We start from the raw sequence: 276,449 nt of genomic DNA, 5'->3' as shown, positions 1-276,449 counted from the left end.
AAAGCCTAACCCCATGTGATCACCACCCGATGTTAAAAATTGTTTTATATCAAACTCCACAAATGATACTCTATATGGATGGTATTTCACACATACATCACATTTGAAAGTAATCATATATTTAGTGGACAAAACCAACAAAGTGTTGTCTAACTTGGTTTGTTGATTTCTTATCTCATATCATAGATGTTTGAGACTAATCAGGAATGTTTGATCCGCAAATACTATATAAATTTTAAAAAAGGTAAAGATCGATATTTTATAGACTCGTGCTTACTAATAAGATAAAATAGAAAAAGAATTTGTTTAGAGGACAATATTTGGAGTTGGAGGAGCAATTTAGAATTAGAAAAAAACAAAACACTATATAGATTAAGGCAAAACACTAGAACATTAACTATCAAAAGTTCAAAACTGATTCAACTCGAAAATAACCCATTAGTATAATATTAGATTATTTTAACTCTGCAACTTTCATTCAATTCGCACGGTCAGGTTCGTATTCATCGGGATAAAATACCGTAACTCGGAGCAACATCAATCAAGATTATGATTATTTGATGGCATTACTATGTCATCAACCAAGCCAGTGACTTCTCTAAAATCATCATAATCTAAGCACAAAATTCGAGACAGATCTGCAACATATATAAAATCGGTTGTATCATCGGCCATTTGTAACGGATTGGAACCATTGTACGCGATTAACGGCACACATTCAAGTCAGTGACTTGAAGATGGTGATGATGTAAATGAATAACTCAGTCAATGACGAATCTAACAGTTTTTATAAGTAAGTTCAAATAACATGAATAAATTAAATAAAAATTATTCATAAATTAACAAATTACATGAAATTATATATAATAATTGATACTAAATAGATTTTAGATAACTATTAATTTTTATATTATCTTTCATATATAAAATCAATCATTCACTCCTATTCAGCTAGATCATCACTCCACTTTTACAAAATTGAGATAATTTGAGCCTAAAATTCACAAAAGTTCGAAGTTAAATTAATCACAAGATCTCAACCTCCCTCATTCACAATAACGTATAAAAATCAAATTCTCTTTGATAATTATCCGACAAAATGTTATATCCTTGAAAATCAACTTTTTAACAATCTATATTTATAGATATATATTAAAAGCGTTCCTAAAAACGTTTATGTGCCACGTGGCACCCTCGCCATGTCATTATTTAACTATGAACATATTCTAATAAAAATATCTCTTATGAGATTTGAACTCACAACCACAAAAATATGCATTAGATGTCTTACCATCTCATTCATATATTAATCATGTTTATTTTTATACTCGACTCATAAGTATATAACTATATGGAGTAGATGGAGATCTGAACATTTAATAAATGCAATTCTTAAAAATAAAAATCAATTTTATTATTTACTAATTATGATCATCGAGATAATACATACAAGCAAGAAAATTTAACAATTGTTATAAATTTTAGTTATTTAATTATTTTGATAATAATTATGTCTTTACTTTCATTATAATTGGTCAATAGTTGTTCTATAATTAGTTTAAGGTTTAATGAGAAACTATTACAAATTATAAACAAATAATGAATAAATAAATTATAAAAAAAATGAACCTATCTATTCCATCACAAGTATTAAAAAAAATCTCGGAGCATCGCCTGGACAACACAATAGTTTAATTATTAAAAGAAACCACCAACCACTCTTTCCCTACCACGGCCAGCCAACCATCGGCCACCACACGCCTAGCCGCGCTCACACGCGGATACCCCCGGCTCCGGCGCCCAGAAACCACCAACCCCCTCCCAAGAGTATTTTACAAAACAGAGTATGAGTTTGTCATTCTATTAGAAATAAACAGTCGAATACTTTAGCATTTTCTTATAATTTGGCGTCAAAAACATCTAAATTACTAAATATTAAAGGGAAAAGATCACACATTTATCAATTAGATTTTTCATCAAATACCCATGAGTTATTTTTTATTCACCATATACTCATGAAAAATTTCAAATTCACCATATGCCCATGAGTTTAACAAAAATGGCTCACTAAATACTCAAATGACTAACAGACGTTGCCATGTGGCAGCATCTTCGGATCTAGAAATGATATTGACTTGATTCTAATTGGGTTGGAAAGTAAATTTCTAGAGCTTTCCTACGATATATTATTTGTCTTAGGGCCTGGTCACATTACTTAATTTAAGTTTAGTTCAGCTCAGCTTCAATCAGTTCGGTTCAGTTCAGTTCAGTTCAGTTCAACTCCTAATTTCCCTCTCTTATAAAATATTCATTTCAGCTCAGTTCAGTTCAGCTCAGCTCCAATCAGTTCAGTTCAGCTCAGATCAGTAAATGTGAATAGACCCTTAATCCGAGTTTGTGATAAAAAGTTATGATAAAAACAAAAAAAAGTATAAAAACTAAAAAATCCTTGGGGGAATGCCTAGATTTTTCGAATCTCCAAGGTACTTTTGAAAATTTTAGGCGTTTCACCCCTAGAGTTTTGAAAAAAAATCAGGCGTTCCCCCACCCAAATCACCAAATGACTTTAACTCCGACGATTTGTCCGATAACTTAGTCTTCAGTCGGTGGTAGTTTGTTGGAAGGAAAGATTGTTAGATTGAGTTAGATGTCAAGGAAGAAAAACATAAAATACGTGGGTATGTTTGTCCATTCATATTCAAATACGGCGTTACCTGAAAGAATAAGAGCGTCTTTTTTAAAAATAAACACAAGTACTAAATGTAGTATAAAATAACTAGAAACATTGCTCTCCTCATTCTCTCAATTTCCCATTGTAGCGCACTCAACGTTCTCCATTAGAGCTTTCTATCTTCCATTGAAGCAGCTTCGTAATTAGGATGTTGTTTTTAATTTTTTATTGTAATCATCGAATTTCAATTTCACAACCGAGGGTTTATCGTTATTTTAATTCTCAGTTTACTCAATTTAGGGTTCTTCGTTTAATTTGATATTTGTCTCTTATTTGCCTCTAATGTAAGGATGTAACTATGAATTGGGAACTTTTCTCCCCAAATTGATGAGCCTTATTTGGTGATTAAATAGAATCGAACTATGAAATTGTACCTTTTCTCCTAAAATTTATGAAATGTTGCAAAGATTTCTCCTAAAATTTATGAAATTGTACTTCATTATTTCCATTTTGCCCCACTATGACCCCCAACTTTGAAAAAAAATAAAATAAAAGGTATTGTTTGCTTTTGTTTTGAGATCGAGTTCTGTTTACATCATCCATTTTGGCTCCATATCACCCCATGTAGCACTAGAAACCCCATGGGACTCCTGTAACTCTATTGACAAACATTGGCAAAAAATATTGGAGTCATTTGCCACTCCTGATGTTTGGATACCAGAGCAGGTATCTTCTAGTCAAATCACAGATCAGTGTGTTTCAGACAAGCATGTTTTGTATGTAACCTTTTAGGCTTCAGCCATTGCGAGTTTGTGACAAGAGTTAATGACAATGTATAATAGATTTGGCTATGCTAACTACCTAACATGATCCTTGATTTCTAGGTCCAAGCCCTATGTAGAGACTTTCGCGTGGCTTGTATACGCAGAGAAGGGCAAGATGTTGAAAAATTCATTCTAAGCAATGACATACTAAATGAGAACAAGGTATGTACTATGTAGAACTTCTATGGACTTGTAGGTTGAACTATCAGATTTTGCTGAAAGTCTTACATAGGAATCATAGTTCCTTATCTCTATCGCCGTTAGCTTTAGTCTAGTTGTCTTGTTAGATAAGCCTTTTGCATTCATGAGATGTGATTTTTGTATTCCTTTTTCTAAATCTTTTTTCTGCAGAATAATATTAAGATTGTGGATGAACTCATCTCAAACAAAATTAGTTCAACTCGAATAAGGTGAGATAGTCACTGTCTCTCTGATTCATGGAAGAAATTCATAGCTGAGGCTTCAATATCTATATTTGTCGTGCTTTCAGGGACTGCATCGCAAGAGGGTTGTCAGTGAAGTACCTAACAGCTGATGAAGTAATAGATTATACACGAAAACATAACCTTTATCTACATCAATCAGATATTTGACTTCAGCTCTGCAATTGTAAATAGCTAAATGGAGGACTGGTTCTCCAACGAACCTGAAAGGAGCAATGGAGGGGGCATGTGCAAAAGGAATTGTGATCTTTCCCTCCCTCTCATGGTTCTAAACCTATTTCGCGACTTTGATTATAAACCACAAAGCAATAATATTCTACCATCTATCATATTTTTCTGTTCTATATAGATGTTCCTACCAAAACTCATATTTGAGATTATTTTTGCCTTAGTTCTTTGAATGTAAGCTTGCTCTCATCAAACATGTGGTAGTGTCGAGGTTCCCCAAGACCCCAACCCTTTAATAATAATCAAACACAGGCACCACTCAACGCATTGAATATTTAACAAAAATAAATAAATACTCTTAGTAAAGATAAATAATATTACAATAAATAAAAATAAATATTCCCCAAAACAAGTACAAAATAACAAGGAATTACAATAAGATATAATATCAAGTATGAACCTTTGTCTCCTAAGACCTGAAGACTAAGATATAATTTCAAGTAAATGCTTCATACAGAAGTTTTCAATGCTTTTTATTACTGGGATGGAGATGGTGCCATGGTGGGGATTGTGGGTATGGTGGTTGGCATAGTCGGTAAAGGAGGTAACGCCATTTTAGGTGCAGAAGGCATAAATGGCAATGGTGGCAAGGTAGCAGGCAATGGGGACACATTTGTTGGCTGTGGTAGAGTTGGTGCAGCGGGCATTGTTGGGAGAGGATTGGCAGCTGGAAGTGGTGGTAATGTAGTAGACTGTGGTAGAGTTGGTGTAGTTGGCATTGCTGGGAGAGGACTAGCAGCTGAGAGTGGTGGCAATGCTGTCGATTGTGGAAGAGTTTGCGCTGCAGGCATTGCTGGGAGAGGACTGGCAGCTGAAAGTGGTGGCAATTTTGCAGGTTGTGGGAGGTTAGCAGCAGTTGGGACTGCGGGCAAGGGGTTAGATGGCATCGGTGGAATGCTTGGATTTGGCAGTGGTGGCAATCCTGTTTGGGGCAAAGTTGGGATAGTAGGCATTGGAGGAATACTCGGCTTTGGCAATGGTTGGATTGGAGGCAGTGTTTGTAATAGATGCCGAGCTGCAAAGCTCATCTGAAACAGAGCAAAGAGTAGAGAAAAAAGGAAGAACTGCTTGGCCATTGTAAAAAATAGGATAGAACGAAATCGCTACGAAAATTTGTAGTGGTAATTGATGTTTATGGTGTAGTGAGATAGTAATTAGCTATGATGGGTATTTATAGGGTAGTATTGTTTGGATTGCTGATGAAAGTTGAAAGAGAAACAACTAATTTTAGTTATGGATTGTGGTTGGTCACCTTCCCTTTTATTAGAGACATTATAATATATTATATTGATATTTAGAAATGAAATGTGTTGCATTAGGCTTAGTTGATGTCTAGAATCGTATAGTTAGGTTAACAGGCTGATATGAAATGTCAAACTTTGAAAAATTATAACTGCTACAAGTATACTTCGTATATCATAATGTCAATGAGTAATTGAACTAACGTATAATAATTAGCAACTATTATTGAAAGAGAGTGGATTTTCTAGTTTAGGCCTCAACAAACAACTCTGATCATTATTCATTTCACTACTATTTTTGACAAAACAAGAAATAATGAAGCAACGATGAAAAACACAGATCACAATCCACCTCAAAGGCAAACAGAAGACATCAATCCTGCTTTTTCACTGGATTTTCAATTCGTTTGGTTCGTGATTCTGCTAGATACCGCTTTGTGCTTTCAAGTACACCAAAGAATATAGAACCGCCAATACCAATCCACAAAACTCTCGGCCCAACCCCCTGCACAAGATTGTATCATATTAGCCATAGATGTAAAAGAAGCAAAAGATTGATAAAATGATCACAATGCAATACAATAAGGATTGAATGTAATAGTTACACTCCATCCACTTCAGCTAAAGCTTTCCAATAAAATTTTGGGGTCAAATTACAATCCGACTCATTATTTTATTACGTAGTAGTAATATTATTTCCAACTAGCCTTTTTGGCCTGTCTGAACTATGGGCTATATACCGAAAAGAAAATTTATGTCAGAAGTAAATAAGTGAATTTTGCATATTAATAACTGACATTAGAGCCCATGTCATAAAACTCTTGGTGACATGCTTTAGCCTCAGCAAACTAGCAGACAGTTATTACCAATACTACTAAAAATAAGTTCCACAATTCCTTCTCAAAAATCAACTCCAAATACTGCAGGTGGTTAAGATGCTTGCCAAAGAAAACAAGTTTAAAGGAATAAGATTTTGGTCTAACAGTTCCAACTTTTTAATTTGCACTTCCTAGTTCCTAGTTCCTATACGGCCACACGTTGAGGAACATGTAGCAGAAAAGGTGACTTGACATATTTAAGAATTCAAATATGTAAGTAACTCAAATTAAATCTTCAAAAAAACTGTGACATCTTTTAGATAGTTTTATTTGTAGTCTTGTATCTAGCTACGTGGAATTTCAAACAGATGCGGTCACACTGTCACAGCATTATATAGTATAAACTAAAAAGTATAAAACAATCTTTGATCCACAAAATAGTGTTTTTAACACTCTTACCTTTAGAAGGGCAGGGGCTCCCTCTTCCCTAACAATAGTCTTGACACAATCTACTATGCCATTGTACTGATTTGCAGATCCCTGTGGAGTAAAATTATAATGCCAAGAGTTACTATGAGAGACCATGCAACTAGCTGAGAAATGTGAAAGTGGAACAAAAATTGAAGAGCCATACAAATCAGATTAAGAAAAATACGATACCTGGGTCATTAGCCTAGTCTTAATAACATCAAGAGGGGTAGTAATAGCACCAGTTAAAGCACCTGAAAATTTTGATAAAGACTGATATAAAACCCATAACAATACATGCCAATGATAGCTTTTATTATGCCAATTTCAAATCATGCTCATGCAAGAAGACTTCTAACTTTATTACAAAAGGCCAAGGTAACCACCAAAACATCTGAAATAAAATCACTGTCTTCAGTTGAATCTGTACAGAAATTACACCTCAAATTCTCTTAAAGATTCATAAGTTTACAGAATATTATATAGATGTTCCTCCGAATACCGGAACTAAGAAAAGGAAATTTATAATTGTAATCATAATACAATAATAGAGGACATGTTAAATGTTATGCTTGAATTTAATGGCAAAATTTGCAAGTCTTATTCCTATAAGCAAGTTTGCCCCTGTCGTAATTTACTTCCATAAAGAATCATACGAAATTAGAATGTTATGTTCAGGCATCCAACTAGACAATGTTGGATGAACAAGTATCATGGAAATTAGCATAGTCAAGCTTTAGCCAGCATCTGTAATAGCCAACTCAGGCCATGCAATTGATGTTCCAAGCGCTACCCTATTACAAAGGTTTCTCATCGGTTTATTTAAAAATCAACAAGTTTGGTAAAAATATCTCAGGCTTTATAAAAGTGAAAAATAATCATAATTAGCTCTTCTTCAGCTTCTAATCATTCATCTCAGGTAGCAAGCTCAAAGATGCAAAACGCATCTACAGAGACCTGCATTCTCCACATTACCACACAAACAGCAGGAACCATACTGCCTATTCTAATTACTATAAAAGTTATGCTAACGAATGTATGATAAACATAGGATTATGCAAGCGCCTATATGTTACTCAATGAGCAAGCAAATTATTTTTGTTATTACCAGCAAAAGCACCAATAACAGCATTCTCAGGATCATTCAGTTCTCTTTTGGCCTGAAATAAATGGAGGTCCAAGATAAGCATTTTATTAGTATGAATTTACACTGAAGAAAAGCATACAAAGTACTAGAATATAATGTCTCCTTTCTCCTTTTCATCAACTAAGGGGCATGGGCATATAACAAAGACTCATACGTGTATCATTGCTGAAGTAGTTAGGACAGGAAAATTATGAAGTAATGATAGGAAAAATGAGTTTTCCAGTACATATATGCACCCTACAGATGATTCCTAAAAGGTATATCCAGTGCACAAGGCTCTCGCTAGGGTAGGTCCAGATGTATGTAACCTTAACCTTATTTTCATAAAGAGGCTGTTTGTTTCCAGGGATCAAAATCATGACCTTTCGGATAGCAAGTAGACACTTGACCACTGCACCAAGGCACGATCTTCCCCATAGATGATTACTTCCAACAAGAAAAGGCTTATATGTATTACTGTAAGTTCTATAGGTTCATTACACCAATAAGACATAGTACTCTGAAACCTGAATTTTATACTCCACATATAACACATGGCTAAACTAATTGGATCTTAGCATAAACAAAATTATTTGAGGAAACTGAAAAGTAAGTACACTTTTAATAATCAACCCAATTGGATCTTCAAGAAACGACCACTTATTAAAGGCCCAGCAATTCAGTTCTGTAATTGTGGCCCATCTATCTGCTTTAAATCTCAACTAGCTTGCTTTTGGGCCTGGCGATGCATCGAGTCATCACATTAATGTCATGATTCAGATCTTTATTTATGTTTAATTTTGATATGATAACATGTAATATGACAATAGCTTAGTGGCTAACACTTTACATTTTGAATTTGAGCTTGATGGTTTAAATCTTGTGAAATCCGTGTTTTTAAACAAATGAAATAAAAACACTCAATTAAATGAGGAGAAATGCCACATGGCACATAAAGTTGTTTAGGAACGCTGTTTAGCATATAGTATAGATTAGCTACTTAGGGATTGTAAATGGCTTGTTCCTGTTTGTGTTTTGTAGAGAACCATTGTTTCTGCTTCATAATCATCTGTGGGTGCAACTTAATTTGCACACTTGCAGCCTTTACAGTAGATTACAGCAGCTTTATAGAGATGGCCCAACATAAACAATTGAGCAAGAGCAAGAAGACTCACTGCCAGTTTGTAACCAATTCGAAGCTGTTCATAGAGGCAGAACTGTAAAGCATCGAAGGGCAAATCTCGAAGCAGAAATGATCGGTATCCCTGCAATGTGCACCCAAAAAAAGAAGTATTTCAAAGATGCTCGCCAGATTCCAAAGTATAATAATGAATTTGTAACAAACATTACAAATACAAGAAAGATAAACACTGGTAAGAACTGCTGAATTAGATAACGAAAACATTAAGTACCACATATAACCTTCAATGCATTTGTAAAGAGGGTAAAATCATTAAGTGCTGCACATAGACTTCGATGGATTTACAAAGAGGGAAAGTAAACATTAAGTACCGCATATAGACCTTTAAATCCTTCCTTAGCAACAATTAGACGCACAGCATCAGGAGCTGAAGCAAATTGACCTGTTTGCATCCTCTGCTTAACAACCTGCAACAGAGTAACATTTAATATAGCACAGAACAAAATTCAGAAGATTATACTGAAACAAAAAATGAGGATAATTACTTCAGTGGGAACACGAATTAGAGAAGCAGCAACTCCACCAACAGCACCTGCAGTCTGCACAGAATTGACAAAACATAAAACATAGATAAAGAGATGAGGGAGAAAACACAAGCTAAACATAGAACACTAATTAGGCAAGGAAATCTGCAATGAAGTGTTAGATGACCAGCTGAATATATAACACAAACATGCTCATTCTCTCTTGGCGAAAAATAAATAAAAATTAAAAAAAATAATAATAACAAAAAAAAAACAAAAACATAGCATTGGTGAAGAAAAAATATCTGAACTTAACCATTACAAGAAACATTTAAGACTATGGAGTCAAGGACATACCCTGCCCAAAGAACACAATGGTAAACCTCATGAAACTTTTGGATGAAAAGAAACCAAGAAGCTTTATTTTAAAAGAGCAGTACTGCAGTCAAATTAATATTCAATAATGCCACAAGACACAGCTAATAATGTAGCTTATTCTCAAAACATAATAAGCTAAAGATGCCCCACCTTCTCCTGCACACATTCCACGTGTACTGACCAGAAACAACTAGATCTTAAATTGAGCTGTAGGCCCTTAACCCTTAACACTTGCTAGAGATAAACTTTTCCACTTGTCATCTCTCTCACAACCTATATAGATAGAGTTCTATGGAATAGATAGATACCCCGTTCTCTTTATCTTAATTTCACTTAGGCTATGTTTGATTTGACATAAAACATTTTCCAGGAAAAAGATTTCCATTGTTTGGTTTGTAAAGGGTCGAAAATAATTTTCTCAAAGGTGGAAAATAGTTTTCCCATGAGTGTAAAACATTTACCTTTTGAAAGAAAAGAATGCCACATTTTTCTCCCAACTCTTAACATCCCTTTCCTCTCCTTCCATCCATCTTCCCCCTTCCACTCCCATTTTCCTCTTCCTCTATATTTTTTTTGTAAGGAAACAAACTAGGAAAATTAGTTCAACAATTGTGTTTTCCCATGGAAATTGCTTTCCATGGAAAAACAAACGGAAACCTTATTTCAGGGCTAACAAGTTAAGATAAGTTCAAATAAGGGTTAAACAAAGTTGCCTAAGTTCAATTATAACAAGTTTTGCTAAATTCAGATTGGAGAAATTCATGTGAATGGAGGTAAACGCATTCTAACTCCAATTCTTGACCAAACAATTCCATTTGAACCAAGGGCTAAAATCAAAAGTTAGATAACAAATGAAATGACATATGTTTTTTTTTTTTTTTTTTTTTTTTTTGAATAGGAAATGACATATGTTTAAGAGTTATAAAAATCAACTGGCTCTGATGGAGCCTTAAACAGTAAAATGTAGAAGTCGATGCTTTGACTGTGAATTGGTTATCATTGCTGTTACTACTGTACTAAATATGAAACTTTTTCAAAAATTTAGAAAGAATATTTATGTCAAGCTAATCTGAACCATAAGCAACACAGGTTCCATTTTGCACAGTTAGATATCTCTGGTACATCCTATGTTACTCGGACATGGATATGATTGTCGGCCCTGTCGGGTGTGGGTACAAATCCAGACATGTCAAGGCTGACAAAGGTACACTGTTCCAAAATTGGACATAGCATAAATGTAACATTAGCCTGTTTTTAAAAGAATTATTTTTGCATCAATTCTAATGTATACAAAGACATACACACAGAACACACTAACCTGAAAACTTATCTGAAAACCATCTGTGAGCACATATCCCACACACTTTTCTTTTCCCACCTCTTTTCACGCTTTCTTTTACAGCTATGTTATTAAAGATAATTGAAGTGTTTTAGGCGAGCATTGAAGTGTTTTAGGCGAGCATTGAAGTGTTTGGGCGAGCATTGAAGTGCCAGATAAGGACTTCAGACCCTTTTTGGAGTGTCAAGTGTCCTTGGTACGAAAGACAATATGAAGAGTCGAACTGTCAAAGTGCAGTAACTTAGGGTACACCCGTACAGGCAATTGGCACAACCATTACCCACACATTTTCAACCTGGACTATAGATCAGTATAATTTGGATGTAAGTTAAGTAGCATTATATAGTGGATCACACTTTAATTCTACTTCAATAGTACCAAAAACAAAATAATTACAAGCAAACTACAAATAATGACATCTTGAGTTCTTGACAAGTCAAAAGAGTAAAACAAAAGGTATGATACCTACCAAATGGGCAACTGCGCTTAGATTTTCAGGTAACAACCTCAACAACTTTTGCTTTGTTGGTTCATAAACACCCAGAAATGCGGCAGAAGCTCTGCAGTGACAAAGGACTATAAATCAATTATAATTATAAAAGATTTAGGAGCATAATACATATTGGATACAAACCATGACCACAATGCGCTGAATCATGACAGGTATTACCCCAGAACCATTATTTTCTATCTTCATAAAAGAGATCAAGAAATCAAGAAGGTGGAACCATAATCATAGACATAAGTAGGATTACATCACCAAGAGAGTCCATAGAGGCATAGATAAAACATGAAACTGCTTTCCGAGGTTGAGTGAACATGCAATATGGGTTAGAAAACCAATAGTTATCACTTCGGAAGCAATAGTGTGATGTTTCATTGCAAGGAATAACTTTAATTGTATGTGTTTGTAAAAAGGATAGAATTTCATCTCAACTGCTATAGATATAGTCATTCATTGTTACTGTTGATTTAATCAGGCATTAAAAAAAAAAAAAAATCTTACGGAAGGACTCCCGCAAGATTTCCAGCTAATCCAGAATAAAGGCCCTTCAAGACAATTTGCCCTCCGCCACGTGCTACCTATCATAAAGTTGAAATCTTTGCTTTAGATTAAATTTTACTGGTATTGGCCTAAAAAAATTATTGAAAAAAGAAATTAAATAGCATATGCTTATTGCGATGAACATGCTACAACCTAAGATTAACAGAAAAGAAAATAAATTATATTCGACCTGCCTGCAATCGAGTCTTTATTGTATCAATTGGGTATAAAGCAGTCTCCACAACAACACCAGCAGTACCTCCTGCAATAATGCCATCTACCAGAACAGGCAAATTAGAGCAGAGGTAATTTAACTTTAGACAGTTCAACTTACTCAAAAGCAACTTGTCAACAAGCAAAGGCATAAGATATGAACACCTAAACTAGTATCTGCAACACTCAACATTTGGGGGTGGGGGGGGGAAGCATGTCCAAGTAGATGCATAGTTGATATAAGAACTATCTTGATAAATTTTGAGAGATAACACGAAAAAATCAGTTCGAAAAGTTCTGTCATAGCTACTTTGAGTTCTTTTCTCCCATGAGATTTGGTACAGGAAGATGTGACCAACAACCTCCAGTGCATTCGGTGATACAAACATGTGATTCAGGCTCCTTAAACAGTTTCTGACAAGAACACAAGTTTTCACTTTTGTCAATCAAAGAAGAATATGTCAGAATCTTAGAAAATACCTATCAATGTCTGAATGAAATCAAAGGGCTTTTCTTCTCCGATGCTAACAGAAGCAAAAGGCATCCTACTGCCTGTTGATAAATTTTGCACTTTTGGCACAGCCATATCTGCAAAATGCTTACTTCACTTTAGAAGCGTTCATAAATGTAGTAGATCAATCAGATCAACAAGTTATAGAGATGTCAAAAACAAGAAGGCCAAAGATCTTTAGCTTTCAGTCGCAACATTACGCGGTTAGCCCTCATTTTAATGACTGCAAAAATTAAGCTTTGAGCTCAATTTCATCAATGCATTTGCTACACCTGCATCAACTATCTGCTCTCCATGGTAGTACAGTTATACAACACATTTGACATACAATCAGACATCAACACTTTGATATTACAGTCCTTCCCATATACTAGGAAACTTCAAAGAGTCTAATGTGCCGGCACACAAGGTCCTATGGTCATTGTAATTGGAGGTGGTGCACGATCAATACGAGCTAACAAATTTTCATTAAACCCGGTAAAGGCGGTCCACATTACGCACAAGCTAAAGGATTGTGTAACAAAACCTACACTCCTGAAGCTTATTGATACAAACACGAAAACAAATTCCTTCATCCATTATGAAATTATGTAACAAAACTATCCTCCCTTTTATTTTACTTAAACCTGGCAACAAAATCCCACTACCTCTATTTCTTCTCACAAAGATCCAATAAAAATTTTGTCAAAATAATCTCGGTTCAATATATATATATACATTGAAAATGGGTTGTTTGATTGGTGGGTCATATTCAATTTAATTAAAATCAAACCTTTAGGAATTATTTTTGTTACTAACTAAATTAGCTTAAGAAAATTACAACATTTTATCATATTGCAAAATTAAACCCCTGAAAATATAATATAGTACCTGATTGTTCCATTGAAGAGTTCTTGTTACCAATGGCTAAGGTCAAAGGCCCCATCCCCAGTTGCAAAATCCTCCTTTATTACCCAAATAATACAGTTAAATATTCAGCAATTAAACAGCGAAAAAAGAGTGATAAAATCTCTAAGAAATTAAATTTTGAGAAGAATTATTACAAAGAAATGCAATTAAAATGTGATAAATTACAATTACATGCATTTAAAGGGGAAAGAAATTGCATAATTCCAATATTGTAAATGTTGAAAATTATACTTAGTATATGAAGCAAAGCAACACAATTATTAAGTCAAAGAAATAAACTTTCAGTCAAAGGAGAGAGAAAATTAGGGAGTACCAGTGGAAGAAGTAGGAGTGTTGGGATTGAAACAGAGAGTTGCTGCGTTTTTGCAGGATTTTCCGGCAAAATGAAGAAGATAAAGAGAGGAGTGAGAATTTGAATGTGGGCTTTTTAGCTTTGAGTTTCTTAGTTTGATGCGAAAATTTGGGCCATCAAGAAAGTATTAAGGGCCAACTCCAACTCAAGTTTTGTTTCATTAGATTTTGTGACGCAGCTGGCAAAACTGACCCGACTTGAATTATCGTGAATAAAATGACATGCATTGAAATGAATACCTACATTGTCTATCTGTGTAGTTCTCACAAACTAAATGATCAATTTGGCACCTCTAGTTCTCACAAAGTCTATATGTGTGGTCGATTACTTTGAAAGCTAATTAATTTACAAGATTGGGAAGCTGTTTGTATGTATTACCTTTTTTTTTTTTTTTTTTTTGAAAGATGTATATATTACTATAGAGAAGTAAATCAAGTGGTTAATTGGCTAGCCAATCATAGAGTTGATCAAATTACTAAACTTACCATTATATCGATAGATCTTGAAATTATTTAGATAGGCATAAAGTCTTATATGTGGCTGGCCATACCGTGTGGCCAGCCACTATAGGGGTTACTTCGCTAGTGAAATGAGGGTTACTTGGTCAGTGTTAAAGGGGTTACTTCATCATTGTTATAGAGTTACTCGGTCACTGTTATAGGAGTTACTTGGTCGGTATTATAGGGGTTACTTTAAGTGGCCACACGGTGTGGCCGGCCGCACACAAGACGGATTGATAAATAGGTGATGTTAGAGAAGTGAATATGTCATGTTTAATTTTTTCGTAATTTTATTGCATTGCTAGGCTTTATCCTATTTTGTACTAGTAAAAATAGTCCAGTGAGTTGTAAATCAAGATTGTTAAGTAAAAACTAATCGCTGTGTTGGTATATCTAGAAAAAAAAAAATTGTTCTTAGATAGAGAATACGAGTAGTTATTGTGAATTTTTCATTCTTCCTACGAGGCTTTACTCTACTACGGTATTATACAACAACCAAAAAAAAAAAAAAAAAAACATGTAAATCCAAAATTCAATTTTAATGGATATAACCATATACAATTTGAGCTGTTTAAAAGAGTGCATTAGCAAAAATATGTATTTGTTACAATTCTAAAAACACCAAAATTAGAAATTGAGAGAATTTTAGTAAATTTTGTAATCATTGCTTGAAATGAAGGCAAAACAACTTAAAAATAGTACGTTAAAACAAACTATGTTTATCTTAAAAACGCGTACAAAGGACATTCAATAAAAGAAAATTACCTTTGTTTTCTCCTAACCTTCCATACCATCTTTCAACACCTAATTCAAAACTTTTGATTCCTCTATATTCTCCTTGCCAACTAGATTCTCCTCTTTTTGCAAATCCAAATTTCATTTTTGAAAGACTTCCATCCTTGTCTCAGACCATCGACGAACCATGGCTCGAGCCATGGTCCTATGCCTATGGACCTTCATTATGTTAGTGGCTATGGTTAATGGTGCAAATCAAAAAGACAATATAGGAGTAAACTGGGGAAACATTGCATCACATCCACTACCACCATCAAATGTGGTTGGCATGTTGAAAGACAATGGCCTTAACAAAGTGAAGCTTTTCGACGCTGATTCCTCTACGCTTAATGCCTTGGCTGGGACTGGGATTGAAGTCATGGTTGCCATCCCTAATGACATGCTTGGCCGAATGAACAAGTATAAACATGCTAAAGAATGGGTTAAGAAAAACGTTACCAAACATCTTTATGATGGAGGAGTTAACATAAGGTAAATGTATGATCATTAAAATGTATAATTTTACATGATATATATTATGTTCATAATATTATGCTCCTCCTATACTATATAGTTTGATTCATTAAATTATATTACAGGTATGTAGCGGTAGGAAATGAACCACTTTTGGCAAGTTACAATGATAGTTTCAAACAAACAACGTTCCCAGCTCTACAAAACATTATGAAGGCTCTTGAAGAATCTGGCCATGGAGATATTAAGGCCTCTGTTCCCCTCAATGCAGACGTGTACGAGTCATCCTCAACCATGCCCTCAACTGGTGATTTTCGAGGAGATGTCAAGGATATCATGCTAGACATCGTAGGCTTCCTCAAAGAAAAGGGTGCACCTTTCATTGTCAACATCTACCCTTTCCTTAGTCTTTACCAAAACCCGAATTTCCCACAGGATTTTGCTTTCTTTGATGGAGGTGCTAAAACTATCAATGACAATAGTCACACGTATAGTAACGTGTTTGATGCTAACTTTGATACGCTTGTCTGGGCGTTGAAGAAGAATGGTTATGGGGATTTGAAGATTGTTGTTGGGGAGATTGGATGGCCTACTGATGGACACATCAAAGCCAATACTAAGTTAGCCCAGAAATTCTACGATGGTTTGCTTAAGAAGTTGGCTTCTAACAAGGGCACCCCAATGCGGCCAGGGCCGATGGAGGTATTGCAACACTCAGCTCTTCCATATCTCCCTCTTTTCTATTGAATCAAATATGTTACATGCAATACATATCGGGTTTTGAATCAGACCTAAATTTTGGATATCTTTTACTAATATAATTGGATCGGGTAATGTTTATCAAGTTTAGCAGACAACCCTTGTGCCACATTTGAATCAAAGATAGCCTAAATTGATTGTTTTGGTTCATCTTATATCCATATTTAGTTCATAAAATGGAAAATATGCTAGTATTCTTCTATTTGTACTGTATCCTTAACCTTCTACACAAAACATTGTTTCAGGCTTACCTCTTTGGGTTGCTTGATGAGAACATGAAGAGCATAGACCCAGGTGATTTTGAGAGGCACTGGGGGATCTTCCGTTACGATGGCCAACCTAAATTTCCAATGGACCTTAATGGCAAGGGCAATGACAAGATGCCCATTGGTGCGAAGGGGGTGCAATACATGGAGTCTAAATGGTGTGTCTTCAACACAGACGCAAAGAACCAAGATAAGATAGTAGGCTCCGTAGAGTATGCATGCTCAAGGTCGGATTGCACTTCCCTCGGTTACGGGTCCTCATGCAATGACCTTGATGCTAATGGTAATATTTCATATGCCTTCAACATGTACTTCCAGATGAATGATCAAAGTGTTGAAGCTTGCCAGTTTGACGGCCTAGCTACAATCACGTCCACCAATGCCTCCCAACAAGGGTGCCTATTTCCAATAGAGGTTGTAAGTGCGGCAATAAGGATTAGCATGGTTCCAACAGAGGCTGTTCTCTTGGTTTTTACGCTTTTGTCATTGTTTTTGTTGCTGTAAAGTATCCCAAGTTAGTCCTTAGTCCTGAATCCTGAGGTAATAAACTCTTATCAGATTTTCTTGTACAATATAGTCATATACAAGGATTTTCTTGTATAATATACTCATGTACAATAAATTAGAGATAGTCTCACCTACAACTTGCCCATTTCTTAAGTACTTCACCCGAGCTGACAATAGACCATGTTAGATCCAAGCAAAAAGATCTTTTGAGAAAAAATATAAGCCATCCAAATTACAAACAAACAATTTCAACCACCAGATATCATTTTCAAGAATAATAAAACAAAATTTTCTAACATTTTGCAGCAAGAATCCATGCACAGGCTAGTGTCTACAAGATTATCAGCCAGAAAAAGGAGCTTGATGTTTAACAAACACTTCTAAATAGATCAGACAACACTTTCAGTTTACCAAGTGAAAATTATATGTACACACAATGCCATTGTCGGCAAGGGATAGTGAGGTTAGCTTGTGGTTCCTGGTGACTTTCAGGTCATTTCTCGAAAAATAAAGAGCTTCCAGCCTCCATAATTGCCTGAGACAGGATCTTCTTAGCAAAGGGGTTCATCAACTCAGCCAGGGACCTGTACAAGAAAACAATGGAAAAATAAATCAGCAAATTCATAATAAAGTAATTTAGATTGTAATGTCATGGAAATCATTTTCTTTACCTCAATAATCTATTACAGGCTAAAGGTCTCATAAATTATGAGACCTAGATAGTAAATATTTTTCATAAACTGTGTACCTAAATGAAGGCGAAATTGCCACAACCTTTTTAAGCCGTCTCAAATCATAGGCTACTTTCTAGCTAGATTACTATACTTTGAATTTTCCTATGTTACCCTTGATTGTTTATTTAAGAGACGCAAGGAGTAGCTTTCTGCTAACAAACCCATTCCATCTGCTCAAGTAATGAAGAAACAAAATCAACATGTTTAGGTGCAGGGTAGCGGTCTAGTGGATACGCAAATAAAAATGCAGCCTACAACATAGTTTTATATGGCTTCCTTTACCTGCTAAAGCTTAGGAGCTCCACAGATGACATGGCTGCCTTAATGAAAAATAGTCATTTACTTTTATCACAAGAAGCAGCTCTCTCGTTGAATTCACTTACAGTCAGTTTACAGATTTTTAATGATGAAAGCAAATTCCAACTTACAAGGGTCAATGTGACATAGCCATGAATATAACACAGCTAAAAAATCTTACCACATATTCAAAACTTAGTTATCTCTTATATGAAAACTGAGAGTTAAACTCCTTCTGTAGCTGTTCTCTCGATTCCGTTTTTGCTGCCATTACAACATCTTCAAGGAATCCTCTTTGTGGGAATTCTTCTGGAACAAGATTTCTGTAAATCTCAAACTGTTCATCAGCTTCCTTCTTTTTGTCCAGTAAGCTGTAAATGATTCCCTGAAATATGATGTATGGATGATTACTTGATTAGAATGAATGAGCAGCCAGCTAGATAACAAGATGCAAGATCCAAAGATTCGAGGCTAGCAGAGATCTCAGATTGATAATCTAACAGACTGACTAACACAAAATGGAGGACAAAAGGCCAATGCAATACATTACAGAAGACTGAAAGTGCAGTAACAACCCCCTCAAGTCAGCTAACTTTGAGAATGTTCACATTTCATGGTACCACCGTGTGAGCCAATTCATTTAACAGTAGAATACTTCATGTTTCTAATTCCTTGTTCTGCCCATCCTTTACATGTAGTCGATCACAATCCTCGTAAAGTCCAGTAGTATTTATTTTCCTCCTAGTGATTCTATACTAGATGAGCATCTTACAAGAATTACCTTTTATAGCAAGTCCACCACTCAACAGAACAGCTAGAGGGCCGTAGAGGTTCAAATAATTCGAAGTTCCAAATTAATTGTCCAAAATTAGTCCTTATAACTTAACCTTTCCTCCTAACTTGCCGCTTCCCAAAACATTTTTTAAAAATCCATCCCAAGCTTGATTTCCTTCACTCAATTTAGGTCATCAATAACAAGGAGCTTCTTCAATATTTCGAAAAATTGAGCAAGTCAGGACATTTGCATTGATGAACAGTGCAAGAAATTTGCTTTACCAACAGTTATAACTTTTACAGAATGAAACAATGAGGCATAGGTGCCTAAGGTTATTTGCATGAGTTCTTTACATAAATAGTCACAGAAAAACAAAGCAAAAATTGAATGTGGACATTTAGGTCACGGACTCTGGCAAGGAGGACAACAAGGGCGGAAGACAAGGTGAAATTTAAATAAGTGACATCTGATTTGAAGAGTGCAATATGCTTGTAGTTGTTGTGAAAACTAACCTGGCACAAGTAAGGTCGAAAGTCTCGAGGATTTTCAGCAATTAGATCTCCGTACTTCTTCAAAGCTTCATCAAAATTCCCCTGCAATAAACACATATACATATGACCATGTAAGAGGTCAAAACTAGATTATTGAAAGTATGTCATGCCCATTATTTTAGGTACATGCGCCCTGTTAAATATAAATTCAGAAATTCATTCTACTTTGGGCACATACATCCTTTCTGATAAGCATCCAGAAATCTATGCTATGCTAAGAAATTAGGTATCTCTGCAAAAACTTTATAAGGTCTGCCTCAATTCGCTCAAGTTTGATATATTACCATGCTCTGGCACACTGCTCACATATTTCAAAATTTGGTTAGTTCCCTATATGATTGTACCAGATTTTCCATGAGATATTCATATTGTTCTTATTATTTTTGTGGATGATCATACAGAATAATCACTTTTGATTGATTGGTATATAATTGGGGAAGTCTGTTTCAAATATATTTTTTTTACAACGAAACACAATCTCTCTACCCAAATCAGATTAGTAAGAGTAAAGGCTGCTGGCTACTGTGGCTGGCTCGAGCTCCTTAAGCTCTTCTTTTAGGGGGAAGTAATCAAGATGCTGATGTTGGTGGTCACGATGGTGATGATGGTGGCATTTAAAATTTACTAACAAGGATATATTTGAAAATTTATATCAATTCTTTACAAAATGTCATTTAAAAATTAATACATGTGAAAACATTTTTTTATAAAGCCACTTGATCTGGCACAATATCTACATAAAGGGCTTTAATTCAACAAACTCATATTCTTTTGCATAACTTAAAAAATTATAGCACTTGAAGATTTACATTGAAATCTGGACTCCTAAGGCATCTTGAATAACATCGAATCTGACACATTACAGGGAAACAACTATAAACCACAGCAGTAACTGATAGAGGGTGTTAATATGGCAACATAAATCTGACAGTCTTGTCAAACTAGTTTTTATTTGCCACTTGTATTATAACTAATTAAATTTTCAGAAAGATTATAGATGATAGTACGATCACTAAGTAGAAAAAGTAATGGCGTCATATGATAAAACATAGTTAAGGAGCACAATAAGCAAAAAAATTTCAATATCACCTTTACTAGATGCATTTGTGCAATCAAAATCTTGATATTTCTCTCTTCAGCAACCCTTTTTTTACGAACAGCAAGTTTAAGAGCTTCGTTCAACATGTCAAAAACTGCTGCCTCCTCATAGTTCTTGTGCATAACCATTGCCAAACCCTGACAGATAGGAGAGAAAAGATAAAGCAAATGTCCTACGTGATAATAAATCAAAAAACACCCTTAAATCATGTCTTTCTTGATTTAAAGCATTTAGTATTACAGATTAACTTTAAGCCACCTGAAGCTGTGCCCCAAACAATGCACTTAACATCCCCTAAAACTATGGCTATCTTAATTTTGGGGACTTAACAACGAAAATTAGACTTCGGGACTCCTAAACATCATCCTCATACAATGCACTCTCAAAATCCAAAATCTACACTATAAAACTACAAAAAAACACAAACAACACAGCAGTATAAAATCATCCTACAATTGCAGTCTCAACTCCATACAATACACTCTCATTATCCACTATCTACACTACTAACCTCCCATAACACACACAGCACAGCAGTGTATAGTAGTACTTTGTTCGCAAACAGCAATTTTAAGAGCTTTGTTCAACAGGTATTTTACAATCACACCTCAGCTTCATACTATGCACTCTCATAATCCACAATCTAAATTACTAACTTCCCAACAATCAATATACATCGTGCATTCATACCGACAATTGTCATTGTTCAACCTCATTAGCAAAATCAAACTTTCATCCAAACCAATAACTAACAACATTTACAACCACAACATCACATTTTCCATAATCCCATAAAAGTCCAACAAAATTTATCTACACATTTAACATTCACCTACTCTAGCAAACTGCAAACATAATCAAATTAAGATAATTAATCATAAAACCCTAACAAACTTACATGCAAAGCTCTAAGCAAAAGTGGGTTTTCCTTCAGAATTTCTTTAAACAATCTCTTAGCTGTACTCAATTGCCCCATCATTTCACAACAAAGAGCTTGCAAAAGCCTCCATTCAACTTGTTCAGGCTCAATATCAATCAACCTCTCAACATATTTTACAGCCTCTTTAGTCTTTCCTTTTCTCATCTTCAAATTCACAACCACCTTCAAGGCTTCCACATTTCTGGGTTCTTGCTCCAATAACTTCTCATACATTTCTTCATCTTCAGCAATTTCTTTCTGGGTTTCTCTCTCCTCCTCTAATTTTACACCACTTTGAACTTGAACTGCCCTAACTGGTGTACTAAAACTAAGAGAACCCATCAAAATTAAGGACCCAACAAGCAATTTCACAGCATTTTCAGTCAAAATTTTGGGGATTTTTTTGTGGGTTGAGAGAAAATGAGAGATTAAGTTGGTGGGGTTTGAAGTTTGGGTGTTGTTTTTAGGGTTACATGCAGTGGTGAGTGATTGATTTCTGGGGAATGTTACAGAATTTGGATTGCTAATTTTAGTAATTCGGACGTTGTAGGACGATAATTTGGAGCAGGGGATGTTGGTGAATGAATTGAGAGAGAACGTATTTGTTGACAAAAACGCCATTTTCGAACCAGAAGAAGGTGGAACTACAGTGAGAAATGGAAGACGATATCCATGGAGTCGAAACGATGGAAAGAGTGGGGGGCTTCAAGTCTTCAACCCTTGACGCTACGCAATTTGGTAAAGGTTTCTGGATTCAAATTGTGTCATTCCACCACGTTGGGGTTTGGAAATAGAATTAAGAAGGGCAAAATTGACTCGTAGCTGATTGGTTTACGGAGTAGAGTCTATTTTGATTGTCTGAATTGAACTGAACTTATTGGAGTTGAACTGAACTGAACTAAGCGAACTGAACTGAAAATAAGTTGAAGAGAATAGGCCCGTGTACACAATAACACAAATGTTTGGCTTGAATTTGAACACTATTTGAGATAAGCATGGTATGTCGCTATATAAATTTGAATTAAACGTGATTCATATTGTTTATGATATTGTAAAGAGCTACGAAGTAATTAAGAAAAATGATTTAACTTGAATAAGACCTATCATGTGAAGATGATTCGATCAAAATAACTTGTGTTGTCATTTCTATTGGTCTATTAGAGATTTAAATTTCGTCATTATCACATGTTAATGTATAAATAAAAAAATATTATAATGGTTTTCTTGAGAAAGTCTTTGCCATTAATTAAATAAATAACACAGATTACAACCATAAAAGTAAAATACAAAGACTACACAAACCAACAAATATTTACATGACAAACAAAAACATATTTAAACTAATGATAGTATAAGAGATTCAAGTGTTCGGAATCTTCAGATGGCATGACTGTCTAACATGAACATCAATTTGAGCTAGCCTCTTGATGAAATCAATTTCATTTCCTTTCTTTCGAACTAAAAATATAATCGAGCATTACAACTATAGAGTCTATAAGGATAGTTAAAGTACACTTACGTAAGAGATTCAAGTGATGTTCAAAACAAAATATTTACTAGTATGTATAATGTTTGTTTTCAGTATTGATAGAGTGTGCAAGGACCCTTTGGGTGGTCTAACCATCTCCAATGGTGAGACTCAAGTGAGAATTTTAGGAGAAAGTGAGTATTTTTTTTTGTAATGTATACCAATAAGTTGGTATCTAAACTTAGCAACTCCAAAAGAAAGTTGCTAAGTTTAGATACTCAATTTTGAGTCTCATTTGACAAAAAGTGTGAGGCCTTGTCAATAGTCTAATATATTTGGTAATTTATTTAAATTTTACCTTTTTTTAAGTATTATTTTTTAATCTTATACTAATTGATGGGTCATAATTTGAAAGTGACATTTGTATATTTTAGAGAGTCTCACTATTGAGAATTTAAACTTTTTATGAGTTGCTAAATGAGAAGTGGGTATGATATCACCATTGGAGGTAAAAAACAACTCATTTTGTATTTCAATACTCAAACTTGAGTCTCACCATTGGAAATGGTCTTAGAGTCTTTAACTTGCCGATTGTTATAATAATATTCAATAACCGGAAAATTCATGAGAAATTTAAAAGTGTCATGTGTCCTTCTCTAGACTCTACCAACTTGTTCTTATTTTCAATTACGTGAGGTTACGAGAGATCATAATATTAGGTCACGATGATTTTTTTTTTTCAAAAAACTTGGTCTAACCATTAATTATTGCCAATTTGACTTCATGCTCCTCGTCAAAAAAAAAAAAAAAAAGAAAAAAAAAAAAGGAAATGACTCCAAGCTCTAAACAAACAAACAAACAAAACCGAAGCAAGGTATACAAAACATAATTAAAACTCTCTTAAAAAATAGCGGCCGTTTTCTTAAACCCAAAACCCTGGTTTTTCCTTATACACAGAACCACCAAAAATGAGGAAGAAGGTCGACGAACGCATCCGAACCCTAATCGAAAATGGCGTCAAAACCAGGCACCGTTCTTTGTTCGTCATCATCGGTGACAAATCTCGCGACCAAGTACTTTTTTTCTTTCTCCTCTTTTTTAATTTTCAATCAATTTTTTGCTATTAATTTGTGTTTTTTTATGTGAATTTGATTGTTGAGGATTTTAATTATTGTTGAATTTCTACAGATTGTTAATCTTCATTATATGCTTAGTAAAGCTGTTGTTAAGGCTAGGCCTACTGTGCTTTGGTGTTATAGAGACAAGTTAGAACTCAGCAGGTAACTTTCATTTTTTGCAGTTTAATTGCTTTTATTTAACCTGTTAATTTGTTGAATTGTTTTTATTTGAAGCATGTCTGTTTTTAAAATTGAATTAGCTTTGTTTTTTTATATGAGAATTAGTTGGTTTTTGTGTGAGGAATTCCCCAAATTGGGGATTTTGTGGAATATAGGAGTGGATAAGAGTTATCCCGAATTTGCTTCGGTTTATTGTCAAACAAGTGCTGAAAGATTTAACTGCTAACTCGGTAACACTTGTCGGGTTTTGTATTTTTATGTGGTTAGGTCACTGACTCACTTAGATGCCTTTAGGATGGTTTTAACTGTGAAAAAATTTACATATATACAAGAAGATGGGGGGACTAATGGATTTGTCTCAGCTGGTTGTACATTATTCATTTAGACGATGTACTTGTTCCTGCTGTTGATTTTTTCGCGTTATTTGTTCAGTTGTGTTGTAGACATGATGTCATTATGGATGTAGATTTACTTCTTTTGCGTTCAATTGGTAACATGCTATCAGTTGGGTTGTATATCAAGTTACGGAATCCCCCTCCCCTCCTCCTGTAGAGTATTGTCGTATCATGTATTGTTATGACCTATATGGTGTGCTCTCTACAGCCACAAGAAAAAACGTGCAAAGCAGGTGAAGAAATTAATGCAGAGAGGACTTTTAGATCCTGAGAAAGTTGATCCTTTTTCTCTTTTTATCGAAAGTGGAGGGATAACATACTGCTTATACAAAGATTCGGAAAGAGTGCTTGGTAATACCTTTGGCATGTGCATACTACAGGTAGTTAAAATTTTCTGTTGGCTGACCTGATCATCTTTTTACTGTATTTTATTGATTACTTAAATTGGTACTTTGTGGCTTTCTTAATTTGTTGGTTGGCTGCTTTAAGGATTTTGAAGCATTGACGCCAAACCTTCTGGCAAGAACTATAGAAACTGTGGAGGGTGGAGGACTGATTGTTTTGCTCTTGCGTTCTCTGTCTTCATTAACAAGTCTGTGCACCATGGTTATGGTATGAGCTGCTTCTAAGCTTACTTTCCCTGGATAAAAACTGTGTTGTTACTTCCCTTTCATGCATATTTTGTTAATTTTTGGTCTATTTGAACAAGTGCAGGATGTTCATGAGAGATTTCGCACAGAATCCCATTCTAATGCCACAGGGCGCTTCAATGAACGGTTCTTATTATCAATCGCTTCCTGCAGATCATGTGTAGTTATGGATGATGAGTTGAATATATTACCTATTTCAACTCATATAAGGTCAATCACTCCTGTTCCTGTTAGAGAGGTAGTCTATCCTATTTGAGAGTGTTCTGATTGAGCCAGAAAGTTATGTATACACTACCTAGTTTCTCGAGTGTAGATTCATAAGATAATTACAAAGTGTGTCTTATAAAATTAAAGAAAATGTAGTATGGCTCAAACATCCATTTTTTTTCTTTTTCTGTCCTACATTAATCATTCTGTATTAACTTGAGCTTGGGATTTAGGACTCTGATGGACTTTCAGATGCTGAACGTGATTTAAAGAATCTGAAAGAGGAACTCAATGAGGATTTTCCTGTTGGTCCTTTGATTAAAAAGTGTTGCACCCTTGATCAGGTACTGGAAAATAAGATGAGAAATAAAGTTTTTCCCTCTTTGTTCATATGATTTTTCCGATGAGGCTAATGACTGTTTTGAAGTTTAAGTGCTCAATTTTACATTATTGTATGCATAGGGAAAAGCAGTCATTACATTTCTTGATGCCATCTTGGATAAGACTCTCCGTAGTACTGTTGCCCTACTTGCTGCTCGTGGTCGTGGTAAATCGGCAGCACTTGGTTTGGCAGTTGCTGGAGCTGTTGCTGCTGGGTAGTATTTGCAAATCCCTCCTTTTCTCCTCCCTTTGCTTTTTCTAACAAGCAAAAGGAGGAAGGAATGATGTTAGATGTGTTTTTTTAAATTGCTGTTAACCTCTGTAGATATTGATTGTTAAAGTGTATATCTACAGGTATTCTAATATATATGTAACAGCACCAAGTCCTGAAAATTTGAAGACCTTGTTTGATTTTATCTGCAAGGGATTTGATTCATTGGATTATAAGGTTCAAAATTCTTCATAAATTAATATTGATTCATACACCTGTTGAGAATTCAGACCTTGAAACTAATACTTTTTTTTACAGGAACATATGGACTATGACGTGGTCAAAAGCTCTAATCCGGATTTTAAGAAAGCAATTGTGCGGATTAATATCTACAAACAACATAGGCAAACAATCCAGGCGAGGACATAATATTTTACTTGATCTGTAATATTTTGCTTCAACAAACATGCTTTTAACGATAGGTTTTTTTTTTTTTTTTTTCCCTTTCCCCCTAAACAATTTATTTAATTTAATGGCTTCTTGTGGCAGTTCTTTATGATTGTTTCTGATGAGGAATCAAACTAAGTTCTTTCAATGTTTGTCTGTTTGTTCGTATCTGTAGTGTTAGTGGATTGATGAATAGAACTTAGGTTGTTTCTGGACCTAGATGAGACCTCTGAAGTTTCTCATGTATTCATTTCCCATTATCCTTCCCTAAATATGTTCAAGAAGTATAGTTTCTCTTATATTCCGTTGATTAGATTGAAGTTTTGTCTTCCTTATGTAATACACTGCCAGCCAACTGCCTACCTTACTTTGCTTTGTGGTAATCTTTGTTTGAATGGGCTCTTATGGAACTTGTGAGTGACCCATGCTCAGAGCCCGAGAAAAGTAGTCTTTTGATCCAATGGCTGAAAACAAATGTTTTCTTTTGTTAATATATGTTAAAGAGAGCCTTCTTATGGTGACCAGGCACATTCACTTGACCAATCTGTTAAAACATATGTGGCGAGGCATGAGGGTAGTGGCTTGACATTCATACAGTCCTGTCCTTAAGAAACATTACTGGCAAAAAAAGGCTTCAGAGACAAAATAAATGTATTCCCTGCGTTTTTCGTACGGCACTTATCCAATTATGCTTATTGTGGCTGAATCTTGCATGTAAATTTCTAGTGAATTGATAAAGATTATTCAAAAAGAAAGTCTTTAGTACATGACATACATCTATTAAATAATCAAAGTATCTCTATCATATTTTATGTTATTTTTAATCAATATGATATACTCTAATTTATGGTAAACTGGTTAAGTTAAAACTTGTATAGTGTAGGACACTGCTGGTGCTTTGCATGATTAAATGGAGGGAGTGTCAGCTAGCATAAAACAAAGTGGGCCTTGTTGCAAAATATGATTTGAATATTAAGAATCTCTCTTTGTCTAGTTGGAAAAATGAAGAAAGGCATAGATGATGCCTCCTTCCCCCTCTTGAGGTTTTGCTAGTAGAGAGTAGAGACAGTGCATATTCTTTAGGGTGGGAGATGTGGAAGAGTGTGGCTAAATGGTTAACTAGTTAGTCACCTACCATTTAATAAATTGATCCCTCTTTTGTGTCCCGCTTCATCTTATGACTTACATTTGTAAGGTTAATGGTAAAAACAATTTGCTGGAATAAACAGCAGCTCAAACTTCGGTCAAGGGCGCAATTCTGCATACACTATTGACGGCAAAGGGTGATATCAATTTCTAATTATTTATGCTTCTATATTGCAGTTTATGTGATTCTGCACCCTTGGTTGAAGTTTGTGTTACTGTTTGCCCCTGCAATAGTTTGTGCAGTTGTGTGCACCTTAGATTTGGTGTTGTTTCGGCCTATTTTTCCAGAATAATATAGGTTTATAAATTGCTCTCTATATATAACGCTACATGGAGCAATGAGTCCTTTAACAGTACCTTATCTCTACAGATACTTGACATGGCCAATTTTATGTGACTATTGGTAATATTATAAATTTGACTGAGTATTTCTATATGTGAGGTGGGATGACTAAGATATTTGATGTGTAGCCTCATTTAATTTTGTAACTTTTTAGAGGCATCTTAGGATGTTAAGTGAGAATATCTTTGTGCATTTTGCAAACTTCTTTGGTCTTTGTGAAGCTTGAGTTATTCTAGCTGTTGTGGCAGAAGCTTTATGGAGTCTCAGCTAAACATGAAAATGCTAATTCTGAAAATATAGTACTTGATGTTACCAGTGAAACAGAATAGCCACAGTAAACTAATATCGCTGGGAACTCCTAAAAGCTAAGTGTTTAAAGGCATCTAGGTAAGATTTAAGAAGATGGTGGCATTTGGTGCCTGTAAAGTGTTATTCTTCTATTAAAATGGGTCTAATTGGATCTTGCATGAATACTCGTCTGTCTGAGTTAGACTGTGAGTGTTTAGAGTGATTCTTAACAAGGACACTCTAGTTTTTCTCTTTTATGTGAGCTAAATTTCCTAGAACTTATGATTTTTCCTTATTCCTCATATTAAGAGATACCAGACTAACTATTCATCTAGATTCAACTCAATTCATGTGGAAGATGAATATTTTGCTAATTGGTGACCTTATATGTGTAGACGGTTTAATGAGATATGACCTTCTCCTTTCTTTGGTATCTTACTTATTCTACCCGTATCCACATCTGCTCAAACTGTCATATAATGATTCATCAAATATGTGTTGCTTGAGTAATTGTGAACCTTTTTGTGTGAAATTGTTTGTTCACTAACTGATCCTTATTTGTGGTAACAGTATATACAACCCCATGAACATGAAAAGCTATCTCAAGTTGAGCTTTTGGTAATTGATGAAGCAGCAGCTGTTCCTTTACCTGTTGTGAAATCTCTTTTAGGGCCTTATCTTGTCTTCATATCGTCTACGGTTAATGGGTATGATATTGTTTTCTGTTTAAATTTTTAAAGATATAGCCAGTGCTTCTATGTGAATTGTTATTATTTATCTTCCTTTTCAAGAATGATTTCTACTTTGTCATAGTGCTTCTTAAAATTTCTTTTTGTGCCCTTGTTAAACTGAAAATTGTTCTGCTTTGTCTCACTTCCAAAATATCACTGAAGTTTTACTTTCTACCTTCATTCTTTAATTACAAATAACAGCAAATTATGGCATTGAAAAAGAAAAGAAAAGAAAAGAAAAGAGATCACACAGAAATGCCACCAGTATTGCCAAAACTTTGTGTCTTCCCTCTGTCCCCTATTGTTTACCCCATTGCCATGTTTTACTTTAACATCTGGTTCATTGACATTGATGAGATAGAAAAGTGTCGGGACCTAAAGTAATTTTTGTGAGAGTATACTTGTAGTTCCCCTTGGACATTGTATGGAGCAATCTTTTAGGGATGACCTAAAAAGGAATATATGGGCAGACATTTAGGGCCGGAGGGAGTATTTGGTAATTTTTGTGGATAGTAGAGGCGTAATAATTAATAATGTTAAAGTGGCACTATCAGGAAAAGTGACAATGCAGTAAATTCACTAGAGTGGATGGCTTTTTAGTGCCTTCTTGCCATATGTCCTCGCTTTGATTGCCTGAGATTGTCATTAATTTTGTGAAAATATCTGTTGTAACTCCTTAACTGGGTTTTAAAGGCAAAGCATACTAATAAATACTTTCACTTCTACTATCAATTTTCCCTCATTGCATTGCTCTCCTTGTTGTTTTAATACAGTTATGAAGGTACTGGACGATCATTATCACTGAAGCTTCTGCAGCAACTAGAGGAGCAGAGTCAGACGTCTAAGAATTTGGATAGTTCTCTTACCGGTATGGTTATATTTGTTGGTCTGTTGACTGATCAACTGTAATCATTAGTTGTTTTTCCCCTCATCTTTAAATTTGGAAAGCAGCTGTTCTTAGCTCTTTATTTTCGCATGTCTGTAAGACTGTTAGTATATGGCCTATGCTGATATGGCTGAAAATCGATTTAGATTTTACTCTGAAGGGTTTTTAAAATGAAATCAAAGCATTTAAAATAATGATGATAGAGAATCTACTTGTACATAGCAATGTATGGGTAGAAGGATCTATTGATGGAAGACTTTTGGTCCAGGATAGTGTTTTGATTCTTTCTTCAGTAAAAAGTGAGTACATCAATTTTACCTGGATCAAGGGTTTGAACTGATGTAGTGATGTGTGAATTTGTGATATGGGTTGTGCATTGCAAAACTAAGGTTTGTTAAGCCTGGAGACCACGAATCATCTTTAACTGTCAGTCAAATATATTATCTAGGGTTTAGATCAGTATTACACCATTCACTTTCCCCCTGTGAAACACAATTTAGAACTTTCGTTATGCAGACTAGAGTAATGACTTTAGGTTGTGGATTGCATTCCATACATACTGCATTCCATATAGCATTGGTTTTGAGCAAAAGTTCTAGATCTGGAACATGAAGTACTGATTGATAATCATGAAGCACAAAAATTAGGGAATTATAATTGCCTCTGAGATTAAGGGTCAACCCAAAGTTTTGCTGGATCCTGGTCATGGGTTCTTTGATTTTGTGTGTTTGAGAGAGTGGGTGGGGGGAGGCTGAGTGGCAAAAAAAAGAGCATTGAAGTTTCCCATTGATTCTCCTTGGTATAAATAGGGTCTAAGCTTTAATAAAAGAGCATGAATAAATCTTAATTCTTTGCAGAACCTTTAAAAGGTCTGTACCAAATCTTTTTATTTTAGTTTGTAGTGCTTGCTTGTGACATTTCTTTTGTTGAATTTTGCCATTTTCATGCTTATGATAATGCTTATATGATCTTCAATTCTATATCCTTATTTTTTTTATTCTTATGAAGGCATAGTATTCTTGGGCCTTTTTTCTTGTCCACTTGGTGCTGACTTTCCTTGTTATCTTTGTTAGTTCTGAGTTTTGTAGCAGCTCTTAATTAAATTCTAGTTGAATTTATATTCTTCTATGCCCTCCCCAATCAATGCCTACATTAAGGGACAGCAATAATTACTTGATTATTCCATTGGCATAAAGCCAAACTGGTTGTGATATGAGACCATTTCCGTGTGGAATAAAAGTGTGCTAATTTGCTAAATGGTCTACTACCTTACTGGCATAATGCTGCGTGGAACATTATTGAACATAGGCATACAAAAAGATAACATTTTGTATCCTGATAATGATTACGATTTGAATTTCTTATTCTTTGTTGCAGGCCGAATTTTCAAGAAGATAGAATTAAGTGAATCTATCAGATATGCCTCTGGTGACCCCATTGAGTTCTGGCTTAATGAGTTGCTGTGTTTGGATGTTGCAAATTACATACCCAATATCAACAGGTTGAAAACATGTCAAACATCAATATGACATCATTAATTCTTTGGTCAATTTACTGGTTGCCCTTCTTCCTCTTGAAAACATGCCAAAAGTAATTCTATCTCTTGTTCATAACCAGGTTGCCTCCTCCCAGTGAATGTGATCTTTATTATGTTAATCGCGACACACTTTTTTCCTATCACAAAGACAGTGAATTATTTCTACAGGTATGTCGGACATTTTGCTTTGGTTATAACTTGCATGGTCTTTATTTGCCTTCTAGGATACTTATATATACTGAACCTGCAGAGAATGATGGCTCTATATGTTGCATCTCACTACAAAAATTCCCCAAATGACCTTCAACTTATGGCCGATGCTCCAGCACATCACCTTTTTGTGCTGCTCGGTATGTGTTTGATTTCAACAAGCCTTATAAGCAATCAATGAATTAATGGTTTCAACATCTCTAACTGATATTGTTTCAAAAATCATGGTAACATTGTTTATGTAGGCCCTGTTGACGAGTCAAAGAATCATCTTCCTGATATTTTGTGTGTAATTCAGGTTTGACCTATTCTGTCATTTTAAGTTGCTTTGAATTTGTATTCCTTGTCAAAATTTGTGTTTTGGGGTAGTTATTTCCTTGTAGGGCACATCTGTGTGCACTTGTATTTCTTTTTATTTAAAGCAAGTTTCTCTCCTGTTATAATTCTTCTACCATCTCCATCCCATAATATGGTGCCTATTTTCATTGGTACCTTATTCAAGACATACCTTTGATCACCAATATCTTTAATTTTGCAATAGCTAAAGTTATATAAAGTGGATACAATGAAATTACGCATTGAGGCGAATCTAACAATGTATCACAAGTCTGTTTTTTGTCTATATATATATATATGAGAATATTTGGTCGAGCTTTTTAAAATTTGACCATGAAAATGAAATAAGCATTATATGGTGGGGCTAAGGGAGTATTGGCAACACATAATCTTCGATAAGCGTCAACAATACATGGGAAGCTAGACTTTTTTTCGCTATGATACCATGCATTCTTTGTTCTTAGTTGGGAAATTGGTGTGGCATAATTTTCTTAATTAGCATTACTAGAGCATGTCCGTACGTTGTATTGTTTTTAGTGCTGATGGATATGTCAATTCTATCTTCAGTATTGTGATGTAGTGTGCTTATTTGAATTTAAAATTTTTTCTGCAGGTCTGTCTAGAAGGACAAATCTCTCTAAAATCTGCTCTGAGGAGCTTAAGTGATGGTCGCTCTCCTCATGGAGACCAAATACCATGGAAGTTTTGTGAGCAATATCGAGAGACAGTTTTCCCTAGTCTCTCAGGTGCACGTATTGTGCGGATAGCCACTCATCCTAGTGCCATGCGGGTGAATGCTTTCTCTTGTTTTTGATTTATTGAGATTATTCTACAATCTTGAGTTTGTCACTATAATGTTGGATTTTTCCTGATTTTCTGCAGCTTGGGTATGGTTCAGTTGCTGTGGAGCTCTTGGCAAGGTATAAACAACTTAATAGTTGGCCACATTTAAAGCTGTGGGATTTATATGTATATACTGCAGCCATGCTTGTTGGAATGTTTCAACTTCCAAGGCTGCAAGATAAAGTGAAAGGAGCATACACAATTGCAATCACCGAATACTGTGCATAGCAACTGTGTATCCATGTCCATATTATGTAAAGTTCTTAATAGAAAGGCATTACCTAGACTAAGACATTTCATTTTGTCTGATCAGATCCTTGGATTCCCAGCATTGAATCTCATTTATTATTCAGAGAAATTAACGAGTGAATAACTTGATGCTGCTTGTTCATACTTCCACTTGTTATTCCATTGTCTTGAATATTTTGTTTGCTTGTGATAACCCTTGTACAATCACTGGTTTTTTTTTTTTATTTATTTTTTTATTTTCTTAAAAGTAGAAGATGAAGCAGTTGTCATAGTTTAGGCTATACATTAATTGTATTTAAAAATATATTAATATCTGATTGACAATTGGTGAATGAGAGACAAATATTTAATATTGTATTTTCTTTGATTTGTTCTGCTTCCTTGGTAGCTTTATTTCTTTTTGAAGGCTTCCTTGAGAATGATGAGATATACTTTGGAGCCAGTACTCTCTTCTGGATCATAGTATTTTCATTTCCACACTGCACACCATATCATGCTGATATTTAATGCTGCTGGCCTTCAGGTACTTTGAAGGACAGTTGACTTCCACATCTGAAGCAGATGATGATGATGATGATGAGGATATTAATGAGCCACCTGTTAGTATTGTTCAGGCAGCAGAAAAGGTAAAACTCAAATAAGTAAATGCTTTATTTTTCGTGCTGTTGTATAAAGTGGGTGTTTCTCTCTCTCTTTTTTTTTTTTTGTGTGTGTGTGTGTGTGTTCTTTTGCTAGTTCTACTTTCAGACTGATTATAGAAAACCTATAATATAAACTATATAAACATGGCTAGTTCTTTACATGGCCTGGTGTTAGTAAGGTGGGAAGCTGAAAGGACTGAAGTTTAACTCATAAGTATACTAGCTCCATTTAGTAAGAGAGAGGGTGTAAAAGCTGGGTGTAAGGTAAATTAAGAGAGATTGTGAAGGTGTATATATTGTTGGGTAAGAGGGGTATGATGGTAATTAGGGGTGAGCGTAGCAGGGTACCCTGTAAAAATATCGGTACCCGGAACCGGAACCTGTTGCAACAGGTTCCTAAGAATTGGGAACCGGAACCGGAACCTGCAGGTTCCGGTTCCTAAACAGGGTACCCTGTCTTTCAAAGTAAGCTTAATAGTTACTTGATAAATTGTGACAAATCTATATTTTTAAAAATGGATGTTCACAATAAAAGCTTACAACTTTAGTAAACTACTTCAAATATAACAAACCAACACTAATTGTCTAGAATATTTAATATCATATAGGTTCCGGTTTCATGTATCTTGTAGGGAACATGTACTAACACGCTAACAGGGTACCCTACAGGTTCTAGGTCCAAAATTTTATTACCCGGAACCGGAACCTGTTGCAACAGGTTCCTAATTTTATTACCCGGAACCGGAACCTGATCAACAGGTTCCGGGTTTGGAACCTGCGGTTCCGAACAGGTTCCGGTTCCAGATCAGGGTACCCTGAATTTTTGCTCACCCCTAATGGTAATGATTGTGTGCCTAAAATGGAATGAAGTAAAGTGAGTAGAACAAAAATCAAAACCATAAACAAAGAGTAGGGAGATTTATATATAGGTTAGATATAGAAGCTATGTAGAAACTTTGGATTTATATGAGCACGCGTTCTTCTATAGAGCTTCAACACCTTATGTAGAAACTTTGGATTTATGGCCTGGTGTTAGTTGTGTTTTGTGTATTATTAACTGTACTATGTTTTAATGGGCTTGTCCTATAAGATTAGTGTTTTTGTGTTGGTATGCCAGGCACACTTTCTAGGCTAAATTTCTCTCATATTATTATGCAGGTTTCTTTGCTAGAAGAAAATATTAAGCCCAGAACAAACCTTCCTCCACTACTTATGCATCTTCGTGAAAGACGTCCTGAGAAACTGCATTACATTGGTGTATCCTTTGGCCTTACACTTGACCTCTTCCGATTTTGGAGGAAACACAAATTTGTTCCATTTTATATTGGCCAGATTCCGGTTAGTGCTCTTACTTTCCTACCTTTTGCATTTGTGTGGGAGGCTTTTGAATTGTCATCATGAGTTTTGGTTATATAATTAGTCTGACTTGTATATGGAGTTGTGGACGGGCTTCATTAGCGAATTGCTGTTAAGTTGCAACATGTGTTTTCATTTTGGTTGCAAGTAAGCAATTTGAACATGATCTTTTGAAAAATTTGGCATCCCTTTGTATAAGGTATTTCACTTCCAAAGTTACTCTAGGTGTAGTACCTTGAGAATTTGGACTAGATATGACCTTACATCCTAGGTTTTGGATTCAAGGAGGGTTTGTAAAATATTAACAAACAGACCAAAGAGAAGAGTAAAAAACAAATAAAACTTGAAGAAAGTGTTTCAAAGTAACCAAAAGTCTTAGGCTTAAAATTCAGTTTCTTCTGATCATAGAAACTACTGAGTAAAGCTTTTAATCTATATTCTTAATCATTACCTTGAAAAGTTTAAAGTTGTACATAGGCTAAACCGCTAAATCTCATTTCATGTGATGGATGAATGAAATTGATTTTATTTTAATTCGTAGGAAGTTTTGTTTTCTGGATTCGCATTCCACCTAGATATTGGATTTTAAAATTTTCTGCTCCTTTATGTTTTACTCGGTTATTGCAGATACATAGTTTAAGAAAAATCTGAATAAGGAGATATATTAAGACTGTGAAACGATGGATGGGTGTAACTGTGTAAGTAAAAGATGAATAAAGTAAGAATGTGTGGAAAGGTGTAGTAATTGTGGGATAAGAGGTGTAAATTGGTAAAGGGGGTATGCCTAAAGTAGAATAAAGTAAATTGAGTAAAATAACAAATAAGAATGGAAAGTGAGTAGAATGAAAAAGAATAGAGGTAGTATTTGATTTGTCATCCTGCCTAATATGAGTCAAACATAATTGGGAAAACCAAGAAGATTTAACAACTGCCTTTATTCTTCATAAAGTTCACATTATATTCTCGCTTGTGCTAATGGAAGTTTGTGTTTGTGTGTGTGTGTGTGGATGTCATTTGTGTGCTAAATCAGAATGCTGTGACTGGAGAACATACTTGCATGGTCTTAAAGCCATTACATAATGATGATATTGAAGTTGATGCATCTGATCAATTGGGATTCTTGGCTCCATTTTATCGAGGTGAGTCAGTCTCCAAATGAGATGAATGCTTCTTTTATGTGCGGGGATCGTTATTGATTGTTCTTTCATCTTTAGATTTCAAGCAAAGGTTTAGTAGATTACTCTGCTCCAATGAATTTCGCTCCATGGAGTACAAGCTTGCAATGAGGTTAGCAATTCTAATGTCTGCGTCTTCATGTTTATTCATTGAAGAATCAAGTTTCTGATTTGCTCTTCTTTTACAGTGTATTGGACCCAAAAATCAACTTTGCAGAGTCAGAATCATCAGGGTTGAACATGGATGGGTTTTTGAAGACTATAGAGGAGTATATATCACCTCATGACATGAAGAGATTGCAAGCTTACGTAGACAATCTTGCTGATTACCGTCTGGTAGTATTTTGCAGATTTACTTTTCAAAGAAGCATCTAGCATGCTAGCTTATTTATGGTCCCTCCTTCCTGCAATAAAGTAGAAAAGCTCCTTATTACCCTCTTCCAATTTGATTTTCCATGTAACCATTCTGGTCTGTCTCGTTTTGATATTCCTCTTGCTTGAATGAAAATAAAATCTCCCTATCCCTTGTGAAGTAGAGCTTTGTTTCGCGCACCAGATTTTTTTGTCTCCATCACAACCACCATTTTTCTGTCATGATTCCTAACCTTCTCAACAACCTTATTATTTCTCTTTAGCAAAACCATTTTTTTAATTCCTCTCCATCTAAACCAGTTGGGCCTAGCATTTTCCTTGCAGCTTCAACCCCCCCCCCCCCCCCTATTTTGTAATGTGAATCTTCAGGGTGTAGGTGGGTGGGGTGAAAGAGGGGGGAAGGGGGGGCATGCATATTTCATTATTTTGTTCTCAGCAAAGAGTTGATAATTATGTCGCTTGAGGCTTTCTGTGTATATAGGCTGTGCAACTGTGCAAGGGACATGAATTAAGGAGTAGGGAAAAAAGAAAGGGAATTAGTGTTTTTTTCTTAGGTGGCATATTGAGATGTTGGGACCACACTAAGGGGATGACAGAGGAACTTGTATAAAGGCTGTCCAAATCTCTTGTTTGACCCACAATATAAACAATACTGGAGGGGAAGACGGTTGGAGAGAAGCTTAAAATGGGAAATACTTTTGATGAAAAGTTTTAACATAGATTTCAATTTGTAGACACTAAAGACTAAGTGCAATGGCTGATATTCATGTTTTAGAAGCCTCTAAAGGCCAGGGATTAATCTTTAGAAATAATAAAAATAGAACATGGAGATGCTATTATTTTGAGAGACCTTTGAAGTTAGTATTTGCATTTTCAAAAGAGCTATATATTCACTAATGTGCTATGCATGGATGTTCATCTGAGAAATCGAATGATGACTCTTTTGACCAAATCATAATTATAATTATAGAATTATATCTGCCAACGTATTTCAGGCAAAGAAAAAGAGTTATATGTCAAATGGAAGTTTAACTTGAGAGGTCAATGATCAGATAACACTTGTTGGTAGTGTATCATATAGTAGGAATCTTAGGGTTTGCTTTTTTCGGTGTTTTATTCTTTTCATATTTTATTGTTGTCAGTCATTCGAAATATCATGTGCTACCTTTAAAAGCATCTTTGGACTGATTTCTATAAAATCTGCTGATGCATCAGATGTTTGATAACCACAATGCACAGAAATGGGCTTTCTTCTGGATTTCTTATTTGCTATTGCTTTCTACAGATCCTAGACCTTGTTCCTGTCCTTTCACAATTATACTTTCAAGAGAGAGTACCTGTTACATTGTCATATGCCCAGGCATCAGTTTTGCTCTGTATTGGCTTGCAGAATCAAGACGTATCATACATCGAGGTTCCATCTCTTGTCTTTGCTGTTGATAAATAAATCTTTACAAATAATTGTACTACCTCCATTACATATTAGTTGCAACTTTGGAATATTTTCTCTCTCACAAATAATACCCAAAGTTGCAACTAATATGTAGTGGAGGATGTATTACCTGTGCGTCTGGAAAGGTTTTCATGTTGATGATGTCTCCATTTAGAGCAAAACTATTGATTGTGGTCAAATTTGATTCTCTTAGAAGTATCAAGGTAAATGATGAACTTAGATAAATGGATAAGGAGTATTTTTTGAAAAAAGCTTGTGTCGCTTAGACAGATCCTAGATGTGCAATTAATAGTATGTGATTTGTATCTTTGCTAATGTATCTCCTTTGCCGTTTTTCAGGGTCAGATGAAACTTGAAAGGCAGCAAATATTGTCATTGTTTATAAAAGGGATGAAAAAGTTCCACAAATACCTGTATGGTATTGCTACCAAAGACGTTGAATCAGCCCTTCCCCGTCTAAAAGAAGTAAGTCAAGAAAATTCCAAGAATTCTGACCTTGAATTTGGAAATAAGATGAATTTCCTATGCATTCTCACATAATGGTCATGGTTGTATATGGTATATTTTTATGTTAGATTAAAGTTTAATATCAGGTCTCATTTTTTCATAAAGAGATGCCATTAATCCTACTTACTGATGTGCACTATCAAAATTGTAACAACTATATGTGATGTCTTCATTCTTACCAAATGTTTCTTTTATAGATTGTGATGGAACCTCACAAAATAACTTTAGAGGAGGATCTAGACAACGCTTCAAAGAAAGTGAAGGTAATCTGATTAAGGCTGTGCCTGCTTAAACTCCTATTTTTCCATTTTTTACAATTGCACTAAGACTGATTGCTGTATCAGAGTGACATGAAGGCCAAGGCTGAAGGCTTGTTGGATCCTGAGTTGCTTCAACAATTTGCCGTAGAGGCTGACTTTGAGAAAACCCTTGGTGGAAAGATATCCTCAAGTGGCTTAGTCAGTGTTAAATCCAACAAAAGTAAGCCAGAGAAGAAGAGCAAGGTTAGCGACAGTAAGAATGAAAAGAAAAGGAGTAAAGATGAGCGTGGCAACAAATCTAACAAAAAGAGAAAATCATAAGTGGGGATTCTAGAGGAGAAGACTTACAAGAGAGAGAATCATAAGCAGAAGTCCAAGGGGAGAAGGTATACAAAGGGAACAGCCATCATTAATATCAAGACTTACATGATTCTCGAGGGCTGTAGAATGCCATGCAGTTTAGTTGCAGGATGCTTCATTTAGCTCGATTAGGAGAGCAGAGAAATGTCCCCTCGAGTGTAGTGGTTTAATCACTCGGAAATGTCATTCAATTGCTTCCATCCTTGTTGGTGGGATGCACAATTTTGTCTCGTGTGGTTAGTACTTGACTACTCACCCCAAATGTTAGGGGCAAGTAGTTTGTTTTAGGAAAAGAGAGCTTATTATTCCTTGTAAGCTTTTCTTGCTCAAGTATGTATTGTAGGTAATACTTACATTGGTTTTTGGTATTTGTCCTTAATTTCGCCTGTTTTCTTTTGCTTGTTTTTACACTCTGAGATTTAAAGAACAAAACCTGCTGATAGTTTACTCGTGATTTACATCCTCACACACTATAAATTGGTTCCATCTATGAAAAGATAGTATTGGATTCCAAGTAGATAAATAAGTTTAGGTTTGATGCAAGATTGAGAAATCTAATACGAGTACGGAGTAATGAAAAATAGAACGAGTTATCAGTTTTAGGTGACCGGATATTTCATGAAAATGTAAATTAATATGGATAATCCAAACTTTATATTGTGAAGTGATTATTGTAGATTAATCTAGACTAGATTTAGCAAAATAAGTTAATATGGATAATCCTAACTTTATATTGTGAAGTGATTATTGTAGATTAATCTTTTTTTTTTTTTGACAAAATTATTTTAGATTAATCTGGACTAGATTTAGCAAACGAGTTTGTTTTTTGTACAGTCTAAATATAAATAGGTTGAAGGTCTTGATTATGGGTCATTTTGTAAAGGAAAATTGTCAAAAACAACTTTTAATTTTTCCTTTTTGTACTTTATACTTTTTTTTTTTATTTTTTTTTTTTTGAGGGGAAGCACCGAGCTAATACATTAATTAATGGACAAAGTGTCCGAGAGTACATAGGAAGAGATCACCGCAGGGCAATAATTTATCCAAATCTGTTCAACACCAAAAGGCACTAGCTTAGCAAGGTGATGAACTACAAACTTTTTTTTTTTTTTTTTACTTGATTACATTTTTTTTAAAGACAATCTTTTAATTTTTAAATTAATAGACCTGATTACAATTTTTTTGTCAAAAACCACCAAACCTATTTTTTCGTATTGACCCTCTAATTTCCGACATTGACCATAGTGTGCTTGTCACGTGACCCTTACTTTTGCTAACTACACCCCTACACCCTTTCCCCTCCAAATCCCCTATTTAAAAACCCCTGCTCTCTCATTTCTCTTCTTTTCTCTGTTCGACTGGTTCGTGACATAGCTCTATATTTTCCCGATTTTGATACTCTAAACTCACGCTTTTCGAAAATGGCTGAAGGGGAATTGAATCCCCAACTAAAAAAAACTTAACTTTTGCTTTACTACCGTGCTTAACTGAGTAGTGTCTAACTAAAAAAACTTAACTTTTGCTTTACTACCGGGCTTTATGCCTTTACTTTAGTGTCAAGGTGTTGGGAACTTGGGATAGGGATTCAACTTTGGATCGGGGAGGGGAAGATATAATCGGTAATATTGAATTTGTAGGATGATCTCATAAAATTGAAGAAAAGTAATGTAATAAAATTGTTGATAAATCTTTAATATGGTCATATGTACATTTTTTTTTTTTTTTGACGGCATCTTTAACATGGACATGGAGTACACATTTTATAAGCGGTGAGGTCGTGAGGGACTGAGGGTAATGTCAGTGTGCATTTACCAATTTGCTCCTTGGGCGGCTTTTTGTTCTCGCAGTGTGATCCGTTAACTTGTATTTGGCCCGGTAATGATGTAATTGCTCTGATGATAACGTCAATGCCGATTCAATATGGTTAAGAAAGTATTTAAGAGTGTTTACGTTTAAAATCATACTTCCTCCGTTTTTTACTTGCAACACAGCCTTGTGGCACGTATTATGAGGTCGAGTTTATATAATGTAAACGGACAAATTATTCAAAATAATTTTTACTTATGATACCTTACCCTATTCTAATCTTCGTGTTAAAATCATATTGATAAAATCGCTCGTTTACGTTCACTAATTATCTCCTAAAACTGCGAGCCTAAAAGGTGTGTTGCAAGTAAAAAGAAACGGAGGAATATATCTCAGAACTTAGAAGTGAAATATGTTAAGGTATTTATAGAATTCCTCTAAGCAGGTGCCACGTGTCTTATCAAGTGAGCGGTAAGTGTCCGAGTGGCCGGAAGTAGATCTCCACGTGGATGGTGTTATGGGCCGATATGGGTATTTAACCGGTAGTATACATGGTCAAAGTGCAATAATCCTTCCCATTCATAGGACTCAGATCGATTGTCGAGTTGAGATTATTTGTATCAAATTTTTTTTTTTAAAAAAAAAAAAATCATGAAATTAAACATAACACATACATGAGACGGACGGTCCTGATTTAAGCGGAGCTTAATTGATCTTTCAATCGGCCCCTTTCTCACCATTTCTCTCTCTATCTCTCATCTGGTTCGTAACATCAAACCCTAGATTTCCAGCTTTCATACTCAATACTGAACTCTTTGTTCTTCGATAATGGCGCTCTCTTCTCGCATCCTCTCCAAATCTAAGCAGGTCCATTTTCTATCTCTCTATTCTCAATCCGATTTCAAAATCTTCGATTTACATGCTACATTTTGATCTGCAATTTTAATTTTGTTCCTTGCGATTTGTTCATAATCTTTTGATCGTTGACTCATATAAATGTTGTTTCGATTGATGCTTTAGAATGAATTCGAACTTTACTTGTCCTAATTTTGTGTTGATATTCCGAGAAATGGGGTGTAATTGAACAAATTCTGGTTTTTTTATGAAGCAATTGGTAGAATGAGATATTGTTAATTTTATTGATCTTAGGGTTTTGGTTTTCACTTAGTATAGAAATTAGATTAGTGGCAATGTGTTGCCAGATTTTTATTTTTCGTAATTCAGCTTAGGTAGAGAAATGTATATGATTTTGATTTGTTGGAGCTGTTCTTAATTAGATATTTTAATTTGCTAATGAATTGGTAATATGTTTTGGGAAGGAACATGGAAACAATGCTATAGAAACGTTTGTTAGTCGTAAAGTGTTGGTTCTAATTGCAGCGATGTAAACTAATTACTAATAATTTTCGGGGTATGGGAGTTGTAGAAATATTTCCTTGCTTGGTCTGGGATTTATAGGTTTGTTTGACTGCAATTTGGCGCTATGATTTACTTGCTGAGTATTAGCTTGAACAAGGCTCTTATGATTCTTGTAGTTTGTTTTTAGTATTGCAGGCTTTCCAATAAGAATCCATAATTCCCTAGTTTTGCTGTTCATTTAACTTATGATATGTTGATTTGATTTCTACAGCTGTATACTATTCAGACTATTTTACCAAAAGACAATGTGATTAATGCTCGTTACTATGCCAAAGAAGCTGCTCCCGCTCCCAAGGCTCTAAAGGGAGATGGTGAGTCATTTTTTTACAAGGAAAAAAAAAATCGTCTTATATAGTGATGATCCTTTTATCAAGTTTTGTTTCTTATAGAAAATTAGATGAAGCAAATTATTTTTCTAAATTATTAACTTGTCTTCTTTCTTCTTGATAATGATGCTTGACTGAAAAGAGATGCTTAAGGGCATATTTTTGGACGTTAAAAAGAAGTTTGAGACAGCTCTTGGTGTACTTCGTCAAGAAAAGATCACCATAGCCCCAGAGGATCCTGCTGCTGTACAACAATATGCTAATGTCATGAAGACAGTTAGAGAAAAGTATGTCTCTATCCTTTTTTTTTTTTTTTTTTTTTTTGTAAAGTAATAATTATGCTCTATTTTTTTTAGTTCATTTGTTACTTTTAGCATTGCTTCCTTGGATTTCCTCTCTATGATATACCAATGTTTGTGCCAATGGTAATGCGAACTTGCATCTTAGATATGATTTATAGGTTGAGATTTGATTAATAGGTTGCTTCTTGCTTAACACATTTTGCTTCTTAAGATCTTTACTAATCATTGCATCACATCACATCACATCACATCACATCAATTTCCTATATTCTAAATGACAAGAAATTGAACTTTATGACATAATAAAAAGGTATGCAGGATTAGTATTAACAGAATCATTTGTTTGTAGTTAGGACAGTTTAAGAGTGAAGTAACTTCTGAAGTTGCATGGGAGGCTGTGTGCCTGCGTGTAACTTACTTTAGCTCACAACTGATATAATTTCACTTCTGATTACTGGTTCTGGGAATGTAAACTGTACAAGAGATTGTGTGAGCATTGTTTGCCACTTAAGAGAGGCTGGATGCTTAAGCTGTGTCTAGTTGCTTGATATTGGGAATGCTTGGTAATTTTGCTGTGTTTTCAGTTCTCCTCATTCTTTTTTTTTTTTTTGAACCATTTGACTAAACAGGGCAGATCTCTTCTCAGAGTCACAGAGAATTCAATACACAATCCAAACCCGAACTCAGAATATTCAGGATGCTCGTACTTATCTTATGACTTTGAAGGAGATACGACTCAAGTATGTGTACAATACTCTGAATGCTATCCTTGCTGTAATGTCCCCCTTATCTGTATATTCTTTGCATAGTTACCAGTGATTTTTATCTTTTGAGACTAATTCTATTTGGCATTTTGGCATAATACTGTGCAGGAGGGGTCTTTCTGATGAACTTGGTGCTGAGGCCATGATGTTTGATGCTTTAGATAAAGTTGAAAAACAACTCAAGAAACCTCTTATGAGAAATGACAACCAAGGAATGAGTCTTCTAATGGCTGAGTTTGATAAGATCAACAAGAAGTAAGTTACTTTTTAACTACTACGTATTTTGAAAATTTCAACTGCCCTTTGTTCACCAACCTGAGGCTCCTGAAACTATATAAATGAGAAAGGAAGTCTCCTCTTGTTGTCTTCCATTTGTGATTCTTCAAATTAGGCAAGCTCTGATCCTTGGTGTAATGCTGTGGTATCTATCCTCCTATACAAAGTCATGCATACTGATGTACACACTAATCAACTTGATAATAGAATTGGACAAGAAGGGCATTGAAACTAAGAAGAGTATATTTGTCAAAAAAAAAAAAAAAAAATGTGTGGACTTTTTATCTATTTTGATATTTCAAATTGAGTGTTCAAATTGATTAAATTGCAAAGAATTTGCTTACTTGAAAATTTTCTCCGTTCTCTTTGTTGGGTGTAATAGAAAACAAATACAGAGTATTCATGTAGGAGATGAATAGGTCCTATATGGTTTTATATTTTCTTAAAAAAAACGATATTTGAGTATGCATCTTTGGGCTATTAGTCTATTACTGATGATCTATCTCATGTAATTATGGATCTGTCTGTTAAAACAGGCTTGGAATAAACCCAAATGATTTACCCAAATATGAGGAACAGCTGGAACTTAAAATTGCAAAGGCACAGCTTGAAGAGTTAAAGAAGGAAACCACTGAGGCAATGGAAACTCAAGCGAAGAAGTACGTTACTATCTTTTTTCATTAATGACTTTTTAGTGACTTGCATTTTATCATAGGTTTATTCATATCATTGCGTGCCTTTTTCTTTTTGATTAGTAAATTTCTAATTTAGATAAAATTTAATATTTCTTCAAGAACCCTCTACTTGTTACCGTGTTAGTGTTTCTTTCCCAAGTATCATTAGCAGCAAACCCACATTAACCTAAAGGCAGTAAGCTCAAAATTCCATAATTTCCAGCTAGTCTTTTTTATTCTAGTTCTCTTTTGGTATTTCTTATGGGTAAAGGATAAGACTTGAACTGGTTTACTTTCTCTTTAATCATCTACATCTGTTGCTTTGCTGGGAAATCTCATCAAAAGTGCTAGTTTTCATACTCTATTGTGTATGACAGATGATGCCAGTCGAAACTATCAATTTGGCCTTGAGTGGTCATATTTCACTGTTCTCTGATTACTACGTAGTACAATATTTATTACTGTACATAAACTAGTTTGTGATCCAAATTTCTCAATATAGTCCTGTCTGAAAAACTTACTTGCTTGGTTATTGATTTCCCACTTTTGATATAATAGTACTTTGGTTTCCACCTAAATTGCTCATCTTTTTCCGAACTTATTGCGGAGTAATTATAACGTGGGTGTAATTTAGGGATATTTTGGCATACTGTTTATATGGTGCTGAATTTCCTAAGCAAATAAGAATGAGGAAGAATTATGTTATACTTGTTGAGGTATTGAATGTTGTAGGAAGACCTTCAAATTTGACCAAAAGTCACATTTGCAATATTGCAGTTGATTGTATGTTGCTAGAGTTACCTGATTACTTCCCTGTCAATGACTTCCAATTGCTTAGGAGCTAGTATAATAAATATGATTTCTATTGACTAGGATTCCGAACGAAATTGCTCGGTGAGAGGAAAAAAAAAACATGTATGCTGATTGTGCTTTTAATATGCTGCTTCAAGAAACTTTTGGCTCGTTAATGAAAATGCTATTTACCAAACAAGATATTGGCGAGCATTTTTAGTCATTGATAAATTGCAAGATTATAGCAATTTTAGTCATTGCTAAATGCTGTTTGCCAAAAAAAGAAAAAAAAATGCTGTTTGCCAAACAAGATATTGGCAAGCATTAGCTCTATGAGACTATTGAGTGCTTATGCATCTCTTCATTTGCCATTTTACTTATTTGGAACTTACTATTCCTTGTCTTTCCTTATTCAGGGAGGAATTCCAGGACGAGGAAATGGTTGATCCTAAGTCATTGGACATCAGAAACTTCATCTGAGATTCTAGCTTGGAAATTTGACTATTTGCTGTGTAAAAACACTTGTTGGAGAGGAGAGTTGAAGGCTGTTGTTGTTCAGCACATTGGCAGAAATACCCACCTTTTCTCCCATTTTGTTTTGAAATAAATTGGATTTTGTTCTGCTAGGAAATGCGCAGAAAATATATCAATTGAATGGTTTTTGATGTGTTATATTCTAGATATACTGGTTTTTGAGCACATGATATTGCTAAAAAAAAGTTATGATTATGACTACAATTTACATACATTTTGAATCTGTACAGCTTATTGAGGTGACAATCAATCAATCAAAGCCTTAATCTCATATGTGGGGTTGACTACATGAACCAAAAGTGATTATTTAGTATAATTATCGACAAAAAATTTCCTCCTTTATCCCTTGTGATCATTACCTCATCCTCATGTAAATGCAAATACTTCATATCCTTCCTAACTCTCTCAAACCAAGTCATGTTCAATCTCTTCCTCGTTTAACCCCTCCATGATTCCACTCTTTGTACCAATGCACCCTTAGGTTTTTTGTATTACATGCCCAAACCAACTATGTAAGAAAATTCATATTATTTCTAGCAAGGATAAGTTGTAGATAAATAAGTTAAATTCATGAAACAAATCAATTTACAACTGAAATAAGTACTGCTAATAAGTTTAGATAAATTAATTTGCTTGTATATTAATTTACACTAATCATTTACTATGTTTATATTTCCATTTAAAAGAGCTTATCTACCGTTGCTTTGTGTCAATAGTAGTATCAAGTGTAGCGTCATAGGCAAAGATTAGTTCTGAGTACATATTTGGTATGTTCACGAACAAATCAGACGATATTGGTCTTCTATAAAACAAAAAATTTTAATGGTATATTTTCTATATACCATTAGAAACATATACAATGTTATTGGAAGCTTAATGGTACCATCAAGTATCACATTAGTACCATTGGAATTAGCCTTTTCATTAAACTCTGTTTGCACTACTAATACTAGAATAATATCATGATATACACCATCAAAAGGTATTATGATACATATTAATAAATCATCTAATGGTACTACACTTAAACGGTATCTTCATGTCTAAAAGTAGCAAGTTTTGTGTATTTTGCTAACAGAAGAAGTGATAAGCAGTATTGAGTTATTGACTCTGAGTTATTGACTCTATTGAGTCATGCTCTAGATCCAAAAGATACATATGGAAGTAAAGAATAATTTCATGCTGAGACTTGAGGACAAGTTAACATAATTCACCATCTGAAAGACTCAACACACTAGCATAATGTTCATGTATCGACAATCCAACAAATCAAAGCTACACCATACATTGTGTATGTTATGTACATATAGTTTCAACCCTACGCTGCAAATGATTTTCCACAACTACAAGTCTTTGATGCATTTGGATTTTGGAAAGAGAAGCCTCCACCGATAAGTGCATCACTATAGTCAAGCTGCATTCCATAGAGGAATAATAGGCTTTTTGGATCACAAACTGCAAACACATAATAAGTATTAAAGATAATCATCAAATATGCATGTATTGTTTCAGAGAGTAACCAGGAAAGAAGGGGGTCTACAAGGTCTAAGGCTACAAGCAACATCTAGAAAAGCTCCACGAAAAACACAAAAAGGATACTAAGGGGTGAATTGTACGTTTGTACTAGATATATTAGGCATATTTTCCCCGTTCTCATGTGTGGCAGATTTAAAAAAAATGTGGGGGGGATATGAAGGGGTGTTGACACTACTATTTAAAGTATTTAATGCTTACCGATTGTGAAACCATTGACCTCAATCACAGAATCATCTGCTTTTGTGTTCTCACTGCTCTCAAAATCCATTGTGTAAGACATGCCAGAGCATCCACCTTGTTTAACACCAACTCTTAAGCACAAGTTCTCATCCCGATCAGACCTCATTCTTTTCAAATGCTTCACTGCATTGTCAGTTAGAGATATTGCTGGAGCCAAGCCCTCGACTGGTGCTGCTGAAACTTTAACAGAGCATAAAAATAGTGAGTTGAATATATGAAGAGTAGTTGATAGCCTGTCAATATACAAAGTCAAATTAGTTGTCTGTAAAAGATACACAAGACTTGAGATAATTTATCTCCATTTTTAAGGAATTTTCTCTGGTATATCCAGGCACACTGATGCCCAAACTTATATATTGGAGCTATATGTATTTAACTCAAGTTGTTGCAACTTCAAAGAGACTAACCGTAAACAACAAATAGGAGATGATAATGAAAGGACTCTACCTATGAAAAGGTCTATTCTAGAAAAGAGGCAGATGTGACCTACCCTGAAATAGTATAAGACGGATATAAAATGGATGATCCTCCAATCTCAAGGGTAACCAGATACAACCAAGGAACTAATAATAAGAAGAAATTGAGGAAGTGGGTGCTAAGTGCTAACTGCTAAGTGTAGGGAGACAGCCAATGGTTCCCCACCTTGAGACCATGGATTTCCTCAAACCTAATATAAAGGATGTTACTCAATTCTACAATGTAACCTACCGTAAGCTCGATATCTTACGTCATAAGTGGAATTTTGACATAGCTTCAACTTTTGCACTTTCCCCAAATCTCAAGTGGTGTTCTATGTCTCACTCCTTCACTACTCAGCAGAAGCATGAGCTTTAAACTTTTTTTCCCCTTATAGTTTCTTAGGGTTAATGTTGGTTAACTTTAGGGTAAATAAAACTACAGAACTACACAAAACACTTTCTTTCCTCATGTTCAGGAATAGAAATCTGTTGCCAAAAATTTTTGTCATTCAATTTGGAATATTTTCGTCTTTAATCATGTTTGCAAACTAGAATTCATTGATTTTCAACTAACATATTCCGGGAGAAAACCAGTCTACAGACTATGAGATTCATGAACCCTAAATAGGCTTATAAAGCTATAATCAGATTTCTAGATATCTCTAACATCAAGGATTCTGTACAAACTCAACGTCAAATCGATTCAAAACCCCTAATCAATAAAATTAGGATCTAAAGCCTGCATAACCATACTCAAAACTATTAATCATTGAAGAAAAGAACTACAAGCTCAAATCAGTTGACAAATCAATGTATCAAATCATAAAGTATACAACATTAAAATTTCAAAAGCATTAATATTCACAAAACCCAATTAAAACATACCAAGATTCAATCAGAAGTACATAATACAGTAGCAAGCAATATCAAATTAATCAAAATATTTTATCTACAAAACACCCCCACAAAAATTTCAAGCTAACCAACAAAATTAATACAGCCATAAACACAAAACAGATGAAAAATCAAACAAAATATCCCAATTGAATTGATTGAACCAACAAAAATAAAGATTAAGTGAGAAAGAATACCAGAAGCAGAAGATGATCGAATAGAGAGACGACCAAAGCGTTTAAGATTAGATGGGAAGGAAACTGAAAAGGGGGTTTGATTAAAGGTCAATGAAGTGGAAGAATTACTGGGTAATTGGCAAAGTGTTGAAGAATATCGAAGTGTAATAGAAGAAGATGCCATTTTTACGAGTTTTTTGAGGTCTAAATTTTCTGGGAAATGTTGCAATCGACTCAATTACAGAATTTTGGGAGATTTAAGCCGTGAAGAGAAGTGGTAGGCAAATCACGGCCGTTAAATTTTGGGACGAAAATCTGATGGTCTACTTCAGAAAATAAAAAAATTGTGGTTGTTAAACATTTTTTTTTAGGAGTTATTTCTTTTATTTTATTATTCAAGAAAAAAATTAAAAAGTTTTAAAATTATTTCATTAAAAAAAAAATTAAATTAAAAAATAAATAAAAAAAAGTTTCAAGAAAGGGGATTAGGAGTTTAGGACCCTTCCATTGGTATTGGGCATTTGGCTAGTACGAAGTAAAAAAATAAGGAACGAGAAAGGGGTTAGGAGCCTAGGAACCGATACACCCTTCTGCTGGTATCGGGTATTTGGCTATCTGAGCTAGCAGGCCATGTCAGCGCCAATTGTATATACCATATGTTTGTCTCAAGTGAAATTTTAAGATTTGTAATGTATATTTTATTAATATGTACTTTTTATTAATTTTTATTATAAAATTAAAGGTATTTAACAATAAAAAATGACACATAATATGATAAAATATGCTCACCCTTAAAATAATAGGTAGATAACCCCATATTAGCCACAAGTTGATAAATGGTACAAAACTCATTAATAACCCAATATTTTTTTTTTGAAGCCCATTAATAGCACAATAAGTCAACCACTAATCTTTCTCCGACCAGGCAACGACACCACTTGACCACCAGTGGTGCCCCACCATATCCTTCCAAGATGATCTAAACTTCCAATCACCCAACAACCTCCAAAAACTCACCTAACCAGGCCTCTTCGAAACTGTACATCTAGTCACCTCCAAAACCCACCTAAACACCTTTTGGACACGCTCCCAGCACTGTTATTCACTCATAACTTTTTGTCAATCACTTTCTAAACCTCCTACTAACCACCAAAAATCCACCCTAATATCCTTGAAAATCACCTACCCACCACCAAATGCATCCAATCATCATCGAAAATCTTCCCCAATCATGAGAAAACAAGCTAAATATAATTTACGAAAAACCAAATCGTCTCATAATTCACTACTAAAATTCGGCCAAATTGCGACCGTCTCTAACGGTCGCAGATTATAGTAAAAACGGTCGCAATCATTGATTGCGACCGTCAACGGTCGTAAGGTGATGGTCGTAATTCACGTGGTCGCAAAAAATCATTATTGCGACTGTTTGGCGGTCGCAGATTTTTTGCGACGGTTTTAATTATTTTTAACGACTGTTTAGAAAACGGTCACAAAAATTAAAAATTGCGACAGGTAATATCAGCGGTCGCAATTTTTAGAATTAGCGACCGCCATAAGCCGTCGCAAAAATTTAAAAAAAAAAAAAAAAAAATCACGCTACTGTACTTCGCATCTAGCCTCCCACCACCGAAACCACTTTTGCCCACTACCACTGCCAACCCAAACCACCTTTACCCACCAGTTCTGCCCACCCTAACCACGAAAACCCACCGCCGCTCACCTAAAACCACTTAACCCACCGCCAACCCAAACCACCTTTACCCACCACAACTCCCCACCCTAACTAGTAAATCAACCGCCGCTCACCTGAAACCACCTCAGCCCAGCGCCGCTCACCCGAAACCACCTCACCCCACCGCCGCCCACAAAATTAAAAAAAAATTAAGAAAATTACCCACAAAATCAGAAAAAAAATTATACAATAATTATGCAAATTACAAAAAATTACCCATAGATCAGAAATAAAACAATAACATAGATCTTTCAAAAATTATAAACTAAAATTACAATAAAACAACAAAAATCAGAAATAAAACAAAATTATAGATCTTTCAAAATTAAAAACTAAAATTACAATAAAACAATTGTACATAATCTGAAATTAGAAACAATAAATATAGATCAACAACATAACCTAAATTAAATATCAGATCTAGAAGTTTTTTTTTTTAAAAAAAAAATTATCAGATCTAGAAAACCTTGACTTCTCTTAGGCTCGTTCTTGTAACGGTGGAGGTCTTGTTACGGTGTGTGGTCGTGACGGAGGCAAGCAGCGTGGAGGAGAGAGAAATCACCGGCATCGATCAAGACCACAAGCAAAGCTTCCGATTGAGCCAAAGCTTGAATGAGCAGCGATTTTGGCTTCTTATTCTTCAATTCTCAAGTGCTTTGCTTCATTTTCAGCAGTGAAATTCAGAGAATTAGGAGATGAGAGTGAAAGACGAGGGGCGTGAGAAGGATAGAGTGGAGATAAGGAAAATGGAGGAAGAGGGTCGGCTGAGAAGAGAGAGAGGAAAAAAAAGAGGAAAGAGATTGGAGATGAAACAGAAGGAGAAGGGGAAGCAGATCAGGGAAAGAAGAAGAGGAAAGAGAGAGAGGGAAGAGGAAAGAGGCGTGAGAAGAAAGAGAGATGAAAAAATGAGAGAGGGAAAGTGGAGCGGCTGTACATTAGGGTTAGGGTGTGTCCCTCTTTTATATTATCTTTTTTTTTTTAAAAAAAAAAAAAAACTTTTGCGACAGGCAATAGCGGTCGTAATTTTGCGACCGACCCTCAAACGGTCGCAATTGTAGAAATTTGCGACCGCTACTAACGGTCGCAACAACATTATTTTTATTTTGAATAATTTTTGACATATAATTTATTTTAAATAATTATTTAAATACATTTGCGACCGTTTTATGACCCAAAAACGGTCGCAAATCTGCGACCGCTTTAAAAACGGTCGCAAATCTGCGACCGCATTCATCAAAACGGTCGCAAATTTTATATTTTGCGACCGTTTTCATGACGGTCGTAGAAAAACGGTCGCAAATTGGCCGAATTTTAGTAGTGATTAAGAGAGTGGAAAGAGAAAAAATAGATTCGGCAGTTACGAAGGAGGGGGAAATGATGGAATGGAATAGGGACGTTGGTAGTGATTGTGGAGCAGCCATGACAATGACAAAATAGGGGGTAAGGATGAAATCCATTTTATCGTTAAACAAAGTCACAAATGAGCCAAATTTTCTGCATATAGGTCGACATTATTATTTTCAACTACAATTTCGCGAGTATTTTGTTAATAATGCGTAAACTTAATAAATAGAGTTAGATACTTAGATTTGGGTAAGTATATGATTTTGATTCGTTTAATAATCTGTTAAGTTTTGTCACAAAATGTAAATTATGAAAGGTGTTGTCCAACAAAGTTTCTTTATTTTATCGGGTGGAATTTAGAGGTTTGGGGTAGGCCATGACCACCCATTGGTTTAGGTTAAGTTAATTCATATAGCTCAATTGGTATTCTTCACTAAAGGCTCGAATTAAATTATTATTTCACATAGGGCACATTGATAGGTAGAATTATATACACACCATGCAATGGCCCAAGCTTTATAGCCTCATTATTTTGGTGCAGTATTTATATTCTAGAAGCTTTCAGATAGATACATGTAGCATGGTTAGAATCGCTCTTTATTTCTCCAGGATATTCTACTAGCTTGTATCATGTAAGATTGCAAGCCTCTAAAATGATCTAGAGAATTCTTGACAACGATCATATATATGATTCATGAACATTCTAGAATTTTATGGCTACAAGAATGATGAAGGAAGTATGGTATGTTGTATGCACACGCAAAAAGCCATAATTATACACAACCCTTCCTACCTTCCTACTAGTGAGAGGTACTATTGTATTACTTAGCCCTGTCTCGTCTTAAGATTTTTTTTTCCCATACCACATCATATTTTAATATTTTATAATTATGTTAAGACTCTTTAAGATTCAACTAAATTTATATCTTCATTCCTCAAACTCATTTAAGATTTCTTAAATGTACGTATTTTTTTTATTTTCCTTTTGTATATATGATATTTTAATAGTATAATTTGCAATAATGGTGTCGTGAGTTACATATCTTACATAGTTGATAAATAATATCAAACCACGAATATTGTGATATATATACATAATATCATAGTAGTAAAATTTACATTTTCTTATAATTTAAATTTGTTGATATCATAGCAGTAAAATTTACATTTTCTTATAATTTAAATATCATAGCAGCAAATATTAGAATACTTTAGATTATAATACAACAAAAAATGGCAAATAAAGTAATACTTTATGTTAAAATACAACAAATATATTTATCAATAAAAATACATACAATAGTCCATTGCAATTAAATATTACACTTTACATTTTTTTTTTATAATATTAAATCTAATTATTGTTAACAATAATATCTTTCAAAAAAAAAAAAAAATTGTGCTTTCGTATGCGTACATAGACAAAATACAGTGTATAAAGTATTTAAATGAGTCTTAAGTTGGGACCTTTGCTTCATAAATGCATAAATTTTGTAAAGTCTTGTCTTAAAACAATTTAAAAGTGATTTGCTGATGTCATGTATAGTTTTAAGACCTAGGGCTAATCTTGCTACTAATATATCCATTTTACTACTTGTCTTGGCTTTACTTATTCACCTACCAACCCTAACAGGGCTAACACATCATTATTTTATGGCACATGGTGATTTACATTAAGTATTTACTTAAATCAATGTGTTTTTGGCGAGCATGATATTCACCTCCCAATGATCGCACATTCATACCTGACATTATTATCGAATGTACAATTACAAAAATAATATATTAACTAGAGATTTTCATTATATCCAAAAAAACAAATAATAGCTATGACATCGAATCTCTGTTTTATTTTTTTGATTTGTTTATGGCGCAAACAAATTAAAATGTGTACATTTAATTTAAAAGAATCAAACAACTTTCAATAAAAGTTAGAGTGTAGATCGAGCGTAATGATAAAATTAGTTTAACAAGGACATCCTCTTCTCGGTTCGACTATTTCTGATAACGAACCAGACTCTGTTATACTTTCAAAGTATCTGCATGGGAAAAAAAATGTCACAATAAGTTAATATGCAAATATAACAAGTTAATATTATGTGAGTATAAGAAAAATACAAATAGCTTAAAGAGTACAAAATTGCAATGAATCTAGTATTTATAATTGTTTGATTCATTACTTTATGCATGAAATGATTAGAGAACGTGAAGGAGACCACTTTTACATATTCAACTATTCCAGACTTCAAGTCATACATTACTAATGGAACTCTAATAAAAGGACGGAGAGAGTACTACTTCGTATATGTTAGAGGAGTACTTACAATTCTTGTGAACGATCATGAGATAAGGCAGCAATTGCAATGTTGTAAAAGGCATCATCTACATTTATATCTTCTTTTGCCGAAGTCTCATAATAAGGAATGCCGCTTGATTTTGGTCCTGACTTTATTGACCCACACCACTCCTTTGCTCTTTTCTCTTCCACCTAATTTGTTTACAAACAATTCACAATATTAACAAATTAAAGTCGTCCTTCATCCAAAATCATATCATATTTTAAAAATGTTCAGGTAACTAGATTAAAAACTACTCCTTCTGTTTTTTATAGTTAGTTTCATTTAGAATCTTTTAACTATTAAAATTTAGAATTTTTTTTTCTAAATTTCTCTTTACGTATAAGAATAAATATTGAAATATAGTCATATGAGATAAAATTATCGTCTCGACTCTTGATGAATACATTAATAATATATAAGTTTTATAATTTCTGCTAGTGTTAGATATACATAAATGAGACTAATATTATGAAACGAAAAGATTATTTTGTAAAGTCATTCAATTTCCGGAAAAAATTACCTTGCGATTGGCTCCACCATCTTGATCAATCTTGTTTCCAATGACCACGAAAGGAAACTTGGTTGGATCAGGGATATCTGTCTGATAATCATAAAGAAAGAAATGAAAAGGTCAAAATATTAATTACATCCACTCGTACAATGAGTTGCTTAGAAAAGTGATTTTTTTGGTTTGTTGCCGTAGTTTCTAGGTGTCTCTTGCTAGTTCTTGTCTCTATAGTCTCTTGTGTTTGTAACATACTCACTTAGTATTGTATAATGCACCTATCAGAACCTGTTCTCTTAAACTTAAGTTCAATTCAGTTCTATTCCTAATATCCTTCTCTCATAAAATATTCCGTTCTATTCAGTTCAGTTCAGTCAGTTCCAATAAGTTCAGTTCAGTAAATTAGAATAGACCCTTAGTCTGACAAATTTTGTATTTACTCTAATTGCATTGGTAGATAGACTTGTAAAACTAATGTATACACATTATATAAAAATAGCTACTTCCTTATCTTTTATCGATTGAGAATAGAGATCAATAATATCTATCAAAGTTCATAAAAGTGAATGCAACGATTAATATGATATGCATAATGTATTTTAATTGCTATATGGCTTCATATATTACCTGTTTGATGAATTCATCACGCCAAGTTTGGAGGGCTTCAAACGATCTTTGATCATTCACATCGTATACTAAAACACAACAATCTGATCCTCTGAAAAATGCAGGTCCTAAACTGTGAAACCTTTCTTGCCCTGCTGTATCCCAAATCTGTCCGAATATATTATTAGTCAAAGTTTTGCACTTTTTTTATAGTTATCTTAGTTGAAGAATTGAAGAAGAGAGTTAACCTGAAGGCTAACGAGTTTGCCATCAATTTGCAACTCCCTCGTCACAAAATCTGCCCCGATTGTTGCCTTGTATTGTTGATTGAATTTCTTTTGCACGTATCTATATTACACAATTAAACACAATTAAGCAAAAACGATGCATAATTGAATTTGGAAAAAGTGCACACATTATATTAGCATGTACCCGTACATAGTACTACGTATTACATAATAATCAAACACAATGATAATCGTATGAATATTTACCTTGTAATTAGAGAAGTCTTTCCGACCCTGAAAAACAAACACATAAAAATAAACCCATTAATGACGAACAGCATCATATTAATCCCATCATCTCAAACATAATTAAGAAAAAAAAAAAAAAAAAAAAACTTACGCAATATCACCAAGGACAATAACCTTGAGCAAAGTTCTCTGCATATGGGGCGACATTATTATCTTGGACTATAATTTGTACTCCAATGGCTAATAACGCGACTACTGTTTTTGTTTTTTTTACAAGACTACTATTTGTTTGAAAAGATATATATTCTCAATTTATAAGAATATGATAAATAATAAATAGGGTAGGTTTAGATAAATATATCTTTTTGGTTGGTTTAATAATCAGGGGAAAAGGGTGATTGTTTTTGTGGAGTTTAAATTTGAGGAAGATAGCAATTGGCAAAAGCAGCAGCAGAAAACTTTCATGTGATCACAGAAAGATGATGCAGTTAGCTAGCTGTGCATAATATCAATTATTATTAAAGACTCAACTAAAAAAATAGGAAAAATAATGATGTGATACCATTAAAAGTTTATATAATTTGAAAAATTGAATCTGTCAAAATAAAAAAAAATTAAAAAAAATTTGAGGGTGGTTTTTTATTTGATTTGAATATTGTTGGTTTAATGGGTCGTGGTAGCCTCAACTGTAGTTTGTTGAGGAGCACACTTTAGAAAGACCTTTTAAACAAGAGCTTTTTATTTGAGTTTTGTTAGGATTTGTTGTGATGACAACTGTTATAATGGTAGGATGTCTCTCTAAAGGTGGGATTGGTGGGATTGAAGATATGTCGGCCAGCCTAAGACACTTTGTGGGTTGGGCTTAGACACAAATACTAGGTTAGAGGTGATCAAGAAAGCTCGGCCCGGATGATTTTGGGCCTTGAAGGCTAATTCGGATTGGGTTGGAAAACCCGAATTTTCGGGCTAATATTGCCTTTGGTTTAAAGTCTGGCTAGACTTTGGCCTTAAAACTCGACAATACCGACCTTAATTAAAAGGTTGATTAAATTGTAACACTTAATTTTAAAATTTGACTCGACTCGAGTTTGACCAAGTAGGGACATAGGGTTGTGTTGGATAATCCTAGAATTCGACTTACAACATGACGTAACACTTTGCAAGTTTGTATCACTTGTTTTATCTAAGGACAGTATAAGCACCCTTACCCCCTTCTTTTTAATTTTAGAAATAAGTTGGTCCTTTGTCATGGTTGGAAATGTGATTAAGGCTAATAATGTGTGCCGACCAACTTTATATGTCTCTAAAGATGCATTGTTTTGATTAACAAAATCAATCTGATAGTTTTTTTAACCTAAGTATGTTGGGTCATACAAAAATAGTTTAATCTTATGAGTCTAATATGGTGAGACAAAAGAGATCAAAAAGGAGAACCAAATGCTTAGCTCTAGTCTCTAGTGAGGTCGGTTGAGGGCAAAAGGTATGGTGTCATTTGAGGGAAGTGAGAGGGCCAAGAATAACTCAAGTGAGCGACCAATGGTGGTAAAGGGAAAGTGGTGCATGATGTTTGAATTTTTGTAAATTAACATGTATCATTTTGGTCCGGATCTTTACCTCTCACCTTTTGTATACTCTCTTTGTTCCTTATTGTTTGTACCATTTAACTCAAAAAACTCTCATATAATATGAGTTCATGATATCGTGCAAATAAGGGGAATGACCGAATAAGGGAGTACAATTTAAGGTGAATGGAGGAAGTGTTGATGCACTACGTGAGTGTAAGAAAAAGGTAAAAAGAGAGATTATAAAAAAAAAAGTAGATGAGTGTATGAAAAAATGTGAATAGAAAAGGCAAAAGATGTTAAGTGAAAATGTGTAGATATAATGAGATAATACATATGTAGTAAATTTAAATATTTAATCTTTGGTCCGGTTTGATCTGATCTTGAACTGGTAAACAACTCTATCTATAAAAAAATATGCTCGTATTGCTAATGAGTAAACCCGGCAAAATTGAATACACCCAAACCCAAATTGTATGGCTTGAATCGGCATCAACCAACCAAAAATCAAATGTGTTTGAAGCTATGAAATTACATTAGTCATCATCAAACTCATTAAAAATATTATGACTACTGTAAACATTAAAATAAAATAAAATATATTGCCCAACTACAAATTACAACTAAAATAAGTTTATATAGTTCTAAAATGTTTAGATAAGTTCAGGTAAATTATAAAAAGTTCCTATAAGATTAGATAAGTTTAGATAAATAAAAATCAGGTGAATAGAACACACCTGTAGTTACCACATTTTGATTTTCACACTTTTAATACATAATTTAAACCCTTCATATCTCTAATCGTAGATGGTATATAATTTGAAACGGAGTATTATGAATGCATGAGTTGAGACGAAATATAATAAGATTCAAGTTGACTATATTTTTGCATACATATCAGTCACCAAATGCAATTAAATGTTAGCATACAAATAGTGCTAAATTGGAAACGTTGTAACTAAAAGTGAACGGAATACTTTATGGGTCAATTCTTAAAATTTTGACTCAAATATTGTATTTGCAATGGAGTACTCTGTGATCAATTGTTCATTAGTGTAGTGGTGATTGAGGTTACACTTGATATGAAGGACCCTAGTATTTGACCCTCCACAGGCCAAAAGATGAAGCGGGTGAGAAAAAAAAAAAGATTTAGGGACGGAAAGAGTAATGAACTCGAAAATTACTCAATACTCAACCGAATAGCAGCGTGACATACACCGCCACATTGCCAAGACAGTTTTTCAGTTTCCAACGCTTTCCTTTTTCTCCCCTTCCTCGCTGTCTCTTTCTCTTCTTCTGAGTGTGTGTTTTTGATCTTCCATCCACCACCCTTTGCTGGCGTTTACCTTTGTAATACTCCATTACTTTTATTTTATTCCCAAATTCATCACAATTTCACATCTACCCAGATCTGTGTCATTTTTCACAGTGATTTCTTGAACTGGGTATTAAGTATTTTGCACCATTGCATCAGTACTTTATGCAATTTCATTTTCTGGGATTTATTGGGTTTCCAGATTTTTAAGCATTTAATCGATAATCAGAGGAATTTGTTCTTGGGGTTTTGTTATACCAAAAATCCTACATTGCGTTTAATGGGAGCTAAATTTGATGTATGATTGAAAAACATCAAAAGGGTATTTGTTAAATTTTTTGGGAGATGATGTTCTGGAGGGATAGGGAGAGAGATAATAACAAGGAGCAAAATGGTGGGCCACTTTCACTTTGTGGGCAGGTCCGAGTTCTTGTAGTTGGAGATTCAGGTATTCTTTTTTCCATTTATAGATAATCAATTTATGATGTTTCATTTGATATAATCTTCATATGATGCTTTATTTGATTATGATCTGTATATTATCTATCATAATGTTGCAGTGATTTGAGAATTTGATTCATATAGTTGCTTATATGTTAAATTGGTGATTTGAGCTGATTATGATGATCTAGATGATGAGAATGATGAAAATTAGTTTGTTGATTTATAATTTGAGTATTTCGAACTACCGGAATGGTGAATTAACTAACTAGGGCTGGATTGTAATGGGGTGGTTAGGATTTGAACAATAGAAGTTTTGATGAAATTATGGCATATTTGCTTATGGTAGCATTATGTTTATGGCATTTTAATAAGTGTTGAGTGAGGTACATGATTAATGTGTTATGTGTGGTCTTGTGTTTGGAAGGTTGTTTGATGATAGTGGCTTCTTTGCTCTATTATCGCCTTCTGGGTTTGTGTTACAATTGGCTGTTCATAATTGTTTAGTTGTGTAAGTTGTAAGCTGTACAAATTCATATGAATCCAGGAATCAAATTGTTGCAATCTTTTTATCTCCTTTGCAAATCAAACAAAGCTGATGTCTCCTATTGTTTTGTTATACATGTAGTAATAACTCTATATCTGAGTAATGCTTGCACCATCTTGCCTTTAAAGCTGACTAAATTTATTTTGTAGTGGCACTAGCACTATTGGCAGTGCTTAATATGAGTATATTAGTCTTCTCTGATTTTTCTCTGATTTGATCATTTGAACGATTTTAGTTCTAGTGCAGTAGTGCATAGTTGTATTAATGTCTAGGGCTACTTTGTAAATTGGTTTATTTATTTTTGTACTGACACATTTTTTTTCTTTTGGGGCAGGCGTGGGAAAAACTTCTCTTGTACAATTAATCACCAAAGGTTCTACAGTCACTCGTCCTTCTCGAACAATTGGATGTTCAGTTAATGTGAAGGTTACTTCAAGTTTCCTGGTGCATTTGTTGTGCAATTTGAAACAATTACCGAGCTAGTTGATGATGTTTTACTCTTTTTTTGCCTTCAGCACATTACTTATGGAAGCCCTAGTAGTTCCTCAAATAGCATTAAAGGTGATGGTGAAAGAGATTTTTTTGTTGAATTATGGGATATCTCAGGCCATGAGCGTTATAAAGACTGTCGATCGCTTTTCTACACCCAAATTAATGGTAAGATGGTTAACTAATGCTTTTTTATATTTTAGTGATGAAATATTTTCTTTAGTTGACGAGAACATGCATGAGGGGTAATTAGCGGACTAGTGGTTTTATGCAAGGGTGGCTTTTAGGTTGTAATTTCTTTTATGTTTATTGTACCTGTAACGTAGATAAGTGACGAAGTTTCCCTTTACACAGTGGTTAAGACCTAAATATTTTATTGCAATGATATGGTTCTTGGCCTTTTGAGGTGTGGATTGCACCATTGATTTTATGAGCATTGTAGATCCTTAAATTTAAATTTGTATGTAACTGTCAATATTGTTGGTGGATGATGAAATCTAAAGCTTCTGTAATCACTGTCTGCTTAAGTATGAGGAGTATACCTTCTTGAGGTTACTGTTTGTTAGGTATCAATTTGACAAATTTAGATAACCTTAAGTAGCTACATATCTGTACATAATAATTAGTGAATAAGTACTCTACAACCTTTACTTGTAAGTTCTCATGCTGCAACATAATATAGACGAACTTCTGCTTAATCAATGATGCTCCCGCATGGAAATAAAAGTCACAGTTATTGAGCAAATTCAAGTTTATCAGAATGAGAAACAATATATGTTTCTCAAGTGGCATTTTTTGTAATTAACTTGCTTTGGGTACCGTGACAAATATTAAAATATACAAAAAAACACAGCTGGCCCCTAACCTTGGGTTAAACAACCCAACCAGTCTACTATTGCAACATTGAACAACGTTAATGGCATAAAACCAAAGTGTTAATTTTTTTGGTCAAATTTCGTAGTGGGGAGACAGATGAGGTCGAGATACGAGCAGCTTCACATCTAATGTTAAAGTGTCGATTTGGTTTATGAGCTCCAATTTGATGTTTTGAATGATAAGGAAAATTCAGAAATTTAGTGATGGAGAGATTTTCAGAAACTTAGTATGGAGGAAATCAAGTTTCAAGCTTAGCTTCAATGGAGGACATGGTCACCCTTACTCTTTGGGGTTGACTATGCCCTTAATTTCACCCTTTTTTCTAGGGTTTTTCGTTTATATCAGTGTCGGATGGGGTCATCTTCAATAGTTCAATGCCATCGTCTTCTATGGTGTTGGCCCTTTGATGTGAGCTTCAATGGGGGAGGAAAGAGAAAGGAGGAAGGAGGAAGAAGAAGGATGATTATTGACGGTGTGAGTGATGCAAGTTAACTAGAGTTCATGAAGTTAATTCAAGTACAAAGCAAATTACATATTTGTCCTTCATTAATTAGTTGAGATTACTTAGTAACCCCTTGAGAAACAATTTTTTGTTTCTCATTTTGAGAAACTGGGGCTCCCTCCACATATATTAATCGGATATCTAATAATATGCATGTTTTATACTTTTTCAATACTTCGAAAATATGAGTTTCCTCAGTAAGTCACGAGCCATGGCCTATGTAAAGAACAGTCATGTCTCATGAGCCGAGGACAATGTCATTCTCTAGATATTGAATTGTAAAAGAATTTTGGGGATAGTGTAATTGATGAGGACTGGTGAATGTAACTTGTAAAGTCTTATGTCTAATACGTTTGAGTTTAAAATTTTCAAATAATAGAAAGAATGTAAACTTGGATTGGGATTTTTGTCTATAAAGAAAATTTAATCCGAAGACTAACTTCAATGAACAATCACAAACAGACTAAAAAAAAAGGCAATATTAAGTGGTCTTCATTCTGATTGAGGTCTTACATAGTTTCTGAATCCCTTCAATTGGACAACTGTCCTCAAAATAGTGATTTATTGAACCATTATCAGTAGTATTTGTTGGTATCTTCTTTCACTGTGTCAAAACTTTATATGCAGGTGTCATTTTTGTTTATGATCTTTCACAACGGAGAACAAAAACAAGTTTGCATAAGTGGGCTGCAGAAATTGCAGCAGTTGGGACGTTCTCTGCTCCAATGGGGGTTGGAGGTCCTGGCGGCCTTCCTGTCCCATACATTGTTGTCAGTAATAAAGCAGATATTGCAGCAAAAGAAGGTACTCAAGGAAGCAGTGGTAATCTTGTGGATGTGGCTCGGCAATGGGTTGAGAAGCAGGGGCTTCTTCCGCCAAGCGAGGAATTGCCACTGACTGAGAGTTTCCCAGGCAATGGAGCATTGTTAGCTGTAAGATTGGTTTCCCTAATTCTTTAGAGTTTCAAGGTCAACCTTTTTTTTTTTTTTTTGCTTTAGTTAGAAGACTGCTTTCAATAATTATCTCTATCCTTTTGTTCAGCATATATTGAATTATTGACTTACTATCTTTCCAACTCTCTTATAAAGGAATGGCTGGCTAGTGGCTAGTATCTACTTGAAAGTTTGATAAAGAAGAATTAATCCTTGAAAATTTATAAACTTGATCAAATTATAGTCAACATCTCGTCATACAGTAACACTTTGAGTTGAAGATACTAAGATCTTGGATAGGTAAAGACATTGTATGAGTTGTATCTACCTCATTTTAGCTAGAAATCTTAGTAGTTGTTTAATTTGGATAGTGAAATTTCAATGACCAAGTTGATAAAGCCAATAACAATTCAGATTTTCAGATGAAAAGCCTTGAGAACTTGTTTAGTGTTATAATGACTGTTCAGTTTCTTCTTTGACATTCCCTCTTCACATTTCCTATTTCAATGCACATGGGCTAGATAATCAGAACATCCTGACTTTGCTTGTCAAGCTAAATGCAATCTCAACAAAGTCTTAGTCCTTGATTTTGTGGAACAAAGGTCTCCCTCTTCACATTTCCTATTTCTATACACATGGGCTAGATAATCAGAACATACTGGCTTTGCTTGTTAAGCTAAATGCAATCTCAACAAAGTCTTAGTCCTTGATTTTGTGGAACAAAGGTCTGCCTCCATGTAGTTATCACTGGATTAGTCTCCACACATATCCTTAATTATATTGCTGGTTGTCTGGCTCCATGGGCTGCCATCATTATTTTAATCATTTCTTATTTTTTATATTTTTTGGAGGGGATGAATGAGCCAATGAGGTGGGGGGTTTTCGCCTTTCAGCTTCTCATTTTTGGTTGAGTGGTTTGTAAGTTATTGTAACTTTCTGATCCTCTTGTAGTCTAGTTACGGAGTATTTCAGACATAGAGAGCTTTCTCAGGGGGGAGGGGTGTAGCTGTCATCCTTCTTTTATGGAAACTAATATTAAACAAAGTACTGAAATTCCATTTAAAATCATGAAGAGAGTTATTATCCCATGGTGCTGGTAAATTTGATGGGCTATTTAGGGGTTTGCAAGTTCTTATTTTTTGGTTTAGATGATGTAATGATTTAACTGCTGAATTGGTAAAAGCAGAATTTTTTTCTTGTGTGGGGCGATTCTGTGCAAAAGGCACTCTCCATTCTAGTGAACTTGTAACAAGTTGCTAGACTGTCATTCTTTTGCTAATCTTTTATTGTATTTGTTACTTTGTTAGGGGGTACTATTGTAATTTTTGAATAGGTTCTGATATTTTGGCATGATCTGTTAAAATTTGTTGGAATTACTGAACTTCTTTGCTTTACCTTCCTGTGACTTCCCATTAGTTAATACATATTGAAATACATTTTATTATTTGTGCAGGCTGCCAAAGAAGCGAGGTTTGATAAAGAAGCTGTAACGAAGTTTTTCCGCATGGTTTGTCTCTAAATTCTGTAGGCTTTCTGGAGAGTATACTCACTTATCCTATTTCTGGACTGGACACTGTTGCTTATGTTGTCAAACATTTGTTTCTACAGTTGATAAGAAGGAGATATTTTTCAGATCAATTACCCCCATCAAATCCATGGTCAATTTCACCGATTCAGAGATCATTTCAATCATCTGATGAAATAACAAGCAGCAACGATCAATCCATAAGCCGTACAAGGTATTTTTTAGTCATCCTACTTTATGTACTCCCTTCGTCCTTTTATTATGGGTAATGCTATACATAGGCACATAGCCCTAAGGGCTATATATAAGCATTAAATTTACTCTTGAAAAATGTATAACCTTAGGAATTCATGACAAACACACGCGCAAATCGGTGTAATTAGTGTGTTTTTTGTCATGATTTTCTAAATTTAAACAATTTTCTAGAGTAAATTAAATGCTTATATGTAGCCCTAAGGGCTATGTATAGCATTTTCCTTTAACTTTTGCTTTCTTAGGACATGTGATCAGTGCAATAGTGAATCCACCTCTCTCTCTCTTATTTTTTTTTGGTTTGTGCTATGCTCTAAAGGTAATACTCCCTCTGTTTTTTAACAGTAAAAATTTGTACAAAAGTTGGTATATTTTAAATATAGCTGAGACAAATCCAATAATATCGTACTCCGTATATTATAAAATTTGATTTTCTAAAATATACAACAACAAAGCCTTTGTCCCAAAAATGATTTGGGGTCGGCTAACATGAATTGTCACAAGGAATTGTACGATTTTTGATTTTTAATAATTATTTCTAGAAAAATATGGTCTATATAAGTTGTGATTTTTTAGTACAAAAGGTAATATGGAACGATTCAAAAATTTGGAGAGAGTTTAATTACCCAAGCAGCCAAGTTATTAAATTACCTAACCTATTTGGAGACATTCTAATGCTATTCCTTAATTACTTCAGTTGATTTTGACCAAGAATAAACCTTCTTCTCTTAAGGCCAATGGCAAATTTAGAGGCTCTATTTCAGGCTATTAATGTGTTCATCACAAAGTTCAAAAATGACATAGGATACCTAATAAAGTGCACATATGACATTTGACTTATGTTCATTTGACTTGTAAAAAGTTGATGTAGTATGACATAGGATACCTTATAAATTGCAAAAATCTAATTGCAGAGTTTTAATATATTGAGAGTTTGTAGTCTCTTCGGAGACATCTGATATATTGAGAGTTTGTATTGATAATTTGAGTTCAACTCCATCAAAAATCAGCTGTAGTTGAAACTTGGACAAAACAAGCATGTGCAAGGTGTGTGACCTTAAAAGTGGAATTTCCTTTACCAGGAATATAAGAATTTTTTTGTTGATTTTTAACATGTAAGATTGTAAGCTATAATGTTGTTTCGATCTTCAGTCAGTAGAGTGCCCACAGTTGGTCAACAAAACTGAAGCATGAAGTAGATTAGCACTCATGACTAAAATTCTTCATATTCCATTTATTAGGCCACCATATGATATAAATGGCCAAACCATAATTAGACTATGAAATATTGCCTTGTTTTCCTTTTTGGGCTGTTCTTAAAAGATTGTCCATTTTTAAAGAAATGAGGTACAGAGGTAGTAATGGCTGAATGCCCTCTACCTAAATGAAGTTTGGGAGAGGGTAGGTGTGCCACGACTTTGTTGAAGGATATTGTAGTGAAATCATGTTTTCTTCAATGTAAGGAGGTAGTAATGTGATTTTTTTTGATGAAATATAATCTTTGGAGGTAAATCCACCTCTTGCTTGAATTTCATATTGGATACTATTTTGATGATCTATGGAAAAATGACAATATCTGAGTTGCAATTGCTAACTTGTTGCCGGAGCTATGTTTTATGAATGAAGCATTTCATGTAACTTTGATTTAATCCTTACAGCCGGAAATTTGGTGGTTTTAAGAAAAACGACAATATTTACTTGAGCAGAGGATTTTATAATTTTATATTAGATAGATTTTTAATGCTGAAACTTGAAACTTGTTTGGCATTTGTTCTATGTAGACCAGATCAAATGTATAGTAACTTGTTTCTTCTTGCAGTTTAAGCGGGGATCCTTACAAGTACAATGTGCTTCCTCCCTTGCCGGCTCAACACAACCTTACTCCTCCACCCACACTCTATCCGCAGCGGCCAATGTTGACCCCAGAAGTCAATAATGTGCCTCGATATAATCTGTCCAGTGCTGCAGAGCTCAGTTATACTAAAACAAAACGTACGGATATTAATGTTTGAAAAATTTATACAATTTTTATAGTCAAAAGTTTGGTAGCCATATTGTGATTTTTTTTTTATACTAAAAAAAATTACTGATGTCATGTGCTTTATTTTTTCTACAAGTTCCTTGTTGTTGAACTGGCCAATCATTTGTTTTTGGAAGTTTTGGCCTCTTCTCAGCTGTAATATTGTTACCAATAATCAAGTGTATAATTCAATTGTCCATTTGCTGAAGACATTAGCATGATTTTAGCTATTTGAAGTTTTGAACAACCCCCTTCCCCCACCCCCGAAAAAAAAAAAAAATCCTAATGTGAATATTCACATGTAATGAAGGTAAGCCACTCAGTTTTCCTACTTCAGAAGAACCATGATAGTCAGCAGCCTGTGAATAGATGAGAAGTCAAGCCTGGAATTACTTATGGAGTTCGAGGTATGCTCTTACCGAGCCACACCACTCTCTCTCATGTGGATTTCATTAACCCAAAATATCACTAAGTATATTTCAGCAGGTCTTCTAGGAGCTAGAAAGGGTAGTGATGATATCACAGAGACCATAATCTTAACATGTTCGCACACGTTATTCCACAGGGTGCAGGACAGCATTCCTAGGCTAGAGTCTTTAGTGTATAGGAAAGGGGTTGGGGCCTGGGGGCAGGGGACAGGGTTTGAGGTTCTATATCAGAAAGGTACCAATAAAGGGTCTTTCTCTAGTCTCGTAAATATTATACACATATTCACAATTCACATACTCGTTCCATCCCAAAATGGTAGTCGTAAATACTGTGATTGCCAGGATCTTTGATCCTGCTACCCTTCGCATTAAAGCCTTTTAAACCTTTTAGTACTATCTAAATTTTTGTCAACTCATATATAATATCTATCTGCCACTTGATTGCCGCAATCCTTGGCATCGTCCTTCTGTTCTCGCTACTTCCAAGGATTTACCGTGTGCTGCGGTAGTGCTGGTTTTCAGCATTTACTTCATTCATTCTGCGCCTGTCTTCTGCTCAAAGCAAAAGAAAAGAGAAAGTCAATACAGTTTTGTCAAGTGCACTTAGTTTAACCAAATATAACAAGAGCTGCAATCTGTCAAGACTTAAAGAGCCAGAAATATTATCGCAGCTTGCCATTTTACTAACTTAGAATTTTTAGCGGATGCACATGGTTGCGTATTTCAGCCATTTCAGATTGACTAAATTGCCTTAAGACCATGGAAGAAACTATATTGTTTCTCTACTAGGAGTACTATACTACTGCTTCATCAGATCAGATTAAAGATAATGTTGATTATCCAAAGAAATATTATATTTTCGAGTAATCTTGTCTAGACGGGTATATATAGAGATGAATACTTGTTCTTCTTTTAGTAGTAAACCCTCACTGAATTATCTCCGACAATGGAAACCCTTAAGAAAAATTATCTAACAGTAGTTACCCCATTTTTCATCATAATATTGGGTATTAACAGTATATTCTGTCCTCTACTGGTAGAATCCTGTAATCCTATAGATGAAGAGGCATTGCTTCAGTTCAAGAGTGGGATACAGTTTGATTGGTTCCAAAGACTAGGCACATGGGTCTCTACGACCGACTGTTGCACAGCATGGGAAGGAGTGATTTGTGATCCTGACACCGGAAGAGTAACTCGAGTCGGCCGAGTTGGTTTTGTGGATAGTGATTTTGGTGTTGATGGCGATTTTGGTATAATAGGTACACTTTCCCCTTTCCTTGGCAACCTTACCTATCTTCAAAGCCTTTACCTAAATGCTCTAGCTGGGTTAAGTGGTCCAATCCCTCCTGAACTAGGGAAGTTGTCTCATTTAACTCATCTTTCACTAACCTACAACAGGCTAAATGGTTCAATACCCGAATCACTTGGTAACCTTCATAAGCTAGAGTCTCTCAATCTTGGTAATAATAGCCTCTCTGGCACCATACCTTGCTCTCTTTTTCAATCCTTGAAGTCTCTCTCGACTTTGGAGCTAGAGGGTAATCAGTTAACTGGCTCGATACCATCTTCGATTTCAAATCTGGGTTCACTTAATCGGCTTTATCTTAATAAAAATTTTCTTTCTGGTAGGATTCCACTTAGTATTGGCAAACTAAAGAACCTCACCTATATAGATGTATCAAATAATTACATCACTGGGAGCATACCAGATTCCATAGGTAACCTCTCCAAATTACAATCATTATTCCTCAACCATAACAACCTTACTGAACCCATGCCGAATTCTGTAGGTGAACTCTCCCGACTGCAGGATTTATATCTGCACCATAATGAAATCACTGGAATCATACCCTTTTCCTTTGGTGAACTTTGCCATCTGAAGAACTTATACCTTGACCATAACAACTTCACTGGACCCATACCAACTTCTCTAGGTAAACTCGCCCAATTACAGAATTTATACCTGGACCATAACAAGATTACTGGTATCATACCAAGATCTTTAGGTAAACTCTCCCAGTTGCAGAATCTTTACCTCGACCATAATAGACTCACTGGATCTATTCCTTCTTCCATAGGTGGCCTTGTTTCCTTACAGTTCATGAATTTCGGTCACAATAATCTGATGGGTGTGTTACCCTATTCCATAGGTAATCTTACCCGAATCCAGAGCATTGTCTTAGAGAACAATATGATTACAGGGAAGCTGCCACCAACTATGGGGCATCTAACTGCAATGTCTGATGTCTTGTTTTCAAATAACCAGTTTATTGGTCAAATCCCTTCGAGTTTTGCCAATCTCAACCTCTATGCATTGCAATTGTCTAACAATCAGCTCATTGGTCCACTTCCTCCTCAACTTGCTAATGGAAGCATATACAACCTTGATTTGTCCTACAATCCACTTGGGTTGGATAAAATACCTAATTGGATTTTCAAGCTAAAGTTGAATAATCTAACATTAGCTGGGACAGGAATCAAAGGGAACTTACCACAGTCAGTATCTTCCTTCCAGTATATATCTTACCTTGATTTATCAAGTAATCAGATCACAGGGAAGCTGCCTTCATGGTTGGGCAATATGGGTTATCTAAGCTCCCTCAACTTGTCCAATAATAGATTTTACTCTACAATCCCTGTGGAATTCATTAACCTTCATCAACTCACAGTCCTTGATCTTCACTCAAACAACTTTTCTGGTTCCCTGGGAACAGTTTTTAACAAAGAAGGCTGGGAGTACGCCTCCATTGACGTGTCTAGCAATAGGTTCACAGGTCCACTTGATGAGAACTTAGGTACCAAGCCAGCAATGGCACGGGTTTCTTCCCTGGTATTGTCGAAGAATCCACTGGGAGGAACCATACCAAAATCGATAGGAAACCTGATGCAACTGCAAGTATTAGAGATGATGAATAATAGACTGTCAGGAAGAATTCCCCCAGAACTTGGGAAAGCCAAGGAGTTGATGGCGCTTTTGCTATCAAGGAATAGGTTGACTGGAAGTATTCCGATGGAGGTGTTGAATTTGGAGAAGCTGCAATTGTTTGATGTCTCAAGGAATAGACTCAGTGGAAGTATACCTCCTCATAACTCTAGCATTCCTGCTTCCGCATTTTCGCGAAATCTTGGCCTATGTGATGCTCCGCTACCCCCTTGTAACAGTTTGTAGTCGTAGTATCATGTTAACTCTGCTTATCAGAGTATTATACTAGTCTTAAGGTTTTACTCTTATGTAGCAAATAATGGTTTGTTTTAACGGAGATGGAAGTATATTTTAGCCTGTTATTCTTTTCGCAAGAATTTATATTATCCCTTAGCTTGTTAACACCTTTGTTATCTAAATTAACTCGCTTATCTTGAGAGGCTCTGTTTTCAATTCTGTTTAGCTCACTTTAGCTTCATTCAGTTCTATATTGCTATATTTGCACCTTAGTTAGCTTTATATACAAAGGAATAAGAAAATTAACTAAAACAACCTCGAGTTTTTATCAGACCCTTGTTAATATCTTTCCCATTAATAGCTATTCAAACCTCCCAACACTAAAATTTGTAGATCTATGCTTAAATATCACAATCTGCCCATTTGATTACCGCAATGTTTGCCTTTTGGCATCTGCCTAAAATCGAACGTAACCTAAATGCTTCACCATTGACTAACAGCTTTTTTTTTTTTTATTGTGTTGAGAGAAGACTAGTTATGAAGTCAACAGTACTTTTGCTTGTAAGATTGTAAGTACCATTGTTGTGGTTTAATTATCCAATTTAAACACAACTGCACTTAGTTTATCTGAAAATAATATTACATTACAGTCTGTCATGCAGTCGTGCCTTAAAAAATCAAAAGAAAATGTGATAAATCTGTGCATATATCTAGGAAGACAGATATCAGACATGTATAATATATATATATATATATATATTGCATCTTGCTATTTGACTGAATTTTAAACTAGAAAATGCACATGGTCATGTATTCTAATAGCTTCCTATCTCAGGACTACCGGAGAGTCAGCAATCCGATGGGGTAGGAATGAGGATTCACACTTGGGAAGTACTCCTGGAATTTGAGGTATGTTCTAACTGAACTCTCTTTTATGAAATTCGAGGTATGCATATAAATCCCAAATGAGCTATTTAGAGTGTTTTATTTTTTGGTTCATGAGGAGCTACAAAGGATAGTGATATAATTCGTGATCGGAACACTCAGGCTACAACCTTCAACAATACAAGACTTTTCTGAGTTTTATAAACTGCATAATACTCCCTTTATTCTTAAGTCACTTGTCACCCTAAGCAATCTGGAAATTTGATACAAAGTAGTAATTTATGTTCGCTAATACAATGAATATAATCTGCCACTTGATTACCGTCTGCTCTTCCTAGCATTTACCTTGTGCTGCGGCACTGCTAGTTTTTAAAATTGATTTCAATTGGCGCCTCGAGTCTCTTCTCAAAGCAAAAGAAAGAGAAAGTCGTTGAGCATTTTTGTTTTATAATACCACTATGTTGTTTGATAATCCAAATGAATCACTAGTGCACTTAGTTTATCCATAAATAATAAGAGCTGAAATCTGTCAAGCCTGTTAGAATCAGAATGATCTACCATCAATTTACGCAAACATTAAGACAGAGCTATATATAAACTCGAAAATACAGCAGCTTGCCATGCTAACTTTGAACTACAAAACAAAGCACATGATTACATATTTAAACAATTAAACCATTTCAGGGCTCTAAGATAACAGCACAAAACTATACTGCAAATCTCTACTTGTACTATATATTATTGGTTCACCAGATTACAATAAGAGTTTAATACATGAACTGTATTAGTGAGCTGTCTCATCTGGGCGGGTTTATATAGAGAAGCATGCTCGTGCTTCTTTTGATAGTAATTCTGTCATAAATATCTCTAGTAATGGAAACCTTCAAGAAAAGTTCTCTTACAATAGTTACCCTCCTTATAATCTTGGGTAACAGTATATTCTGCCCTCTACTGGTAGAATCCTGTAATGCCATAGATGCAGAGGCGTTGCTTCATTTTAAGCGTGGGATTACATCTGACCCACAGCCACAGTCAAATCTAAAAACTTGGGTCCGTAGGACTAACTGTTGTGCAGAGTGGCAAGGTGTGAGTTGTGATCCTGCAAATGGAAGAGTAGATGGAATCTTCATAACTGGCTTTCGAGATGAAGGTGGTGTTGATCCCCTCTTCGGCTTGGTAGGTACACTCTCCCCTTTCCTTGGCAATCTTACCTATCTTCAATACCTATACTTTACAGACCTCGGTGGGTTAATGGGTCCAATCCCTCCTGAACTAGGAAAGTTGTCCCATTTAACCAGTCTTAGTTTAACCAACAATCTACTAAATGGTTCAATACCTTCTTCACTTGGTAACCTCCATAAGCTAAAATATCTTTACCTCAGCCATAATAGTCTCTCTGGTACCTTACCCTACTCTCTTTTCAAGTCCTTGAAGTCGCTCTTGACTCTGGAACTAGAGGGAAATCAATTTACTGGTTCAATACCATCTTCGATTTCAAATCTACTTTCACTTGAAAAGATTTATCTTAAACAAAACAACCTCTCTGGTGTGATCCCACTTGGTATCAGCAAACTTAAGCAACTCAACTATATAGATTTGTCATATAATCGTCTCACTGGAAACATTTCAGATACCATAGGTACACTCTCCAAATTACAATCATTGTTCCTCAACCATAACAAACTCTCAGGATTTATACCAAATTCTGTAGGTAAACTTTCTCAGTTGCAGGATTTAGTTCTTGACCATAACAAAATTACTGGAGTCATACCAAAATCTGTAGGTAAACTCTCCAAGTTGCAGACTTTATACCTCGACCATAATAGACTCACCGGACCTATTCCTTCATCCATAGGTGGCCTTATTTCATTACAGATTTTGAATTTGGGTGACAATAAGTTGTCGGGTGTGTTACCTTCTTCCATTGGCAATCTCTCCCAAATACAAATGATTGTCTTAGAAAACAATATGATTTCAGGAAAGTTGCCACCAAGTATGGGACATCTAACTACATTGTTTGATGTCCTGTTTTCAAACAACAAATTTGTCGGCCAAATCCCTTCGAGTTTTGCCAGTCTCAATCTCTATACTTTGCAACTGGCTAACAATCAATTCATTGGCCCTCTTCCCCCTCAATTTGCTAATGCAAGTATATACATTCTCGATTTATCATATAATCCACTCGGGTTGAAGCAGATACCAGATTGGTTGTTTAAGTTAAACATCCATAATCTTACATTAGCTGGGACAGGGATCAAAGGGAAGTTGCCACAATCGATTTCTTCCCCTCCATATATAACTCACCTTGATTTATCGAGCAATCAAATCACTGGGAAGTTGCCTTCATGGATAGGAAATATTAGTATTCTAGAGTCACTTAACTTATCTAATAATAGATTTTACTCTGTAATTCCGGTTGAGTTTTCAAATCTTCATCAACTCTCAGTCCTCGATCTTCACTCAAATAACTTCACAGGCTCCTTGGATGAAGTTTTCAATAAAGTGGGATGGGAGTACACCTCCATCGACGTGTCTAGCAATAGGTTCTCTGGTCCTCTTGATATAAACATAGGTAACAAACCGGCAATGAGGTACATCACTTCCTTAATCTTGTCTAAGAACCCACTAGGAGGAACAATACCATTATCGATTGGCAAATTGTACGGGCTGCAAGTTCTGCAGATGGTGAGTAACCGACTATCAGGAAGAATTCCTAAACAGCTTGGGAAATCCGAGGGGTTAACATTGCTTTTACTATCGAGGAATAAGTTGACTGGAAGTATTCCAAAGGAGGTGTTAAATTTAGAGAAGTTGCAAGTGTTTGATGTGTCAAGGAATCAACTGAGTGGAGAAATACCTCCTCATAACTTAAGCATTCCTGCTTCAGCATTTTCGCGAAATCTTGGCCTGTGTGGTGCTCCATTACCTCCTTGTAAACGTATGTAGTTGTAATACTATTTACAAACTACTCTTGTAGTAACTATGGAAATCAAAATACACTCAACAAATAATTATATCAATAGTGGGTGATATGTCCTAATTTAGTCTCTCCTTTACATAACCTTCCATATCCAAATGCTTAGCATTTTTGCTAACCTGATAACCTACTGATAATTGGCTGTTATATGGCATGTACTGATTGATTTTTGGATGCATGTCTTAAATTATTTCTTCATTTATGTTAAGATTAACCATCTGTTATCTAATAGTATTTATTATGGATTAATTTTATTTTTACTGAGTAGAGACGATGGAGAAAGGTTAGGGTAGTGTGTATGCTGGATTGCTGGTAATTAGCTTATGTTACTTCGATGCCCTGTTATAAGTCAAGTGTCAAGTTTTAGATCCTCTGACAGGATATGCCACCCAAATATGTAGTGGCCTTATATGAAATATTATAATATCTAGAGTGTCAGACACAACACCTAAATTTGATTTTGTGCAACATAGGTTTTAGCCTTAAGATCAACTGAGTGATTATCTCATGTTACTGAGTATTAGATAACATACTTTGTTCCACAAAAAACTTCAACCTCTCATTAATAATTATATTGTTCCCTATAGGTTTTTACCATGAGAGGGTTTTCTTGGTTTCCTCCATCGTTTTTCACTTAGGAGGGTTTTTCTAGCATCCATTGCTAGTTTTTTTTGTTTTTAGGTTTTCCTTATATCTTCTTCCTTTTCTCTCTATCACTACCATCTCTTTTCCTCTTAGTCTCAGTTGTGAATCATTGTTGGGGCTTCAACTGGTGTACTTATGATAAGCCCCAAAATCTTTTTTTTTTTTTTTTATTGCTTTAAAAAATAAATAGAGCTGATCCTTCAGATGATGATTTTTCTCCTATGTTTGTTTTCATTTTTGGTTTGTATGGCGAAAAAATCCCAAAACCAGCCCCGTGTATCAAGCCCCTTTGTTTATCAAGGCCTTGCTCCCGTTTTCATGGTTTTAGTATGGATTGCCACAAATTACTTAGTGGCCTTATGCACATCCAATTAAACGACGATTTTGATGAAAGCATTGTCAACTTGGGTGAAAATTATTGCCCCCGGAACATCCTTAATCAAGCAATCAAAGGTCTTGAAGGAGGAGGGCAATACTCACTTCAAGAAAGGCGAAGTCGTTCTTGCTGGGGCTAATTATGACAGAGGACTGAAACTTCTATGCTTTTATCTGCCACGAGATGAAGATGATTGTGTTCTTTTATGGTACCTTGCCATATCCCTTGATTTAAACCTTGCAACTCGTGCCCCAAAGTTCCGTGATTTTGATTTTTGAACAAACTAAGGAGCTCTGCTCGTTAGTCATTAAGCTTGATGATAACAATCCTATAGCTCTTTAGCCGAAATCAAGCTCAATCAACTTCAAGAGCCCCATGAAGACCAGAAGACCTTGACAAAGCAGCTAAGTTTGAGCCTAAAAACCAAGACATCCTTCGTGAGATGGAGAAGGTAGAGGGGTTGAGATGCAAAGCTAGCAAGATCAGGGGCTAAAGAGGCGTTCAAGGTTTCAACTTGCTCGACACCATCTTCAACAAAAAGGGAAAGATATCTGCCAGTCTAGGTTCTAACAGGTCGCCTAGTAACGATGTTTAGAATGATGTTACGGCATTACCCACCATAGACGCTACTCATCAGATGACGATAGAGAGCCATATCAATACATCTAGTGATTTCACCCTTTTGGAAAAGGGGGATGATGATGATGATGATTCTACTAGCCCTCCTATCAACCAGGATTTTAGACAAGCTAAGGATAAGGGATCAGGGAAACTTCATATGTTTCTCAACGGTTCGCAAAAGTAATCAGTTCCTTAAGCTTTTTGAGCTATCTTATTCGGATCTCTATCAAGGGAAAACCTTGAGTTTCTTCAAACATTCTGCTATTTCATGGATGAGTGTATGAGTAAAGGAAAAGATCACTTATAATGGGAGAGTTGGGTTTCACAAGGCTAAGGACTACAAAACTGTCCATGCACACTAGGATGGTGAGTCCAAAAAAGAAGAGTCGCGACATAAAGGGCAAGAGGAGCAAGGCCAAGCGACCCCTGGATGTCGTCGTGTCCAGCCATGTTGTTGGTCTTCCTAAGCCCAACACCGCTGTCGTTGAGAAGTTAGATGATCAACCACCCACTAACCTAACTTGTAGTAGCAACGAGGGGTCAGGCATCAGGGAGGAGAGCGAGATGCATGCGAAAGCTTTGACCACCACTGACAGCGATGAAGTGGAGTCCGTAGGTTCTAATGACGCAAACCCCATGACTGTTGATCCCGACCATGTGCAGTCTTCTCCACCACGCCTTACCTTTAAGTTCTCTGCCACGCTAAGAAAACATGGAAGGACTGTTAGGTCAAGGGTGAAGAACAAGAAAGGTTAAAGGTATCCTAGTTTTTGTTTTTTTGTAGGATCAAGAAATGCAAGGGAACAGGTTTGAAACAACTTGTGGGCTTATGGCTAATTTCAACGATGGAACTTCTCAATCTTCTTATTTACTTTGTCATGCAGTTCATAGTGTGATAGTGTCTGTAACCCCAATCTCCTTTTTAGTTCTTGTATTAGTTTGGTTAAAAGTGTCAAGTGTTTCCCTTGTAGTCTTGAGCCAATTGGAAGCTAGCGTTCTTTTTGGACCGTTGTAAAAATAAATAAATAATTGTGGCCTCCATTTCTCTTTACTTTAGTTGAAAAACAATAAACAATACCCACTTATTAACTTGTATGACTATACGAGTTATCTAACAAAACGTCACCCACAAGGCAAATTCTACTCCATACGTGCTTAAGAGATGGAAAGTTAATCCAAGTAGAACGAAGGGAATATCAATTTTTTCATCAAGATAAAGAGGGAAATCTTATACGTATACGTGCTTACGTAGTATATGTACTTGGGATGCCACCATCTTTACATGTGGAAATTAACTTGAAAGAATATACTACGTAGTTGCTTCAACAAATTTTGTAATTAAATTGAATATATATATATATATTAAAATATTTATCATTTTTCATAGTCAAACTTATAGGGGCGTTGGGTTCACAAGATGGTCTAAGTTTGGAATTAGGAATGGGGTTATAGTGGTATCGGGTTGAAACTTGATATTTAATACCATGTGTTTGGTTCAACTTTGGAATAGAATCTCTCAGTGTTTCATCATTTATTTTGATATCTAAGGGAATGGAACGAGCCAAACTCATCTCCCCTCAAGGTTTCTAAAAGCCATCTCTCATGGGTTTGAAGTGTGGGTTAAAATTCATATTTTTAACAACCAAACGTATGATATGAGTTTTAGGATTTGTTCTCTTCAACTGAAACAAGTAAATCTGGTCTGAATTTTGTAAGTTCTGGTCTGGTCTGATATGAATTTTTCTAATCTGGTCTTGTTTATCTGATTTAACAATTTGACTAAACTTTGATCACATTTTAATACTAATCTTTAAAGAAAAACATTATCAAAATGGATCTTGTTAGATTCGTCTCATCATGAACTTTTTAATATGTAATTTTTATAATTTTTTTAAATACGCAATTAATGATATTTAATGATAAGTAAAAGTTATGGTCTGAATATTTCTGATCTGGTTTGATCTGATCTGAATTTATTAAGAAATAAGTAATAAGTATCTGAAATAAGTTGAAGAGAACAAGTCCTTAGTCATTTTAAACTCATACCTATATGCCGCTGTTAAAAAGAATAAAAAAAAAGAAGAAAGACGTGGATGGATGGTTTCAAACGCCCCCTAAACGGTTTAGATCTTTTTTTTTTATTAAAAATTGATGGTTAAGATTTGCAAACTTCTAATGGTACGATATACGGAGTAATAAACTTATCCGCTGAATTCATCAAACAATAAAATCTTCCACATTCCTCTCTCTCCTCCTTTCTCTCTCCAAAACCCTAGCCTCCATTGTTGAATTTTGAAGGGGCTTTCATCGATTTTAATCGGTGGAAAGCCCCAATCCTTGTTTCTTTATTGTTTTTTTAGGTTTATAATAATGCTTCCTCCTTTTGGGAGGAACTTTTCTCCCTCGAAAGAAAGGGTTTCCGATCTCCTTCGAAAGACAAGGGTTTTTCGACCTCCTTCGAAAGACAAGGTTTATCTCCTCTTTTCGAGGGAGAAATTTCTTAGGTTTGAATCCATGGTAGCAGATCTAATGGATTGTCGTGAAATTATTTCGTTGGTGAAAAAGTTATCAAGTTTTCAAATACGGACAGTTTAATCAGAAGGAAAACATCCTCACGGCTACAAAGGATCGTTAGATTGTCTCTCCAACAAGGCTGTAATTTTCAGCGATATAAGCGGGAGATGCTCCGCAGTGCAAGATCTACTCAACGATCGTAGTTTTTATGAAGGAAAATTCTATTTGATTCAATATCTTATGTATTTGTTAACGTCGAATCTCTATTGTAGATGTCGTATGACTTTTAATTAATGAAATATTTTTGCTATTCAAAAAAAATATATATGGAGTAATAAATATGTGTATACTTTTCAAATATACTTCGTACTTGGAAAGAAAAGTCGTAAAAGTCATACTATGACCTCCATTAATATGGAAAGAGAAGATTGAGTTGTAACATGGGCTAGTGGCTTAGTGTCTGCAGCATGAAAGCGAAAGTTCTTGCCTCTTGGCAGAATCAAGCCATCAGCCCTCAGCCCTCAGCTCTTGCAAGTGGCAACTGCCAATTGCCTTAAAATTGTACGAGTAAATAAATACTCCTAAAATATGGTTGGTGAGATTTCATTTGATCCCTAATCTCATGTCTGAAAGTCGGAGAATTAGGTAACTACTTTAACCTCTTATTTTTATACTACGTACAATTAACGTAAATAGAACAAGTACTCTTTCTGCCCTTGAATGATATTTTAGGGTTCGTTTGGCATCGTTGTGGTTTTCTGTTTTTTGGTTTTTTGTTTTTTAAAAGTATATTACATATGCCACATAATGAATCAAAAAATATTTAGATTTATTAAAATCATGATAATTTTGAAAACTAACAACTGAAAAGTGGAAACACCTTTTTCTTGTTTTTGGTTTTTAGTTTTTAAAAAAACTAAAAACTGAAAACCTAAAATGATGCTAAACAAGCCCTTAGTTTTTCATTTAGGTGTTCTAAAATGTTGTTTTCATTTAATATATATATTTTTTTTCCATTTTTAAATACTCTGAAAAGACCAAGTTATCCTCAACATCTTTTGTTTCTATTCCTTCAATTACCTAAAATAGTTTTATATTTCCTCTAAATAAATATTTGTAACCACCTATGTATATATACTTTATTCTTTTTTCATATACTTCCTCTGTAAAAAGTAAAAAAAAAAATGATAGAAAAGTGAGTATAAGTGTGAAAGAGAGAGAATATGATAAATATTAAAATATGACTATGATATTATGATGGGACCACTCGTGAAGAGGAAAATAGTAAAATACTATATGAAGCCCGTGCGATGCACGGTTTGTTTGATTTTTTAATTATTTTTTTTCGTATTTATGAGCTAAAAATTGTTATATATTTAGATAAAATTACTAATATTAAAAGCTAATATTTAATATTTAATTAATTTAAACTTAAAAATCTCGTTCGCCAATTTTGCTTACGTGGCATTTGAATTATTTAATTCTAAAATAAATTAATAATCTCTTATTTAATTGGCTACTGCTAAGATTTATAATCCTACATGAAGCGCTAAAAAAATTAAATCCTACGTGGCACTCTAAAAACTCGGGAAAAAACTCCCCTTTAAATATATATATTAGATTATAAATTTTTTTTTTTAAAAAATAATAATAAAATGGAGCCAGTATTAAAAAAACGGTCGTAAAAGAAAAGTGGAGCTACTAATAAAATAATGAGGGAGTATTTACTGTTGAACAACACACAAGTCTCGTACATTTTACTCTTATCATTGTACATTATGTACTTTCTAGTTTCTATTCTTATTTATTAATTCTCGTAAAATTTGGCTGATGATAAGATCATCAAGAGACTGATGAAGTACTCCCTCCGTTCCAGAATGATGTTCCTGTTTCGTAAATCGATGCAAATTTTTACCCAACTTTGACCGCAAATATCTTTAATCTCACACTAGCAAAAATTATAAAAGTTAGATATTAATAATCTACTCGTCAAGACGAATCAAACTAGATCCCACATGACTATATAGGGAGTATTAATTAGCCCGTAATCTAATTTGGGTAGCTATATAAAGAGATGCAAGCCTGCTTTCTTATCATTGTAAGCATCACTCAATATTCTCCAATAATGGAAACCCTTAAGAAAAACTCTGTTACTATCATAGTTAATCACATTTTCTTCATAATATTTGTTATTAGCAGCATATTATGTCCTCTAAGAGTAGTAGAATCCTGTGATCCCATAGATGAAGAGGCATTGCTTCATTTCAAACGTGGGGTCAATGATGATTTACCACCTTTTCGTAAACTAGAAACTTGGGTTCCTAACACCGATTGTTGTGTAGAGTGGCAAGGTGTGAGCTGTGATCCCGCGAATGGAAGGGTAGTCCAAGTCTACCTAAACAGCTTTAGCGATGAAGGTGGTATTGATCCCGCGTTTGGCGTACAAGGTACACTCTCCCCTTTCCTCGGCAATCTTACCTATCTTCAAGACCTTGGCTTTAAAAACCAAGTAGGGTTAAGTGGTCCTATCCCTCCCGAACTAGGGAAGTTGTCACATTTAGTTAGTCTTGGGCTAACCAATAACCAACTAAATGGTTCAATCCCTTCTTCACTTGGTAATCTCCATAAGCTACAATATCTTTACCTAGGCAATAATAGCCTCTCAGGTGCCATACCCTACTCCCTTTTTCGGTCCATGAAGTCACTCTTAGTTTTGGAATTGGAGGGAAACCAATTTACAGGTTCAATACCATCTTCCATTTCTAATCTCATTTCGCTTGAAAATATTTATCTTACAAGAAATAATCTCTCTGGCTCGATCCCACTCGGTATTAGTACACTAAAAAACCTTACCTACATAGATTTGTCATACAATCATATAACCGGAATCATATCAGATTCCATAGGTAATAACCTCTCAAAATTACAAGCATTATATCTCAACCATAACAAACTCACTGGAACCATGCCGAATTCTGTAGTTAAACTTTCTCAGCTGCAGGAATTACATCTGGATCATAACAAAATTACTGGAGTCATACCAAAATCTCTAGGTAAACTCTCCCAATTGCGAATCCTATACCTTGACCATAATAGACTTACCGGACCTATTCCTTCTTCCATATGGAACCTTTTTTCATTAGAGGTTTTAAATTTCGGTCACAATAAATTGACCGGTAAGTTACCTTATTCCATAGGCAATCTAACCAAGATTCAAAGAATAGTGTTAGAGAACAATAAGATCACAGGAAAGTTACCACCAGTTATGGGTTATCTAACTGCATTGTATGATATCTTGTTCTCTAATAACCGTTTTTTCGGTCGTATACCTCCAAGTTTTGGCAATCTTAGACTCAATTCTTTGCAATTGTCTAACAATCATCTCGTTGGTCCTCTACCTCCTCAGCTTGCTAACACAACATTTTTTGTCATTAACAACATAGACAGCAACCTCGATTTATCGTATAATCCACTGGGGTTAAAGAACATACCAGATTGGATGTTTTATTATGACGACTTAAGAATTCTTAAACTAGCTGCGGTAGGGATCAAAGGGGAGTTGCCACAATCAATGTCTTCCTTTAATTACTTGGTTCGTCAACTCGATTTATCGAGTAATGAAATCACAGGGAAGTTGCCATCATGGATAGTGAATATAGATTTTCTAGAGTCTCTTAACTTATCCAATAACAGATTTTCCACATTTCCAAAGGATCTAGCAAATAGTTCATACTTGAAGAACCTTGATCTTCACTCAAACAACTTCTCTGGCTCTTTAAGAGACATTTTAAATAGAGAAGCCATATACTCCTACCTCGACGTGTCTAGCAATATGTTCACAGGTCCCCTTGATGAAGACATAGGTAACAAGCCGGGATTTTCTTTCATACAATTCATGAAACTGTCGAATAACCCACTAGGAGGAACCATTCCAAAATCGTTAGGGGAGCTGACAGAACTAGAAGTGTTAGAGATGTCTGGTAACAATATTTCAGGAAGTATTCCGAAGAAGGTGTTGAATTTGGAGAAATTGCAAGTTTTTGATGTCTCAAATAATCAACTGAGTGGAAGAATACCTTCCCACAACACAAGCTTTCCGGCTTCTGCATTTTCGGGTAATCCTGGCCTGTGTGGTGCTCCGCTCCCTCCTTGTAAACGTCGTTTCTACTTGTAGTATGTAGTATTCTTGCTTCTGCATTTCCGCTTAATCTTAGCAGTGCCCAGCTCTGCATTTCGTTTGTACTTGTAGTAGTGTGTATGTTGATTGTTATGTATGTTAGTATGTACACCCTGTTCATCAAATTTCTACGTCAAAATTGAAGCTTATCAGAATTTCCAAATCATTATGTATTTCTGTTTAATATAGATGATTGTTTGTCAAGGGTAGGAAACTACTGTTGATGGTTGATTTACTTTCATGTATTATATTGTTTGATTTGTTTCTACAAGTATGTTTTTTTTTAACTTCTAAGGTATACAAGTAACCATATTACCCTGGTACGTTAGGCCTTTAGACCAAAGTAAATAAATAAAAAATAAAAAATGGAAAACTTTGGCCTAAATATTTGTAAGATAATTTTTTTTTTTTTTTGTTTTTGTTTTTTGGAGAAATCCCAATCTAGGATGAATGATATATATGTACGAAGTATGATTTATTTCATGCAGTTTCCCTTACAAAATCCTCTTAAGTTCAAGTGCTAGTCTTAAATGTCCGATAAAAAGACAAAGTTTAAAATGTTCTAGGCTTCTAGCACTTTGCCTAAGTTACCCCCTACAATAACAAAATACGATTAATTGTGATTTTTTACTCAATAATTAGCTTTTATTTATTCGATTAAGGGCCTTTTCATATTTACTTATTTTCAGTTCAGCTCCAATCAGTTCAGTTCAGTTCAGCTCTTAAGTTCCCTCTCACATAAAATATTCATTTCATCTCAATTCAATTCATTTTAGTTCAGCTCCAATCAGTCCAGTTCAGTTCAGCTCAGTTCAGTAAATATGAACAAGCCCTTGATTATACTTGGTAAAATTGATGCAAAATAAAAAAAAAAAAAAAAAAAAAACCAACCCTACATACATATACTAAAACTTGGACTCTTCTTGATATGACTTGGTTTAATTTTGACTTGATTTAAACCAACCCAACCAAATCCGAATTGACAAATATTTGATCAATATAACCATATTGGCAAACAAAAAGGGATCCACGTGAGCCGATACAAATGACTTAATTCAAACACGTAATTTCGAGTTCAAGTTTAAGTTCAATCAGACAGGAATTCATAACTACTCGTATTAGTTCGTAAATCAATTATTCTCATCAGAAGGTTTTCTAATTTGGTACATTTCGAAGTTAATCAAGTTATTTTAGGACCAGGTATTTGAGTTTGATACGTCACAAAACTCGCAATAAGCCCCAACCCCCAAGCTCAAATGCCAATTAATCACGTAAGAATTGTTAAGGTCTATGTTTATAATTGTGGTGGCTCATAGCTTAGCAAAAATTAGTAGCAAGTTTAATGAAAGTCGTATTTGGTTAGAGGAGTACCCTCTTGAAATTCAAGAGGGGTTTGTAATGATCTTGCTAATTTGATTACTTAATAAAATTGCTAAGCTCCGTTCCTGTCAAAAAAAAAAAAAAAAAAAAAAAGGTCTATGTAAAATGCGGTATATAAATCGGTATCTTTTATAATGACGCAAAAATTTAAACGCCGCTTCCATTTCCACTAACAACACTCTCTCCTCCTCCGCCCTCTCATCGGCCTTCTCCGCCGCCGCCGTTTCCGTCACCGTCGCCTGCAAAATTCCCGGCGATATCTACTCCTCCGCCGCTAACACCGCCATTTTGTTCTTGCCTTGGTATATCTCTCTCTTCTATCTCCTTATCCTCTTCCAATTCAAGCTGAATTACAACGCTGTTTGCGAATTTCTATACGAATTTCTAGGGTTTAAATTCTTTGTTATGAATTTCTGGAATTTGGCTTTAATTGGAGTAAGTTTGGGTGTTTTTCCGAGGAAGAAGAAGGTTGTTAGGTGTTTGTTTAATTAGGTTTCCTTAATTTGGGTCATTTTTCGAAATTTCAGTGTTTTATTGTATGATAATTGAGGCTGGATATCACTTTCAATTTTCCTTGTTTGATAAATTGAAGATAGAACAGTGCATTTGATTTTATAAGCATAATTGAGATTAATGCCGTTGATGTAACCTTGATTTTTTGAAGTTTTATTGAATTAATTTGCCTCTGTTAGTTGATTATAAGTTGTTGAAGAACTTTGGTGAATAGTGTTTATCATATTTGCGATGGTAGTATGGCCTTATTCTTTTATAAGGTTATGTGCGTTAGAAAACTTAATTTATAATTGATTTACTTTAATTACTCTGTATAATATGAAGTTCATGGTTTGTGATCAATGAGAAACTTTAGCCAAAGGTCTTATGAAGATGCCGTCAAATTTTACCGAGGACAGTGTGATATCTTATTGTGCTGAATTTATAGTATCAATGTAGTGTTCTTTATGCATAGGATATTATTGAAAGTTTGAAACCATTGTATGGTTTTGAATATACATGGATAAGGTGACGGCTTCCCTAGGACTTTGTATTAGGAAATTTTCTTTTGGCAGCAAATTAATTGATGACTCCAATACTGAAATGATTCCTTAGCAAATACAAAATGGGGGCAGAGTCTCAGAGGCTGGGAGTTGTTGATTTATAGATGTCTCACTCCCCAAGTTTTTGTTCAGTTTTTTGCGGCTTTAGGGTAAATAATGGGTTTAAACTTGGGTGAATTGTTTGAGTGATTAGCCGACAGTTGATTGTGGTTGGAGCGATCTTGGATATTACTGATCGCTACTCTCTAGCCTATTACAGGTATAACAGGGAAATATTTGTTGAATAACTGTAGTGATCTAGTGATATAGGATCCTGAATTGATGAATACAGTGTGTAATTTTGTGGCAGAGCATGAGATCAGTCAAGCTCTTGAAATTTGTTCTTATGCAAGTATTGTGAGAAGATTACTGAATCTATGTATAGATTTGGGGTGTGGTTGGCATTTTCTGGTACTTTCGTACATTGGTTGTTCTTTTCTTGTTATTAAGGGGAACTGCAGAATTGCCAAACCGTTAATGACTAATATTTAAAATTTCACTGGTGCTCCTTGTGAAGTTTTCATCATTTACTAGTCAAATTAGTTGAAGAAGCAAGAGCAACCTGTGGGCAATTTTCAGTGTAGGGTTACTATGAACTAAATTAGTTGTTATCTACAAATTGTTATGCTTCTCTTTTCAGTCATAGACTCATAGGATAATGTTATGAATGCCTTTTCAGTCAAGGGTGTGACTGGAATCTTTGTCTCAGCAAGTGCAAGGCACTTTGGGGATGTTGGGGTAAATTATGTTTATGTCATGGTTGCACAGGTTCTGTATTGATCTACTGGATTACTGGGTGAAACTCAAAACTGAGTTCTTGTGATTGCTTTTATTAATATTGCTTATTGTCACATAGATATTTGCAGAGTGTGTTTATTGATGTTAGTGGTTTTGGTTTTAACTCTTTTTAAGTCATATGGTGCAGTTGGTGAGTGGTATGCCCAAAAGGCTGAAATGGCATTGCTGTGTGATCATAATTTCTGGGAAATTTGCTACATGTAGCATAGCACATCCACACTTGATTGGTTTGTTGTTGGATCTTATATTTTTGTTTCAAAAATTGATATTGATAGGTTAATGATTCATGCTGGATTTGTCTGGATTGATTTACTTGATTGCCTTGAGGAGTTGAGGGAGTATTGGAGTTATTGTGTAGGTAGCTTTTCTACTATCTAACTACAGCCAGTTTTGGAGAAAATTGGTTGGACTGTCAAATTATCAATAGTTATAGCTTATAGGTGAATGGTTTATTGTTGAAAAAAGGATATTTGTGATATGTAAAGCCATAATTAATTTGGTTTGTTGTTTTTGCAAGCACTACAAAAATACTTTTCAAGCAATTGTGTCATACTACTGTTCTTTCAAAGACACTGTTTGGTCACTGCCTTAATATCTTATATCTTGAAGTTATGATGATGCCCTGCTGTATGACTGTTTTTGGTCCAACTTTTTTGTGCATGATCTATGAAGATTTCTCTTATCATTGTGACCAAAATTCTGAACTTGATTGGTTATTTGTTGCTAATGTTTTTTTTCTGTGAAATGCAGCTTAAAGACTAGTGCAAGAATTGAGAAATAAACGCAGATAAAGCTCAATTATCTCAATACCATGGTGGAAGTTTGGTGGTCCCTTTTGGGTGCTGCTATTCCAGCTGTTGTTGCAGGGCAAGCCTGGAGAATTAAGAGAAGGCGGGATGAGGAGCAGAGGATTAAGAGTGCAAGGGGCCGAGAAAAGAGCTCAGATGATATATTTGTTTGTGAAAGGGTTTGCACCTCAAAACGTATGCTGAAGAAGGTTGGTGCTTTCTCTAAGGATCCAATCCCTGATACTTGTGTCACCGTCTGTGGAGTCTCAGAACTCGATGCATGCACTGATGCTTGTGCACGAACTGTTTGTGTCAATCAGCATCATGTTCCAAACTGGAATGATGTTTGTCTTCGAAGATGTCAAAGTGAATGTCTTAAACTCTCTGCATCTCGTTCATCCTAGGACGTAGGGACCATTGGATTTTGTTTCTGAAAGGTTAATGTGGTTGTTTAGTGTGCTGAAATTGGTAGAAGCAGGAATTGCTGTTAATATTTGAAAAATATTTAGCTTACTGCTTAATCAAGTTTGCACTTTTTGCTTAATTTTTAAAATGATTTTATAGGTAATCTATTCTCTGTTAAAATTGGTTATTCTGCAGAATTAGTGGCAAGAAGACTAGCTAATTAGTAATTTACTGTTCGGCAGTATTAGTACAAATTGAATTCTTTTCAATAATTTAATACGGAGTACTCTCTTTTTTATAAGAGTATCATGATAGATACCTCAAAAAATACTTAAAAGAAAAGAAAAGAAAAAAAAAAAAAAAAAAAAAAAAAAGTCATAACAGGCTTTGATTAAAATTGAATCATATTACTTAATTGGTGTAGTGTACATAATTTGTGTTGCAACTAACAAGAACTGCTACTACACTGAAAATTCAATCTAAATCTAAAATTTGTTCCCACAAAAGAATAATAGCTTCTTCAACGATCTCGAACTTGTCTTGGCTACCTCTTTTTTGTTGCCTTCTCTTCTATCTGTAACTTGCTTGTCTTGACCAGTTGAATTAGCTAACCGTGATTTATCAGCATGATCATGTTCACTTAGTTTCTCGGATGCAAGTAATTGGGTGTCCTGGTTCGTGTCACTAGGCGGTTTTGCAGGCTCGTTGGGTTTGCTGACATTATTTTCTGATGTTGAAGATTCTGCCTCCGGATGTACAAGCTTCCTAACCAGATTTTCCATAAGCTCAGTTACAAGGACTGCCTCTCTGATTGACAACTGGAGCTCCTTCATCATCTCTTGCATAACCAAGTGAACTGTATCCTTTTTTATAGAGAACACAAACTCGATCTTTTGAGCATGACCTCTCTTGTCACCAATCCGAAGAACCATTGATATGTAGTCGATCTCCTTGATCAGCTGCCCTTCTAGCTTGCACTCGATATTCTCACTGACAACAGCCGTCAATGGGTCAACAAGAGAAACAACAGGTGAGCTAGCCACTTGATCACTTGATTTATAAGTTGATGAATCAAGTGGACTAGGCATTTGATCCCATGTTACAGAAGATGAACACACAGATTCTGATTTCTGACTCGGAGTTCTAGATGCTGCAGACAATCCAGAATCAGTCACCACTGCAAGAAACGGATCATTCAGAAGGTCAATTGCTGGCGGTCTCTCTGACGCAGGACCCAAACACTTCTCAATGAACTGCTTTAACTGCAGGTCTGTCACTCTGTCTAGAATAGCAGGCTTGATACCAGATCTCACCTTCTTATAAACCTGATCTGAATTACTGCACTCTGTATACGGCAATTCCCGGGTCACCATCTGCAGCAAACACATCCCAAAAGAATAGATATCCACCAAGTGATCATACTCCTCTCCGAAAAGCTCTGGTGCCATGAACTCAGGCTTACCACTAACAGCGAGAGCTGTAGTGTCTTCTTGAAACATCGCCGCAAGTCCAACATCTCCGATTCTAACCTTGCCAGAGTATCCATTCATATAGATGTTATCACAGTTTAGATCTCCGTGAATAATGGGAGGATTCTGACAGTGCAGGTAATCTAGCCCTTTCAGAATCTGTCTAGCCCAATTCTTGATTGCCTTTTTATCAACAAGATTATGTTTCTTGCGATACTGAGTCATTGTTCCAGAGGTAGACAGTTCAGTAATGATGTAAACTGTCTTCGTTTCGCTATCGACCCACGAATGGTAGCACCTCATGATGTTCTCATGCTTCAGAGACTTCAACAGCTTAACTTCTGCTCTCACATTCCTCTGACATTCTTCTGACTCGAATATTTTCTCTGACAACTCAACTTTACTCCAAGTAATCTCTATTCCTTTCAACTCATCAAACCCCTTGTAATCCTTCTTGAACACCCCTTCTCCCAATACCTCCTCGAACCTTACATACCGCCCTGTCGAATCCGTCTCAACACCCTCATCCTCAAGCTCATTGACATTTTCTACCCCTGAACTCGAACCCATGATTTGATTGACTGAACTAACAAAATTAATTCTTTCTTGAGTTCTTTTAAAGAATGTATCAAACAATGATCAACTGTTTATCAGTGAACAGGGAAGAAAACAGAAGACAATGGCTTGAAACGGGTGATTTTGGATGAATCTGATTGATTTTTTGTGGGTTTGCAATCCATGAAGGTAAAGGGTAATGAAATTTGTGGTTCAAAAAGAAAAAATTGATGAGAAAATTTAGGGTTATTTGGTTTAGAAGAGCAGTTAAGTTTTTTTTTTTCAAGAGAAAGTTAGCTTTGGATCTTAGTTTATAAAGGAGTAGGCTATTAGGTTTTTAATCTTGACTTACAATCCAAGATAATCTTGGTTTGTGTTTCCTAGAGAGTAACTGAAAAAGATTTGGATATTTTTTTTACGGAATTTTTTTGTTTTAGAAAAGATTTTAAAAGATAAATTATATCCGAATTCAAAAGATAAATTATATTGTGTACGTATAACAAATTAGGAAAATATTATGGGATATAAAATTAGGGTTGGACTTTTTCAAAATATTAAGGATAAAGTCTCAAGTATAACAGAAAATATCCAAGAAAAATTCCAAATTTTGATTTTTTTTCTTTAATAAAATGAAATTAAAAAATGAAATCGAATCTAATTAGGCTATATCTCTAGTAAAAACGTATATTTGGATTGAAATTATAAATTTATATTTTTTTTGAAGTAATTGCAACATTAATGCACAATGATAAAATTATAATTGTTAAATTGTGGAAGCTTAATTCACCAGTGGAGTAATATTAGTAGAAATAATGTGAAATGCTTGGTGTTACACACATAAAGTTATGGTAAAAATAATGCATGGAAAAGAAATTAATAAGATTATAGCTAGTCAATTAATTAAATTAAATTATTATGAATTTAAAGTTCATCATCAGCTTCTCTTCCATGTCTATGATGAGAAAATTTGTGTTCCACCTTATCCTTTGCCTTATGCACTGCATGATCCATTACCGTGGCTGCGGATTCAGCTGTTCTTTCGAATGTTGCCTCTCCTTCTTCGAAGCTCTTCTTTGCTGCCATTCTTATTCGTTTGCTCGAATCGTGGCTTTCAAATTTATCAGCTCCATCTTTCTCTTGGATCCTGAAACTAATCCAACAACATATATAGTATCAATAATTTTATTCAATAGTCCATTCATTTGTTAAGATAATATTAAGAATGTGATCGATTAAATGTTTTGAATTTTTGATAGTGTTTGATGATGTTTTAAAGGAGAGATTGTTATATACACCCGGGTGCATGCATGTATAAAACAAATTCCGGGGTTTGTGCAAAGTATATGATAAGTTAAATATCTTCATAGAGACGATGAGACAATCCTTATACAAGTATTTGAGACAGAACGTGTGTGTTTGATTATGAGACGCATTAAACACAATATTTTACTAGCTAAACCATCTTGTATCGCCAAAAATTACCTTATATGTAGTTTAATTGAATCTATGAGTATTGAGAAAACTTAATTTCGTTTGATCCTAAATTGTTGCACATAAACACATACAAATAAAATTTCAACCAAGGACATCAAAAAATATATTCATTAAAAATACAATCTGCATTTGAATATATACCTAATTAAAAATAAAACAAATAAAAAAAACTTACTCCAAATTGGGAGGTAAATATTTCTTTTGTACCTCCTGCAAAAGGTATTTAACCTTATCCCAGGAACTTAAAAGAGATGTTACAATAGAATTTACACCATTTCCTTCAGAAACGTCAAACGCTATTGATAAAGTAATATGAGAAAGTAATAGTAAAACAAAAACAGAAGTAATTTGAATTTTTATCATTGTTTTTCATATTACTACTAAAAAAATGCTTAGTAATTTGATTTATTCTTTGTAGTCTTGTAGATCTTAGATTGGATCATATTTTTGTGTTAGTTGTACGTGGTATCCTTGGCTTAAATGTAGTCTGTGAATGGATGTAAACAAAAGTTTTTTGTTTTTATTTTTTGAAATAAAGATGTAAACAAAAATTCATTTACTTACCATAAAAACTTTAATAATTTTTTTATCTATTATTCAGCTCGTCTTACGTATATCAAACACATTATGTAACATTAATAAAATCCTTTTATAAATAAATGAATAAGAGTTCTCCAATCATACATCCACATCTCTAGCGCGCAAATGCGTAAACACCTAGCTAGGCATAAGACTTTAAAGACACATGAATAACAAAGCCACATACATAAAAGCAACTCAACATACCTTACCTTACTTTATCTTACAAACACCGTACCAATTATTTAAGGGAATCATCTTAATAATGATCTAAACATAGTAACATACACCTAAAGCACAGCAAGTAGACTAATACAACATGTAAGAGAGATCATACATAATTAATTAACCTAATAATAAGATGTTTTCCTCATGAAGAACGATTAACCTTAACCATGAATCCATGCTTCATACGAAGAATCAAAGAGATATCGGGAACAACTTGATGTCCTTCAACTGCTTGGAACGTGTAATTTCTAAGTATTGTAGCAACAACGGCCTTCATTTGGAAGAAAGACATGTTTTTTCCTAGACAAGTTCTTGGCCCTGCATTAAAGGCTAAGAACTTGTAGGATGGTTCATGTCGAATGTTCCCTCGTTCAGATATCCATCTCTCTGGCTTAAACTCATAACAATCATCTCCCCATATCGCCTTCATCCTTCCCATCGCGTACATGTTGAATATAATTTGCATATTCGGATCAACTTGGTGGCCACTTGGAAGTACATCCGACTCAACAGAGGCCTTTTGCTCAAAAGCCACAGGAGGATACAATCTTAAGGCCTCACATAATGCACCATGAACATAAATTAACTTGTGGTAATCATGGACCGTCTCCATTGTGCTTAATTCATCTCGGATCTTGGATTCAACTCGCGGGTTCTTAGAGAGTAGGTAAAAGAACCATGACAAAGCAGTACTAGTTGTGTCTCGTCCTGCTATGAAGAAATTTAGTATAGTGTCTCTTAAAAACTTGTCACTAGCACTTGTAACGTTTATACTTTGGCTTTCATCCATGTATAATGTCAATAAATCGACACCAGCTTGAGGCTTCATTGATTCTTGTTTATTCTCTTCTCTTTTTTTAGCAATGCATTTATAGACGAAATCATCTAGTATTTCCCAAGCTTTTTTGTACTTCTTTTCATTTCCTACCCCAAGCCACCTAAAGAACTTCCATACACTCATAGGAACGAAATGTCGGTACAATATTACCTCCTCAGCATCATCTAACGCGTTTGCAAATGGAACATGAGGCCAATCGATAGATAAAGATCCTAGATCACACCCCGTAACAAGAGTACAAATAGTATCAAGCGAAAATCTATAAAACAAATCTTGCAAATCAATTACTAACCCTTGTTTCGACGCATGATCAAGGACCGGGATTAGACCTTTCTCCACCTTCTCCCAAACCCTATCTTGCAAAAACTGATGAAACTTAGGGTGGCCAATGAAAGTATGCGCCATTTTCCTATGGAACTTCCACAAATCGGAGTCTACATTGAAGATGCCATCCCCAAAAACATCGAACATTTCATTAAACTTGGTTCCCTTAGGAAAATTTGTATAGTTCTTGCTCATAATGTAGTGAACATTTGCAGGATCAAGTGTGATGAACATCTTCATGTTGGATAACCAAGGACCTTTAAAGAGGAAATTCATATCTAATTTCTCTAACAATTCGGTTAGCCAATCGTGAACTTGATGAACGTTTACAAGTAGTGCAAACAACATCCCTACTATAGGCCAATTAGTAGGAATGCCATTTTTGTTGCGATAAAAGTAGCAAAGGAAGAAAATGGACACAAATATCATGAAGATAACAAGAAACTCCATTTTTTTGTGTGTGTGTTTTAGCAAAGTATTTGAGCTTCCTAGAAATAATAGTGTAGTAATATACGTATATATTTTATGCTTATTCTAAAAAAAAAAAAAAAAAAAAAATTATAGACCAAGATTTAATTCATCAAGCCTTAGAAAATAAAGTATTTTAGAACTTTATGGAATTTGGGATATAATAAAAGCTTCCTTTTGATTGTTGTACAATGGTAGTTCGAGCATATATAGAATGTCGTACCTCGTGTCTTCATCCATCCTCTTATCTTCCCAATCATTTTCGTATTAATATGCAACTTGTAATAATGCAAATCCAATAATTTTGTTTTTTATTTTCATATTTTGGTTGTGTATGCAAATTGTAATGCAAATCCAAGAATATTTTAACATTAATGTATGCATTATTACAACGAACAACGACATATATAGCTAAAGACAATTGATGTAGAAGTTAGTTCTTTGCATTATATTGTTTGCTTATGCTTTTATTATCAACCGTACCCTCGTCTTTGTAATATATTATTCTATAGATGTGCACCCCTAAATATCCTTATTATTATTTGTGGATGCCAACTAATTATTTATACGAAGAATTGATTTTCTTTATTGTGATATTCTTCTTTAAAAAAAATCCTTTAGTTGTTGTTATTCGAGAGCGAAAAAGTCTCTTCCAACAATTACTCTCGTCATAAATTGACAATAACAAGTATCCGCTAGTACTATTAGTAATGACAATAATAAGTGTCCGCTGGTACCATTAGTTCTCATGTCAATATATTCCCTCCGTCCCAAAAAAAACGACTCATTTGGGTTGATTATGCGGGTATTAAAGAAGTTAAGTAAAAAGAAGTAAAAATATATTGGAAAGATAAATTTACATGGGGTTTGTAAAAAAATAAAGAGAGAAAGTAATAAAATAACATGGAAAATCCAATTTTTATATGGGGAAGCTAATTTTGCACAAATATGTAGCAAATTGGTGGGTGTTTTAATGCAAATGAGTCTTTCTTTTTGGGACAAAGTTTTGGCCAAATGGGTCGTTCTTTTTGGGACGGAGGGAGTAGTATATAGGTATATGATTTAAATATAACCAATGAACACTTGTTAATATCATTAATGACAAAAGTAATTATTAATTACATACCTTATCTTCACTTTGAGACATTGAATACTGACATATCTAAATATATATATCTATACTATATATTAATAGACATTCTTTTTTAAAGGAACCATGCCACGTGACACTCATTAAAGTATTTGCACCATATCACAAACATTCGAGACAACGCCTGGACTACACACTAGCTATACAAGCATTCGAACACAACTATCAAATGAAAGATGTACAAACTAGCAACCCAGCATATCGTCCAGGCCACACACTAGTTGTCTTGTCAAATGGTAGCTAGTTTCACCAAATAGGGATTTTGATACAATTATTATTGCTGAAAAATAATTTCCTTTGTCATGAAAGTTTCTTTCAAAAGAGCTTCATGTTAAAGTTTTTGGAACGGGATCATGTTAAAATTAATTACCCACAAAGATCCTTAATTAACTCTATTGTACATATTCGAGTTAGCTATGATTAACCCCTACAAAATTTCAATTTAACTTAAGGGACGAAGGAAGTAATAATACATTAATACCATAGGTTCTCACACGCATTTCCTCTCCTTTAATTAAAAGTTTCTCTCATTATCTTCCATCACATCCTTTTCTTTTTCATTTACTTGGCGTTAAACTAACAGTAAATAGCTCAGATCATCATTAAACTCTACGTTAGATGTATATAATATTACGGGTCTGTTCTGATTTACTGAACTGAATATTTTATGAGAGAAGGAAGTTAGGAACTGAACTAAATTGAACTGAACTGAATTAAACTTAAACTGAAGAGAACGGGCCCTACATATAGATTAAATTAAAAAAGCAGATTAAAATTAACTTAACATACAGTAGATGATAATGTGCTCCTACAATTAAACTCTATGTAAGTTTGTTACGTCGATTAAATTAGGACAAATAGGGAGTACCTTAAAAACAGATTTTACTTTTTGTTTGCATAATCTTAAAGATGCATTCATGAATGTCAGAATGTATGATCCCTGGCCTCTTAGTAAAATTAACGACGACGACCCTGAATTCACATTTATTGAGTTGTAGTCCGGCACTTGTGTTATTATTGCTGCATGTGTAAACTAATTATTGGAGCCATGATAGTACAATAATTGCCATAGTACCATGGTAAATTATATTATTACTTGTATATAATGTACGTCTACATCATTATTTATTGGTACTAGGATGTATATGTGGCTCTTTGCTAATATATATTTAATGGAATATACGATATAGAAAGCTATTGGGATTGATTATATTATGTATTATGAGTTTTTTTTTTTTTTTTTTTTTTTTCTTTTCAAAAACCTATTTATGGTGAAATTTGTACAGTTTGATGATCGGATTAAGGGAATGGAGACTAATTACCGTTAAAAGTCGAATAAATAACATTATTCTTATTTATAAAAATTCTTAAATAAGTACTTTTGATAACTATTTACTTGTGGCCTGGTTATGAAATTAAACTGTTACTCAAGCTCTTGTTGTTAAGGTAAAAGCATCTAGGTTGTGCTTAATCCCCGATAAGATTAATAATTTCGAAGTCCAAAATTGTCTTACAAGGCCGAGAGAGTGATTAATAGCAAAAAGCGAGGGAAAAACCCCTTAATTTTGGTTTCACTCAAACATTATCAAAAAAGCACACAAGTTTTAATTTTTGATTTATTGTCAATTTATACCTCTTTTTGTTGAGTCATGCACATAATTTGATTTGCACTCCTTTTACCATATTATCTACCAGCTTATGAAAACAAATGTAATTGTGTTGCTGAATTTATATTTATAATTTAACATTCGTTGACATCCAAAAAAAACAAAATATGTCAATAAAAAACGAAAAATAACATTATGTAAAACATACCACCATGTTATAAAATTAATTAAAACAATACGACGTAGTACAAAACTTCTCATCATATAGTACGTAGCTAGCTTATTGAATTACATAGCACATTTAATCAACCATGCATGACAAAATAGAAAAACAACATTCATCAAATGCACAAAATAAGAGTATAATTTAGTACGTATAATTAGATAATAATCACGGAGAACGGAGAATCTTAACCTTAAACCCATACTTCATGTGAAGAACTATAGACATATCAGGAATAACATTATGCTCTTGGACTGCTTCTATGACATAGTTCTGAATTATAGTAGCAGCAACAATCTTCATTTGGGTGAAGGCTGTGTCTTTTCCTAGGCAAGTCCTTGGCCCTGAGTTAAAGGCGAAAAACTTGTATGATGGCTCATGTCGGATCTCCCCTAGCTCAGATATCCATCTCTCAGGCTTAAATTCATAACAATCGTCTCCCCATATGGATTTCATCCTTCCCATCGCGTACAAATTGAATACAATTTGCATGTTAGGGCTCACGTGGTGACCACTTGGGAGTACATCCGCCTTCATAGGAGACTTGGCCTCGAATGCAATTGGAGGGTATAATCTTAAAGTTTCACATAATGCAGCATGAAGATAAACCAATTTGTTATTCACCTCTTTATTAAATTTTATCTTATTGACCTTCACAGTGTCTAGTTCCTTTTTAATTTTAGAAATGACGTGTGGGTTCTTAGAGAGGAGGTAAAAGAACCAAGACAGTGTACAACTAATTGTGTCTCGACCTGCTATGAACTTACTTAAAATCAAATCCCTTAAAAACTTATCTTCTTGATCACCACTTGAAGCTTTTTTATGCTCATCTTCTTCTATATATAATGTTAATAAGTCAATACTCCCCTCATTATCTTTCTTTGTACTAGAGGATTGTCCCTTATTGCTCAATTCTTCTCTCTTTAAACCTATGCACTTGTAAATGAAATTATCTAGGGTTCGCCAAGCTTTTTTATACTTGTACTCTTTTCCTACATTCAACCACCTTTGCAATTTCCACACGAAAGTTGGCACTGCATGGCGATAAAAGATCACCTCAGCAATGTCATCTAAGGCACGGGAAGATGGTACGTGAGGTAAATCGAGTGAGAGCGATTTTGGATCATAGTCCATGATCATTGTACATATAGTATCGAACGTGAACCTTGCAAATAAATCTTGCAAGTCAAATTCGATAGCATGCTTAGAGACATGATCAAGGACCGGAATAAGTCCATCCTCCACTTTTTCCCATGTTTTATTTACCAAAAATAGATGAAACTTAGGGTTATTAAGGAAAGACTGAGCCATCTTTCGATGGTATTGCCATACCTCAAAGTCCGAGGTTGAGATCGAATCTCCAAGGACGTCGAGTCTCTCACGAAACTCGGCCCCCTTGGGATAATTCGCAAAGTTCTTGCTCATTATATGGTGAACATTGGCAGGATCGACGGTGGCTAGTACGTGCATGTTGGTGAACCAAAGGCCTTCAAAATGGAAAGTCATATTACATTTTTCCAAAACATCAATGAAAAGATAATGAATATTGTTTATATGTTTAAAGATTGATGGAAGCATTCCAAGAACAGGCCAATTAGTTGGAATCCCTTTTTTGTCATAAAAGAAGTAACAAAAGAAAGTAAGGGAGAAAATGATCATGAAAAATTCAAAATAATACATTATAGTAGGCTAAAATAAGTATTATGAAACTTAGCTTTAATTAAAACACTCAAATGAAGGTAGTGTTACTAGCTAGGAATATTATTATGGTTTATGTTTATGTTATGGTTTATAAATATAATAACTTTATAAGTCCCTTTATATAGAATTTTTTTGGAGAAAGCACGCACTTAATTGTATTGATGATAGGCTGATAGCTTTCATATTCACCTAAGTAACTTGCCTAATAGCAATGTACTATGTTAAAACAGTTCACATGTCAAATTAATGTAAATATGAATGCAATCCCTAGTCCCTACACCGCTACATGTTCAACCTTTCGGAATCATCAAGAATTTATATAGCTTCGAATATAATTGAATTTTATCCTTGGATTAGCAATGTATATTTTTGACCAATAATATTTTTTTTAATTGACATTGATTAAAACTGTTGATATTTTAAAAGTATTCACGGAGATTAATCTAATAAGATTATACAGTATTTAACATTAATAAGTTAATAATTATAACTTGATTGTATGTAGGATGGACTTTGCCCACAATACATAACATGTCGTGATGTCCCCAATTTGGCCAATTATCAAGAATGTGATGACGTTACAGTAGTGTGACCAGAAAAACTAAAAATTAAGTACTTGTTTGGCATCGTTTTAAGTTTAGTTTTCTGTTTTTTTTTTTTTTAAAAAAAAAAAAAAAAAAAAAAAAAAAAAAAAAAAAAAAAAAACCAAAAACAGGAAACAAGAATAAGGTGTTTTCTCTTTTCTATTGTCAATTTTCAAAATTATCATGATTTTAATAAGTTTGACTACTTTTTAATTCATTATATGACATATATAACAAATTTTGAAAAAAAAAACAAACAAATAAATAAAAAACCACATTAATTCCAAACGATTCCTAATTTTTTTATGATTTTCAAGATTTTATAAGAATAACAACCTACCTTGATAGAAGAAATTATTGCTTTTGTCATTTTGTGCATCTCAATGAATGCTGTTTATGATAAAAGTTGATTGAAAATGATTTGTGAGAGAGGAGTGATAACAATGTTCCACCAATATGGATAACTTAGGGCCTGTTCTCATTGACTGAACTCAGCTGACCTGATTTCAACGTAAGAGAACCCTTAGTTGATGACATACTTTATGATGTAAATGATGTAATATTGAAGAGGAGAGCTAGTGATCGAGAAAATTAAGGAAATTAAATACCACATGTCTTCATGAATTGGAATTTAGTAAGTTAGCTCCTTATCTTGTACCAACATGGGTCTAGCTAGATTTTGTTGCAAATCGTCGTTTTCACCCAGAGATCTTATACTGTATGTTTGTACGATTACTATTCGATTATAAAGTTTTTTTTTTATTTTTTTATTTTTATTCTTTAATGTGGGACAACTCACATGTAAATATAGAATATTTTTACAGCATAATTTCATAAAAGTTTTGGATGTAAGTTGTAAATTTATAATGTGGACAAAAGAAAACTCGTGTGTCATACAGAGTATATAAATTGGATAATTTATTAAGTTTGGCAATCCTTTATCAACCTTGTCCTGATTAAAGTACTGCACCTAAGTGATTTCTAGCTACCAAGTATTAAAATTTAATCAAGAACAAAGCAAGAGGACATCTATTGGTGTATGTCTATTATTGTTTAGATGTTCGCTTTTATGGGTTTGGGTTTGGGTTTAGGTTTAGCTTCTGGCTAATAAGAGTGAGACTCAGTTACGCAAATTTTGCAAGGTTAAACCTCTAAATCAAGAGATATGTTATGAGAGTGAGAAATAATTCAAGTGGTTAGAGGTTCCCGGCCTTTCAATATCAAAGATTTTGGGATTAATTCTTATCATTTGCCCTTGTGGCTCTCTAAACACCAAATAAAGAGAAAAAGAGAGATATTTTATGGGCACTTGAACTCATCGGTAAAATTTTGTACATTTGAAGATTTTATATTAGTTAAAAATAATACATACTCCCTTTATCCCAAAATAATTGTTTCATAATTAATTGACATATTCAAACTTGAAACTATTATTTTGGGACAAAAAGAGTATTTTGTATATCATTTAGTTTCTGAATGTAACTTCTGAGATGGTGGTGAACAACTTTCAAAACTGTGAAGTGGTAGTTGGCTAGTCGTTTGTTTAAATGTAGCCACCGTGGGTTGGTGGTTTGGTCAAACGGTCAGTTCACTAGTTTTGGCTGGCGAGTGGAGTGAATTTTTTTTTTTTTTTTTGGGTGTTTAGAGAGTCACAAAGGCAAAAATGAGAATCAATCTTAGGATTTCCTAGAATCGGGATGAAAGCTCAAAGCATCAAAGCACTTAAACTATTCCTCACTCTCGAGTGAAGAGAAATATTGAGGCTAGGGTTCGGATTCGGGTTCTTAGTTTTTAGTTTAGTTGCAATTTTGTAAATGTCGTAAGATTAAGGAATTTAGGAGTCAAAGAGTTTGAGTTGATGAGTCAACACTCAGCTCAAGTGAGGCCCAAATGTCTAGTACTATAAAGTTTCCAAGTTCCTAATGGTTTAGTGCCCTTAGGCCCAAAGGTGAAGCACATGATATATGCTTAAATTTTTTTTGATGCAAGATGATATATGCTTAAAATAATTTTATGAAACAAATTTATTGATACTATATTTAAAAAATAAAAATAAAAACTTGAGCCTACTCATGAGCTTTTGAGCCAAACAAAGATAGCCCGGGTTTAACTTGTTAAGATTGTATGTCAAACTTGGTCTAGAGTCAAGCCCACTCGAGCTAGTCCTTGACCGAGCCGAGTCTTAAATAGTTGATGTAGGAGATTATAGGTACTAAATGCGGAATTAACATGAATCATATTCACATAGCACCAAGCCAAGGATCTCATGCATAACACATAAAGAAGTAAGAATTATACCTTTGAAGCGTGATTCCACTAGTGATCGAGCAAGAACAAGGGAGACAAAGAACCCCACGTGTGATTCCTCTACTTAGTCCACGAGCACGGATTAAACCTCCACTAATGCTAGTTAGTTGTGACCGAACGCTTCAATCAACCTTCAACGGAGATTAGAGTCACGAGCACACCACAACACCACCCACGCGCCACCACACGCACCACCACAAGAGGGGGCGCACGGATCTAGGGAGGAGAAGGAGAGAGGGCCGAAAGTGAGAGGGAATTAGGGTTTGGGATCTCTTGGTTGCTTGTCTGACAATTCACAGTGTGTAAATTGTTATATCATGCAACCCTAGGTATGGTTTATATTTATAGATCATATCTAGAAATAAAACCATGTCCAAATCCTAATTGAACTCTACTTACAATCCAAGCCCAAACATAAGATGTGTCATATACTCATGAGGCCCAATAATGGGCCTCTAACTTGTTTAACCCAATACTCTAGTGTGTGACCTTGTAGGATCCATACCATAAGGCTTTGGACCATTTGATAAGCCCAAAGTCCAATTATCATATCTAGCAATAGACAATGGCAACCATATAGTATGAACTTATTATCTCCATAACTGTGATCCTATGATATATCTAGTAATTGCACTTATCGAAGACATAACTCCTTCAATCTCCCACTTGTCTGAGACAAGTGCGCAATATTCAAATTCCTTAAGTCATTTTGTGTCGATTTGATAATATGATTGCATCTTATGCAATCTATATTAATCTACAAATCGTTTCTTGAAAACTGAGTTAGAATTACAAAACAAATGGTTACTATGTAACACATTTGAGCACGGCCATGCATTTTCTGAATTCTCCCTCTTCAAGAGGCCAAAACATGACACATTCCTAATTTAATAGGTAGACTCTATCCAATCTTGTGGCAACTAAAGCTCCCACTCAATTCATGAAGTGACCGGGAAACATCCTTTATAATCCCCATTTACGGCAAGACGTTTGAATGTACCACAGTCAAAACAATCATTGAATAGAAACAGTATTCCACTCATGTCAAAGGAATCCACTAATATATCCGGAAGTTCTATACTTGAACTTCAAAGTAGGTCTATAGTTCGATCCTGCATCATTCATGCATATCCATGTGATTGACCGAGCATTATCACTATGCTCCCATAGCCCATGAAACTGCACTATCCAATCAATCTTACATGCTAGTTCAGTATAAGAAATCATTTATGTCCACTTTAATGATTCCGAACTAGGAACTTAATAATATATGAATTTTGTTCACCTGTGGGGTTTCATTCAAAAGGTCATCAACCTAGTGAGCCCATCAATTCATAATTATTTTGGACATTTTATTTAATATTGAAACCACAATTAAATAAGAGAAATAATAGAATTTCTGATTAAACATAATTCTGCAAATGAATGTATTACATATGTAATTTATTTTCTCAAAATAAAATACAACTTCTAATTACATCATTCGCCTCAATCCAGCCTCACTAGCATGTTTCTCATGCTTTGGAGCTGGAAGGGGTTTAGTAAGCGGATCAGCGATATTCTCATCCGTATGAATTTTGCACATCTTGACATCTCCTCTGTCAACGATCTCTCGAATGAGGTAATACTTCCTCTCTACATGCTTGGATTTGAAATGTGACCTAGCTTCTTTTGATTGTGCAATGGCACCATTATTGTCACAAAACAATTCGATTCCCTTTTGAGCACTTGGTACAATGTCCAGCTCAATTAGGAATTTCTTTATCCAAACTGCTTCTTTAGCTGCTTCAACAGCAGCCATATACTCTGATTCTGTCGTAGAGTCTGCGACAGTGCTTTGCTTCGAACTTTTCCAACTCACTGCTCCTCCATTCAGACAGAAAATGTACCCCAGATTGAGATCTAAAGTCATCTCTGTCCGTTTGGAAACTCACATCCGTATAACCTGTGACAACCAATTCCTTTTCGCCACCATATACTAGAAACATCTCTTTAGTCCTTCTCAAGTACTTAAGGATGTTCTTGGCAGCTGTCCAGTGTGCTTCTCCTGGATTTGCCTGAAACCTGCTACACATGCTTAAAGCATATGCAACATCCGGCCTTGTACATATCATGGCATACATGATTGATCCTATTGCCGAGGCATAAGGTTTATCACTTACCCGTTTCATCTCCTCTGCCGTTTTAGGGCACTGAGATTTACTGAGAGTGATGCCATGAGACATGGGGAGAAATCCTCTCTTAGAGTCTTTCATGGAAAACCTATCAAGAATCTTATCAATATAAGTCTCTTGACTTAATCCAATCATCCTTCGAGACCTGTCTCGATGGATTTTGATCCCCAATATGTATTCGGCCTCTCCTAAGTTTTTCATAGAAAAACAACTTTTCAACCATTCCTTGACTGACTCAAGCATTGGTATGTCATTTCCCATGAGAAGTATGTCATCCACATACAAGACTAAGAAAACTATGCTGCTCCCACTAAACTTCTTGTATACACAAGGTTCCTCTTCACTTTTGACAAAATCAAACTTTTTGATCGCTTCATCAAAACGAAGATTCCAACTCCTGGATGCCTGCTTCAATCCATAAATGGATTTCTCAAGCTTGCATACCTTTCTAGGATTTTCTGGATCTTCAAAACCCTCAAGTTGTGTCATATACACTTCCTCCGTCAAGAACCCATTCAAGAAGGCGATTTTGACATCCATCTGTCATATTTCGTAATCAAAAAATGCGGCGATCGCTAGAAGAATCCGAATGGACTTAAGCATTGCTACTGGGGAAAAAGTTTCATCATAGTCAATACCATGAATCTGTTTGAACCCTTTTGCAACTAGTCTTGCTTTATGGATGTAGGCATTTCCATCCTTGTCTGTTTTAATCTTGTAGACCCATTTGCAACCAATAGGTTTTTACCCCATTAGGCAAGTCAACTAGGGTCCACACTTTATTTTCAGACATTGACTCCATTTCGGATTTCATGGCCTCAAGCCATTTATCTGAGTTGGGGCTCACCAAAGCTTGCTTGTAGGTTGTGGGTTCCTCATTCTCCAATAAGAAGATTTCAGAATCCTCAGTTACCAGAACTTCAACAAACTGTTTGTTTCTGATTCTGACAGACCTACGTGGGGTAGGAGCAACAGTAGAAATTTTCTCTCCAACTCCTTGAAGATTTTCGCATGAATTAGATTCAAGTGGGACGATAGGAGTCTCGCTGGTGGAATTAGCTTGCTCCGACGCATGATTAATCGTTTCATGCGCCCTCGCCTCTGATGTGGTGTTATCCACATCCATTTGTTGCTCGTCTCGAATTTCTTCGAGAACCACTTTACTCCCACTTGGCTTTCTAGATAGAAATTCCTTTTCTAGAAAGACACCATCGCGAGCAACAAACACTTTGTTATCTTCGCGATTGTAGAAGTAATACCCTTTTGTTTCTTTGGGGTAGCCCACAAAGAAACACTTGTCTGATTTAGGGTGTAGTTTATCGCCTTGTAAACGTTTTACATAAGCTTCACATCCCCAAATCTTGAGAAAAGACAACTTTGGAGCTCTTCCATTCCACATCTCATATGGAGTCTTTTCTACAGCTTTGGATGGGCTTCTGTTTAGTATCCTTGCAGCTGCTTCTAATGCATATCCCCAAAAGGATATGTGAAGATCAGTAAAGCTCATCATGGACCTAACCATATCTAGTAGAGTCCTATTTCTCCTTTCTGACACTCCATTTAATTGAGGTGTCCCTGGAGGGGTTAATTGTGAAAGTATTCCACAATTAATCAGATGTTCATCAAATTCTTGGGTTAAATATTCGCCACCACGATCAGATCGCAATGCCTTTATTGTTTTCCCAAGTTGGTTTTGTACTTCATTCTGGAATTCTTTGAACTTTTCAAAGGCTTTCGACTTGTGCTTCATTAAGTAAATGTAACCATATCTACTTAAATCATCAGTAAAAGTAATGAAGTAGCTAAACCCACCCCTAGCTTTTGAACTCATTGGTCCACACACATCTGTATGTATGAGTCCCAAAAGGTCACTAGCTCTTTCACCTATACCCGTAAAGGGTGACTTAGTCATTTTCCCAAGCAAGCATGACTCACAGTTTTCAAATGATTCATAATCAAAAGAAGAAAGTAGTCCATCCTTATGTAATTTCTGGACGCGCTTTTGGTTAATATGTCCAAGCCTACAATGCCATAGGTAAGTTGGGTTTGATCCATCTGTTTTCTGCTTTTTGTGATCTATGTTGTAGACATGAGTTGTATATTCTAAAACATACAAACCATTAATTAACTTAGCATTAGCATATAACATGTTTTCTTTCGAAATAAAACAACGTTTGTCTCTTATTTCAAATGAAAAACCTTCAGTATCTAAAACTGGAACTGAAATAATGTTTTTAGTAATGCTGGGAACGAAATAACAGTTATTAAGTACTAAAATTAATCCAGAAGGAAGTCTCAAATGATAACTCCCAATAGCAAGTGCAGCAACTTTTGCTCCATTTCCTACTCGAAGTGTTACTTCCCCTGGATCTAGCCTCCTACTTCCTTTCAAGCCCTGCACGTCATTAACGATATGAGCACCACAATCGGTATCAAATACCCAAGTGGAAGATGAAGTAAGATTAATTTCTACAACAAAAACATCAAGTAACTCCTTACCTTCTGTTTTCACTGGTGTATAATGGGGACACCCTGGTGTATGGGCTTGCCATCCACCACAATAGAAGCACTGGCAATCTCTCCTAATCAGGTACTCCTCAGCATGGTTAAGTAAGATATTGATCAAATTCGCTGATGATCCCTCATCATTATGAGAAAGTCTCACAATGTCAAAACCAGCATGGAGTGAGAACAAGATAATATCACGCGCAGAATCATCATCGATCGGTTTCCCGAGGACATCCATCTGGTTGATCATATCAACCAATTCATTGACATGGTTCCTCACTGACTGACCAGGTAAGAGTTTCTTTGCCATTATGTTACCATGAATCCGGTAAGTCTCATACCTTAAACTGTCAGCCCAGGAATAGTAAATCTGAGGGATCGAGTTGACGATCTCTCTTACATGTGGATCGTTTGAACCTCCGCTGCCCAATGCCCCCATGCCACCTCTGCAGATAGCACGAAGACATTGATATAAGTTGGTCACCTCATACCGTCTGAACCTATTATACCAACAGTTTGGAATAGATTCCAGTATTAGGTTCTTGACCTTTATTGCATCCAAAACTAATTTTGCATGCATTTCAGGGTCCTGACCAGGAGCACACTTGTTCACAACGGGAACATATAGGCGAGCATCAAGCTTGAAGCTTGTGAGAACATTTCTCAATTCGCCCTCCCATTGCCTGTAGTTTCTGAGATTAAGCCTTAAATTGAGTTTCATTGGTAAATCTGTGTTGTCATATAAGTTATTCATCTACAAACAAAAACAAACGAGGCAAAATTCAATAATTATGTTTAATAAATTTAAACTACCACAAGTTTATTTATTGGTAACTTTAAAGCATTTATTCAATATTTAAATGATCCCTATTGAATAAAATGATTCCAAGATCCTTTAATTGTGCAATAATTAACCGGACTGAGGCCCTGCCATCAACCATTACATTTTCAAGGTGAGTAAACTCTTTACTGATTACAACTCTTGTAATTCTTGGTTGAATAATTAACCATCACATGTTTAATTATTACTCTTAGCTTCAAGGTTCTAAACTGATCTTTAGGTAACCTTGTTGAATATAACCAATTAAAAGTGTAGAACGTGATCTACCCCCACTTCCCCAAGATATATTATGACGCTCTGCTGAGGCCGACCCATCACAAACGATCAAGGTTTTCGTCGGGTTTTTAATTGGAAAAGCTGCATCAATATTACTGGGATCTAGATTTATTATGTTGTGATTGTATAGTGAACTCTAGCGCATCATCAAGCAACATAAATAAACCTAAACATGCATAATCTACTAATGCAATGAAACATGACATAGTATGGCCCCTTAATCCTAAGAAAACTAATAAAGTAAGACGCTCCCACTTGAACCTTCATGGATCTCATCCATCTTGCTCCATTGGGCCTTCACTTCATTGGTTTTCGGATTAACTGCAACCTGTAATTCTATTCTATTCCATCTACTACTAAATAAAATAAAATAAATTACAAAAATACTCAACGGTACGCAGACCGTATTTAGATTACAAAAATACATCACGATGCGCAGATCGTATTTAGAATCTATGGGCCATACTAGTCTATATATAGCAAAAACAATATCATATATTATAAAGTGCCATATAATAAATCACTCATCATGCTTTCCTAAACTACAACATCGAATGTTCACAATAAAGGAAACATGGCTATAAATATCTCATATTTTAATTAATTACTGTAATTAGATAATATCATATATTAATCATGACCAATTATAAAATATCATATATTTTAATTTAGGTATGAGATAGAATCAAATCTTATTTGAAATTATGGAATATAAATCATATTTATATTCCATGATTATCCTAACTATTTTAGGAATTCTATCCTAATTACTTGCCAATCACATATTTTAAATCAATTATTATCCATAAATAATTATGAGATAATCACATTATTTAATCAATTATTATCCTTATAGAATCTTTTGCTCCATAATTATCCAAACTTAACAAAAATAACAACTTTAATTTTGTTAATCATCCTTTTAAAATTTAAAATCTGATTTTAAATAAAATAATTTTTTTTTTTAAAAAAAACCGTGTCAGCCACCGTGGTGTGGCCAGCCGAAGCCAGCCACGGTGGCCGCACACCTTACGGTGTGCGCTGCCCTGCAGTGACGCAGGAACAGCAGCAGCAGCACACGCAAGGGGCGGTGCACTGCTGCGCTGCTCCTTGCTGCCAGACCCAGCCCCGCCCCCTCCCTCCTGGACCACCAGCAGCGACACCACCGTGGCAGCGCCACCCAGCCGCGGTGCTGCTGCTGTCCTTTTATTTATTTATTTATTTTTTTATTTTAATTAATTAAAACAAAACATATTTTGTAAAAATCAATTAAACTTTATGTGGTCCTATTAGTCCCAAAATTAAATCATATTCAATTTTGAAATTAGGGTTCTTGATGAAATTAATCCCCAATTTAATTTAACACTTAAATTAAATAATTTGATCATGAAAAATTCATAATTTTAACATGTAATCAAATAGATTAAATTCCTTAAACATATTACCATCGAAATAAATCAAAATTTAAACACAAAATTTCACAAATTAGGGTTTAAAATTCGAAATTTTCGAAATTAGGGTTTAGGGGTTCGAATTTTTCGATTATTTTAGGGCAAAATTCGGATCAATTGATGGCTAATATGGAGCAAATTAAACACCTTTAATGATTCTATATTGTTAAATCACATTTAAAATAACAATTGACTCATAATTAAAAATTCTCCCTCCTAATTGAATTAAAATTGTGGATTATCAAAGAATTATTACTCAATATATGTAAATGCAAGAGGCTAACTGATACCACTGTAGGAGATTATAGGTACTAAATGCGGAATTAACATGAATCATATTCACATAGCACCAAGCCAAGGATCTCATGCATAACACATAAAGAAGTAAGAATTATACCTTTGAAGCGTGATTCCACTAGTGATCGAGCAAGAACAAGGGAGACAAAGAACCCCACGTGTGATTCCTCTACTTAGTCCACGAGCACGGATTAAACCTCCACTAATGCTAGTTAGTTGTGACCGAACGCTTCAATCAACCTTCAACGGAGATTAGAGTCACGAGCACACCACAACACCACCCACGCGCCACCACACGCACCACCACAAGAGGGGGCGCACGGATCTAGGGAGGAGAAGGAGAGAGGGCCGAAAGTGAGAGGGAATTAGGGTTTGGGATCTCTTGGTTGCTTGTCTGACAATTCACAGTGTGTAAATTGTTATATCATGCAACCCTAGGTATGGTTTATATTTATAGATCATATCTAGAAATAAAACCATGTCCAAATCCTAATTGAACTCTACTTACAATCCAAGCCCAAACATAAGATGTGTCATATACTCATGAGGCCCAATAATGGGCCTCTAACTTGTTTAACCCAATACTCTAGTGTGTGACCTTGTAGGATCCATACCATAAGGCTTTGGACCATTTGATAAGCCCAAAGTCCAATTATCATATCTAGCAATAGACAATGGCAACCATATAGTATGAACTTATTATCTCCATAACTGTGATCCTATGATATATCTAGTAATTGCACTTATCGAAGACATAACTCCTTCAGTTGATACTCCTAAATTTCACAAATGATCTAGTCAACCGCATAATCTCATACTTCATATCTGCTTGTGAAAATTTTCAACATAATGTAGTCAATTATAAACTATGGATCATTGGCAATATATAAAGGTGATAAATAAGTCTTATAGACACGTACCGGATCATAGTTCAATGTGGATGCCATTGGACCGAGTCCATTTGGATACAAGTCATACACCGTATCTATATAAAAAAAAATCTTTTAAGTTGACTGCAAATTGGGTCAATTTCGATTCGAGTCATATCAATTCTCTAGGCATAACATATGTGGACCTCTTAAAGCCTTCCATGCCCGATACGCAAATATAAGTCATGACAAATCTAGTGCCTTTGAGGGTCTGCAATTACTTTGTGTGGAAATCATCGAATGTAGTCATCTTTTGAAGGTTTGCTTTCATGGAGATCTATAATTTCTGGTTAGTTTCGTTCATATCAGTTATATGTACACATCCCATCGTGCTTGGCCTTTTGAGGATAACCAATAAATTTGTAAAACAATACAATAAGTATGTTGGAATTTTGTTAAAGGGCAAAAACTTGTTTTATGTTGACTATTTTATTGTAGAGACTTGAGATGACCTACTCTCTATTATTTTATTATAGAAATATATAGTACTCCTTCCGTTTTTAAATATTTGCTCTATTTCTCCATGCGCGGAGTTTTAGGAGAGTTTGGAGAAAGTATTAAAATATGGAGGTAATGGGGTAGTTGAGAAAATAAAAAATTGTAAAAAACAAAATTAGTGAAAGTATAGGTGGAGAGAGTATTATGTTGGGTCCACAAGTGTGAGAAATGAATTAAATATTGTATAATTTTTTCAAAAAAGGAAATGGAGCAAGTATCTAAAAACGGCCGGAAAAGAAAAGTGGAGTAAGTATTTGAAAACGGAGGGAGTACTCTATATGTCTTAGTATTCTCGTTATTAATTAGTGTCATATCGAACAACTATACATTTTTTTTTTTTTTTTGAAGGGGGGAGATTAAAATTCATTAATAATAAGCCATACGGCACTTACATAAGAGATCGTAATCAAACAATACAAAGACAAAAGAACCAATTACAAATTTGAAAAAAAGGAAACTACAGTTGCACTCGCAAAATGACATTCTGAAGTACCCTTGGCTCATGTAACGCTGTCCTATGCAGCCTCCTGCAAGGGGGTCTGACAATATGTTGTAATTTCTGACGTGAACCTTCATTGGCTTAGAATCCCGTACTCCTCGACCTGAAATCAAAATTGGTGTCGTACACTTCACCAACAAGACAATCTCCAATTCAAACACGGATTTCGGCATGGAAGCATAACCCTTTAGTCCAAACCAACAGAAGATCCAACCGAAGCCCCATGGCCAAAAAACCCGGCTTAAATCCTGCACCAGAAGATCGGTACACCGATCTGCAAACCCCATGTCACCCAACCACACCACACAGACAGAACAAAAAACAAAACTAAAAAACACACAAAGACTCCTAAAAGAAAAAACAGGAATAAACTTAAAAACTAAGACATCGAACAACTATACATTAATACATGAAACTAATTTTTTTTTTTTTTTTTTCGGATTTAAATGAACATGTTTAAACAATTTGATAACATAATAAGTGTTTTTTCTTTTTATGACTTACTACCATGGTATAATAATGAGTATTTGGTTTTTTTTTTAAACTCGTTTGTATGGATGAATTATAGAGATGTTAAAATCAGAATTTATTAATTTTTTTTTCTTGCCAATGAAGGGGATGCGGATGTTGATCTCTTCATCGCAATTCTTCCAATTAAAACCTTCACCCTTTGTACCTTATTGTAATAATGGTGCAAGGCAAGTCTTCTATAAAACATTAAAACCAGCCTCACTTATTAACACCGTCTATAATTTAATACGAGTATTTAAATTTACACTTAGATTTTGCTTATAATAATGGCACTACTGCCTCCTTTTTAAACTGCTAATTAATAGTTGCCTATCCATGTCGGTTTCATCTTTAGACAGTACAATTGATACATAACACAAAAGTTGATGATAAATTGATAAGTATTTCATTCATGTCACAAATTGCAATTCATTTAATTAAGTGTCAACTTCATGGTTTGTTTTCACCGAAGCTGACAGGCATCGACACGGCATGTGCCATTTGAATAACAAGCGTAGGAGCTGATTATAGGGACTTTCAAAATATCTTTACCCGAACAAAGAGGATGAGAGTTTGGTCTATAAACAATGGTAAAGAGATTTCATACTAAAACTAATTGGCAATAATAGGAGTAACTGCTCTATCTTATAAAGTGGAACTATCTTTCTTTTTTCTTCGATGTGGGAAATAAGCTCACAAGTGGGCTACACGTTATTCACAGTTAGAACATCAACTTCTAGTAATCTTATCTCAATTTTCTCATATTTTTGTTCATACTACCAAATATCAATTACCACCCATATGAGCATCAATTGTACATATAGTTCCTTCTTGTCCTCATCCCTTAATTTAAATGCCATCAAATTTCATAGTACTCCACAACTACAACACTCCAAATTGGGAAGAAGTATAGTGAGTTAGTGACTAGTGAGTTGTCTCCATCGTAGATGATGGAGTGCACTACCAATTTATTGATCGATATTGTACAAATAAAGGAGATTAATAGTGCACAAAGGATGATTGGCCTTAATTAATTAGTCGTACATTTGTAAAAGTGTGCCATTTAGACAATTAGTGACACAACTTTTGCTATTACGATATCGTACGGAAAAAATATTAAGCGAAATGAGGTACGTTCTACGTGTTAGTGATGAAAATAAAGGATTTTGATTGAGAAGGATTATACTTGTATTTTAGAGCCGGGATTAATTAGGCAGGTCTTGGGCGGAGATTAGGTGATTGGTGGGGAAAATTAAAGGTGGGGTTTAATTAAGTTCGTGGGTGTTGATTTTCAAGTGGGGATGGGGTGGAGATGGTTTTAAATTTATACCGGCTGTGGTGGAGATGGGATGAATTTTGAACCCTTTGTAAGGATGGGGGATGAAATTGTTAAACAGGGATGGTTGGGAATGGAGATGGGAATAGGAAGGTCAACATCCAACTTGCTATACTCTATTGAATCCTTGATGTTACCCCAACCCATTTTTATTAAATCACCGGACATATATATATATCCTAATTTACACATAGTATATCCATCGATGTTCGATAGGAACATCAATGAAACTGATAGGCACAATAATACAACTGTACATTGATTTGATTGTAAAGTTTGGTACTGTATCATGTCATCTAGAGTGTTCTATGCTATGTCGTAGTAGTCTATCCAACTTATTAGCATGCAGAAAACAGGACGACAAATTAATCAATGGGCAAGCCGGCAAGGAAAGGGCATGCAATTCAATATCCTTCCAAGTTAGTGTGTATAGAAATCAAATAGGCTGTAAAGTAGTTTTACTTTTATTTTTTTTTATAAGGAAATCCAATAATAACATTGTTTTTTTTTTTTTTTTTTTTTTTTTGTGGTGTTTAAAGAGTCACAAGGGGCAGGGGTAAGAATCGATCACAGGATCTCCTGAAATCGGAAGGAAGCTCTAATCACTTGAGCTATCCCTCACTCTCTCATCCAATAATAACATTGTAATTCTCAATTCCTCTGCTTATAATTTTACAGAAACTTGTACACCAGACACCTATGTTGATGTGGCATTGTGAGAGGGGAGCATTTAAGGTTTGCTCTCCTCTCTAAATACTTTAATAAAATATGAGTGATTTTTATAAGTGAAAAATAGGTAAATTTTATTGAATATTAGCCAATTGTTGATTATTTATAGGTAAATTTACTTTTTATGTATAAATTAATTTACTGTTTTGAAAATAATTAAAATACTCCATATGATAGAAAGTTTTAGATGCATGCGATGGTAAAACTATATACAATGTTTTTTTGTGTTTAATAAGCCACAAGGACAGGTAATGAGAATTGATCTCGGTATTTCCTAAAATCAGGAGGGGAGTTCTAATCATTTAAGTTATCTCTCACTCTCAAACTATAAACAATGTATGTACAAGATAATCACACCCGGACCTAGCCCAATACAATTATTATGATTCACTGAAAGATATATATGGATCAAAACATATACATTATAACATTAGTGCGTGGTTACAAAAGATAATGTCAAAGATACTAAGGGTCTGTTTTGATTCACTGAATTGATGAGCTGAACTGAACTTATTGGAGCTGAACTGAACTTAACTGAATATTTTATGACGGAAGAAAATTAAGAACTGAATTAAATTGAAAATAATTTAAAGAGAATAGACCCTAACATAATAATATTTGATATGATCTGATAACTTATAAGAAGATACCAAGAGATACATGGACTGAGTATATATCTCTAATCTCTATATAACAATTCTATATTTGAAATTTGGTTTGATCACATATAAAAATTAAATTAATACCACTATTGATAGTACATTTCCACCCATCCAATCCTACCGATGTATCCTAACATGTGTTCTTTTTACATGTTTTTCGCTAATCTAAATACTTATGAAACTTATTTAATTTAAATTGACATGAACTTTTTTGAGCTACTAAACTTATTAGCTGTATATTAAACTGTAATAACCTTTGATAACTCTAATCTAATCTTATAATAATTTTTTTTTTTTTTTAATTTGAATTTATCAAAACTTATTAATTCTTATCAAAACTTATTTTTACTTCATTTCGTAATGCCCCTATATCTACAAAATGTGTGTTATAATAAGGACATAAATCTTTCCATTATTAGATCTTTTGTACATTGTATATCTTCTATTTAATTATTTAAATCTTGCACAAGGATTTCCTAATTAAGGTGCATCCATTATTCATGTCCTTTCTTTCACAATTTTATATCAATAATGCTCTTAACTCCTTTCTATATAAAAAGGGACTATCACTATTGTCCATAAACCTAAACCATAATAATTCTCCTAGAAAAGAAATACACCATATATTCTCATCTTAATTTTCTAGCTTAAGCTCATCATATTACTCCTTTCACCAACCATGGAGTACCTCGAAATCTTTCTAGTACTCCTCTCCTTACTTCTCTTTGGCTACTTCTATCGTAACAACATCGGGCTCCCGACGAATTGGCCTATAGTTGGGATGCTTCCGGCACTCCTTATAAACGTACATCGAATTCACGACTATTTCATTGAAATCATGCTAAAATCTCAATTGACCTTTTTTCTCAAGGGTCCTTGGTTCACCAACATGTACTTGCTCGCGACCGTTGATCCAGCCAACGTTCACTATATTATGAGCAAGAACTTTGGGAATTATCCCAAGGGTCCTAAGTTAAATGCAATTCTTGATGTGTTAGGAGATGGAATTTTTAACACGGATTTTAGTGTTTGGCAATATCATCGAAAAATGGCTCATTCTTTCCTTGGTCATCCAAAGTTTCATCATTTTTTGGTTAAGAAAACATGGGATAAGGTGGAAAATGGACTTATCCCGGTTCTTGATCATGTGTCCGAGGGTTCTATCGAGGTCGATTTGCAAGATTTGTTTGCAAGGTTCACGTTCGATACAATATGTACCATCATTATGGATCATGATCCGAGGTCTTTATCCGTCGATTTGCCTAGGGTTCCATCCTCGAAGGCCTTGGATGATGTTGAGGAAGTGATTTTCTATCGACATGTTGTGCCACCTTGTGTTTGGAAGTTCCTTAGGTGGTTGGATGTAGGAGAAGAGAAGAAGCATAGGAAAGCTTGGGAAACTCTTGATGATTTCATCTATAAATGTATAGCTATGAAAAGAGAGGAATTAAGTAAGGAGCAATTATCCAAGCAAAAGGAAGACAATAATGAGGTGAGTAATGATCTATTAACGTTATATATTAAACAGGATGAGAACCACATGACTCCACTTGGTAATCAAGGCGATAAATTCTTAAGGGATACAATTTTGAATTTTTTTGTAGCGGGACGTGACACAACTAGTGCCACGTTGACTTGGTTCTTTTACCTGCTTTCACAGCACCCAGATGTTGTTTCTAAGATTAAAAAGGAATTAGATGGTATAAAAATAAATAGGATGAACTTTAAAGAGGTGAGTGGTAAGTTAGTGTATCTTCATAGCGCATTATGTGAAACTTTACGATTATACCCTCCAGTTGTGTTCGAGGCCAAATCCCCTCTTGAGCCGGACATATTGCCAAGCGGTCACCATGTGAATCCAAACATGGAAATTATATTCAACATGTACGCGATGGGAAGAATGAAATCTATATGGGGAGACGATTGTTATGAGTTTAAGCCGGAGAGATGGATAACGGAACAAGGGAAGGTTAGACATGAGCCATCGTACAAGTTTTTAGCCTTCAATGCCGGGCCAAGAACTTGCCTAGGGAAAGAAATGGCCTTCACACAAATGAAGATTATCGCGGTTGCCATAATCCAAAACTATGACATTGAACCGGTAAAAGAACATCTTGTTGCTCCTAATCTCTCTATAATCCTTCACATGAAGTATGGGTTTAAGGTTAAGATACTTCGTTCTCAGTGATTAATAGACCTAATCAATGAATAATTGTATAGTTTCCGTTGTTAATGATTTTTGAGTGAGCCTATTTTGTGGTTGTGTTTGAATAAAGTTATGTATGTAATTTTATTTTATTTTTATTTTTTTTAAATTTGAAACCAAGTTACGTATGTAATTCAACAAGGTAATTAATGAGAAGTTGCACCAGTACTACTACATTGTCTTATTGTACGCAGAATTTATTGCGTTATATGTGGTATCACATGCAAATCGTTTGGTACTTTCTTCCTTACGATAGCATTATCCTTAACTATGTATCTAATGTCTCAAGTCTCTCAACCATACAACAATTTAATTTAATAGATTAATTCTCAAATGAACCTGGTTCACATTAATTTATTGTGGTTCATTAACATTAGAGACAATATAATTGTTTTATTAATAAAAGTTATTATGTTGAAATAAAAGTTAGTGTGACATTATAAAAGTTATAACAGGTTAATTAATTTTTTTAAAGAAATTTTTAATACAATGAACAATATAGATAATAAAGATCACTATGTTAAAATTAAATCACTATTTAACATAGTGTTGTACTTTAAGTTCATAATAACATTAAGGGTCACACAAGTTTTAAAAAAGGTTACTACCTTAAAAATAAGGTTACTATAATAAAATTAGGGGTCACTATATTGAATATAATGTCAGTTACGTAATATTTTCTGAATTTAATAATCTTTATAATTATAATTTTAATTTTTAACACTATTATACTTCGTAGATAATTCTCAAGACTACATACCTTAAAAGAGCTGAAATTTAAAATTAAACATTAATTACACCCCTTAATACGTGATTTTGTCATACAACTCCTAATTAATTGGAGTACCTTCTTATATTGATCGATAAAATGTACTCCATTTTACTTTACTTTGCATTAAAGGCCGCATATCATTACTCTAAAAATTAAAAATTACTAGGTAATTTCTGATATGATGTCACAAGCACTGCTTACTGCTTAGTACATAAGTCCAGCCATTATTATTAAGTCCACAAGCTTTTTATAAGTGTACATATTAAGTTTGGAAATCAATTACATTTCAAAATTTTCATATATATAATAGATCTTATAATTACTATAAGGTCAAACCGTAAATAAATCTGGTCAAACCATGTTAGTTATTCTAAAATCAAAAGCAATTAATATTGTCAACTAAATAACAGAAATAAATTAGAGTTGGGCATGGATCAGGTCGACACTAGGGTCGATTAGATACGACACGAAAATGATCCAACCCAACACAAGAGGTACACTAGTGACTAGTGAGTCATGGCTTATGGGTTGTGCAATGAAATTCTTTTTAATTCTAACATAAATAAGATAGATAACATGTACGTCAGCTCGTTATGCCAATTAAGGGTTTGCTGCCTTGCTGGTAGTATACTTCGTACAACACAAGCTCAACGCGACACAATTTTTTTCTTAACTCTATTAAAAACAATCCATTTAAACACGAGACACGCTAACATGACACGTGAGCTTGTATGGATCGGCCCGTGTCCAATAGAAAATATTAGACCAAAGGAAGAAAACGTGGTTAGTTAATAGCTATAGAAATCAAAAGGCCAAAAGGAAGATCATATTCTACCCAAAATCCCATCTCTCTCTCTCTCCTCATTTCTACCTTTGCTGCATAACATTCAGCAGCCTATTGCAAATTGATGCTCATATTTCAGCTTTAATGGCATTTTCTGGTATCTCAATTCTCCCAAAATTCCATCATCTCCCATTTTCAACTAAGTTATTCCCTCCAAATTCTCAATCAAATTCAAATAAATCATCAATTTTGGCGCGAGTTTCCAACGGTCAGCCACCTGCTGCCACCAACGGTCTCCCTCCTTCGATTACAGGTGCTTATCATTTCGTTGTTAATTCAATTCGTAAAATTTCATGTGCTATTTCTTGATTTTGGTTTAATTGATCATAATTTATGCATTAGACTTGTTAATTACAGTTATGGTACTAAATTCCGGCCAAATTTTGGTTTACAATTTCCAGTTACAAAGTAGTAACCCTTGATTTCGATGGAAATTTGGGATTAGGGTTTTGATTATATTGCTTTTTCAAATGGTGCATTGTCTAGTAGAATTATAAACATTGACATGAAATTAGGGATGTTAAATTGTGAATGTGCTATAAAACTGTTAGTAATTTGGTATCCGATTAGGTCTGGCAATTTGGTATCCGAGGTGATCCTAATGATCAACATGTTAACTATAACGGTGGTTTTGGCAAAGGTATGTTGGATCCTAAGAGGTGAAATTAGGTCTAAGCGTTGTCATTGAAGCTATATGCAATGAGCTTGTCGTCGTAGGCAACCTTTTCTTTGCTCTATGGAGTAATGGAATATGCCACTATACTAGAATGCTTGGGCATTAGGTGTTGAAGGAAGATTTTTGGTACTTGAAAAGGTCGCCATTTTGTTTCTCTTGTATTTTTACATTAGCTTTCATGAAAAAAATAATAGGATATGAGTTGTAATCTGAGTGATGGGATGTCGAGGAAGGGGATCCGATTAGATTTCATGTAAGAGTTACATGACATTATGTAAGGAACAATTGAACAAACCATCGGGTTAACAATTGTTGCATTGGCTCTTGTCTTATGTGGTTATGAATTTGATGCGAACACCTTATTTTTTCCCTTCATTCATCCCTATGTTAGCAACTATATTTCTGATGAGGTGTTTGTTTCAACCCTTGAACAAAATTATATTAGTTCTCCTCTTGTGAAATAGTTTCCTGATATCCTTCCAATGATTGTGTGTGTGTTTTTTTTTTCTTTTTTTTTTTTTTGTTGAACCAGGAAGATTTTTATGATTTAGTACTTTGAAACTTTTTACTCATAGCTGATTCAAACTTTGATAAAGTATTAAAAGTGGAGGTAAGATTGTGGAAAAGCTAAGGCTTACTAAGTGAGAGAACAATATTCATCCCAGGAAGAGTACTCTTGAAAAGTTATCTAGGGTGTGCTCCGGAACATGAGTGAGGACAAAGTGCGCTGAAAGGATATGTCTTCATCTATGGTCTAGTCATTGGTCAAAGACTTCACAAGGGGTTTTTAAGGATGTTCTTCTATTCTCTTAAGGTTGTCATTTGAGGATTTCTCATCCTTTGTAACCTTTGGATTGTTCTATGTTAGGCTTTGTAATAAATTATACTACAGTTGTTCGGGTGCATAAATATCATAAATTCCTTCTGAAGGACATGCTTTAGGATTACAATTCAATGTAGAGGCAATCTGAATAGCATTTTCCTACTTGCACATCTTGCAGGCAGACCTGAGGCTGATGTAGTAGTCATTGGGAGTGGCATTGGAGGACTATGTTGTGCTGGACTTCTAGCAAGATATGAGCAAGATGTTCTCGTGTTAGAAAGTCATGACCAACCTGGGGGTGCCGCTCATGCATTTGAAGTTAAAGACTATAAATTTGACTCTGGACCTTCTCTGTTTTCTGGATTTCAATCAAGAGGTCCTCAGGCAAATCCACTTGCACAAGTAATTTCCTTTCTTCAGTCCCTTTAACTTTACTCTTGTGTTTTGTTTAAATGTTTCTAGATCCTTGATCTTAGTATTTTACTCTGTTTAGCAAGATGAAACTAGCTTGATAGATCCAAGTGAGTCACAAAATTGATAAATTAAGTAACAACTATACTTAATCTAGAACCACAAGAAGTGAATGAGCAATACATATTTGTCAAGGATGTTTACTAACATACCTTCATATCAAGGAAAATTTAAAATTATATGCAGAATATCTTATAGCTTCCTTGAACTCTACTAATTTCCTTCTTGCAGGTGTTGGATGCCCTTGGTGAAACAATACCCTGTGCAAAGTACGATTCATGGATGGTTTATTTACCTGAAGCAGATTTTTTGTCAAGAATTGGACCCACAGAATTTTTGAAGGTGATTCCATAATTGCTAGTGTGTTCTTCCATTTTCATTTGTATCCTAAAATTGTACTCTGTAATATTTAATTATGTTGTGAGGTAAGGTATTAGAGTATATCATGAAATGGAAAATTTGAGTGTTATTAATGGGGAGGAAGAGTGAATCTGCTCTGTTTGGTGCACTTACTCTATGAATATTGTAGCCAAGTTATATGACTTATATCTACAAAGTTTTACTCTGCTAAATTAATTCATAAAGGTGTAGTGTTATTTCCTAAGAATTGTACTAATTTGGTTTGTCCTATAAAGAAGTATGGTATTCCCTCAGTTTACTGGTGTCTTGGTTAAAGTGCTCAAAATTTGGTTAAAGTGCTCAAAATTTGACCACGGATTCTAACCAATATGCAAGGAAAAAAGTTTATATATATAGTCATTTCAGCTCTTGTTAAAATCTTCCTGATATGTAGTTTCCAAAAAGTAACCTTTTGTTATTTTTGAAAATACGGAAGAATTAAAAATATTAACGATTAAAGAAGAGCATCAAAAAGTGAGAAAACTTAGTTGGGTACATCAGATGAAAACAGAGGGAGTATAAGAATCTAAAGTGAAATGAAAGGATAGGAGAATCAGCAAATTACTATTTGTTAACTAGGTAGACAAATGCTTTGGCCGCACTTCCATTCTTCAGATAGATAGTTAGACATTCATCCTTTAATCTAAAAAGTATCTGTTGGGATATATTGTTTGACAAATAGGTATTACTTTATTTTAGCTTTAATTATATCAAGTGCACTTATTCCAGTTCTAATCCAACGAAATAGATTTACAGGATCTTGAGAAGTATGCAAGTGCCAATGCAGTGCAAGAGTGGAAAAAGCTTCTTGTGAGTACCATTGTCCTCTCTTTTCTTATGTTTGAACATTTAGGGGGGCGTCAAGATCCAAAGGGTCTCTGTTATGTCTTGAAGTATGTTCTCAGTTTTTGTGAGTAAATTGATACTGAAGAAGTTTTTACTCCTGTTAAAACTGCTATCTGATATATATGGCTGTCATGATAAACGATCGTCTATGCTTCATATGGGGATATAGGAGTGATGATGAACCCACCTTGTGCATGAGCTAATTAAGCTTGGCTCAGTCCTTAACAACTTGAGCTCAATTTTGATGAAAGTCATAAATAACAGATAGCAATTTTTTTTTATTGCCAATAGTCAAAGTGGTTAAATTAAATAAAAAAAAGTAGGGATTATTCAACTTTTATACACAACTTATAAGGACATTTTTTTAAATGCAATAGCATGAATTTCACAAAAGTCTTGTAGGAGTTTCAAGCAGAAAAATAATTAGCTTTGAAATATGACCTAAAGTAGCATTTTGTTTGAATCCAATTGAGTGGTGAATTTTGAGCTTGCCATTATCAGCTAAGCTCAGCTCCTTATTACCACAAGCTTGGGAAATGGGAACTGGTAAGTCACGGAGGCATGCTAATTTTTTTGAGCACTGTTCGCAAAGTCATCTATAAAATTATAACAGGCTTCTTTTATAACTCATGGCTATGGGGAACTCTAGCGTAGTGTGGTACATGGAAGTCTATAGTAGGGGAATAGATGAATTAATTGTTTTGATCTCTTAACAAACTGCTACTTATAACAGGATGCCATACTGCCTCTGTCTACAGCAGCAATGGCTCTCCCTCCTTTGTCTATAAGAGGTGATCTGGGTGTCATTTCAACTGCTGGAGCTAGGTATGCTCCTTCTTTATTGAAGTCTTTTGCTGCGATGGGACCTCAAGGAGCTTTAGGTGCAACAAAGCTTCTCCGACCTTTTTCTGAAATAGTTGATTCACTGGGACTAAAAGATCCTTTTGTACGGAACTGGGTGGATCTTTTGGCTTTCCTTCTGGCTGGTGTCAAATCTAATGGTATTCTCTCAGCAGAGATGGTAACTATTACCCCTATGTGACCAGCTCACATCTTTAGTTGCATGAAATATTATAAATTTATTCTCGTTTCTCACATTATAATAGATGTTAGTTGAATACTTTGGTTGCAATTTCCAAATTTGGCATTGGCACTATAAAATGAAGACCAAAAATCTGCTCTTCTACTTTTCTGAATAACAGCAAATTTGATGTGTTGAGATTAACACAGTAAGTTACTGGAAAATTTATATTCTTCCTTTTCTTGTATTTAAAGACAATTACTGAACCAAGGAAATGAGCAATTGCAGTCTGGAAATTGTCAAGAGCATAGTCTCCTTGGTTCTAAATTCTAATTTACAGTCTAAGATGACTTGCCTAGTAAGATATCTAATTCCAGTGGATTGAGTACTGAATTGCTTATTGTCTTAGATACACGACTCTATAAATAGTACATTGGAATTGTATAATATGTATTACATTGATCTTCTTAGGTTAATCAAGTATTCACCTTTTTAAATCCTTTAATAATTATGTCCTTGCATTGTGAAGATGTGACTAATAATCACTCACTTCATCTGTTCCTAATCTGCAGATTTACATGTTTGCTGAGTGGTACAAGCCAGGATGTGTTCTTGAGTACCCCTTACATGGAAGTGGAGCAATTGTTGAGGCATTGGTTCGTGGAATTCAAAAGTTTGGTGGAAGGATCTCCCTACGGTCTCATGTTGAGAAAATTGTTGTTGAAAATGGAAGAGCAGTTGGTGTTAAACTCAAAAGTGGTCAAGTAAGTGGATAAAGAGAACGAGATGGCAGATAGATACATCCGCTGTGTAGAATCTTATGTTTACTCTGCTCTCCCACAGTTTATACGCGCAAAGAAGGCAGTTGTCAGTAATGCATCAATGTGGGACACTGTGAAGCTGTTACCAGAAGAATCTGTACCTAAGACATTTCAAGAGAGAGTTAATTCAACCCCACAATGTGAATCTTTTATGCATCTGCATTTGGGTTTTGATGCAGAGGTGAGTTATCTTCAATTTTCTAGTCTGCTTATTTCTGGTTGGCTTTATGTTGGTTCAAAATTTTCGTTCATGTTGTTGCTCTTCAGTTTCTATGATAATGTTATCTTGAATATGTTTCTGCAATTTTCTCTTCATGTGATCCTGTCATCTTCCATCATACTTGTCCCTTAGCATGATTTTTACAGAATATTTGTACCATTACTTAAGGCTTGACCTTCCAGGGTTTACGTGAAGACCTGGGTATACATCATATTGTTGTGAATGATTGGAAGAGAGGAGTTGATGCAGATCAGAATGTTGTTTTGATATCAGTTCCCAGTGTTTTGAGTCCAGATTTAGCACCTCCTGGTAAGCATGTACTACATGCATACACACCAGGAACGGAACCTTTTGAAATATGGGAAGGGCTTGATCGTAGAAGTGATGAATACAAAAAACTCAAAGCAGAAAGAGCCGAGGTGAATCTCCTTATTCTCGTTTTTCATCTTGTTGCATGTCTAACTGATACTGGTCACAAAATATTTTGTTGTCGTGGCTGTTTTTCCCTCACTAGGCTATTGAAACTATAGAACCCAACAGCCCATTATAAGTTGCTTTTCTTGTTCATGCACTAGTTTGCAAATCCCCCCACCCCCACTCATTCCGGAAAGAAAATTTTATGGAGCCACCCTCTCGTCTGTATCCTATAACACCCCGATATTTTGAGGTTGATATAGTATATACGAATTACTTATTGATATTTGATAACTTTTGGATGACCATTATCTTGGAAAACAAATTGTGTTCACTGCCTAGTTATAATCATGTTTAAAATCTCCCTACATTTATTTGGTACTTGATGAAAAAGATCATTTGTGAACACACACAGGTAATGTGGAGTGCAGTAGAGAGAGCACTTGGTCCAGGTTTCAACAGGGATAAATGTGAAGTAAAGATGATTGGAACACCATTAACACATCAAAGGTTTCTTCGAAGAAATAGGGGAACATACGGTCCAGCAATTGAAGCTGGCAAAGGCACATTTCCTGGGCATGCAACTTCTATTCCACAACTATACTGCTGTGGAGATTCCACATTTCCAGGCATTGGAGTTCCTGCTGTTGCTGCAAGTGGAGCCATTGTTGCTAATTCCCTCGTTTCTGTATCTCAACACTCTCAGCTTCTTGATGCGATTGGCATCTAATATTATTAGTCGAATACGTGTATCTGTTTTAGCTGGTATATAAATCTATTCCTCATTGCATACTAGAATTTTCAGCATTCTGGATTGATTAAACAAATCCTGTATACCAAATGTATAATTCTATTTTTTGGACTCTGAATTGAGATGTAAATGACCAGTTTCTCTTGAAAAACTTCATCCCACATAGTCAGCAAATGATCTAGTGCAACACAAACAAATTTATTCTTAACTTGTACATTAAAAAAAAAACATATAGCATGAATTTCGAAATTGATTACAGTATTGCATTGATCAAGTTCTGTACCAAAGCATACGACTGAAACATACATCTATGATAAAATGGTCACTTTTTAAAATATATGCTAGTTCCGAATAAGAGGTTGGAGGTTACATCTACATTTATACGTACTACGTTTTAATCTTAGTATGCACCATCCTTCACTAAAATACAAAAAGAACAAGAATTCCTATTCCATTTCTTAATACTTCGTATATGATGATTTTTACCTCAATGTTTATTTGAGGTAAAGATGTTAATATTTCAACCAAAAACAATTTAATGGGAGAGTTGTTGAATTATCTATGTCATCAATTTCATTTTCATCTTGAATATAGCAAGAGTTCTTGAAGAGAGAACGAGCTAAACTTAAGTTAAAGCAGTAGTTGGGCCTAAACCAATGACATTGAATTTGAAACAATCAACTCACTTTGTTGTTTATTTGGAAATTTGAACTACCACTTTCATCAGTTGGAACCTTCTTTTAGAGTAGGCCACTTACCAAAATTAATAAGCAATCACCCTAAATTAGAAAAAATTCCTAAGATGACTTAATTGATGGTAATTGAAGAAGAGTTTTGATCAACGTGAGTTCAATTAATATCTAGTAATTTTTTTTTATTTTTTTATTTTATTTTATTTGTATTTTTTTTTAACAGAGTTAATATATTAACGTGCACATACTCTAAAATGAACTACTCTTAACATTTAGGTTGATTTGAACTACTCGATATTTAGGATATTTATTTAGCATAGACAAGTATATGCACATTTATAACAACTTTTGCTTGTAGAATATGTTTTCTTAAAAAACTTAATGGTCGAAATTATCTCACAAAAGCGACCTAAATAAATTATAAGCAATGATTACAATTAGTTGCTTCAATAGATCGATAAACATACATGTTCAGGTATACACTTGTATACCCTGAATTTCATTTACTTGAAGTTATTTAAAACTAGTTTTAATTTTCATGAACTTAGTCACTTATATCTACTTAATTTGGAGTTAACATAATTATGAATTGTCAAATCCTTTATTGTTTAGTAACTTGTTTTATATGAACCTATTAACTTTTACAAAAGTATTTAACTTTTAATAAGACGAGATAAACAACCCATTTTGTTTAGGTGTTTTAGTGATAGCGCTATTATGTAAGGGTTGGTTTGTGGACAATCAACTGACTTAGTTGATTTAAGTATTAAGGGCTGAAACTCAGACCTGTAATCAAATTCCATATATAGGGCCTACTTCAGCTTAATATCAGTTCAGTTCAGTTCAGCTCCAATCAGTTCAGTTTAGTTCAGCTTCAATCAGTTCAGTTCAGCTCAACTCCTAATTTTCTTCTCTCGTAAAATATTCATTTAAGCTATATTCAATTCAATTCAGTTTAGTTTAGTTCAGTTTAGTAAATGTGAATAGGCCCATAAGTTGATTTAATTTTAAGTTCCTATATGGAAAAGTAAGCCAAAAAAAACCTAAAATATGGAGTATTGTCTACTGTAATATACGTAGTACATCTATACTTTCCCACCTACCTGACTGCTTGTTTAGTGGGCACTTGAATTCACTTCAAATTTCTCCATCATTTATGGGCGGTTAAATCAATAGATGAGACTGAGGCTAAGAAAACTGGGGGCAGAATTTGCTCAACGTATAGAAGATGGTGAAGATTAGGGAGATATTTAAGGTTTTTTTTTTTTTGTCTTGATCTTAAAGATTAGAGGGGAAGATCTTAACAACTGCCTTAGGATGTGGATATTAGATACTTTGGCATAGGTCATATTAGATATTGTAATAGATGGACGATGGGTCGATGTTAAATGTGATATTGTAATAATAATACAACACTAAAACCTATACGTCAAAAGTTGTTGTCAAACATGTCCTTATTTCAACCTATTATTAAACCATAACATCGATGCTGATACAACTTGATTGATTGACATTGGCGTTTTACTCCCTCTATTAAGTCATCAGATTTTGCCATTTCATTTGGTATCAAAACGTACTAGCAGTGAATTAGTGACATATTACTGATAGTATAATCTAAACACGACAAGTTAGAAACTTGATTAAGAAATAAATTACTATCTAATTAACGTGAGGTAATTAATCAGTGGATAGTGTGGTAGTTGGCCTACAGTACTAGGTTTGATGCTTTGAATTGTAACACTATTCCCTTTCCTCTCCCTATGATAGGGAGGCTCTTCCTTTACCCTAACATTATGGAATGTCACTATAAAACATGTCAGTATTATGAAAACACATAATAAAACTATCAAAGCATTGTCCTTGCCAAAATAAAAAAATAAAAATAAAAATAAAACACTTTTGATTGACTGAACTAATCTGAAGTGAACTGAATGAATACAGTAATTTATGAGAGGAGGATATTAGAAACTGAACTGAAAATAATCTGAAGAGAACAGGCCCTGAGTAAATTATTCAATTACATTAATCTAAACTTTCAAGTCACAAAACTCGATTCCATGACATTATATGTTACGAAGTATGACACTCGTATTCCAAATGAGTAAACAGAATGATTTCCTTATAAGTTGAGATCTAGTTATCGCTTGTATGTACCATCATACTAAACGTGTGACTTTTAAGAAATCAAATTGATATGTAATGTAATGCTTGTAGCAGTAGGTGCTAAACTGCTGAATGAACTAGATTAAGTTGCACCAACTTATTTGGTCCCACAATTTTCAACACCTTAAAAGTTATTTAGATCAACAATAATTTCCACTTGCTAACCAAAAACTTAATTTAATGATATAGGGAAGAAATTCAGCGTCATTTCACTGTCTCTGAAGAGCTACTTTAACTAGCAACAGTCCATTTAATAAGAACAAATAAAGCTTTACACAATTTTTAAAATCTACCCATTTATACACAAATATCAAACTCTACTAGGTACAATTACTAAAGGAAAATGGATATAAATTACTTCTTAATTGTCATCAACCTTCTTGATTGGCTATTTATGTTTAGATAATGACAAGTATCCAATTACATGATTCATATTACTTGAGTAAAACAACCGAAATTGTAATGGTCTAATTAGACATGAACCAAAATTGATCAAATGCAAACATAAAGCCCAAAACTTTACAAGACTATTGCCGATTTAACTACAAGCAATTTGACAATAGACTTGAATATGATCAAGTGGCTTAACTTGAATGAGTTGAATCAATATATGATTTGATTCCCGTTTGTCATCTCAATTTAGTAAAGATGCTTCAAGTTATGGCTTAGATCATCAAAAAAAACTTACTAATTTTGGAAATAGGTAAAAATAATCTTTAACACTCTTCAAATCTTCTGCAACGGAGTTAACTCGTGCCCCTTATTATCATTGCATCCTTATGAAATATCTTTTGATTAAAACGACGACCACGCATATAGACTATTAAGCAAATTAATCCAATATTGCTATTATCAGCAAAATAACACTTTTTCATTAGTATACAAAAACTAGACATACACCACTATTCATGCTTATATAAGCACTTTTAGGTGAATCTGTTTAATCATAGCATTGGGTACTTTTATGGTAGATAGGTCATCCAATCCTAACACACCATTATACTAATTAACCAAATGTGAATAACATTAAAACATAAACATTCAATTAAAATTTTCCACCTAAATTATAATACTTGCACGTTCAAGAAAAAGTCCCCTTCATCAAGCAAATAAATTTTGGCCCCACCAACTTCATTAAATAAAGCCTGAAATCTCTAATTAAATGAAGTCCTTCTATAAATAGGGTTCATATTTTCTCAATTACTTGCATCCAATCACCAAAACATTGTACGTCTTTTTTACATTAAAAAAAAAAAAAAAAAATTATCAAATGAGTTCAATCCAATATCCTGAAATTTTTCTTGCAATTGCATGTTTTTTTGTCACTTGTTTTTTGACAAGACATGGCATTCCATGGAATTGGCCTATTGTTGGAATGTTACCAAGTCTTTTAATTCACCTTAATAGGGTTCATCACCGTTGTGTTGATCTTTTGCAACAAACAAATTGCAACTTTCTACTCATAGGGCCATGGTTTGCTAACATGGACGCCTTGATCACGGCCGACCCCGCCAATATCCAATATATTATGAGCACCAACTTTACGAATTATCCGAAAGGAGAAGAATTCTCAAAGATCTTCGATATCCTAGGGGACGGGATCTTTAATTCCGATGGAGAATTGTGGAGGTTCCAAAGGAAGATTACGCGGTCTTTGATTAATCATCGGAGGTTTATTCGATTTTTAGTTAAGGTAACTTATGATAAGGTACAAAATGGATTGGTTCCGATACTCCAACATGCATACAAAGATGGTCATGTTGTAGACTTGCAAGATGTGTTTCAAAGGCTTACCTTTGATTCTACATGCTTGCTTGTCACGGGCCATGACCCGGGTTGTTTATCACTCGAATTCCCGGATGTGCCCTTCTCGAAAGCCTTAGATGATGCGGAGGAAGCAATAGTCCATCGACATGTCCTCCCAGAAAACTTTTGGAAGTTACAAAAGTGGCTTGGATTAGGGCAAGCGGAGAAACTAAGCCGAGCTTGGAAAGTCCTTGATCACTTCATTGACTACATTATATCAATGAAGCGCGAAGAACAAAAGAGTGGGAAACTATCAGCCTTCAAGGGAGGAAACGAAGAAGAAGGCGTCGATCTCTTAACATCATTCCTAAGAGAAGAAGTCGAAACAAGTGCAATCGATATAACCGACGACAAGTTCCTAAGAGATACGATCCTAAACCTTATGCTAGCGGGACGTGACACAACTGGTTCCGCTCTTACATGGTTCTTTTGGCTAATAACACAAAACCCTAAAGTCGAAAAAAAAGTAAGAGACGAACTAAAAAGCATGATCATACCAAAAGATCAAGCAAATCAATGGCATGTTTTCCAAATAGAAGAAACCAACAAGCTAACCTATCTTCATGCAGCAATATGTGAGTCATTACGATTATACCCTCCTGTACCATTCCAACACAAATCTCCACTCCAACCAGATACCCTACCAAGCGGCCACCACGTAACCCCAAAGACGAAAATTTTGTTTTCTTTGTACGCCATGGCGCGTATGAAGGGCATATGGGGTGAAGATTGTTTCGAGTTCAAGCCCGAGAGATGGATCACTAAGGAAGGCAAGATTAAGTACGAGCCACCTTATAAGTTCTTATCGTTCAATGCCGGTCCACGGACTTGTCTAGGGAAAGAAGTGGCTCTTACTCAAATGAAGATGGTTGGTGCAACTTTGATACATAACTACAAGTTTCATGTGGTTGATGGACACCATGCAGAACCAGATTTATCAGTTATTCTTCATATGAAGCATGGATTAAAGGTTAATGTTAGTAACAGATGGAGTATTGCTTGTAATTAATTTTAAAATTTGTATGTTCTTATATTATTTTATTTTTATAATTATATTATATTTTTTTTTATTTTTTTGTGTGTATCGAAAATTATATGGGAAGCCATGTTATAAAGTTCAGAAAAGTAAACATTTAATGCAAAAGATGATAAAATTCTGTAATACCAGATTTTATGTATGTACTTTATATATGAAATGTAGTATCAGAAATTAAGTTGCAACTATACAAACCGTCGGACAAAAAATTATGTTTATTTACTACAGTAAAAAATCAAGAGGAGTTTATTTACTACATACAATATCTTCCACTTCTTTTCTCAACTACCAACTGTCTAGATTTATACGGAATACCATGTTTGTGAAGAACTGAAGGATATCTAGTTCACTAGTTGGTATTATTATAGGTTATGGTTTTCTTAATCCCTATTAAGGCTGGATATACCACAATGTTAGCATATATAAATCGAGCTTGGTAGCCAATAATAGCCCCAATGAATCACAAAAGTCTATTTGTCCAAAGCTTTTACGTTGGTAGGGATTGCATCATCCCCACTAATGGCTTCATCTCTAAGAATTTGGATGCCCTAACAATCGGGGTAGTAATTTTGGTTAAGGGTATGTTCTATTTACTAGATGTTCCCATATCTAAGCCTAACTGAACTCTTTAAAATTGAACTTATTAAAGCTTATTTTAGTTACTTCGTATAACTTATATGTTGAATGACCCTTATTAACCTAATCAAAACTTATTTTTCTTAACTCGTAAGATGTCTAAGAGCTTAGAGTGGAAGGTTAGGAAAGGTTGTTGTATTAGAGTGATTGTCTGATTAAGGACCACTAGGTAAGAGAGGGCCAATTCTGAATCAAGCAACGGTCTTCAGCAAAATGCTCAACTAACATCTAGGCTTCCTAGAATGGTGCATAAATTTGTGAACTGTCACTCTAGGAGTCAGATTATTTACTACTCAAGTGTTGTTTCTTCTTCAAACTAAAGTAGCATTGAAAGTAAAATATTTACTCCATAACTCACTTTGCTATGTAGGGCTGTGCTAGCGCACAAGATTCAAGAAGATTGCATAGGACGGGTATCATCTAAGGTCTTATTTGGTTGACAACGGAAATAAATTCCTAGAGGAATTTGTATTTCATGGAAAATAGAATGAAATTTTTTAAGTTGTTTGGTTGAGACAATGGAATGTTAGAACTCCCATGAAATTTTATTGACCTAATGGGGTCTAGGTAATTTATATTTTGAGGGAAGTAAAAATTCTCATAATTTCCAACTTCCCCTATATATGCTTTTTTGAATCAGCCAAACAACTACCCAAATTACAAATTCTCATGAATTTTCACTTCTAATTTGTCAACCAAACAAGCCTAAACAAAGTATTCTCTTTGTCTTTAAACAATTATCCCAATAAATAAATACGCCTCAATATGAATATACTCGTATATTGCTACTCGTCATGTAATAAGACTACAAAGGTAAGGCAATCAATAGGGTGTACAAGAATATTGAATATTATAGTTAAATGTAATATCCCATTTAGGAGTAGGAGCTCATAGTATTGTAATTTCATAGTTATTTATCACACTAATAAAAATAAAAAATAAAAAATAACATATAAAATAGATTATGACATAACGACACCTTGTTACGGAAACAAATTTTGGCTCACCTTTATAAGAAAAGTATAGAAAATAGTGTTGTAACGACACCTTGTTACGGAAACAATTTTGGCACACCTTTTATAAGAAAAGTATAGAAATTAATGCTCTCACAGTGGATGTGCCAAAATTTGCTCACAATGGGTGCGCCAAAACATTTTCCCGTGTGCTAACAGTTATTTTAATTTGCAACACATATAAGTCGACTCCCTATCCAGGTGTGTATGATTAATGTATTATACATATTTCTTAGTATAGGTCACTGTCATTGCATGTTATTATCCTTGTTTTAGCTGTATTTAATGTTTGTTTGCACATATGAAAAAGATTAGCCTAGATTAAGCCTCTCATATTCAGGCGTCGTACCAGCGATCTATACTTGTCCCTTGAGAACACTGCTACAGAATATATTAAATCTCACTTTAGCCTACTTTCCCTCATAACTCCATTGAAAATTGGTCGATAGGCCTTCAAACCCATATTTTTTATTTCTCCTAGTCCAGCCTAATTTGTATCAAAATAGTACCCCAAATGACATCATATCGGTCCAATCTCTAAAGTGTAATAACTTCCAACTATTAATAGTGAACAATCTGAACATAGGCCTAAATTATGCATCCGTGATTTCAATAAAATGGTCTGGTTAACAACTCTCCATTACACTCTGTAATTTTTATGAAAGCTTAGGGAAATCATAATTTGTTTACATTTCATTCAGCACCAAAGAGAATTTCAAACCTACTTAGCTCTCATTTGCTTACTTTTCGCTTGTACAAGGCACAGGCTGCAGTGGAGTGGCCACTCCACCCCCCACCACAGTATCAAAGTCCAAAAGTGATCTTCAGCTTGCGCGGGTTTCACAATTCACTCTCAAAATTCTGGAGCAAACTAATTTGCTAAAAGGCCCTTGGTTTCCAAATACGAAGTATGATATAGTGGTCAGCCTTGAAGTTGTAAATTAACTACATCATGACTAAGTAGAATCGAAAATAGAAGACTGGCAGGTTTAAGAAAAGATGAAATAGTTTCTAAGGCTGATCAGAAATAATTGCCAGTTTGCCACATTACTTTAAATTGGTTTGTTCCCATACGCTAACAAGTAGAAAAATAGAAGACAAATCCCTCATAAATCAAGTTTCAAGCAAGTACTTGTGCAGGTGTGACATTGCTCGGTATGCATATAGGTAGGAGACAATTAAAAAAGACACTTGGGATAAATGGACTATGATCTCTATTAACTGACAAACAACAATAACAAATTTACAAGTTCAGATTCCAACACTATGAAAACAAAAAAATGAGGAAAAAATGAGAAATGAAAGTATTCTATAAATTAAGAGAGATAACCTAGGCGAGATGATTCAGTCAAAGGCTTCTCAAACTGTGCTATAACAGTCTCCTCTGCTACAGTCCACCCATCCCGATTGGGCATTCCAGAATCCACCCTCTGAAAGCAGCTCTGTGAATACCATAGAGCATACACACCATAAGATCACTAGAATAAAAAACTCAGAAGCAGGAAATGCATCTTGCAATTAGCAAAACAATAAAAGAGTAACATAGAACTTGGAACAGTGGCTGCACACTCGGTGAGAAGAAGGTGTTGCTGATGAACAAATCAAGCTATCAAAAATAAACTAGTAGCAGCCAATTCGCCATATTAGGTCCACTAGATAGCATACGACGATGAAAGAAACGCAGCTCAGTGACTACTCTAAGGGCATGCTTGGATTGGGGATAATGTGTTAAGAGGGTAACAGTACTAACAGGAGACAAACAAAGGAAAATGAAATAGAGTAGAGTTGGAGGTCCATGGGCTGAGAATCATGAGATATTGTAGTATGGAGGAATGAGGGAAATTCAACCCTATTTTAGGGTTATTGTTACCTGATACCCACCATCCCTAAAATGGGGGTACAAACTTCTCAGCCATGGCTTATAGTGGACTGGATACTATGTCTGATTGAAATAATCAACAAGATACTATTGCTCCTCTGCATCTCGCTAAAGTGAGGTAAACCCAAATACATATCACTCTAGAAGAAAAGATCACAGGTGGATAATTTCTCAGCCATGGCTTATAGTGGACAAACGATGTTTTGCTTTAAACTTCCCTCTACATCTTACTTGTTTTGGAGTAGTATAATGCGATGTGTATTCAATCTAGATTCTCAAAGAAACAAACTCTCTGCTCTTATAGAAGTAAGATTCATGCATTTTAGATGACCCACTCAAATTGGAATGATTTTAAGGTGTATTTCTGCAGCAATTATAAAGCAAGAAGCAGCTTGATTGCTTTCTAGTATGCTAAGAACATATCAAACAAAATTTACAGTACTAAAATTCTTACCTTTGAGCATGTATATACAATAAGCGTCATCCAATTCCAATTCTCTAACAAATCTTTTTGTCCCCCAGTAGCTCCTTCTTGTAGAAAATAAACTAGCGGAGACATAAACTGCAACTCATGATGTCTTGGTTCACCACAAAGGCCACATGTAGTAGGCTCAGTCACATCTCCACTAGCCAACAGTGGTCTACCCCCAAAGGAATACCTAAAACAAACATTGTCAGAAAACAACTTTTACATGCAAGAAAAGAAAGGAGAAGAAAAGAGCAGGAATATGTAATTAGTTAACTATATCACAAGTTCACTAGATCTAGAACATAATATCCTGCCGGGAGATTAATACCTAAAACATTGCTCGGGGCATTTGTCCAGTCTTTTCTTGAACTTCAGGTAGATCCTATCTGCATTTAAAGCTCGATCATACTCATACCCTTCCTCTTCCCAGGTTTCTTCCTGTATTGGATCAATATTGTCTTTATAATCTTGTGCCTCCGTCACAGAAAGTGAAGGATTATTTGAACTAACAGCTGATGGATTTTGAGATGATTTATCCTCTTGACTGTATATATAGAAGCAAGGCAAGACTGCAATCAATCCAAAATTTATTCATCCTCAGAGAAGAAACAAAAGTAATTTGTAATTACAGAATTAAGTACAGAAAGAGTCGGAAAAATTTATTCATCCTCAGAGAAGAAACAAAAGTAATTTGTAATTACAGAATTAAGTACAGAAAGAGTCGGAAACAGGAGTCCAACAAAATCAAAAATGACAAAGCAGGGAAATAAGTAGAAAAAGATGAAAAGAACTGTTAAAAGTATTCCAAGTAATCACAAAGTAAGACTTAGGCCATGTTTAGTTCACCTTATTTCAGGACCTTATTACTTATTTCAAATCAGAGAAAAAAAATATGAACATTATCGTTTTATGTACAATTTTTATCGCCAAATATCTTTAAATTTGTAATGAAAAAAAATTATGAAAACTGCATATTAATAAAATCCATATTATTATGAATCTAACAAGACTCCACTCAATACATTTTTTCTTTATAGATTAGCATGTATATAAGGTCAAAGTTTGGTCAAATCACACAATCAGAGATAAAAAAAAAAAAAAGTAAGTTCATATCATATCAAATCAAATAGAATAAAATAAGTTCAAATAGATCATATATATAAGCAAAAATAAGGTGAACTAAACAGTGCCATATAAGAACCGAAGCTTACACAAAGACATCAGTACCTCATCATGGATGATAAATACTCTCAAGTCACTATGCATGAATCAAATAAAGAAAATGCATCACGAAAGGGTCTGCTACTCGTTATAACTCCACTAACAAACCTTAGGGAAGCTGGACAGGACAATCTTTCCATAGAAAAAAAAAAAAAAAAAAAAAACCTTCTACAGTACCAAAAATGATACACATTAGGTAGGAAACTCCATTTGTTATAGGAACTAAAGTTCACCACTTTACCGCTGGCATTATGTTCATTCACAATCATAGGACCTTCTTGAAACCTTGGGCATCCTAAGGAAATCTGAATAGAAATTTTAGGGTCTTTGCTATCAGACAATTACTTTATCTGTAACTTTGATCCTCTTTTCCACCATCACTGCTACATCCATTATCCACCACTATAAACACCTTTTTACAGGCAGTCAGGCAGCATATGTTTTTTGGGTAAAGGTAAATTCTCAAGACCGTAAACAACATTAAACCCTTGTCCCTAAACTCCTTGCCAGAAAAGAGTTTAGCTTTTATTTATTCATCATTAAAGCAACTACTACCCTCTTTAGGAATGGAATTACAGAGCCTTAAACTACCAATTACTTAAATAGATTATAATTTCTTGAACTTTTTGTTTTTATAAAGTTCTAACTCTGAGGGATTCCAGACTGGTCCACTATTCCAATTACAGAACAAGATATACCATCAAGTTCTAAAAAATTTGCACACTTTAGAGTTTGCCAATATTTGACAACTTGTAGTTTATTAGCCAAGTGCACAAGAAAGGTTAAGGAACCACCAAATGAGTCGACAAAATCCAAATCAGGCTCAAGTTCATTTTTTATACATGTCAAACTTACCCAAGAAATTAAACAAAGAAATTTTCCCACACAACAGCCACTGCTTAACCTATTGTTCAGTTATGAGACCAATGCTAATGCAGGTGGAAAAGGAGGAGGTACAAACCTAATTGTGCTAATCAATTAGATGACAACTATTTGATGCTCAAGTCTAGACAGAGCTTAAGAAGTTAGTTCTGCCTTCAAGCACCTTCTGAAAAAAATTATGTGTTGTTCAAGTTTCTCAGCATTAAGCTTGAATCACTTTACAGCAACTTAAAGTCGTAAAGACAATATGCTACCTAAACATAATTCTGAGTTATGCATAACTCTAAAGACCTGAAAGAGTTGTTCTCGAAAAAGTGAAAATCTTACCAATAGTACTGGAGTCAACTTTTTTATGATCCGGCTTTAATGAAGGAGGTTTTGAATTAGTCTTGGTTTTCCTCTTTGTTTTTTGTTTAGTTTGCTTTGAAGCAAGGCTTGCAGCTTCAATAAGAAGCCTACTCAATTCCTCCATGCTCATATCATCATCTGAATCCTTAATTTCAGAAGCTGAAGATGATACAATGGAAGGACCTGCTTCTGAGCCGGCAAGTTCTGGTTCCCCAAAGCTGCCAGGCTTCTGAACACGAATAGCACGCCAGCTATAAGGTCATCAAACTTATGAGGAAACAAGCAGTAGAGCATTCAACTGTAACCATACACTCAAAAAATCACAAACACGGAAATACCTTCCACATGGCGAATTCAGGCAACCAAATACATATATTACACGCTCTTCAATCTTCAGAGCCGAATCATGAATTGGTGCATATACCTATAATTTACAAAAATGACTATTATCTTGGTTGCTCAGATGCTTTAAAGAACACGCATTATCCATTTCTTAAAGCAATTACCTGTGAAATCAGGCACAATTTTCTTTTACACGAACCACACTCGAGGAAATCCGATCCTAACAATGACTCAGGGAAAGGCCAGTCCTACAACAGATGCAATAAGATTAACTAATACTCCGTAATTCGTATAAAGTCCGAAATTAAAAGGTGCCGAGCAATCGAAAATCTGCTGTAAGCAATAATTCTTACAGGATAACCTCCAATTTTTGTAGTATAATGATCAGCAATCTCTAGATTATCATCAGCCCAAGGTCCAGGTAAACCAAGTATCACCTCCTTCATAGCTTAATCTACTAGAAAGGTAAATACAGCAATCAAATACTTGAATTGAACTTGCATAAAAATTATACTTGTAAATTCAATTCCCAAAATATTATACTACAGTATATGCATTATAAATTAACTATCACATAAACTCAATCACACTACTATCTCAATTATCAACAAATTATATAAATTCTTGTTTACGGAAAAATCCCAGCAGAAGAACTATTCTTTGCAATACTAACCACAAAAGATTGAAGCAATAATCTGCAAATTAACAAAAAAAATTGTTAAGTGAAGTAATACATACCTTATTTTATACTATTGATTGGTCTGGGTTTGCTACTACTGTTGGATTCGAAGAAACGATGAAAATTAGAGAAATTAATTTTTGAATTGAGAACGAAAAAGAAAAAAGAGGGTTTAGGGTTTAACGTTAGAGTTACCTGCTGCTGCTTTCTCAAGTTTCCTCCTTTAAGCTACACATACAGACAGTCTTCGTTCTCATTAATTTGGGTATCTAAACTAATATATTAAAAGGCGTTCAAAATTAAAAAAATTGGTTCTCCACAAGAATTGAACCCACAACCTCCAATTTTAGAACTCGATATCTTACCACCAAGCTAAGTGATTTTTTAAGTAATGTTTTGAATAGTAAATATCAATATGTAACAAATGACAATATAAATAACGAATTTGGTTACAAGAAAACTAAATCATACATTACAATGTATTTTTATTAATGTTCAATCCCATGTAATAATCCGGGGCATCGCCCGGGCACAAAAACTAGTGTGTTTCCTAAAACCGCTAACAGCTTCCCTAATTTTACCTTACAAAATTTGTGCCAAAAAAGAAAATATTTTACCTTACAAAATTACTACGAAGTACAGTATAAACTTGGCTCCCTCATTTATCCATACAATTACGGCGGTTAATACGAGTATCCACGTCGGATACTCCAGTCTCTCTTAAGACTCTTAAGTCTTAACTCATATCGTGTCAATTTGATCTCTAATTCAGTTCAGGTTATGTTACGAAATAATTCTTTTTCAATGATGCTCTTATCACTTTGATCTCACTGATTTTTGGGGGAAAATTTTGTCTACAACAACCACTTAAAGACATTTTTTATCTGGGATAACCTTTTAAAAAATTTTTGGCAAAGTCAGACTCGTTTAAATTTTTTTTTGTTAAGGACGACCAACCCCCACTTTCAGGCCATTTACCACCGGAATCCGGCGTTGACTCGTACATCACTTGCTTGCACATGGTCCTTATGTCTCCTATGTGCACCCCTTTTCCCTCTAATTTCTTCACATAAAAACCCCTTTCTTCTTCAATTGAATCCATAACCAAAAATTCTCCCCAATTTATGGTTTGATAAAGGTATTCGTCAATTCCGAATTGGTGGGATTGATCTTGTTTGCATTTAAGGTCAGTAATTTCTCCCCAATTGTTCGAATTCTGTAAATTTGTAAAATTAGGGTTTTGATTTTGGAATTGATTGTATAGGAAATTACTTGCCAAATATGGATCGATTTGAAGACAAGAGATATGGGTGTGGGTTTCCAGTTGCTAGAAAGACCATGTGCAAGTCACGTGCGAGTCAACGCCGAATTTTGATGGTCAATGGCCTGAAAGTGGGGAGTTGGTCGTCCTTAACCAAAAAAAAAAAAAGTTTAAACGGGTCTGACTTTGCCAAAAAAAATTTAAAAGGTTGTATCAAATAAAAAATGTCTTTTAAAAGGTTGTCTTGGACAAATTTTCCATTTTTTGAACTAGTATTTGCGAGCCATGTACTTGGAATGGAGGGGAGGGTAAGGAATTCCTACCCCCAGGTTTCCTCACTTAGGGCCTATTCACATTTACTGAAGTGAGCTGAACTGAACTGAGCTGAGCTGAACTGAGCTGAAATGAATGTTTTATGAGAGAAGGAAATTAAGAGCTGAATTGAACTGATTGACGCTGAACTGAACTGAACTAATTGGAGTTGAACTGAACTGAAATTTAGTAAATGTGAACATGCCCTTAGCAAGGATCAAACCTCAAACCTCTAAAATCTGATATAAGAACTAGATGTGTCAATTCGGGTAAACGGGTTGGGTTTTGGACGGGTTATCTCGGGTCAGGTCAATTCAGATTGATTCCATAACCTATGCGGGTCGGGTTTGGGTTGGGTCATGCTTAAATCAGGTCACGTCGGGAAATACTTCTTATCGGGTTTGGGTCGGGTTTAGGTAGGGTTAATAACATGTCGGGTTACATCGGGTCGGGTGAACAATAGGTCGGGTTTAATTCGGGTTTTCAAGGGTTAGGGTAATTCTCGGGTTCAGTTCAAGTCAATAATTTGTGGGTTAGAATCAGGTCGGGTCATTATCGGGTTTGAGTTGGGTTCGGTTCAAGTCAATAATGAAGAATGATTAATGAAGACTGATTAATGAAGACTGTTTTAAACCATAAATGATCACTATATGTTGTCTGTTTTAAACCATAAATGATCACTATATGTTGTCATAAATGTTCGTGGTAGGCTTGAATTAATGAAATCAGTGCAAGTTGTAAACCGGTAAATTGGTCGTTTAAAGGCAAATTGGATGGTTCCACCCACCCAATTGGACTCCCGGAGGGTATTAGGGACCATGGTAAACATTTCGGAAATTTTTATTTTTAGGCGAAAAATAGTTAAAAAATTCCAAAATTGAAGACTAATATACACGCGTTTTGAGAAATATTTTAGGTTTCGGGGCCCGGTGTCGAAAAGCTTTGATATTTTAGGGTATACATCTTGGGGTCATATAATACTGTTTTAAACCATGAATGACCATTATATGTTGTCATAAATATTCGTGGTGGGCTTGAGTTGATGAAATCGGTGTAGGTTGTAAACCAATAAATTCGCCATTGAAAGGCAAATTGGATGGTTTCACCCACCTAATTGGACTCTTGGATTGTATTAGGGACCATGGTAAACATTTTGGCAATTTTTATTTCCGGGCAGAAAAAAGTTAAAAAATTCCAAAATTGAAGACTAATATATATCCACGTTTTTTGAGAAATTTCGAATGTTTCAGGCTAGGTGTCGAAAAGAAATGAGATTTTATTAGATACATCTCGGGGTCATATAATGACATTTGAAACCATAAATGACCATTATATGTTGTCATAAATGTTCGTGGTAGGCTTGAGTTAATGAAATAAGTGCAAGTTGTAAACCAGTAAATTGGCCGTTTAAAGGCAAATTGGATGGTTCCACCCAGCCAATTGGACTCCCGGAGGATATTAGGGACCATGGTAAACATTTTGGCAATTTTTATTTCCGAGTGAAAAAAGGCAAAAAAATTCCAAAATTGAAGACTAATATCCACGCATTTTGCAAAATTTTGAAAGTTTCGGGACTCGATGTCGAAATGTCTTGAAATTCCAGTGAATACATCTTGATGTCATATAATGCCGTTTGGAACCATAAATGACCATTATATGTTGTCATAAATGTTCGTGGTAGGCTTGAGTTAATGAAATCGGTGCAAGATGTAAACCGGTAAATTAGTCGTTTTAAGGCAAGTTGGATGGTTCCACCCACCCAATTAGACTCTCGGAGGGTATTAGAGACCATGGTAAATATTTCGGCAATTTTTATTTCCGGGCGAAAAAAAGTTAAAAAAATTCCAAAATTAAAGGCTAATATCCACACTTTTTGAGAAATTTTGAAAGTTTCAGGGCCAGGTGTCGAAAAGGCTTGGGATTTTAGGGGATACATCTCGGGGTCATATAATTTTGTTTGGAACCATATATGATCATTATATGTTGTCATAAATGTTCGTGGTAGGCTTGAATTAATGAAATCGGTGCAAGTTGTAAATCGGTAAATTGGCCGTTTAAAGGCAAATTGGATGGTTTCCCCTACCCAATTGGACTCCCAGAGGGTATTAGGGACCATAGTAAACATTTCGGCAATTTTTATTTTCGGGCGAAAAAAGTCAAAAAATTTAAAAATTGAAGGCTAATATCCACGCTTTTTGAGAAATTTTGGAGGTTTCGGGGCCCGGTGTCGAAAAGACTTGAGATTTTAGGGGATACATCTTGGAGTCATATAATGCCATTTGAAACCATATATGATCATTATATGTTGTCAGAAATGGTCGTGGTAGGCTGGAATTAAAGAAATTGGTGCAAGTTGTAAATCAGTAAATTGGTCGTTTAAAGGCGAATTGGATGGTTCCACCCAACTTATTGGACTCCCAGAGGATATTAGGGGCCGTGGTAAACATTCAGGCAATTTTTATTTTCGACCGAAAAAAGTCAAAAAAATTTCAAAATTGAAAACCACGCTTTTTGAGAAATTTGGGATGTTTCGAGGCTCGGTGTCGAAAAGTTGTGAGATTTAATGGAATACATCTCGGGGTCATATAATGTCGTTTGGAACCATATATGATCATTACATGTTGTCATAAATGTTCGTAGTAGGCTAGAGTTAATTTAATTGCTGCAAGTTGTAAACCGTTAAATTGAAATAGGACGGTTCCACCCACCCAATTGGACTCTCGGAGGGTATTAGGGACCATGGTAAACATTTCAGCAATTTTTATTTCCGAGCGAAGAAAAGTAAAAAAATTCCAAAATTGAAGGCTAATATCCACGCTATTTGAGAATTTTTGGAGGTTTCAGGGGCCTGGTGTCGAAAAGCCTTTAGATTTTAGGGGATACATCTCGGGGTCATGTAATGCAGTTTGGAACCATATATGATCATTATATGTTGTCATAAATGTTTGTGGTAGGCTTGAGTTAATGAAATAGGCACAAGTTGTAAACCGGTAAATTGGCCGTTTAAAGGCTAATTGGATAGTTCCACCCACCCAATTGGACTCCTGGAGGATATTAGAAACCATGGTAAACATTTTTGCAATTTTTATTTTCAGGCGAAAAAAAGTCAAAAAATTCAAAAATTAAAGGCTATATCCACGCTTTTTAAGAATTTTTGGAGTCTTTGGGCTCCGGTGTCGAAAAGTCTTGAAATTCTAGGGAATACATCTCGGGGTCATATAATATCGTTTGCAACCATATATGATAATTATTTGTAGTCATAAATGTTCGTGGTAGGCTTGAATTAATGAAATCAATATATATAAGTTGTAAACCGGTAAATTGGTCGTTTAAAGGCACATTGGATGGTTCCACCCAATTGGACTGTCGCAGGGTATTTGGGACCATGGTAAACATTTCAACAATTTTTATATGCGGCCGAAAAAAAAGTAAAAAAATTCCAAAATTAAATGCTAATATCCACGCTTTTTGAAAATTTTTGAATGTTTGGGGCTCGATGTCGAAAAGCATTGAGATTATAGGGAATACATCTCGGCGTCATATAATGCCATTTAGATCCATATTTGATCATTATATGTTGTCATAAATGTTCGTGGTAAGCTTGAATTAATGAAATCGACGCAAATTGTAAACCGGCAAATTGTTCGTCTAAAGGCAAATTGGATGGTTCCACCCAGCCAATTGGACTCCCGGAGGGTATTAGGGACCAATGTAAACATTTCAGCAATTTTTATTCCCGGGTGAAAAAAGTAAAAAATTTCAAAATTTGAAGTTTAATATCCACACTTTTTGAGAAATTTTGGAGGTTTCAGATAAACGGGTCGGGTTGGGGTCAGTAAGAGTGGGTCGGGTCAATTCGCATTAATTCCATAACCTGTGCGGGTCGGGTTTGGGTTGGGTCATGCTTGAGTCGGGTCACGTCGAGTCATACTTCTTATCGGGTTTGGGTTGGGTTTAGGTTGGGTTAATAATAGGTCGGGTTACATTCGAGTCGGGTGAACAATAGGTCGGGTTTTCACGGGTTAAAATGGGTTAGGGTAACTCTCGAGTTCGAGTAGGGTTCGGTTCAAGTCAATAATTTGTGGGTTAGAATCAGGTCGGGTCATTCTCGGGTTTGAGTCGGGTTCTATTTAAGTCAATAATTTGCGGATTATAATCAGGTCGGTCATTCTTGGGTTCAAATCGGATTTGATTTAAGTCAATAATTTGCGGGTTATAATCAGGTTGAGTCATTTCCAAGTCTGATCATTCTCGGAGTCAAGTCGGGTTATGTTCAAGTTAATAATTTGCAGGTTGCATTCAGGTCGGGTCATTTCCAAGTCAGGTCATATTTGGGTTCAACTACTATAAATAGATAATTATAATTTTTATCAAGCTAATTATTTTCTTTGACTATAATATATAAGTCAATATACTAGGGAACTATAGTTTATAATTTAGGAAGATAATTATCTCCTTTGACCATACGACAAATATATACTATATTTAACTCTTAAATTTGAGGATGATGCTCCTTTATTTTGCTGGCCTGGACCGACTTGGTCTCCCTAGACAAAATGCTTTGATCAACAATAATAAGGTGGTCTAAATTGCATTTAAGGTGATTTGAAATCGGGTGAGGAACAATTTGGTTGAATTTAGGTCGGGTCAATAACAAGTCGTGTTGATTTCGAGTCTGGCTAGTAACAGATCGGGTTGAATTTTTGGGTCGGGTTAGTAATAAGTTTGGTAAATTTGGGTCAGGTCAATAACAAGTCATGTTAAATTTGGGTCAGGTCAATAACAAGTCGGGTTAAATTCGGGTCGGGTTAGGAACGGATCGGGTTAAATTCAGGTCAGGTTAAGTCGGGTTAAATTCGAGTTTTGACGGGTTAAAACGGGTTTGGGTCAATTTCTGTTCAAGTCAGGTTCACTTCAGGTCAATAATTTACGGGTTACATTCGGGTCGGGTTTGTAACAGGTTGGGTTAAATTCTGGTCGAGTTAGGAACGGGTCAGGTTGAATTCAGGTCAGGTAAGTAACAAGTCGGGTTAATTCGGGTTTGGACAGGTTAAAACGGGTTTGGGTCAATTTCAGTTCAGGTCAATAATTAACGGGTTACATTCGGGTCGGGTCATCTCCAAGTCAATTCATGTTCGGGTTCGGGTCTCACATACTCGGGTCAACTCAGGTCTAGGGTTGGTTTCAAGTCGCGTCAGATCGGATTGGTCCACCATTTTTTCGGGTTCAGATGGGTCGGTTAATAATTGAGTTTGAGTCGGTATTTCGGGTCTAGTCAACTTTTGATAGATCTAATAAGAACCTTACCAACACTTTGTTAGTAAATTATGATTTTACCATATAAAAAATGTATTAAAAGTTGATGTAGTATCATAATATAGATATTTGTATAGGCCGGGTATCATAGATATTATTATTCACCTCAAATTAATCGTTACACTATCTTTTCACGCTCATTTGAATTTATTTTTATGGCATGATTTAATCTACTAATATTGCATATGTTATTACTTCATTTTTTTTTTCACTACCTGGTAGGACTGTAGGAGACTTGTAGCCTCACACTGCACCCTCCATTCATTATTTGAAAGATTCATCCATTATATTTTATATTTTATTGCACCTACTTTTCAATAAAACTTTAATTGATAAACCAAAAACAGCAAATTTATCGAATACAAATTTGTACAAAGGTTGGTGTGACCCTGTGACTCATAACACTCATTAGTCATTACTCATTACACATATATTGACAAAGAAACAAACCAAATTTCAATGATATTTTAAAAATTTAAGGGTTTTTCTACATTATAACCCTCTAACTTTTCGTTTTCTATGATGTGCCCACTTTTTGAGAAATCTACATTGTAACCTCAAAAAACATTTAGTTTCTATACGGTAACCAACCTGTTAACAAATTCCGTTAGTGGAGCACACTCACCACTTAATAATATTTTTTTATCGATTTGCGTGTTGGAAATAGTTCTGTGAAAAGTTTTGGGGGCTATTTTGTCCCTAAAGGAACCAAATTGAGCCCAGATTTGACAAAAAAATGACACAGATGTCTTGTTTTGTGTATTAAATACGTAAACACGCAAATCGAGACATTTCTTAATATGCAAAACGAGTCATTTGTGTTATATTTTTGTTAATTTTAAGCTCAATTTGGCGGCTTTAGGAACAAAATAGCCCCCAAAACCATTAACAAAACCATTTCCAACACGCAAATCGATTAAAAAATATTATTAAGTGGTGAGTGGGCCCCAGTAACGGAATTAGTTAACGGCAAGGTTACCATATAGAAGCTAAATGTATTTTGAGGTTACAGTGTAAATTTCTCAAAAAAGGGGACACATCGTAGAAAACGGAAAGTTAGAGGGTTATAATGTAGAAAAACCCAAAATTTAATTTGATGGTAAGTGATATTTGCCTCTGCCTATATAATAAAACTACGAATATGTTAGATTATCAAGATTTTTATCAAATAAATTTATATAAAGTATTTGAAAATTAACATTTTTTTTTTTGAAGGGATTATTAACATAATTTAATACTATATAAATCATACCAAACTTTAATTTAATAGTTTAGGCTGTTAAAGGGTGGGCAATCTAGGCAGTGTTGGTTAGTGATGACAGAATAGTTTTGTAGTTTTGTAAGAGCATTATTGTACATTACTATACATATTTGTCTATTACAAAATTGAAAGATATTTATTTTACAAAAAAAAAATGAAAGATATTAAAAATTTTACAAGAATAAAATAGGTTTTAGGACGGCAAAACTCAACCATGAAAAGAGGAAAGAAAGGAATTAAGGAAAGCTTAAAAAGGAATTAGCAGAATAATCCACTAAATTAATCTATAAAGCCAACGACCATGGGCGGCACCGAAAATCATCGACTATCACAGCCCTCATCGAGGTACACTGCTTCATATAAAAAATTGTATACTGCCCTGTCACATACTACTTATACCTTATCCGACTTTTGTCAACCCAAGAGTTTAATACTTCTTCCATTTTTTTTTAAATATCTCATCTATATTTCTATATCTATATCTATAGATTTATATCTATATCTATATCTATATCTATAGATTTATATCTATATCTATATCTATATCTATCTAATTATCTATACTTTAGTATTTAAAAACACAAACCACAATCTATACTGAGCCACATGTCACCACAATCATTCATATGCCACATGTTACCTCTAAATATATACGGAGTAAATAATGTTTGAGTCTTAGCTTTAATCTTTATGTATTCTAAAACTTACAAATTTAAGTAAGAAAATTTAAGTGTTTTTTTTTTTTTTTTTTTGGTGTTTAGAGAGCCACAAGGGCGGGGGTGAGAATCGATCCCATGATCTTCTGGAACCGGGAGGGAAGCTCTAACCACTTGAGTTATCCCTCACTCTCAGAAAATTTAAGTGTTTCGTATTCAATATAATGAATTAAAGGTAAACTAATTAGTGTTCATTACATTAACAATAAAATAGTCTTTTCTTATCCTAAACTTAAATATAACTTAAACCAATATGTCATTTCATGCCCTACAATATCTATGTATATATACCTAACTAAATTCCGTCCACAGCAATATCGACACTTTTCAAGAAAAATAATCTAAGGGCCTGTTAATTTCATTTCAGTTCAGTTTAGCTCCTAATTTCCTTCTCTCATAGAATATTCATTTCAGCTCAATCAGTACAGTTTAGTTCATTTTAGCTCCAATCAGTTCAGTTCAGCTCCAATCAGTTCAGTTCAGTAAATGTGAACAGGCCCTAAGTAACAACCCGTGCATTGAACGGGTCAAAAGGCTAGTTAAAACTTGATATACATGTCGATGCAAAATTTTGATCAAAAATATCTTTAGCTTTATTCTCTGTATTTTATATGAAAATTGATATTATGAAAGTATGTATGTATAATTATATATTATATATCAAATTTGACAATATTTTTTACAAAAGAATTCGTTTTTTTATATACTCGTATTAGTAAACTAATCAGTCAAAATCATTACGTGAATATTGAAAAAGTCAAAGTGTATTAGGTTCCTTCTATGAATTCTCTTTGGAGAGTTTTTCTAGTTCCCTCCAGGGATTCTCTTTTAGGAGGGTTTTTCTAGCCTTCATTGCTAAAAAAATTCATGCTTTCTAAAAAGGTTTTCTTTTACTCTTCTCCTTCTTCTTTCTCTTATCTCTTTTGCGAATCTTTGTAGGGGCTTTTATCGGTGTTTTTACGATGATAAGCCCCAAAAAACTTTTTACTCCCTTTGTGTTTTTTTAAGTGAAACAATTTGACCGGCATATAATTTTAGGCAATTTAATTGACTTGAATAAAATACTCCAGTAGAGTAGTTAAAGTATTTTAAAAATTGTAAAAAAAAAAAAAAGATAGTGAGATTAATATTTATTGTAAAATAATGAATGTGAGAGAAAATATATAATAAAAAAAGCAGTAGTGAGGCTCATAAGAAAAGAAAGATATACTGTAATATTTTAATGTAGATTTTTGTCTAAATAAAAAGTGTAGCACTTATTAAAATTCGGCCGGATTTGATAAGTGTTAGACTTACAAAAACACAAATAAGGGAGTAATTTGAATTAAAGGAAGCAGATTGAAATATTTGTACCAGTAGTCTAGTAAACTGTACACTCAATAAATCATGAAAAGTAGGGGTGTCAGTTCGGATAATCGGATCGAGTCTAATATGGCCGTGTCGGATCGGGTAAATTTTTAAAGTTGGGTTATACTAAATTATTATGTCCACGCGAGTCCAAATCTAAATCGGATATTTTTCGGATCGATTTCGAATTGGGTCGGGTCGAATGTGCTTTTAACACCTCTAAATTGGAAAGTGGTTGAATGCTGTAACGCGTAAACAAATACTCGTAAACAACACGAAGAAGGAAATGGCGGTTACGTAAATAACATCAACACAAGGTGTATACATATAAAACCCCCTTTGTAAAATAAAAAATAAAATAAAAGAGCAGACGATATCCGTATATTTATAACGTCAGACATCTCAGCTCCTTTATTTATCTTCCTTCTGTCACTCTGCTGTCTTACTTTCTCTCTCCTCTCTTCTCTAAAATCATAACTTCTCTTCTTCCTTCTTCCACCTTACTTTCAACTTTCTACTTCCACCTTACAATTTGCTTCGATTATCCATTTTAATGGAAGATCGCAAAGATAAAGAGGTACTTTCTCTTGGAATTTCAGCTAATTTTAGCTTACTTTTGTTTGATTTATACAGGTTGATCATTATTTAACTGTTAATTACTCCGATTTTTATTGTGTTCTAACTTCTAAGTAAAATGATTCTGTTTTTCCTCATTTTCTCAATGAATTTGTTGATTGATTACTTGTTTGAGCAATCTCTGTGTCTCTAAAAGTTCACACAAAAAGGTCAAAACAGGAACAACTTATAGAGACGGAACGATCATCGATACATTCACACACTCGAGCTGATTGTGCCTATTACTCTAAATTTTTATTTTAAATTCACTTTAACATTCATTGTACCGACGCTTAATTTGACACACTCGACCTGATTTTGCAAGTTTTTCGATTTTTACTCGCTACTTTTTTTAAATTTTTTTTAAAAAAAACTAATTATTGTTGTTGATATGAATATCAATCATATCGACGCTTTGACTGTTTTGAAACACTGGAGCTGATTTTGCATGTTGATTTGATTAATTTATTTTTTAATTTGTTAAAATTTGAAGGATTTTTCTGGTTGGTGATGATTTTGTGACAATGAAGTTTCGAGGAATCCAACAAAATTAGCTTAGCTGTGTAACAGTATACATGACTGTACTAATGGTTCGAAAATTTTGACTTTTCTTTTTGAAAGGATACAAAATTTGAACTCCTATAATTGGTGGTTGTCTCAGAATTTTAAATTCAAAGTCTAGAATGGCAAACTCGATGAGTTCATACTAGTTGTATCTTTATGTGTATAATATTTGATTCGGAGAGCATATATAAGGCCTGTTTTCATATGTTGAAATTCAGTTCAGCTGAGTTTAGTTAATGAGAACAGGCCCTAAGTCGCGTAAAATTACTTCACTAACACAAAGAATAAACGCGCTAATGTTGCTTAATTAAATAAATAAATTTGTGGATTATATTTGAAAAGATCGCCGTGATAGGGTGTTAGATTTTGAATAGTTTATAGCTTGACTGGTTCGAAGATTATGCAAGGTTATGTTGTTTCTTAATCTTATCGCTTTAATCGAATATTGTTTTTAGTATTAGCTGTGAAAAATGGTTTGTTTAATTAGGAGGTTAAGGTGACAGCTTTTTAGGATGTATCATGGCCTTCATGGGGATATGTTATGGTTTTGATGAGTCGTGTTATGTTTTTCTTTCGGCTATTGAGAATCTGTTACTTCAACCGCTCTCACTTTAATAATACCAAGTATTGTAGCTGTGTTTGGCAATTAATTGTTGGCTAGTTCGGCGATTTGTATTGGTTAGATAGGCAAGATATTGGTTCTTTAAGTTAACTTGTAGTGTTGGCCGTTTATAAAGATATTTGTTAAAGTTAGTTGTTAGGTGTTAGTGATATGGAGTACAACACAATACAAAATGACTAGCTTGCTGAAAAACCATTTATTTACATTTGTTTGTTGTTTGCCCAAATGTAATGGCTAAAAAGCGAAAACCAATTACCTAACATGATCATTGTATATTTGTATGCTATTTGTCACTCGTGATTCTATTGCAACAAGTAAAATGTTAATGAACTATGAAACATTGGAAGTTGCTTTGATACTATGAAACAAAGTTATATATCAATGTATCATAGGGATATGTTATTATTGCGCCTTTTCAAGTTTTTTTCTCCTGATATCATTAAAATTTGTACTGTACTTGTGAGTCTTGTTTCTTCTGTCTCCCTTTGTACTTATTTATATGGAGCACTGATGTTTGTGGGTTGTTGGGACATGTTGGCTAAATTGCTGAAACTTCTTTTTATGCTTTTAAGGTTTCTTGAGGATTTAAAAACATAGGGTTCATCACTGTAAAAAATTCTTTAAATTTAATTATTCATTGGAAGATGATTATTGTCTTGATCGTTGTAAATTTGACATCGGAAATTATTTTCTTGATCAGAGAAATGCGCCATGGTTATCTGTGCCACAATTCGGAGAATGGGACCAGAAGGGACCATTGCCAGATTACTCTCTTGATTTCTCAAAAATCAGAGAAATGAGGAAACAAAATAAAAGAGATCCTTCAAGGGCTAGTTTGGGTAATGAAGAAGATTTCATCAATCCAACTGCTCCTGCTAATAACAAAGTAATCGATGACGAACAGCAGCATTTCAATCAAAACCACTCTCCAACTGTAAGATTTTGCTCAAATGGCTTTATCTAGTTGTTTTAACATGCATCTGTCCCGGTTGTTTAGACTTGCTAGATCATACTTTTTGGCGTTAATGTTTCGTTTATCTACTTTTATATTACAAAAAGCTCCCTAATTTTAATATATTTTGTCGTGACTTCTAGCACGGGAGTGATCAGTTAAGAGACAGTCCCATCATTAAAGAAACTAAGCATGAAAATGGCATTCATATGGTTGGATGCTTAATGGCCTTAATCAATAACTGTATTACAGTACAAGCATGTGGGCCTTGAGTATGCAACTTGGAGCAATATAAAAGAAAATACTTTGGCATTATATTGAATGCAGCAATTCATATCTTGCAGCAAAAAAGCTAGTCATTAATCCATTATGTATGCATATATTAATGTTTCCCAATTTGCTGTTTGATATGCTTCATTCTTTTTTAAGTGACAATCTGTAGCTTAAATATAACTTTGGAATCGTAGGTAATACCGTAATGGTGGCCTCCAATAATTAATAAAGGCAATGTGTAAATGGTGGGTTTGGGCCGTGGGGATTAGTGGTGTGCCTAAATCTGATCCTTTTCTGTGAAAGATTTTCTTGAGAGCTGGTTGGTATATTAACTACAAAAGCATATCCTTATGGTCAGTGACCCAATTGTCATGTGACTGTACCCGATGAATGAGGGAATTGCAGTTTCACAACACAAACATGTTACTTCATGTGTTTTGTATTGGCAAGATGGCAACTATTATCTCACATGATTTGTACTAGTTAATTGGATTTCTTCCCTAGCATATGGGGATTCAGAAGTCTCATGCAGTCATGCTATGCATGAATTTGATTCAAGTATATGTGCTCTTGCTTTTTATGATGTTTTCGCATTGTTCGCTTGAATGAGATTCTGCACCACCTGAATTTGATTCAACATGTAGATCAGCTATTTTGTCATCATTAATTAGATTGGATCTGTGTTAAGTTGTTACAAGGGTTCTTGGATTAAAAATTTATGTGTGATAGAGTGGGAAGCTGTGGTATCTGTCGTAGATAATCCAAAATCTATGTTTGAGTTCTGCTAGTATTAAATTGTTTATGTGCAAGAGAGGATAGATCCGCTCATCTGCAGACCATATGTTTTGATGCTTATACTTAGTTCTTAAGAATCAACTTCTATATCTATTGCTTTATCAATCATTTATTTACATATTTTTTTTTTATTAATTTCAGCCGAGAAAGAGCTTCCTCAGCTACTTCAATTGCTGTGTAAGAGCCTAAGCGCTGGAGAAAAATTCCAAGTGCTACAATGCTGATGTATGCAGACCCTGTATCTAAATCTTATTATTATCCAGCTGCTTCCTGATCCTCTACTTTTCTTTGGCTTTTCACACGGCAATGGCCTGTTTTTCGGTTGTATTTTGTACTATCCTTTTGGCCAAATGAACTGTCTTAAAGAGTCCACTTCAAAGCAAGAAGTGGGATTTGCCCTTCATAAAAATGTTTGTTTCTGACCTTAAGTAGTCTTATCTTATTTGTTGAAGCCTAAAACCGAAAACAATTTGTCAAATACCAGTATGAATGTATTATGGAGTGTAGACGCGATTGTGGGCTCAAGGAGTATAATGTGTTAAATTTGTCAAGCAATACCTCCAACTTGTTGTCTAACACCCGAGCGTGAGGCGCTTAATGTTCGAAGAATTTACTAATGAGTATCAATCAAATTTAGTTGGCTTGACAATTTTGGCACATATCTTGTGATGCTAAGACTTTCCCTTATGAATATGAAATTTTCCTGGCTTTTTCAGTTGGCTTGACATTTTTGGCAATTATCTTGTGATGCTAAGTCTTTGCTACCACAAGTCAAGTCAAGTAGCAACATTAAACAATACAACCTCCAAATGTTAATGTCATTTAAATTGTCCATTATTTGCCAAGGAATATCACATTCACAACTGGTCCTTGTTTAGTCAATTGTACAAGGCCCAAAATAAATAAAATGAATTGTGTCAAAGAAAAATAAATAAATAAAATGAATGGAGGGTAGATGAGATATACTCTCTACTATTCATGGTATAGATTTGAATTGAAGATTTGATGTACTATCACAAATTTTTGTATTATACGAACGGTATAGCCGTATAGAATAATTGATGCTAGAAACAAAAAAATTATGAGAATGTATTCATAATAGTGTGATGCTAAATATAACTTCTACTCCCGTTTTTTTTTTTTTTTTTTTTTTTTTTTTTTTTTGGAAACAACTACTCCCCATTGATCATAGGTGAAATAGATATTCTTTTAAGCTATCTTGAAGAAATAACATGGCTAAGGATGATGGCAACTAGCATGCTCCTAAAAGAACATATCTCATATGTTGTACTTAATTCGTTAAGCAAATGGTGTAAATTTTACGAATGTTAACATGTAGCTAGGCACACAGAGCACATTTCAATAGGGATTGCAATTATGTCTCTATAAAGTGTCTATCAAGAGTTTTGATGTCAAAAAAGAAAGAACTTGATAAATCCACGAGTAATTATTATAAAAACCTAGGATTCTCCATATCATAACTTGTTATTCCCTCTAATATTATATTATTGATTTTGTTTCTAAAATATAGTAAAATGGCTAGTGGGAGCACAATCAATCCAGCTACATTACAATTAAGTACAGTATATAATTTGGTCAGTCCTCCAATATGTTTACAAGGAATATTAACAATAGTGATTCAACTTCCATTAAAACAAAAGAAAAGAAAAAATGGTTCATAAAATATGCTCAATCTATCTAGAATCAATAAACTTTTCATACCAGTTTGATACGTTCAGGTTGTTTACTGATTTAGAAAAAGTTGTCACATTTCCTGTAAACAGGTTAGGGGAAGAAAACAATAAATTAAAAAAAAAGAGTTGATCACTCGGTAAATCAGAAAACAAAAATGAAAAATTGCACTGACACTTAGCCAAATCAACAAATACAAAACAGCTAGTCTTGTAAAATTGCTGCTGTTATTACAAGCACTTCTCCCTGGTAACGTTTACAAGGCAATAGCACCAAATACGGCAATCTATAAAGATTGGTTACAGCCTTGTTAGAACAACGAGAAAAAAATTAACTCATATTGTTACATAGAGTAAGAAATATAATTAAGTGTGCATAATTCCAACAGATTGTGACGTTCACGTTCCTACAACTTATAAGGAACAAACAATATCTCATTGCATTGGGGACTATGAGGAGACGGTGGCGGAGCCAACAACGACCAGGGACAACCAAATGAACAAAGATTATGTTAATAGTCTAATTATCATCGCGGTACTCTATATACAGCATTATAAGAAAGAAAAACACCATCACCACCACCCATGGAACAAAAATTCCAGTTATCCACTGGCAGGGCCTTGACCTTTGTTTTGATATACTGATTCTAGGCACTCCTTTGCTCGATGGACCTTTGATTGGAGGTAAAAGCTCCCTTGTTTGGCATTCCTCTCAAACAAAACATCATATTTCTGCATAAATGAATAATAATTTACACATAAATGACATAATCACAAAAGATACAAGAAAATGAAACAAAAATAATGAAGAGGTATGGACATACTTTTAAAATATCTTCCCAGGCTGCATCCTCAGGAACACCAAGAATTTGCCTTGCTTCCTGCTCTGTGATGGCTTTACTTGCTTTACGTACAGTATTCTGCATTGCTTCTTGAGCAGCACCAGTTTTCGAGGCATCTGCAATACAGGAGCTAGTGAGTGATAGAATGAAAGCAGCTAGTATCTTTTACTTATTGGCCTGTACATTCATACACATATGCAAGAATAGTAGGCATTGTAGCACATAATTGTCCAATAAATATTCAAGTGTTTGATATTTAATGTTCCAAATTACAATTTTTATTTCTTCTGAAAGCCATTTAAGGCCCTTAAGCCTTACATCTACATCATATCTTGTTAATCAAACAATCAATCAATATATATATTAAAACTCAATGGCAAGGATTGTAATCCTGCCATGTGTCGCTAATCTCGCCATGTGTCATAATAGTTTGACAAATCATATGACACATCTTATGATACTTGGTACAATGTAATAAAGTTGCATTTAAATGAGTTATTCATATTCATTAATTCTAAACTTTTAATTGTCAAATCATATAGGCATGTTTTAACAACAATATGATTACAAATTAATTTCATTTCTTTAAATTACTCATTTACAATTCATATAGGTTATATGTATTTAAAATATATAGCTAAAAAATGCATAGTTTTTAAAGGTTTTTTCTTTTGACCACAAGATAGATTTACTTTGTTCTTAAAAAACTACATATATGTTTACTTTAATTGAAGGAATTTTTATGACAAAGGAAAAATAATCTAATAGTAAGCATAAAATTTAGGTTGCTACATATTGAGTAATTAATTTTAATGTTTACTAATATTAGCAAAAATAAACAAGTGATTTTTTCTTATAAAACCACCAATATATTACATTATTTTATTTTATTATTCTTTTTTATTTACAAACAATGACCCGGGGCATCACCCCGGCCAAAAACTAGTTTCATATTAATTAGTCCCTAATGCAATGCACATACACACTCTTCATCCAATCTAGGTACATCCTTGCATATTGAATACAATAAAAGTGATATCAAAACCTTGGCAGTGTCAAGGGCCAAAAAAAGAAGGTAAGATGAACTATTGACATTCAAATCCAGAGAAATATGAAAATAAGGATGGTGTAGTAGACTAATAAGAAAATTTGGAGAGAGAGCTAAAGTAGCCTATGTGATAAAATATACCAAGCCACCAACAGAAGAACAAACCAGAAGTTTTTGTTTCATAGGATGATTGCTGATATGGACACCAAAATAAGTAGGAAAAAAATAGCAGACTTGGTAATGGCAAAAGACACATCGACAAAATGAGCAAATAACCAATCTAAATGAGTAAAGAACTTGGATCCCACTATTTTATTTTTTTGTTAAGATCAAGACATCTAGCCCAGCAACTTCAAAAAAGAGAAGACAAAAAATTCCATCTCAAATCAAAAGGGGTAAAAGAGGGCAAAACCTAGCACATATCAAGATCAAGAAATGGGCACAAACCCTAAGAAAGAAAGAAAAAAATTACAGATTGAAGCACCAAATATCACCACTCAATTTATTTAAGGATTTTCAGGAACACTGTGCATTAACAACAATACCAAGAGGTAAAACAAGGCAGAAATGCTATGGAAGGAGCAACAAGAGTTAAGAACAGAATATGTGTTGCAGGCAAGGACAAGAGAATGTGCAATAAACAAGGAATTGATCAAAGTTGACTCTGAGGTTCACATACCTAAAATTAAACTTGGAGGATCATTATGTGATCTCCCAAGGTTACTGCCTAATCTTCTGTTTAAAAAACAGAGCTTAAGTGATGTATAAGAGACGAATCTTTCATTTTACAGTTTACACATTAGTGAAAAGTATTGACAAAAATATTGTAAGTCTTCTATATGGCCTTTCACGACCTCTCAATATTTCCTGAAGTCTATCTTTAAAATATGAACCACAAATACACAGAGCATATGGATCTAACTCAAACAATTCCATGTCAAAGGTAACAACTTACAAGGCTTCTTACTCAGTAAATTCCATTTCAAATGTTACAACTTAAAATGGTAATTGGTAAAGCCAGATGGGTCTAGAAGTAACATTTTACAATAAAAAATAACGAGTACTATTATTTATTGTCTCAATTAAAAGTCACTATTACATACAAAAGACTAATCAAGCCAATATTCTATTGAGCTTTAAATGCTCCAAAGCAACCTTTCAAAGTCCAATGTTGGAACTAGAATCATGAATGACAACAAACACGTATTGCCTTCACAAACCCACATCCAATGATGAAACTCCAATTACTAAGGCCTTTCAAGCTCAAGAATAGCCAGAAAAGAAAAAAATATATATTAAAAAAATAAAAATAAAATAATTTACAGGGAGACTACTAGGGTCATCAAAGGAGTAATACAAACATGCATTAAAGGCTATTACACTAAAAAGTACGATTAACAGGTTCATTACAGACAGTAATGGGAAATTGTTCACTGAATCTGGAGCTTCAATAACATCTAAAAAGTCTTCAAAAGTCACCTAGGATCCTAATGACACTTTGGATTACATATGATAATAAACATTAAGTTTTATGAAATTTGAGTGTAGCTCATAAAGTTGCATAAGAAATAAGGGTACTGAAACCTGACCAATAAACTGGGTTATTACAAATTTTGTGAGACCCCTCTGCTGAACAAATTGACAAATTTCGACCAAATCTGTCCCAACCTGACTGAACCAAAACCAATTAAATTTGAATAGTAATATGAGATTTCACCTTGACAATATAACTTTAACTATTACTATTGTGAGATATCTCTTGATTTTTATTGGACTTAAACCTCATTTATATGGTTGCATTTCTCTGTAAATGACTTCATAAAACCTATCTATTTAAGACATACATATGTAGTTGAGGTAAGGTCAGAACTATTATAAAAAGGGCATCTCAAAATAACATAATCTGAAATTATAAATCATGACCAAATCAGACACATCCATTTGCCGATTCCAGGTAAGACCTAAGTATAGTGTCAGACTATCAACAAATTTAGAACAAGGTTAAAACTCAAGCATAATTAAGATTGTATTCAATAATACAAGATTTGTCAATATTTTCATCTTCAAAGAATCGATTAATCATGTTTGAGAAACTATATCAACCCATTTTAAACACAAAGCAAAAACTGTTAAAAAAATTTGGAGGGAAGTTATACAAATGCTCTTGAGGAACTCCCTGCTAAGAAGTAGATAATAGATCTCGGCAGTCTTAAATCTTTTCTAAAAAATTGTAAGGGTTCCTGATTAGCCTAAGAAAATAAATATGACAACAATCTCAAAACATATCCCTTTTATAAGTTAGTAACTTACGCATTGGAACCCGTTTGAAGACCGACAAAAAACTCATGCAAAATTATGTGATAACCCAATTAATAAGAGTTTTGTTAATATTTTGTACCCAACATCTATCATCATCAAAGAGGCAATTAACATCTAAAAATAAGGTGAACCTTTGTCAACAAAAAATGGGAGGAAGCTGAACAAGTGCCCAGGTACTCAAATAGAACTTACATCTAAGAAGTAGATGATACTATAGTACATGATCTTGGTAAACCCATTTTAAAGGTTATAGTTCAGTAAGTTCACTCCTATGATTCATGTAGTACTGTGCAAATGAGACCCTCACAATTTGTACAGATCTATTTTAATCATAACATGGACAAAAGACAAATGCTATATGGCTAATTCATAAATCTTATAAAAAATTAAACATAAATTGTGGTTCAAAACAAATTTCCATAGGACCTTAATTATATTGTACTTCGTATGTATTGCCAAATTGTTTCAACGACAAATAATTACATTATCATATTTGCATGAGACAGTAAAAGTACCAATCAAATCTTTAGAAGAAATTTCTACAATAGGAGGTTATAGAAAATTTTGGTTAATGAACATTGCTCTTACAATTTATCAGAGCAGAGTTCTATCCATTGCTCCCATCACTTACTTCTTTGTTTTATTGTGCTATATACCAACAACAAAAATGCTTTTTTGTCGGGGAGAGGGAAGAAGGGGTAAATTAAGAAATGTGAGATTATCTATAAGTCCTCAAATATGGTAGAGTTGGCTTGAAAAAATACCAACAACATTACCTTTTTTTTTTTTTTTTTTGGTCAGGGAGAGGGAAGAAGGGGTAAAATAAGAAATGTGAGATTATCTATAAGTCCTCAAATATGGTAGAGTTGGCTTGAAAAAACATCAATCAGCCAATAGGTTCACAAGAATCATAACTGATCCAATTAGAATGTAAAAGCATGATTAATCATGGTATATAACTTTTAAAGAAACACACTTTTCCAGAAGAGGGCTTCGGGGAAAAAAAAAAGGAGGGGGGTGTGGGGGGGGAGTTAAAAAACAACAATCATAGAATCCATGGACTAAATTGCATTAGTTTTACCATTTATTACAGTTCGTTACACATAGGGTCCATTTGGTTCAAGGTAAAACACAACTGTAATATTTGTTCTTCACTAATTGATCCCTAGAATGGATAAAAGAATAGGAAATTGGAAATGGAAAGGGATAATAGATGGTAGTAGAGAAAAGAAAGGTAAGAAGTATGGAGGAATGAATTCCCTTCCTTACAAAAACACAATGGTTTCGACATTTGCGAGAATTATTTTTCACCCCTTTCCTGTTTTCCCACCCAAACAAACATTGAAACATATTCACATTACCCTTCTTCACCCATCTTAAGCCCCTAAAGACAATTAATTCCTCATTATTTCCTCCCCCCTTCTCTTCTTAATGAACTTATCTATAGAAATCACCAAGAAAATAACTAAGAAACCCACCAAGTTCGGCCCTCCGATTGCCACACCCAAAGTTTTAGACTTCAGATATTCATCCCATCAAAATTCATGGACTACAATACTACATGATCCGAACAACTAATTACAAGAAACAATATTATTTAAGTATAACCCCAATCAACACCAAATAACTAATACAAATATAACCCCAATTAATTCGCCCTCTAAATAATAAAACCCCATTTGCCCTATAGAACTCCCAACTAATAGCACCCAAAATTTGCCACATAATTGTATATCATCAATTCAAATAAAACCCCAGTAAAAAATAAATTACACATGATCAAGCAGCTGGGATTTGATGGAAAATTCTAAATAAATAAACTGTAAAAAAAAAATTGAAGAAACATACTAGCAATAGCTTGTCGATAAGCTTGGGCAACAGCCCTAACTAATATCCCAGAACCCATCACAAGAATTTGGGCGAGAATTCTTGAAGCCTGCATTTAAAAATTCAAATTAATCGTAATCAGATTACAAAAACATTAAAACCCACAAAAAAAAAATTAGTAATGAAATTGGGAAATTAACCTACCATTGCAAGTTTTCTGTAAATAATACTTGAAAATCGCTTGTAATATTATTCTGGTTGATTGAGTTTGGGAGATTGAAGAAAGTGGAAAATGGAAAGTTGAGCTGATTTTAGGAGAGAGAATGGAGGCGGAGAAGAAAGATGGCAAATACAGAGACGCGACGAAAGGACCAATCGAACCTTCTCGATACTTTTTTTTTTTTTTTTTTTTTAATGGCGGTTTTGAACTTTTGATGGAACCATTGTATTGTACACATTAACACATGACTACGGTATGTCGGTATGGAGGTGATAAAAATTTGGGTCAGGTCGAACCTCAATGCTTAGACCCACAAAATGTGACGGACTTGTTGAGTTAAAGCAAGCTTTTTATGCTTCTATCGAATTCGGGTTTTTTACTAGAAATGTGTTATGTTCACCTTTACACATGACACCTCTTGAAAATAGTATAGTGCATCCGGGTGCACCATGCGCATGGTGCACCCGGAAAGAACATGGGGAAAAAAAAGAACATACTAGCGTTGGAAAAAGAACATGCTAGTGTTTGAAAAAGAACATGCATACTAGTGCTTGAAAAAAAACATCTTGTGTTTGGCAAAAGAACATGTTTGTGTTTGACAAACATATATATGTTTGATAATATGTTTTTCAATAATACAAAATATGTTCTTTTTGGTTCGTATGTTCTTTGAATTTGGCTTGTATTTTATTTTATTTTATTATTTTTTTTTTTTTTTTTTTTGAAAAATGACTCGTATGCTCTTTAAGGTAATGAATACTTTAACGTATGTTCTTTAACTTATGTTCTTTAACACATGTTCTTTAACTTATGTTCTTTTATGTTATTTTAAATTTTGAAATTTGAAATTTAATTTTAAATTGAAATCTTGAATTATTTTTAGTTGAAAATAATTTAGAGTGAGAAAAATAAAATTAGTATGGAAAGTTAAATTTTTGGAGAGAGAAAAAACTATTTTTGGGAAACTGAAATCTTTGGTTACGTTAATGTGTTATTTTTCATGAAATTTAATAAAGTTTTTATCATGTTCTTTGTTTAATGCCTTTATGTTCTTTAGTAATGCATGTTCTTTGTTAAAAACAAACATGTTCTTTTTCAAGAAACTAAATGTTCTTTTTCATGTACCTAATGTTCTTTCCGCCTTTTTTTTTAACCGGGTGCACCATGTGCATGATACACCCGGGTGCACCAACCATAAATTAGACACCTCTAAGTAGATTTTTTTTTTCCCTCCAAAAAAGGCATTTTAGGTAGGACAGGGTTGGTTAGGGCCGGGCTGATAACTCCATTTATAAAAGATCAAAATGGGGATTGCTTTGTTATAAGACTTACAACTTCTCCGACTCAATTCAAGCATGACTCACTTGAGCTGTTGAGCACAAAGCACACTAACACGATACATGTCCAACTCTACATAAGAGTGTTCAAAACTACCCTTTCCGACTACAAAATAGACAAAATTGAGTACCAAATTATTTTATTTTATATTTCAATTTTGAATTGCAATCAACGTTTTTGTTGGGCTGTTGGAAATACATGCTTGGGGTGATGATTATTTACCCTAATATCAAGAGTACATGGTGAGTCATTTATGACATGGATACATGATGACTTTAATAAACCTCAAGTTATAAGTTGAAGTTTTCAGTAAGTGTCCACACACGCTATAAGGCTTTTCAGCTTGTGAAAAGCCTGATAGTCCTAGATCATGTATGCTTATGTTATCTGCTGCTACACTTCGAATCAAAGCCATCAAAGCACGTCTTTCACCCTGGAAACAATGCTGATAAGTTATCAAAATGGACAGCATAACAGGCAGTCAGGCAACATAGTAGTGCTGAAGAGAGTCTACAACCTTTATACCAGTACAAAAGGAACAAAAATAATTGCTCCATCTTGATTAGATAGCTCAAAATTTTCCCTTCTATACAACCTCATTGGCAATGGCAACAAATTATACTTCTCACTGCAAAGGGCGATCACAGCAAACATGAATCAAGAATGCGAACAATACGCCACATGAGAAGTGCTTCCTGTGTACCCCCAATCCCAAAAAATAAAAAATCAAAAAAAAAAAAAAAAAAAAAAAAAAAAAAAAAAAAAAAAATCCCTAAAAAAAAAAAGAATATAAGATCTTTTTCCAGTAAATGTTGAAATTTCTGCTATTTAGTGGAAGTTAGCCCGCCTCTTTTGTTGCAAGCATGCAACTTCATTAGAAATGCTGGCAAAGAGCAGCAAATATGCTCTACCAACTGAAGGGGCTGTATCTGTATGTGCTTCTCATATTGTCAAAAACAAACACTTCTAGGAAAGGGCAAATTCCACTTCTTGCTTTGAAGTGAACTCTGAGGATTAGGGATTAGGAAGCATCTGGATAATAAGAAGATTTAGGTTACAGGGTCTGAATACATCAGAATTGTAGCACTTGGATTTCGTCTCCAGGGCTTACGCTCTTACACAGCAGTTGAATTAGCCGAGGAAGATCTTTGTCGGCTGCAATCAATGTAAATAAATGATTGATAAAGCAATAGATGTAAAAGTCGATTTGTAAAAACCAAATAAAGCACCAAGAACATGAACAGTGTTATAAGCATCAAAACATATGGTCTGCGGTCTGGAAACCATGGTTTCCAGTTTAATACTGGCAAAATTCAAACATAAATTTGGGTTTATCTGCGATGGATACCACAGTTTCCCCACTCTATCACACAAAAATTTATAATGTAAGAACTCCTGATAAATCTTGTACCAGATCCGATCTTATTAATGATGACAAAATAGCTGATCTACATGCAGCATTAGCAATTGATAATTAGATATAGACTTAATTATTAACATAATCCAATTGAATATAAGATTTCCCAGGTGGTGCAACATCTCATTCAAGCAATGTGAACACATCATAAAAAGCAAGAGCCAGATATACTTTGATCAAATACATGCATAACATGACTGCATGAGACTTCTGAATCCCCATATACTGAGGAAGAATCCAATAAACTAATACAAATCAAGTGACATAATAGTTTCCAACTTGCCAATACAAAACACATGAAGTAACATGTTTATGTTGTAAAACTGCAATTCCCTCATTCATCGGGTACAGTCAAATGACAACTGGTCACTGACCATAAGGACCGTGCTTTTGTAGTCTGTACCAACTAGTTCTCAAAAAAAATGTTTCACAAAAAAGGATTAGATTTAGGCACACCATTAATCCCCACGGCCCAAACCCACTATTTGTACATTGCCTTCATTAAGGCCCCGTTTGGTTTGATGTAAAAGGTTTTCATGGAAAATGATTTTTCCAATTTTTTTTTCCCATTATCCTTTATTTGGTTTGTTAAGGGGTGGAAAACAAATTTTCCAAGGGTAGAAAATTTCATCCTTAATGATGGAAAACATTTTTCCTTCACAAAACAAGGGAAGCTGCATATTCCTCTCTCCTCCTTACCTCCTTTTTCACTTCCCTCTCAGTCGTCCTTACATTTACACTCCTTTTTTTTATTTTTCTTGAACTTTATTTGTATGCAACCAAACAAAATAAAACTAATTTGCAATTGTGCTTTTCTTTGAAATTATATTTTCCATAAAGACTAATTTTCCATTAAAAATGTTTTACATAAAACCAAACAGGGCCTAATTATTGGAGGCCAACTACGGTTTCACGGGTATATACCAAACAAAAATAACATTAGCCTTGACATTAGAAGTACAGTTAAACTACAATGTGTCACGTAAACAAAAATGAAACATATCAAACACCAAAGAAGCACCAAATTGGGAAACATCATTGTCAAATAGATGCATACATAATGAATTAATGACTGGCTTTTTTGCTGCAAAATGTGAATCGTTACAATCAATGTTAATGCCTAAGTATTTTCTTTTTTATTGCTCCAAGTTGCAAATTCAAGGGCCACAAGCTTGTAGTGTTTTACAGTTATTGATTAAGGCCATTAAGCATCCAACCATATGAATGCCATTTTCATGCTTAGTTTTTTTTACCGATGGAGCTGTCCTCTTAACATAAAACAACTAGATAAAGCAATTAGGCAGCCTTTTGTAACATAAAAGTAGATAAACGAAACATTAATGCCAAAAAGTATGATCTAGCAAGTCTTAACGGCTGGGAGAGCTGCATGTTAAAACAACTTGATAAAGACATTTGAGCAAAATCTTACAGTTGGAGAGTGGTTTTGATTGAATTGGTGCTGTTCTTCATCATTTACTTTGTTAGTAGCAGGAGCGGTTAGATAGATGAAATCTTCTTTATTACCCAGACTAGCCCTTGAAGGATCTCTTTTATTTTGATTCCTCATTTCTCTGGTTTTTGAGGGATCAAGAGAGTAATCTGGCAATAGTCCCTTCTGGTCCCAGTCTCCGAATTGTGGCACAGATAATCATGGTGCATTTCTCTGATCAAGAAAATAATTTCCGGTGTCAAATTTGCAACACTAGACTATAATCATCTTCCAATGAACAATTAAATTTAACGGAATTTTAACAGTGATGAACTCTATGTTTTTAAATCCTCAATAAACCTTAAAAGCATAAAAAAGAAGATCAGCAAATTAGCCAACACATCCCAACAGTCCACAAACATCAGTGCTCCATATAAATAAATACAAAGGAAGGGAGAAGAAACAAGACTCACAAGTAAGCACAGTACAAAATTTAATGATAAAATGGGACAAAAACCTTGGAAAGGTGCAATAATAACATATCCCTATGATACACTAATATTTAACTTTGTTTCATAGTATCAAAGCAAATTTCAATGTTTCATAGTTCATTAACATTTTACTTGTTGCAATAAACTCAGGAGTGACAAATGGCATACAATGACCTCGTTACGTAAATGGCTTTTGCCTATTAGCTTTTTCATGTGGTTAAACAACCAGCAGTTATTATAGATTTCAGTGAGTTGCAAGCTCAATAAATATGGAAATATAGAGAGAGAATAACTTTTTGTAGTGGCTTTTGGCATTCTAGTTTTTAACCAAAAAGTTAGTCATTTTGTTTAGTACTCCATAACCCCTAACAGCTAACTTTACTATATATTTATATGAACAGCCAACACTACAACTAACTCGAGAAACCAATTCAATATAGATAGCCAATACAAATAGCTAAAATAGCCAACAATTAATAGCCAAACACAGCTACAATTATTATTAAAGTGGGAGCGGTTGAAGTAACAGATTCTCAATAGCCGAAAGAAAACATAACAAGACTCTTCAAAACCATACCATATCCCCATGTAGGCCATGATACATCTTAAAGCTGCCACCTTAACCTCCTGATTAAACAAACCATTTTTCCCAGCTAATACAAGAAACAATATTCTATTAAAGCGATAAGATTGAGAAACAACATAAACTTGCATAATCTTTGAACCAGTTAAGCTATAAACTATTCAGACACACTAGATGATACAAATACAGCTTTTGATACAGAAAAGAGTATCGTGATACTGACCTTTGTTTTGAGTTTCTTTTACGCATGGGATGCTACAATATAAAAGGGGACAGTTGATTTCACTGCTTCATATATTCAAGGCATGTTCTCGCTGCTTCAGATTGACACACATACGAACCTCATCTTTAAGACCGCAGGAAACAAGTTAAGTCAGGAGACAAGCTAAAAAAACCTTGTCAAAATTTCTCATCAGAAACTAAGTGAAAGGCCTGAAGCAGCTAATCATCCATTAGATGTAATTGATGTCCAAGCAAACATCTGATAGGCACTCATCAAAGGGCCAACTATTTATTTGCAAGGACTTCAAACGTTATAGCCTAAACAGCACATAACTGACTGTTTGGGCTTGTGCAGTATACAGAATATTGACGATATGCATCCAACTGCTATGAATTGACGCACTCAGATGCCTCATTCTAGTTAAGCAGCCACCTGAATATCCATATTTGTACTGGCTGGCAACTTTCTTTTGGAAGGTGATAAACTCACTTCAACCTTCCCTAATGCCATTTGTTTTTTAATCTGTGAGGCTTCATCTGGCATTCCAGCTTTGACCAAGCACGACAGCAAAGATTTTACAGTAATGTCATCAGGGGTACACTTAACTGATAGCATCCTATTAAAAATCTTAATAGCTTCCAGCAATCTCCCCTTCATACAGTGGCCAATGATAAGAATGGTAAATGTATACTTATCATGCTTGCACCTTCTCTCCTCCATCTCAGATACAACTTGATTTGCCTCATCAACCTTCCCTGCTTTGCAGAGTCCATCAATGACTGGATTGTACATAAAGGGTTGAGGAATAATATCATTTCTGAACTTCAATTGCCTCAAAAGATTACAAGCTTCTTTCACTCTATTTTCCTTGCATAAAGCTATAATAAGAATAGAAAACGTATATTTATTTGGGAACAGCTTCCTATCAACCATTTCTTGCCAAAGCTTCGAGGCCACATCCACTTGCCCTATCCGACAATAACCATCAATGCGAGAAGTGAAGGTAACAACATCCGGGAGACAACCAAGAAAAAGCATTTTCTCATACATAGCTGACACAGAGGCCATGTTGCCAACCTTCCCAAAGCCATCAATAAGAATATTAAAAGTAACAAGAGTAGGTCTAATTCCAGTACTCGTCATCTCTTGGAAAAGAAAAGATGCCTCATCCATCATATTCAACTTACAATAACCCGATATGATGGATGTATAAGTTACAACATCAGGAGATATACCATCTCTAGAGCTAACTTCCAAAAGTAATTCTCGCGCTTTATCCACCTTGTTAACCCTACACAACCCGTCTATCATAGTGTTATAGGTAATAATATCTGGAGATAACTCAAATTTAACCACCTCCTCGAAAAATTTAAAAGCTTTATCAACTTGCCCCGCCTTGCACAGGCCTCTAATCATTATATTAAAGCTGCAAACATCTAAGCACGCTTTCGATATCATCTGCTCACTAAAGAAACTAACAGCCTCGTCTACTCTATTTTGTTTAACCAGGCCATTCAAAAACTTATTACACACAAAAGGATCCCCATCTTTCTCTCCACAATTCACTTGAGCAAGCAATTTCCGGGCAATGTCAAATCTTCCTGAATCCGAAAACAGCCCCACCAAAAAACCCAAAAACGACGAATTCAACGAATGCCCATCAACCATCATCCAATCAAGAACCAAATTAGCAGAATCATAAAGACCCATTTGACAAAGTGACCTCAAAATGTAATTATAAGTCCCAAAAGTATGAACCAAATTCAAATTCACTCTACTAAATTCAAAAAATCTCAATGCCAATTCGGTATTCCTACTATCATTATAATCATCCAATCTTCTGACAACTTCAAAAGCAATCAATGGGGTTACACCCTTAACAAGATAATCCGAATGCAAATCCAAACAATGCGATTGAAAACAAAAAAGGGTACAGATCACTTTAACAAACCAACGTTCAGAAGGGTATTGAATTACCTCGCGAGAAATAGTACGAGATCCTGCAACAACAGAAGAAGATAAAGAGTGAAAATGGGGAAGAAAGAAGGCAAGCTTCGAGGCTCGAACCCTATGATGAGAGAGAAACGGAAATTTGTACCCAAATATCATGGGATTTGGGTTATCGTTGATAAATTTGTACTCAAGCATCAAAAGCTTAATAGTTTGTGAATGAGCTCAACAATGGAGTTTAATTTGAGGGTTTTTGATGGGTTTTTCCATCGATTTTTGGGGAATCTAAAGATGGGTATTTTGAGATGATTGCGATTTGTATTGGGACATTGGAGGAGGTTGAAGGGGCCGGAGATGGCGGTGACTCCGGCGGCGATGGGAGGAGAGAGAAAGAGAGAGAGTCGTAGAGTGTGTTGGTTGAAGTTTGGAAGGGAAGAAGTGAGGTAAACGAAAAAGGTGAAAGTTTGTATTTGGGTTTGAATGAGTTTGGGTAGGTTTCTTAACCCAAACATGCTAATGGGCTTAGATTGGAGAATTGTGTGAGGCTTGGATTTTGGCTCCTCAATTAGTATTATGTGCACCATGGTGCACCTAGAAATAGGTGCACCACTACTATACTTTTGAACATTTAGTAAAAAAAAAATTAAACATTTTACAAAAAAATGAACATTTAGTAAAAAGATTATGAACACGTCACAAAAATTGAACATAAACATGCAATTTTTATGTTCATATTTTATCAAGAAATGTTCATTTTGTATACATTAAATGTTCAGTTTATATTACAAAACTATTGAATTATTACGAGTTAGTTCAAAATTTGTCTGACTCGTAGTAATTTAAAATTTGCGATTGTTCAGATTTTTTTACTAAATGTTCAAAAAAAATTATTGTTCATATTTTTTTACTAAAAGTTCAAAATTATAAGCGTGGTGCATTGCGATTGTTCATATTTTTTTTACTAAATGTTCAAAATTGTGATGTTCAGATTTTTTAACTAAATGTTCAAAATTCTTGATTGTTCAAATTTCTTTTACTAAATGTTCAAAAGTATAGGCATGATGCATTGTAATTGTTCATATTTTTAAACTAAATGTTCAAAATTTGCGATGTTCAGATGTTTTTATTACATGTTCAAAATTTGCAATTGTTCAGATTTTTTTACTGATTGTTCAAAAATATAGGCGTGGTGCACCTAGAAATAGGTGCACCATGGTGCATCTTAAAATTTGCCTTGGCTCCTAGTTACTTCGATACTATTCCTCTATCTCGTAAGCGCGTATTCTGTATGGCTAGCCACACCATGTCCGGCTGACACACACCAAAACACTTATTGAGTAATCTTTAACTAATCGAGTAACCCTTGACCAACCGAATGATCCCCTCAAATAAGCCCTGAATAAGTAACCCCTGTCGCTTATGAAACTTTGTGATCTCGTATTGTCAAAATATTCTAACACTTGGTATTGTATAGAGTTTTGCGAAATAAGTTGTGAATGGATTATTAGTTGTTTAAATGGAAAATTAAATCGGATGGGAGTTGGCTAGATGTTTGTATAGTTGTGTTAATGGAAGGGTCGGTGTAAAACGAGATTATAGGTCTAGAAGAAAGTTAAGATAAAACTATTTTGAAACAAGCGGAGATGAAAAGTGTTCAAACTAGTATGAGATTGAGGGGGAATTGCATAATTTTAACTGGTATAAATTACAAAATTTAGTCAAAGTGTAGTTTGTAAACAGTGCAAAAGTCAATGTGTGTCGACTAAGGGCCTGTTCTCATTGACTGAACTCAACTGAACTGAACTGAATATTTTATACGAGATGGAAATTAGGAGCTGAACTGAACTGAACTCAGCTGAATTGAACTAAACTGAACTGAATTTCAACGTAAGAGAACAGGCCCTAAAAATACGAAGGAAGTAATCAAATTGAGTGATTGGCTTATTGGTTTAGCTTATTTTAGTATTGATATTATGAATGGTCTTTATTACCTCATTTTGACTTGTGATTTGACATTCTCTTACTAGACTGTGATGCCCAAAGACACAAAATTACCCCTTTATTCATTCATATTACAATAAAAATAGATCTAAACTAATCAAATAAAAAAAATTCAAACTATGTCGAACGATATTTATGACGGAGTAAAAATAAAGATACATTCAAACCATTTTTTTAAAAAAAAAAACTCAATTTAGAACTTAGAAATTCCACATCAAAATACCTTTAAGAGATGTTTAGTTAGGGTTTTAAGAAATGAAAAAATAATCAATTACCTTGAATCTCTCTTTTTTTTTTTAGACAGAGGTGAAAAGAGTTACATGAAACTCAGATACCCACTACATTTGGTATATTTTCCAGTTCATGGGTATGGATACGGCACTATTAGACTTACAATACTGAAACGCAAGTTCATGACACTGACTCAAAGACTTTAATAATATTTGTTAGACAAATTCAATCATTCCTTTTACCTTACCGACGGCCAAATTCACTCTAACTCCACCAAAAAAAAAAAACCCCACCTACCTACACCCAAAACCACCCTCTCCCACTAAAACCACCAACTCCACTAGGAAATAGCCCCACATCCACCACATTTATCACCCATTACTCTAAAAAACCAACACAATTGCCACGAAAACCACCCATTGACACCGTTAACCTCCCCATAAACAACCCCCAAACACCCCAATAAAAAAACCTCAACATCCAAATCCATGAAAAATTTAGTCCAAAAAAAAAAAAAGAAAAGAAAAAGAGAGAGAGAGAGAGGTGGTGGTAGGGTGAAGGGTACATTGAAGTGGTGGACTGGTGGTGGTGGTTGTAGAAGCCCTAAAAGGTGAATTCATTTTTCCTTGTTTTCCTTTGTTAAACTCTTTCCCTTTCACCTTCACCAACCAAACATCCCCTAGATGTTCTTTGCTTAGGATCAAGTTTCAAGTCTGTCCTTTGGTCTCATGTTAAACGTGATGACAATTGTGTGGCTCACTCTTTAACTAAGCTTATTTTATATAGTTTTGAGCAAATATGGAAAACCACTGTTCCTATAAAGTTGCTCCATATGTATATATGGATTGTTTATCTTCAAATTAATATATGCTTAGCTTGCGTACTTTAAGAAAAAAAAAAAACCAAACATCCCCTAAATATGCTGAAGAGATTAGACTATTTTGTTGTGTCAACAAAAAGAATAGACTATTTTGTAGGTCCATTATTGGATGTTAAGAATACTTTGAACTTTTTTTTTTTTTTTTTTGTTTTAAAAGACCAACAACATAGTCCATGTAGTTTTCCACCAAACATGAATAAATGATGGGTCAATGGAACTAACTCCATCTCTACCAAATTACATTCATACCAATCTTCTTTGCTCCTTCCGCAACACACCAACTCTCTCTTTCACCAACCTTCATACTCCATTTTTCAATCCTCATCTCTGGTAAACTCTCTTTTCTATGCATTTTTTTAGCATTTAAATATATAATTCATTGGATATGAATTTAAATTACTTCAATTTAATCGCTATGATTGCAAAAAAAATTGTTGGGTATAGCTTAATTTGCTTCAATTGTTTTAATTTGATGCTAGATTAGCTGTTATTAAGTTGGGTATTTGTTAAATTTTATATTGAAATTCTTCTTGTCATTGTGTTTGTTTGAAGGTGATCAATTTGCAACTGGGTGTTTTGAATTAAGATACTAGTGTTATGGAGGCTAAATTTCTGCAATGTATTCAACCTTGTAAATGGGTGGATACCGAAAAATTGATGGGAAAACCCGGTGGGTTTATCCGGGTTTCTCAGAAAACTAGGGATGATTCTGGGGTCAGGATGATGTTCTTGAATGTGCAATCAAATAGGAGAACTTCGGTTTATCATAAACCACTTTGTTGGCAGATTTCGAGTTCTTTGAAGAAACCTCAAGGTGAATTTATAACTTTTTTTATTAAGTGTTTGATGAAATTGTGTGGAAAGTGAAGTTTATTCAGCTTGGATATGATACATTATGGTTGATTTAATTCCTGCATTTTTTGATATTGCAAGATTGAGATTTTATGATTGATGGAATTATATTTATAAATTAGTTCGGATTGCGCCTGAAAGATATATTGTATCTTAATTTAGTAGTAGGACTGAGAATTCAGTGACCCTTCAACCAATGTATAGTCGAATTTGGTTATGATTGTGCCTGAAAAGAGATAATCTTCCCTCCTTATTTGGGAATAATGTCGAAAAATTTGTGACCCTTTACTTTATTATTGAATTAATTTAGGATCGCGCCTGAATAATATATTATTTGCTCTTAATTTTTGAAATAAGGTTGAGAAGTTAGTGACTTTTCACCCTTTAGTCGAATTTTGTAAATCTCAAGGCAAAAACCAAGACTGTGCCTTCATCCTCCTCCTTGTCTATAATTTCAACATTTGATGAGCCAATGATTATAAATTCATTACTCTTTGGAATTCCTTACTCTTTGCCACCATTAGTTGTCTCCCTAATAGTCATCTTATCATGGATTCATGGATGTATCACCTCTTTCTTTCGCTTATGAATTTGGGTTCCTATTCAGGTTCTTCGCTGGAGTCTGGTGGAATTTCTGCTTCGCTTGATGAGTCCTTCGTTTTAAAGGTAGTGTTGCCTTTTTTGTCATTACTAAAATTCATTTCACAGGGTGTTAAGACTTAAGACTTTTTCTTCAGCCTGCTTGTAAATTTTAATAAGTTAGTGAAGATAATTTTTGGTAGATGGGTCTCAATTGATCTAAGTGGAAATTCAATTTTAATTGCAGAAAAAATCAGCAGAGGTAGAACCAATTCTAGATGGACGTTGCATTTACCTTGTTGGTTAGTTCCTAACTTGCACTCCATCTTTGGTTACAGAATTTAAACTTACTCTAGTTTTAATTCACTACAGTTACATGCAGGTATGATGGGCTCTGGAAAAACAACTGTTGGCAGAGTTTTGTCAGAAGCACTTAATTATTCGTTTACTGACAGGTCTGTCATTTGTTAGTTTATACGAAGTATGCGTAATTTAGATGTATTGTAGTTGCAACTTCTGATAGGTCTGCCTATATAATCTGCATCACTTCTATTAGTAGACTGTCTTTGTTACCCTCAAGTACAAGTTAAATGTTTTAAACCCAATTGAGATATGAATTCGTTCAGATTAATTATTTTGCTTGCATAAACCCAATTGAGGTGTGAATTCGTTCAGATTAATTATTTGTTATAATATATGAAGTATAATTTTGTTTGAATTCTGGTTCTGCATGCTTCAGTGACTTATTGCTGGAGGAGAAAGTTGGGGGAATGTCTGTTGCAGAAATCTTCAAGCAACATGGAGAAGGCTTCTTTAGAGACAAAGAGGTGAGTAAAAGCTGGTTTTTCTGCTATGCCTGAATGATATTGTAATACTTCGTAAAAATTAATGTGGATTAGTGGAATGCTTGAAATTAGTTCTTGGGTCAATGTAACCTTACATTCAATGGGATTTGTTGGCCTAATTAATTTAAGGTGCAATGCTGCAAAGTTTACACCGTCACTCTTAAACAACTTTCTGCCTCTGCCTCGATTCTCTCTATAAATTTCAATGTTGTATCTTTGGTTAAATTTGGTTATATTCGATATATTTAGTTTCAAGTAGTGTTCTAAGGAAATAATAAGCCATTTAAATAAGAGTTGAAGACACTGAATTTGAAGATTCAATATATTAATAATCTATGGGTAGTTGGATTTAGAATGATGGAAGTCACAAAATAAAGAATCATAACATTTGAAACAGTCCTCTCCTAAGTATTTAGGAATTAAAAGAAAAAAATAAAGTAATTTCAGGCATTCTTATTAATTGCAAGAAGTACTACACATAAGATATTAGCAGGCTTTCAACTGTCCTGTAGATTGATGTCCTATTACATATGGATATCGTGATGAGTTGATCATTTAGTATCAATTACTCATAATAGGGATGATCACAGTACATCAGTATTAGGTGAATATGTATCCTAGCACAGTAGCTCTGCTCATGTAACTTTGTTGTTCTTCTGTCTTGGGGTGCTGGGAACAACCGAACAATGCTGATTCCACTTTTTAATGCAGACTGAGGTTTTAAAGGAACTATCCATGATGCATCGGCGTGTTATTTCCACTGGTGGAGGGGCTGTTATAAGGCCCATCAATTGGTATGTGTTTTGCATATTTCATTACTGTCATTGAGGATTATCTTTTTGATTTTTACAAGGCTGTTGTATGTTAAATTTATTGTATGATTTATCTTCCAGGAAACATATGCGAAGCGGTGTCAGTGTCTGGTTAGATGTACCAGTGGATTGCTTAGCTCGGAGAATTTCAGCTGTTGGGACCAGCTCTCGTCCTCTATTGCATGGTGAATCAGGGGATGCTTACTCTAAGGTTTGTTGCTTGCCTGCCTTAGTTAATGGAAAATCTAACACATACTTTTAAGAAAGCCTGTTAAAATTATTGTTTACCTCCCTGCAGGCTTTGACACGTTTGTCCACCCTATTAGAAGAGAGAGGTGAAGCATATGCTAATGCTAATGCCCGGGTTTCTTTGGAATGTATGGCCTCATTAATGCTTTTATCTCTTCTTTTTACATTTTCTCCCTTCCTTAATATGGGGTGGTCTAGATATTGTTGTCGATGGAACTTAGATTGAACTTGTATTAATCTGAGCATCAATATGCTCCTTTTTTCTATATGACAACCTATTTCTGCTGTGGTATTATATCCTTGTTTTAACATCCATACTAATTTGTTTGCAGCTATCGCATCGAAGCTAGGGAATGTAAAGGTAGATAACCTTAGTCCAGTTGCTATTGCAATTGAGGTAGGTTCTCTGTTCTCTACTATGACAGGAAAGAAAATAGAAAGTAGTTCTTAAGAAATTCCTCTTACTAGTTTCATGCCTTCCTGTTAATCTGTTTGTTGGTGGTGGTTGAATTCAAAATTACATTCCTTTTTCATTCACCTTTGACCTGACACATCTAATATTTGCAGGTGCTTGAACAAATTGAGAACTTCCTAAAACAATGATGACTTTGCCATATCAAACCAACATACGAGTAGTATGCTTCGGTACGATTGTATATGTCTTTTTCGTGTTGTATCTATCCCGTTCATTGCATAGCCAATATAGCTATGGCATGTTTCAACTGTGGCATTTTTCCGAGTGTAGTACTATTTATTGGTTCCGTGAGATGCACAAACTATTCAAGCATTGTGGATATTTAGTAGAGTAGGCTTACTGTATTATTGTATTGGCAATTTCTGGAGTTGTGAATTGTTGTCTCTTGTGAAAGCAACATTAGTTATGGAATAATGCCATAATTACTAATTAGTGTTGTATTGGTACGAAAATTATGACCTCGTGGCCTCATTGGTCGATGTTATTGTACTACCTTTCTTGCTTTAATGCTATCGTTAGTATTGATCTGGTATGAAAAATTATGACCTTGCGGATAGATGCTACAGGCACTATACACGTTTTCTCCCTTTAATGCTATCTGTTAGTTTGATTTGGCACGACAAGAATATGAACCTTGTGGGTTGATGTTGTTGCTCCTTTCTTCCGTTAATGCTGTCGTTAGTATTGATTTGAAACGTAAAATTACGACCTTGTGGTGTTGTACTCCTGTTCCCCCATTAATGCTACCATTAGTATTGATTTGGTGCGAAGATGTTGGGTAAGTAAGCATCAATGTAAAGTTGTTTGTTTGTGGGTCAAACACTAGTGTAGTGAGGGAAAGACAAGGTGATTCCCAACTCCAAGCACCATTAATTGGCAAGATTCAAACCCTACCAAGTGAGCTAAGATCTGTATGGTAATAGACGTTTATTGTCAAATGTACGTCGTGCAAAGATAACAAGTTTTCAGATAAATATGAATAGATTTTTTGATTAAATGTGCCACTTTCTCTGATTAAATATAAATTTTCTTCATAATTTTTCAGTACAAAAGCCCGTTGAAAGCAATTGTAAATCTTTTTGGCTCTTTTTGCACGATGACATTAATTTTTTTATTTTCTTTTTTCAGAATTGGAAGTATACATTACATCTTTAATAAGCTATGGATTATTCAGGATTAATGGTTTAATCAGGATTACAATTAAATCACAAGAGGAAGATTTAAACCAATAAAAAAAAGGGAAATTTGATTTAAATAATCCAACCTTTGACGTATTTATTTTTAATAATCCAACCTATGGATTATTCTCGAATAATCCAAGATTTAGGGGTCGTTCTTTTTTATCAAGTCAATATGACGGGTTACCTTCTCTTCATCTAATTTTTTTATAGATTTTTTCTTTTTTAATTTACAATTTTTGAACAAAAAATAAATTTTTAAAAAAAAAATAAAAAGTCAAAAAGTAAAAACCTATTAAACCACCAGCCCCCACCCCTTCCCCGGAAAACACCCTACGCCCTCCCTCACTCGCCAGAAAATAACCTCTACCCCTACCTTCCACCGCCGCCGGAAGTCACCGGAAATCCCACCCGCATCAACTACAACTTCAAACAACACACACCAACGCAGCTCCTCTGCTCCACCATCGCCACCCATCTACAGAAATCAGCCACCTTGCCTCTGGTGCATCCCACAACATCACCTCCCACAGCCAGCGCAGAAGCGCAACTCAACCACCAACTCTGTCCAACCATCAATCATCCTCCATTCAATTGATCACTTCCATAATAATTCCGAATATAACCCAAATTTTTCTCTCCCATAATAACCAACCCAGAATTCCAAATCAAGTCCTATAGGATCGATTGAATTTCCAATGAAATCATTGAATTCTTGAGAAAGCACCATTCTTGATCTTGCAAAACCCTAATCAAATTAGGGGTAAATTCTAGAGTTTTGAAGATCGAAGATTTCCTGCAAATTGATGGAAATTGAAACAAAGAGAGAAAGAAGAGGGAGAAAGAGGGAAGAGGGTAGGGATTTTCGATGGTTTTGAGCAAGGTTTTGGGGGAAGATGGAAGGGTTTTTTTTTTTTTTTTTTTCCTGGTTTGCGTAATGGTGGTGGGGTTTTCTGGGTTCGAGTGTGAGGGGTTTCTAGGTTCGAGGGTGATTCTGGGTGTCGTGTTCCTGGGTTTGTGATGGTGCTGCTGGTGGTGGGTCTTCGATCTGGTGGAGGGTTTAGGGAGGCTAGCTGCTCTAAGCTTGGTAGCCGGGACTCGGGAGTTAGAGGATGAAGGAAGGTGAAGGGGAAGGGGTTATTTTTTTTCTCTAAAAAAAATGAAAAAAAAAAAAAATTAGGCAAAGCAAAATATGACACGTGGCAAGGTAACCTACTATTGTAGGTTGGTGACCGGTTTGGCCTAAGAAAATAGATACCCCTTAAAGTTTGGATTATTATAGAATAATCAAAAGGTTGGATTATTAAAAATAAATTCGTCAAAGGTTGGATTCTAATTTTCCATAAAAAAAAGGGTCCTAAAAAATGTTTGAAAAAGTTGTCACCTAATAGCAAGTATTATTCACATTTTCTTCAATACTAAACCTGGGTGATTGATACCCCAGCAAGCATTTTTTGTGCAGTTTGCAATTTGCTCTCATTGCTGAGACAGAGTGTACATACGCACCATGCTTCATAGTAGGAATAAAGGAGGAAACCAATTTTCTTCGAGGAACAATGGGTGCTTGGACTAACTTGCATAATGAACACTGCTGATTCCGAATCTTTGCCTTGAACAGTAGTGATCATTGGGAGCAACCAGTGAGACACAATGACCATTTACAAGCCATAAAGCCTAGAAGGGAAATCTCCTTTTGCCAATTGCAACCCTGCTTGGAAAAGTGGGAGAAGAAACTGGCTAGCACATATGATAATGATCATTGAACAACTGTTTATATTCAGGGTCGAGCAAATTGAGTAATTAACAGAATGACATTAATTGGCTGAACATACACATTACACTATTGTACAATTTCAATGCAGACTGTCTTCACATTATTCAGAAGACAGCTATATTATTCGAGGGTGAACTCTATGAAAGTTTAAAGACACCAAGAGCAGGAAAATGTAGAGACTTACACAGGCTCTGGAAATTCAGCTTCAGATGTGAATGAAGGGAAGGCCAAGTGCTTATGCTTCAACCTCATTTGACTTCAACTGATACCATTATCAATGACAAAGCCTAGGAAGGGATACAAGTGCTGTAGAAAAGAAAGTTAGAGTTCAGTTACACCTTACACCAACTTATCAGATACAAATCAATACATTAAACTAAAAATTGTGCCTGTCATGAATTCTACATGGAAACTCCAGCAGATCAATTCACAAAAGCTTGAAAGAAGACATCACAACTTAAGAACAAGACGGTCTTATCCAAAAAATAACAAAAGTTGCCCCTGCTGGGAGTGCCTAGAGATATTGGGGGTTGACAAGATAAGGTTATAGATAAAGACACCGTTCATCTCTCTCTTCATTATAATAACGACATCGTTTTTCATAGTACCTACTAGCCAGTTCACAGAATAGCAATGCACTTCCCTTGTCAAATAATGGGCCATCAAGACCATATTACACCAAGAGCTTCTCTAATCTATAATACTGTAGCAAGATGCCAAAATTAGCCCAAACACGAAACATGCACGATACAGCAATAAGTACATTTCTAATCAAACTGAGACTACTATTACTCTAGTAAATGGTAATAGCCTGAGAATAGCTGAAAAGTGAAAAAGGTGAAGCAGAAGAAAAGCAATTGAGTTTATGGTGAAGTGACATAAAACCGGATATACCAATAAGGGTCCTGGCCCTTGGGAATGAAATAAGAGCAGCACCTGTCATGGCTATCAATGTGCTAACTGCTAACACTCGTTGAAAAATCTGAGCGTACAGAAACCGATGGAAAGGAACAAGGACAAATAGTTAAACCAGACAGCAGTCTTATCTAAAGAAAGCATGACTTTGTGAGGCATAACTATAAATCTAAAGAATGTCAAACCTAAATGATATAAGAGCTTTTGTAAGGAACATAAGCCCAGAAGAATATTGAGATAATTTACATGCACGCACTGGAGCATTTCACAATGCTATCACACAAACAAGCATATTTGTTTACAATAATATGGCCTCCTAGAGATGAGATGATTAATTTTGGTGACCCCATATACATTTTGAGTACAATGGATGTAGACACTTTTTAAACTGCTTCCTGAGCTAAATTCTTGATAGTCAAGCTGAAGAATATAGGAGAAAGATCCATTCTCATATACCCATCAAAAGAGAGTATAAATTTGCGCTCCCCACAGCAATCTCACTGATATGGTCTTCCCAACATTGAAATAAACAAAGGGTACACTTTGAAATGTGTGTTAAGACTTTAAGAGGATTGTTTGCAGAAAGAGGGTACTAGTTGAAATTAAAAGGTTATGTTGAGACACGAGCATCCACTCTTCCATTTACTCATTTCTAAATGCTCTATTACAGGTACAAAATTAGGCTTAGTAAGGAACTTGTCCAGGAAGCAAGTGCCAATCATAGTAATCCATCTGCTTAGATGAAAGTATATTCTATAGATAAGCAGGATCCATTAGCTTGATATCCGACATAGCTATTAATAACCATTTGATTAATGATTTACTACTTTACTTACAATCACCAAACAAACATTATAGGACAATGAAACTAGCTTATAAACAGCTATATACCGATTATATTTACTTAATAACTTGTTCAATTATCTTCACCCCTAGCCTATATTTGTAAATGCTCTTAGATTTTGTTGGTATTTTGGCAGATAGCATAAGAGGTTGTTTTGTGTCAAGAAATATTTTAATCTATATAGTGATAATTAATGATGAAATGATGACAAAGAGAGAACTTTTACTTGGAAATGCTTGCTTGTATCAACTGGATTGGAGCACTAGGTTTGTGACTTAAGCTAAACCCGTCAATGTAAAAACATTTCCATAACTTCACCTTCACTCACAATCAATTCCAGCATTATCAATCACATTTAGCTCAAAATTACTTCTCCAAACATAAAAAGTTCACTCACACCTACAGCAAGCTACAAACAAGTTTTAGGATTGTACTTCACCAATATAGTAGAAGTTTTGAGCATTCTGAATTCCATGAATCAAAACTGTATTTTACAAGTCCTGCATAACTCAAAGCATGCCATTCTTCTTTTTAGAGAATTCCTAATACTATCTTGCTAAGTTGCTATTGTACCGGAACCTATTGAAGCTTTATGAAAATATAATACGACATGACATACAAAAAAATCAGTAAAAGTAAAATTAAAGAGCTAAAGGACGATTGAATACATACTGATGCTACTCCTGAGAAGCTCACATGTGAACATCCAAGCAATGCACAACAGAGGACCCTTTGGGAATAACAATGATCACATCCGACCACACAATCGACCCCCATAATTCCCCTAATTCATTCTTCCTCACCAAAATCTCAGCACAAAGCACCTCCATTTCCTGCCCACTCCAGCCCCCGTTTCCATTCGCCTTCTGGTTCGCTTTCCCTTCCCACACCACAAACAACCTCCCACCCACATTAGCCATAGTAGCACCACACAAGAACTTAGGTAAACTGTTATCTACCCCTTTCAACTCCTTCCACTCATTCTCCCCAACATCAAACCCTCTAATCTTCCCCAAATAATCATAACAATACAACATTCCATCCACCACAGCGGCCCGCCCCCTCCACCCCATATCGAGTTCCATTGAAACCAACCCCCACTCCTCCAACCCCGGGTCGAAAATTACCCCACCCCTATCAGCCATTGCATACAATCTTCCATCCACTACAGCACTAGCGTGCATCCACTTCTCCTTCACCTCAATCGGACTCCGAACCGGCCTCCACAACCGGCTAATCGGATCAAAAACCTCAGCCCAGTTCATAGACCTAGCCCAATTATCCACAACACAACCCCCCAACACATAAATTTTCCCATCAATCACCCCAGAAGCAGCAAACTCCCTCCCAACCCTCATTTTAGGACCCATTTCCCATTTATTAGACAAACAATCAAGAACCCACAAATTAGGGGAAGGGATATCATTGACAGACCCACCAATTACATACAAATGGCGACCTAATGAAACGAAAGAAGCCCCAATTGGGTGAGATGGGGAGGGATTAATTGGGACTAGGGTTCTTGGGATGTGATCAATTTGGGGAATTTTAGGGGAAAATGTAGAAGGGTCTAGAGAGTACCATCTGAAAGAGAAGGATGAATCTTTGGAGTTGAAGATGCGAAGGTTGATGAAGAGGAATGATTGGGTGGTGTTGAGTGCACATCGAGTAGCGTGGAAGAGAGGAGAACGGAGAATGGACCGCCATGATTTGCTGACAAGAGAGAGAAAAGGGTGGTGGGAACGAGGAACTCGAGCTAAGCATTGCAGTGCGACGTCGTTTGAGAGAGCTGGAATCAGGGGTTGTTCATGGTGGGTTTCAGTGGGATCAGAAGATGCAGGTGGAGGTTGAGGTTGATCGGCCATGGTTGTCGGAGTTTTGAGAGTTCAGGTGAGAGGGAGAGAGAAGGAAAGTTGGGAATTTGGAGGGTCATTTGGACTGTACTGGCTTTGCCTTTCTCATTATAGTTGGATCATTCACTAATTGGATTGCTCCAAGTTTATCTTTCAAGGTGGATACCACTCTTACAAAATTTCACCGACGAATCAACGATGTAATAAGGTCTCTCTAATTTAAAATGTCACGGTAAACATAATACGGAGTACTCCAAAAGAAATAGTCCTCGAAAAAGGGAGTATATCAGTAAGGTTGGACGTAACACAATACATTGACCTGCATTTCATGCTGTGGTTTGTGCATGTGCCACATTTTTATTTGTGAAATAAAAGAAAGATGTGTCTCGGCTTGATCCAACACGATTAAAGTAGCAATATTTAATTTATGGATACGACACAATGATCGCGTTGAACAACCTTTCAGAATTTACACGACACATAACTAGTGGGTTATTAGCTATATTTCTTGCCATGAGACAAATTTAGAATTTAATTAAACCTTAAGACACTCAAGAACTTCACAAATAACAACCTTACCCAAAACCATCTTTTCGAGGTGCTAAACAAATCAAGAAATTTTCTACCATAGGCTCCCTTTCAAAAAAAAAAAAAAAAAAAAAAAACCTACCATAGGCTCTAGACATTTTTCTAAATAAATGACTTAAAGATAAGTGGGTGATAAACTTACACCTTTTCAATTTCATCAAAATCATCAACAATGAATGAGAATATAACTAAACTACCTGTACTGAACTGGTGGCGCGAAAACAGAACCTTATCTGAAAATCTGAGGGTACTGTGAAAAGGGATGTCAGCAGTTACAGTAAACGGTGTTGCTGCATTATTTTTCAGCAGCAACCACCTTCATCGCAGCAACAATTGTTCGGCTAACACCAATCAATTCAACTCCATCACCAGCAAACGCCGCATAATCATCACATGCTCTTCTTCTACTGCTAATGCTCTTCCTTCTGTTGATTTAAACCCTCTTCAATCCGCTCTTGAAAAGGTTCACCCTTATCTCTCTCCTCATGATTGAATTGGATGGATTTTAGAATTACCCAGTATTTGAATTTGTTGAGCAATATCTGGGTAGTTTTCTGATTTTTCTGGGTGTTTGTATATTTGGGTAAATTTGTCTAGTTTTATACTCACATTACCTTTCTGGGTTTGCAATTCTAGTTTGTTTGGGTACTAAAGGATGCTTGTTTAGGGCTTAAGCTCAATTCTAGTTGCTTAATTGTGTTAAATTGTTGATTGGATTTTCACTTGATGAGAATCTATGATATGTGTTGCATTATCATGGATGTTAGGATGATACTTTTATGCAAGATTACACTTAAAATTCATCCCCATTACCGCTGTTTTATTACCCTTACCAAAAGGACTGTTTTAAAAGGGGCAGTGATGTGTGAAGCTGATTTTTGAAGGATTGTTGTTGAGAATTGGTGATAATATCTGTTAGGAAGTTGCTGAAGGCTAGAACTTTGAGCTCCTAGATATTAGAGAAGGAATGTCATTGGTGTCACCAAGTTCCTGAGTTTCAGGCCATTGTGATTTATGGAGCGCGTGGTTTTGTAAGTATAGGTAGTGAAAATTTAACCAATAATAGCTAAAGCTAATGCAACTGCATCTAGTTGAACTTTGAAGAAAGAACTTTTAGTGGGTGTAACAAAAATTCCTTTCCAAAGTATGGACTAAATTTGTGTGCACATAGAACATCCAAATCAAATGTGTGACATTCTATGAAGACCTTAGACCCCCTTGTAATGGTGAATATTTATGGTGAAGATTTTATGCTTGACAGAATCACAGAATGTGATGCTTAATAATTCTAAATGAAAATTTCTGAGGATGTAAGCATTTTATGGTGCAGAATGACAGTGATGCTGTCAGGGACGCACTTGATCAGTTAAGCGAAGTTGCTTGGGCCAAAAGGTGGAGTTCACAGCCATATATCTCTCGTCGTACTGTACGTAGCCATTTTTAGCATGTACTTGTTAAGTTTTCAGCTTAAGTATGGGCTACTCTAAGAAAGGTTGCTTGAAGAAAAGTCATTATTTGCATTTCTAACGTACAGACATCAATTCGGGAGCTGACAACTCTTGGAATCAAGAATGCTGAGAATCTTGCTATACCAAGCGTCAGAAATGATGTAAGTAACTAGTTCAGTCATAGAGGATGAGCATATATAAGCAAACGTTCTTTCACTATTGCCTTGAGGAGGGTAATCTGGGGTTATCCTATTGTAGAGGACTTCAGCATCATGACTTGTGTTGCTTGCTTCCATTGGCTAGCTCCTGCTCTTAGCTTAAAGTTTATATTTATTGGCACATGTTATGGTTGCACATTATGTTAGATGATTCTGTTATTGAATGAACTCTAGTGATGGGGATTTAAAAATTTACTCTGGATATGCATCATGATAAATTTCAGTCATGCAGGCAGCTTTTCTGGCTACAGTGGTTGGCACAACAGGATTTGTGGCTGTTCTTGCTGGCCAGCTTCCAGGGGTAAATTGCATCCTCTTATCTCCATTATATAAAAGCCAGCTTATATTCCAGTCAAATGTATTGCAAGACTGAACTGTATGCTAGATTGAATATACTATGTAAATAACTTCTTTGATGTCAAAAAAGTTACTATTCCTCTGATCTTCACGCAGATTTTTTCTAGCTAGTCAGTCTTGTGAGTCACAAGTACCAAGGTTGACTACTTTTTGTAGACATAAAATATGAAAACTTTGGTCTAAGGTCTTTTAACGAGATTACACATTCTTGCTGTTCTTTCAACATGGAAGAATGAATCTGCTTACAACATGTTGGTTTTATTTTTTGTTTTTGAAGAAAAATTGCACACAACTATTCACAAAGTCAGGCAACTTTGGTATCATAAAACTGCCTGAAAAGGATTTGAACAATTCAGCTTATTCTGTCTTGAATTCCACTTTGGCTAGTGTGATAATTTACTGTAACATATTATGGTGATGTCAGTTTGTAAATTAAGGAGATGTCAGTTTGTAAATTTAGAAATTAATCACAAATTATTATAAATGTGGGCAGTTGTGGCGCTGTGCACATTTCCTTCTGATTGTTTTCTAAAATTGTGGCTCTATGATTGTTTCTGTCTGTTGAGTTATATAACTTTGCTTTTATTATAGGACTGGGGCTTCTTCGTGCCATACTTGGTTGGAAGCATCTCTTTAGTGGTTTTGGCTGTGGGTAGCGTTGCACCTGGGTAAGGAACTAAGGACTTCTACATTTCCTTGCAGATATGAAGTATTTTAATTTCTTTCCTATCCTCATCTTATTCAATTCTAGAGGGGGAGATACCTTTTACTCCAGGGAACTGAAAGCACTCCAAATTGACATACTATAATATCTGCAATGCAGGCTTCTCCAGGCAGCCATTGGTGGATTCTCTGTGGTTTTTCCTGATTATCAAGAGCGGATTTCTAGGCATGAAGCGGCTCATTTTCTAGGTAATATGTCAGCAATATGGTTACTCTTTAGTCAACAAATATGTTCATGTTATCATAAACACTCAGCTGATACTATTATCAGCAGTAGCCAGAATTGCAACAATTTAGGCATCCAGCTGCTTGCATTAAAGAGTTATAACCCCCCGCGTATTCCCAAAGGGAGGGAAGGGAATGGTGGAGGGGGAGTAGTTTAACTTCAGGAGCATTATATTACGTAGTTATATCATGTTATATTGGAATGATATGTCATAGATAAGCTAATTATCTACAATTAATATCTTGCCCAAAGTCTAGTCTCCACTGGCTACAAGCTTTGCGCTAGTTATTACTCTTTCAAACATGGCTTGACACTGTTACTATTTCTCACAGTTGCATATTTGCTTGGCCTACCAATTTTGAGTTATTCCCTGGATATTGGTAAAGAACATGTGAACCTCGTCAATGACAAGTTGGAGAAGCTTATATACAGTGGACAGCTTGATTCCAAGGAACTTGACAGGTAATACCTAATACGTTTACTAGGCCTTTATGGTTCATGGTTCAGAAAACACATTTTCTAGAGGCTATCCTAAACCCTAAACCCCATAGAAGTCTATCTTCTGCTTTTAAGATTTCTACTTTTGCTCCTTTCGTGTCTCTGGACATATTTTGTCCAATAGTCAATTAAAAATTGTTGAAACACCTGATACACATATATCTGAGACTGAATTATAGAGGCTTTTTGGAGTATGGGGCACTTTCTTGAGAGTAATGGTTGAGATTGAACTCCTGAATCCACTCTCAGAGATGGGTAAATCTTATATTAAGCTTTTGAGGCATCTGTTGGTAGTTATGGCTAAAAAAAAATGAGTTTCTTTGGTGCTCCAGGTTGGCTGTTGTGTCAATGGCTGGGCTGGCTGCCGAAGGGCTAACATACGACAAGGTTATTGGTCAATCTGCCGATCTTTTCAGTCTACAGGTCTGTAGTATTTTTTCTTTTGCCATCTGTTGCTTGAATTTGGGGCAGAAGGTTTAAAGTTTTGTGTTGTTTCCCATACGCAGAGATTTATAAATAGGAGTACACCACAAATCAGCAAGGACCAGCAACAGAACCTTACTAGATGGGCTGTAAGGATTGCCTCCTCTTTCTTCTCCCTCTCACACGCTGGGCAGGGTCTTATTTATTGTGTGCTATGTTTGTTCAGGTTTTGTTTGCAGCATCTCTCTTGAAGAACAATAAAGCGGCTCATGAAGCTCTGATGGCTGAAATGTCAAAGAAAGCAACTGTACTCGATTGCATCAAAGCAATTGAAACAGCCTCATAAATTCAAGAAGCAAAACAGTCCTCACAAAATTTTTTTCACAGATTTTTTGGTACAAAGTTTAAACAGCTCAAGCCTAATATGATATATAGAGTAATCTATAATTGTAATACTGTATTCCATATTGATGAGAATCCGAGAAAGACTGGATGAATACAAATTACACTTGCTTCAAATTTGCTGATGATAGCTCCAACTTTAAATTGTATTTTGTAACAGACAAGGTGCAATTTGTGCTTGCCCCCCTTACACATTAGTCTCAAATTTGCATATATTTGGTGTCAAATGATCACCTATATGAGACTGGGCGAACATGTTTTATCTTACAAACTAGTTTTTGAGCCCGGGCGATGCCCCGGGTTATGACATAGGTTGGTTGATCATTAATATACACTGTAATTTATAACTCAATTTTTTTAAAAAATTAAATTTATTGTTCATATTGAATTGTAATTTTTTGTCACATATTAATACTATGTATTCAAAAGAATACATAAAAAATAACTTAGCTTGGTGGTAAAACACTTACTTTTAGATTTATAGGTTGTGTGTTCAAATCTTATGGAGAGCATTATTTTTTTTATTATAAGTGCATGACGTGGCGTAAGATTAGTTTACGTGACACATGGACATTCTTAGGAAGACCTTGTGCATGACATGGCGTAATGGTTACTTGAGTTGGTGACGTGGCGTGATGAGAGGAGTCTACGTGACACGTGGACGTTTTTATAAACGCCTTTTAATAGATTAGTATAGATTACAATTGACCCAAATTCCCAAAACGTGACTCACTCCGATACTTGCTTTACATTAACTTAGCCAATTACTTCGTTGTTTTGATCAGCTAATGAAAGATTGATATTGGATATAACTTATGGAGGATAGAGACTGAAGCTAAAAGAAATTAAAACGAAGGAAGCATAGTGTAAAATTGATTTATTTTGCATTTATGTGAGATTCAAACATCCTTAATGGAGATACAAGTTCTCTTCTGACAATCTGATTATAACTACAGAAGAGCTTAGGTTAAATGCAGTAGTATCTTCTGCGTCAACTGATGAAAAACTGCAGAAGTTAGGTAAGATAGTTCACACATCAACATTTACAACCGACCATACATTGACAGCAAGTCTCGCAATTTTGTTGCCTCAGCATCCAAACTCTCAAAACTCACAGAAGACGGTATTCTCCAGCTCCAGTTCCCAAACTGTATAACATCCAATGGATTAGAAGACAGCGCAAAGGTGCATGGAAAAGACAAAAGACAGATCTTTCAGACACAAGTCACACAACAGGTTAAAAATAACGCTTGCAAGAATGATGACAATCTATAATATCAGCATGGTGAGAACCACTTCTATATCTATTCAATGAACTTCTCTAGTTGAGCAAGGTCCCGGCCAAACTAATACCATAACCTAATAGTAGAGTTATACTGTATTTACTTGCATCATAGCTACAGTGGCCCCAAATTACCTGAGTAGCTGGAATATTCATCCTTGCAGAATTATCAAGTCCAAGAACATCTTGCATTGGTATGATTGCAGTTTTAGCTACTGATGATAATGCACCTTGGATGAGTCCCCATGAAATATCATTCCCTTCATCGAGGGAAAGGTATCTTAGCACCTGTATCAATAATAAGATGGAAAAAAATCACAGCCAGGAAAAACTAATACCAGAAATATATTAAATCAATCCAAAAGTGTTATTCCAATTCCCTTATTGTTGCCTAATTACTCTACAGAAAACTTACATGTTGTTTCTCTTCTTGCTTCAAGTTGTCCCACCAGCCCAGAACCTACCAAATATAAACACATACATTGAAAATGGTAATTCAGTCTTTCAAAAAAAAAAAATACTGTATTCTATAACCATGATAGTAGCATGCAGGTTACAAGAATGGAATGGATCAGCCTTGGTGTTGGAAGCCATATGCTAAGATAATAGATTTACCATAAAAAATAGGGCAGCAGGATATTTACCGTGTCATTATCATGAGTGCCAGTGTATACTACTTGATTGCGTTCATGATTATGAGGCAGATGAGGATTTTCTGCATCACTTCCAAAACCTACCAAAGATTGATTGACCAAACATACTCATAAATCATCCAAACCATTCCATCACATTACAGAAACAATAAATTTGAAAGCATATCATGGGAGGGAAACAGGGGAGGAGAAGGAGTTTTGATGGCAGACAGAAATCAGAAGGCAAAAAAGGCGAATACCAAATTGCAGGACAGCCATCCCAGGGGCTCCAATGGATTTCCTCAGCTGAACTACGTCCTCAGTGATTACACCCTGTTACAAGGAAATTATAGCATAATTAAGGCAAAATAATATAAACAACATTCTTCTGCTTTTCAGCCAAAACAAAGGGAAACAGACAAGGCGTTAATGGTATTTCCCAAATGCATGCCATCAAGTCGATATTATGTTCCACCTCAAATGCACATTTGAATACTTGACACTCTGATAAAAAGCTTCCTTGTGAGAAACTTACCTCGCGTCTCAGAACTTCAAACTAAGGAGCAAATTGATTATCATGAGAAAATTTATTTAACAGGCATCCAGATTAAGGATGATAAAGTACACTGCCAAAGTGCCAATTAAGCTGATCTTTACTATTTTTTTAACATTTCCTTTGTGTGTGTTTGGGGGGAGAGAGCTATTGTGATCAAAAGTTGCCACATAACCAAATAATAATAAAAAATTTCAAAATGACAGGCATCCTGACAAAGGTTTGTCACCCAACATCAACTCTTAAACAGCAGGCGTTATTGAAGCAACCAGAGCAACAAATCAAAGGAAACGAAGGAAGAAAAGACCAAAATCTAATTTGACTTACCAGATCTTCAGCAATAATGTCAATCTCCCCAACAGACTTAAATATTGCATCAAACAAGGACTTCCCAGGCCCAGCCTACTGTCATCAAACAGCATTAAAAATAAGTGAATAAGGAACCCACAATTTGAGCTTTACAGAGTACTTTAAACGAGAGAAACTGACCTTCCATCGCCCAACAGTTGCAATTTTTGCTTCTGTAAAGCAATGATGGCCAACAATTATGAAACAGGTGGTGGAAAATACTACTGGAAACAAACATAACAGAACCTGATAACATACACAACATACCTGATGGAACAGCCCAAAATCCAGCAAAACCTCGGAAATGGTCAATTCTGAACTCATCATACAAATCCATAGCTCGTCGAATTCGACATATCCACCATGAAAATCCATCTTTCTCCATTGCATTCCAATCATACAAGGGGCTATTACCAAATTGACGAGAATTAGCTGGTTCACATTGTTAAAAAACTGGAAGATACTAGGGCAGTCCAAAAACCTATTATATAGCATAAAAAAAGAGGCTACAGAGTACCAATAACTAGGCAGAATAAACATCTTCAAACTATAAAACAGGGTGGGAACTAGAATGCAGTAAAACAAAATTGTATTATCCAGATTACCCAGACCATTTTTTTTATAGCCTTTTTCCATCAAAAGGCCAAGTATGCCTTTCCTCTGTTAGCCATGTTCGGTGGTGGGTGGAGCATGATCACCCAAAAATAATTTTGTATCCATCTCTTCCTCAACTCTCTTGTCCAATAAGGGCCACCAAGCCACTATCCTTCTTCTCACAAGATGGCAGTAGGCAGTGACAGGCCTGAGAGCCCCCACCCTCTCTAATCGATCTTACCTTCTCAATCACTCCACTCCGGTCTCTTTCTCCAACCATCAAGGACTGGTGGTCATTGGAAATGACAAATAAGGAGTAACTAACACCTCTTACAAATTTACAGCCCATTTGTTGGGAGGTAATAGATGGTGAAATTAATAATAAATTTACAGCATTCTTTTGAAAGGAGATCCTCATGTCACCTATAGCAACGTTTATCCACCCCCCAAATCTCTCTCAATCATCTGAAACTTCCATTACTATGCTTGGAAAAGTGCGGTATACATACATAACCAATACAATTTTCCTACTTACTGCCACATAACAAACAGGTCACTGGAACATTGATCCTCATCAATTAATGCCTCCATTTACATATCTATGTACATCCAAAATGAACTTAAAATGACAGACTTTTAGCTAATTGGCCATGGTACAATGCATCAAGACGGATGTATAAGAGCCAAATAGTTCTCCCTAAATTCTGACCCATATTATAGGTTGTATATTGCATTAGATCGTTGGTAGCTTGATACACAAAATCCCTACCTCCTTTTCCCCCTTTATTTATTTATTTGGTTTTTATTTATTTATTTATTTTTTTTTTTTTTTAATTTGACGTGTCAGAGAACATCATTACACAGGGCCTTAAGAAAAGACTGATAATATTATTCCTGAATTCACGTAAACTCTCTCAAGATACCCAGATTTTCCAGACGAAGCCAAGAAATCCATCACCACACCTAAGCTAACCAATAAAAAAATAAATAAATAAAAAATAGACCATCCACAGCAGCATTTCAAGTTTGAAGTTTCAGTAGGAGGGTTACATCAGTTTACTTGATAACTTCTACAAAACTGTGAAAAATGATATTCAAACATGATGAAGAATTTAAGACCCCGAAATTATCAGGTGTAGAGTCACCAACCTGTCCCATAACTGACCAGTTTCACTAAATGCATCAGGCGGAACTCCACTGACTAACACAGGGAAGCCCTTCCTGTTCTGCAGAAAAAACAGATACCAGCACCAAATGCTGAAATAAACACTTTATACCATCATAAAAAATCAACATACCATGCTATCAAAATGAAACTCACCAGCAAAAAGTGTTTTTTGTTAGCCCAAACATCTGCACTGTGATAGCCAACATAGATTGGCATATCCCCCATGATCTTGATGCCCTTCAGCTGTGCATAATTACGAACTTTCTTCCATTGTCTTTGAAACAGAAACTGCTGGGCGATGAATAATTCAATCTGTCCAACTGAAAGTATGAGTACTTTATCAATAAATAATGTCAAAAACATTCTAACTGAGGAGCATAAACTTGTATCAATCTTACAAAGTGTTTTTCGCTCTCATAGATTTTCACAAGTGCAGAGAGATGGCGATTTTTCAAAGGTTCAGGCCAATCATACCAAGAAAATGTATTACAAACTCGGTCAATTGCAGCAAAACATGCTGCATCCTCAAGCCAGCCTGCGTAGTAGTGGAAAGATGAACTTTGTCAACAGAGCTTTCAGCAAAATTAGCACTACACACACTGTATCCAGGATCTTGGATGAAGAACATTTTAGTTACCTAATTCACAACTCTATCTAGGAAATGAAAATACAATACAGTCAATAGACCATAACTCAGCCAGTCAGCCTACATACTTTAGAACACAGCAAGTATAAAAAACTATGCAAATTTGTGGGCATAAGTTACTTGATATATCAGGATCCCTTCGAAAATTTTGAAGCTGCCTTTTGAGTTCCCCTTCACTTTTAATAAGTCGCTCCGCAGCCTAGCAAAGAAGGAGCTATTAACAGATATTAATCCAAAGTTGAAACCCAGAATATGTACTGCTCAAAACAGAGTAGAATAACATATGCAACAGTTAAGCTTGAGCATTTAATGTAAAATTTGACAGCTGGAACAATTTCTAATTCTTGTACAAAGTATCAAACTAGTCTTTGGGCGGGCATAACATGGAATTAACATTATACGTTTAATTCATGACTCAATCTACACTTAGTTCATGATTCAATCTTTTTTATTTTATATATTGTCATTCACTACACTTTGATCTTTTATTAACAAAAGAAACAAAAGATCAAAGTGTAGTGAATGACAATATGAAAAGAATACATGAAAAGTGACATAGCTCAGTGGTAAGGCATCTAGTATTAAAACTTAAGGTTGTATGTTCAAATCTTGTATGGATAACATATTCATATTAACAACAATTTAATGAAAGATGATGGCATGGAATGAGAAAGATGAATTAAGGGAGAGCGCCATATTGCATGTAAGCTTCCTTTGGAGTGCTTTTTAATATATAACTATAGATTTAAGCATTCTTCTTATTACAATGAACAACTGTTGATATTAATCAATCTCTGCAGCCTTCCCTCGCACCACTTCTTCCAGAAAGTGCTTTTCTCCATCCTGCAAAGCTTTAAAGCTATGCCCTGCAATTTTGTTAATCATTAAGCACAACAGTAATTCACCATCATAGCTTACCCATATTAGTGTATACTCCTTCTTCCCCAAAACAAAATATCACTTCACCTTTTGGACGGATTTTAGGAGTACCCATTTGACAAAAAAAGTTTTACCTGGCTTCACACATTTGCTCCGAAAATAATCATGCACAAGATGTAGTATAATCTGACCATTTATTAAAGGGGCAAATTTTGAAATACAAAAGGAGCTTTCAGAAGTTTGTCATTTCCTAATTTTAGCTTTATAAATAAGACCTAATTGCGATGTTTTCTCTCAGGTGAAGGTCGTGAATTACCATGAGAGTAAGTTCAGTTTTGTTTAGTAGCACGAGTAAAATACAACTCAAAGGATCGACTGCTAAGGTGAAAGGGTATAAAGAGAGGGATTCCCATGCCAAAAGAACCTAATTTCCCAAATCCCTTCCTATGTTCCAAAGGTCAACTATGCTTAAATGAACCTCCTTAGCCTAAAACTTTCACCACATTATCCTACCTAAATAGTGAGTTTGTCCTGTTTGACATCATAGATCATGCCATTGGTGGCAAAGGTCCCATCTAAAATCTGCCTAGAGAGTCTACCACCCTCCCTAAATTTAAAAAAGGAAACCTGCACGTCCAAATTGTTTCTGAGAAGACGCCATATAACAGATGGTGAGATGGCCTTGGTGAGAATCTTGTACACACTAGTGACAAAGCTTACAGGTAATAATCCCAAACCCTATGCAACAAATCTCACAAGTGTAAACGCCATTTTCATTCTCTTACCAACAATTACAAGTGTTTCAGAAAAAAGGCAAATAGAAAGCATCTACACCTTTGAATGAATGCTCAACAAATCTATACCTTTAAGAGTACCCATTTGACAAGAAAAGTTTTACCTGGCTTCACACATTTGCTCCGAAAATAATCATGCACAAGATGTAGTATAATCTGACCATTTATTAAAGGGGCAAATTTTGAAATACAACAATTACAAGTGTTTCAGAAAAAAGGCAAATAGAAAGCATCTATACCTTCGAATGAATGCTCAAGATATAAAAATTCTGAATCTTATCAGAATAGGGAAAACTATTAGATCCCCCCCCCCCCCTACACACACACACACACCCACCCAAAAAAAAAAAAAAAAAAAAAAAAAAAAAAAAAAAAACCCTCACATGTTTCATGTTCTCCACGAGAATAGAAAACTACTGTGGATGAACATTATGAAACATAGAAAGAAGAACAATTTACAAAATAAAGGTGCATAAGCTTTGCTAAAAATCAGAAAGAAAGTGGAGGTGAGGTCAGTCAAATGTTTCAATCTGAAAAACAATCCAAACTATCACACAATGCACCTTTTGATTTAATGGTTTACAAGAATCTTCTAACTTGAATTTGCACTCGCCACAACAGCTTTTTATCGCCATCATGTAAAAAGAACCACCAGCAAATCTAGAGTGATTATTTGATTCTGATGTAAAAAAGGATGGTGCTTGAAATATAAACACAGTAAGGCGTATGCTGATATATAAGGCTACAGTGTTATGTTGCTAAAAGTCTTGAACCTCATGTCAGGTACAAGAATCAACCACACACGAGACATCCTATAAAACAGTCTCTCTATAAAAGAGCATAAGTGAATTAAATTAAAGGTAGAAACAAAGTTCAAATTGCAAAAAGGAGAGATTCACCTTTGCCACCAAAGGATCCTTTATCTGAGCAATAGTATCATAATTTACCCTCTCTGCATCTCTACAATTGAAAAAATGACTTAATTAAAAAAAGATACAGGATATAAGCGCAGCTAAGATAATCAAGGACAAGAAGCACTGATTTATGAGTGGTGTAATGAGGCTTACACAGGTTCAGGGAGCTCTTCACTATACAATAAACCATCCTTAATCAGCTCTTCAAGAGAAATCAGAAGAGTATTTCCACAATTGGCATCCTGAATTCGAGCATTCTAATATTAAATCGATGTCTTTTATATTTTGACTAGAAGCATGGAAGGCCAAATGAGCCTTAAAAATACAAAAGTGATGCCCTACTTTTTTTATGCTTCTGCATAGCAATTGCAATAAAATCGAATTTTGAATGTAATTTGCACCCAAATAAACATAGACACACACATTTTCAGTAATGATTATTAGATTTTTGTATTACAGAGTACAATATAAGAGCATTATATTGAATAATGATAAAAGAATCAAACTTTATTTTTTACAGTTTGAACTAGTCCACAATGTTGGGCCTCCAACTCTCCAAGGCTCCAACATACAAGTACTACCTCTGTTTTTTTTTTAGTTGCAACTTTGGAATATTTTATATCTCTCAAATAATACCCCAAAGTTGCAACTAAAAAAAAAAAAAAAATCAGAGGTAGTATATTATTTGGCAACCACAAAACCAAGAGTTTGCTTTTTTTGTTGCAGAGTGTCGAGTTTGTATCAATGGTCGCAAACATGTCCAAGTTTATGTCATCCTAAGCAATGTACCAACATCGTGAAAGGATGAAGCAATTTAAATATAATTTGGTGATGAGAAATTATGACAAGTTCACACAACCATATAGCATTCTGCAATATGATCCTTATAGTTGATACCATGTCAGAAATTGAACATTGATATCTATCTTTCCCAGGTACAGTCTTAAAATTCTCTCTTCAGAATGTTTAGAAAAAAAATCCAATATCTATCCCTACTAATCCATTATACCAAGTCAAAAATTGCAGTTTTTGGGTTCTTAATCAAAATCAAGATTCTTAATTACAAAATGGGAGTATAATCTAGTAATATTTAATCAATATCTGGCCTCCAAAGCTCCAATAAGTATCATTTGGCAATGGTAAATTCATTACATAGTGTCAAGTTCGGGCCAATGGTCGAAAACATGTCCAAGTTTATGTCATCCTAAACAATGTACTCAATTAAGAAGTGATAAAACAATGTAATTGAAATAAAGTGATGCTAAAAGTAAAAAAATTTCACAACAATGCCATAACATTATGCAAAATCAATCAGAGAAACAAAAAGGAAAGCGATAGACCTGGCCGGAATACGGCGAACCTTCTTCATTAGCCTTTCTACCAGGAGGAACCAGAGGTAAAACCTGTCACCAAATTTCCAGCAATCAATTCAAAAAATCACCAAATTAAAACCACAATTTCATCTTAAAAAACTGCAAAATTATCAAAAATCAAAACCACCTGCCAAAGAGAACAACCAGCAGAATGTAGCCAATCGATGAACCGAAAAGCTTCATCTCCGAGATCGCCAATGCCGTGAGGTCCAGGCAACGATGTCGGATGCAGCAGAATTCCAGCTCTCCGACGGTCCGACTGTGACAACTCCGGCAAAAACTCGTCGTAATCGACGGGAAGATCGTCGCCGACTCCGGTGGAAGTTACGGCGGCGGTTGATACGGCGGCGACGGAGGTGGTGTGGAAGGAGGTGACGGAGGAGAGAGAAAGTGAGGAGGTGAAAATGAGGTTAGGTTTTGAAGGAATGAATGAAGATGGAAGGAAAGAGAGAGAGTTGAGCGACGCCATTGTTATCGGAATCGCCATTGTTGGGAAGGAATTGAAGGAGGAGAGAGAATTTTGAATGGAAGTGTAAAGTGTTTTAGAATATCTTGATCATTCACACAAGTCGAGTCATAACTCAGTAATTTGTTGAGGAGAAAAATGTTTGTTTGTGTAATTGTAATGGAAGTGTTTGGGCGGTGGATCTTCCCGCTATGGCACCCTTACCTAGATTGGAAACTTGTACTCGTGTCTCGTATTGTTTAAAATTAACTTTTTCTATTGTAGTGTATAGAGAGTCACAAAATGTACAAAAATATTTTATACGAAATTTGATTTTATATCTTTAGTATCACTTTTTAGAATAGGCTATAAGCTTGTGCTTGGTGTGCTTGGTGCCTTGGTGTGATTGGTATTTGAGTGGGTGAATGCTTTCAGTGGGGGAAGAGGGGTGGGAAATGCGCTATTAACTTGTGAACAAATTAATATCTAAATGAGCAAAATGTTGATTTGGTTCAATTTGTTATGTTAATGTCTCAAGTTTGGACTCTATATTATATTTAGAGGAGAAAATGACTACACTACTGGAGTAATAGATTCATACTCAAAATTAGTTAAATTCAGCATTTTGGCACATGAAATTAAAAATAAATAAATAAATAAAAATCACAAGTATAATGCTCCATACATATCTGAGCCAAATTGCTCAAGCTCATTACAAAGAATTTATCAAGTTGAACACTTGAACTCATATTTTTAACTTGAAATATAATGTCCAAGCTAAGCTCTCGCTTAACTAGCTACCACCCTTCTAAGGTCTCTAGCCACTTCCCTATTACTGCCTTACTGGTACTAGGGTGTAAATAACATTAACAATAGTGATTGATTAGATTTACTTTAAATGTGTTTGTAAATGTCAAAAGGGATCGATGAAAGATCGGAATAATTAATATAGAATATAGAAATTTATGATTATATACTTCTAACACTTATTACATTACACTTACATCACGCTCCTAATTTAGTAACTTTTATATTTTGATCAATTATAATCCACGTATTTACCACTCCGTATAAGACAGTACAATATAACTATACTAGGTATGATTCCTATATATACATTCATACTAGCTACTTAGACGTATAATTAATAACTATACATACATTTAAAGTAACATGTTCTTATATAGCTATGATTGATATTCGTCAAAAAATACTTAAGGCTCATTGCAAATTCTTTTTTTGTTCATAGGTTGTTGTCTTTGGATTGTTCAACTTCATCATTCTCATAGAACAAGCCATCGACAATGTTGTCTATAAGAGCATCGATGAAGGCGTTGCAGCTGATGCTGAAGATACGGCCTACCCTCTTCCGTTCATTGTAGGAATAAGCAAAAGCCGCTGCGCAACCCACAGCTGCCATACACGCCCCTAAGCCTTCAGTTATCCCTTCTACGTCCATTTTCTTGAACACAGAGTTGCCCGTTGCTAACTCCACACCAATTGTTGCAGCAAACACTATCTGAACACAAAAGACGACTTTAATTAGTGTCACACGCTTGACTTTGTATGTAAGAAATATTTGGGTCATGTACCTAAATAATAAGTTACATTTCTTATTTAATACGTCTCAATAATTTCATAACCCTCGAAAAGAGAATTATTAGAAACTCGAACATAAACCTAAAATACATTGAAAACACTTCAATTATTTCTAATAATAAACACTTCTTTCGTAAAAAGCATATCTCCCATCTTTATCTTCACCTTTGAATGTCATTTCGTCTTCAATGGACCACACATATCATGTATGCAAGGAGACAAGTATATGCACCTTTGTCAATTAGCTAGGCATTTTATTTGGTGATTTGTCTAAATTTTCATCACTTTTAGAGGATAAATATCAAATTGGAAGCCATCCTTTCAAAAATGCATAAGCATCTAAAATGGTCCCCTTAATTTATTTCTTTAATCATCCTTCTTGTTTTCCTTTTCTACACCCGGATAACAATTAAGTAGGGCTATTAGTTGTTTTTTTTTATCCGTAAAATATAACACCACATTAAATACCAATTTAGTATTCTTTTCATTCAAAAATGTTATTCTTAGCCGCTTTATTTATGGTCAATATAAACGACTACTCTTAGTGAAGGTATGTTATTGAAAATGTGAACTTGAGAAGACAAATAGGCTACGAGGAATTATATTATGGGACGGACTCATAAAGTGCTATTTCATACAAACTCTTGCTGATTAAACAGGAAGATCGTTAGACGACTAGTGTTTGAACCTTGTCTAATTATACCATATCAAAGTACGTAACAAATATAATTGAATTGATTAGTTTTACGTACTACATCGTGCTTTGATTTTTGTATGTTCTGTTTCGTTTCTAAAAAAGGTTCATAATACTTAATTTATAAGCTAACCTCAGATCAATTTAACAACATTCATGTGAAAAGAAAAGGTTAATAAGAACATCAAAATAAGTATGTACCATAGCAAGGCGACCAGTGATGATCTCAAAGTCTTGACTCTTCTTACTACTTTCAATATACTCATACAAATTTGCCAAAAACGGAGACAACAACTCTTCCTCCCCTTGATCAATCCCATCAACACCAAAACCACCACTACCTTCCCTCGATCTAGTGACAATCGTCTTGATCACCCCGCTACCACGATCAGAAGCATACGATCTAAGGGTACACAACCTTGGTTGTAGAATAATCTTTGCCTGGTCAGAACTGCCCGCCGTGTCAGGCCCCAGTCTCACTGGGGCCTGCCTCGGCGTCTGTAGCTCACAGTGCACCACACGCGTCGAGGCCATAAAAGCCATCATCTAGAGGGTGGAGAGCTTGAGGAAACAAAAACAAAAAAGAGGAATCTTTATTTTTAAAAGATTATTGTGAAGCTAGATTGTATTAGGTTGTTTTATTTTGTTTATTTGTTTTTATTTAAGTGGGTAATATGAAGGTATATTGGGAGGAATAGAAAGTATACACGTAAGGGTAAGAAGTATGAGGGGTTAAGATTGGCTACGTGCTTTCTATTATTGGGGGTCTAATGCTGCTTTCAAAGGTTGTGGAATAATTGTGGTGGGACAACGTTATTTAAAGGGGTGGCATAGGACAAGAGAAAAGTAATTAAGGTAGGTTTAATTAGTGTACTAAAACTCTTTAAGTATGTTCTTCTAATGTTAGTAATTATGTGATGGTTTGATTTAATTGTAGGGAGGAAAAGGCCAAGCAAGTTAAAGCCTATTGGTAGGTTGGAAAATTTATTTGATTTGATGTGGAGGATGGTAGTTGGAATGAAAATTCATTTTAATTGGTGTATGGCGGTCATTATTTTATTTTTGTCCTCTTAATTTATTAAATTCAGGGTTCGTATCTGAAGCGGGATAATGGTTGATTTTTATTCTTTGGTCTATAATTAATCAATTATGTGTTTTATTTTAATAATTTAGAGTGAATTGATGAGCACCTTATATAAAATAGAATTTGAGGTGTTGAATTAAAGGACTTAACTAGAGATGTTACTTTGATTATTATCTCAAAATAAAGACCTTATTAAAAAAAAAAAAAAAAAAAAGTTATATTCAACCTGAATTCAAAATATATATTGGCCTTGTTTGGTAATGGGCTTTTAGTTGGCTTTTTGGTTGGCTTTTGGCTTTTTCTTTTGGTCAAACAGCCAAAATACTTGTTTGGTAAATGGCTTTTCAGCTAGGTGAAAAAGCCGGCTTTTCCGCCAAAAACAAAAAGCTAGTGTTACTAACTTTTTTGTTTTGGCTTTTGGCTTTTCATTAAACAAATTACTTTTTATCCTTAATTAATAATTAATAATTAATAATCAATCAATAATTAGTAATTAATAATCAGTAATTAGTAATTGATAATTAATTATTAATTAATTATTAATTTGTAATTAGTAATTGATAATTGATAATTAATAATCAGTAATTAATTATTAATTATTAATAATTAATAATTAGTAATTAATAATAAGTAATCAGTAATTAATAATTAGTAATTAATAATTTATAATTAGTAATTAATAATCAATAATCAATAGTTAATAATTTATAATTAGTAATTCATAATCAATACTTATTAATTACTAATTTATAATTAGCAATTAATAATCTATTATTAGTAATTAATAATTAATAATTATTATTTAATAATTACTAGTAAATTAGTAGTTATAAGTACTTAAAAATTAATAGTTAGTACTCCGTAATTAGTAATTATTAGTACTTAATTATTAATAACTAGTAATTAACAATTGTTAGTAATATGTAATTAATAATAAGTGCTTAATAATTAGTAATTAGTAAATAGTACTTACTAACTAGTAGTTTATAATTAATAATAGGAAATTATAAATTAGTAGTTAATATTTTGTATCAGTGATTAATAATTAATAATTAATAATACTGATAATAAATGTATAAGAATACATAATAATGCCCTTTAAGGTTGTTTTGCATAGTTACAGCCAATATCTAACAGCTGATTTTACCAAACATGTTTACATACAATAAATAGTCAAACAACCACTACAAACAGCCAATACTAACAACCAGTCAAACAAGCCAAGTTAAACAGCCAGCAGCCAAACAAGGCCATTATATACTTTTATTTAACAAATTTCAACTAATAAGCAACCGTTGCATCAAACAAGTCATCTAATTTGTAATCAACTATCTTATCAATTTCAACTAATTGTACCTTTTCAATATCCATTGACTTATCAATTTCATCTTCTTTAAAGTCATGATATTTGTAATCAACTATATTTCTTATCAATTTCAACTAATACTATTGTTAACTTATCAGTTTCATACCTTTTCACATGTCATATTGTCATTGCCAAATATATAGCTTAACAGAAAATTGGACAATACTTTTTTAGTTTTCAAATTTTATACTTCGTATTATTTAGGTTTTTTTTTGTTCCTTTGAAAAAACAATTGATAAATTTGAATTTTCTTTTACATTGTACACGAGGCAAGCATGCTCTGTAGTGCTAAAGGAGATTTTTTTGGTGAATAAGTGCTAAAGGAGATGATGGTACTAAACCAAATGGTCCAACAAAGAATATATTCAAATAGCTAGGTCATGAGGTCAGCTTTCAACCTAGTTCTTCCTGATTTCATCACATCATAATTTAAGTCACTCATTATCTGCTCCATTCATTTATGCATTAGGTGTGTAGATGAAGTATTACTTAAAAGTTAAGTGCACTTCAACTTTAAAACAAAGTTTCAAAAAGCTAAATGATTTTTATTAATGACCGTAAGAAATAATACATTTGTGTCCACTAGAATAGTTACACGAGCTCATAATTGGAACAAGAAGTTTTAAATAAAACCGCTAATACACTGGTGAGTACGTCATTAAACTTATATCTAAATAAATTTGAAAAAGTCACACAACCCCTACGTAAAAAAAAAAAGGTCATCAATACAATTAGTTACCGACTAACGATGAAACCATTTCATACAAGAAATGGATATCAAAGTATAGGCTAATTTTTTTATAATGAAGTAAAATTGAGTTTTTCATGCCAAAAGAAAATAGCAACATCATTTGGTTACTGCGACCCACCCAACTAGATCAACAAATTCAATCAAGCTAGGTTATCTAATCCCAAAACTATTACTCCAAATTAGAGTGGTTTATTGTCACATAGAATGATAGGAAGGAGACAAATTATAATTTTGTCTTTTAAGGTTTATTGAGGAACAGACAAAAAGAAGCAGAGTAGTAGACAATAGGCAAATTGCTGATCTGGTATTTCATGGATGGGTTGATTAATACAATCATGAATATTCATGAATCATGATATTATATTCAATTTACAAGAGATTTTGTCAGGCCAAGATTTCAATTCATAGCTATTTAAATTCAATAATGATAATTCTTACTTGCTAGATGGCGTCTCACACTTTCAAATACAACCTTTTGGCTTTTGCAACCAATTTGAAACTTGATACCTTAAAATTTGATCCGAACTCGAGCCAACTCAACTTAACTCGACTCGTAATATGACTTGATTTATTCAATTGACAATAGATTAACCCAACTTGAATTGCTAATTTGCCACACTTGGACCTTAATGTAGCAACCTTACTCATATACAATCCTATTTGAAATGACCTAACCAAACCCAAACCAGATGGAACAACTTATTCGCCACATCTAGTTGGTTTCTTGTATGTAACATAGGTACATATGCATCTTACCCACAAATTAAATGGTAAAAGGGGAAACAATGCTTACTATATGCACTCGAGAGCACAAAAATGGTTAATATTCCTAGTCGTTGTAGGTGCACGTTACGGTCTTAATTAAGGACCTCCTTCATGTGCGCACATTGCAATCACCAACAGAGAACATAATATCTCCCCAATGACCTCTAATTTGTAACATGATCCTCCTTAATAAGACCTAATATGTAAATGCAATGCAACCTCAAATTCTTACAAAGAATATACTAAGATCAAGAACAATATTCCCTTCAGGACACAACATATACAAGGTCTCTGAATCCTTCGACCCAACAACATAATCAAAGTTAGCGCGAATATAGGCCAATTCGTCGTCTGGATCATCACCATCACAAAACTCGGACGAGGGCAACACGCCCACGCCCATTGTAATAACCTTAAGAAGCTCCATTATGCTCAAATCCATCTCATTAGCATCCCTCTTAACTGCGTAACCAAACTTCTTCCCATTACAAAACATGTCCCAAATAGGCTCTTCTAACAAGCCCTTCCTCTCCTTTTCATCCTTTTTTTCGCATTCAAGGGCGATCCTAACCATCCCTACGCTCATATCCTTTTGAAGAACGTGAGTTTGTATAGGTAGATCCAACACCAATGTAGGCAAACATTTGGTAGATTGTTGTAGGGAAAAACTCATCTTCCCCTTCTTATACCCGAAAAATGTGCCCGTGACACGATTACTCGTGCCATTGCTAAGGAAGTTGATATCAGGTAATCTACAATGTTTCGGAGATATGATGGGGAATGATCGGATCATGGACCGGAGAGCACGAACCGTTTTCGCTTCTTTATGTTGTTTGTGCTTACTAGGAGATGGTTCTACTAGGGAAAAGGAGGGTTGCAAATCTTGTGAAGGAGGTGTCTTTGTTGTTGATTCTTCTTCTTCTAATAAATCTTCTTGACAAGTTTTGATTTCTATATGATGTTTGTGTTTTCCCATTTATAATTTTATATTATTTTTAAAAAATTATGATAGGTTTTTCTTCTTCCTTATTTTTGTGTGGTGAAGAAATTAAATATGATTGCATGCATTAAAATGCAATGGAGAGGCTAATCGGCTATCATAGTTAGAAGAAAGTATTAGTTGATTGATTAGTATGCTAATTTTAGATTATTAAGAGATTTTGCTAGGCTGTATTTTATGAAGGATTAATGGATTGTGTACAGCTAATGAAACTTTAATTTTTGCAGACATATTAGGATTTGAATTCAAAATTTGACTGTGAGTTCATTAGCTATATAAACTTCAGATTAAGTTTTTGATTTACATTTTTTAATTGAAAAAATTGTTTTGTATAAAGTGTTTTTGCTAATTATTTGAAGTTTTTATGATTTTCTTTTTTTTTTTAGTTTCAATATTGTGATAAGTATTTGGACTTATGTACGAATGAGATAAATTACAAGTCTATGATGTTTGATACACAATTTACAGCTATTCATGTAAAATCATGACTATTTAGGAAATTAGGGGAATAGGGTTGACCGTTTGATGCTGATAAATTGATAATCATAATATTATGTTGATATGGGTTAATAATAGAAGATGATGTTTAACATCAAAAGTATAGCTTTACTAATATATTTAATTTGCTAATATAAATGTGTTATTTTTTTATTTTATTTTTTTTATTTTTTTTTTTTTGGGTGCTATAATACATAACATAACGCACATAGGAATGTATTAGAACTTGTTAGTTTTAAAATATGTGAACTAATTTGAAATTAATGACCATAATGAAGGGATTTGAGGTGGGAACGATACGTTGATTACTTGATACAACATAACTACGGGTCTACAGTAGTTCTATTACCATCCAAGGGCAAAGGATATTACTACTACAACAGTAAAGATCATGTTCAAAAGTGATGAATTCAAATCAACATTAACCTCAATCAAAATACTGTACAAGGGAAAACTAGCAGGGAACAATTTAGAATTGTAGCAAACAAAATTATGGGAAATTAGATATTCACAGTTTCCAACATTTTTACACTCCTATTTTCACAGGAAAAGAAAAAAAAAATACTAAGCCTGAAATAATTCTTTGTGAAATTACAAAATCAACCATCTGAGATTTGGTCAGATGATAAATTCTCTAACACATCCTGTGACCTTGTCAAAACTCCAACTATAATTCTATAAATAGATGTTAAGATACCAATTTTATACATTTTGTCAATAGCATATGCAATAGTTTCCTCCCTTCGATCTGTACAGCTAAGTTGCTATGCAAAGGAGCAATTCCCACCAGAATAATTGTAATTGTTAAAAGATCCTTCCCGGTTTTTCATCTTGAACATCTATAGAATTAATGAGAGACTACATGAACATCAAAAGAGATCATGGCAGATCTACATGCATCAGTCGTCATCATGTTCATCTTCTTCGTCAAGAGACTTGTGAGATCCTGAACCCAAACCTAGACATTTCAAGAAAGCTTCTTTGGCAAAATCAAAATAACGGCATGGGTGGAAGAAACGTTTTGAAACTGTGGAAGAAGGTAAATCCTTTACAGAAGAGCCATCCCTTTCCCCAACACACCTCACTCTGTTGCTAGGCATGGAAGTTATTTCCCTCCTAGAATCATGATTCCCAGCTACCTGCTGATACAACTAATTATTTTTAATATTTATTACATAGATTCAGAATTCTAAAGCAAACAAGGAAATTGGGAATCCTATTAAACCTATATAGAGAGACTAAATATATCTGTATGATTGTTCGTAGCTTTTTCTCCCCAAAATAATGAGATAAACCTCACTCCGTCAACTCCGCCCTTCCCAACACCCTCTTTTATGTCATCTCTTAAAGAAGATATTTGAGGAATGAAAACAAAATCGATCTTTAGTTCTATACAGAACAATTAGTTTTTATATTATCGTTCACCCAACCAACTTCCAGAACATGGCGACCAATAACTCTCTACCGAAGATAACCATCAAAAAATAAGCTCTCTTTACCCATAAGAGTTTTCCTAAAACTGATCTTTCGCGGTGAAAATCATCCATACGTCTTACTAATCATCTCACGATAAATCTGTTTGGTGAGGTGTGTATCAACTTCACTGTTATATAATGAATTCTTACAAGAGATGTAGGATATGTTCTTTCACCTGAAAACCACTTATAAGAACAAATTACATCTTGTCTGAATTTACTAGACCTAATCTGAACTTATCTTTTGCTGTCAAATGAAACTGGTAACCCTTTATTCAAAGTTATCACAGCATACCTGATTTCTAAATGTCAAGAAATTTTAAATCATCATATAACAACCCCAACACCACTACAGTCTACAGAAATTCCCAACTAAAGGAATAATTGTCTTATTGTACATAGTCTTACCCCTACAATAGCAAAGAGGCTCTAGACTAACCTAGCACTCGTGAAAAGAATTTCCCAGGACTTTCGGTATGAAGGTGACAATTTAGTACTTTAGTACTTCCACAGAAAAATGGAGTACAATAATGGAGAGTTCAGAGCATGAATCATGCTATTCACAAAGCAGCTCACTTTGATTGGACCAAATTACTGGTTCAAGTTGAACTTTCTAGGTTAACATTCAGGATACCTCCAAGAAATTTTAAATAATATATTCTAGCTAGGACAAAGTGGGAGAATTTGTCTCCACACAGCACACAGCACACAGCAAGCATGTCCATGAATTCACATGGAAGAGCACAATGGAAACAATAATGTGCTTTATCAGAATTATCACAATCACAACTAAGAATTCAGCTTACTTCATAAGTTACATTTTTAAGAAGGCATGTGACTTTAGGATTAGATCCAAATGGTAATAAATGCATATATTTCCGAAACACTTAGTCAACCCTGGTAAAAATCTATTATGGCCAATATCAACCTAGCAAAAACAAAATCCATATAGAAAAGCTCTTTTGGGGATCTATATTTAATTGCATCTTATTATATGTTCATCACTGTTAAGGTATATATATGGAATTTCTACATAAAAAGTATAGGTGTTGGCGGCATAGCCAAAGTTGAATCCTACAAGTTTCTCCACTGATCCCCTCCCCTTACAAAAGGAGTTAGAAACCTAGGGGGGAAGTTTGGTCTCTAGCTTGGGTTCAAAATCAAAAGTTAGAAACATAGAGGGAAAATTCAGTTACTAGCTATGATTCAAAACAAAATGTAAAGGGAAAATTTCGCTCATAAGCTTTGATTCAGAGGAGCTTGAAGACTAGAAGTGCACGTACTATAACATTCTACATAAACCTAGCAATTACAGTCCAGACTCCAGAGCTCTTGCATAGATGTGAAGTTGCATCAACAAACTTGAACATAAATGGACAATTAGCCATCCTAGTAATTTGATGAAAGAACAGGCATCCAAGAGGATTACTTCCATGGCTATCAGGTTGATTATCTCCTTCCCCACCCCACCCCACCCCCTACTACTAATATCCCAGGGGGAGCAAACGAAGGATTCGGATGACTTTAATCCATATTTGGCATGTCGGGATCATCACGAAATCATACTAATATTATAACACTCTAGGTTTAGCTGTTGTAGCAAATGTGCAACCTGAGATTATGTCTTCCATATGATTTCTTCTAATCAACACCATTAAATAATTAAAAAAAAAAAATTGTCTCATCCCATTCATATCTTGGAGGACAAATCATAATACAATTTTTCTAAACTGCCTTCTCAATCAGTTTATACCAATCTTCGTTTCGAGGTCACGAAAACAAAGCCCATATCAATACAGCAGTTTTTGTTAATAATTATTTGTAAATTCTACAAGTCCACATCTTCATCTTTCTCCCATATATCCCCAAAAGAATTCAACAATTCCACAAAAGTTCAGTTTTGAAATTAACGGTCAGCATTGGATTATTTTCAATCACAAAGTCACAAATCATTCCACAACTTTCCTAACACCCTGATTATTCTCACCAAATTAAATTAGCTAATCATCTCAACAACATATAATCAACCCAAAAAAATACCCAGTAAATTAAATAATTTCAGCATATAAAAATCACAAATTCAACTCAAAATAATGCAAATTAATCAGCAAATCACAAACTTTTCTTCAATCACAACAACTAAACCATACAAAATCTAATTACACAAATATAGAGAGAATGCAGATGAAATTCGCACCTGGGTACTTGGAGAACAGCTGGAAGAAACCTTTAAATCCGAAGAGTTGCTTGTAGAAGAATCATCAAGAGCAAAAATATCAAAGTAAGACAGCAAAATTGTGAGGGTTAGAAGAAACATAACCAAAATTTGAATCCAAATAAGCCATGGAATTTTGAAGTTTTCTAGTACAAAATCATCCCCTAAATCAAACATATCTTTTTCTTCAAATCCCAGAAAATTTGGGGAAATTTTGGTGGGAATTGAAGAATAAAACTAGGAGAGCAAAAGGGGGGGAAAGGGTGGGCAACTAACTAGCTGGTGCTTGGTGGGGTGGTGGGTGAGGAGAGAGAAAATGTAAATTAGTGGGGTTTTTTGGAGGAATTTTGTTTTGTTTAAGGAGAAAGTTCATGTGATTTTGATTTTTGTAGCCAAAACCCAGAAATTATTACAATTTTTGGTGGTGTTAATGATTTTGATAAAGAGGACAAGTGGTGATGATGTAGATAGATCTTGTAGATGGTTCAAGTGTACTCCAACACTCCTCCTCGATCACATACTACGGCTAGAACTCCCAATTGTTCTAGGAGTCTCGGACTTCGTGGGTTATGATTTGTTTTGAAAAGTGTGTTAGAGGGTTACGACTCTTACGAGGGAACTATTAGTATAATCGTTATGAAACCGAAAATTTAAGTGATTAGAAGACGAAGTTATTTAGCGATGAGTTAATTGACTATTCATGTGATTGTAAAGTCGGATATAAAAAAACCATTTAATAAATGAAAATATGATTAGGGTAGGGTAGGGTTGCTAAACTGGATGATAATGATGGGGTTGTTTGAGTGTGCTTGTTGAAATTCAATGATAGTCCAACTCATTCAAGTAGCCTTAAAATTACGGCTAGAATTCCTTGCATAGTCGTTGCTCCCACGTCACGCTATTTTTTATGCTTAAAAATTGGTCATTTTGTATTTGTCATTATGGGCTTTATCTATTTGCTACAAGTTATTTTTCATTTAATCATGCAACAATCATTATGGGCTAGTGAGGCCAATAAAGGGTCCAACTTCATTATGAGTTAGGCACTTAGGCTTGGTCCAATTCTTATTTTCTCTCCTAACTCTATGGTAGATAGGTCTTGACTCTTGATGGGAAATTCTGCTCAAAATTAAATTGTGTTATATCACCTTAATACCAAAATACTTATTCACTAGTATCAACAAATGCGAAATTTTAATTATTAGATTTGTTGTTGGTATTAGCATGATATCATCAACATACAACTATATAGTAAAAGTTAAATTATCAGTGACTCAACTTATTAGAAACAAAGAAATTCTCTAAGTCCTGAATAATTAAGAATGTCCGACTTTCAAAGAGTTAGGTTTATCCATAAGTTTGATTTTTTATCTATTTGACTAAAGCGGATTTTACTACTCTTTAATGAAAATTCTTAAATCCCAAGATTCTAAACTGCAAGGTACATCGCTACATCTAGAGTTAGGCCCCGTTCACTCCACCTTAAAAAAAATAATTTCAGTTCAGTAAAAATAAGTTCAGTTCAATAAAAGTTAGTTCAGTTCAGTAAAAATAATTTTAGTTCGGTAAAATTTTGTAATTTTAAAGAATAAATATAATAGAAAATCTGTAAAAATAATTTCTGTTCAGTAAAATCAATTCCCGTTCAGCAAAAATAATTTTAGTTCATTAAAAATAGTTTTTGTTCAACAAAAATAAGGTGAAGTGAATGAGGCCTTAATGCATCCAAGGGTTTCGCTCATTTGATATTTTAGGCTCATTTTTGAATCTTTTAGAGAGCTAAACAATTACTCAGTGCTCTTACCTCTATGCACCTAAGTGCATTTAATATTATCTTGCTCTTTAGGCATCAAAGTTGTGTGAATATGTCTATTAGTTGAATTAATGAACAGCTCCATATACTTTGGAGACGTTCTTAACTTCTTATCATTTTCAATTCTTCAAATTTGCAAAATTACTCTTACATTTGTCGTTTTGTTCTTGTTATCTTTAATATTCTAGACTAATGATTGAATATAACTTTTCTATGAAAAATTAAGAAAAATCTAGATAGGATAATCATATTTGTGGATCAAAATCAGCTTAAAAAAAAGACATAAACATAAAGAGAAAAGAAAAACAAAGTGGAATGACATGATTGGGAAATAAAGGTTATAGATTGTGCAAAAAGATGGACACAACCACACAAGTACCATCAAATCCAACTAAACTACGAAAAGAATTGCGTGGATCTGGTCCACAATAATATTATTGTGGACCCGAAATTCATACACACGCAACTGACATTATATTAAATATAGTGACCCTTATTTTTGACATAGTAACCTTATTTTTAGCATAGTAACCTTTATTAAAACTAGTATAACGCTTAATATTACTGTGGAGTTGAAGTACGGCGTATGACCCTAATTTTAACATAGTGATCTTTATTATTTTATATTGACCACTAGATAAAATATTTCATTGAAAAAAATTAACCTCTTATAGCGTATTGTTTCAATATAATGACCTTATTTTTATTATAGTGACCTTTTATTAATTAATAAAACAACCATAATTTCTCTAATGTTAGTGGTCCACAATAAATTAGTGCGAACCAGGTCCATTTAAGAATTTGTAAACTACGAGTACCTTATTATCTACAGAAAATTACAGTTAACATGTAATAATTATGTGATTATGCGAGTTAATAATCACGTTAAAATCATCACAAAAGTAAGATGAAAGTGAAAATTGATATAGTATAAAACATATTCCTAGGCCTCAACTATCAGCTTAAGTTTTTGGTTGAGTTGGTCCTCTAACATGGTTTTCAAGTGAAATATTAAGCGCTGGGTATGAGGAGGGCCCATGCTGTTTTCAAGTGAAATATTAAGCGCTGGGTATGAGGAGGGCCCATGCTGCATCCACACTTCTAGCCCAAACGGGCTTTTGTGTGAGGGGACAGTATAAAACATATTTCTAGGCCTCAACCATCAGCTTAATTAGTACACAAATTAGACCACATCAATATAGTATCTCCTTCATAAACCAAAAAACATAGTAATATAAATCCACATCGTCATTCTTTTGCCTCATTCATCAACAATAAATTAAAATTGTATTTGATCTATTTTATTAAAAGGTTTTTGGTGTTTAGATAGCCACAAGGGCGGGGTGAAAATCGATCCCAGGATCTCCTGGAACCGGGAGGGAGCTCTAACCACTTAATCTATTTTATTAAAAGGTAATGTATTATACTATGGTTATAATAATTTAGATATGCATGTCAAAATTATGCATCAATCTTATGAATGTATATCAATAATCAATCACATGTTTACATATTCCTTAACCTAATTAAACTATTGTGTCATTTTATTCATTAATAACGCTTTTACTAATCAAAAGATAATTTTAGTAAAATAAAATTTAAATTACACAAACGTGAATAGGATTGACAGAAAATGTTTTACTAGTATATTTTTTTGATGAAATTTTTTGACAATTTCTTAGTGGGATTAGATTACAATCTTCTCATGTCCCGCAAGCTGGAAGTGGAAGAACGCTTAAAATATTACGAGTTCTGTACGAAGTATTTCTCATTAATTACTCTTAAGTCTTAACAGCCTAACATACAAAAATCAAAATTAATAACGTCATTAACGTGTATAAAATATTAAAGTCTATTAATTATCATAGTTTCATCTTTACTGGGACTTAATTTACACTGTTTTATTTTCTTTATCATTAATTACGTTGTAAAAAATATTAAAGTCTATTAATTATCATAGTTTCATCTTTATAGGGACTTATTTTACACTCTCACACATTCTTTATCAAATACATTAATTACGTAGTATAAAATATTAAAGTCAATTAATTATCATAGTTTCATCTTTACTAGGACTAATTTTTTAACACCCTCTCCGCTTCTTCCATCCTTTATCAGATATAGTATTAATTACTTAGAATAAATATTACCAGTAAAGTCTATTAATTATCATAGTTTCATCTTTACTAGGACTAATTTTACACCCTCTCACATTCTTTATCACGACATCATAGCAATTAGGAGTAGCCAATTGAAATTAACGGCTAAGGCGGCCATATGTAGCATGTGCATGTGCATCACGAAATAAAGATATGAACAACTTTATTAAATACCAACAAGAGTAGATAAGATTTTTGTACATTGCTTTATGTGAAAGATAGACACGATTACAATCTTTTTGCATGGAGATTTACTGCTGAAACACAGTAGTATCTAATAATCTTAATCAAAAAGATGAAAAGCTAATTAATTAATGGAGTAAAGTAGAGTGAAACGATCAAGATTATAGAAGAGGATGTCTTCATGTAGTAAAGTACGTGTGAACTATGTAGGAAAACTACATTCACAATGTCAAGATGGTTGTTCCATACACTGATACACCTACCTTCCATCTATTATTTAATCACAAAAAAAAAAAAATAATGTTTGCTCAAAATTCCACGAATTTCTTAATTTTAGATAGTATAGCACGTAATAAGACTTGCATTCTATTCATCATTACAAAAAAGGCCGGTTTAAGAACTAATTATGTCTAATAATAATAATCGATCATGTTCAAACAAATGTAAATACTAAATAAAAATAAGATCTAATCAAATAAGTTCCAATTCAAGTGGATTAGAGTACGCACCCTAAGCCATTAACCAAATACCGCCATAGTCATTTATTTTTTAATTAAAATTTTATCTCAATTACCGGGTAATCGCACCAAAAATTCGAGTTCCTTTTGAATTTACCACTACTGTGAAATTTAAATGTCTTTTTTAGTTTATGTACACAAATTTTTAATGTTGTTTCAACTCCAGCCAGCTTACATAACCCTACAAATAAAGTAATGCACTATTAACTACTGAGTACTACAGTTACTTTAGCTTTAGCCCTCGACATAATTATGTGTGTTGGCAATGAAGGACCATAAATGTGAGTCTATTATATATATAGCTCAACAGAGAATTGAAGATATAACACCAAACTTCTAGTTCACAAAAAAAATTATAGTACTAAACAACTTTCTTTCTTTAAGAAAATGAAAATCTACATGAAGCCTAACATGAAACCTTTGCTTAGGTTTCTTGACTTTGGTTGTTTTTCATCTCCAACTAAAACTTCAAACAAAACTGTTGCGGCAAACACTGAGATCAGGATGACTACGGTTGGTGATCGTGTATTCGTAACTGATTTCATCATCTTATTATAGTGTCAAATAATCATCCTTTATCATCTTTGTCTTTGTTTAATTTTATATGTTGCTTTTTTACTCACAAATTTTTGTTGAATAAAATGATGTTTTACAGGAAAAGCTTGAGGTTAGTAGCAGAGCAATAAAGTTTAAACGTGGCTTAAAAACACCACCAAAGCCACGACCTGACACAGGAAGAGGTGGACAAATCCACGCAGCTGCTGCTTAATCATATATGGAGTAGTACACGAGTACGTACGTATATACTAGCTCTGTTTGGAATTAGATGTCACGTTGATGGTGTAATGTAAACTAACATTAAGCCAATAAGGTTATGACCAAATCAAGACGGAGGTAGTAGTTTTCTCCCATCTGAAGTTGGAATATAATGTTGGATTTTGTTTGCAGTTTGCAGTTTGCAGTTTTTGATAGCTAGTTAATAAGAAAGTAAGAAACTTTCGTTTTTAGACATTAATGTAAATTTTCTATTTTTATCTTTTAGATGTGGTTCATGAAATCCTATATTGAATATATAATTTCAGAAAATCTTCCTAAAATGTAATCCCACCCTGTATCACCTGAGGGCTGAGGTACATGTTGATGAATCTTATAAAAAAGCAAGGAATGTATTCATGTACGAAAAAATTAAAGGGAGCTTTCATTTAATTTCTTGAATTTTGAGCATAGTTTTTGATCAGTATGAAAAAATACAGATATTAGTAGCATGATTGTATCAAAATAATTTTTCCCCTTTTCTTTTGTATGCACCGACAAATCTGTAAGCACAAAAAAAAAAAAAAAAAAAAAAAAAAAAAAAAAAACTTAAAAAAAAAAAATCAATCAAAAAAATGAGGAGAGCTCACGATGTATATCTTTCATTGAGCGTATATGTGTTCCATTGCTAATGTGAGTCATCTCATTATTAATAATGTTAAATTATAAAACAACATAAGAGCAACCACACGGTCCACAAGGACCACAACCATCTAAAGTAGGTACATTTACTATATGTCTATATAGACCTAACTATGAAAATTTGTCTATCTAACAAACTATACTCTCTTAAAGATTTGACTAATTATGTAAAAATTATGGACGGTGCATTTAACCCGGTGTCTTGTAGCAGTTAGCAAGGTGAAGGGTATTTAGGACATTCGGCCCGCTAGTAGTTGCCCAACTAGCTACCAATAGATTCTATTTTCATTTCTTAAGGCGATTTCAATAAACATAAAGGATACAACACTGAATCTTGGCAACTGATGCTATGCTAGCATCAATGAAATCTATTCATATGTACAAAACTGAAAATGAATCTTACATTCTTACTGCTCTTATTATCAAAATTATTTATTCAAGGATTTAAGCCTAGATCTATTTGAAAGAAATTTGACGACCGACCTAGAAAATCCGGTGAGAGCAAATAACATTTGGAGCATTGAACGACCTTTTACAATGCCCTCTCGCATGCCTCTTGCAGATTTAGCTAATGCAGGCTCAACTATTGATGTTGCTCTGGTGCTGACTATCTGCATTGGTGCTAATGAAGTGAAGATGAAGTGAAAATTCCAAGTTCAGGATTATATGGAAGGCACAGAATTTTAGTTCAGCATGATTCCTAAGATTGTGAAAGCTAACCTGTTGATGTCGTGTTTGCAAATTGACGCATTTTTTCCTCTGCCACATGTACAGCACGAGTAGACCTTTTAACACCTTGTGTTATTTCCTGCCTGCAATACATTATATCATATGACCTTTCAGCATGTACCAGAAGTTCCCAAAAGAAAAGAACCAACTAATCAATCAAGTCTCAGATGTATTATCATGATAAAGCTTTATATATCAGCTTCACATAATAACCCCAGCCACTATCAGTTCGAGTTGATATCAATCTTTTATTTGTTCTTATTAGGTCAATGATATTAGAAGCTACGTACTAACATCTTAACATGGAGTTAGCTTAATACACTTCCTTGAATGATATATTGACTCAGTAATTTGAATTATCAAATAAATTATAACAAACACCAGCAGAGATTCACCTATAATAATTAAGATAGATCATGTAACTACAGAATGCCATTACAAGTCCTCAGTACCGGCTATTCGGCTAATAGGTCTGGAGAAAAGAATTTTATATTCTGATGGATAATTGAATTTTCTTCTAAATTTTTAACAGTTAGACATGAAAAGCTATTAGTAAGCATCATAAATAGATAAATAAATTTAAGCTCACTAATTACTAAGAGTACTCACTAAGGTAGGTCTAATCTTCTTCAATCACTTTGAAAGACTTCAAAAAAACTTAAAAAGCACATACTAAAAAACATCTTACCCCAAATCACTAAGCTCCATAGTTAAGTCACTGATCTCCATTCCAGACAAGCGAACTGCTGCCATTGTGTCTGGAAGCTCTTCTCTCGTGACATCTAATAGCTTCTCCAGTGATTCAGCTGCTCTCTTGAAGGCCTTGAACATGACAAAGCAAAACCAAGCATTTTAAAAAAAAATTGTGAAAACCTTGAGAAATATGCCAGCATAAACAGTCAAACACCCTAAGTGAGCCTTAAACTCTTAAAGCATCTAATAATAGAATAAAAATAGTAATGGTACAAATCTCTTTATACTATGGCCTCAGCTCCATTTTAAGGGCACAAGTTAATGCCCCACATACTCAGTTAAGATAAATCTTACACTTCTGGACATTGTTCAATCCTAGAAACTATTTTTCAAAAATAATGCAACTTTTAGTTTTCGTTTCTGCAATGTAGTAATATGTTGCTTTTCACATCTCATTTGAATTCCAATTTATATCACGTGCTAAGGAAAACGCATAGAAGTATGCTTGCAAAATGACTTTTGTATGAAGGAATTTTAAAATGCATTTGGATAGCAATGGTGGAGCCGTGGAGGGAAGTAAAGGCTTGGGTGAGGAAATGACAAAAAGTTTTCTGGTCTTCTCTTCTTAACAGTATATTAAAGAGATGAGGGTGAATGAGGAATATTCATATTCCCTTGTTTGTTATGGACATGGAGAATATAAGGAAAAGGAATAAGAGGCATTCATTTCCTTTCCAATTTAGGTAAGAAAATAATTTTACAACTTCCCTCCCCCTAACTATTACTCGGACCTTCTTTCTTCTAACCAAAACATTATGGATTTGGTGTTCACAATATAATAATTATTAGTTTCCATTTACCTTCATTTCCTCTGTTCCCTATCCAAACAAAGGAAAATAGATCAATCACTCTCCCTTTCCTCTAATTAGACATCCAAATACATAGTTGATTTGTATAAAAATCAATTTACTTGAAACCCTTACACATGTAACAAAGGGTGACAACAAAAAAAGCATCAATTTACCCCTTCAAGTTCCCCAAGCCCTATGTGACAATACTAAAAATTTACAGCTCATAGGTTTTAGTGCCTATAATTAGACAATGAACTAACACTCCTTCAATTAAAATAATAATTTTTTTTTAAAAAAATCCAATTCAATCCACACACCCCTCTTGTGCGAAGGGTATAGAAGAAACGTCTCTAAGCATGAAACATTGCTGCCAATTTTTATTATCACATATCTCCTTAATCCTCTTAGTCCTCCCAGTTCCATACCCCCATAATCCCCGTGAAGCATCATCCCCATTCTTCAAAAGAGAATGTTATCCTTGAATGGAATCAAAGGCTTATGTCAAATTACTACTGAATTATGATCCCATCCATTTGATCCATATCCATAAATTCGCTCCCATAACATTAATGGATACAAAAGAATGTAATTCACAATACAAATCCGCCTCAAAATCCTTCTTTTTCAGTAAAATCAGTCAGTTCTGGATTAATACTAAACCAAGGACAAAAAATCCAATAGAAACTAAAAGAATCCATTATAGATAGAATGTACAAACCAAAAGCGTGGGAATGGCCGAGCAGAATAGCCAAGTCGTTGATAATGCAACCTGTAAACAGAACATCAAACATCTAAAATGACCTTTTAAAGTTCCAGTTCTTGATTTGTAGACATTAAAAGTCACTACAGTATGAAATAGGCTAAATTATGTACATAAAATTAGTCATACTCATACTAATCCTATTAATTTTCAAACTGCTCTTACTAGTTTTCATAATCTTGTTTTTTATGCGTGATCGCGTGACTGTCAACTAGTTTAACTAGTTAAAAGTCTTAGGGCGATACCCAAGTCCTGAAATCAAATCCCGTCTACTCGAAAACTCACAATGATATCAAACACACCCGAAACAAATGACCTAATTGCTAAAATATACAAGTACAAATCACAAAGTAAAAACATTATCTTTTTTTTTCTATCACAACAACCTGCTAAAATAAAAAATTCAAGGTGCTAAACTCAATAACATTAAACTAAATTCAATTGAAATCGTATTTCTCAATCAATTAAGATTATGCAAAAATCAACATTAAATCATAAAAACAAGCAAAAAAAAAAAGTGAAGTAGAGAGGATAAAGGGATACCGCACAAGCGAGGATGTTCAAGACAGTAATGTGACGATGTGTGAGAGTCGAATGAGAGATTTGAAGAGAAGGAGATCCAACGGAGGAGGTGAATTCGGAAGAAATCGACGGTTCAGAGGAATCCACATTTTCCGATGATTGAACGGAAAGTACGGTGAAGCGGCGAGGAGGGAGACGGAGAGAAGACGGCGGAGGTTGCGAGAAAGTTAGGTTTCCGGCGACTTTGAAACGGTGGATTGCAGGGGTTGATGCCTGCAAATTTAGAGCTGAGAACATCACTACTTCACTCACTCAACAATCAGCTCAACTGCTCAGGGCACTTGGGTTTATGTTTATAAGAAATAAGAAAGAAACATAAGAGTTGGGAAAATGAGTAAAATGGGTATTGTTTGTGTTTAGTTTCGTGTCGATTTTGAATTAAGTGTGTATCAAATACTTTGTATAATGATTTATGTATAAATTTATATGGAGTTTGAAATGTATTGAGTAACAAATTTATCATATCGAGTTGTGGTTGATTTATGTACATGTTGTGTAAGGATCATATATTTCATGATAATTTTAGGTCAGGTTTGTGCCAAAGAAATTCTAATCTACTCGTATATAAAGTACGGACTATAAACCTCCAAAATACCATGGACATTAATGTTTAATGAGTTTACTTTCAAATTTCAATAGCCTATTTATGGTATTCTCAGTCACTTTCGAGAATAAGGCTAGAAAATTTCAATCCCTTTGTCATTACTCATTTTGTTTCACGCATTGAGAATTTAATTACTCTTTTTTTTTTAAGTGCATCGATTTAACTGATATGTAGTCTTATATAAGTGAGTTGAATTGAGTAGTTGTGTTTGTTTAGTCCTCAAATTCATTTTTTTTATAGGACAATCATTTGTAGAACTTCCAAACAGAATTGGAACGAACAAAAGGTGACCAAAGAAGCTAACAAAAAAAAAAGAAGCTAACAAAATTGAAGTCTATGCAACTACGTTTAAGCTTTATATCCCTTACCCTTGTATCAACTATCAAGTCATCATATAGTATGCAAAAACAAAAGAATTGTTTAGGTCCCCTGGCATTTTCTACAGTACACACCAGGGCATATCTAGCTCTCGATACACCCAGGCTATATATTCTGCTCATTTGGAGCTCTCATATTCTGATTGCACTAACACTGTTGAACTGTTTCCATTAGATTCACAGAGGCACAAACAGCTCCGAATTTTTATTGCCATTCCATTTCGTATTTACATAATAATCCCCTCAACAGCCTCTACAAAAATTTCCCATATCCATGGTTTTCTTCACTGTCCATGGCCATCCTCGACCCTACATGCATATTTACATACTGAGAACCAAACTAAAATTTCTATACTACTTACGAAGAATATATTATTTTCCTCCCTGCTCCCTTTTAATACTTCCTTCTCTGGTGGTGCCCCTTTCTAGGACATTTAGGTCTTCGGTTTCTGCACGCATGAAATAGCTTCAATGTTGTTGAGGCTACTTAGGTTGCAAAAAAGAGGCTGGCACCAGGCTGAGATCAACTGATAGTAATAGAACCAGTGCAAATCTCGAAGAACAAAAAAATTAATAAACTAGAGCTGTAAGTTTGATACTTAAATAGTTCTTGTTTCATCCTTGATGACTTCAACAACTGTGGCATTACAAAAGAAGCATCTCTGACAATTCAAGAGATGTCGAGTAATGCACCCATAGCACGATTGGTGTAAACAAGGAACAAACTGGGCATCAGCCACAGAAGTATAGCAGATACAGCACATACTGTCATCAAATTCTGATTCTTGCCAGAAAGCGGAAGTCTCCGAATCTCGAGACCCCATACGGCTAATGAGACAGGTTAAGAACTCCTCAAGCTGCCTCAACTTAGCAAAGTGAACATTCCCCTTTGAAAAACTAGCCTGCCAATATACAAGGGCAGAGTGAAAATCACAACACAACAAATCAGGAAATTGCAATAAAAAAGATAGCCAAGAGATACACATGAGATCATGATGCAACCTCAAACAATGATCCTAATTCCTATAATTCAGGCTTTCTGCCTGACAACACCTTTTCTAGCCTTAAAATTCATTAACCGGATTTTTACAAGCATAGCAATTGGCAAGTCAGCATTCAAAGGTCTCGACGGTATTATGAGCTTATGATACCATCAGCACACATGCACCTAGTTGGGGCTGTTCATAAGAGGGCAATGTATCCAAAAAGATTCTAGCAAATTAAAGCACCTATAGAGACAACATTATACATTAACAGTTTAACAAAGCTGGATCAATCAGGAGATAAAATGGCCGAGTTAAAGATTAATGACATGCAATAAGATTTCTAGGCTACATAGAGTGAAGGACAAAACTAACCCAGTTGAACCCCAACATATATTGAAGACCAAAAAGAACAGTTTCTGGGCAGTCCATCTTAGCCAAAACTTCGATAATATCATTCTGCTCACTAGATTCAACTTCTGTACTGGCTTCAACCAAATTCACTATGATGCCAACAAGGGGAGCCAATATCATACCCCGATTTATTTTCTCCGGAGACTGACCATGTCGTTTAACTGACCTGGAGAACAAAGATACCAAAAACAATAAGAAGCTGATATATAAACAGAAGTAAATCATAATTCTCATTTAAATAGGCCATTACAAACCACATTATATTGAACAACAAAGATGTTTCAATGACAAAGCTCACAGATTAATCCTAAGTGAAGCACTTGGGTTAAAAGATTCTCAAGAGTACCCAAGAATTGACCTCGAACGTCTTAGTACAAGGGTTCCTAAGTTACAAATTGATTGTGCTACTCTCTAATTTGGCCTTTACATTGTAAAATGGTAGCAATCATAGCATAAGAGCAAAAAGTCTTAGTACAAGGGTTACAGTAGCATGTATGTATACAACAGCAAGGTTAAAATAGGTGATCACAAAATTAATGCACATTATCAGAGCCAAATCAGCCAATCACAGGATAGAGATTAAAGGAGTGCATCTAGATATCTAATGGTGATTGATGAGCAGTTAAATGAATTAAAAATAGTGCCATTAATGCTAGCAGTTGAAAGTCTTCAGATACATCAGCAAAAGAATTTGGAAGCTTACCAATCAAAAAACTCAGAATCAGTTGCTGATGTCATCTGGTTAAGTGTAAAGATGACTAACTCGGTCAATCTTTGGAGGTGCATATCATTTCCTAAAAGAAATGCTTGAGGAATCTCATGCGTACAGAACTCCAGAATACGAGCAAGTTTGCAAGACAAATCAAAAACTGCACCGCATTTTCTCTCCCGGAACTCCAAAACCTGCAAAGATTTGAAAAAGTATTCAATTAAAACAAATAAAAAAATAATACAGAGTATAATAATCAATATCGGACAGTTCCTAATGAAGATTCATGTTAGCCGACCCCAAATAATTTGGGACTAAGGCTTTGTTGAATTGTTGTTGTGGTAGTATAATAATAATGATAGTAATTAAATTTTTAAACTGAAAAAAGTTTATATATATAGGTCGTCAAATTAGCAGTGTATGGTTGTATGCATAATCATAAAACACAGAAGGATACAGCTTACTATGAACTAAAACTAAGAATTTAAGTAATTAAAAAATACCACACAACCAATCGTCTTACATAGTAGCATCATAATAAAAATAAAAAAAGTAATAATAACAATAATAATAATAATGAAAATAGTACTAATAATAAAATAAATAAATAAATAAATAAATAAAGGCTTACATGGTTCTTTTCTTGCATTTCTCGAATAGAAATTGAAAACTCAGTCATTGTCCAACTCAAGGTATTGAATAGGCGATTCAAGAAAGCAGCAAAAAGTTCTTCATCTTCGGCACACACATCACGCAACAATCTCTTCACAAGTTTCAAGTATCCATAAAGAATATGGGTCAGTTAAAAGAACTGTGCGCAACAAAGAGCTCTCGGGATGTAAAATAAGTAAGACTGAATAAGGGATTAACTTTTCTTTACCTGGAAAACAACCGAAGAAGATGATGTCTCCCCATGTTTTGAAGAACCAAAACCAAAACCCTTGCACAACCTTAAAAGAATGTTAGTCACTGGAATCCAGGACCTGTTATCAAAAGCTGATAACAAGGCTTTTGGCATCTTATGGGTGGCTGCATGATTGGTTTCAAAAGAAACCAAATATTCTTTGTACTGTACTAATGCCGATATAGATTGGAGAAGCAAGTCTTTTATATCAGCACTCGATATACGGGGATCATTAAAATGGGTGACGACAAATGTAACCTGATCAAAGATCAAATAGCACATCAGATACATGGTACACAAATTCTAGAATCCACACGCATAAGCTTGGTGCCCAGCTATGTACACTTCATAAACTGCACATGTATTGCAACTGCATTGAGAGACACTTCAACATGTGCACCAAATTTTATGGCCCTGTTTGGTAGTAAGCTTATTGGGGGTATATTAGCTTATTCGACTAACTTTAGCTGATTGACTAGTCAAACAAGCTAATACAAGTGTTTGGTAGTAAGCTTATTGAAAGAGCTTATTCCACTAAATAAGCTCTTTTTGAAAAAGCTCACTTTAGGAGCTTTTTCAATTAGCTTATTCATTAATTATTGTGAAATGACACTTATAACCTCATTTAATTTAAAATCCTATCTAAACTACCTACCCCATAATTAGCTTATTGGTCATTTTACATACTCAATCACCTTTAAGCTATCAGCTATTTACCAAACACTTGTATATAATCAATTAATACAATAAGTTAGTCAAATCAGTTAATAAAATCAGCTAATTCAATCAGCTTCAGCTTTCAGCTTTCTCCCAAACAGGGCCAGATCTCCATTATACTTGGTGGAAAGGGAATGATAGACAAATAGGGTGGCATATGCTACAAGAACTATGAGATAAGTGGCCCCACAAATAGCACAGGTTTCCAAGGTATCAAATAAACAGTCCACAAATAATCTAATCATTAGCAACATAAAATCTGCAAGTGAAAATTCATAATGAAAAAAATCCTCTCAAGCAAACAAAAAATGGATCCTATCAGGGTGCAAGATGCAGCTTCAAACATTGAACTCTCAGGATCACATTTAACCAATAATAAACCACCCATCCCTCGGCACCATATCCCACTACAGACTCTATTAAAGGATTTGCTAAATCAACAGTGGATCTAAAGTCAACAAATCTGAGACTTCCACACCACATGACAAGCAAATCATAGTCAACGAATCACTAGACCAGTAGCCCCAGACTACTTTATCTATTAACAACACATTTGCTCTCTTCTCCCTTCTCTAAGACAAAAGGAGAAACTATGCAATAATTCATTTACAGTTATACCACATGACCTTATTGTACAGTACGTTTTACGAACAGACTTTAACAGATTCTTGAACAAACATGGCCCCTTCCAATTCTTCTCTTGTCTAGATGTTCTGGGATCCTTCCGACTATACTGTTGCCCCATCCCCAATCTTTCAACCAGCTCGATCAACATTTACATAAAAACCGGAGAAGATACCAAGAAATCAGACTGAAATACTACAATGGATCTCAACCCAATGCCTAACTATTGTTTATTAGATCTTGATGAGGTCAAAACCTAAAGCATACAAACTTTTAGCAGCACAACAACATGAAAAAGAGAGGAGAGAAATAAAAGCAGCAAAGAAAAAAAAGAAATTCAAAATTAGCAATTATTTCCTTCTCATGAAGCCTGATAGCTCCTTCTCAAGGAGATCTCTGTTTCTCCCCCACCCCACACTCCTTTCCTCCCCCCCCCCCCCCCCCCCACAGTTCTAACCTTACTTATGGCTTGCACAACCAGCCATGTCCAAGTGACAATGGAGGATCCGACCGGGATTTCGTACCCATATCAGTGTTGTGTCAAGTCATTACAGGTATATAAGCCCTTTTCCCAAGTCTGGTAATGTAACATAGAACCCTGGGAGAAAACAAGCCTTATCAAAGCTTCAGTTAATATATTCCACCAAAATTCCCTCCATTCAACAACTCGTTGCCTATGAACCCTCTTCATTCAATGACAAATAGACAGAGGAGATACAAGTTCCAAAACAGTTCTCCCTCACAGTTTCTTTACACTTGGGTTGAGCAAAGAGACATAGAATAGTTGCTACAAGTAAAATACATATTGAGTAATGGATGGTAAGAATAACTGATGTTGGGATGCAAGTGGGAATTAAATATAAAAAAAATGTATAAATGGGACAGAGGTTGAAAAGAAAAAATAATTTTTGGGGCATTCCAAAATGGCAAGTGTAAAATTTATCATGGGATGAAGGTAGTTAAGTTGAAATACCACATGACTCTAAAATATTAGTATGTAGTCAAGTAAATATACAGTAGAAATTACAGGAGATGGGACAATAATATCAAAATCTTGCAAAAGAAAACGTGAACAACCACTTTAACCAAAGTTTGAGAGGAAACGAAAGGTGGGACGTACAAATGAACTTAATCCTTGCTTGATAAAAATAGAAGAAGGGACAAATGGTGGATCACTTTTTCGTAACACATTAAAGCAATCAACCTGCAAGGAAAAAAAAAAAAAGTTAAAAATCAATAACTTATTACTACATACCAGCCAGATTAAAATTAAACTACAGATAACAAACCAAATGCAATACTCCCTATGTGCCACATTAGCAAGCCCTGGAATCTGTGGGTCATAACATATGCAAGCTAAGGGAGTATGGATAATTACTGTATAAAGTTAAAAGGTAGACCACATCTGAATAACTAAAAAGGTAACATTAATGAATTAACTAAAAGGATATGATAAATGAAACAAAACAAGAGTTTATGATAGATTATTCCATCGGAGAGGGCTGAGGGAAAATATATCCTTACCTGGTAACAAAATTTAAACCTTCCAGGGCTGCTGAAAATATATACGAAGTAGGTTTTACACTATAAAATTATTGAACTTTCAGGGACTATGTACCTCGAAACACAGTATAAATGGCCAAATTTCTGTACTCTTAGAACCCAAATAAAAAGGGAGGGAGAGGGAGAGAGAGAGAGAATTACCAGTGCTTCTAGATAGAATTCAGGAACAAAACTGAACAGGGTGTCATCTTTGCTGACCACAAGAAGCAATTGCACAATCCACATACAAGCAGCATACATTCCTCTTTGTTTCCATCGAGATAATAGAGAGATACGATACCTGTTGGCATAATCACATAACACAGTGCATCAAGCAAAAGGGCCCCAAAAAAGCTCTCACTTTAACTAACAAGATTACTAGAATAAGCTTCCAAGCATATTCAACAAAAGAAAAGCTAATCTACTTCTCACACCTATGATAATACTTTCAAGAAAAAGTAAACAGAATTCAAATAACTAATCACGAAATTGATACTTATTTTAACAATAAAGATCCCATATAAAAAACAAATTGCAAATCTAAAGAAGATAAAAATAAATAAAAATTCAACCACTGTCAATCCAAATAACCAGGCCAACCTACCCTGTATTAACTATGTCGGATAGGTATGCAGTAACAACAGTTACATGGCCACCAATACTTGAAGATGATGATCAAATTTCAGCAACGGCTATTTTTATAGTTCAATAAGATCACTTCAAACACCAATAATGAGTCTAGAACATCTGGAAGATATTCAGACATGAATCCCTGACTAACCTTTTGGCCATTGAGCAGGTTCAACTCATACAAGTGCATGAGTTCATCAGAAGTAATCAAGAAAATAGTAACTAGGTGAAAGATGGAAAGTGCCCTAAAGACATCTATTGAAGATAAGATGCAAATCTCACATAATAAGAGGAAGCATCCATCCTGTAACGGCGTCATAAGATGTATCTTGTAAGGGGTCACCTCAACAAATTGCCAAAAAACACAAAGAGGTCGAGAAAGTAATCGGAGTTAGAATTACCATTATGTAGTTATCAACTTAAAATTTTAGCATATTACATATATGCCCTAGAATTTTTGATGTTCTAATTAATTCCAACCCTGCCTTGTGGATGTTTAGTCATGCCTTAATTCATAATTTTTAATGTTACTATTAACTTTACTAATTCTTCACAGTTCTTCAATCTTACCCATATATTATGGGTTTTTTTTTTTCTAACCATTGTCATCGTCATTATTGGATTAACCATCCTGGAAAGCACCGCAGTTACGGTTTTTGTTCTTAGCATGTTTTCTTCTAGTTTAATCAACAACTCTCCTGGCAGTAAAAATACAAGACCTGGAAGAGCTTATCAATAGATTACAGAGTTTAAGTTTAAACTGTTCAGTAAGGTAATATTATCACATCATCACATTAAGCTAAAAATAAGATTGATTTGTCAAGACAAGCAATAGTAGAAGTCACTTCAAAAAACCCTTACCATGTAGAGTGCCTTACGCAGTCAATAACTTCCTCCCTGTAGATATTCCGCGCCTCTTTCAGCCGTTTTTGTTGCTCATGGCATGGTCTTTCTTTTATTTGCCTATCTGTTTCTTCCAAGAGTGATATCGACTGTGATTGATGTGACATGTAGTATGATGCCTACACAAAAGAAGGAATTGACATCCTAAGTAATGAAGCATGGATAGAAAAACGTGCAACAAATGCAACTAAGTAAAAAAATCTAAAAGCACAGCCAGTGCATGGTGGAAGGAATTCGAATAGAAAGCTCAGAAATTTAAAAAAATAAAGGGAAATCATAAGCCACTATGTTCATGGATACATAATTTTCAACTCCTGTACTCAAGTATAAAAAAATCAATCATTAGGCAGACAGTAATCCAGCCCAAAGTCAAAATCAACCTTTACAATAGTCCATAGACGTACAGGGAGTATACCAGAAGGAACACATCAATCTACTTCAGGAAAACTCAGAACGTAAGCTTTACCATAAAAGGCATGTCAAATGCACATGCAGATCAAGCGAAGGGGCATAAGAACAATCGTACATCTCATACCCACATTCTTCTGGGGAAAAAAAAGTTGAATCGAAGTATGTCTAGATAATTTGTAGCGTGATTTGTCTTCCAAAATAGTACGCACTCCCAAAAAATAAAAAAAAAGTGTTTGAATCACAGTAATATTTTGACTTCCACCAATGGTCGAATGTGTAAGCACTACAAAATTTCCCTATACTAAAATATGCAGGTTAACACAGAAGTGTCTACCTCAGATTATAGCCAACAAAAGACCCACTTGTTCTAATTTTAAAACATCTAAGATATTTCCAAATGAATATGTCTCATAAATCCGTCATGCTTTTACCACCTATGTTACTTGTGCAGCTCATTTTAAGAGTTCAACATGGATGCATCAAAAATAATTTCAAAAAATACTTTAGAATAATAGCTTAGAGCCCAAAAACCCATGCCCATTGAGAGTATCATAACCATCTGATCAAGACACTCAAATACATTAATCCATGTAATAGTGTTCATCAGACATATGAAAATGTGTAATAAGAGATGGGAAGGACTAAGAGAACACAAAAATCTAATCTTTTAAAGAAAGAAAAAAGGGAAGAATTCAGTACACATCATCACAGATGCACATCACTCCACCCACTAATAATAGTATGCATATTGTTCCTTTAAGCCTAAGTTGACAGTCTACAATCAAATTATCCATGTCTAAAATTTTATTTCTGTATCCTGAAATCACAATATCAATTACCCCATATCTTATACCTTCGTTAACTAAGATGAATTTTGGATGATCCACAATCCCACATCTCAAACACCACAAGCAACAATGCTTTCAAATTTTAACAAACTCGCATAGATAGGAAAAGGATGCCATGTTGCTAGCTCCAGAAAAAACAAAAACTTTGATTGGCAACATGCTGTATTTGAGGTTCAGAAGCCAGCATATAGGCTAAAAGTTTCCAAAAGCAATTATTAATTTTTTCCTCACACGTATTGCTTTCTTTTAAGAAAAATAAATATCATAATAAAAAAAAGGATCCTACAATCTATAATGCTACACTTCTGTAGATCTATTGCTAGAAACTTGCGGAGCAATTTGAAAACCAAAAGAAACTACCAACTAAAAAAAAACACCCACTGGACTCACCTGCCTCAAATCTGGAGAGACCCCTACATGGTACAAAAAAGAAACTACCAACTAAAAAAAAAAAACACCCACTGGACTCACCTGCCTCAAATTTGGAGAGACCCCTACATGGTACAAAAATAGCAAAACATCAAGAAGTTCCTCCTCCCTCAATGTGGCTGAAGAGATGTTACTTTCTTCAGGTACTGTTCTTGATGGTTGCACTGATCGATACCCAAACTGAGAGTGAGGATGCTCACTTGAACTAGACTTGTCTTCAATTTCCTCATTTAAACTTCCAGTACTGCATTCAGCAGCAACATGAGCAGATCGCTCAGGAATTGAAGAGCTATGGCCACGAGAACCTTTGGCTCTAAATCTAATTGGATCACGGTAGATTCTTGTGAAATCAATGTCATAGCTAGAACAGCAACATGGCTTCTGCCTTGTATAATGTGTTACTCTAGTGTCTTTATCATCCATGCAACCTTCTTCCCAAGAAATTACTTCAGACTCCCGGTCAAGCACGGAATGCAGTTCTAACAAATTGCTAAATGATCCCCCAATTCTGGAAATGTCAATCCTCATAGGATCATTTTTCACAAACAACTCAATTGGAAAACTGAGCTGACCGCCCCTATGTAGAAAACCGACTACCTCTTTAGCATCATCTCTGTGGCTCTTAGACCATCCACAAATTTCTGCCATAGGAAAACCTTCTGAAAGATAATGAAGGATAACAGCATACAAGGAAACAAGGACGGTGTTTCCAAGAACCCCAGGAGGGGTCATGTTACGGTCCGCTCCTCCAATTTTCAGTAAAAGGTTCTGCAGGAACTTCCTAAAAACTGAACCAGGAAACTGAGGAGGTGTCACAGGTGGAATGAACTGGATAACCAGGCAACAGAGATCTCGGTGCTTCTCCTCAATCTGCAAGCAGCATAAACATAACATATATAAATTACCCATCTCTTAAAAGTTACTGAGCAATAATACATCCATTATTTCTTAAAAACTCATAGCTACTCTTCACGTGGAGGGGGGGGGTGTTTATCCAATATATTTACAATACCTTGCTAATAGCATCTGACAGAGCTGTAGTGGTTAGCATCATACTGCTTTCGTGGGAAACATCCTCACATGAATTAGGCCACCAAACAGAAGGCATCATCAACTGAAGATCATGCTTGTTAGGGCTTTTCCACGACAAAAAACCTTCAAGGAGGAACTCAAACTCAGATGACTTCCACCAGAGCACCATCAACTCCTCTCTTCTCAACAAATGGCAAGCCAGTGCAAGATACGGATATGGTCCTGAATATGGGCACTCGGTTAATACTAATGAAGTTGTTTTGCAACTGTAAGAAAGGGCACCAATTACATGCTGAAACAGCAAGCTTGAGCTTCTAAATTTTAGAAACACGTCAACGACTTTGTCTAAGCTCCGATGATCATGTGGAAAATGCAGACCGTATAGATCCAATAGAAATGACAGAAATGGACCCCATGCTATATACTCCAAGCTCCTACCATCGCTGTCGAGGATAGAGAAGAATTCATCACATATTGCATCAGCAACAGGGTGAAAGATGTCATCCAGTGGAACAAACCTCTGCAACCTTCTCAATTTATCAACGGAAGTGAACTTGGCCCTTTCCATGCGTTCTATTTCCAACAACCTTGATAAGCATTGCAACAGCTGGGAGGCACGTGAAGTTGCAGGTGGAGGATTTTGTAGGGGAAGGAAACCTTCAATTGGGTACTTGAAGGGCCGCGCACCAAAATTCATATCACACCTTTCACCCTGCGATAAGGAGACCGCAGGAAAGTAACCTAGTCCAGGATTCATCTTCCGAATGCCGGCAAATGCAACCCCGAGTGAATTACCATTCCTGTAAAAAAGTATCCTATCCCCATCCAAGTCTATGCAACATCCTATTACATCACCGACGACCCATGGCTGACCATATCCCTCATCCTCCTCGTTCCATTTTTTAACCCTTTTACCATCAAATGCATAAGAATCCTCAGCATCACCCACCCCCATACGATCAGTAAAAGGGCAATAGATTGTTGCCCAACCAAGCTGCTGTATCCCAGCAGTTTCTAGCATCACTTCATACATCCATTTGCCTTCCCACACACATGCATTTGCTCTGGCACTGCTAAAAATAGCTAGACTTTCCAACAGCAAAGGAGGACTAACTTTCTGCAAATCCCCACATGTACTGGATTCATCAATAGAAACAACATGCCCATGTCCACGATCAAATACAGAGATACCATCCCTATCCTGAAGTTGAGAGCTCAGAGACGACGGAAACTTTAGAAGAAAACGCTTGACAATAGAATGGACTACAGTAACATCCAATGAACCACTCACTGGTCCGATTGATCGGGAAGGAAGGTCAAAAATATATTCCAGTGTCCGTTCCAACGACTGGTGCCCAAAATCATCATGATACGAAACTAAACGATTCTTCTGACAATTCGCTTTCTTATCCTCACCATTTAGTATCAGTGCTAACCCTGATGATAATCCACTACCCCATACACCATCTTCTGCCATTAAAGAGGAGGGATTTTCCACCTCCCCAATTTATCCTACATATGATTACAACCCACAGAAAACCTCGAATCAACTATAAATCCAACCGAAACTCGTCTCGAAATCCTCGAATTATTCGTATATACAAAGAGCACAAACAGCAGCTTTCCCTACAAGCTAAAATCACTAACATAAGCATCTACACAGAACTGCCGCCAAAAAATCAAGCAATCAATCCAATCATCTAGTAATTTCAAACAAAAATAACCTTATTTCCAGAAATTCATAGTTCCTCAGACTTCCATTTCATAACAATAACAAATAAATACCAACAAAATAAATGCAACAAAACAATTAGTTCTTCTTCAATTAAGTAAAAAAATTGAACAACTTACAAGTTAAATAATCAAAATCTTCAACAAATAAGCTTGAAAAGAACGATCAATTCGACAGAAAAGTCGGCTGATTGAAGAAATTAGGGCTAAGAAGACGACGCCATTAATGAAGTCTGAAGAAAAAAGAGGAGAGAGAAATAAAATTGGGGAAAAAGGAAAAGGTCGTAAAACAGAAATTTCCAATAGTTTGCCAAAAGTTTGGGGAAAAACGAAGAAATGCTGACTAGGAAGAACCCTACAAATTGGGGGTTGTTTAACCGACACGTGGCCGTTGCAAGCAAGTGAGTGACGTGGACTAAAAAACTCTTACATGTGAGAATCAGTTGCCGGTGATTTTGGGAAGGGTACCGAATTTTGCCGGTCATGCTGTTAACGAGGTCAATTTTAAGGGTACAGTAACTTTCGGGATTTTATTTGTTTTTTTTTAAGGGAAGTTTCGAAATATTTGTTTAATTGGAATTATGTTAAGAATGAAGTTTGGGTACGGAACTTGTAGCATATGAATAATTCTTCGTATGATGCTTTGTTAATTTTGATTCTTTGAAAGGGTATGGTCCATGTGAAAATTTCCTCAGGGTATTTAGCCATTTAGAGCACTCGTATCAATGAGCATTTTTTTTATCAATGAGCATTTTTTTTTCTCATGAGCAAAAATGGTGAGCATATTTGGTAGAACTGGTACTACATCAATGAGGAAAATGAAAAATGCTCATGAGCATTTCAGAATTTGCTCATAGGATGAGCAAATTTCATGATAAACAGTAATCTCATGGGCCCCAGCATTCATCCAAAATTGATGAGCAAAAATGGTACAAATGTTACTACATCAATGAGCAAAATAAAATATGCTCATGAGCAATTTTATTATTTTTTGATCACTAGTGGGATAAAATTTCCTCACCAAAAATGCTCATGAACAAATTGGTTGGGAAAAGAGAAAGAGTGGCTAGAGAGAGAATGAGCAAAAAAAATTTTGCTCCTCTTAGGGTCGTTTGATTGGGGTATCTAAAAGAGGGAAATAAAATCAATTATCCATATTCCCTACCAAAGGTGTGTAGCAATCTCAAAATTATAAAAAGGCGAACCTTTGATGTTATGTGCTAGGCTATTTTTCATTTCTTTTACCCTCTCTATTCCTCTAAATCTTAGGGGGTGTTTGGTTAGTATATTTTTTGGAGTGGAAACGAATTCAATTAACCATACCGTTATCGAGTGTTTGGTTAGAAGTCATACTGGTTACCCTAATTTGTTACCTCTCAAAAACTTTGGGTAAAAATTAAAATACCCTTACCCTCCTCAATCACAAAATTCCTATTTTTCTCCTTTCCATGGTTAAGCCAAACAAATGAAAAGGTAATAATTATTTGATTCCTTTCTCTTCCTCATCTGTTCCCTTTTCACTCCGTCTCCATTATGCGAACCAAACGCCTCCTAATTAAGTTGATTCCCTACCCCCTACTTTTCCATTCCCTTTCCTTAGCTACCAGCCTACCACCAATTCACTACCCTTCTACCCTAACCCCACCACCAAGCCACATAGCCACCCACTGCATCCCCTGGACACCCCTCACCTTCCCCTGCTGCCCCTCACCTTCCCCCAACCACCGTCTCTTTCTCGAAACCCCCTTACCTCCCTTCGAAAAACCCTAGAAAACCCTTCCCTCCCTCGAAACCCCTTAACCACCCTTCCCCCCTCACCCTCGAAACCTTTGGAATATAGCAGCCAAATAAAGAAATATGAAAGGTTACCTCAGAATTTACACTGAAATTCTTTTTGAAGAAATTTCTATTCAAACTGTTAATCAACAATGAAGTTTTCAAATTTGTTACTTTAAGGTTTCGATGGTGTTGGGGGGGGCGATTAGGAGGTTTATAGGGTTGGGAGGGTTTTTTAAGACAGCTTTATAACGAATGTACAATAATTAATGTACACCCGATTTCATTAAAGATTTGTGTTTGTCACAAACTCGTGTGTAGATATCATGTATTCTTATTTTCTAGAGGTGAGAGGTGATATTTTAGATTTGCTATCGAAATGAGATAGAATTTCCTTGTTTAAATAAAAGACCAATTGATGCATAAAGGACAAAAGTCTAATTTCATTTATGATCATTGATGTATGTTCTGTAGCAGTTATAAGGTCACTAATATGAAAATATAGTTTGCCTATTTTGGATAGGTTTAAACCTTGTCTACTTAAACTGGTCATTAACATTATTTAGTAATAAAACAATCTAAAATCCTAATTATTGTAGGGTTTATTATTTAAAGCATCAATTTTAAGAAGAGTAACAAATTTAAGACCTTGTTTGGTGGTTGTTCGCTCATCTTTAATCTTGCTATGAATTTGATTTAAATTTAAATCACCAACTTATGCTTTCTTTTTAACAAATCATCCACCTAAAACTTTCTCAAATTCCTTCCAAACTATCATTAATGTTGAGATTAGTTTTTTACTGCTAAATGCCTTTTACTATATAGTGATTGATTTCAATTAGTTCATCCATGCATTTTCTTTCATAGTGAAAATAATGGTTGACAGGAAGAAAATCTCCCATAAATATGGAGAAATGAAATGTATAAAAAATTAAAAATTTACCAAAAAAAAAATGGTTTATTTTAATTTCCATAGGTGTCATGAAAAATGATTCATTATACAAGGATCATCTTTACCAACTGTAGCAATCCAGTATGACTAGGGGGTCTAATGGAAGAGAAGACATGGCATAATAATGCATGAATAGAATCATAGGTGATAAATTTATAAATCATAGTATAATGCACTAAGTTTCGCTATTGATAATGGAACCAACTCTCCGATATTGTGTAAATGCATATAAAATTGCTTATTTTTTCACTACTAAATGCATTGATTTGTTACCCAAGCGATGGACTATATAACTAATGCAAGTGAGGCATGTTCTTCTTGCTCCACATCTTGGTGATTAATGCCTTATTCCTCAAAGTAGTTTAATCTTTTATAATTTGATTCTTACAATTTAGGTTAAACACTTTCGTAGTCTTATTCAAATGATATGACATAATTTTCGAATGTTGTCATTATTTTACCTTTTATAACGTGATTCTTGTCTATTTAGGTTAAACACTTTGGTGATGATATTAATTAAGTTTGGAGAAAACTATCAACTATTTCTATGAAATCTAATATATATAAATAAAGTAGGCATTTTTGGAGAGCATTCGGCGCGCCACATAAGCAAAGGTATATTTTCGACCAATTAAAAATTAGATTTCTATTTTATTTTATAATTAAAATATTCACTTGCCACTTAGATAAAACTGACGAATGAGATTTAAGAATTTTGCCACGTTATTAAAAAAACGAATAATGATTTATTAGATCGAAATTATTTAAAAAAAACACTAAAATTATCTTTTTAAAAAAAACGATTAGTGAATTATAAGGATTTAATTTATTTAAAAAACTAAAAATTATCTTTTTTTTAAAAAAAATCATCTATAGATATAGAACTATATCTAACATAATCTTGATAGTGTTTATGATAAGAAATTAAAATTATTCCTTAATAATAATTAAATTAAATTTTTTTATGCCTACCACTATAAATTGACACATCCTACCACACCAATAAAATTTCATATCAATACAAAACCAAATCAAGAGAATTTTGTGTCATAATTTTTTGTTAGTTTTAGGTCATCAATGGCTGCGACATTCTTAATTTAAATCTTATTTTAATTTGTGATTATTGCTTACATTGTGTTTATTTAGAATGCTTAATGATTATATGTTTATGTTTTGTTTACTGAAATTTGTTTTTACATGCAGATCTAATTTAATCAGGGAATTAAATTTTGGCAAAAATGATTGGAAAATCAAAGTACGATGAGGTATTATATTTGTATAAATCGTTTACATATATTAATTTTTTATAAATATTTTTAATTATTATTAATTATTTTATGATTAAAATAATTTTTTGTGATTTAGGTAGCTTAATCAAGTCATCAAATATAACTTAATTTTTATTTTTAATTACAAAGTGATTATGTTCATGCATCAATTAAAGCCAACTTTGTACAATTTCGTCCAAAATTAATTGAAAGAAAAGTTTACTCCATTATATACTTTTCAATCGTCACAACTAAGAAATGAGCGGTGATTGGGGACGATTAAGCTCCAATGCATAAATTTGATTTTGTACCATTGCAATTTTTGGATCAATTTCACAAAAAAAAAAAAAAAAAAAAAAAAAAAATCACTTCATGATATATAAATATATTGATTTATTTTATAAGACTAAATTTTATTTTTGCTAACATGTTTTACTTATCCAGTTTTATTAGATGGATGAGATATGAGTGTGAATGAAGAAATAGAAGATAAGTAGTATACATGTTTTTATTATTTTTTTTTTAAATATTTCTATTTTTTAAAAAAACCAATGAATAATGATTAAGGATTAAAATATGTAAACAAAAAAAAAAAGGCTTTTCACATTAAAGATTTTATCCTAATATGTAACCAATAATTTATCATATTTAAATTTTTTTTTGTTTTGAAGATATTATATTTACAATTTATTCATATTTTTAAATACAATTGTCATATAACTGATAACCACAAATAAAATACAAATTATACTTTTGTGATAAGCAATAACACTTTAATTAGATTATTATGTGTATTTTTTTTTGTCTGAAATTATTCAATAGTAAAATAATCAAATACAAAAATATCTTTTCATGAGATTTATATATGAAAAACCGTGCATCGCACGAGCTTTCATCTAGTTTGATACAAAAGGGTTTTTTTTTTCATATTAAATTTAGATATGTTTATATTAGATTTTGGCATTCTTATTTTAAATATGAAATTAAAACTTTAATATCTTAAACTTCATCCTTTAGTTTTACTGCTGCTACTTCTTTAGATATTTCATCATTAAAATAGAACTAAAAAGCGGGGAGCCCAAAAGTGAAAAGCTAGCATCACGAACTCACAAGCATGCACATCAACAAGAAGAACAAAACAACGATGACTGAAAACATTGTACTGTTCTCATTTAATTTTATGATAATGTTCTCGAAATTTAATCGTAACAAAACCAAATTCAACTTGTTGTCCGATAACAACACCACCGCTTCTTCACAACACCATCAACATCACTCGTCAACAAATGCGCCACCAAATCCGCCTTGGAAGATGCACTTTTTCTTTATACGGAGTAGAGAAAATAAAATTAGTGATTGAAAGTAGTAGAGAAAATATAAAATTAGAGATTGAAAGTTTAACTTACTCTTTCCATAGAGGATCAAGAAAATGAAACAATAAAAAAATTCAGGAAACATTAATTAAGAGGTAGATGATGAAGAGGCGGGAAGGTATTGTGTGAGCAGACTCACTGCACGCTGAATCTGTTCTACACAATACTATTCGTATTTGATATTTTGAGGCAATACTTACTAATGCCATTTAGGCCCTGTTTTCTTCACCTTAAAGAAATAATATTAAGTAAAAATAATTTCAGTTCAGTAAAAATAAGTTCAGTTTAGTAAAATTTATTTCAGTTCAGTAAAAATAATTTCTGTTCAGTTAATTCAATTTTCTTAAAGAAGAATTATAATAGAAAATCAGCAAAATTAAGGTGAATAGAACGGAGCCTTAGTTTTAAACACATAGCCCAATCGGCAACCCCAATCCTTTTTTCACATGACTATTACAAAAGCATGAGAATCAAAATCTACAAAGAAAGATATAATGCTCTTTCCACGAGAGATTGTTATATACACACGGGTGTACCATACATGAGTATTTTGTTTACATTTTGATGATTGTTTTTCATGTAATCATCAAATAAAAAGCAAAAACTAAGGGCCTGTTCACATTTTCTGAACTGAGCTGAACTGATTGAAGCTGAACTGAACTAATTGGAGCTGAACTGAACTGAACTAAGCTGAAAAGAATATTTAATGAGAGAGGGAAATTAAAAGCTGAACTGAACTGATTGGAGCTGAACTGAACTGATTGAAGCTGAACTGAACTGAATTGAAATTAAGTAAATATGAAGAGGCCCTAACTTGGATTAGTGACTGTATATAACAAATTCTATCTTTCCACATAACACTACAATTAATCCAATTGACAGAGACGACGACATTGAAATTATCACCTTTAATTTCATTACCTGAAAACTCTTGTGAAAGATGGAAAAACCTATTAATTCAAAGAAAAAACTCCCATAACGAAAATAATTATAGAAACAATAATATTTCCAAATGACAAGTTAGATTCGAAATCTTAAACCAAATCCACCATATCTATAATAATAAACTTGCCGAGTTAAAAAACAGAATTAAACATTTTAAGATTCTTAACCAATTTCATTCTCATATTACATAATTGTCATAAAATTACCCTTCATACGAGTAAATTTTTGGGTAGCGTAAAAACACCCCAAACAAAAAAGAAAAAGTAAAAAAAAAAAAAAAAAAAAAAAGAAAAACCACCGTTGTTATCACGCCATTTTTGAGTTTGAAATACCCAAATCTGAAAACCACTGCAATTCCTCTCAATTTTCAACTTGAAATTAACGCAGTTATCCAACCTTCCTCCCGCTCATATATATATTCATCTTCTTCCCCTCTTTCTCTCTCCTCACCGCCGACTACTTCTCTCTCAAACCCTATCTCTCTCTAGATTTTTCTCGAAGCTTTTTTGCTTTTTCATCAATGGCGAAAAGGAAGCTTGCTCAGAGAAAAGGTGCTGCTTCCAAAAAGGCTAAAATTGCTGAAGAAAAGAAGAAGCATGAAGATGCCGAAGTTGCGGTGTCTCAGGAAGATGAAGGTGTGGAGAAGCAGAAAGAGGAGCCGAAAAAAGTTGTGCGAAAACCTAGGAAGCGTACTAAGCCTGATGTTGAGCCTGAGTACTTTGAAGATCAGCGTAATTTGGTAATTTTTTGGTTTTGATTGTTGTTTTTTTTTTTGATGTTTAATTTGAATTAATTTTGTACTGCATTGTGAAATTTAGGTTTATTTGATGTGTTTTGTTGTTTAATTTGAATTAATTTTGGTTTAATTTTGTACTGCATTGTGTAATTTTGGTTAATTTGATGCGTTTTTGAGTTTTCTGTAGATTGTTTTTCATGTTGTGAGATGGTTTGTGGTTTGATTGTTTTTTTTTTTTTTTTTTTTTTTTTTTTTTTTTTTTTTAGGGTTTGAGAGTTTGAATTGCATCATGAATTTCTGTCTGAATTTGTGTTTTTTTTCAAGAGATTTTAAAATTTATATAAATTTATTGAATTGCATCAGTTATCTTCACATCCAAAAAAAGCTGAATTCTTTTTTCATCTCTTTACCTGTAGTTTTGTGTTTTGGCATTTGGCATTATGCCTTGAATTTGCTCTGGATTTGTATGCTTGTCTTGTTTAATTCTGACGGCTCTTAGAAGAGAATTTCATAAGAAATCAGCAACTTTTTTGTTTTGGAAAATTTCAAATTTGAAAATATTACATATTTACATGTGTTGGAAGAGAGCTAATTATAAATTATTAGGAGTGCTTTGAGAGAAGTTTTATTAATTGAAACACATCATGGGGTTCTCACTTACTCATAAGATAATCGTCACAGTGTCTTTGTTGCTACTAAACTCTCATTACTAAAAAATGGACAAACAATGCCCCATTAGTACTCTGTGTATAGGTTTTATGATAACAATAATCGACATGTCTTGAACAGTTTCATTAATCATACTGTGTAGTCATGATTTGTAATAAATTCATAGTGATCAATAAAATAAAACTGGTCAACATTAGACTAGAGAAGGAAACAAGTTGTAACCTTGGACCCAAAACAGCCCCACTATTCTTTCTCCTGGAAAGGCGTGGCACAATCAAATGACAGAGAAATATGCATAGGTGAAATAGAAAGCAACCATGCTATGTTAGCAATGATTTCTTGGGTCTGTGTGCTTAGCAAATAACAGGATACCTTGCAATTAGTCCCACACATACATTCACCACCTAATAAGAAAACAGCTAGATGTAGAAGTATGTTTTTGTGTTGTACTATGAATGATGTAACCCAAATGCCCAACTTACAATTGATTTTTTTGTTTCTTTTCCAGGAAGATCTGTGGAAAGAAGTATTCCCTGTTGGTACAGAGGTATGACCCAGATTTATTCTGTTTAATCTGCTTTTGCTTCATTTTTTCGGTAATTAGTTAAAGATAATGGGCCATATTGATAAGTTTTCTTTTATTCCAGTGGGATCAAATGCACTTGGTTTACCAGTATAATTGGAACTTCACAAATTTGGAGGTATGTTGCAAAGGAAAAGCTAGTTTGGTACTCTTTTTTGCAATGCTTTTGGTGTTATTGTGTTCTTGACTGGGCATTGCTAATTTTAACTAATTAAATGTTAATATGTTTGTCAGAATGCATTTGAAGAGGGAGGAGTGCTGCATGGAAAGAGAGTCTATCTCTTTGGTTGCACTGAACGTATGTTTTTTTCTTGCCTTAACTGTTCTTGATTAAGTGATGTTGATGTTATACTTTTGGTGTTCCATCATCAACGCCATGACTTGAAAGCTCATTTGCTTTAGCTTTTTGAGAATATTTGGTTGAGTTTTTCACCCGTTATTTGTTTTTTCATTTATGCAGCTCAAATGGTTCCTCTCGATAATGAGATGAAAATAACTCAGGTTCCTGTTGTGGTAGCGGTAAGTTATTTTTCTTAATAATTTTTTTTTATTTTTTTAATTTTTAATTTTTTTAATTATATATATATATATATATATATATATATATATATATATATATATATATATATATATATATATATATATATATTTGAGCACAAAATGCTTTCAATATGCATTTAGCTTCATTGTAGTATAGCCATACCAATATTTGTTTTAAAGACCTTTGTTTTTCCTTATTATTTTTAAAATTGAAGTTGTTCCTTGCTTCAGTTTCTTTGTATTCCCCCATCCTTTTTATTTGCCCAATTGCCATGTGCACATGATCTTGTGCAAGTGAAGTAGAGAGGAAGTAGGACCCAACTCAAGAGGAAATGCAGATACAATTTCTTAGAAAGGAAATGGGGGAAGTAAAGACATAATATTTTTTATTTGTGCAAAGGTTGTGCCTGCTGTTTTACCCATCAAAGTAGTTTTAGATAATTACCTCCCCCCCCACCCCCCTTCCACAAAAAAGATTGAAATTAAACCTTATTTGTCATATTTTTCCCTAGTTGCTGTATTGGTTTGTCTTTACCTTGTTTGTTAACTGATATTGCTCTTTCTAATTAGATTGTGTCGCAATTTCCCCCTTCGGATAAGATCGGCATCAACTCAGTTCAAAGGGAGGCTGAAGAAATTGTTCCCATGAAGCGCATGAAGATGGACTGGGTACCATATGTTCCATTAGCGAATAGGTACCTAATTTTGAGAGCTTCCCTTTATTTGTGTATATTTTTCCTTTTAGCTTATCCATTGTGTTTCAGTAGCTGATGGCTAATAGTATGGTGTCTTAATTTTCAGGGACATTATGGCAGAAAGGTTGAAATCTGAGATCTTTATCTTGAGATGCACTCAGAGAAAGTATGTTTCAGTTTTGGTCATTTAGCTCCTTAAATTGTTTCTTAGTGTTCTAGTTTATGAAGTGTTTGCAAATTTCTTAATTGAGTCTTTCAGCTACTTTCTCTGCCGTTATGGTCCAGATTGTGTTCTCGAAACACGGAATCGTTGTTCTTGTCTGTCCTGAGACTCCTGACTAATTTACGCTAATTTCCTTTTTTTTTTAAAAAAAAAATAATAATTTGGGCGCAACTAGTCTGAACTCTGAAACCATGTCACAGCCTGGTTATGTTGATTTTCATTTGCTTGTGCTGGAGAAGTAGTGCTTGACTCACCCAGTCACCCGTTTGTGGATCTGAACACCTATGTAGTTCGCTCATTGTTGCTGTGTGTTGTCATGACGGGTGACCAATTTGTTCCATCTGAACCTGTCATGGTGCTTCAAGTTTCCATTGCTGATCAGATGAAGTAGGATTGTGATTATAAGGTTATTGGGAGGGTAAAGACTAAAGAAGTTGTCTTGTTCAATGAACAAAAAAGATGAGTTTATAAATGGCACTTGTCCTGGCGCATTAAGTTTTACTCTTTACTCTATGGTTGTGCATTCAAAGTTGGAGTTTGGCAAATTTTATTTAATTTAATTCTTAGTTTTACTCTTTACTCTTTTAATTTATTCTTTATCATAGAGTTGCGATCCTGTCTAATATTTTTTTCATTTTGATAACCCTGTTTTGGTTTTTATTAGTATATATAGTTGGTAGCTATGTGGAACTCTTATGCTTTAAAGCCGAGCTGTTGAGGCAGTTCTCATTTATAAATTGTTTGATTTCCACAGGTCTGCGTTAAGGCATTTGAAGGAAGATCGTGTCAAGGCATATGAGTATTGTTTACCTTGTGAGTTTCCAACATAATTTGTTTGCTTTCCAGTTTCTAATGTAATGGCTTATAGAGTTCCAGTGAAAATAGAAAACCTGACATGAATATATGGATGGTTGACTTCATATCTATGTTTATGGGAAAGGGTATATAACCTTTTATGTTAAAATTCAGTCTAAGCTAAAATTTGTTGCTCGATTTCGTATTATATTCTTTCCCCTTGCACATTAGTATGCTAAGAGACATAGTAGCCGTTAGCTGTGTTTGGCTGCACGTACCATAATATCAGCGAGGGGAAACTCTGTTAGCTTGATACAACTATTTGATTCTATATTCTACCATTTCCATGTGGCCATTATATTATTTTGTAACAAAATTATGCTAATGCCTAACTTTTTGGCAGATATCTACCAGCCCATGAAGGAAGACGAGTTTGAACAGAGTACTGCTGTCACATGTTTATTTGATATGGATCCAAAGCCAGTAAGATTTTTGATCTAAAAGTTTGATGGTTTTATTGAACTACTTTCTTTTATTCTCAGGGTAATTATGAGAAAACCCTAAAATAATCTGAAAAGTAACTTCTTTTTCCTCAGAAGGATTGGACTTGCATGTTTTTTTGTAATGAAAAGTTGGAGACCTACTATCATATTTGTTAGTGGGATAAATGAAACTATAGGAAGAAAGATCTGTGAGTACAGGAGTAGAGAAAGGTGATGTAAAAGAGGTAGATGAGGATGAGGAAATGGGATATTAAGATAAACAGCGGGATGGTAATTTTTGAGTTTGGGATTAGAGGGAGAGAGACATCATTTTTTTTTTTGGGTTGGGGCCTTGGGTGGGTGCGTGGGGGGGGGGGGGGATTTGAGGTGGTGGGTTCAAGATACAAAGAGGTGTTATGGCATGGATGCTGTGTAGGTTAATTGAACAATTAAATCCCTTTGTATTCTGCGCAACTATGAACTCAACCTAGTGCTGCAATTTCTTTCTTCTTTAATTTCAAAGTTGTTGGAATTGGTGCAATATGGTTATTGAAGGTGCTGGCTCACGAATTAAGCTAAATTTGTTCACATCTACCTGTGATTTTTTTTATATATTTATATTTATTTTTCACAAAATTGGTATAACACAGCAACACAGGTTTTAGTTTTTAGATTTTGCTGTAATTGATTGTTGAATGTGTTGCCAAACTTTTCAAATACACCCAGTTTTTTTGGCAGTGAACAGAAACATACGTTTTAGTCTTTATGTTTAATTTGATGTCCTTTGATGATGACAAATATCTTAATTTATAGATGGTGACATTCTATGTAACATACCAATGATTTTTTTACTAACTTGTATCTGTTACATGTTGCAGGTAATGATTGATTTTGATTGGGAATTTGATGAAGTTGAGGTATGATGTCTGTTACCTATTGCCATGAAGTCATTTTGATTCTGTTTTAACCAAGCAATTCTATTATCAAGATTTTGCTACATCAGATATGACCACATAATAAGAGAGTAACATGCTGAGAGTTTGTTGTGAATTCTGTATATATCTTTTTTTTTCTTTCTGTTTTGACTATCTTCGTGTAATGGACTTCTTCAAACTCTCAAATTACAGTATGTGAACAATAACTAAAAAAATAGGGGAAGGTAGATTCTTGGCATTAAGTTGAAATTTAATTAAAAGGTTAGTAGCCTGAGGCTACCACTCTCCAACTAGTAGCTTTAGGCTACAACATTCAAAGCGTAAGCAGAAAATACAAATAATTGACTGCCTTTTCATGCTACTTTCTCGTTTTGGCATTTATATACAAAGTTTGTCTGTGTTGACAACTACCCATAAAGATTCTAGTTGGTGTCCACTAAGAATTGTGGCTGCTGCTCCTGTCCATCATTCTTTGTGGTCTTCTTTGTCTTTTTCTTCTGGCATATCTGAAAGGCAAAGGTTGCCTCTCTTGCGCTATCCCACTTGGTCCTTATGCTTTGCTCCTTCAATTTCAGGAATACACTGATAAACTTATAGAAGAAGAGGAACTTCCTTCAGAGGAGAAGGAAAGATTCAAGGTTTTGTTTTGAGCTATGTAATTTTTTAAATTTTCTTTTACTTTTCTAAACCTAACTGAGGAAATTTATCTGTTATTGCCTCAGGAATTTCTTAGAGAGAAAGTACGGGAAGCTAAAAAGGAAAATCGGAAGGTATGTTATAGACAAGACTTGGCTTTGGGAGTGCGTTGTAATTATAAATTATCGTCATTTAATATGTTATATCATTATTTGCAGGCTAGGGAAGCTCGTAAGAAAGCATTGGAGGAGATGAGTGAGGAAACAAAAGCTGCATTTGAAAATATGAGATTCTACAAATTCTATCCTGTGGCTACACCAGATACTCCTGATGTATCAGGTGTGAAGGTAGAGTTCTGATCACCCTTTGCTGTTGTTTGATGTGCTTGTCTGATATAGCTAGATATTCTTAGATAAATAACTCTTTGTTACTAGGAAGCCACACTCCTGTTGTTGGTAAACGGCCAAAATGGGCAGTGCTTTAGTGGTAGCCCTGGTAGGGGTAGTGTAGGTGCTCTGTTTATTAGTACCAAGTATTTCACCAAGTTGTTGGTGTTTAAAAGTATCTGTGAGTATGTCTTGCAGTGGCCTACTATTACGCAAAATTTTTGATTAAAGGTCGAGCAGGTTTCTGTTTAGCTTCTTTGTCTAGTGGTATATGTTATTTTTAGCTCTGTATGATGAGATAGTGCATGCCGCCATTTAAAACAAGTAATGAAATATATCGCTTATCAAAGCTGACCATGATATCTCTCTGGTCTTACCTCTACGTTTGGGCTCAATTCTTATTCATGCTGGAGAGGCTGGGTCCCCTACCTACTTTCCTAGTAGGTGGTGCATCCAATTAAAAGATTTACTAGGTGGAAGTGTATGTATATCCGGATAATTGATAGAGGAATCTAGGTAGTAGCCTATTACAGAGAAAATATATATAGGAGTAAATGATTCAAGGTTCAACTTTGTATCTCTTATCATAACTTATGTTTTTTGTTGATAGTATGTTGATAAGAAAATAGTCATACAGAGAAAATATAGGAGTAAATGGTTAAAGGTCAGTGACAGGCTGACAGCCTGTAACTTGGGCTTCATTCTTTTTTGCTTTCTGACCACTGATGCTGAACTCTGATTTACTTTTGAATTGAACTTTGTATCTCTTATCATAACTTATATTTGAATAGTGATTAGAGAATAGTCATACATTTTTTTTTGGGTAAAGAATCCTCTACTGTATTCTAATATTGAAGAGGAATCATGGTTGTTATTACTCTTTTTATACTTTATTTGTTTATGTTTTCATTTGAATTGTTCCATGGATTTGTGCTATATTGCTCAAAATTAACGATTTATGAAAATTTATTCAAGTCAGTATATGCTATTATTGAACTGTTTCGTTTGTAAGTGATATCTATGATTGCCAAATATCAAGTGCGTATTTCCTGTCCAGCTTGATTACACTTGACTTTTCAAAATCCTTGCCAAGATCATCAGTGTAATTGTTTTTGGAATTGTTGATTACTTTATCGTGTTCCCTTCATCTATTGCCAATTTTACGATGAATTCCGATCTCATCTATCATTATAATAATCTTATCTATTGCCATTCTAATTTCATATCTCCGTGCAGGCTAGTTTCATTAATAGGTACTACGGGAAGGCTCATGAAATCTTTTGATGGATGTCAATTTGGCAGAGTGTTGCTCATGAAGAAACTGCAGCGTCTCCGACAATATTTTCTGCATTTTTTGGAGGGCCATTGCTATGGCTATTAGTTTTAAGGTTGGGAGATTAGAAACTCCCTGGGGTACAACCATGGTTGCTCATTCAGCCCCAGACATTAACACAGCGGGAGGCATTGTCATACTTGATAGTAGGTGATAAGTAGCTGTTACTGTTAGATAGCGAATTTAATTGTACTATACATGTTGAGAAATCTTTTTGTCTACTAAAGAAGTTGAATATTTGGAAATGTAGCAAGCCTTTCAAATCATAGCTTATATTAAGTTCTGAATTCCCTGTATTGCCAGACATCAATTTTCCGTTTGCTCTCTAGAATGATACAGCGGCTTACAGCCCATACAAGAATATATTTCTGCTATCGTTTCTGGCGAATGGTCTGTTGAGACTTGTTATTGAAGAATGCCTACACAGCAAAGTAGTGAAATGGCTTCACTGTCTTAGGCTCTTAGCCTTTATAAAATTCGAGTAATGATAGTGTCAAAGGATGTTAATTTGTATCCAAATAATCAACTACACATGTTTAGCTTGTTTTCCATGTCTTAGGTTTTCTCACTTCAGCCCTTTTTTCCCATCACTCGTTGGTCTTTGTCGCATAAATTGGTAAAGTATGAAGAAGAGAAGAACTAGGCTTCAACTTTTTCCTTGTCAATTGTGATGTGTTTTGAAATTTGGAATTGTTTTATTAACCCCATTTTATTTTACTACCAGTACCTGTGTGTGGCGTTGGTTTCACTATGATTTAAACTGATAATCGTTGCGCAATATTGAAATCTTGTTTCTCAACCAACAAAGGGTGCTGGTTATTTCTATGACCTTGGTTCCAATTTAGAGGATGATTTTGCTTTGGGTTTGTCTTTTAATTCTATTAGATGATTCCATGGAAAAAGAGATGGCAATATCATTGCTCATATTTGCTAAGTTGTTTTCCTTATCTTATTACTAATAATCGTTTTCCAATTTAATTATTCCTTATTTATCCCTCTTATCCTTATCCCTATGCCTCATGTCAAGCATTAGAGAAACTTAAATCAATTTTCTAAATTTCTAGCTATAAAACCATAAAATAGAAGTCAAAATTTACAAAGCTCTATACTTAAATTTGAACAACACGTCTTGTGTAGTTGTGTGTGGCTGACAATACTATGTGGTTGCTTGTAAAAGAACAAAGTAACCCTTATAACAATGAACGGGTAACCGTAACCCCTGTAATACTACTCGAGTAATTTCAGCAATATCGACAAAATAACCCCTATCACAGTGACAAAATAACCCAGTAACATTAAACGAGTAACCTCTATAATACTAATGTAGTAACCACATAATGACTAATCACATCGCGTGGCCATTTATATATACTGTAAGCCCACATATATGAAAGAATTTGTGAATTATAAAAATAACACATTTTAAACTTTTTTTTTTTTTTTTTACTCGTACTTTGACTTGTTCTAGTTTCATTGTGTTTTGTGTATCTTAACTTCTTAAGCTTTCTTTGTACGCTCTATCGTTGGAAAACCATGTGAAGTGAGAAGAAAAAAGAACTTGTACTTCAAAGTACCAACTACTCCCAAACTTGGTCTCAATTTCCAACGGTAAACAAGATCACAATTCATAATTCATTAATTTTTCAAAATAAAAATCTCAACTTTACCCGCTTTCTTCTTCCTCAATTCCTGTAAATCCCAATCAAATGCTCCATTAATCAATCCCTAATTATGGGGATTCACAATTCCCCTTCTTCATTTTTGCCTCTTCAACCCTCCGATGAACAACCACCTTCAATCACAACCGTTAATCACACTCCCTCCGAAACCCCATCTCAGCCCTCTGATTTCCCGTCAAAACCCCAAATCAACGGTTCAAAATCATCCCGGAAAATCAAGAAACGTGCTGTTGATGAAACTTCCTCTGCTTTGTCTTCTTCTTCAATTCAGAGAGGAATTCGAATCCCTAATAAGCGCAAAAACCCTAGGTTTTCTGTTCGCCGAAGCGCTACTGATGTCGAAGCAATTGCTTTTCCTCTTGGGATGTCGATTGCCGCCGTTTTGGCTCAGGTTTGATTGAATTTCTATTATAAAGTTTTGATTTTTATGATATTATTATGATTTATTTGGGGTTGAATTTGAGGAATTGGTCTATTAGGGTGTTTTTATTCATGGGTGTTTGGTTAAATTATGTAAATTTTAGGTATGATTGAAGTTTTGAAGTAAAGAATTGCTTTTAGTTGTTTGCAGTGAAAAAAGTTTGGATTTTTTTTGGGGTTTTTTTTGACAGTGTTGTTGCTGCTTTTGTTCTATATATGTAGTAAAAGTTTATTATGTGTACTTTAATAAAAAAATTTACTGGAAAATGGCTTGGATTTGGATTGTGGATAGAATTTGAGCTCTTGTTTAATTTGGATATGTTGAATTTCTGATGTATGTTGTGTTGAAGTAGTTTCATGAATGCGCATTGATTGATTAACATTGATTGATTGGCGGTTCGGACTTTTTTGAATGCACAAGTATCATTATAGTACTGTATTATGTAATTGTATTTTGTGATCTTGCAAATATTGTTTGTGAAGTGAGTAGCAACCTTTGGATGCGTGGCAACGTTCTATTGCATTTATTCATTCATTGCATTACTTTGACAAGAAGTCGTGTTAATGAGTGGTATGTTAATGTCCATGGTTAACTTGCTTGGTCTCATTCACTATCACCATACTTTGGAAGTAGACATTTCGTCACATTGTACTTCGTATTAAGTTTATTGGCATATGTTGATGGATGAGGAGCCTCAGTCGATTTTTCTATGATTTAGCTGCAATAGTCTTATTCTTATATATATGAAATGGTAATCTATATGATGCTGACTTACCACTATTGTCTTGACTTATTCATCGATATGCCTTATGGGATTAAGGCTTTGTTGCCTATCAATGCGCAACTTTGGCCATTGTTATCTTTAATTATCTGCAAGTAAGTATTATAAAAAGGTGGATGTTTGAAAATGACATATTGAGGCGAATTTACCATGATCTCATTTGACTATGCTATCCTTGCACATATATATAATCAAAGATGGTGAACGATGAGTATATAAAGAGTGCAAAAAGCCTATGTGGTACAACCTAAAAATTAAAGGAAAGTGTCTTACAATATTACTGATGCTCCATTTCATCAAATTTTGTTTTTTTAATGGTAGAGTGTCTTGTAAGTAATGTAGTTTTCCTTTGAAATTTCTTTAGATATTAAATTCTAATAAAACTCAATATATTGACCAAAGTTAGAACTTTTTTATTTTACATCCTTTTGACTTAAAAGGTATAAAATGTACCGTGGTTAGCAAAACTGTTTTTGGTTTATATTGGCCACCTTTTGCCGTTTCTTTTATTATTATTGAACAGATTCTAAATTTAGATAACTTTTATACTTTGAAGTTGTTATACATGTTAATCTTTAAAGTATATTTAAACTAAGATCGAAGAATTAAAGCATTGCAAAGGTGGACCGGTGTTTAGTTCACTTAGGTGCACTTTCTTATAAATGTACACTGAAAAGGAATCTATTCTGGATGACATCATGAATTGTTAAATTTCACTTTATATCTGATTAAATAAGTTAAATTTTATTATAAACTTTCTTATATGGGATTATCAGATGAGTCAACTTTCACTTTATATCAGCCGACCCCACTTTTGGGATTAAGGCTTTGATTGATTGATTGATTCTTTTGGTTATAGAGTATTAGTAATTTAGTAGTGTGTTTTACATATCTAAATTATTAGTGTACCAGCTTTGGATGACCTAGCCATCACCATATTTGTTCTATGCTTGTATTGTATTGCTTGTTTGCACTTTTATTGATCTAGTTGTTACTTTCAGATCTTGGAGAAGAAGGACTTGACAAATGAGAATATTGCTGTGGATCATCTAGCAATGGTAAAACCTAAAACTAACTTTGTGATTTGTTTTTTTTATTTTTTATATTTTTTTAATCTTTGTTTTTATTTTATGTTCTACTTTCTATTATAGCATATTGGAAGTCTGTCACCACATATTACAATGTGTTCTTAGTGTTTTTGAAGTAATGGTGGTTTATTTGGATAAAGTTGGGAATTTTTGTTCATTACTTTTTTTAGAGTCAGATATTGGTACTGTATACAAAGTTTTCTGTGGATCAAGGCCTTTTATTAAAACTAAATCATATACAAGTAAATACCATTAATTGTTGTCAAATTTGTGCATCGGTTGTTTTCACAGCCTCTACATATCTTATATTTATTCAATGTGATAAATACATGACTTACGGGATCCCTGTGTCTTTGATATACAGATCTGCACTTCAGCTGTGAGGGAATCTTTGACCAATGTAAGCCACTCTTCAATCTAGCGCTGAAACCATTTGATTTGTAGTAATGCTTCCTCAAGACGTTCGATCATGGATATTTCCTTTGTTCCTTGATTGTGGCACCTAGGTATTTGGCGACAAGTTTGATGCTTTTGCAAGAAACTTTGAGAAATCTTTTGGAAGTACCCTCAGCACTCTCAGATTAATAAAAAATTCATCTATAGACGGTAGAGAAGATCAAGTTAGGAATAATGTTGGCGATTGTATCTCTGGTGCAACCCAATCCATCTCCGCAAACAATGGAGATTGTTTTGCAAAAAGATTTGATATTGCAGACGGTTGCACAATACCAGTAAATCATTCTACTGGGGCTCAGGGACGTATGAAAACGGTTGAAGAGGATGAAGACATTCAATCAGCAGATTCTAGGAACCAGGATCTTTCCCTGCAAGGGCATATAAGCTCGCAAATTGTTATTTCAAACATGCGAAATCACTTGAGCAACCATTCAGTGCTCAGTACTGTTGAGAAATCTGTTATTGAGCAAACCCGTGCAAATGACCTAAAGAGTGTTGAAATAGGTCTAATTATGAAAAAGTTGCAGCTGAAAGAAACTCAACTGGCTCTTCATTCTGATTTGAATTTCTTGGAGAGATGTAAATTGTCTCTAGGAATTTCAAGAACATCCTTTAAAGCCGAAAAATTCAAGAATCAATTGGAAGAGACAAGACATAGTGAGCTCCTCAAAACATGTGCTGACTTTCTTGTTGCTGACTTGCTTATAATGTCAGGCTGCCTTGGCTATGGAGTGTATGCCTTTTCATATGACAATCTTCGCCAACTTAGTAGATCATGCTCTGCTTACGAGGTATGGAATACCTGTTTATTATTGTGATAGCTAACATAGCTTGTAGTAAATTCAGTCATCCACATTTTTTGTCTTGGATTACTGTTTTAGTCATTTTTCTTAGCTTTCTAGTATGTAATGTTACTAAGTTATGCAGTCCCTACTCCTTAGAATTCTTTGCAGTGGCCAATGGACCATATTTAAACTGAAAAACTTCTCTATTCTTTTTGGTGTTTGGAAAATTTGGTGTTTTCTTGAGGAATTTTCTAGGGCCTTGGGTTCTGACCATCAGATAAGTGAAGGTTTTTTTTTTTTTTTTTTTTTTTTTTTTTTTTTTTTTAATTTTTTAATTTTTTTTATTATTATTTATAATTTTTTTTTAAATGGTGGTGGTGGGTGGATATTGTGATTGATTCCGTTGTCGTGAAATTTTTTTCTGGATTGTTTCTTCTCTTGTGATTCAAACTATATTGTCAAGAACTACCACGAAGATGATGTGTGGCTATCTCTGCCCCAATTTGAGGTCTTTCTGAAACACAAAGAAGTGAACCTAGCCCATGTTGAAACATTCGAAGTTGGTACTACCGAAAATTCTTATTGTGTTCGATTACTAATCATCTAATATAAGTATATAACCTTTGAAAATTTGTTTATTTTTGAAAGATTAGAGGTCATATCCTTCCAATATGTCATTTTTATTTGTTCAAGGATGCATAACACTGCCTTTTCTTTTTATCCAGGTGTCCAAATCCTGGTGGATTCCGAAACCAATGGCATCTTTTAATTCAGGCCTCCAGACCCTAAAGTGTGAGGTTCAAGTGTACAGCAGGATGCTGTTTGGTTTGCTGATGATATTAGCCATTGCTTTTGTGCTTATCCAACGCTCAGAAATTTCGAGACAAGCCATGCCAATCACCTTTCTGATACTGCTTTTAGGGTTTGGCTGTGGTTTTGCTGGAAAGCTTTGTGTCGACACATTAGGAGGTGATGGATATCAATGGCTCATATACTGGGAAGTTTTGTGCTTATTGCACTTCTTCTTAAATGTTTTTACGCCATTCTTCTTTTACATACTTAATGGGCCAATTCAAGTGTCTCAAGAGAGAAAGTCTCGCGTGATCTTCCCCTTTTGGATGAGGCGTTGGTTGTTCTATCTCATTCTCATTTTGATTCCAGTCTGTTGTGGTTTTCTGCCTTTTGCGAGCCCAAGAGCATGGTGGGAGGAACATTTCTCAAAATTGATCAGAAATTATATGTTAGCTGCCTACGACGAAGGTTATGATGATGGCAGTGGTTACCATAATCTCGACGAAGTTGAACTGTAATACTATGTATTTTTTTGACTCTTCTACTAATCTGAGTTATTTCTTGGTATGCCTTGCTGAGGTTTTGTTTTGGTACATCTGTATCTATGGTAGTATTTATTTAGGCAGTTGTCTTTTGTGTATTGTTATTTATGGGCTATTGTTTAATAAACTGTCATGTGTATTTTCAAGAACATTGTAGATTAATAAAATCACGATTACTGTGTTGATTTGTGAATACCCCATCTATTAACTAGTACTAAAACAGAACATGCTTACATCTATGTTGTATAGTTATTTTTGGAAAAAACATGCATCAGTAATGTAATGTAATGTAATGTATACTACGGGCCTGTTCACTTACGTTGAAGTTCAGTTCAGCTGAGTTCAGTTCAGCTCAATTCAGTTCAGTTCAGCTCCTTATTTCCTTCTCTTATAAAATATTCATATCAGTTCAGTTTAGTTCAATCAATGAGAACAGACCCTACCTTTAAATATTTTCAACACAACTAATCAACAATATTTTTTTTTCGCAATTTAATTTTAATAATTTTGGCCTTATTATTTCAATTTTCTTATATACATTGTATTTGTATATTTCATATCAATTGCTTCATTTTTTATATTATATCACAAATTAATTATGGAAAAAAATTGTTACTATCGTGCGATGCACGGGCACTAATCTAGGGGCATGTGATACCAATCTATTGTTGAGTTTATTTTTCTCACATAAAAATTTCTTAAATGAGATGGAATTTTTTTTTTTTTTTTTTGACAAGAGATGGAAAATTACTCCTACATGGCTACATAGCATTTATTTACTCCTAGATGGAAAGTTACATAGCATTTATTTACGTGAAACATCTCCGATTTTTTTTTTTTTTTTTTTTGATAAAAAACATCTCCGATTTTAATACATTCCTTTTTTTTTAATTTACTCGTAATTATTAATTTTACACAAAAAAAAAATTAACATTCTTAATTAATTTAGGGTTTTACTTCCATCTTTATTTTGATTTGGGGAAGATCAGCATTAACCCTGAAGATGAAGAATCCAGAGAAGTGCAGGAGTTGGGAAGAGAATACTTATTGGAAACATTTTCATTCTGTGCACTTTTTTCAAATTCTTCCTTCTGATTTTCAACAACACCTTGTAAGTTTTTTTTTTTTTTTTTTTTTTTTTGAAATTTTATTACTTTTTTTTTTAATTTTTAATTTTTTAATTTTGCTGTGCTCTTAATTTATAAGTTCGTTTTAAATTTTTTTGTTAAATTGCATATATTGGTCATTTGGTCACATTATTCACACACACTTCCTTGACTATGTACTTTGATTTTAGAAGAAGGAAAATGCTATACATAGCCCTAAGGGCTACATATAAGCATTTAATTTACTCTTGAAATTTGTTTAAATTTATAAAATCATGACAAAAACACACTAATTACACCGATTTGCGCGTGTTTTTGTCATGAATTCCCAACTTTATACATTTTTCAAGAGTAAATTCAATGCTTATATATAGCCCTAAGGGCTATGTATAGCATTACCCAATCTATACATAGTGAGGTCGGATGCATAAACCAAGATCAAATAAAAATATTCCTTTCAAATTACATTAAACCCCTAGTATTGAGGTAACGTTTGATATTAAAGTTTTGAACTTGCAATTTAGGGTACATCTTATAAAAGTCTATGAAAAATTCACGTGTATCTACGAACAACTTTAACAATTAACATCTTTATTCTTTTAGTAAAAATTATTAAATAAAATGATGTATAGAAAGTATAAATTGACAAATCTTTATCAATAAATACATGATTCCACTATTCTTCTAAGGGTAATGCTATACCTCAATACTAGGGGTTTAATGTAATTTGAAAGGAATATTTTTATTTGATCTTGGTTTATGCATCCGACCTCACTATGTATAGATTAAGGCTTTGGATATTGTTGTATACCTCCGTTACATATTATGTTCATTTTGATTGATTGATTTGCATTATTTCATCATCAGAAACTTCCTAAGAAATTTACTGGAAATGAGATTGCAAGGTTACCGGAGAATGTAATTGTGAAAGGTCCAAATGGAATTATCTGGCATGTCAACTTACTGAGTAATGACATTGACAGCAATATTGTTATGTTAACTGGTGATGTTTGGAAAGAATTTGTCAAAGCTTACTCCTTGCAAAAGAATGACCTTCTTATCTTCAAGTATGACAGAAATGACAAATCTTTTGAGGTGTTGTTCTTTGATCAAACTAATTCGTGTGAGCGAGAATCATCTTACTTTGTGAGAAAATGTGAACAACCTCAATCTAATGGTGGTTCGGATGAACAAGCAAAGAGTGACTCGTATGAGTATATCATTTGTTCTTCTGACAGCACCGCTCACACAGGTGGTATGCTTGAAGTCTAGCTTGTTAACTGATTTTTTTTAGTACTTCCTCCGTCCCAAAATTATTTTCACACTTTTCTTTCTGTAATGTATCCAATAAAACTTCATTCTTTCTTTTCCCTATTACTTTTATGTTACATTTAACAACTATTCTTAATGTCAAAATTGTCAAGTTGAAGTTAATTATGGGACGAAAAGGTTATCAATCTATATTACTAGAGTGTGGTTAGCATACTGATATTTATGTGTTTGAAACAGATCATGATCTTGATGAGGAACAGGATGAAGACGAACCTGGGGAATCAAACAAAGACAGAACTACTTCAAAACAGCGAAATTCTTTGAAAGAGAATGAAAGTTCTCCAAAGGAAGTCCCATCTAATTGTTTGAAGAAAAGGAAGTCCACTGGTATGTTTCTGAAAAGGCCTAGACTAACATCACATATTTGTTTATGTTTTTTTATGCTCTTCTTTATTTCTTTATCAATGTAAGTGTAATCTTTTCATAACTCAGGGTGATCAGTGTATAAGAAAAAATAGGGTTATTTTGTGCTGAGTTTTACCTAATCAAGTGATCAGAGAAACTAATGGATTGTTATTATATTATAAACCTTGTTAAAAACAAAATGGCTGATCTTGTGCTAATATGTTTTTGCACTTTGTTTAAGGATTCGATAATGATGAAAGGGATAAACGAAGGGCATTCATTGAAGATGATTCCATTTCAAAGAAGAACAAATGTTCGAAAGTGAATGGCAATAATTCAAAGAAGACTCAATCTCATTCTACTGCTAGTGATAGCAATAAAGATGAATCAGATTATGTTCCACTCTTTGAGAACATGAAAAGGCAGAGCTCCACTGGTATGGCTTCAGTCGCTAGTTCGTTTACTAGAACAAGAAGAGCATATTTGTTTATGTTGCAGTTGGGAACTTTTTTGCGTTTATGTTTGTTTTGCTTAACAAGAACTGTGTATTTATGCTTGGTGAAATTGAAGAGTAGTAAAAGAGAATAGAGAGAAATGGAGAAGTTGACAATTTGGTGCTCAAAAAGTCAAAAGTTTTAAAGGCACAAGTGAGGTCCTGAAATTTTAGTTTAGTGATCTGATTTTTGATGAATGAAGTTTGTTACCTTGGAGAGAAGACGAAACACTAAAAACATCATGAGGTTGCAAAAATTGTGCTGATTTTTGACTAAAACTGATTTTGCTGAATCACTAGTGTATGTCTTGTGCAGACAGACATACAGTCACTGGTTTTACTGATCTAACTGAATCAAGTTTTTCAAGATTGCTTTTATTGATCAGTTGAAGAGCTATTTGGCCTTTGTACTGTAGGTACTTGGCGGTTATCTTATTTATAACAAAATGGCTGATCTTGTGCAATTCTGTTTTTGTATTATGCTTAAGGATTCGATAATGATGAAAGGGATAAACAAAGGGCATCCATTGAAGATGATTCCATTTCAAAGAAGAACAATTCTTCAAAAGTGAATGGCAATAATTCAAAGAAGACTCACTCTCATTCTGCTGCTCGTGATAGCAATAGAGATGATGTTCCATTCTATGTGAACAAGAATAGGAAGAGCTCCACTGGTATGACTTCAGTCACTAGTTCATTCACTATAACAACAACATAGTTTGTTTCTGTTGCACTGTGAACTTTTTTGCGTTTGTGTTTGTTTTGCTTAACCAGAACTGTATATTTATGCCGTGTGAAATTAAAGAGGAGTGAAAGAGAAGGGAAGAGATTAAGAGAGAAGTTGCCAACTTCGTGCCCAAAAAGTAATAAAAAAAATTCAAAGACACAAGTGAGGTCCTGAAATTTTACTACAGTTAACTGGTTTTTGATGTATGAAGTTTGTCTAGAATCAATTCTATTTCTTACCTTGCAGAGAAGATAAAACACTAAAAAAATCAAGAAGTCAGCAAAAATCTGCTGATTTTTGTTAACTTGAACTGATTTTTGCTAATTAACATTCACTTATGTGTCAATGTGTGTGTCATACTGTCATGTGCAGACATGCAATCACTGATTTTTGGTTTTTTTGTTTTTTGACAAAGGGCCTTTGCAGTGTTGGTACTATGTAGTTTCTTTTGGTGCTAAATATGATAGAGTGCTATAATATGTTATCTTGTGCAGTTGTTGCTGCTGCCTTATGCTATAGATCAAATAGAAGGCCTGTAACAGATGCAGAAAAAGAAAAGGCTTTGGCTTTGGCAAGAGAAAATGCCACCGATGAAAGCTTCATCATGATCATGAAACCTTCGCATGTATATAAGAGTTTTTGTCTGGTAATATAGCTTCTTCTATAAACCCCTGCCCTTAAGATCATTGATCAAAATTTGCAGCTTTTCTTGCTCAACCAACTCTTGTGGTACTTATGTTCAGGTAATTCCTCGAAGCTGGAAGCCTAAAGGTTTTTCACGCGATAAAAGACATGAAGTAATTCTTAAGACCAATAACAACTCATGGGTGGTTAGCTTTTGTGTTATTAACCGCGATGGAGGATTTAGAGGTGGGTGGAAAAAATTTGCACTTGACAATTCCTTGGAGGAATCCGACTTGTGTTTGTTCGTGCTTGGTGGCCTAGAGAACAAGCGTTTTGTTCTGAATGTTAGCATTTTCCGAGTTGTTCCTGAAATTACTCCACTTAGCCCTGTACATTAAGCACTACCAGTGAGCATGTGTTGAATGAAATACAAAAGCAAATTGATTTGATACAATCACTTTTTATTTGTAATATCATCTTTAATTTGATATAATCACTTATAGAACTCTTACAAATGTTATAGGATCTACTTCCGAGTTGTACAATACACCATTTAGCACTATCATCCGGGTTGGTAAAAGGTCCACTTAAAGCACAAGGGAATATAGCACTATTACTCGTATTTGTTTGTACATTTAATAGAAAAGATATAAACATTTAATCAAAAAAAAAAAAAAAAAAAAAAATTGCACAGTTATCTCTCTCCTTTTAAGAACTTCTCATGTAATACCAACCTTATATGGATTATATTGGTTTAGATTGAGTTATCAAGTAGGATCAAAATTTCTAAGCCTTTGGTTTCAAAAAAAAAAAACCCCCTAATTTCTAAGCCTATTCACAATCATGTAAATTTAAAAACATTCACTTTGTATGCACACTCTACATTTTGTAAGGCAACAAGTGTCACTGTTGCCATGACGTACTAAGAACCCTACAATCCCTTATGTATTAGGATCTTGCTAACTAACACATTTGGAACATTAGACATTTAACTTATTTCCTAAAATGGCACTCCCTCCGTTCTCTATAGAAAGTTATATTTAGTGGTTTTTCACGGATAATAAGGAAAATAAGATAATGGAATATAAGCATTAAATAATCTTTGAAAATAGGAATATTTGCATCGGAAATAGATAAATATTTTTGTAAATAAGAATAATTAAATTGAGAATATGTAAATATTTTGATAAATGGTGATAGTTGCATGAAAAATGTGTGAAAAATAATACTCCCTCCATCCCCTTTTGATAGTCTCTTATGGGCAAATTTTAGTCCCAAAATATTCACCCCATTTGCTTTTTCCAACAATCATTAATATTAATTTTTTACCAAAATTCCCTCCAATTTGCAACAATACTTGTGCACATTTAAATTTCCTATATAAATTTTGTTTTCCCATATAAATTTTGTTTTCCCATATACTTTTATTACTTTCTTTCTCTACTTTTTTGCATACTCAATGTCAATTCACTTTTTCAATGTACTTTATTTATTCTTATTTGTGTTTATTAATTCCCGTGAAAAATGCCCATAAGAAACTATCAAATGGGGATGGAGGGAGTAATAATGCTAATTAGTCTAAGCGACTATTACCTTTAATGTTATAGGAAGATGAAAAATTATTTAAGTAACTTAAATGGTATTTACTGCGCTGACTAATAATTTCAATTTGGGCTGGATTGTTTCCCTCAAAATTAAATGCTGAGTTATAATCTTTCTATTTACATGATTACATCTACGGGTGAGCAAAAAATCAGGGTACCCTGAATCGGAACCGCCTGTTAGGAACCGCAGGTTCCAAAACCGGAACCTGTACAAGAGGTTCCGGTTCCGGGTAGCAAATTGGAGAACCTGTTGTAACAGGTTCCGGATCAGGTTCTCAAATTTTTGGAACCGGAACCTGTAGGGTACCCTGTACCTGATAAAAATATCACTTAATTTTTTTTTTTTGAAGGAATATCACTTAATTTTTAATTATACACTAATTTGTACTCAATTTTTAAATAATATGTATCAAAATTGCAATTATAAAAATATATATATTAAATTTGTAAGACAACTACTATTAGTTTGTCTTGTTTGCGAGTTGTAAACATTATAAATTAGTGACTAACCATTTTTTTATTAAAAAAATCTACAAAAAGTTAGTGTGTATCTTATAATACAGGGTACCTTGAATCGGAACCGGAATCTGTAGGTTCCGGTTCCGGTTCCCAATTTCTAGGAACTTGTTCAACAGGTTCCAGTTCCGGTTCCCATTTTGAGGAACCTGTTGCAACAGGTTCCGGTTTCGGTTCCTGGAATTTTTACAGGGAACCCTGTTATGCTCACCCCTAATTACATCTAACAGGTAAAATCACTGTGTTACAAGTATTGCTTTCTTTCTGTTAACTGGGTTACCCAAAAAAAAAAAAAAATTTGCAATTTCCAATTATGAAGAGCTGGGAAGAGGAACTCTATTGGAAGCATTTTCATTTTTCTCAATTCTCTTTAACTTTACCCACCGATTTTAATCATCACCTTGTAAGTTTTCTTTTTAATTATTATTTTATTATATAGTACTCCGTAAAAGATTGATTTACTCCCTCTGTCTCTATTTGTTTTTCCGACTATTTGAAATGTTGGACAAAAGAGTCAAAGTAGGAAGAACAAATAGAGCCGAAGGTCGGATAGGAGAATTATGCATTATATGCATGTATAAGTTTCTATGATCTTGATATGCTTCCAAATTTTCCAAAAAGTGATGTATTACTTGAGTTTGTGACATAGCACAATAATAATGTGAATTTTGGTGTCTAATTTATCCTGTTGTTGTTAGATTTGCACTTGTTTTAGTTCATTAGTTGAAGTTGTATGTCACAAATGTTGCAATTAATTTGAGACGGAGGGAGTAGTTTTAAGAGTTCGATAAACTCCTACAGTTGATCAGTGTGGATTAATATTGCTCTCAATTGACAATAATTGATCTGTCTAGCCGGAGATTGATCGAGGAATGTAGCTTAGGTTGGGTGTACTGAGCATTCTCATTCCAATTGCTTCAATTTTAAGATCCTAAACAAATGATGGGTCGGAAATAATACTTCCTTTGTCCGAAATTAATTGTCACAATTCAATTGTCACATTTCTTATTGGCGGGGTTGGGACATAAGTCAAAAGTCAAAACGTTGCAACGAAAAATACAGATGGATGAAGTATCTTAAGTGTCCATCAATTCGAAACCTCGAGTTACAATACTTTTTTAGCCTGTTAAATTTCTTCATTTTGTTGCTCTTATGTGTGTTTATTTAGTTTTTCTTAATGTGTTAAAAACAGACGCTTCCTAAGAAGTTTTGTGACTACATGAGAACCACTTTACCTGAACAAATAGTTCTTAAAGTAAATGGCATTTCTTGGGATGTTAACTTGAAGAAAGACTTGGATGATATCATGTTTCATGGAGATGGGTGGAAAGAATTTGCCGATGCTTACTCTTTGAAGAAGGCGGATGTCCTGGTCTTTAAGTACAATCGACGAGAATGTTTTGAGGTTTGGCTCTTTGATCAAGCAAGTTCGTGTGAGAAAGAGGCTTCATATTTTGTGAGGAAAGTTCAACAGGAGAACTCTGATGATGATGATGAGGAGGAGGATCATCATGACGACAGTGAAGATACAGAAGAGAGTTTGAGCAAGGGGTTCACTGATGATACGAGACAGGATGATAACGATAACTGTCATTATGGTTCTAGAAACAGGCGTAGGAAGAACCCTGGTAGCAGGGTACCCAAGAGCAGTTCTGCCAAAACTGCTCGTTCTAGAGGTATAACTTATTCGGTTTTTTGGACTATGTGGAGCTTATAAAGATCGGACTCTTGGCAGTGAGGAGAGGAAAGGGAGTCTGGAGTTTTGCCTCCAAGAGCTCCTGACTCCGAATTTGTCACTAGACCAAAATATCCTGTCTTAGTACTTTTGTAGTTTTTACTGTTTCATTGGCTGCAGAGAAAAAAAAGCCTGACAGTTTTATGTATTTGTTTTTTCATTCTTTCTGCAGATGTTTCTGATGATGAGGATGAATCAGACGAGAATTCTGATGAAGAGGATTCCTTCTCAGAAGAGGCTAGAACCACTCCGAAGAAAGCAGCTACTACTAGTTCAGCTAGAAAATTGCGAACTAATGGTTCAAGGAAAAGGAATCGCAATGGTGGTAGTCGTGGTACGTTATACAGTTCTACTACTACATAAGTACATAAGGGTGTGATATTATTGCATAATTATTGAGAACTATATAGTGCTTCATACTTGCATTGATTATATGTCCTTGTTCAAAATTGCAGTAATGATGTATTTCTCGAATATTTAGCTTGTTTGGTACAAAAGAAATGACTAGGAATCAAAGCCCTTGCTTATAATCGGTTTGAGGAATTAAAAGACTAGAAAAAGTTCCCTTGAAGTTCTAGGAATCTAGGAGAAAAAAAGGAAGCTCTTCCATTAGGGAAGTGTCCGAACCTTATAAAGATTGGACTCTTGGCAGTGGGGAGAGGAAAGGGTGTCTGGAGTTTTGCCTCCAAGAGCTCCTGACTCCAAACTTGTCACTAGACCAAAATGTCCCATATTGGTACTTTGGTAGTTTTACTGTTTCATTAGCTGCAGAGAAAAAAATCCTGACAGTTTTATGTATTAATTTATTTGTTCTTTCTGCAGATGTTTCTGATGATCAGGATGAATCAGACGAGAATTCTGATGAAGAGGATTCCACCTCAGAAGAGACTAGAACTACTCAGAAGAAAGCAGCTACTACTGATTCACCTAGAAAATTGCCAATTAATGGTTCAAGGAAAAGGAATCGCAATGGTGGTAGTTGTGGTATGTTTTACAGTTCTACTACTACATAAGGGTGTGATATTGCATACTTATTTTTGAACTGTAGTGCTTCATACTTGCATTGATTATATGTCCTTGTTCAAAATTGCAGTAATGATGTATGTCTTTAAATTTTAGCTTGTTTAGTACAAAAGAAATGACTAGGAATCGAAGCCCTTGCTTTTAATCGGTTAAAGGAATTAAAAGACTAGAAAAAGTACCCTTGAAGTGCTAGGAATCTAGGGGAAAAAAAGGAAGCTCCAAAGTATATGATGATTTGATTACTTCATTCGTGTACTCTTAACATCTTTAGATCTCCCTGTCTTTTTTAATTACATGAAGAAGCAGAGAGCCTGATGATAGTTGTTTCCTGCTTAAATCCATTGTTGTTCTTTTTCCTTTTTGTTTTTCTTTGGTGATTACATATGATTATACTTGTGAATCATTTGCAGCCAAAAAGATATCCGGCAATGAAAGTGGATCAAGACATTATACAGTGTGCTACAAATCAAATAGAAGAGAGATAACTGATGCAGAGATAGAAAATGTTGAGAGAAAGGCCGTGTTAGCATCAGAACAGTGCGCTAACTCATTCACTGCAGTGATGAGACCTACCAGTGTTTACTGGCGCTTCTTTATGGTAATATCATGTATTTCTAACTAGCTTGAGCTATGACTTCCTGCACGTTCAAAGGTTTAACCCTTACACTACTTTTTTGTCATGTTTCAGACAATTTCTGCAGATTGGAACCTTAAAAAGCATTTCAGAAGTGGCCAAGCAGTGTCTCTCAGAGTAGAGGGGAAAATATGGGAGTGCAAAATTAGCAAAGACAGCAGAAATCACGCAGGTTTTCAATGTTCAGGGTGGAGAAACTTTGCTCGCGACAACTTCTTGGAGGAGTTTGATGTGTGCTTGTTTGTTCCTTCTGTCTCGATGAATGAAAGATATGTCCTCGATGTTAGCATATTCAGAGTGGTTCCTGAAGTTGTTCCTCCAACTTTAGTAACTTCACCTTGACTATTGGACGGGTTTCTTGCTATCTTATCGATGAATATTTCTCTGTTTTGTAAAGTTTGAGCTAGACGGCTGATGTAGATGTACTTCTCTATCCTGCTAGTCAGGTTTACTGGTATGACTAACAATGTATGCATCAACTATGAACAATATAGTTATCTTATAATTTATGAATGATAGTAGGATGTTTAGTAAGATGCGCGCATATCATTGTTAAATAAATGAACACGAACAAGCTTTGCTTCAGCATGCATGATCACAATTAAGCTCGAGAAGATCAAATTTATATACATCACGTCATCACGGGTTATGGTAGAATTATTTTTCTAACACTTTGACATAAAGTAGTGCCTTAAATCGTTAATTATGAGTATAGTATGTGAATTTCTTTCCTGGCTAATCTAAATTAACAATTACATTCCTTAAGAGTTGTTTTCCTAGAGTCAAAAGCTAGCTAGGCAATTATAATGAAAATGATGTTGGAATGAAGTTAGTGAACTTTCATAACTGAGCTAGCTACAATTTGCATACTAAAAACTTTGTCTAAAAATTTCTCAATTTCAACCAAATGACCATATTTCATGACCTACATTGCAATTTCTAAGGCCTACAAAATTTCAATTCATCCCTCAATCACTTCATAAACTGATGAGAAATTTCTAGGAAAAAACTTTTGAAAGACTTAATCCGTTGACCGTAGAAATCATAGCTAGTGGAGTTGACTTTAGAGATTGAGTATGAGTTGTATGACCTCTCAACTTGTTCATCATATATGTGAACGAAGGACCTTGTAACATCCCTATTTTTACAGAGTTTCACTCTCTCTCTTCTTATTACATATAGTCGTATGACTCGTATCCCATTTGATGTTGCAATATTTAGGGGACAGAGAAAGTACTACTTGTATTAGTTGTATATCATTGAATTAGACAATCAATCGTAATGTATACTTTTTTACGAAGTAATTTAATTTTGTTACAAATTTTACTACTAATAAAAAATTAAATATAAACGGTCCAAATTACTTCTCAATAAAGAGATGCATTAAAAAATGAGACAGAATAGATGGAGCCCACCAACAGTATTTGCTGCACTGACTAAGCTAATAATTTCTTTGTGGTTATCTGGGTTCCAAAAAGAAACACAATTACCATATCCAAATATGAGGAGCAGAACATGGGAAGAGGAAATCTACTGGAAGAATTTTCACTTTTCTCAATTCTCTTTAAATTTGCCCACTGATTTTCATCAACACCTTGTAAGTGTACCCTCGGCCCTCTTTTAAGTTATTATTATTGGTAAAAGATTTATTGATTTATGACTCCCTCCGTCCCTATTTGTTTGTCGTATTGGCTATTTGGAATGTTAGACACCGAGGGAAGTAGTATGCAGTATATGCATGTTGCATTTATATGTTTTTTGTTATCTTGATATGCTTTCAAATTTACATGCATTGCTTGGGTTTGTGACATAGCTCATTAATAATGTGATTTTTGGTGTCTAATTTAGTGTTAATTTTTTACTTGTACTTCCTAAGTTTTAAGAATTGACAAATGTTGCTTTTAATTTGGGATGAATGAGTGGTTTTATAATTCCAATTAATTCCTGTATTTGATTAGTGTGGATTATTGCTCTCACAGTCTCACTTGAATAGTTGCTTTTTAATTGATCTGTCTGGCTGGAGAGGAATGTTAGTTGGCTTTATTGAGCTTTTTTTTTTTTTTTTTTTTTTTTTTTTTTTTTTTTTTTTTTTTGAATGGTTTATTGAGCATTCTTATTCCAAAATTTTCAATTTTATGATTATAAATTCCTGAACGATCGGTTGGAAAATACTTCCTTTAATTTGTCCGAAATTAGTAGTCCAAATTCAGTTGTCACATTTCTTAGGGTCTGTTCACATTTACTTTAATTTTTGTTCAGTCCAGTTCAGCTTCAATCAGTTCAGCTCAGCTCCAATAAGTTTAGCTTAGCTCAACTCCAATCAGTTCAGTTCAGCTCGGCTCCAATCAGTCCACAGCTCCAATCAGTTCAGTTTAGCTCAAGTCCAATCAGTTCAGCTCAGCTCAGTAAATGTGAACAAACCCTTAGTATAACCGTATAGGGTTGTTAAGTCAAAATAATGCAACTAAAAACACGGAGGAAGTATCTGAAGTGTCCATCAGTTTGAATCCTAGAGTTACACTACTTTTTTTAGCCCTACTAAATTTCTTCATTATGTTGCTCATATGTGTGTATTTTTCTTAATGGGTTAAAAACAGACACTTCCTAAGAAATTTAGTGACTACATGAGAACCAAGTTACCTGAACAAGTAGTTCTTAAAGTAAATGGAGTTTCTTGGAATGTTAACTTGAAGAAAAACAAGGATGATATTATGTTTCATGGAGATGGGTGGGAAGAATTTGCCGATGCTTACTCTTTGAAGAAGGCGGATGTCCTAGTCTTTAAGTACAATCGAAGAGAATGTTTTGAGGTCTGGCTCTTTGATCGAGCAAGTTCATGTGAGAAAGAAGCTTCATATTTTGTGAGGAAACCTCAACAGCATAACTCTGATAATGGAGACGATGAGGAGGATCATAATGATGACTGCAGTAGTGAAGATACAGCAAAGAGTTTGAGTGAGGGCGAGTTCACTGATGATACAAGCCAAGAAGATCATGATGACTGTCATTATGATGCTTCTAGAGACAGGCGTAGAATAAAACCTTTTAGGACTCCCAGGAGTAGTTCTGCCAAAACTGCTCGTTCAAAAGGTATAAATTTTTCTATTTTGTGGAACTATCTAAACCTTTTAAAGATCGAACTAACTCTTGGCAGGGGAAGAGGAAAGGGAATCAGGAGTTTAGCTTCCAAGAGCCCTTAACCCTGAACTTGTCACTAGAAAAATGCATCTTGTCTTTGTACTTTTGATAGTTTTACTGTTTCATTGGCTTCAGAGAAAAGTCTGACAGTTTAATGTATTCTTCTCTTCATTCTTGCTGCAGATGTTTCTGATGATCCAGATGAATCAGACGAGAATTTTGGTGAAGAGTATTCCATCTCAGAAGAGGCTAAAACTACTCCGTGTAAAGCAGCTACTACTAAATCAGCTGGAATATTGCCAACTAATGCTTTTAGGAAAAGGAAGCGCAATGGTGGTACGTTTTATAGTTCTACTACTAAAAGTAAGGGGTGTAAACTGGCATAATGTTTGAGAACTATAGTGCTTCATACTTGCATTGGTTATATACTTAACTATATGTCCTTAGCGTGTTCAAAATTGCAGTAACGATGTACATATATCTTGAATTTTTAGCGGTACAAAAGAATGACTAGCTTAGGAATCAAAGCCCTTGTTTACATTTGATTTAGGGAATTGAATAACCGAGAAAAGTTCCCTGATACGTGTTATCAGCTTACATCCGTTGTTTTTTCCCCCTTTGTTTTCTTTGGTGATTACATACGATCATATATACTTGTGAGTCATTCGCAGCCAAAGGAAATGGATCAAGTCTTTATTCAGTGAACTACAAATCAAATCGAAGAAACATTACTGATGAAGAGATAGCGAATGCTCTAAGAAAGGCCAAGGTAGCAGCAGAAACGTGTGTTAACTCATTCATTGTATTGATGAGACCTTCCTGTGTTTACAAGCGCTTTTTTATGGTAATGTCATGTAATAATTAGCTAGCATTATAAATCCTAATTAGCTTATCCTTAGCTTTTAACAACAGTTTAACTAACCCGTGCACTTCTCTGTCATGTTTTAGACAATTCCTTCAGAATGGGAACTCAAAAGTCATCTTAGAACAGGCCAAGAAGTGTCCCTCAGAATGCAGGGGGAAATCTGGGAGTGCAGAATTTACAAAGACAGAACTAAACTAGGTTTTCAAGGTTCAAGATGGCAAACTTTTGTTCGGGACAACTTCTTGGAGGAGTTTGATGTGTGCTTGTTTGTTCCTTCTGTTTCGAAGAATGAAAAAAGATTTGTCCTCGATGTTAGCATATTCCGAGTAGTTCCTGAAGTTGTTCCTCCAACTCTAGTGACTTTGTTTTGACTATTGGACGGGTTTCATGCTATGTTATCGATGAATGTTTCTCTGTTTTGTAAAGTTTGAGCTAGACGACTGATGTAGATGTACTTCTCTATTCTGCTAGTCAGGTTTACTGGTATGACTAACAATGTATACATCAACTATATGAACAATGTAGTTATCTTATAATTTATGAATGAAAGTAGCATGTTTAGTAAGATATGCGCGCATATCTAAAGTAGCAAGCCACCAATATCGCTTCACTTTGTTCATCATATATTGGCATAATTTGCCTTCTATTAACATTTGGTCGTTGCATTTTGTGATTGAAGATATGATATGCTTTACCAATAAGGTGTTTGGTAATAGTTGAGTCATTTCTATCCTCTCCAATCCATGTAGAGCTTAGGAGTTATAAAAATATTTTAATGACCTAAAATGAGTCTTAATTTGATGTTGGAATGAAGTTGAATTTTCATAACTGAGGTACAATGATTGCAGACTTTAACTTTGTCTAATAATGTCTCAATTTCAACCAAATGACCATAATTCATGACCTACATTGCAATTTCTAAGGCCTACAAAATTTCATCCCTCAATTACTTCATAAACTGTTGAGAAATTTCGAGGAAAAAACTTTGAAAGACTCAATCCGTTGACCGTAGAAATCCTAGCTAGTGGAGTTGACTTTAGAGATTGAGTATGACCTCTCAACTTGTTCGTCATACATGTGAACAAAGAACCTCGTAGGTGAGAATAGAATGCATTCCCATCTATCATCAAACAAGGTCATTATATTCGTATCAAACGCCTTGATAGTGGTTTTTGTATAGGTCTAGATTGATAACATCATAACAGTAATATTTGATGCGACCTTTATTTGGGTTACTCAATCAATGTTAAAGGGGTTAGTCAGTAAGTGTTAAAGGGGTTACTCATTCACTGTTTAAGGAGTTACTTTATTTTTTTACAAGCGGACACACGGTGTGCTCAGTCGCACACAAGACAAACAATACCGTAGTCAATTGGTGTGAAAGACTGAAATTAAAGGCATGTCCTACCTTTAAGAATTAAGACTTTTAGGTATTAACTGTACTTCATTCGTATTCCTTACGTATCAAATTGACTTGCTATAGTAAAACTTTGCTAATATGCCTATAAATAGAGGGACAACCATTGGCATATTACAAAGCATAGAAGTATTATCCAAAGAAATTCAAAATATATTGTTTTTCTTAAGTTAATAATACTAGTTAATTTAAATATTTTAGCAAAAAAAACAAAAAAGTGTGCAAAATGAATATGAAGGCACTTCTACTTGCAAGCTTTGTGGTTAGCCTTGCTTTCACTGTTGCAAAGGCTAATGTTGGGTATGCTGTTTATCATACTCATCATACTCGTGAGTAATTCTTTAATTTGTATCTCTTTGATCAATAATTAAGTTTAATTTTTTTTTCCCGGAGGTATATTGATTTAACACCCTGACACTATATACTTCCTCCGTTTTCTTTTACTTGCAACACACCTTTTAGGCACGCAACTTTAGGAGATAATTAGTGAGGGTAAACGAGCAATTTTATCAATATAATTTTAACACGAAGATTAGAATATGGTTAAGTATCATTTGTAAAAATTATAATGAATAATTTATCCGTTTACATTACATAAATCCGACCTCAAAACACGTGCCACAAGGCTGTGTTGCAAGTAAAAAGAAACGGAGGAAGTATGTATTAATGTACTAATGTAGTATATATAATGAATGATATCATTAATTAATACTTCGTATATTATGTTTGAATATTTTATAAATAGCATCGGCGTGCTACCAGAATCAAGACAAAGGACCGTGGATAACAGGAGTTAGTCATGCTTTATGGAACAATAGAGGAGCGTGTGGAAGGAACTACATGGTTACATGCATAGGGGGAGCAAATATGGCTCCGCACCCTTGCAAAGGTGGAAGTGTTATTGTCAAAGTAACTGACTTATGTGATAGTTGCGCCGGTGATCTTAACCTATCTCAAGAGGCATTCAATGCTATCGCCGACCCTAAGGCTGGGAAGATCCGTATTCGATATGACCCGTAAGCATATATTCGATCATAACTAAATAAGTATATTTGCTAGAGTATAAACTTGTGTATGTGTATACATAATTTCTGATGATTTATTTTTTTGTTTAAATGTATTGCAGAGCATAAAAAAAGCCAATTGGTGGAAAGATGAAGACCACAGCAAAAGAGCTAAAAGAAAAGAAATGCACAATATAAATTGAGATGTTAATGCTTGAAGTAGAGACATCTAAGTGTTTGATCAAATGTTAATCAAATAAACCCTTTTTAGTTGCTACCTAAGTACCTATATCGCTATATGTATGACAAGGTATACGTAAGAAATTATTGGTTATATAATCTATTATACTACTCGTGTTTGAGTTTTGGACTTTTGATAAAAGCTTTGCATAACTAAAAATTACGTAGTATAGGAGTAGTTTGTTTGAGAATACTCGTAAAAAATTGTCATCATATCTAACTTTGTATATTCAATTTCCCGCATCCAATCGACACAATGTGTCCAATTTCGTGGCCGTGTAGTATTACCGGCTACCAACAATATTAACAATTTTTCTTAATTTAGAGAATGTGGTCTAATTTAGGAATGCACAATAAAATCACACGTAAATCAATATAATTAATGTTTTGGAGTATATTTTTGGGTTTTTTTTTTCCTTTTCATTTTTAACTCCTTGTATGTATACACAAATTTTCATATGTAGCTGGTCATACGGTGCAGTCGGGATTATCTGGTTAGGGGTTACTCAAACCAGGGTTGTGGGTAGAAATTACTCGGTCGGTCATAAATTATGAGGTCTGGTCACACAGAGGATGGCCACACAAAAAAAGGGATAAATAACCCCACCTTAGTAATAGTAAAATATTAGTTCAAGTTTAGTTCATTTTAAGGTATGCTCTCTTTAGCTTAATTTCAGTTCAGTTTAGCTCCAATTAGTTCAGTTCAATTCAGTTTAGCTCTTAATTTCCTTTTCTCATAAACAATTCATTCAGCTCTATTCAATTCAATTCAATTCAGTACAGTTTAGTTCAGTTAAGTTTTGCTTCAATCAGTTTAGTTTAGTTCAGTTCAGCTCAGTTCAGTAAATCAAAACCTGCCCTTAGTCCAAAAAAAGGGCCTTATTGTGTGGGGCTAACTTTTACGGAGTGCTTTTATTAAGGGCATGTTCTAATTTACTAAAATGAATTAAATTGATTGGAGCTGAATTGAACTGAAATGAATTGTTTATAAGAGAAAGAAATTAAGAACTGAACTGAACTGATTGGAGCTGAATTGAAATTAAGCCGAAGATAGTGGGCCCTAACTCCATCACAAGCCCGTTATGTACTTATGTACAACCTTTGTACTTGGTATGTGAAGCTAATTGATCAAAATAATCTCGAGACAGCAGAGGAAATCAAGGTTATTAATTGCATAGAAATGGAGAATTAATTATCGTATTTTCCCTATTAAATTCCTCCTCATCTTCTTTATAACTTCAAGCATTGTAATTAGGGTGTATTTTCTCTTTGTTCGACAAGATTTCACTGCAAAAAATGGAGTCTGGGAATTATAAATCATGGGAAGAAGAAATTTACTGGAAGAATTTTCATTTTGCTCGTTTCTCTCTCATTTTACCCTCTAATTTTCATAATCATCTCGTAAGTATTCCGTATTTAATCAAATTCCTGCACTTAATGTAAATTAGGAGTATTTATTTTAGTCCATTTCTTTTCTTTGATCTTGTAAAATATACTACAATTGAATTGCCACTGTATTTCTTATTGCTGATTTTTCCTCATTTTGTATTTACCATTAGTTTATTATTGATTATTAATGTGTTATTTCTCTGTTTTTCTTAAGGGTTTGTGAGTTGTGAGTTGACTATGGTCAAGGTTTTTTAAGGGTTTATCAGTGATCACTATGATAGTATGATAGGGAGTTTTAATTAAATGTGTCAAAAAGTGACCAGACTCGACTCAAATTAATCCAATCAAGATTTCGAATTGTATTCACAAAATGATTTAGCATGAATCAAAATTTAACTTGACCCGACCCAACCCGACTGGATTCAACCCGACCTAGTCATCCAAATTGACACCTCTAGTTGTATTTGGGAGATTTTCCTGTTCTATTATTACTTCTATAATTAGACCTATATTTTCGGTGTCTACGTGGTCTCAGGGTGAATTATTGTTGTATCGTTGAGGGAATGTCATATGAAGTATCTTGTATGTAAGTGTCTAATAGATTATTCAGTGAACTAGACAGTAGACAACCCTTGTCGTTGAGGAGTGACTTGATATATTGTTACCTTCAATTGAGCATTTGAACTGAAAGATTAGTTGGTTGATTTATATACGAAGTATTTAATTTTGGACATAGTTTAAATGTGACGCTTCAAAAGGCAAGCTTCTCCAATGATACAGAACTTAGGTAGGTGTACAAACGCAAGGATTAATGCATTGACTTACACACCTAACAAGTTCTTTTTTTTTTTCTGGACTGAAACTCTAGTAATGGTGCATTGGTGCCCATGAATCAGCACTAATAGCTGGTATTGGGTCCTAAGTATCCTTGTTATACTGTTTTTGCCATATAATGCACCATTTCTTCTTGCACCATTTATCGCTCCAACGTCAAAAACTTCTCTTTTGCAGCTTGTTCTTCCATGATTTACGTCATCATCTTTTATTGAAATCAGTAGCTTATTAGAGCATTGCTTAGCAAGATGAACTTGATCATTATCGTCCTTCATCGCAAGCTGCTCCATAGTTAAAGATCCTTTCTTTTCTTGTAAACCCTTGCTGGAAGCATTAGAATTAGTATAGGCTGATGATTGTTAAATCTTAGGGTGGTATATTGTCAAAAAGACTTAACCTTTGACTCCTGCATGATTATGGATTTACGGCTTTATAACTGTATAAGATTCCTAGTAAGTAAAACAAGTAAATGCATGATTAGTACGGCTATATAACTGAGTGTTTAGTGCAAAACTGCCTACTTGTTCCTGCATTATTATGGCCTGTGTACAAATAACACATTGCTTGAATACACTTGTGAGATAAGGACTCTTCTTTTTGAATCTCTATTACTTGCATTTCATTGCTTTAGTCACTATTATCAATGTTCGGGTTAATTCCTTCATGTTCCTCCTCACAATGTTGGATTTTCCAATGTGTAACAATTAGATGCTGCCCAAGAAATTTGCTGATCACATGAGGACACATTTGCCTGAGAAAGTAGCCCTCAAGGTAAATGGAGTTACCTGGCATGTAAATCTGGAAAAAGAAAAGAATGATGTTATTTTCCGTGGAGACGGGTGGCAAGAGTTTGCCAAAGCATACTCCTTAAAGAAGTCAGATATGCTGATTTTCAAGTACAATAGACATGAATGCTTTGAGGTCTTGATCTTTGATCAAGCAAATCTATGTGAGAAAGAAGCTTCTTATTTTGTGAAAAAAGGTCTACAGCCAAACTCGGATGGCAGTGATGATTACGGTGGAGAGGCAAAAGAGACTTCGGATGAGGAGCTCACTGATAAGAATCAAGGAGATGATGACTCTGTTGATACTCTTGGAAGCAAGCGTAGAAAGAACCATGGTAGGAGCTCACTGATAAAAATCAAGGAGAATGAGCTTTTTCATGTATTCATGTCTCTAACTCTCTCTATCTCTCTGTAGATGGTTATGATGGAGATGACAGGGATGATACTTCTGATGAAGAGAATTCCGTCTCATCAGATGATTTTACAACTCCAAAGAAAACTGCTTCTGAAAGAGTAAGAGAAGTGCCATCCAATTTTTCAAGGAAAAGGGCCTACAAAGTTTGTAAGTTCTATAACTTTTGTGCATATATGCATAACATTTGTTTTCTTTTTCACTGCATTTTGAATCGATAATATGTGCTGCGTAGTTTCTTGAACTGGCCATCAGTGCAGTGAAGAACTGAAGATTAGTTCCGTTTAATTGAATGAAGGCAGTTGAGACTTGAATTGGAAAAAAAAAATGTTTGATTAACCCTTTTGTGGTGACTTAAACTTTTATATGTAATGTTTCCTCTTGTGGTGATTAATCAGCTAAAAAGACTCAAAAGACCATTCCTAAAAGAAAAAAGTCTTATGCTATAACATACAATTCGAATAGAAGACCGGTCACTGAAGCAGAGAAAGAAAAAGCTTTGGAAAAGGCGAATGAAACATCCAAACAATACCTTAATTCCTTCATTGTAGTTATGAGACCAACTTGTGTCTACAGGCGCTTTTTTATGGTACGTAACTCCTCCTCCATGCCAGTTTACCATAATAACATCTTGTGTCTATAAGCTGTTTTTTATGGTTAGCTCATTTATATATTCTGTTTAACCTTGAATTTATGTCTTTTTTTATGCTCTAGTCGATTCCAAAAGAATGGGAACCTACGCATGTTTTCAAGAAAGGCCAAGAAGTAATACTCCGCGTGAAAGAGAAAACATGGGCGTGCACATTTAATTGCAATGGATATAGTGCAGGATTTGAGGGTGGATGGAAAAGATTTGCTGTTGAGAATTTCTTAGAAGAATTTGATGTGTGCTTGTTTTTTCCCATTACCGGATCAAATGTTGGGAAATCTGTACTTGATGTTAGCATATTCCGAGTGACTCCAGTAGTTGTTCAACCCAGCCCAGTAACTACTACATCCAAATCCAATGTAGATGTACAGGAGATTTCAAGTGAAGATGGAAGCCTAGGAGATGATGATTCTGATTATGCCTCAAGAAACAGGAAAAGGAGAAATAACTCTGGTGCGACTCCTAAGGGCCATTACTATGGCAGTAATCTTAAGAAAGGTATATATATTTGTCCTTTTAGATAATAAGTTTGTTCTCTATAATGAGAAAGGTTTCAAAAATTTTCACATATTTATATTTCTACTCTTTCTTTTATCTGCTGAAGGTCGCGGGGATGAAGGAGATGAGAGTTCTGATGAAGAAATGACCAGCACTGAAGAGGATAGTACACCAAAGAAAGCTGCCGCGACTGCTAGAGTTAGAGAAGTAACAGCCAATTCTTCTGGAAAAAGTAAGCACAACATTGTTATGTTTTACAATTGTGTGGATAAACATGATGTTGGTTTCCTTTTCCACTGCTTGCTTACCTGTTAGTTCATGTTAATTCTTTTCTCCTGAAAATTTAATCGCGTCACTCATACAGCTGCTCAAATTGTAGCTTGTTTGGTTGGAAATGAGCAAGAACAAATCTATAAACATGAAAGTCCTTCCTCTGTGTTTAGTATGTCTACTAGGAAACACTTTCACCGGTTTTGTAAGAACATGTATAATACCGACTTACTAAGTAGGCGAAGAGTCTATACCCTAGATGTTTTATGGTTTTCCCTTGTATGTCCTTGATCCTATTGTTTCTGGTGGTGAATTAAGCTCATAAATTATGTGATTACCAAATTCTCAGGTGGAAAAACTACCCCTGACGAAAATGGGGCATTTCGCGAATCAAGTGCAAGACCAGCAACTGAAGCAGAGAAAAATGAGGTTCTGAAAAAGGCAAATAAAGCAGCAGAGCAATACAAATATCCTTTGGTTGAAGTAATGAGGCCATCTAGTGTTCGTAGACGGTTTTTCATGGTAAATTTTCTTCAGTGTCAATGATCGTTTTAAGTACTTTTGCTAGACTATACATGCCATTTCCTGATGCTGTATTTGATGTTCAGTCGTTTCCAAAGGACTGGAAAATCAGGCGTAAAATGAGGAACGATCAAGAAGTGATCCTTCGAGTTAAAGAAAAAACTTGGACGTGCACATTTAGTTTAAGTTCTCACAATGTTGGACTTTTAAGTGGGTGGAAATACTTTGTTCCTGATAATAAATTGGAAGAAGATGATGTCTGTGTGTTTGTGCCTGCTGGAGAACAGAACAGGAAAATAATCCTTGATGTTATCATATTCCGAGCGCGTCCAGAATTCGCTTAATGATGTCTTGTAAGTTGTAACTCTGTTTTCTTGAATAATAATTTGTTGCCAACATAATAACCTCATTGATGGTCATTTTGCTTCTCTACTGTAAGCAAGCTAGGAGGAGAAACTGTCGAATTTCGAGGTAGATGGCTGATTTAATTTCTTTAAAACAATGACTCCTTTTGGAAATGAGATTTTCAGGTTTGTTTGGTGAAGATTAGTGGAAATCACTTTTGTTGATACACTACTTGTATAAATTTTAATATTTTGCATTGTAAATGTGATAATAACATGCATGAAAGTAAACATGATAGATGTTTGAAGTAAAGGGCAGGGGAATATTTAATAAGACAATAGAGAGGTAATATAAAGTCCATGGTAATACAAGGTTTATTATAATTTCTAATGGTCGTGTAACCAATCTCACCCTTTATAAACGAGACGGACAGTTAATAATAATCCTCATTAATTAAATTCACACAACAGGTCAACATGATGTGAAATCAAGTTACCTAAGACTAGCTAGTTATATCAAAATGTAACGTTTTGTTGGGTCGCACATAACAGGTAAGTCATTACATACTTCAATTCATGCATTAGTAGCATAACTATTAACCAAAGACAAAGCATTACTTATCAACTTGACAACATAGCCAACCTTTTCACTCACTTCATCATCAACCTTCTTCCCACCCTGAACATCGTTAAACCCTTCCATACAAGTATCTTGGTTCGTAATTGCGGCACTCATCCACGTCTGCACATTACTAATCACAAACCTTTTCTTCCTCCTTCCTCTCTCGTTATTCTTTCGAGCTCGACTCTTCATAATCATCTTCATATGATCCTCAACCTCTCCACTCTTTAGAACCATCTTCATCTCATCCAAAGACTTCCTAACCAACCCTACGGCTCCTTTCGTCAACTCCACGCAATCTCTAACTGCCACATCTTTGGCATCTATTTTATTATTTACTGCTGCAACATAATCTGCTGTTCGATTGGCTTCAGTGAGACTGATCCCAATAGCAACATAGGTTAGCTTCCCGAGATCCAGGGCACCGTTGTAGGAGGCGGAAAGGGTAGAGTAGCAAAGGTTTGAATAGAGGGTTACTTGACAACTACTCTTGATAAAGTCATGAAGGGTTTTGGGGTTAGACGAGGTGGCGGATTCGACGGCGACTAGGGAAAGGAGGAGGATGGAGGTTGAGAGAAGGGAGAAGTGTGTAAGTTGCATGATTAGTGTAAGGTTGGAGATTTTTTGCATGGTAGTTGTTCATGAAATTTGAGGGTCTAAGACTAACATTATATAATGCAAACAAGGAGTAGTTTTATTGGTTACTTACATACATTATAGAAGTGCATTATTAATTTATTATTGTAGGACATCATTAGGTGCGTAATCATGAATTTTATTAATATATTCATGTCATTAATTAATTGATTGATTAATTCACATGGAAATATATTAAAATTGTACTACGTACTAGCTCTTTTTCTAAAGGTATGGCGTGTGAGCATGAATTCCTCAAGGCCGTCAAAGGTGTGCTAATTGATCTCTCCATATAAACATAAATTATTGATTATATGTACTCGATCTCTTTTTTTTTTTTTTTTTTTTTTTGTGTGTCTCGGTATGATCAATATATATTTTTCAATGCAAAACTTTGAGCAATAATATATTTTATTATCAAAAAATTTAAATTATAAAAAAAAATTGATACCTAAAAATTATACTCCACCTTGATACAATTCTAACAATTACTCATATATATAGATATAATTATGTTTGATCTTATGTTTATATAGCACATACATTAATCTAAATGATGTACGTAAATAGTGAAAAAGTCAAATTGACACTTAAAAAACCGAGAGTGTAATTATAAAGGCTTTAAAATAAATTTTGGACAAATGGACAATGGTTATTATTTTAATTTGCTAGGTGAAGAAACTAGGCCAGGTTCGATTATTCAGAGTGTTGAAGACATAGAGGTGCACTTTTAGATTAAAAAATTCTCATCCTCAAATTAAAGTGTCTATATAAAATTTGATTTAAGGATTTCTAAGTGATGAGTTGAAAGACAAGCTATAAGCCTATAAGCTTATAACCACTAGATTACTAGACCAAAACAAACAGAATCGTTGAAATATAAAATGGTGGACATTGATAATGGAGTACTGCCCAAATTATACACCAAGTTTTATGAGTTTATGACACGTTACAACTAGCAATCTACATATTTTAATATTTTTCCGATTTTTTTTAACTAATAATAATTATGTTTATTACGCTTATTTGTCAATGCATGTCTTCAACCACTAATATCTTTAGTTATCACGCAAAGCTTGGTAGAGTTGACGGAGAACTCACCTTATGATTTTGAGGTCATATGGTTCAACCACGAATAGCCTACTTGTATATTTCACACATGCATAGAGCCATAGACTTTAATGTGTGTAATATGATTGCCAATTTGCAAATATATATTTAATTATTTATATGATAACTAGCTGCCTCAATTCCATACCATTGCATTCTCTGTCACTGTGCCATCATCAGTAATAATACACTTGAACATATAGATCAACATCAACTTACTATATGCTATATCTATATTATTAAATCCATACTACTTACGTTGAATTTCGAGCTGAATCTATATTAACGAGAAAACCGTTCTTGTTATTTGTCTTCAATTGATAATTTCATTTAATTAGTTCATTTCAATGGTTGGTGGGAGTATTATTAAACAGATATACTTGTATATTACTATATTAGTGCTATATACTTCGTATTTCCATGATAATACAAAGTTAATACGTCATTCCAAGCTGTACATGTACGTGTAAGATTTGATTCTGTTATTGAGATGAATATTGGGAAGGAGAATTGTAAGATTTGATTCTATATTATGCTATTAATCGGATAAACGAAGAGTTTTTATATGTAAGTTAAAAGACAAATGTAAGAGTTTTTATGCCTATTATGAATTATGATAATAACACAAACGTTAGTAGGGCATTAAGGACCCTTAAATGAACAAATTCCGAAATACATAGTATAATACAAACAAAACAAGAATTACTTGCTCGCTCTTACACACGTATGGTGGTGGATCTTGGTGCAAAAAGTTGAGTGTCCAAAGTTTGATCTTCGAATCTTTTGCTTAAAATTCTCGATACATATTCAAGATGTCGTGACTTTCTTTTTTTTCTTTTTTTTTTCTTTTTTTTGGTGAAAAAAATGTTGTAACTTTCTAATAATACTTATAAGGCACTATTATATTACTTATAGGTTATAGCCAATAAATCAGGAAAATCTTATAAGGTCAGGTCGTAACTCACCCCAATTAAGATTTGCCTTTGCCTAATAGTATACTCTATAAGAAAAGAAAAAAAAAAAATCATAATTCATTTCTCTTGCTAACTCTATGGTGCTGGACCTATTTTGAGGTAGCATTGCTTTGAATCTGGCCTGTTAAAATCTATGTCATGTATAATTCTCATTGTCCTTTCCAGTAAAGTCGAGTGAAGATTGAGTAATAGGCGTAGCCATTGAGATAATCTTTGAACTTGTGTAACTTGAAAGACAGGCCAAGCCTACGATTATACTTCTTATATTATATGGGGTATTCTTCTATTGACCTTTAAGATTTTGGTGTTTTTTTTTTTTTTTAACAATTGATGGTGTTCAATTTCATCACTAGCATAGTTGACCACTTGATCTCTACACTCTACTCTCCATCAGTTTCCAAGGATCAAGATGAGGCCTCGTATGATATGTGTGTAGGCCCAACTTTCACAGCTCGTATGATATGATTTTGGGCTACTTATTACATTTGTAATTGTGTCATTTTGGCGTATTTCGTGGCGTATGTAACATGACACTTTTCAAGCCATGTTTGACAAGTTGGGCTCTTGTTAGTTTTGGCATAGTTTTGACTTAGGTAGTTAGGTGGCTTGTAAAGTAGCACAAATTGGTTAATATTGGTGGAGGAGATTTGTTAGTTAGAAAGTTGTCTTGTTTCTTGAGTTGAGAATTTAGGATGTCACATACTACGTAAGTAAATTATGATGTATCTCATATTGGACGAAATCTTCTTAACACCTTATAAAGGATGGATAGTTTAAGATGATTAGCAACAAAATTTGATGATGTAAAACACCTCCATTGTGAGAATTTTAAACTTATAGAAGTTAAGTCAACCTATTGAATATAAGAGAAAGTTACGCCAATCCACTAAGATATGATATATTGCTATCATGTGTCACTATATGTGCGTCTTGGCTAGTACGGAGTATGTAAAATTCATAAAGAAAATCAAGGTTCATTCCTATGGTAATGATAACTCACTCTAGATTGATCATTTTATTAAAAAAAAAATAAATAAATAAAAAAAATAATCAATTC

General features: G+C 34.5%; 32 protein-coding genes, 2 long non-coding RNA genes and 3 pseudogenes across 41 annotated transcripts; 19 read left to right on the top strand and 18 right to left on the bottom strand.

Moving 5' to 3' along the window:
• Nucleotides 1-5,601: 5,601 nt before the first annotated feature.
• Nucleotides 5,602-14,324, bottom strand: LOC145600154 (S-adenosylmethionine carrier 1, chloroplastic/mitochondrial-like). The gene is made up of 13 exons (XM_081656053.1): nt 14,193-14,324; nt 13,841-13,914; nt 12,940-13,047; nt 12,437-12,523; nt 12,208-12,280; nt 11,671-11,761; nt 9,506-9,559; nt 9,332-9,427; nt 8,995-9,084; nt 7,802-7,853; nt 6,886-6,947; nt 6,685-6,765; nt 5,602-5,912 (listed from the first exon to the last, which is right to left on the bottom strand). The coding sequence occupies exons 2-13, from the start codon at nt 13,893-13,895 to the stop codon at nt 5,781-5,783; spliced, it is 981 nt and encodes a 326-aa protein (XP_081512179.1). The 5' UTR covers nt 13,896-13,914; nt 14,193-14,324; the 3' UTR covers nt 5,602-5,780.
• Nucleotides 14,325-15,653: 1,329 nt separating this feature from the next.
• On the top strand, nt 15,654-17,508 carry LOC145600153 (glucan endo-1,3-beta-glucosidase 8-like). Its single transcript, XM_081656052.1, has 3 exons — nt 15,654-15,997; nt 16,105-16,681; nt 16,984-17,508. The coding sequence occupies exons 1-3, from the start codon at nt 15,654-15,656 to the stop codon at nt 17,506-17,508; spliced, it is 1,446 nt and encodes a 481-aa protein (XP_081512178.1).
• A 191-nt stretch (nt 17,509-17,699) lies between these two features.
• Nucleotides 17,700-22,644, bottom strand: LOC145602095 (protein SLOW GREEN 1, chloroplastic-like). The gene is made up of 5 exons (XM_081658241.1): nt 21,866-22,644; nt 20,958-21,104; nt 19,830-19,910; nt 18,724-18,927; nt 17,700-18,095 (listed from the first exon to the last, which is right to left on the bottom strand). The coding sequence occupies exons 1-4, from the start codon at nt 22,505-22,507 to the stop codon at nt 18,742-18,744; spliced, it is 1,056 nt and encodes a 351-aa protein (XP_081514367.1). The 5' UTR covers nt 22,508-22,644; the 3' UTR covers nt 17,700-18,095; nt 18,724-18,741.
• Nucleotides 22,645-24,241: 1,597 nt separating this feature from the next.
• Nucleotides 24,242-40,004, top strand: LOC145600909 (RNA cytidine acetyltransferase 1-like). Its single transcript, XM_081656775.1, has 26 exons — nt 24,242-24,427; nt 24,543-24,634; nt 25,256-25,427; nt 25,537-25,659; nt 25,762-25,935; nt 26,138-26,248; nt 26,367-26,500; nt 26,640-26,733; nt 26,815-26,913; nt 29,291-29,427; nt 30,225-30,319; nt 31,715-31,838; nt 31,955-32,042; nt 32,125-32,224; nt 32,330-32,382; nt 33,034-33,210; nt 33,303-33,340; nt 34,036-34,138; nt 35,312-35,491; nt 36,540-36,648; nt 36,724-36,796; nt 36,873-37,020; nt 38,342-38,470; nt 38,849-38,974; nt 39,214-39,279; nt 39,361-40,004. Exons 1-26 carry the CDS (start codon nt 24,323-24,325, stop codon nt 39,595-39,597), a joined length of 3,087 nt encoding a protein of 1,028 aa, XP_081512901.1. The 5' UTR covers nt 24,242-24,322; the 3' UTR covers nt 39,598-40,004.
• Nucleotides 40,005-42,148: 2,144 nt separating this feature from the next.
• On the top strand, nt 42,149-46,694 carry LOC145601385 (putative ATP synthase 24 kDa subunit, mitochondrial). Its single transcript, XM_081657394.1, has 7 exons — nt 42,149-42,309; nt 43,073-43,172; nt 43,330-43,474; nt 44,119-44,229; nt 44,362-44,508; nt 45,066-45,188; nt 46,412-46,694. Exons 1-7 carry the CDS (start codon nt 42,271-42,273, stop codon nt 46,473-46,475), a joined length of 729 nt encoding a protein of 242 aa, XP_081513520.1. The 5' UTR covers nt 42,149-42,270; the 3' UTR covers nt 46,476-46,694.
• Nucleotides 46,695-47,565: 871 nt separating this feature from the next.
• On the bottom strand, nt 47,566-50,097 carry LOC145602846 (iron-sulfur assembly protein IscA, chloroplastic-like). Of its 2 annotated transcripts, none has more exons than XM_081659002.1 (3): nt 49,855-50,097; nt 48,264-48,479; nt 47,566-47,984 (listed from the first exon to the last, which is right to left on the bottom strand). In XM_081659002.1, exons 1-3 carry the CDS (start codon nt 50,015-50,017, stop codon nt 47,848-47,850), a joined length of 516 nt encoding a protein of 171 aa, XP_081515128.1. In that variant the 5' UTR covers nt 50,018-50,097; the 3' UTR covers nt 47,566-47,847. The 2 variants fall into 2 exon arrangements, with proteins under 2 accessions (XP_081515128.1, XP_081515127.1); XM_081659001.1 differs by having other exon boundaries at nt 48,264-48,485; nt 49,855-50,093.
• Nucleotides 50,098-54,742: 4,645 nt separating this feature from the next.
• On the bottom strand, nt 54,743-57,294 carry LOC145601053 (ras-related protein Rab7-like). Its single transcript, XM_081656972.1, has 7 exons — nt 56,990-57,294; nt 56,857-56,883; nt 56,611-56,710; nt 56,384-56,530; nt 55,772-55,852; nt 55,237-55,400; nt 54,743-54,951 (listed from the first exon to the last, which is right to left on the bottom strand). Exons 1-7 carry the CDS (start codon nt 57,043-57,045, stop codon nt 54,879-54,881), a joined length of 648 nt encoding a protein of 215 aa, XP_081513098.1. The 5' UTR covers nt 57,046-57,294; the 3' UTR covers nt 54,743-54,878.
• Nucleotides 57,295-59,619: 2,325 nt separating this feature from the next.
• LOC145602239 (small GTPase LIP1-like) lies at nt 59,620-67,507 on the top strand. The gene is made up of 7 exons (XM_081658414.1): nt 59,620-60,163; nt 61,038-61,129; nt 61,219-61,360; nt 63,198-63,502; nt 64,956-65,009; nt 65,111-65,241; nt 67,099-67,507. The coding sequence occupies exons 1-7, from the start codon at nt 60,061-60,063 to the stop codon at nt 67,289-67,291; spliced, it is 1,020 nt and encodes a 339-aa protein (XP_081514540.1). The 5' UTR covers nt 59,620-60,060; the 3' UTR covers nt 67,292-67,507.
• A 13,512-nt stretch (nt 67,508-81,019) lies between these two features.
• On the top strand, nt 81,020-83,353 carry LOC145602101 (uncharacterized). The gene has a single exon (XM_081658250.1). It carries the CDS (start codon nt 81,031-81,033, stop codon nt 83,077-83,079), a length of 2,049 nt encoding a protein of 682 aa, XP_081514376.1. The 5' UTR covers nt 81,020-81,030; the 3' UTR covers nt 83,080-83,353.
• A 1,251-nt stretch (nt 83,354-84,604) lies between these two features.
• On the top strand, nt 84,605-87,686 carry LOC145601973 (uncharacterized protein At5g64816). Its single transcript, XM_081658073.1, has 2 exons — nt 84,605-84,764; nt 87,105-87,686. Exon 2 carries the CDS (start codon nt 87,166-87,168, stop codon nt 87,544-87,546), a length of 381 nt encoding a protein of 126 aa, XP_081514199.1. The 5' UTR covers nt 84,605-84,764; nt 87,105-87,165; the 3' UTR covers nt 87,547-87,686.
• A 120-nt stretch (nt 87,687-87,806) lies between these two features.
• On the bottom strand, nt 87,807-89,586 carry LOC145600279 (putative serine/threonine-protein kinase WNK11 pseudogene; annotated as a pseudogene).
• A 2,110-nt stretch (nt 89,587-91,696) lies between these two features.
• Nucleotides 91,697-93,656, bottom strand: LOC145601800 (alkane hydroxylase MAH1-like). Its single transcript, XM_081657878.1, has one exon. The coding sequence runs from the start codon at nt 93,482-93,484 to the stop codon at nt 92,015-92,017; it is 1,470 nt and encodes a 489-aa protein (XP_081514004.1). The 5' UTR covers nt 93,485-93,656; the 3' UTR covers nt 91,697-92,014.
• Nucleotides 93,657-96,650: 2,994 nt separating this feature from the next.
• Nucleotides 96,651-98,162, bottom strand: LOC145600278 (alkane hydroxylase MAH1 pseudogene; annotated as a pseudogene).
• A 16,058-nt stretch (nt 98,163-114,220) lies between these two features.
• LOC145601848 (alkane hydroxylase MAH1 pseudogene) lies at nt 114,221-116,164 on the top strand (annotated as a pseudogene).
• Nucleotides 116,165-117,571: 1,407 nt separating this feature from the next.
• Nucleotides 117,572-124,204, top strand: LOC145601583 (prolycopene isomerase, chloroplastic-like). Its single transcript, XM_081657626.1, has 9 exons — nt 117,572-117,859; nt 119,284-119,507; nt 119,808-119,918; nt 120,732-120,785; nt 121,555-121,842; nt 122,415-122,606; nt 122,686-122,844; nt 123,066-123,302; nt 123,713-124,204. Exons 1-9 carry the CDS (start codon nt 117,691-117,693, stop codon nt 124,025-124,027), a joined length of 1,749 nt encoding a protein of 582 aa, XP_081513752.1. The 5' UTR covers nt 117,572-117,690; the 3' UTR covers nt 124,028-124,204.
• A 3,969-nt stretch (nt 124,205-128,173) lies between these two features.
• Nucleotides 128,174-133,798, top strand: LOC145602065 (alkane hydroxylase MAH1-like). Its single transcript, XM_081658197.1, has 2 exons — nt 128,174-129,701; nt 133,752-133,798. The coding sequence occupies exons 1-2, from the start codon at nt 128,174-128,176 to the stop codon at nt 133,796-133,798; spliced, it is 1,575 nt and encodes a 524-aa protein (XP_081514323.1).
• LOC145602066 (putative uS5 assembly chaperone tsr401) lies at nt 132,467-137,391 on the bottom strand. The gene is made up of 8 exons (XM_081658198.1): nt 137,274-137,391; nt 136,889-136,989; nt 136,700-136,783; nt 136,532-136,617; nt 136,173-136,444; nt 134,071-134,311; nt 133,728-133,932; nt 132,467-132,836 (listed from the first exon to the last, which is right to left on the bottom strand). The coding sequence occupies exons 2-8, from the start codon at nt 136,979-136,981 to the stop codon at nt 132,711-132,713; spliced, it is 1,107 nt and encodes a 368-aa protein (XP_081514324.1). The 5' UTR covers nt 136,982-136,989; nt 137,274-137,391; the 3' UTR covers nt 132,467-132,710.
• A 10,428-nt stretch (nt 137,392-147,819) lies between these two features.
• Nucleotides 147,820-151,803, top strand: LOC145602406 (uncharacterized). Its single transcript, XM_081658598.1, has 3 exons — nt 147,820-148,004; nt 149,929-150,162; nt 151,390-151,803. Exons 1-3 carry the CDS (start codon nt 147,981-147,983, stop codon nt 151,435-151,437), a joined length of 306 nt encoding a protein of 101 aa, XP_081514724.1. The 5' UTR covers nt 147,820-147,980; the 3' UTR covers nt 151,438-151,803.
• Nucleotides 151,804-153,145: 1,342 nt separating this feature from the next.
• On the bottom strand, nt 153,146-159,398 carry LOC145602201 (mitochondrial import inner membrane translocase subunit PAM16 like 2-like). The gene is made up of 4 exons (XM_081658377.1): nt 159,180-159,398; nt 158,997-159,084; nt 153,764-153,897; nt 153,146-153,671 (listed from the first exon to the last, which is right to left on the bottom strand). The coding sequence occupies exons 1-4, from the start codon at nt 159,180-159,182 to the stop codon at nt 153,543-153,545; spliced, it is 354 nt and encodes a 117-aa protein (XP_081514503.1). The 5' UTR covers nt 159,183-159,398; the 3' UTR covers nt 153,146-153,542.
• Nucleotides 159,399-160,987: 1,589 nt separating this feature from the next.
• On the bottom strand, nt 160,988-167,061 carry LOC145602078 (uncharacterized). Its single transcript, XM_081658215.1, has 3 exons — nt 164,677-167,061; nt 163,380-163,613; nt 160,988-161,688 (listed from the first exon to the last, which is right to left on the bottom strand). Exon 1 carries the CDS (start codon nt 166,822-166,824, stop codon nt 165,097-165,099), a length of 1,728 nt encoding a protein of 575 aa, XP_081514341.1. The 5' UTR covers nt 166,825-167,061; the 3' UTR covers nt 160,988-161,688; nt 163,380-163,613; nt 164,677-165,096.
• A 2,859-nt stretch (nt 167,062-169,920) lies between these two features.
• LOC145601340 (shikimate kinase, chloroplastic-like) lies at nt 169,921-174,082 on the top strand. Its single transcript, XM_081657339.1, has 11 exons — nt 169,921-170,068; nt 170,291-170,552; nt 171,198-171,256; nt 171,417-171,471; nt 171,552-171,624; nt 171,909-171,996; nt 172,726-172,808; nt 172,908-173,037; nt 173,125-173,203; nt 173,408-173,472; nt 173,643-174,082. The coding sequence occupies exons 2-11, from the start codon at nt 170,336-170,338 to the stop codon at nt 173,676-173,678; spliced, it is 885 nt and encodes a 294-aa protein (XP_081513465.1). The 5' UTR covers nt 169,921-170,068; nt 170,291-170,335; the 3' UTR covers nt 173,679-174,082.
• A 2,399-nt stretch (nt 174,083-176,481) lies between these two features.
• Nucleotides 176,482-180,776, bottom strand: LOC145602448 (F-box/kelch-repeat protein SKIP6-like). Its single transcript, XM_081658638.1, has 2 exons — nt 178,934-180,776; nt 176,482-176,808 (listed from the first exon to the last, which is right to left on the bottom strand). The coding sequence occupies exon 1, from the start codon at nt 180,124-180,126 to the stop codon at nt 178,954-178,956; it is 1,173 nt and encodes a 390-aa protein (XP_081514764.1). The 5' UTR covers nt 180,127-180,776; the 3' UTR covers nt 176,482-176,808; nt 178,934-178,953.
• A 63-nt stretch (nt 180,777-180,839) lies between these two features.
• LOC145602449 (uncharacterized) lies at nt 180,840-185,114 on the top strand. The gene is made up of 10 exons (XM_081658639.1): nt 180,840-181,165; nt 182,033-182,128; nt 182,237-182,311; nt 182,601-182,669; nt 183,317-183,393; nt 183,549-183,637; nt 184,007-184,136; nt 184,505-184,595; nt 184,679-184,744; nt 184,822-185,114. The coding sequence occupies exons 1-10, from the start codon at nt 180,965-180,967 to the stop codon at nt 184,939-184,941; spliced, it is 1,014 nt and encodes a 337-aa protein (XP_081514765.1). The 5' UTR covers nt 180,840-180,964; the 3' UTR covers nt 184,942-185,114.
• A 745-nt stretch (nt 185,115-185,859) lies between these two features.
• LOC145601263 (4-alpha-glucanotransferase, chloroplastic/amyloplastic-like) lies at nt 185,860-194,816 on the bottom strand. Its single transcript, XM_081657240.1, has 16 exons — nt 194,308-194,816; nt 194,148-194,210; nt 192,961-193,049; nt 192,793-192,853; nt 190,341-190,419; nt 189,973-190,109; nt 189,728-189,886; nt 189,556-189,632; nt 188,080-188,219; nt 187,954-187,985; nt 187,792-187,866; nt 187,172-187,244; nt 186,924-187,012; nt 186,695-186,739; nt 186,415-186,567; nt 185,860-186,145 (listed from the first exon to the last, which is right to left on the bottom strand). Exons 1-16 carry the CDS (start codon nt 194,665-194,667, stop codon nt 186,041-186,043), a joined length of 1,737 nt encoding a protein of 578 aa, XP_081513366.1. The 5' UTR covers nt 194,668-194,816; the 3' UTR covers nt 185,860-186,040.
• Nucleotides 194,817-195,557: 741 nt separating this feature from the next.
• Nucleotides 195,558-197,617, bottom strand: LOC145601678 (stress enhanced protein 2, chloroplastic-like). Its single transcript, XM_081657732.1, has 2 exons — nt 197,120-197,617; nt 195,558-196,144 (listed from the first exon to the last, which is right to left on the bottom strand). Exons 1-2 carry the CDS (start codon nt 197,462-197,464, stop codon nt 195,869-195,871), a joined length of 621 nt encoding a protein of 206 aa, XP_081513858.1. The 5' UTR covers nt 197,465-197,617; the 3' UTR covers nt 195,558-195,868.
• A 3,487-nt stretch (nt 197,618-201,104) lies between these two features.
• LOC145600277 (protein MIZU-KUSSEI 1-like) lies at nt 201,105-201,860 on the bottom strand. Its single transcript, XM_081656199.1, has one exon. It carries the CDS (start codon nt 201,858-201,860, stop codon nt 201,105-201,107), a length of 756 nt encoding a protein of 251 aa, XP_081512325.1.
• A 977-nt stretch (nt 201,861-202,837) lies between these two features.
• On the bottom strand, nt 202,838-206,752 carry LOC145601530 (uncharacterized). The gene is made up of 2 exons (XR_014104412.1): nt 206,055-206,752; nt 202,838-203,521 (listed from the first exon to the last, which is right to left on the bottom strand). It is a non-coding gene; the product is annotated as an uncharacterized LOC145601530 (long non-coding RNA).
• Nucleotides 206,753-211,031: 4,279 nt separating this feature from the next.
• On the top strand, nt 211,032-211,960 carry LOC145601412 (uncharacterized). The gene is made up of 2 exons (XR_014104391.1): nt 211,032-211,258; nt 211,401-211,960. It is a non-coding gene; the product is annotated as an uncharacterized LOC145601412 (long non-coding RNA).
• Nucleotides 211,956-216,179, bottom strand: LOC145601411 (uncharacterized). Of its 4 annotated transcripts, none has more exons than XM_081657427.1 (6): nt 215,777-216,179; nt 215,192-215,242; nt 213,618-213,751; nt 212,921-213,012; nt 212,684-212,822; nt 211,956-212,061 (listed from the first exon to the last, which is right to left on the bottom strand). In XM_081657427.1, the coding sequence occupies exons 1-6, from the start codon at nt 216,050-216,052 to the stop codon at nt 212,019-212,021; spliced, it is 735 nt and encodes a 244-aa protein (XP_081513553.1). In that variant the 5' UTR covers nt 216,053-216,179; the 3' UTR covers nt 211,956-212,018. The 4 variants fall into 4 exon arrangements, 3 of the variants coding, with proteins under 3 accessions (XP_081513553.1, XP_081513551.1, XP_081513554.1); XR_014104390.1 differs by having other exon boundaries at nt 211,957-212,061; nt 212,684-212,811; XM_081657425.1 differs by lacking the exon at nt 211,956-212,061 and having other exon boundaries at nt 212,436-212,822.
• Nucleotides 216,180-216,967: 788 nt separating this feature from the next.
• LOC145601048 (E3 ubiquitin-protein ligase RKP-like) lies at nt 216,968-228,968 on the bottom strand. Of its 2 annotated transcripts, none has more exons than XM_081656964.1 (11): nt 228,794-228,968; nt 226,923-228,575; nt 225,953-226,780; nt 224,181-224,341; nt 222,852-222,990; nt 222,268-222,351; nt 219,783-220,064; nt 219,534-219,665; nt 218,897-219,096; nt 218,155-218,359; nt 216,968-217,698 (listed from the first exon to the last, which is right to left on the bottom strand). In XM_081656964.1, the coding sequence occupies exons 2-11, from the start codon at nt 228,417-228,419 to the stop codon at nt 217,396-217,398; spliced, it is 3,831 nt and encodes a 1,276-aa protein (XP_081513090.1). In that variant the 5' UTR covers nt 228,420-228,575; nt 228,794-228,968; the 3' UTR covers nt 216,968-217,395. The 2 variants fall into 2 exon arrangements, with proteins under 2 accessions (XP_081513090.1, XP_081513091.1); XM_081656965.1 differs by having other exon boundaries at nt 226,923-228,568.
• Nucleotides 228,969-235,331: 6,363 nt separating this feature from the next.
• LOC145601182 (protein HEAT INTOLERANT 4-like) lies at nt 235,332-243,263 on the top strand. The gene is made up of 14 exons (XM_081657135.1): nt 235,332-235,726; nt 236,901-236,939; nt 237,040-237,093; nt 237,210-237,273; nt 237,436-237,494; nt 238,086-238,210; nt 238,317-238,376; nt 239,188-239,246; nt 239,632-239,711; nt 240,589-240,627; nt 241,221-241,283; nt 241,368-241,415; nt 241,500-241,628; nt 242,904-243,263. The coding sequence occupies exons 1-14, from the start codon at nt 235,508-235,510 to the stop codon at nt 242,949-242,951; spliced, it is 1,086 nt and encodes a 361-aa protein (XP_081513261.1). The 5' UTR covers nt 235,332-235,507; the 3' UTR covers nt 242,952-243,263.
• Nucleotides 243,264-244,483: 1,220 nt separating this feature from the next.
• Nucleotides 244,484-249,737, top strand: LOC145601817 (protein CPR-5-like). Its single transcript, XM_081657895.1, has 5 exons — nt 244,484-245,070; nt 246,883-246,939; nt 247,334-247,369; nt 247,476-248,216; nt 248,936-249,737. Exons 1-5 carry the CDS (start codon nt 244,732-244,734, stop codon nt 249,518-249,520), a joined length of 1,758 nt encoding a protein of 585 aa, XP_081514021.1. The 5' UTR covers nt 244,484-244,731; the 3' UTR covers nt 249,521-249,737.
• An 810-nt stretch (nt 249,738-250,547) lies between these two features.
• Nucleotides 250,548-254,569, top strand: LOC145600276 (B3 domain-containing protein REM16-like). Its single transcript, XM_081656198.1, has 7 exons — nt 250,548-250,655; nt 251,518-251,905; nt 252,160-252,309; nt 252,569-252,763; nt 253,309-253,494; nt 254,042-254,172; nt 254,291-254,569. The coding sequence occupies exons 1-7, from the start codon at nt 250,548-250,550 to the stop codon at nt 254,567-254,569; spliced, it is 1,437 nt and encodes a 478-aa protein (XP_081512324.1).
• Nucleotides 254,570-257,510: 2,941 nt separating this feature from the next.
• On the top strand, nt 257,511-260,025 carry LOC145600274 (uncharacterized). Its single transcript, XM_081656197.1, has 5 exons — nt 257,511-257,967; nt 258,199-258,360; nt 258,849-259,010; nt 259,460-259,647; nt 259,738-260,025. The coding sequence occupies exons 1-5, from the start codon at nt 257,511-257,513 to the stop codon at nt 260,023-260,025; spliced, it is 1,257 nt and encodes a 418-aa protein (XP_081512323.1).
• Nucleotides 260,026-260,954: 929 nt separating this feature from the next.
• LOC145601830 (B3 domain-containing protein REM16-like) lies at nt 260,955-264,265 on the top strand. Of its 3 annotated transcripts, none has more exons than XM_081657906.1 (5): nt 260,955-261,280; nt 262,281-262,773; nt 263,005-263,184; nt 263,493-263,665; nt 263,770-264,265. In XM_081657906.1, the coding sequence occupies exons 1-5, from the start codon at nt 261,074-261,076 to the stop codon at nt 264,055-264,057; spliced, it is 1,341 nt and encodes a 446-aa protein (XP_081514032.1). In that variant the 5' UTR covers nt 260,955-261,073; the 3' UTR covers nt 264,058-264,265. The 3 variants fall into 3 exon arrangements, with proteins under 3 accessions (XP_081514032.1, XP_081514033.1, XP_081514034.1); XM_081657907.1 differs by having other exon boundaries at nt 260,969-261,280; nt 263,005-263,157; XM_081657908.1 differs by having other exon boundaries at nt 261,172-261,280; nt 261,943-262,773.
• Nucleotides 264,266-265,238: 973 nt separating this feature from the next.
• Nucleotides 265,239-266,477, top strand: LOC145602874 (EG45-like domain containing protein). Its single transcript, XM_081659027.1, has 3 exons — nt 265,239-265,432; nt 265,849-266,119; nt 266,230-266,477. The coding sequence occupies exons 1-3, from the start codon at nt 265,330-265,332 to the stop codon at nt 266,234-266,236; spliced, it is 381 nt and encodes a 126-aa protein (XP_081515153.1). The 5' UTR covers nt 265,239-265,329; the 3' UTR covers nt 266,237-266,477.
• A 6,147-nt stretch (nt 266,478-272,624) lies between these two features.
• On the bottom strand, nt 272,625-273,272 carry LOC145600273 (pectinesterase inhibitor 9-like). Its single transcript, XM_081656196.1, has one exon. It carries the CDS (start codon nt 273,270-273,272, stop codon nt 272,625-272,627), a length of 648 nt encoding a protein of 215 aa, XP_081512322.1.
• Between the last annotated feature and the right edge of the window lie 3,177 nt (nt 273,273-276,449).

Source organism: Chenopodium album, chromosome 21 (assembly GCF_948465745.1).
Source record: "Chenopodium album chromosome 21, dcCheAlbu1.1, whole genome shotgun sequence".
NCBI lineage: Eukaryota > Viridiplantae > Streptophyta > Magnoliopsida > Caryophyllales > Amaranthaceae > Chenopodium > Chenopodium album.
This window is presented reverse-complemented; position numbering and strand designations above follow the sequence as displayed.

Bases quoted from the DNA above. Each gene is read 5' to 3' on its own strand.
- LOC145602846 (XM_081659001.1), bottom strand. From the start codon at position 50,017: ATGGCATCTTCTTCTATTACACTTCGATATTCTTCAACACTTTGCCAA. The intron at 48,486-49,854 runs GTATTCTTTCTC...GCTCTGTTAAAG, and splicing joins TCGATCATCTTCTGCTTCTG to TTTCAGCAGCACCAGTCGAG. The intron at 47,985-48,263 runs GTAAGCATTAAA...ATGTGTTTGCAG, and splicing joins GGTCAATGGTTTCACAATCG to TTTGTGATCCAAAAAGCCTA.
- LOC145602449 (XM_081658639.1), top strand. From the start codon at position 180,965: ATGTCAGCAGTTACAGTAAACGGTGTTGCTGCATTATTTTTCAGCAGC. The intron at 182,129-182,236 runs GTACGTAGCCAT...TCTAACGTACAG, and splicing joins CATATATCTCTCGTCGTACT to ACATCAATTCGGGAGCTGAC. The intron at 184,137-184,504 runs GTAATACCTAAT...TTGGTGCTCCAG, and splicing joins GATTCCAAGGAACTTGACAG to GTTGGCTGTTGTGTCAATGG.
- LOC145601678 (XM_081657732.1), bottom strand. From the start codon at position 197,464: ATGATGGCTTTTATGGCCTCGACGCGTGTGGTGCACTGTGAGCTACAG. The intron at 196,145-197,119 runs GTACATACTTAT...TTTTGTGTTCAG, and splicing joins TCACTGGTCGCCTTGCTATG to ATAGTGTTTGCTGCAACAAT.
- LOC145600277 (XM_081656199.1), bottom strand. From the start codon at position 201,860: ATGGGAAAACACAAACATCATATAGAAATCAAAACTTGTCAAGAAGAT.
- LOC145600273 (XM_081656196.1), bottom strand. From the start codon at position 273,272: ATGCAACTTACACACTTCTCCCTTCTCTCAACCTCCATCCTCCTCCTT.
- LOC145602101 (XM_081658250.1), top strand. From the start codon at position 81,031: ATGGAAACCCTTAAGAAAAACTCTGTTACTATCATAGTTAATCACATT.
- LOC145602406 (XM_081658598.1), top strand. From the start codon at position 147,981: ATGGAAGATCGCAAAGATAAAGAG. The intron at 148,005-149,928 runs GTACTTTCTCTT...TTTCTTGATCAG, and splicing joins AAGATCGCAAAGATAAAGAG to AGAAATGCGCCATGGTTATC. The intron at 150,163-151,389 runs GTAAGATTTTGC...TATTAATTTCAG, and splicing joins ATCAAAACCACTCTCCAACT to CCGAGAAAGAGCTTCCTCAG.
- LOC145602095 (XM_081658241.1), bottom strand. From the start codon at position 22,507: ATGGCGTTTTTGTCAACAAATACGTTCTCTCTCAATTCATTCACCAAC. The intron at 21,105-21,865 runs GTAAGTTTGTTA...CCTATCTGTCAG, and splicing joins TTTTGCTTAGAGCTTTGCAT to GGTTTGGCAATGGTTATGCA. The intron at 19,911-20,957 runs GTGATATTGAAA...TGTTTATTGCAG, and splicing joins CACAAATGCATCTAGTAAAG to GGGAATTTTGATGAAGCTTT.
- LOC145601817 (XM_081657895.1), top strand. From the start codon at position 244,732: ATGGGGATTCACAATTCCCCTTCTTCATTTTTGCCTCTTCAACCCTCC. The intron at 245,071-246,882 runs GTTTGATTGAAT...TGTTACTTTCAG, and splicing joins TTGCCGCCGTTTTGGCTCAG to ATCTTGGAGAAGAAGGACTT. The intron at 247,370-247,475 runs GTAAGCCACTCT...TGTGGCACCTAG, and splicing joins TGAGGGAATCTTTGACCAAT to GTATTTGGCGACAAGTTTGA.
- LOC145602066 (XM_081658198.1), bottom strand. From the start codon at position 136,981: ATGAAGGAGGTGATACTTGGTTTACCTGGACCTTGGGCTGATGATAAT. The intron at 136,618-136,699 runs GTAATTGCTTTA...TGTAAATTATAG, and splicing joins AATTGTGCCTGATTTCACAG to GTATATGCACCAATTCATGA. The intron at 134,312-136,172 runs GTAAGATTTTCA...GATTGATTGCAG, and splicing joins AGTTGACTCCAGTACTATTG to TCTTGCCTTGCTTCTATATA.
- LOC145600153 (XM_081656052.1), top strand. From the start codon at position 15,654: ATGGCTCGAGCCATGGTCCTATGCCTATGGACCTTCATTATGTTAGTG. The intron at 15,998-16,104 runs GTAAATGTATGA...ATTATATTACAG, and splicing joins GATGGAGGAGTTAACATAAG to GTATGTAGCGGTAGGAAATG. The intron at 16,682-16,983 runs GTATTGCAACAC...ACATTGTTTCAG, and splicing joins TGCGGCCAGGGCCGATGGAG to GCTTACCTCTTTGGGTTGCT.
- LOC145602201 (XM_081658377.1), bottom strand. The intron at 153,898-158,996 runs GTATGTTTCTTC...CCTGTATTGCAG, and splicing joins TTATCGACAAGCTATTGCTA to ATGCCTCGAAAACTGGTGCT. The intron at 153,672-153,763 runs GTATGTCCATAC...TCATTTATGCAG, and splicing joins CCTGGGAAGATATTTTAAAA to AAATATGATGTTTTGTTTGA.
- LOC145602874 (XM_081659027.1), top strand. From the start codon at position 265,330: ATGAATATGAAGGCACTTCTACTTGCAAGCTTTGTGGTTAGCCTTGCT. The intron at 265,433-265,848 runs GTGAGTAATTCT...TTTTATAAATAG, and splicing joins TTATCATACTCATCATACTC to CATCGGCGTGCTACCAGAAT.
- LOC145601053 (XM_081656972.1), bottom strand. From the start codon at position 57,045: ATGTCGCCCCATATGCAGAGAACTTTGCTCAAGGTTATTGTCCTTGGT. The intron at 56,884-56,989 runs GTAAGTTTTTTT...TTTGTTTTTCAG, and splicing joins ATTGTCCTTGGTGATATTGC to GGTCGGAAAGACTTCTCTAA. The intron at 54,952-55,236 runs GTAAGTACTCCT...TTTCCCATGCAG, and splicing joins CATGATCGTTCACAAGAATT to ATACTTTGAAAGTATAACAG.
- LOC145602065 (XM_081658197.1), top strand. From the start codon at position 128,174: ATGAGTTCAATCCAATATCCTGAAATTTTTCTTGCAATTGCATGTTTT. The intron at 129,702-133,751 runs GTATTGCTTGTA...ATATACAATAAG, and splicing joins TAATGTTAGTAACAGATGGA to CGTCATCCAATTCCAATTCT.
- LOC145602239 (XM_081658414.1), top strand. From the start codon at position 60,061: ATGATGTTCTGGAGGGATAGGGAGAGAGATAATAACAAGGAGCAAAAT. The intron at 60,164-61,037 runs GTATTCTTTTTT...CTTTTGGGGCAG, and splicing joins TCTTGTAGTTGGAGATTCAG to GCGTGGGAAAAACTTCTCTT. The intron at 65,242-67,098 runs GTATTTTTTAGT...TTCTTCTTGCAG, and splicing joins CAATCCATAAGCCGTACAAG to TTTAAGCGGGGATCCTTACA.
- LOC145601583 (XM_081657626.1), top strand. From the start codon at position 117,691: ATGGCATTTTCTGGTATCTCAATTCTCCCAAAATTCCATCATCTCCCA. The intron at 122,845-123,065 runs GTGAGTTATCTT...TTGACCTTCCAG, and splicing joins ATTTGGGTTTTGATGCAGAG to GGTTTACGTGAAGACCTGGG. The intron at 123,303-123,712 runs GTGAATCTCCTT...GAACACACACAG, and splicing joins TCAAAGCAGAAAGAGCCGAG to GTAATGTGGAGTGCAGTAGA.
- LOC145602448 (XM_081658638.1), bottom strand. From the start codon at position 180,126: ATGGCCGATCAACCTCAACCTCCACCTGCATCTTCTGATCCCACTGAA.
- LOC145602078 (XM_081658215.1), bottom strand. From the start codon at position 166,824: ATGCTTGAGTACAAATTTATCAACGATAACCCAAATCCCATGATATTT.
- LOC145601973 (XM_081658073.1), top strand. From the start codon at position 87,166: ATGGTGGAAGTTTGGTGGTCCCTTTTGGGTGCTGCTATTCCAGCTGTT.
- LOC145601340 (XM_081657339.1), top strand. From the start codon at position 170,336: ATGGAGGCTAAATTTCTGCAATGTATTCAACCTTGTAAATGGGTGGAT. The intron at 170,553-171,197 runs GTGAATTTATAA...GTTCCTATTCAG, and splicing joins TTCTTTGAAGAAACCTCAAG to GTTCTTCGCTGGAGTCTGGT. The intron at 173,473-173,642 runs GTAGGTTCTCTG...TAATATTTGCAG, and splicing joins CAGTTGCTATTGCAATTGAG to GTGCTTGAACAAATTGAGAA.
- LOC145601411 (XM_081657425.1), bottom strand. From the start codon at position 216,052: ATGTTCTCAGCTCTAAATTTGCAGGCATCAACCCCTGCAATCCACCGT. The intron at 215,243-215,776 runs GTATCCCTTTAT...TTCTGTTTACAG, and splicing joins TGAACATCCTCGCTTGTGCG to GTTGCATTATCAACGACTTG. The intron at 213,013-213,617 runs GTAAGATGTTTT...AATGTATTGCAG, and splicing joins ATGGAGCTTAGTGATTTGGG to GCAGGAAATAACACAAGGTG.
- LOC145600909 (XM_081656775.1), top strand. From the start codon at position 24,323: ATGAGGAAGAAGGTCGACGAACGCATCCGAACCCTAATCGAAAATGGC. The intron at 36,797-36,872 runs GTTAGCAATTCT...CTTCTTTTACAG, and splicing joins GAGTACAAGCTTGCAATGAG to TGTATTGGACCCAAAAATCA. The intron at 37,021-38,341 runs GTAGTATTTTGC...TGCTTTCTACAG, and splicing joins ATCTTGCTGATTACCGTCTG to ATCCTAGACCTTGTTCCTGT.
- LOC145601182 (XM_081657135.1), top strand. From the start codon at position 235,508: ATGGCGAAAAGGAAGCTTGCTCAGAGAAAAGGTGCTGCTTCCAAAAAG. The intron at 237,495-238,085 runs GTAAGTTATTTT...CTTTCTAATTAG, and splicing joins AGGTTCCTGTTGTGGTAGCG to ATTGTGTCGCAATTTCCCCC. The intron at 241,629-242,903 runs GTAGAGTTCTGA...ATCTCCGTGCAG, and splicing joins CTGATGTATCAGGTGTGAAG to GCTAGTTTCATTAATAGGTA.
- LOC145601263 (XM_081657240.1), bottom strand. From the start codon at position 194,667: ATGGCGATTCCGATAACAATGGCGTCGCTCAACTCTCTCTCTTTCCTT. The intron at 190,110-190,340 runs GTAACTTATGCC...ACTACTACGCAG, and splicing joins AAGGGATCCTGATATATCAA to GCTGGCTTGAGGATGCAGCA. The intron at 186,146-186,414 runs GTAATTTGGGGC...GATGTTATACAG, and splicing joins TGAATATTCCAGCTACTCAG to TTTGGGAACTGGAGCTGGAG.
- LOC145600154 (XM_081656053.1), bottom strand. From the start codon at position 13,895: ATGGGGCCTTTGACCTTAGCCATTGGTAACAAGAACTCTTCAATGGAA. The intron at 11,762-12,207 runs GTAAGATTTTTT...TTGTCACTGCAG, and splicing joins AATCTTGCGGGAGTCCTTCC to AGCTTCTGCCGCATTTCTGG. The intron at 6,948-7,801 runs GTAATAACAAAA...CAAAATTTTCAG, and splicing joins TGTTATTGGTGCTTTTGCTG to GTGCTTTAACTGGTGCTATT.
- LOC145601048 (XM_081656964.1), bottom strand. From the start codon at position 228,419: ATGGCAGAAGATGGTGTATGGGGTAGTGGATTATCATCAGGGTTAGCA. The intron at 224,342-225,952 runs GTGAGTCCAGTG...TCTTTTGTGTAG, and splicing joins TCTCTCCAAATTTGAGGCAG to GCATCATACTACATGTCACA. The intron at 220,065-222,267 runs GTACGTCCCACC...ATCTTTGATCAG, and splicing joins AGCAAGGATTAAGTTCATTT to GTTACATTTGTCGTCACCCA.
- LOC145601385 (XM_081657394.1), top strand. From the start codon at position 42,271: ATGGCGCTCTCTTCTCGCATCCTCTCCAAATCTAAGCAG. The intron at 42,310-43,072 runs GTCCATTTTCTA...TGATTTCTACAG, and splicing joins TCCTCTCCAAATCTAAGCAG to CTGTATACTATTCAGACTAT. The intron at 43,173-43,329 runs GTGAGTCATTTT...TTGACTGAAAAG, and splicing joins CAAGGCTCTAAAGGGAGATG to AGATGCTTAAGGGCATATTT.
- LOC145601800 (XM_081657878.1), bottom strand. From the start codon at position 93,484: ATGGAGTTTCTTGTTATCTTCATGATATTTGTGTCCATTTTCTTCCTT.
- LOC145600276 (XM_081656198.1), top strand. From the start codon at position 250,548: ATGAAGAATCCAGAGAAGTGCAGGAGTTGGGAAGAGAATACTTATTGG. The intron at 250,656-251,517 runs GTAAGTTTTTTT...TTTCATCATCAG, and splicing joins CTGATTTTCAACAACACCTT to AAACTTCCTAAGAAATTTAC. The intron at 252,764-253,308 runs GTATGGCTTCAG...ATTATGCTTAAG, and splicing joins GAAAAGGCAGAGCTCCACTG to GATTCGATAATGATGAAAGG.
- LOC145600274 (XM_081656197.1), top strand. From the start codon at position 257,511: ATGAGAACCACTTTACCTGAACAAATAGTTCTTAAAGTAAATGGCATT. The intron at 257,968-258,198 runs GTATAACTTATT...TTCTTTCTGCAG, and splicing joins CAAAACTGCTCGTTCTAGAG to ATGTTTCTGATGATGAGGAT. The intron at 258,361-258,848 runs GTACGTTATACA...TTCTTTCTGCAG, and splicing joins TCGCAATGGTGGTAGTCGTG to ATGTTTCTGATGATCAGGAT.
- LOC145601830 (XM_081657906.1), top strand. From the start codon at position 261,074: ATGAGACAGAATAGATGGAGCCCACCAACAGTATTTGCTGCACTGACT. The intron at 261,281-262,280 runs GTAAGTGTACCC...GGTTAAAAACAG, and splicing joins CTGATTTTCATCAACACCTT to ACACTTCCTAAGAAATTTAG. The intron at 263,185-263,492 runs GTAAGGGGTGTA...AGTCATTCGCAG, and splicing joins TTATAGTTCTACTACTAAAA to CCAAAGGAAATGGATCAAGT.